A 260645-nucleotide genomic window follows, 5' to 3' on the forward strand; every position below is an offset into this window, starting at 1 on the left:
CCAGAGCTGTTTCAACATCGGTGGCCTTCACCAGAGGTGTTCCCTTGGCAGAAGTCTGTAGAGCCGCAACGTGGTCTACTCCATCCACGTTTGTCAAGCACTACAGTTTGGACACCCGTGCGAGGCAGGACTGCTCATTTGGGAGGACAGTGCTCTCCGAGATCTTCAGATGATGCACCAACCCACCTCCAAAGGTATGTTAGCTTGCTACTCGCCCATATGTGTGATGCATAGAGACCACGAAGAAGAAATGCAGGTTGCTTACCTGTAACTGTAGTTCTTCGAGTGGTCATCTATGCATTCACACAACCCACCCACCATCCCCACTTGGTGGTGTGAGATTTATAAATGACACTGTCATATTGTGGAATGTACTTTATTTATTTACACTCATGTTTATGGGGGGCACAATGTCGGACTCCTGTAAACTGAGGTAAGGGCGGGAACCCCGCTGGACATGCGCGGTAGCGTGGGGAGGGGTTCCCGCCAAAAACGTTCCACTCAGCTATAGTAGGTTCCGGTCTGGTCTCTGCGCAGGCGCAAAGCCCATATGTGTGAATGCATAGATGACCACTCGAAGAACTACAGTTACAGGTAAGCAACCTGCATTTCCTTTTAGCCTGGGGGGAGGGAGCTCGGGCGGCTGGGTCCCTTTTAGCCTTGGGGAGAGGGAGCTCAGGCGCTTGGGTTCCTTTTAGCCTGGGGGGAGGGAGCTGGGGCACCTGGGTCCCTTTTAGCCTGGGGGGGAGGGACCTTGGGCGCCTGGGTCCCTTTTAGCCTTGGAGAGAGGGAGCTCGGGCGCCTGGGTCCCTTTTAGCCTGGGGGGGAGTGGAGCTCGGGCGCCTGGGTCCCTTTTAGCCTTGGGGAGAGGGAGCTCAGGCGCTTGGGTTCCTTTTAGCCTGGGGGGAGGGAGCTGGGGCACCTGGGTCTCTTTTAGCCTGGGGGGGAGGGACCTTGGGCACCTGGGTCCCTTTTAGCCTTGGGGAGAGGGAGCTCAGGCGCTTGGGTTCCTTTTAGCCTGGGGGGAGGGAGCTGGGGCACCTGGGTCTCTTTTAGCCTGGGGGGAGGGAGTTCGGGCGCCTGGGTCCCTTTTAGCCTGGGGGGGAGGGAGCTCGGGCGCCTGGGTCCCTTTTAGCCTGGGGGGGAGGGAGTTCGGGCGCCTGGGTCCCTTTTAGCCTTGGGGGAGCTGAGCTCGGACGCCTGGGTTCCTTTTAGCCTGGGGGGGAGTGGAGCTCGGGCGCCTGGGTCCCTTTTAGCCTTGGGGAGAGGGAGCTCAGGCGCTTGGGTTCCTTTTAGCCTGGGGGGAGGGAGCTGGGGCACCTGGGTCTCTTTTAGCCTGGGGGGGAGGGACCTTGGGCGCCTGGGTCCCTTTTAGCCTTGGGGAGAGGGAGCTCAGGCGCTTGGGTTCCTTTTAGCCTGGGGGGAGGGAGCTGGGGCACCTGGGTCTCTTTTAGCCTGGGGGGAGGGAGTTCGGGCGCCTGGGTCCCTTTTAGCCTGGGGGGGAGGGAGCTCGGGCGCCTGGGTCCCTTTTAGCCTGGGGGGGAGGGAGTTCGGGCGCCTGGGTCCCTTTTAGCCTTGGGGGAGCTGAGCTCGGACGCCTGGGTTCCTTTTAGCCTGGGGGGAGGGAGCTCGGGCGGCTGGGTCCCTTTTAGCCTTGGGGAGAGGGAGCTCAGGCGCTTGGGTTCCTTTTAGCCTGGGGGGAGGGAGCTGGGGCACCTGGGTCCCTTTTAGCCTGGGGGGGAGGGACCTTGGGCGCCTGGGTCCCTTTTAGCCTTGGAGAGAGGGAGCTCGGGCGCCTGGGTCCCTTTTAACCTGGGGGGGAGTGGAGCTCGGGCGCCTGGGTCCCTTTAGCCTGGGAGGAGGGGAGCTCGGACACCTGGGTTCCTTTTAGCCTTGGGGGGGAGGGAACTCGGGCGCCTGGGTCCCTTTTAGCCTGGGGGGCAGGGAGTTCGGGCTCCTGGGTCCCTTTTAGCCTGGGAGGAAGGGAGCTCGGGCGCCTGGGTCCCTTTTAGCCTTGGGGGAGGTGAGCTCGGACGCCTGGGTTCCTTTTAGCCTGGAGAGGAGGGAGCTCGGGCGCTGGGGTTCCTTTTAGCCTGGGGGGGAGGGAGCTCGGGCACCTGGGTCCCTTTTAGCCTGGGGAGTGGGAGCTCGGGCGCCTGGGTCCCTTTTAGCCTGGGGGGAGGGGAGCTTGGACGCCTGGGTCCCTTTTAGCGTGGGGAGGGAGGGAGCTCGGACGCCTGGGTCCCTTTTAGCCTGGGGAGTGGGAGCTCGGGCGCCTGGGTTCCTTTTAGCCTGGGGGGGAGGGGGCTCGGATGCTGGGTCCCTTTTAGCCTTGGGGAGAGGGAGCTCAGGCGCTTGGGTTCCTTTTAGCCTGGGGGGAGGGAGCTGGGGCACCTGGGTCCCTTTTAGCCTGGGGGGGAGGGACCTTGGGCGCCTGGGTCCCTTTTAGCCTTGGAGAGAGGGAGCTCGGGCGCCTGGGTCCCTTGTAGCCTGGGGGGGAGTGGAGCTCGGGCGCCTGGGTCCCTTTAGCCTGGGAGGAGGGGAGCTCGGACGCCTGGGTTCCTTTTAGCCTGGGGGGGAGGGAACTCGGGTGCCTGGGTCCCTTTTAGCCTGGGGAGCAGGGAGTTCGGGCGCCTGGGTCCCTTTTAGCCTGGGAGGAAGGGAGCTCGGGCGCCTGGGTCCCTTTTAGCCTTGGGGGAGGTGAGCTCGGACGCCTGGGTTCCTTTTAGCCTGGAGAGGAGGGAGCTCGGGCGCTGGGGTTCCTTTTAGCCTGGGGGGGAGGGAGCTCGGGCACCTGGGTCCCTTTTAGCCTGGGGAGTGGGAGCTCGGGCGCCTGGGTCCCTTTTAGCTTGGGGGGAGGGGAGCTCGGACGCCTGGGTCCCTTTTAGCGTGGGGAGGGAGGGAGCTCGGACGCCTGGGTCCCTTTTATCCTGGGGAGTGGGAGCTCGGGCGCCTGGGTCCCTTTTAGCCTGGGGGGGAGGGGGCTCGGATGCCTGGGTCCCTTTTAGCCTTGGGGAGAGGGAGCTCAGGCGCTTGGGTTCCTTTTAGCCTGGGGGGAGGGAGCTGGGGCGCCTGGGTCCCTTTTAGCCTGGGGGGGAGGGACCTTGGGCGCCTGGGTCCCTTTTAGCCTTGGGGAGAGGGAGCTCGGAAGCCTGGGTCCCTTTTAGCCTGGGGGGAGGACGCTCGGGCGCCTGGGTCCCTTTTAGCGTAGGGGGAGGGACCTCGGGCGCTTTGGTCCCTTTTAGCCTGGGGGGAGGGAGCTCGGACGCCTGGGTCCCTTTTAGCCTGGGGAGAGGGAGCTCGGGCGCCTGGGTCCCTTTTAGCGTGGGGAGGGAGGGAGCTCGGACGCCTGGGTCCCTTTTAGCCTGGGGGGAGGGAGCTCGGGCACCTGGGTCCCTTTTAGCCTTGGGGAGAGGGAGCTCGGAAGCCTGGGTCCCTTTTAGCCTGGGGGGAGGACGCTTGGGCGCCTGGGTCCCTTTTAGCCTGGGGGGAGGGACGTCGGGCGCTTTGGTCCCTTTTAGCCTGGGGGGGAGGGACCTCGGGCGCCTGGGTCCCTTTTAGCCTGAGGGTGAGGGAGCTCGGGCGCCTGGGTCCCTTTTAGCCTGGGGGGAGGGACCTCGGGCGCTTTGGTCCCTTTTAGCCTGGGGGGAGGGAGCTCGGGCGCCTGGGTCCCTTTTAGCCTGGGGGGGGAGGGAGCTCGGGCGCCTGGGTCCCTTTTAGCCTGGGGGGGGAGGGAGCTCGGGCGCCTGGGTCCTTTTTAGCCTGGGGGGGAGGGACCTCGGGCGCCTGCTTCATGTCATTCCCTGGCTGAAGTCGTCAAGCCCCGAATCCAGGTCCTGTGCGCTGAATAACCAACTTTGGAGATCATAGAATAGTAGAGTTGGAAGGGGCCTATAAGGCCATCCAGTCCAACCTCAAATATATATGTGTGTGTATATGTGTGTGTGTTTTTGCATAAACTTCTACAGGCCCACAACACCATGGTCCCTGCAAGTAAGCAGTGGCAACACCAGAAGAAGAAGAAAAACAATCTGGGGAAGGGGGTCTCAGAAGGAGCAAAACATATTTCTAGGTGGGCGAGATGCGTCCTCCATGTCCAGATCTCTGAAAGAAAGGCAAAAATAGTGGTGTATTTCACATTAAAACTTCCACCCGAAGCCTATTATTTCTGAAATAGATGGGGAGAGGGTTACTTTAGGCATACACCACAGGAGGAGGGGAAATTTAATTTTGAAAATAATAATAATAATGTGTTATTATTATTTATTTATATAGCACCATCAATGTACATGGTGCTGTACAGAGTAAAATAGTAAATAGCAAGACCCTGCCACATAGGCTTACCTTCTAATAAAATCATAATAAAACAATAAGGAGGGGAAGAGAATGCAAACAGGCACAGGGTTGGGTAAACAGGCACTGGGTAGGGTAAAACTAACAGTATATTTGTGGTTAGATTGCTTTCTTTCTTTTTGGTTTACTGCTAGGCATCTTGTATATAAATCATAAATTAAGTTCATTCTCTCTGCTGCATGTCAGATGTTTCCCCTTTCCCCATGGTGGTCTGTTGACATCCGGAAGAGTATTGTCAGTAGTTGCAAAATGCATATCCATTGTTGGGTCAGGAACTTGCATCTGATCTGTCGAATAGCTGCAGGGATGATAATATAAATGCACTTGTATATGTGGAAAGTGCCTTTCCTTCAAATAATGTCAGGAATCCAGAAATGGGGGGCAGGAGGAGGGGAGTTCCTTGTTTGGGGACATGCTTCCCTCCCTGTCTAGTGCCACCCCTGCCGAGCTTCTGGAGTTTTGTTAAGCACTGTGCCTACATGTTTGAGGCATAGCTGCAGTACGAAGCATACTTGAATCCTGAAGAAGCGCACCTCCATCCTATTCGGCCACATACGTGGTGCCACCTCTCTTCTTTGCATCTCCTCAAGTCAAAGCAAGCCTGCCCATACCTTACGATCACCATTCTTCCATCAAACAGCATTAGACTGACAGGAACACAGCACAGGGCCTTTTCTGTGGTGGCACCCTATCTCTGGAGCTCCCTTCCCTGGGAGGTTATATTGGCTCCCTCACTGCTTTCCTTTTGGCAAGCAGTGAAGATAATTGTATTTGACTTGGTGCTGTTGTTCCTAATTGTGTTGCTCTGATTTTAAAAATGAAAGCAGTAGTAGGTACATCAGGGGAAAAGTCAAAATGGCAATTGTATAATAATGGCCTGGTTTACGCATAACACTAACTCATCCCCACAAACAAACCAAATTTTGTTAACCACCTACAGAAAACAAGTAGAAGCCATTGTTTCTTGTTGGCTTACGAAGTCTGGCTTACCTAAATCATAGCTTGTTGTGATGTCTGAATCCAGAACCATTTATTTATTTATTACATTTTTATACCGCCCAATAGCTGAAGCTCTCTGGGCGGTTCACAAAAATTAAAACCATTAAGAACATAATATAACATCCAACAATCTAAAAACCCAAATACAAAATACCATATGAAAAGCACAACCAGGATAAAACCACACAGCAGAAATTGATATAGGATTGAAATACAGAATTAAAACAGCAAAGTTTAAATTTAGGTGTTAAAATACCGAGAGAATAAAAAGGTCTTCAGCTGGCGACGAAAAGAGTACAGTGTAGGCGCCAGGCGGACCTCTCTGGGGAGCTCGTTCCACAGGCGGGGTGCCACAGCAGAGAAGGCCCTCTTCCTGGTAGCCACCTGCCTCACTTCCTTTGGCAGGGGCTCACGGAGAAGGGCTTCTCCCTGGCTTCGTTTGCACTGCTGTCTATCCTGAAACAGAGATGGCTTGCAAGAGCACCCTGAAAATGAAACCATTCTGAAGGCTGGCAAAATGGACGAGCGAGAAACAAACCAGAAAAAGGGGAAACAAGCTGCAGACAATTTAAAGCATCAAACCATGGTTAATATAAAACATGGCTTAGCATTATGCACAAACAATGCAATTATTGCAGTAGGACCGGCTAAAACTCACAAAACAGTGAGATTCACAGAACTTCTTTTGACTAAGTTAGTTTGTGCCCCCTTAAAAGATCTCAAATTGCAGCAAAATATACTGGATCAAAAATAGTTGTTCTCTCTATGATGTTATAAAAAACAAGTTTTTAAAGTCTTTTCTGTTGACACTGTATAAATAATAATACATTTGAAAACTAAGTTTTCAAGATGCTGAGCTGCCTGCCTCATACCAAATTATTATTTAGAATATTTATATACCGCTCCCCATTGAAAAATTTCGGAGCGGTGTACAAGGTAAAAATGAAAATAAAAACAGAATAAAACAGTTAAAACAAAATTTAAAAAGAAGCAAAAAACAACAACACAGAAATCCAAGGCTGCTTGTTAAAGAAAGGCTTCTTGGAATAAAGATGTTTTCAGGAGGCGCAGAAAGGAGTACAAGGTTGGCGCCTGCCTGACCTCCAGAGGCAGGGAATTCCACAGGAGGGGCGCCGCCACGCTGAAGGCTCTTCCCCTGGTGGACTCCAATCGGAGGATGGATCTATGTGGAACCACCAGGAGCAGGCCCTCGGATGACCTCAGTCAAATTCTAGACTGCTATCTGTTGCAAAAGCTTCTGAAGTTTTTTGTTGCTGTAGGAACAAGTTAACCTGAAACTTCTGTCTTCCCATATAGTTTTTGGAAACCAGCCTGAGGAAGATATGGACAGATGCAGCAAGGTTAAACTCCTCCTGAAAAAATGGGAGGCTTCATTTTTTCAGGATTACCGGAGGAGACCCAGCAAGGTATGGGGAATGGGGTGGATAGGATTTGCGTTTGGAGTTACACAGCGCCACTGCAGCCATGCAGATTTCCAAATTTACTTCTTGACCAGATTTGTAGTAAATACTCACGCACACATCTGAGGGTTGAAGTGCCTTGAAGCGACCGAGGCCATTCAAGTGAAGTTTATTGAGCATACACAGGGTTTTTGTAGGAAAATCTCTCCTCCTTCTTTCCCCTCCCTCTCTGCTGAAACCCCTTTGATCACCTTGCTTGCATCCTGAATCCACATCTTTAATCCCCTCTGTTTGCTGAGTTAGTCTGCCTTGGTTGTTGATTCCATGTTAGTTACTGGAAGCCAACAGGACATGTCTAGCATTTGAACAATGGTCAATTAACAGGGAGGAAGATAACAGCAAAGCCCTGCTTTGCCCGGGCAGTCTTCTGTCAACGTAACTCCACAGGCCTGTGCTGTAATACTTCATCTCCCCTTTCTTTATTAATTTATTATGCCGAATTGGTGTTGTCTTGATGAACTCTTGGGATATGATTGGACAGCTGCTTGTATGTTCTGGACGATAAGGTCTCAGAGAGGTGTTTTTCTGCCAGCAGTGGCTACACATTTGCACTAGATTAGGAATACATGGAACAAGATATTTGGGATACATTGAATAGAACAACAGGCGACTATTAATACAGTGATCAATGCAATACAATACATATAACATTTCAAGAAAGATTAATAGAATACAATATATACGGTACTTTACTTCAAGAGAGAATTTAGTCATCATAGAGGGAGGTATGACTATTTGTAAAGTCCAGGCTGGGTTGTATTTTTGTGGAAATTGTCTAGTAGGTTAAAGCAACACATGCTTTCTATATTGTTGCAGCTTAGGTGTTTGTTGAAGAAGTAGTTCGTGGCTGCCTGGTTTTGCAAGGCAAGTCTTTCTTACATAAGTAAAACAATTTCACATAAAGTTCTATTTTTATACAGGAGTAAAAAAATTTCATTTAAAGTTCATTTTTATATAGGAGTAAAACTATTTCACTCAAAGTTCTTTTTTATTTGGCGGAGGCATCAGTTCTTGATAGGATAGAAATTTTTAGAGCAAAGCAAGTCTTTTTGCTGGGTTCAACGGTAACTAAGTTATCTGGAACACTGCTTACAGTCCATTGTGGGTCTTCTCACTGGCTGAAGCAAATAGCCAATATGGAATCATTGGGGCCGCTGTTTCTGGCTCTGATGGTTTTTTGATGCTGGAAGACGGCTGCAACTGATGTCATCTGGACTCTGGTACTCTGTACTGCAGCTCATCTGGGTTTCATCTTTTATTATTATTTTTCTGAGAGAACTTCTTGTATCTCTAGGCCAGCCAGGCTGGGAAAACTCTGAAAACCTGTATATTGGAAATAAACTACAAAAGAGGTGTGGACTCCTCTTCATCGCTTGGATGAAAAGCAATAGCAAAACAATATTATGTACAGGAATTTGTGCTTTTTTTCTTTTAAAATAGGGCTACGTTTTCATTCTGCACATGCTCTTAGCGTTTAGGCTGCTAAGGGCTAGTTAAAGCTGAATGAAACTTTCAATCAGGGGCTTGAATGGCTCTGTATGTGAGCGACAAAGAAAGGGTTTTGGGAGACTTATTGTGATGTTAAAGAAGCTATGAAATTTGCAGCAACTTTTGAGGTAACATAAGTTCTAGGTAAATTTGTAATATTAAAGTACACATTTTGGAAGTAAAACATAAGATTCAGTTTTAAAAGCAGATATATTAACAGCGCTTTGCAGCGCTAACTTAGTTTCTCACTTTTGAGTGATAGGATTAAAGTTAGTCATTGTTAGCTCTTCTCTCATTTGCATACAAGGTGGGGGCATGAAGGAGTGGAACATGGGAACAGTGGTTAGGGGAAAGGATGAGTCAATACACAGAAAAACAAAGTGTTGGAGAACGTGAAAAGAAAAAATCTCTCAAACACATCTATTGATATTTGCAATGCTACAGACATTTGCAGAAGGCATTCTATCTGCATTTTAGTGAGAGGAAACAAATTATTTAGGGAGGTAGTGAGCTCTCTCAAACTGGAGGCACTCAAGGGGTCGTTGGGCAAGCATCTGTTTTAGGGTGGATTCTTGCATTGAGCAGGGGGTTGGACTCGATGGCCTTATGGGCCCTTTCTAGGCTAGATCTTATACGAAGCCGAAGCTTCTTTCTTTCTGCTCTGAAATCTGCATAAGCTTGTGTTTGGAAAACAAAAGACTGACAGATAGTGGCTATTTAACATACCTTGGGGCAGGGTAGAAACTGTAAAGGCAACTTTAATCAGCTTTCGCCAGAGGAATGGTGGAAAAACTAGTCTTTTAGATCAATCACTAGAACTTGAAAATCTTTGGGAAACTAAATTTAGGTTGGGCGGTTAGTCATTTTTGAACTAATTTATGTAGAGCAATGGGTTTCTCTTTAGTGTGGCTATTGCTCTGGCGTTGTTGAAAGCTAGGTAAGAGGGATTGGCGGATGAGAACAAGCTCTTTTTGGTTTAGCTCTTCTTATAAGAGCTACAGTTAGATGCTATATGGGGAGAGGCTGTGCCAATATTCTTGCAGGTTTTAATCATATTGGCTGGCTCAGAGTTCATGCCTGGGTCTGTAATGGCATGAATACATCTGAAAAAAGGACGTTGGGTTGGAGCAACTCTGCGTTAACGTGTAGGGCTTGGATCACGTAATTCTAACAATTGAGGGGGTCTGGTGTGAAGGGGGAGGATTCGTGGCAAACATAGAATCATAGAATCATAGAATAGCAGAGTTGGAAGGGGCCTACAAGGCCATCGAGTCCAACCCCCTGCTCAATGCAGGAATCCACCCTAAAGCATCCCTGACAGATGGTTGTCCAGCTGCCTCTTGAATGCCTCTAGTGTGGGAGAGCCCACAACCTCCCTAGGTAGCTGATTCCACTGTCGCACTGCTCCAACAGTCAGGAAGTTTTTCCTGATGTCCAGCCGGAATCTGGCTTCCTTTAACTTGAGCCCGTTATTCCGTGTCCTGCACTCTGGGAGAATCGAGAAGAGATCCTGGCCCTCCTCTATGTGACAACCTTTTAAGTATTTGAAGAGTGCTATCATGTCTCCCCTCCATCTTCTCTTCTCCAGGCTAAACATGCCCAGTTCTTTCAGTCTCTCTTCATAGGGCTTTGTTTCTAGACCTCTGATCATCCTCGTTGCCCTCTTCTGAACACGCTCCAGCTTGTCTGCGTCCTTCTTGAATTGTGGAGCCCAGAACTGGACGCAATACTCTAGATGAGGCCTAACCAGGGCCGAATAGAGAGGAACCAGTACCTCACGTGATTTGGAAGCTATACTTCTATTAATGCAGCCCAAACTAGCATTGGCCTTTCTTGCAGCCATATCGCACTGTTGGCTCATATTCAGCTTGTGATCTACAACAATTCCAAGATCTTTCTCGTTTGTAGTATTGCTGAGCCAAGTGTCCCCCATCTTGTAACTGTGCATTTGGTTTCTATTCCCTAAATGTAGAACTTGGCATTTATCCCTATTAAATTTCATTCTGTTGTTTTCAGCCCTGCACTCCAGCCTATCAAGATCACTTTGAAGTTTGTTTCTGTCTTCCAGGCTATTAGCTATCCCACCCAATTTGGTGTCATCTGCCTGAGGCTGCACCATAATGGTGCTGGCACAATCAGAATCAATTACTCTTGGAACAATAAACATTTTCTTCTTTTCACTGCTTAAGCAGGGAAGTACTAGGCTTAAACATCTAGAAGGCAAAGGATCAGAAAGTTGGAAGGAAACTGTTTGCACTTCTCTGGGAAATTTAATTTCTATTTCTTCTTGTAAGGTAGGATCTATCTTTGCACTGTCACTTGTGGTGGCAGGGGTGGAAACTATGCTGGTGGCTATGGTGGAGGACACACCAAGCACACACGAGAAGTTTAAACTCAAACAGGCTTGCTTTTGCAGCTTCAGGGCGCGCGTGGGACTTAAGGTGCGCTCTTCTGGCCCGTTTTTTGCAAGCGGCTGCCTTCTCTGTGCGATGGCGCGGGGCTTGGGCTTACATTTATGGCTGCTGCTGCTGCGCATGCTCTTGACCCAGCCTCGCCTGGAGAAGCGGCGCGGCAGAAGCACTCTTAAAGCACTTCTGAGCTTAGGCCAGTGGTCTGGGCAACTCGCTGCACTCTTACCCCACTTCACTCGCTCTCTAGCACTGACTTGGTGCTTCTGTCGCTTATGGCCGGTGGCAGCTCCGTGACGGCGCTGCGCTGAGGAGGAGGTGGAGGCAGAGTTGGCGGGATGGCGAAGGGGTTTGTGCGCTTGCTGCCCAGGGAGGAAGGAAAGGAGAAAGGAGGCAGTTGCTGGACGCAGGGAAGGGAGCTTGCTTTGCCTGCTTGCCTGCTCAGAGGAGGCGTCTGCCTTTAAGGGCAGGGCTGCTACTGCAGGCAAAACGCTCTGCGCCTGAGGCGTGCTAAGAACAGGGCATGGCAAGGGTTTATAATCTACAATACAGGCATTCTGTGGATTTACTTGGCCAGTATTGTACGCAGGACACAAGGAAGACATATCTGACAATTTTACTATGTCTTCTTGTCTGCAAGTAAATTGGGCTTCTAAAACTTGCTGTGGTGAAACAATTTGAGGTGGCTGTGGGTCAGGAGTTGGTACTGACGTTAAAGTTAGGGCTAGGGAAGATTTTGGCTTACAAATTTTTATTGCATTATAGTACGGTGGCGGATTAACGCTCAAACCGCTAGTAGTCAAAATGTCTTGAGGTGGGTTTTCTTCAGGAGCGGGAGCTAATGCAAAAGCAGAAACCACAGGGGGGGTTGGCTTACAGATTTCAACTGCTTTGTCTTGGGATGGTAGATTAACGCTTAGCCCGCCAGCAGGCAAAGTGGCTGAGTTTCTTTGATGAAATTTGTTGAGCGCTACCCAACACTGAAACCAAGAAAGCAAGATTTTATCTGAGGTGCGAGGTTTTTGATGTAAAACCTCCCCTATTTTTTCCCAATCATGTAAGAGTAACGAGCCGCTTTTCGGGTACCATAAACAAAATTTCCCAATCTCACCAACCAGCTTCTGAAGTGAGGACAATGTGGCTTGCCCCCCTGTCTTATTGACTATGCGGGTCAATTCTACCGCGTGCTTCTGCTGGTGGCTTGATAACCTGCAACCCATACTTACCGCTTGGGGTCTTTTGAAGACGGGGGTCTCGAGGAGACGAGGGTGCACCACTGGAAGCCTGCGCCAGGCTGATGGCAAGTATGTTAGGCGGTTGCGATGGTCCCTGTGAGCGAGCGCCACTCTGTAGTAAATACTCTCGCACACATCTGAGGGTTGATGGTTGAAGTGCCTTGAAGCGACCGAGGCCATTCAAGTGAAGTTTATTGAGCATACACAGGGTTTTTGTAGGAAAATCTCTCCTCCTTCTTTCCCCTCCCTCTCTGCTGAAACCCCTTTGATCACCTTGCTTGCATCCTGAATCCACATCTTTAATCCCCTCTGTTTGCTGAGTTAGTCTGCCTTGGTTGTTGATTCCATGTTAGTTACTGGAAGCCAACAGGACATGTCTAGCATTTGAACAATGGTCAATTAACAGGGAGGAAGATAACAGCAAAGCCCTGCTTTGCCCGGGCAGTCTTCTGTCAACGTAACTCCACAGGCCTGTGCTGTAATACTTCACAGATTGTATTTGCTTTCTAGGCTGATGTTGTGGGGGCTCCTGAGGAGATCAAAAGTAAGTGTGATTTTTCTCTACAGCATGGTGTAGTGTGTATTATTATTATTATTATTATTTATTTATATAGCACCATCAATGTACATGGTGCTGTACAGATAACACAGTAAATAGCAAGACCCTGCCGCATAGGCTTACAATCTAATAAGTTGTAGTAAACAATAAAGAGGGAAGGAGAATGCAAACATGTAGTGGATAAAGTGTTGGACTGGGAGTCGGGAGATCCGGGTTCTAGTCCCCACTCGGCCATGGAAGCTCACTGGGTGACTTTGGGCCAGTCCCAGACTCTCAGCCCAGCCTACCTCACAGGGTTGTTGTTGTGAGAATAACATGGAGAGGAGGAGGAGTATTTATACTGCCTTTAGTTCTTGGAGGGAAAAAGGCAGGATATAAATGCAATAAATAAATAAATGCAATAAATAACGAGTATTGGGTTGGTGGGAGAGATGGGATGTCAGATTTAGACTAATCAATAGGATAAACTATTGCTTTCACGATAGTTTAATAGACACTGGGTGCACTTTTATGATGAATAAATCTTACTTTAATAGTAGATTTCCATGTACAAGATCCTTTTCATTTATCATTGACCATGCTTTTTCTGCACCTGTGAGGTTTCGCAACTTATAATGTGCTTTCAAAAAGCTACTGTGGCTACCTTAGTAGTTGAGCTGGGTCAACAGTCCACCTATAAAGTGTCATTCCTGACTGGCAGCAGTTCTGTGTTGCCTATATTTATTTATTTATTTATTACATTTCTATACCGCCCAATAGCTGAAGCTCTCTGGGCGGTTCACAAAAATTAAAACCACAATAAAACAACCAACAGGTTAAAAGCACAAATACAAAATACAGTATAAAAAGCACAACCAGGATAAAACCACGCAGCAAAATTGATATAAGATTAAAATACAGAATTAGAACAGTAAAATTTAAATTTGTGTTAAAATTAAGTGTTAAAATACTTAGAGAATAAAAAGGTCTTCAGCTGGCGATGAAAGGAGTACAGTGTAGGTGCCAGGCGGACCTCTCTGGGGAGCTCGTTCCACAACCGGGGTGCCACAGCGGAGAAGGCCCTCCTCCTAGTAGCCACCTGCCTCACTTCCTTTGGCAGGGGATCACGGAGAAGGGCCCCTGTAGATTATGTACAACCTTGAAATATGCTATATGGATTGAACTTGAGGCTTCATATATTCACAGCATGTGCTACAATTAGGGCTCTCCTTCCATTCTTGCAACATTTCCTGCTATTTACATAGGGTGACCATATGAAAAGGAGGACAGGGCTCCTGTATCTTTAACAGTTGCATAGAAAAGGGAATTTCAGCAGGTGTCATTTGCTTATATGGAGAACCTGTTGAAATTCCCTCTTCTTCACAACAGTTAAAGGTGCAGGTACCCTGCCCTCTTTTAAATCTGGTCACAGTACAGCTGCAGTATAGCTCCTGCAGCTTTAACTGTTGTGATGAAGAGGGAATTTCACCAGGTGTGATATGCATACAAATGACACCTGCTGAAATTCCCTTTTCTATGAAACTATTAAAGATACAGGAGCCCTGTCCTCCTTTTAATATGGTCACCCTAATTTACATTTAATTGAAGGTGGACGCCTCAATACCTAACTCAGTGAATTCTTAACCCTTAACTATTAGAACAAGATGTTCCTACAAGGAGGTTCTTAAATAATTCACCACTGGTAAACTTTCACACCTGTCTATGCATAGTTGGATTTAACTACTACTTGAGAGGGGATGCTGGATTTGACGGACCCTGGAATTGATTTGGGTTGGTGATTCTTACTGCATTCAGAATCCATTCTTAACTGTTTGTGCACAGAACTATACAAAGAGTACAAGACACTGAAGGAAACCAAGGGGCAACAAGGCCTCCCTGACTCCGAGACAATCTGTCAGCAAGGAACTCCGGAACCTCCTGTAGCTGAACAGGTAACAAAAGGTCATTTGTGCTTTGTCAATACCTGGTTCTCTGTAAAGCCTGGTCTTGCAGGTAAAAGGTTTAATGCAATACTGTTTTCCCTTCTCTAATCAAAACCTCCTGCTTCTAAAAAGTCTTTTAGGCCTTAGCTAGACCTAAGGTTTATCCCGGGGTCGTCCCGGGATCATCCCCGCCTGGTCCTGGGATATCCTGTGTGTCATTTACATGAACAGGGGTGACCCCAGGACGATCCCAGGATAAACCTTAGGTCTATCTAAGGCCACAGTCTCACCTTTCCTGAAACTCCTGTGGCATGTTTATTTTATTTATTTATTGCACTTATATACCGCTCCCATAGCCAGGGCTCTCTGGGCGGTTTACAGAAATTCTAAAATTAAGATAAAACGAGTATGCAAAATTTAAAACTCTAAAACATAGAACATACACACATAAAGCATTAAAAACCATTAAAAAAAACTAAACATGTGGGTGATTAAGATGTGCCGCCATATGCCTGGGCAAAGAGGAAAGTCTTAACCTGGCACCGGAAAGATAGCAGCGTTGGTGCCAGGCGAGCCTCGTCAGGGAGATCATTCCATAGTCTGGGGGCCACCACCGAAAAGGCCCTGTCCCTCGTTGCCACACTCTGAGCCTCTCTCGGAGTAGGCACCCGGAGGAGGACCTTAGATGTTGAACGTAGTGACCGAGTATATTCACGTCGGGAGAGGCATTCCATCAGGTATTGTGGTCCCAAGCCGTGTAATACTCCCTTCCCCATTCTTGTTGCTTACAGCACCTAAGAGTGCAATCCTACCAATTGTGCCTTTGATGACATGATGCCCCCCAAACTTGGAGGCTTCCGATCATTCAATGCAAAGCCAAAACAGCAGCAGAGGTGGTCTTTACCCCCATGTCCTCCTGCCCTGCATTTTTTGATAGATGGGCTTTTTTTTTTGCCCGTCTAGTGGCAGCTCTTCAAAGGGAGAGGAAAGGAGGCTAGAGAGTCTCCTCACCTCCCCGCCCACCAAAATGCCACCTTTTCCCCCTCCCTGAGGGCAGCTGGCATGATTCTTTTCACACTTGCTGTGAGGAGGCAGGGGAGGAGGTTCGAATTTCCGGCGCCCCCTTCCAAGGTTGGAGCATCGTCTTTAACCTCGAAGGGGGGAATCCCCAGTATGCTATTGCTCCTAACCATCATCCAGTAAATAATGTGCTTTAGGATTGCTCCATAAATCACATCATTTACTGCAGGATGGCTAGGAATACCGTCTGTGAAGGCTGCGGCAGAGACCAATTCAGCTATTGGGCAGAATAGAAATGCAATAAATAAATAAAATTCATGGCTGTAGTAGCTTTCAGTGCTAGAAATGAAGACTTCTATGCCATCCCTGGCTTTGTTAAGTAACAGAGTAGGTGCATTGTAAACAGTGTGATTGTTGGAATATGCTCAGGCAGCTAAACAAATCTAGAAGCTTTAGCATCACTCTTATCTGCAATGACTCCATTTCTTTTCTTTTTTAAAAAAATAGAAACTTTACAGATTGGTTGTTGTATCCCAACAGTAGTGTTTTCTTCCCTTTTCTTTCTGTGTATTTCCTAAGGTACCTGGCTCAGATTGCTGGGGAGCGCACCTGAATCGAGGCCGGATGGTTCCTAAACTGACCCCACGGGATCGGTACACACCGGAGGCTTCTGCACAGTATTTTGGAATGAAGCTGAAATGCAACTTGGGAGCAGCTATTAAGGTTTGTTTGATGGGTGATTAATTGTAGCCTGGAGTATAGGCTGCTTGCAGCGGTATCTTGGCTTCTGGAGGCTGAAGGTCCTTTATGACAGTTCTGTTAAAACAAAAGATCCATTAAAACAAAATACGAGACAGTCCAATACGTAGTTACCAAACCCATAAGGTTACACCTTCATCCTCTGGACTAATTAATCCTGAATGGCTATCCCTGTATGTCTCCATGCTCATGGTCACTTACGCTAATAGTTCAGAAATGCAAACCGATAATCATTCAGTAAAACTGAGGAGTGGGGGGGAGTGAGACCCACTCCTTAACCATCCAGATTGTGACTACGTGACTGTGGAATCTTTTTATGGGATAATGTGGCGTTACACCCCACAAGTCAGTTCCCAAATGTATGTCTGCAGTTTGTAAGTCAGTGGTGAGTTTAGAATGTTGGCCTGAGTGGGGGGAGATTGAATATCTTAGGAGTGGGGAGGAGGGATATATAAGGGAAGGACTGAGGGGATTGTGGGGACTTTTGGGGTACTCTTAGAGTCTTTAGTGCTCTCTGTGTTTAGAGTGCTTAAGTTCTGGGAAATTGGAGGTTCAGGGTAGAGAGTGGTGTCTTTGGAGTGTGGTGTGCACGTAGTTGATGTATATTAATCAATACAGATAATAAAGAAAGCTCAAGAGTGATTGTGTGAGGGAAAGGAAAGCGTGTATGTGAATGAGGGAAAGGATTGGATGAAAGGTTTCAAAAAAGGTTTTTAAATGTTTTATTTGAAACAAAGCTTGTGAACTTTTGAAAATAAATTTTAATTATTTTGTTTTTAACTACCACAAAAATCCCACGTGTCTGTTTGGCATTTATCATCTGAAGTTCATACATTTAGCACCCACTCTGACAATAATTCACCTCAGCACATATAACTCACAGTGTTTTATTTTATATATTGAAATCCTTCTCCATTTAACCCCTTTCTCCACATAGGTTGGAGGAAGGTGGTGTTTGTCCCTTGCCTCAGGCGTATCAAGCGGTGGTGCTGGGCTTGAGCAGGGAGTAGCCGTGGCCAGGCTTGATGTTCAGAGCCTGTGTCCAGGCAGATAACTTCTATGTCACTCTGAGAAATGTCTTCAGTGAACGACTGCTTAATCTTCCTTAATCATTGAGATAATGTGTCTATATTACAGGTACATTTTTATAACAACCAGCCAATCAACCGTCCAGAGAAGGTGTTCTTTTATCTATGCTTGTTTTCACACCACCTTGTGGAACCCCAGAGTTCCTACTTTGTTAGTCTCTCACATGCACATTCCATATATTCGTATCAATCCCCAAATCCAATTCCCTTATCCCTGGGCCCAGTGCTCTTCAGCATTGTTATTAATGATTTGGATGAGCAGGTGCAGGGAGCGCTTATCAAATTTGCAGATGACACCAAATTGGGTGGGATAGCTAATACCCTGGAAGACAGAAACAAACTTCAAAGGGATCTTGATAGGCTGGAGTGCTGGGCTGGAAACAACAGAATGAAATTGAATAGGGATAAATGCCAAGTTCTACATCTAGGAAATAGAAACCAAAGGCACAGTTACAAGATGGGGGATACTTGGCTCAGCAATACTACAAATGAGAAGGACTGCGCTCAACATCTAAGGTCCTCCTCCGAGTGCCTACTCTGAGGGAAGCTCGGAGGATGGCAACAAGGTAGAGGGGCTTTTCAGTGGTGGCCCCCTATTTATTTATTTATTTATTTATTTATTTATTACATTTCTATACCGCCCAATAGCCGGAGCTCTCTGGGCGGTTCACAAAAAATTATGAAATGATCTCCCCGATGAGGCTCGCCTGGCGCTAACATTGTTATCTTTTCTGCACCAGGTCAAGATCTTTCTCTTCTCCCGGGCATTTAACAGCATTTAACAACATATGCTGAGTTTGTTTGTTTGTTTAATGGACCCCCCCCAGAACTGTTGTGGTTTAAAATGGATGATGTAGACTGTTGCTTTTATGTTCTTTGATGGTTTTAGATTTTGTATACTTTTTAATGTCCACTGTTTTTTAACTTTTGTAAACCGCCCAGGGAGCTTCGGCTATGGGGCAGTATAGAAATTTAATAAATAAATAAATAAATACTGGGCAGGAGCCAATCATTTAGAAAAGCGTATCCAGAAAGGCTTCAGTTATGATGAGATTGCTGCTTCTCATGCTTGGTTTCAAACGAGGGATGGTGGACTTCTGACATTTAATAAGAGGAGAAATTGTTTTACGAATCAGATAGATACAAATGCTGAAAATTAACTGTTTTTGTTTTTGTTTTACTCTTGATCTCAGGATTGTCCTGTAGCTTTAAGGAAATCTCTCACTCCCAGGAGGAAGTCAGCCACACTAGTGCAGAAGGACATGCATCAAACCACCAAGGCTGGGTCTTCTGAAACACCAGAGGCTCCTTTGATAAAAAATAGTCCAGATCAACTGTCTGGCCCTGATCCCAAGGAATTTGGAGCCCTTCTCCCTTTTTCATTTCCAGGGCTGGGTCCTGCTGAGCTTCCCTCATCTCAGCCCAAGCCCAAGCCAGCGCCACTGGATAAGTTTCAGCAGCTGAAGCAGACGGTGACCAAGCGACTGAGCAGCCTGGATCCCGGTTGGCTGGACAGATGCCAAGGGGGAAACCTACAGACTGGAGAGGGAGTCCTAGGCAGGACGGAGCCATGCCAGGGATCACCAAAACTCGATGCCATGGAAGAATTGGGTCCTCTTCCACACACTGGAGAGAGGAAATGGGAGGTGCGTAGTGGTTCTTCCAGGGGGTACTGCCAGGGAGATATGATGGAGAAGCAGATCCTGGGCCAAAGTGGTGGAAACACCTACAGGCCGCGTGTGCAGGATAACCAGACTGCAGGTAAGACCCCAGGCAAAGAGGGGGCAAACGTAGCACTCACTGGAACCAAAGCTGAGTTTCCCACCCTCGAGCATATCCATAAACTGGAGGCTTGTGGAAAGGATGCTGCTCAGAAAATGGAGGAGCATCTTCTGGAAGGAGCGTCACCAAGGCCGAGAGGTGCCTTCTGTGAGGTGGAGAACAGGCAGCCTCGACCTCCCAAGGGAGGAAAAGCCTCTTGCGAGAAGACACTACAGGAAGCTGAAGCCCATGAAGATGACAGCGTGGATCGTTCCAAAGGTGGCACCTCTCGGGTAAAGCGCAAGAGGACTAAAGAGCCAGCGGGGGAGAGAAAGCGTGTCAAAAAGCGGCGTGCTGCCGACCAAAAGCCAGGACTCGGTGAATATGACTTCGATGGTCAGGACGCTGCAGAGGTGCAAAATGAAAGGGGAACGGTTTCCCCCTTTCCCTCTGAGAACCTACTTGGGGAGATTGACGGAGAGGAGTGTCCCAAGCGATCCAGTGCCTCCACTTGTAGGTACGTCCCATACTGGCCCTGGGGACTGTTTTATTTCTGTTGTGCGGAGTTGCTAGGAAGGAACAGCATGGGGAGTTGTTAAGTGCAGCCTTAGTTTCAGGACAGAGAGTAGCATCCAATGAACAGTCCTGTTCCTGGCTTAGTCAAGCATCCTAGGGCAAAACTCCCCCACTCAATTATAACCGTGTGCGACATTCTCTCCTCTGGGGTCACGTTCACATAGATTTGTACCAGAAAAGAGGAGTTTGTGCAGTCCATGTCAAGATGGTGTGTCTGTCCTGATCCTCACTCTGCAAATTACTATCTCATCAAATACTTATTTAAGAACATAAGAAGAGCCCTGCTGGATCAGACCAAGGGTCCATCTACTCCAGCATTCTTTTCACACAGTTGCCAAACAGCTGTTGACCAGGGACCCACAAATAGAACATGGGTGCAACAGCACCCTCCCGCCCATGTTCCCCAGCAACTGGTGTATATAGGCTTACTGCCTCTGCTCCTGAAGCTAGCACATAACCACCAGGACTAGTAGCCCTTGATAGCCTTCTCCTGGAATTTGTCTAACCCCCTTTTACCTGGGAAAAAGGGATCCACTGTCCTTCTCTCTTAAGGGCATGTATGTGCCCTGCACAAAGCTACCCTTGTTTATGTATCTTCCCCAGGGAATCTTGGCTGAGGTTAGCTAAGGGGATGAGCCTTCACTTCATGGTAGAACACCTGCTTTGCATACGAAAGGACTCTGGTTCAATGCCTGGCATCTTCATTTTTCTTTCACTTTGGAGTGATTTGCACAAATTTAACATTTTTTTCCCACCTTCGGGGAGATTTGTGCAAATGTGTTGCTGCTGCTGCTGTTATAGAAGTATATAGAAGCTATAGAAGTATAGCTTCCAAATCACGTACTGGTTCCTCTCTATTCGGCCCTGGTTAGGCCTCATCTAGAGTATTGCGTCCAGTTCTGGGCTCCACAATTCAAGAAGGACGCAGACAAGCTGGAGCGTGTTCAGAGGAGGGCAACCAGGATGATCAGGGGTCTGGAAACAAAGCCCTATGAAGAGAGACTGAAAGAACTGGGCATGTTGAGCCTGGAGAAGAGAAGATGGAGGGGAGACATGAGAGCACTCTTCAAAGACTTGAAAGGTTGTCCCACAGAGGAGGGCCAGGATCTCTTCTTGATCCTCCCAGAGTGCAGGTCACGGAATAACAGGCTCAAGTGAAAGGAAGCCAGATTCCAGCTGGACATCAGGAAAAACTTCCTGACAGAGCAGTACAACAATGGAATCAGTGACCTAGGGAGGTTGTGGGCTCTCCCACACTAGAAGCCTTCAAGAGGCAGCTGGACAGCCATCTGTCAGTGATGCTTTAAGGTGGATTCCTGCATTGAGCAGGGGGTTGGACTCGATGGCCTTGTAGGCCCCTTCCAACTCTGCTATTCTATGATTCTATGATTATGCTTTTGAGGAGATTTGTGCAAATTCACTAAAGTGTTATAACCACTGAATAAACAAAATAAACTCTACTCTGCTACTTGCTACTAGTGGATATGTGCCAGGAGCAGGCGGGAGGAGTAAGGACCAGTATTGGGCAAAAGGAGGGATACAAATAAATATAATAATAATAATAATAATAATAATAAAGAGTAACGAGGAAACAAGCCATTTCAAGCCGCAGAGCGCCTGATCATCAGGAGTAACGTGGATTAGTGAGTGACCAACTAAGCCACCGTAGCTTATTTTCAGGGTAGCGTTATCATGACGTGGCCCTTTCAGACCAATCCAGTCTTTTGGCTATATGCACAACCTGTTCTCTCTCTCTTGTCAATGTCTGTTAAGGCCAGAGCAAAAGAACAGCTAAACTTAAGCGCAACGTTGTGATGTTCACAGTAGAGGGAACTTGTCTCTTTCCAGGGCACCACCAAAGACGGGGGGCAACTTTCTGCGCCTCAATCTCAAGAAGAAATCTTACGTGAAAGGGCGTGCCTTCAAGGGGAAACGGCTCCGTAAGCAGGTGAATTGCCTCTTGACCCCAGAGAGTGTTATTTGCAAGCCTGTGGGGTGAGATAGAACTGAAATGAATCTAGGCAAGGATTTATTTGTTTGTTTGTTTATTAATATATTAAATTTATTAATATATAAAAAAAATCTCTAGGCCTTTTCGATAAGGGTATCTAGGCTCCCATGCTCACAAGTCCTGAATGGAACTTAGACTAGAACATAGGATTTAAATATGTATGTATATATAGAGAGAAAGAAGTTTCCCAACAAAGAATATTGATGTTTGAAACACTTTGGGAAATAAACTCGTCTCATGCCCATGGGCAGTTTTGCCGTGTGGTGTGGGCATCCTGCTTCCTCACTGCACTTCTGCATGGGGGGTGGGGGGCACCAGAGAATTTAGATTTGAACAATTTGGGTTTAGAAAATGGATGCTATGTGGTTGTATGTGTTCTTTTTATCCCCTGGCCCTTTGATTCATTGCAGTGAGTAGATGTTTAAGAGCATAAACCTGTGTGCAGCCCCTTAATTTAGATGCACCTCTTGGTGGTTACAAATTCCTAGTTCTAGAAAACAGCTACTAAGGCCTTAGCAAAACCTAAGGTGTATCCCGGGGTCGTCCCTGCCTGCTCCCAGGATATCCTGTGTGTCATTTACATGAACAGGGATGACCCCGGGACGATACAAGCTGGTACAGAGTACTATCGGGGTAATTGCTTACCCAAAAAATTTAGCAGAGTGCGGATAGCAGCAGCAGCGTGGAGCTGGAAATGGTTTCAGCTTGGAGTTAAGAACAAAAAGAAGCACTCACGGTCTTTGGTCAGTAAGAAGCTTTACTGACACTAAATAAATTACTTACAGAATAAATGGTCATATATACAGTCCTTTCACCAACAGTACAGCAACACAACGTAGCAGTATAACATCAGCAGTCTGATAATGTCAGCAGTAAGAAGCCTTACAACATGGACTTCTTAAATACACTTTTCTCCTTGGCCCAATTAACCAATAGTCTCTTCATCTTGTACTTCTCGTACCACACGTAGGCCAGGGAAGAATCTGCTTCATACTGGACTTCTCCTGGCAGAGACAATCTGGCCAAGGACATCTTTTTAACTCTTTAGAGTCCTTTTCCTTCTGTGGGTAAAAAACTAACCCCAACACCCTTTCATTTTTAACTACAGAAAAAATACAATTTACATTTCATTACATTTCACCTGTAAGAAATCAACTTTACATGTTTACAACAATCTCAACATTGTAACCTTTCTCTGTGTGTTAACATTTCCCAGAGACTTATTTATATGTAAGCTTTTCTTTTCTTCTTCTTCCAAGCACTGTTGAAAACATGGTGCTTTGGGGCGTTGAACTACTTTGCAATCTTCCAACTTGCAAACTTTCAGCAATTTTAAAACTTTCTGCTTCTGGCTTTTTAGGTAATTTCCTTTGGAAACTTTCTACCTCTACACCAAGAGTAACACCTAACTTTCCCCAGAGACTTCAGTTTCAACCCTTCCTGCAGCTTTGGGCTGAGTTTTCTTGAATGTGGTCTTGGGAACTCCCTGCCACCAGTAGACGAACCACTAGCTCCACAATCATGTACTCTTTTGCTTGCCCCTTTGCATACAGATACGTGTGTTTGAAAACACCCCCTTTCAGTTTTCGCTGCCTGAAAACACTTTTCTCGCTCTTGTTCAGACAGTTTCAACACACCACTGTAACTTTCAAGTTCAGACTTCACATAACAAACACTGAATTCATCTGAATAGTTTAAAGGTGGAATTCCTTTGTTTTTTCTTTGTGAACGACGAGGAATTACCTCCTCCCTTTCATTTCCTTCCTCCCTTCTGCTTTTGGGAGTGGAAACACTTTTCTCAGAGATGTGAGGGCTCTGAGAAGTTAACCCTTGAGTTACTGTTTTTTCCTGGTTGTTCACGGTTTCTAACAGAACTTGGGAACCTTGAATCCTGTCCCAACCTGCCTCCTGAAAAGTAGCAGACCTAGAAACAACCACCTTCCCATGACTTAGGGAAAAACGCCAAGATTTGGATTGCATGCCAGAATAACCCACAAAACGTAATTTCACAGACTTGGCTTCACCTTTAGACCTTTTGGACTTTGGGATATGCACGTATGCCCAAGACCCCCATGTTCTCAAGTGAGACAAATCTGGCTTTGAACCAAAAAGTAAACAGTAAGGCGAACTGCCTGTAACCCTGCTCCAGGTTCTATTACACAGATAGTTTGCGGTTAAAAATGCTTCTCCCCACAAATCTTGCTCAGCGTTTGCATCAGCCATGAGAGAATCTTTCTTCATTTGAAGTACTCCAATTCTTCTCTCAACTGACCCATTTTGAAAAGGAGTTTGGGGATCTATTAACCTGTATATGATTCCTGTTTTCTTAAACCACTCACAGAACCCTCCAGAAACAAACTCACCCCCATGGTCCGACTGCACAGAAATAATGGGCTTGTTAAAGAACTTTTCCGCCCAAGTTTTCCAATCCCTAAAAGTTTCAAAAGCTTCTGATTTTTGCTTCAGTAAATAACACCAACTAAAGCGTGTGTAATCATCCAGAATTACAAGCACGTAACTGGATCCCCCTTGTGTAGGCGTGAATGGCCCTACCAAGTCAATAAACACCAATTCAAAAGGCTTTTGTGACACCCTGTCACTTTTCCTGCAGATGTTCTGCACCCGGGATTTGGTCTGATGACAGATTGAACAATCCAAGAAATTTTTACAGTTTTGCAAGCTTAACCCTGTACACACTTGAGGCATGTGACTTAACACTTTAAAACTTGCATGACCTAAACGCCTGTGCAACTCATGAACACAATTTTTATGGTCTGGCACGTTACCAGTTTGTGCCACCCTTTCTTTACCTGCACCCATGTAGAACAGTCCATTTTTAACATGTCCCAGTGCCACTTTTTGTCCATCCTTAATCACTTGGCACTCATCCTTCTGAAACGTAACAACGTATCCTTCAGACGTTAGAGCACTAACAGAAAGGAGACAAAAATCTAAATCTGGAACATACAGAACCTGTTCACACTCCTTTTGCAGACATGGAACGTAGCAACATCCAATTCCTTCCACCCTCGACGTTCGTCCATCTGCAAGCGTGATTGACTTCACCTTGCTTGGTTCCAACTTCCGAAACGCCTCTGGATTATTAGAAATTGTTCTGGACGACGCAGAATCAATCAGCCAAACCTCTTGGGCCTCGTTACACCTCACTGTGGCCGAGACAAATGCATTCGAGCATTCCTTCTCCTCTCGAGCCTGTGTAACTCCCTTCTTCTTTTTACAGAAGCGTTTGATATGGCCTGGCTGCTTACAAAAGAAACACTTTTTTACTGCAACTGCGGCTCTCTCCATTTCGTCGTCTTGGAAACTCTTATCTTTCTGCATTCTTTCTCCGCTGCCAAGGGCTGACTGCTTAACCCTTTCCTGGCAGTTTTCCTCCTTCCTGGAAAGACGCCGTTTCTCTTCTTGAAGCAAACGACCCGTCAAATAATGAAGAGTGAGTTCATCAGTCTTCATACTTTCCAGACTGGTTGTCAGAACGTCCCAGCTTTGAGGCAACGACCCCAAAATCAGGTAGCACTTATGCTCTTCCGTAAAAACGATTCCGACCTCCTGCAACTGGACAAATAGAGATCTCACCTGTTGGAGATGATTTGCCAAACTTCCAGCCTCCTCCAACTTTAACCGATACAGCTCTCTGGTGAGGCTCAGCCGTGTGCTTGCCGACGCACGCACATAAATCTGTCTCAGCGCATTCCAGCTGTCTCTTGCCGTCTCATCTCTGGTGATATGGACAATTTGCGAGTCCTCCATACTCAAGACAATGTTTGCTTTGGCCCTTTCATTCTGCTCTTCCCACACTTGTGCTTCTTGAGCAGTCTGACCAACCGGCCTCGGGACACTCACGACGTTCCAACATCTGTCCCGCTTCAAAAACATTTCCATCTTGAATGACCACGTTAAGTAATTTCTCTCATTCAGCCGTTCCACCGGAATACTGGATGCCATCTGAACTTGGGCCATCCTCACCGGCTGGGCTGGAGCGCGACTCACACTGGATACAGACCCGTCTGAGCTCGATGAACTGCCTGAGCTAGACTCCGTCTTTCCCTCCAGCGTTCCTTTGCTCTCAAGCTTTCCAGCAACCAAAAATTATGCCTTCCAGACTTTCTCTGGGCCCATAACCTATCGGGGTAATTGCTTACCCAAAAAATTTAGCAGAGTGCGGATAGCAGCAGCAGCGTGGAGCTGGAAATGGTTTCAGCTTGGAGTTAAGAACAAAAAGAAGCACTCACGGTCTTTGGTCAGTAAGAAGCTTTACTGACACTAAATAAATTACTTACAGAATAAATGGTCATATATACAGTCCTTTCACCAACAGTACAGCAACACAACGTAGCAGTATAACATCAGCAGTCTGATAATGTCAGCAGTAAGAAGCCTTACAACATGGACTTCTTAAATACACTTTTCTCCTTGGCCCAATTAACCAATAGTCTCTTCATCTTGTACTTCTCGTACCACACGTAGGCCAGGGAAGAATCTGCTTCATACTGGACTTCTCCTGGCAGAGACAATCTGGCCAAGGACATCTTTTTAACTCTTTAGAGTCCTTTTCCTTCTGTGGGTAAAAAACTAACCCCAACAAGTACAGGTGAAAGCAGGGCAGAAAGAACAGTGAGACGAGGCCAACAGGAAAACAATTCTCTTGCCTGTTCCTCAGAACAGCAGTAACAGCCGGCAGGGGAGATGTCCTTGGAACACGGGGGGCGGGAGGGAGAGAGGAACCATTCGTACCCATGGAGGGTCCAGAGGTCCACACTCCCAGCAAAGCTGACGCTGAATTTTTAAAGCTGGGCTAAGGGAAAACTGTTTGCTCCCGGGATATCCTGTGTGTCATTTACATGAACAGGGATGACCCCGGGAACCTTAGGGCTAGCTAAGACCTAACAAAGCATTTGTAGTCTTCCATTATTCAGAGAGCAAAGTAGATACTGCAGATAACTTTTTTTCACTTCAAACACATAGAAATCCATTGAGTAAAGGGTTTCCATAATTATCTTTGCTCACTGTGAACTCCCTCTGCCACTCTTTCACTGTTTGAAAAGGTGACATAAGGGCTTGCAAATGAGAATCTCTTGGCTCCTCTACGAACTGCACAGGTGCCTCAGTTAGAAATCTACAGTTTGCAAACATTAGTATACCACCCAGGACAGTGTACAATCAGTTGTCAAACAAAAATACAGTAATAAAACAAAATTACATTGAAGCTTTTATTAAGTATGTTTTAATTAAAGGGCTACCCCTCCACTGTCTTGGATCCCGACCATGGTGGGGGCACTTCAGTGCTGCCTTCATCTATAACCGCAGTTGAATATATGTTGCTTAATTGCATGACTGGACAAAATCATTGGCTTAAAACGGCGGTCCTAAAACACAAAAGATGAATGCCTCTTAGAAGGAAATCTCAAACGTTTTGTAAATCAGAGGCTGGCCTCCCTGGTGAGAACTGCATGTACCGATCTTACTCCAAAAGTGTTTGAGGACACGACCCCTGAGCTGCTAACTTGGGCAGCTCTGGCTGATCTCCTTTCCTCCCGTTGCGGCTTCAACTAGACAAAGCTGACCCCCCTTTAATCTGGAATTGCACAGGGTTGTTACAGGAAATAGCCTGTTATATTGAAAGCAGCAGGACTCGAGGATGGTTTGATTTTTAGACTCTGAGGTCAGAAACAAGGGTCCAAACTCGGAGCCCAGAAACTGCACTCCCCCCACCAACTTGGAGACAGCACGGTTGTATGTATCTGCACTCAGAAACAGGGCATGGAGACAGGAAAAGTGGGCATTCCTGGGGGCGGGGGGGGGGGGGGCGGGGAGGGCAGGAGACTGGGGCTGTGGCCGTATGATTTTTCCTATGGCTGTCCCAAACTCTGACTGCCACTGTCTGAAATGCCACTGCTAGATGGGCAAAATCGCCTGTCTAGCAGAAATGCAGGGTGGCTGGAGAGCAGAGGTGAAGATTGCCTCTGCCCTCCAGCTGCCCTGCATTAGATACTTAGCAGCCTCTGAGTATCCTCATAGGATTGTGCCCTAAGTCTCTTTTCTCATGCTGAACTAGAGAACCACTTTTTATGGATTGATAGGAATAAGTCTTAGAGCACAGCTAGGCAGCAATGCGCCCCCCTAACACCTTTCTTGGTGCTCACCGAGGTAACATTCCTCTCCCACTTTTTTACAAAACTTAACACATTTTCTTACTGGCAACTGAGAGAGCTGTAAAATAGATTTCTATTGGTGATGAATACTGTGGGTTCAAAGGAATTGTTTAGTGTGTTGGGTTCAGTCTTTTGGGCAGGCTACTTGCTCTTTACCACACCTCCCATGGCAACCATTTTGTCCTGGCGCCCAGGACAGTTTCTCAAATTGCCAAAATCTGACCAAAAATCCGCCGACCCTTGCCTTAGAAGATTTGGTGGGCTGAAGCCCATGTGAAAGTGGAACAGTCAGGCTCGTTCCTACCTCCCTTCTGCCTGGTTCCCTGAAGTCAAGCCATGCAGGAAGAGGCAGGGCAGAGCAGAGCAGGCACCTGATGGCTTAGCCTGTATCTTGATGTCTTCACAGGTATGGAAGCAGAAGTGGCAGAAAAAGGGGGAGCAGTTTGGTGGAGGTGGCCGGCCCGTGGACCGAGGCTCCGACACTTGCTTCAGATGCGGGGAACTTGGTCACTGGGCTTCCCAGTGCAAGGGGAGAGGTACGTCTGGCTGTCATGGTCAAAGCCCAAAGCCAAGTCATAGACTCTACGGCTGGGTATTTTCACGGGTTGCATTCATTTGAAGCTGCAAAGAGCCACAAGACCAGTCTAGTTCATTTTGGATGCCTGTGAAGAGAAGCACAAAAGAAAGGACAGCAGGAGCCACATGCAGGGTTTACCCTCCTTGGCCCGTGAAACCTTACTTTGTAAGAAACCGCTATGAACCTCTATGAGGCATTTCTGTTTAACCGCAGTTTTATCCTAAAAAATTCTCTTGTTAAACAGAATCAGAAGAGTGTTTCTTTTAGGACAGTGGGTTTACTAATCGGAATGGACTTACTTAAAAAAGCTTCCTCTCACACTTTTGCCGAAGGTTGCTCCTCTCTCAGCTGCCACCACCAGCAGGCATTGCTGCAGGCTGTGCTGAGGGAGATGTGAGCGTGGGCGTGGGGAGCAGAGCCATTCCACCCGCCCCTCTTCCCCCACCCTCACCCCTTTTTCCTTGCGTGTCATGTCTTTTTGGATTGTAAACCTGCGGACAAGGACTGTCTTCTTTTGCTGATGATTTGGAAGCTGCTCCAGCAGCCTTTTGGGTTATTATTATTATTATTATTATTATTATTATTATTATTATTATTATTTATTTATTTATTTATTTATATAGCACCATCAATGTACATGGTGCTGTACAGATAACACAGTAAATAGCAAGACCCTGCCGCATAGGCTTACAATCTAATAAGTTGTAGTAAACAATAAAGAGGGAAGGAGAATGCAAACAGGCACAGGGAAGTGTAAACAGGCACCGGGTAGGGAGAAGCTAAACAGTATAGAGTCAGAACAAGCTCAATATTTGAAGGCTATAGGGAAAAGAAAAGTTTTTAGCTGAGTTTTAAAAGCAGTGATTGAGTTTGTAGTTCTCAAGTGTTCTGGAAGAGCGTTCCAGGCGTAAGGGGCAGCAGAAGAAAAAGGACGAAGCCGAGTAAGGGAAGTGGAGGTCCTAGGGCAGGCGAGAAGCATAGCATCAGAGGAGCGGAGAGCACGAGCGGGGCGATAGTGTGAGATGAGAGAGGAGAGATAGGCAGGAGTTAGACCGTGAAGAGCTTTGAAGGTCAGCAGGAGAAGTTTATATTGGATTCTAGAAAAGGAAAGGAAAGAAGGCCCTGAAGACCACCTACATGCTGTGTCCTCATGGAACGATTAGCATATCTTGCAGATAATGGCTGCATTTGTATGTTCACACCCTCCCCTTTTCCTCTTGTGTGGCAGCTGAGAGGAGATTGGAAACTTTCATTTCCATTTTCAACTGGTTTAGTGAAACAAGCCAGGATCATTAACCATAGTAAACTATTCTGTCTTGTTTCACTAAACCATACTGTTAGCACTAACCACTGTTTGTTCAGGTTCAAACATAATAAGTAGCTACAGTTAGTTGAAAATGAAGCAAAAGCTTTTTATCGCCTCCTTGTGACTGCGCTGAAGGAGGGCAACCAGGATGATCAGGGGACTGGAAACAAAGCGCTATGAGGAGAGACTGAAAACTGGGCATATTTAGCCTGGAGAAGAGCAGATTGAAGAGTGCTATCATGTCTCCCCTCAATACTTGAAAGGTTGTCACACAGAGGAGGGCCAGGATCTCTTCTCGATCCTCCCAGAGTGCAGGACACGGAATAACGGGCTTAAGTTACAGGAAGCCAGATTCCAGCTGGACATCAGGAAAAACTTCCTGATTGTTAGAGCAGTACGACAATGGAACCAGTGACCTAGGGAGGTGGTGGGCTCTCCCACCCTAGAGGCCTTCAAGAGGCAGCTGGACAACCATTTGTCAGGGACGCTTTAGGGTGGATTCCTGCATTGAGCAGGGGGTTGGACTCGATGGCCTTGTAGCTCCCTTCCAACTCTGCTATTCTATGATTCTATGAAGGAGGAGAGGGAAGCACACAACCATGAGATTCATGCACGTGACATTAAACTATGGTTAATGATCCTGTGGTTTAATGTTACGTGTGAACCAGGGCAAATATGTATATGTTGCTTTCCGTGTTTGTAGAAGGAGGACGCCGATAGGAAGCTGCTTTCGGCCGTAGTTCCATCTAGTTCATTAGTGTCTGTGGGCTCCACGCTGATGGGCAAGAGCCCTCCAGGGTTTCAGACGGGAGATACCGGGGACTGAAGGGCTTTCTCTGCGGTGGCACCCCGACTGTGGAATACCCTCCCCTTGGAGGCCCGATTGTCGCCAACATTGACTGCATTTCGACGCCAAGTAAAAACATGGCTTTTTAACAAAGCCTTTGATGGTTAAACTCACTGGCACATTGTTTTAACTGCTTTTAAATTATATATTGTTTTAACTTGGATCATGGTTTAATTTGTTTTTAACTGTGCATATTTATTGTTTTATACTGTATGTTTTTATCTGTATGCCGCTCTGAGATCTTAATGATATAGGGCGGGATATAAGTGTTTTAAATAAATAAATAAGTGTTGTATATGATGTGCTTTGCTACTGAGCTATGGCTCTTCTCCCAAAGGGGGAAGCCTTTTCTTTAATAATTTTGAAATGAATGCAGGTTATGCATCTGTGGCCATCTGAGTGATTCCTGAAACCCTCGTTAACCCATGGATTCAGGAATGCCCTTGCAGAAACGGCTCGTTTTCTTTTGAGTGATAGCAACAGTTAGGTGACGCATAAAGTGACTTTGTTTGCTCTGGCAACAAAAAAAAAGATCAGGAAGAGAGAACTAGACAATATTGCCAGAAACTGCCCTGGAGATTCAGACTGCTAAGTGAAAGCTGAGTTTTAGTTAGGGCAAAGTCTTAAGTTATCTGTATAGTTCAAAATATTTGTTTTACTGTATATATGTATAAATATTTTATTTTGATGTATTTGTCATGGCCTTTGGCTAGTACAACAAACTTTGAATTAAATTAAAATTAATGATTTTGAATGCTCTGAAGCAACTTCCCTTCTTTCACCACAGTGGCAGAACAGCTCTCCGCTCCTGACCCCAAACTAGAGCAAAATGGCTGTGCTGTCGAAGAGGAACTGCCCTTGCTCACTCTGGAGGAAGTGGCGCGGATGACTAACACAGCATACAGCAAGATTTCCGGTAGGAGAAAAAGGCTGTGCTTGTGTAGTGCCAGAGAGCCCAAATTAGGCTCAAATCAGGAAGAAAAATTTGTACTGGGTCAATTCTTCCATTGGCCTATCCCTGGCCATGGTTTCTGGTTTCATTGCTCCATTCCCCCTTTTAATGTAATTTTTTATTTATTTTCTATAAGCCGATACAAGTATAATGGCTTTACATGATCACGGAACTTTTGCAACTTAAGCCAAGCACACACATCTCCTACATGAAGTGAAAATCTAAGGTCGTACGGCAATATTACTAGCCAAAGAAAAATGTAGACACACTTCTCTAGCTCTAGCGCAATAGGGCTTACACCCAGGGAAGCTTGTATGGGGTTGTACCCTAAGGGCATTTTCTGCAATTTCTTCACTTAAGCAGTTGCTCAAATGTACCAGTGTAAAGTCCCTTGCTTCAAGCATCCGTAATAAGACCAATGCTGTATAACATTTGTAAATGAGCTGGATAAGGGATGAATAGCAAATTTAGCCAAGTTTTAGGTTAATAAAACCCCAAGGAATTGTGAAGAGAATCTCCCCAAACTGGGCAGTGAGAAAAACAATGGTAGATGAGAGGCGGTTTATATAATTGCACACTGAGATGGTTGAACAGGAGTGTTTCTTGGACACGCTTTTCAGCACTACTTGGAGGATACTCATGGGAGCAACAGCACTGTCACTGAAAGGAATTCTCAGCGCCACATTCAGGTGCTCACTGGGTTACGTGTCAGCAATATAACCATGGAATCTAGAGTCAAAATTTGGCATTGTTGATAGAGAAAATGAAAATGGTGTCCCTTCCTCAGTCTTTTTCCCAACCTTAATGATGTAAATGAGCTACAGAACATTTAATATCCACCCAGGGAGCATTAGTTATTGGGCAGATTCTAAATATAAATAAAATAAAGAAATAATTAATATCCCTACCCAGCGAGTACTCACTGAGAGCCAGTGTGGCATAGCGGCTAGAGTGTTGGACTGGGAGTCGGGAGATCCGGGTTCTAGTCCCCACTCTGCCAAGGAAACCCACTGGGTGACTTTGGGCCAGTCACAGACCTACTTCACAGGGTGGTTGTGAGGATAAAATAGAGAGGAGGAGGAGGATTATACGTAATCATAAAATAGTAGAGTTGGAAAGGGCCTATAAGGCTATCGAGTCCAACCTCCTGCTTAAAGCATCCCTGACAGATGGTTGTCCAGTTACCTCTTGAAGGCCTCTAGTGTGGGAGAGCCCACAACCTCCCTAGGTCATTGGTTCCATTGTCGTACTGCTCTAACAGTCAGGAAGTTTTTCCTGATGTCCAGCCTGTAACTTGAGCCCATGATTCTGTGTCCTGCACTCTGGGAGGACTAAGAAGAGATCCTGGCCCTCCTCTGTGTAACAATCTTAAGTATTTGAAGAGTGCTCTCATGTCTCCCCTCAATGTTCTGTACAATTATGTACACCGTCTTGGGTTCATTGGAGGAAAAAAGGCAGGATATAAATGCAATAATAATTAATAGCTCCTTTCGCCTTCTTCCCCAGTGAAGAATGAGAGCAGCCCAGGAGACCTGACACAGCTTGCCCAGGAGGAAGAAGTTTACATGCATGTGCAGAGGCCTGCCTACGAACTCCTCCCTCCACCTGCACCAGTAGAACCTCTCTACAAACTGGGGCAGGACAGGAAGGTGAGAGGTAAGGCCCAGAAAGAAGGCCAGCCATTGCTGAGCGCCATGCAGGGGGAAGGCAAAACAACAGTTGTGTAAAAACTCCACGGTGGAGTTCTAAACCACCATTGACTAACGTGTTGTTCGAACTGAGCCTAATTCTCTCCTGCTGCTGCCATGAGTGTCAAACGCCCTGCTGGGGCCAGGCAACAACCCTTTCCTGACTGGGTGCATGTGTCTGTGTCTTGCACAGAGACCCCTCCTGAAGTGTTCCAAGCGCTGGCTGAGCTGGGTTACACCTCCTTCCGGCCAGGACAGGACAGAGCTGTGATGAGGATCCTCTCAGGTAAGGCAGTTTGCTTGCACTAAGCCAGGGCAAAATACTTCCTCATCTCACCTAGGTTCCTAGGTGGACCCGAGAGTAGAAGTAAAGAGAAATATTGTGTTCTTTATATTGGCAAAGCCAGAGATCAATTTTAGGTGGTGCGATAGGTTAAAAAAAGAAGGCGGCCAAATTGTGTAGCATTACCTAGTGGTTGTAGGGAATGGAACCCTCAAAATGCAAAGTCCCTCTTCAGGTGGTAGAAAAGCGTCTTCCTCTAGTGCCAGCCTTCCTCAACCTGGGCGGCGGCGGCAAGGACGCAGCTGGATTCTCCAGCCGCCGCCTCCTCCGCCTCTTCCTCCGTCTCTAATGGGCAGAATCTACACGATCGCTTTGGGGGCGCACGCAAGCGCCCTCAGTACGCTGTGTAGATTCCCCCCAAGCCAAATGTGACCTTTTTCTTGGTCTGTTGTGGTTTGCCACTGAATCCCCCCCACTGCCCTGCAGACTCTGAGCACCCTGTGGGGTGTGGCCCACAAGAGGGGCAGTCCAACGGGCCAAAATGGCCCTGGGACCCCTTAGAGTAGCTCCCCCTTGTTCTAATGGCCTGTATTCCTTTCTTCCTTTGTCTTGAAAAACTTCAAAGTGCTTGTAACACTTTTGTTTATGGAGGATAAAGATATCTCCAGTTAGAGCACTATCTTCTCTTTCTTAAAAGGAGCAAACAGCCTTTTCAAAGTGGCAATATCTGCCAGTTTATTTAAAAAAAAAACACCAAAACATACACTCACACCAAGACAATAGCTGTGTAGAAAAACCGGGGTGGTTTTGTTGTTGCGCTGCAGCAATTCTATCCCCAACAGTGATGCTTGCAAGGAGAACTCATTCCTTCTACAGCAGCCTTCCTCAACCTGGGGCGCTCCAGATGTGTTGGACTGCATCTCCCAGAATGCCCCAGCCAGGCTGGGGCATTCTGGGAGATGCAGTCCAACACATCTGGAGCGCCCCAGGTTGAGGAAGGCTGCTCTAGTGGTAGATTCTAAATGTCCTCTCCAAGGGTTTCGATTGGTTTCAACCCCTGCTGCCCAGATGGGCAGGGTGCTTCGGTCCATGCTAGTCTCCTACCAGTCCAAAGGGCAGGTAGGGGACCAATGTGTGACGTCGCAAATGAATTGCTGGTGGGAAACTTGTCTGCCTTTTTCTGGGGTGCTCCTGCTCCTGACACTGCCCCAGGCTGAGTTTCAATGGTCATGTGACTCAACTTTCTTCCTGAACTGCAAGGTCCTTTTGAATGCTCTAGCTGTGTGGCTGTTATGCTTCAAGCCTCTCAGGTGGCCCAATTAAAAGGCACGTTTCGCTTTATATCTGGGTGGCTCCTTGGGGTGGAAAGAAATGACCCGGTGCAATGCCTGTTTTCCCTCATGCCTCTGTGGGCAACGGATGGCACGGATGTCTAGTGGGGTCTCCAGGTGCTTCAGAGCTGGGCCTTTGAGTCAGCAGCCCAGAGAAGCTGCAGCCTCCCCCTGTGCCCGCTGTTCTGCGCAAGAGGCCACTGTGCGGCCTTGCAAACTCTCCAGCCTGATTTCAGCACCACCCATGGAGTGGATTTCTGTGGGCAGCTCCCTGCACTCAAGTGTTGGCACAAGGGCGTTGGCTGGTCTGAGAGAGAGGCTTCCCGTTGCTGGCCAGAAGCCAAGCCATCCTGCATCCGTGGCTTCCTGCAGTTTGTCAGTGAAACTCTTTCACCTCCGTGGACCGGTGGGCTGCCTCTGGGCCCCTGACCGCATAGCAATTGCTACTAGCCTTTGGAGGCCTGGTCTCCCTCCGTCTTCTCAATGGGAACCTGTATTAGGCTGTGTGACCCCAGATGCTCATCTGAGTTCCAGTTGCCTCTCTGCTAATGCAGGAAGAGCGGACTGAGGGGGGGGGTGTCCTCAAGTGAGTGCCAAAGTGAGTTGCTGCAAATCGCTGCATGAAAGAGAGTGTGGGCTGGCGTTCAGCTGGACCGGGGACGGCCGGTTTCAAATCCAAGGTCACCGGGTGTGACTTTGGGCAAGTCGCACTCCCTCGACCTAAGCGGCTTCACAGGTTTGTGAGGATAAAATGGGGCCTGGACAGGACTGTGCACCACCTTCCTCAGCTGCTTGGAGAATGGGCAGGATAGAAACGTAGTAAATGCAGTGGTTTGGGTCCAGGTTACCTGCAGGATCGCCTCTCACCGTACAATCCACCCCACACACTCAGGTCCTCCGGGGAGAACTTACTCCAGTCAGCCAAAACTAGGCTGTCAACCATTACCCAGAGGACCTTCTCTTCTGCTGCTCCCAGGCGGTGGAATGGCCTGCCAGGAGAGATTTGCCAACTTAATAGTCTTTACGAGTTTAAGAAAGCCATAAAGACTGATCTCTTCCGGCCAGTCTACCCGGTTGAATTTTAAGATTTGTAATTACAAATGTTTAGATTGTAAGCCTCTAGGCAGGGTATCGCTGTTTTATTTGTATATTTCGTACAGCACCAAGTACATTGTTGGTGCTATAGAAAGAAAGAAATAATAATATGTCTGGCTGTTATTCTAATAATGTATTAGTATGATATGTTTTAAATCAGTTTTATGTATTTTAAAGTATTTTTATATTCAATGTTGTTCCCTGCCTCAATCCAGAGGAAGAGGCGGGTAAGAAATATTATTGTTGTTGTTGTTGTTGTTGTTGTTGAACTACTGAAGCCCCCTTGCCCGCAGGACAGGTAAAGGCCGAGAGAGCCTGCACGTGGGTGGTCTGGGCAGAGGAAGCTCCACCCTCTAACGCTGCTGCCGCCCTTCCTTGTTCTCCCCCACCTCCCACAGGGCTCTCCACGCTGGTGGTCCTCTCAACAGGGATGGGGAAATCTCTCTGTTACCAGCTCCCTGCATACCTGTACAGCAAGCGCTCCAAATGCATCACTTTGGTGATCTCTCCGCTGGTGTCACTGATGGATGACCAAGTAAGTTTGCCAGTGCCTTTGGGAGTGGGGCTTGTTGGGAATTGCTTGCTTATGATACGGGGAAAGTGGGGGAAGGAAGCACTCTGGGCTTCAGGTACCCCCTTTCTTGGTACCCACAGGAGTTACAATGGCAGTGACTCCAGTGCTTCCAGTGGGGGTGGGGACTCCTCTCTTGGAACTTCTAGCTTCTTGCAATATGAGCTTTTCCAAAGGGAGGGATCACACCCATCGCTTCTGCCTGGGTTCAAAGGCAACCTGATAATCAACTAAAGGAGGGGACGTTTGGGTACAGATTTGAAATTTGGTTTTGAAGGGCATTTAGAAAAAGAAAATGTTTGATAAAATTTAAGTCCTGATGTTAAATGTTTGATTAAAATTTAAGTCCTGAACATGCAGACAAGCTGGAGCGTGTTCAGAGGAGAGCAATCAGGACGATCAGGGGTCTGGAAACAAAGCCCTATGAAGAGAGACTGAAAGAACTGGGCATGTTTAGCCTGGAGAAGAGAAGGTTGAGGGGAGACATGAGAGCACTCTTCAAATACTTAAAAGGTTGTCACGCAGAGGAGGGACAGGATCTCTTCTCGATCCTCCCAGAGTGCAGGACACGGAATAACGGGCTCAAGTTAAAGGAAGCCAGATTCCAGCTGGACATCAGGAAAAACGTCCTGACTGTTAGAGCAGTATGACAATGGAATCAGTTACCTAGGGAGGTTGTGGGCTCTCCCACACTAGAGGCCTTCAAGAGGCAGCTGGACAACCATCTGTCAGGATTGCTTTAGGGTGGATTCCTGCATTGAGCAGGGGGTTGGACTCGATGGCCTTGTGGGCCCCTTCCAACTCTGCCATTCTATGATTCTTTGATTAAGCCAGGAAAGGCTTCTGTCTGAGTCACTGCTAGTGAGGGTAGACAATGCTGAGCTAGATGGGACCCAGTGCTTGCTGCTTGACGCGTGGAGAGGCAGGCGTCACATGCATGCAGCAGTGTCCATATGTTGCTTAAGAAGTTCAGATTACAAGAATGTACATTCTTATTTTCGCAAGCAGCCAATTTGAGTTGCAGCTTTGTTTCCTGACATATTTCAGCTCCAATCTAGATCAAGTCTTCTTATACTAGAAATTAGAACCATGTCTCTCCTCTCTCATCCTTTTCACGGCCAGGATTATCATCATCATCATTCTATACCACCGCATAGCCGAAGCTCTCCGGACGATTTACACAAGACTAAAACAATATGAAAAATTTAAAACCACAAAAACATACACAGAAACATATATCTAAACACAATTATAAACAACTCTAGAAACATCCAGGATCGATGAAGCTCATCACATATTCCTAAACGCCTGGGAAAAGAGAAAGTTTTAACCTGATGCCAAAAAGATAGCAACGTTGGCGCCAGGTGGGCCTCGTTGGGGAGATCATTCCATAATTGGGGGGCCACCGCTGAGAAGGCCCTCTCCCTTGTTGCCCGTCCTCCGAGCTTCCCTCAGAGTAGGCAGCCGGAGGAGGACCTTCGATATTGTTCTACGTTCCTTTAGCGTCAACAGCACTAGGATATAATTTACTGCTTTTAAATTATATATTGTTTTAACTTTTGTTGTTTATTCGTTCAGTCGCTTCCGACTCTTCGTGACTTCATGGACCAGCCCACGCCAGAGCTTTCTGTCAGCCGTTGCCACCCCTAGCTCTGTCACCTCCAGAATATCATCCCTCCATCTTGCCCTTGGTCGGCCCCTCTTCCTTTTGCCTTCCACTTTCCCTAGCATCAGCCTCTTCTCCAGGGTATCCTGTCTTCTCATTATGTGGCCACAGTACTTCAGTTTTGCCTTTAATACCATTCCCTCAAGTGAGCACTCTGGCTTGATTTCCTGGAGTATGGACTGGTTTGATCTTCGTGCAGTCCAAGGCACTCTCAGAATTTTCCTCCAACACCACAGTTCAAAAGCGTCTATCTTCCTTCGCTCAGCTTTCCTTATGCTCCAGCTCTCGCAGCCATAGGTTACTACGGGGAATACCATTGCTTTAACTATGCAGACCTTTGTTGTCAGTGTGGTGTCTCTGCTCTTAACTATTTTATCAAGATTTGTCATTGCTCATGGTTTAATTTGTTTTTAACTGCATATTTATTGTTTTATGCTGTATGTTTTTATCTGTACGCCGCTCTGAGATCTTAATGATATAGGGCGGGATATAAATGTTTTAAATAAATAATAATAATAAATAGATGCTTTACATAGCGCATAAGTGATACAGTCCCAGCCCACAGCCCACCTTAGATGGACACAACAAGGCTGGGAGAGAGACCTCAGGCCCGAACCTGTGGACTGGGCTAGGAGAGAGGCAGGTAGCAATGGAGGTGCAGGTCAGCTGAAAGCCTGGGGGTGGATAAGTGGGGTGGGGTGGCAGCCAGGAAAAGCTTTGCTGAGCCAGGGGCTGATCTTTGGGAAGGGGAAAAGGAAAGTGCCTTGATGGATGGCGTAGCTGTTCCAGGAGGCAGAAAGATGGGAGGAGAAGAAGCTAGGAGAGTAGGGAAAGACAGGAAGGTGAGACGTGTCAAAAAGGGGTGGAGAGCATCACAGCCAAGACTGGTGACCAGACCAGAGCAGCAGGAGTGAATTTAGAGCAGGGCTTGGGCACCCCAGGCTTGCAGGCCCACTCTGGCCTTCTAGGTTCCCCCCAAAGGCCACACCTCCTTGTTCCTGCCCCGCCCCTTTCTCCCACCTGCCAATCATTGGGTGATTTCCCAGCCTTTTAAGATGCCTTTTAACGGTGCATTAGTTTTATATGATTTTAATCAATTATCTGTATTTTATGGTGTTTTGTATTTGTGTGGTACCCCGCCTCGATCCAGAGGGAGAGGCAGGTAATAAATAAATAAATTATTATTACCCGTATTTCTTCAATTCTAAGATGACATCGATTGTATGACGCACACTAATTTCAGTACCACCAACAGAAAAAAAAAAGCTTTGATTCTAAGAAATAATAAACGCACCCGCGATTGTAATTTGCACCCTGTTTTTAGAGATGTTTATATGGGGAAGAAAAAGTGTGTCTTAGAATCGAAGAGATACGGTATTTGTGCAGTTTTTCTAAAAGGCTGAAATGCCTCTCCTCAAACTTAGTGAGTGGCGGTAAGAGCTTTAAGCTGTAAAACGTGGCTGGGACGTTTTACATCTCCTCTTGGCTTCGCCCCACCACCACCCTCCCGGAATGCAAATCCCCAAGAGTGTCCTTGAATCATAGAGAATCATAGAATAGCAGAGCTGGAAGGGGCCTACAAGGCCATCGAGTCCAACCCCCTGCTCAATGCAGGAATCCACCCTAAAGCATCCCTGACAGATGGTCGTCCAGCTGCCCCTTGAAGGCCTCTAGTGTGGGAGAGCCCACGACCTCCCTAGGTCACTGGTTCCATTGTCATACTGCTCTAACAGTCAGGAAGTTTTTCCTGATGTCCAACTGGAATCTGGCTTCCTGTCACTTGAGCCCGTTATTCCGTGTCCTGCACTCTGGGAGGATCGAGAAGAGATCCTGGCCCTCCTCTGTGTGACAACCTTTCAAGTACTTGAAGAGTGCTATCATGTCTCCCCTCAATCTTCTCTTCTCCAGGCTAAACATGCCCAGTTCTTTCAGTTTCTTGACATTGCGTTTCGCTCCCAGCTGAAAGAGGCTTGACGCCCCTGGGTTTGGAACCCATTCAGCATGTGTGTTGGTGTGTTTTTCTCAAGGGAAGCTTCAGCAGGGAGAGAGTTCGGCGAGGAGGAGGCTTCTGTGGATGCTGACGGGGGGGGGCATCTCCCCACCACGCCGTGTCCGTCTGCGTCCAGCCCTCGTGTGATGCGCTTTCTGTGTTTCCCTCGCAGGTCTCCGGCCTTCCTCAGCGCCTGAAAGCAGTCTGCATACACTCCAACATGTCCAAGGCCCAGAGAGAAGCCGCGATAGACAAGGTGAGCCAACTGATACTGGGGCCTCCTTGCCATAATTGCAAAATTGTACTATATCCTCATATCCCTCCAGCTGCTAATTTGGAGCTTGTAAGTAATAAAATATAATAATACCTAGCATTTCTACGGTGCTTTCAAGTGACCTCAAAGTGCTTCCTTTCGGCAACACTGTGTAAAGTGAGTCAGTATGATTATCCCCCAGATTGCAGATGAGCGAACTGAGGCTAAGAGAAAGTCACTTGCTTAAGGCTGCCTAGTGAGTTCATGGCACAGAGGTGAGATTCAAACTGGGGACTTCCAGAGGGACCACACTTCAAGAAGGATGCAGACAAGCTGTAGGGGGGTTCAGAGGAGGGCAACGAGGATGATCAGGGGTCTGGAAACAAAGCCCTATGAAGAGAGACTGAAAGAACTGGGCATGTTTAGCCTGGAGAAGAGAAGACTGAGGGGAGACCTGAGGGCACTCTTCAAATACTTGAAAGGTTGTCACACAGAGGAGGGGCAGGATCTATTCTCTATTCTCCCTGAGTGCAGGACACGGAATAGTGAGCTCAAGTTACAGGAAACCTGAGTCCGGCTGGACATCAGAAAAAACTTCCTGATTGTTAGAGCAGTATGACAATGGAACCAATAACCTAGGGAGGTCATGGGCTCTCCCACCTGAGAGGCCTTCAAGAGGCAGCTGGACAACCATCTGTCAGGGATGCTTTAGGGTGGATTCCTGCATTGAGCAGGGGGTTGGACTCGATGGCCTTAGAGGCCCCTTCCAACTCTACTCTTCTATAATTTGTAGCTGTCTCTTAATGACTAAACCGCAGGAGCTCTCAGCAGGGGATTGACTGTCTGACTCTTAAGACAATTTAAAGGAAGATCCAAGCTGGTACAGAGCACAGGTGAAAGCAGGGCAGAAAGAAAGGTGAGGCAGGAGGCCAGCAGGAAAACAATTCTCTTGCCTGTTCCTCAGATCAGCAGTAACGGCCGGCAGGGGAGAGGTCCTCGGAACATGGGGGGAGAGGAACCATTCATGCCTGTGGAGGGTCCAGAGGTCCACACTCCCAGCAAAGCTGAGGCTGAATTTTTAAAGCTGGGCTAAGGGGAAACTGTTTGCTCCTGACTGTCTGGGCTTGGATGTTTGCAGGTGAAGGCCGGGGCGGTCCATGTGCTTCTGCTCTCCCCTGAGGCCTTGGTTGGGGGAGGCTTTACGGGCACCAGCTGCCTGCCCCCTGCTGACCAGCTCCCTCCAGTGGCTTTTGCCTGCATCGACGAAGCGCACTGTGTCTCGGAGTGGTCCCACAACTTCCGCCCGTGTTACCTGCGCCTCTGTAAGGTATGGAGGGGGAGGGGGTTTGTGCAGGCTTTTGGAAATTAGAACAAGCGACCAATAAAATCGAGTTGTTTGCTGAGCCCCGTGACGCTGCTGCCTCGGAGGTTTACAAAGTGAGCACAGGAGGCCTCGTGGGAAGCCATACATTTATTTATTTATTTATTTATTTGTTGCATTTATATACCGCCCCATAGCCGAAGCTCTCTGGGCGGTTTACAAAAATTAAAAACAGTAAACGTTAAAAGTATACAAAATTTAAAAACATAAAAACAACAGTATAAGAACTACAGTATCCATTTTAAACAACAACAGTTCTGGGGTCCGTTAAAAAACCAACTTAGCGTTGTTAAATGGTGTTAAATGCCTGGGAGAAGAGAAAAGTCTTGACCTGGTGCCTGAAAGATAACAGTGTTGGTGCCAGGCAAGCCTCGTCGGGGAGATCGTTCCATAATTTGGGGGCCACCACCGAAAAGGCCCTCTCCCTTGTTGCCCCTTAAATGTTCAAGGGGTTTTAACATCTATAGGTCTTAACTGTATACATTTTAATTTTGTGGCAGCGTTGGGCAGAAGGCCTCGAGGCCCAGCGTTGGGCAGAAGGCGGGATACAAATAAATATAATGATAAAAAAATTGGGAGGACTTGGAGACAGCTGATGGAAAGCAGCCAAAAGCTGACAATGATAAACTCTTGAGCCTCAGAGCAATGGAATGGTGTGTTTATTCAAAGAACACAGGCAATTGAGAGGGAAAACAAGACAGGAGTCCAGCCTTACAGCAGGTAGCGTAGTTGATGTCCAGTCCGAGGTCCAGGGCTTTGGCAGGAGCCGTAGTCGAGGGTTCAGTCCAGGGTCAGCACAACCAGCAATCAGCAAAGTCCAAACAGCAGTCCAAAGGTCCAATAGGGCCAGAGCAGGCAACGGTGTCACAATCCAGTCCGAGTCAAAGCAGGAGTCAGGTACAGAGAGAGAGGTCGTCACGAAGCGGTCCGGAGTCACAACAGGAAGCACGAAGCAGGAATCAAGATGCACGGAGCCGAGGTCAAGAGATTCAGGAACAGAAGCTTTCGCCAGGAAGCTCAGTTAATCTCTGACAAAGCTACCTCGGCTGACGGCTGCGTATTTATGCTGAGTCAGGGTGCTGAGTCATGGTCCTTCAGCTGTTCCTTAATTGCTTGGCGTTTTAGATAAAGGCGGCGTGACCGCTGCCTAATCTCCTTTTCTGCCCGCAGCTGACTAAAGATAGGGATGTCCGTTTCTTCCCCTGACCCATCCAGATTAGCAGAGGTCTCTGCTGGCACTGAGCCCTCTGAGCTGGCAGAGGTCCCAGCTGGCACCCCTGTGCACGGCTTTTCCCTCTGTAGCTCCGCAGGAGTCTCTGCCAGTCCCAACTCCACACCTCCTGGGCTGGTGCTGGGTCTTGATTCCACCAGCTCCTCATCTTCTGACTCTATGTCCACGCAGAGCATGACAGCTGACAGGACGAAGGGCCAAGTGTGACAAACTGGCCCCTGAAGGCTGAGAAGGTCCCAGCCTGAGCCCTAGGAGGCTGGCAAAGCCATCGCCAGCTTCAGGCAACCGTTTGCACTTGTCCATGGTTGTATAAAATGGCAGGATTTGGGTCCGCGCTGCTTGAGGTGTCTCCCTCTAGGGGAGATACTAGAAGCTACAAGACCATATTGCTAGTGGCTGGTTGCAATCTCACTCCTGTTAGCCTGGAGACAATGCTGGACCTATCCTAAAATGTGAAACATGGAAGAGGTCAAAAGCAGTGCCATGGAGTTAGGCCTCATCTAGAGTATTGCGTCCAGTTCTGGGCTCCACAATTCAAGAAAGACGCAGACAAGCTAGAGCATGTTCAGAGGAGGGCAACCAGGATGATCAGGGGTCTGGAAACAAAACCCTATGAAGAGAGACTGAGAGAACTGGGCATGTTTAGCCTGGAGAAGAGAAGATGGAGGGGAGACATGATAGCACTCTTCAAATACTTAAAAGGTTGTCACGCAGAGGAGGGCCAGGATCTCTTCTCGATCCTCCCAGAGTGCAGGACATGGAAGAACGGGCTCAAGTTCAAGGAAGCCAGATTCCGGCTGGACATCAGGAAAAATTTCCTGACCGTTAGAGCAGTACGACAATGGAATCAGTTACCTAGGGAGGTTGTGGGCTCTCCCACCCTAAAGGCCTTCAAGAGGCAGCTGGACAACCCTCTGTCAGGGATGCTTTAGGGTGGATTCCTGCCTTGAGCAGGGGGTTGGACTCGATGGCCTTGTAGGCCCCTTCCAACTCTGCTATTCTATGATTCTATATGAGGAGTGTCTTTCCCTCACCGCGAGGGATCGACAGCCACTTCCACATATCTGGGCCCAAGGTTCTAGGTGCGGGGATGTATATTCCAGGCAGAGTTGAGCCCGCAATGCCTCTCTTTCTCTGCGCAGAAATTAAATACAGGTTAAAGTCCTGCATTGGGCTTTTCTATGGACAGAGGGGGTGAGTGGGAAACCCAAATATATTTAAAAGGATTACGCATGATTGCAAATCCACATTTGATGTCCTGTCCCTGAGCAGGCTGACTGAATGAAGAAATACTTAAGTCCTCACGTGCTCTAGGAATAAGTTCCCCTGCTTGAGAAATGTAAGGAGCTATAGTCACCATGCTTGGGAATTCACCTGAGGGGAAAAGGAGGGGGTGGTCAGTATAGACCTTGTGTTTCCGGATCTCAGTGTTTCAGTTCTTCTTCGTGGTCTCTATGCATCACACATATGGGCTTTGCGCCTGCGCAGAGACCAGACCGGAACCTTCTATAGCTAAGTGGAACGTTTTTGGCGGGAACCCCTCCCCCACGCTACTGCGCATGTCCATGGGGTTCCCGCCCTACCCTCAGTTCTTCGTCGTCCGCCATCGTGCCTAGACCGAAAGACCAAACCTCTAGCGTTTCTCTGTTAAATCTGTTTAAAATATTTTCTAGCTACCTTTTTCTTCAGCTTTCTTCTTTTTCGTCCTTTTTCGTCCTTTTTCTCTTGTTATCTATAAAAAAAAAAAAAAAAAAAGTATTATATTCTTGTAGATAGTTTATCTTAGCGACTACGGTCGCGACTGCCGCATGGCAATAAAGGCCCCGTTCCGCAAGTGTGTCAAGTGCGGAGCCAAACTACCTCCTACGGACGGACACTCCCTTTGTGTCCTTTGTTTAGGCGAAGGTCATATTGTAGAGGCGTGCCACCATTGCATGTCCTTTACAAAACAGACCAGAAAGAACAGGGCAGACCGTCTTCGCTCAATACTTTGGGAGAAAGCCCTCAGAGCTACGGAGGCTCCAATGGATAAAACGGCAACTGATAAGCCCGTTTCTGACCGAGGCACAGGGACGAGTGTGCAAGCCAGAGCAATTGATAGGGCACAGATACCCCTGACGCCTGGCCGGTCATTGGCAAGTTCTGCAGCCAAGAAAATTTCAAAAAAGGCCAGAACGCCAAAATCTTCCTCCGAAATGGAGAAGAAAAAGAAAAAGAAGAAAAAGGATACTGAGAAAACCTCTCATGGTTCTCCTCGACTATCCGAGTCTTCTCGGAGACAAACAACCCCTCCTACCGTAACGGCTGTTTCGGTATCGAGGCATGTCTCGACGCCGAGACCCCAGTCGATACCGAAGAAGACGGTACCGACGCACCCTCCCAGTTTATCGGAGGGTGAATTACGTGATTCGGCATCGGCAGCCTCATTGAGAGAGCCTATCAGACCTCAAGTACCTCAAGATATAATTCCACTACAACCTTCGCCTAGACGAACACCGAGGCGTGATTGGGACAGAATCTCTCAATATTCTGAGCCCCAAACCAGACAAGGTTATTATGACTGGGATCGCTACCGACCTCAGAGATATTATGATCAATATCCACCGGAGGAATATTTCGCCCAGCCTCCACCCACATCCAGAATTTGCCAATTGCCACTGCCTCCTTCTTCTATCCACCAATCTCCTGCTCGACGCCATAGCCGTTCGTCGACACCAATCACTGCAGCGGCTACGCTACCGACGCAGCAGGTATTAGTTGATCCAGCACAACATCAGATGCAGCTGGTTACTGTTTCGTCACCAGAGGGTAACTACCCATCTGATTCCGATTCAGTTCATTCCGTAGTAGCATCGGTACCATCACCAAATGATGCTGTACATGGAGAGGATCCCTCATCGCCATCGGATGATATGGTGAGGTTCTCAGATCACATGTTAAGAATGGCCCGTGCACTCGGTTTAGACCTTGAGCAAGCAGACGAACCTGTAATCGATCCCATCTACGATGTGTTTCAAACAAAAACGACCTCAACAATTGCTATCCCGTTTCCGCCGGCTCTCAAACAAGCAGCGCAACTCTCATGGGAGACACCGTCTGTGACACAACCCACCTCGAAAAGATTAGAGACTCTTTATCGGATTCAAGAGCGGGATGCTGGATTTTTAATCAAGCACCCAAAACCAAATTCGATCGTGGTGGAGTCAGCTCAGGGTCAGTCACAAAGAGCCCATTCCGCTCCCGTAGATAAGGAGGGCAGAAAGTTGGATTTGGCAGGTAGAAAGATCTACTCCGCGGCATCTCTCGGTATCAAGGCCTCAACTTACGAAGCAACGATGGCGCGATACCAGCTCTTCCTCTGGGAGAAAGTGGGGTCACTATGTGACTACCTCCCAGAGGATAAAAGAGACTTGGCGAGAGTTTTTCAATCGGAGGCATCAGCGATTGCAAGACAACAACTATCGACTGCAAGACATCAAGTTGATTGTCACTCAAAGAGCATGATGGGGGCCATATCTTTGAGGAGACACGCATGGCTAAGATCTGCCAATCTCGCTACCGAAACTAAATCTAGGATCGAAAACATGCCTTTCGATGGCGAAGGCTTGTTTAATAGCAAGACCGACGAGACCCTAGATAACATCTATAAGGCTCGGTCGACTGCGAAGAAGATGGGTTTTTCTGCTCCTCCAGCGCAGTACAGACCTAAAAGATGGTCAAGGCCACTTATGCAACAACAATATCAGCAGCGGCCTCATTACCAAGGCCAACAGAGACAGCAACAACAACAGCTGCAGAGGAAGAGGCCTTACCAGGGCAGATACCAGCAGGACAAGAGGCAACCCGACTTCTCTAAGAAGCAGCGGGTTTGACTCTTCGGCCCCAGATCCACTCCCTTTTGCGAACCGCCTAGCACCCCATTACCATCAATGGGAGTCAATAACATCGGACTCCTGGGTGCTCACTATCATCAATTCGGGCTATGCCATCGAGCTCGATGCCCTTCCTCCTTTTTCCGGCGTGAAAGTAACGACTCCATCCCCTCCTCTGCTGCTCGAGGTACAGACCTTGCTGGCGAAAGGAGCCATTTCTCCCGTACCTACAGAGGAAATCAACCAAGGTTTTTTCTCCCGTTACTTCACGGTCCCGAAGAAAGATGGAGGTCTTCGACCGATCATGGACTTAAGACAACTGAACAAGTTCATCACCCCGAAGAAGTTCCGTATGACAACGGTTACTTCAATTTTGCAGCTTCTACAAAAAGGAGTTTGGTTCGCAGTGGTGGATCTGAAGGATGCGTACTTCCATATCTCCATCAGGAAGTCGCATCAAGCTTACCTGCGGTTTTCGATCGGTGCATCCCAGTACCAGTTCACCGTTCTTCCGTTCGGGTTGGCCACGGCACCGAGGGTTTTCACGAAGGTCATGGCGGTGGTATGCGCCCACCTAAGGCAGAAAGGCATTTATATTTATCCATACCTGGACGATTGGCTCCTCGTAGCGGACAGCAGCGAGGCGCTCCAGTCAGACATACTAACCACCCTCAACCTGTTGGACTCGTTGGGGCTGTGGATCAACCTCGAAAAGTCCATTTTGACTCCGCAGCAGAGATTGGACTTCATAGGGGTAACCCTATCCTCTCGAGACGGGAGGGCATACTTACCTTCTACCAGGGCAAAAACCCTTCAACAGTTAGCCATCGATACCGAGAGCCGCCGAAAAGTTTCGGCATGGACAGTTCAGAGACTGTTAGGTCTGATGGCAGCTACTACGGCAGTCATCAGATTTGCGAGACTCAGAATGAGGATATTGCAAGCTTGGTTTTTGAGGACTTTCGATCTCAGGCTCAATGCTCGACGAACTTACCTTTCGATACCGAGGCAGGTGAGGGCATCTCTGAATTGGTGGTTCTCGATGTCGACTCTTCTCGAAGGCGTTCCATTCCAACAAGACGCGCCTTCGGTAACGATCACGACGGATGCATCCTTAGAAGGATGGGGAGCCCATTGCAGCTCTTTAACTTCTCAGGGTCGTTGGCCTCGATCACAGAGGGAGCATCACATCAACCATCTCGAACTCCTGGCAGTAGAAAATGCAGTAAAAGCATTTGCACAGATGATCGAGGGCCGAAATGTGTTGATCGCAACGGACAATACTACCGTGGTGGCATACATCAACAGACAGGGTGGAACAAGATCACACCCCCTGAATCGTTCTGCACTCAGAATATGGAACTGGTGCATAAAGAGAAGGACTTACCTGACTGCGATCCATGTAGCCGGCAAGGAAAACGTCGTTGCGGACTCTCTCAGCAGATCCTTCCATGTCGACCACGAGTGGGAGCTCGATGTCGAAGTGCGGGAAAGCCTTTTTCGGTACTGGGGCCGTCCTGTTGTCGATGTCTTCGCTACCGAAGACAACGCAATCTGCGCCAAGTATTGCAGCAGGGCAGGAAGAGGAGAGCAATCTTTAGGAGACGCCTTCACCAGGACTTGGAGAGGAAATCTCCTGTACATGTTTCCTCCCTTCCCACTATTGACAAGGGTGATAGCCAAGATCCAGATAGACAACTCCAATTGCATCCTCATCACTCCGTGGTGGCCTCGACAGACGTGGTTCTCTCACGCCCTTCGGCTATCGAGAGGGGATTACATCAGGCTCCCGTCGACACCGAAGCTACTGTCTCGACACCAGGGCAGGGTTCGACACGCAGATCTGTCGACCCTCAAGATGACTGCATGGAGGATAGCAACCACTCCTCCTCTAGAGCCAGAGTCTTGACTGTGGACCACATTATATTGGCAGCTCTAAAGCCTTCAACAAGGAAATCTTATGCAGCAAAGTGGCGGAGATTCCAGAACTTCGCATTGGAAAAGAACCAAACACCAGAATCTTGTCACTTATCCTTGATCCTCAATTATTTATTGACACTTTTCCAGCAAGGACTTAAACTTACATCCATCAGGGTTCACCTAGCTGCGATTACATCTTTTCATCGGGGCATAGATGGTTTTACACCTTTTACCCATCCAACAACCAAGAAATTTTTGAAAGGTCTGAAGAATACGATACCAACTGTGAAAAGTATCGTGCCGCCATGGAGCCTATCGGTTGTGCTGCAAGCACTGACACGCAAGCCCTTCGAGCCCATGGCTTCGACAGACCTTAGGCTTCTAACTTTAAAGACTGTCTTTTTAGTAGCCATTACATCGGCAAGACGTGCAAGTGAGCTTAAAGCTCTTAGGATAGATGTCCCTTACACTATCTTTCATAAGGATAAAGTTGTGCTACGCACTGATCCAGCCTTCCTGCCTAAGGTAGTGTCATCGTTTCATCTGTCCCAGCATATTACTTTGCCTGCTTTCTTTCCTAATCCATCTACACCTCTTGAGTCTTCTTTGCATACTCTCGATGTAAGAAGGGCTCTTGCTTTTTACAAAGACAGAACAGACAATTTTAGAAAAACAAAGCAATTGTTTATTTGTTATGGGGAGCCTTTTAAGGGACTCCCTGTCTCCTGCCAACGACTGTCTCGTTGGATAGTGGAGGCAATTGAATTGGCCTACTCTATTTCTAAAATAGAGTTAGTGAAACCTGTGACAGCTCATTCCACCAGAGCTGTTTCAACTTCGGTGGCCTTCACCAGAGGTGTTCCACTGGCTGAAGTCTGTAGAGCCGCAACGTGGTCCACTCCCTCCACGTTTGTCAAGCACTACAGTTTGGACACCCGTGCGAGGCAGGACTGCTCGTTTGGGAGGACAGTGCTTTCAGAGATCTTCAGATGATGCACCAACCCACCTCCAAAGGTATGTCAGCTTGCTACTCGCCCATATGTGTGATGCATAGAGACCACGAAGAAGAAATGCAGGTTGCTTACCTGTAACTGTAGTTCTTCGAGTGGTCATCTATGCATTCACACAACCCACCCACCATCCCCACTTGGTGGTGTGAGACTTACAAATGACACAGTTATATGTGAAATGTACTTTATTAAAATTACACTCAGGTTTATGGGGGCACGATGTCGGACTCCTGTAAACTGAGGGTAGGGCGGGAACCCCATGGACATGCGCAGTAGCGTGGGGGAGGGGTTCCCGCCAAAAACGTTCCACTTAGCTATAGAAGGTTCCGGTCTGGTCTCTGCGCAGGCGCAAAGCCCATATGTGTGAATGCATAGATGACCACTCGAAGAACTACAGTTACAGGTAAGCAACCTGCATTTATGTTGGCCACACATATTGTAGTCCATCACTTCTAGAAGGCAGCAGGTCAAGGAATCAGAATCATAGAATAGCAGAGTTGGAAGGGGCCTACAAGGCCATCGAGTCCAACCCCCTGCTCAATGCAGGAATCCACCCTAAAGCATCCCTGACAGATGGTAGTCCAGCTGCCTCTTGAAGGCCTCTAGGGTGGGAGAGCCCACAACCCCTCTAGGTCACTGGTTCCATTGTCGTACTGCTCTAACAGTCAGGAAGTTTTTCCTGATGTCCAGCCGGAATCTGGCTTCCTTTAACTTGAGCCCGTTATTCTGTGTCCTGCACTCTGGGAGGATCGAGAAGAGATCCTGGCCCTCCTCTGTGTGACCACCTTTTAAGTATTTGAAGAGTGCTCTCATGTCTCCCCTCAAACCCCAGGAAGGTTTGCCCTCTCTGAAGTGAGTAGCAACCTTGTGGTCTCTCCCACACCCAAAAGTTGCTTTCCTTTCCATTCTCTCTCACATGCCGTGAAAGCCTGCAGAGGCTCCCCCGCGAAGAGGGGCCCGTGTGCCCGAGGCGGAGAGGGTGCTTTGGGTTTCTCCAGCATTGCCCACATACATGGGAGGGGAGGGGGACCTTCTGGCTTCTCACGCTCTTCAAAGTAGGAGGCCTGGGGGGAACAACATCTCTCTCTCTCTCTCTCTCTCTCTCTCTCTGGCAGGTTCTTCGGGACCGCTTGGGCGTGTGCTGCTTCTTGGGCCTGACTGCCACCGCCACCCTCTCCACGGCACAGGACGTGGCCCTTCACCTGGGCGTCCCGGAGGGCGATGGGGTAGCTGTGCGTTCTGCTGCTGTCCCTCCAAACCTGCATCTCTCGGTCTCGACGGACAGAGACAAGGACCAAGTAAGTCCGTGGCCAAGCTGACTGTTTCCCTAGAGCCACTCTGTGTGTGTGTGTGTGTGTGTGTGTGTGTGTGTGTCATAGAATAGCAGAGTTGGAAGGGGCCTACAAGGCCATCGAGTCCAACCCCCTGCTCAATGCAGGAATCCATCCTAAAGCATCCATGACAGAGGGTTGTCCAGCTGCCTCTTGAAGGCCTCTAGTGTGGGAGAGCCCACAACCTCCATAGGTAACTGATTCCATTGTCGTACTGCTCTAACAGTCAGGAAGTTTTTTCTGATGTTCACCTGGAATCTGGCTTCCTTTAACTTGAGCCCGTTATTCCGTGTCCTGCACTCTGGGAGGATCGAGAAGAGATCCTGGCCCTCCTCTTTGTGACAACCGTTTAAGTCTTTGAAGAGTGCTCTCATGTCTCCCCTCAATCTTCTCTTCTCCAGGCTAAACATGCCCATGTCTGCGCACACGTGCATGTGGAGGGAGGTGCTCCTAGGTACATCCCCAATATTGCACCTTGGATGAGTTACATCTGCTTGTTGAGCACAGTTGTCAGCAAAGGAACCCCTCCTTGTGAACGGCAGACTGCGCATACGGGCTCCATGCGACCAGGATGCCTGGTTGCGCAAGCAGCTGCTCATGCTCAGGAACCCCTTTGCAAAGATTTCCACAATCTGCTATCCCCATCTCCAGGTTTTGCACTAAAATAAGTGATTTCAATATCTGAAATGGTTTTGCATTCAAGTAACTCTTGTTGCAGACTTTCTGGGGAAACGATTGGAATGGGATGTTTTAGTGCAAAGTCCCATCTGGGTTTTCATTCGCTTTGGGTTTGTGTTGAAGAGCTCAGCGCCTTGGTTTCCTTGTGTGCTATATCCCACCTATTTCACCCCTGTGTCACGTCATGACTTTCAGACAGTAATAAAGTGTGAAAAACACATGCAAATCGGCCTGATTTGCATTATATATGCAGGTTGTAGGTGTGTAGGCCTCTTGATGCAACGTTGGGTTTTCTTTTAGCGCAGAAAACACACAGCCCCTCTTCTACTACAGCCAGGCCAACCCAACAGAGCTAGTCTTTTTTCCCTTTTTGACCTAGAAAGATGTGCCGTGCTTCTAAACTTATTTAGCTCCTATGCAGAAGCAGCAACACTTTTAGATGGAAACTTCCGGAAAGATTGTGTAAGAAACCATAGGTCAGTTTGCATGTGGTATTAGTAGCTAGAATTGCCTTTTCCAACCTATGTGGGACTGCCCCTGTCAGCATGGTCAGTGGTGAGGGATGATGGAGGTTGTAGTCCCAGTATATCTGGAGGATAGCAAGATGGAGAAGGCTGAGGTAACGTGTTTGGTTTGGAGGTGGAAAACATCCTGGTTCAAATCTCCACTTTTCCGGGAGGCCTTGTGGGAGTCCCTATTTTTCAGGATTGAGGTGAGGAAAAATTGCTGATCCACGTTTCTTAGAGGAAGGGCAGGATATTAGTACAATAAAAAGGATGTGCTTTTTGAGTCTGGAAAGTCCCTTGTCTCTCAGATTAGACTCGTCCTTTGGCATTCCCTTCTTTCATATCAAGCGATAGATGCAACGTTCCCCAGAGTGCTCAGGGGAGGCTGCGTTGCATCTCTAGGCTGGCAACCTGGTTCTCTTCAACTGATTACAGGCCCTGGTGAGCTTGCTGAAAGGGGAGAGGTTCGGGAGCCTGGTCTCGGTCATTGTTTATTGCACCCGTCGGGAGGAGACGGCCCGGATTGCAGCGCTCATCCGCACGTGTCTCCAGGGTGTGAAGCTTAGAGAGCCCCGCAGTGCTGACGAGCAGGAGGAGGAAGAGAGACTCACTGCGAAGAGGAAGAAAGCGAAAGGTGGGAGTTGGCGGAGTATTATTGGGAAAGCCAGGCTGGAAAAGGATATGGCCGGGAAACGTGAGAACTGGCAGGAATTCGGCAGTTTTATTGTTGTTCTGGTTCCTATGTTAAAACAAAAATGTATTTATTTGTAGCTTGCCCCAAATAAATCTGGTGTGGGTCACAACAGATTCTGAGAAAGCTAAACTGTCCAGTTAAAACGCAGCACAAACTACTAGAAACCAGAGGCAAGTGCATTTGTCCCGGGTGCTTAGAGGGTGAATGCCTCGACTTGGATGGAGGTGCAGCCAGAGAACCAGGAGATCATAGAATCATAGAATAGCAGAGTTGGAAGGGGCCTACAAGGCCATCGAGTCCAACCCCCTGCTCAACGCAGGAATCCACCCTAAAGCATCCCTGACAGGTGGTTGTCCAGCTGCCTCTTGAAGGCCTCTAGTGTGGGAGAGCCCACAACCTGCCTAGGTAACTGATTCCATTGTCATACTGCTCTAACAGTCAGGAAGTTTTTCCTGATGCCCAGCTGGAATCTGGCTTCCTTTAACTCGAGCCTGTTATTCCGTGTCCTGCACTCTGGGAGGATCGAGAAGAGATCCCAGCCCTCCTCTGTGTGGACAACCTTTTAAGTATTTGAAGAGTGCTTAGCAATTCCCCGGCCGGAGAAGGGGGGTCTGACTCGGCCAGCCCAGACACACGCCCCTTCACTGTCGCTTGTTAACCCTTTACCGTCTGAGTTCTCAAGGAAACCACGCCACACTCCAGAAATAGGGACCAAACACTTTTATTCTTTACACACATACACTGTCATAAGGGTCCACACATTAAGGCTAACACTTAGGGGTTTTGGTGAAGAACACGGACAAAGGAATAACACACATAAACAGCAGGGACTGTCACTTCACCCTTCCCTTTCACACGCTCAGGCCTAACAGAATTCGCACTCGCTCCCCGCTTAACCACCCCCACCAGCCGTAATTCCGGCAAGGTCCCTTGCCCCAATTGTACCCAAACCTATTCCAAAACAAAACACCTAATTTTGCGACTCAACCTTTGTTGCTCACCCCGACTTGGCTTTTACGCCACTCGAGCTAAACTCCTTCCCTCAGCGGCCGCGTGGGGCTTCCGCCATCCAGCCGGTCCGGCCTGGATGCTTTAACTCACCACACACACGCTGGACTCCTAACACCCATAGGAAAGAGACAGGACCCTTAGGTGCCTAAGCCTTTTATCCCTTTCTGGAACCCCTTTGTCACCAGACCCGCCTCGACCAATAGAAACCCCATAGCAACCCACACCTCTCCCGAAGGGAGGGGGAACGCTCCCAGACATTGCACAGCGGCAACCTGTTACTTCCCCCCCCTTCCCGGTACCAGCCCGGGGAGGCATTATCAGATGCCAGGCACTTCTCACCCAGCGCAGCTTTGGCATTTCACTTGCTACTCCCTTTTCAGACACAAAGAAACCCCTCTCCCTGGGATGAAGCAAAATGTCCTGACTGTTAGAGCAGTGCGACAATGCAATCAGTTACCTAGGGAGGTTGTGGGCTCTCCCACAATAGAGGCCTTCAAGAGGCAGCTGGACAACTATTTCTCAGGGACGCTTTACGGTGGATTCCTGCCTTGAGCAGGGGGTTGGTCTCGATGGCCTTGTAGGCCCCTTCCAACTCTGCTATTCTATGATTCTATGTTCTCTTAAAGGAACCATGGGCTCAGCCCATGACATAAACCATTTTAGAAGCCTGGGAAAATAAAAGATCTTTGCCTGCTGCTGAAATGACATCTGGGTAGGTGTGAGAGAACATTCCAAAGTTGGGGCACCACCACTGGATTAATTTGGGGCCAAAGGGTCGCGTAAATTGCCCGTGTTCCTGGCAAAAAGGCCTGTGACTGGCTCCCAAACAGCCTCTTTGAATCACCGGTGTGGGTTTAGGCTCCATCAAGAGGGGCGTTTGTTTGCTGGGGCGTGAGCCTTGCTTCTGTTCTCTTTCCATAGCTAAAAAGAGCCTGCGCCGCCCTCTGAAATGGGTCGCCGACGCCTACCATGCGGGCTTGTCCGCTGCTGAACGCCGTCGGGTGCAGAACAACTTCATGTCCGGCCAGCTGCGAGTAGTGGTGGCGACGGTGGCCTTCGGCATGGGGCTGGACAAGTCGGACGTGCGGGGCGTGGTGCACTACAACATGCCCAAGAACTTCGAGAGCTACGTGCAGGAGATCGGGCGGGCGGGGAGAGACGGCAAGCCGGCCCAGTGCCACCTCTTCCTGGACCCAGAGGTAAAGGCCTGCGAGAGTCATTCTTGGGCAGCTCTGGGAGGAATTAAACCCATCCCGCTCCACGGCTCAGAGTCAGCCTCTGCGGTGTGCTCAAGCATGCAGTGCGTCACTTTCTGCGCAAAGCAACATGGAATTCTGCTTTTGGAATCAGTGATTTGTCTTAAAAAACCTTGCAGAATGGGGACATTGGGTGCAGAGGACATGAGAAGTGGGGCGGGTTGCAGCGTTGGTGGAAGGAGGGATTTTTTCCATTTCTATCTCTCCCCAGCCCGGGACTCAGGGCAGGCAAACACGTTTCCAGAACACAACAGAATCAAATACCCAGTGAAAAACAGTTCTATTAAAAAACAGGTTAAAATAATCTGCGTAGCTCAAGGTGATCAAAGCCAGCCTTACAAAGTTTCTGGGAAGTACTCAGGCTGGGACTTCGGCGAATCTCCAGGGCAGGGAATTGAACAGTTACGGGGCAGCATTGAGACTGCCCCTCTGCATGCTTGACCTCACAACCGGTACAATCCAGAAAGCACTCTTCTCTGTTCTTCAGGTCATGGTGGGCCATGGGGGAGGAGAAGGAAGTCTTGTCCCTAACGTATGTAGAGTCCAAGATGCTCAGGCCTACGTGGAGTAAGGCTGGCACTTGCGCGTGGGAAGTAGTAGGGAGACACTGGAACGCTGGTGAAATGTGCTCATGGCGACTCAGCCCTACCAGAAGACAGGCCGCTGCACTCTGCGTTAACAGAAGGTTCCTTTCACCAAAGGCAGCCCCGTCTTGAGTGCATTAAATACAGTATGTGGTGTACTTACAGCATGCCGTTTGTACTGGGCTCTTTCCCCCCAAGGAACCGTCGGGCTGCGTTCATTAACCCTGTTTATCCTCACAACTACCCTGCGAGGTAGGCACCGCACAAACGGTGACCACTAGATCTTGAGCAGAAGCACCTCGCCGGATCTGTCGCGCTGCCCCCCCCCCCCCCGATTCACATGGTCTCTGGAGAGGCCATCAGTGAGGGAGGAAGCAGCAGCCAGGCACCTCTCCATCGTGCCTGGGTCCAGCTCCAGCTGAGAGCCCCCCTTCCTTCTGCTACCAACTGTCTCTGCAGAGGCCACCAGTGAGGGAGGAAGCAGCAGCCAGGCACCTCTCCACCGTGCCTGGGTCCAGCTCCAGCTGAGAGCCCCCTCCCTCCTGCTGTCAACTGTCTCTGCAGAGGCCACCAGTGAGGGAGGAAGCAGCAGCCAGGCACCTCTCCACCGTGCCTGGGTCCAGCTCCAGCTGAGAGCCCCCCTTCCCTCCTGCTACCAACTGTCTCTGCAGAGGCCACCAGTGAGGGAAGAAGCAGCAGCCAGGCACCTCTCCACCGTGCCTGGGTCCAGCTCCAGCTGAGAGCCCCCTCCCTCCTGCTGCCAACTGTCTCTGCAGAGGCCACCAGTGAGGGAGGAAGCAGCAGCCAGGCACCTCTCCACCGTGCCTGGGTCCAGCTCCAGCTGAGAGCCCCCTCCCTCCTGCTGTCAACTGTCTCTGCAGAGGCCACCAGTGAGGGAGGAAGCAGCAGCCAGGCACCTCTCCACCGTGCCTGGGTCCAGCTCCAGCTGAGAGCCCCCCTTCCCTCCTGCTACCAACTGTCTCTGCAGAGGCCACCAGTGAGGGAAGAAGCAGCAGCCAGGCACCTCTCCACCGTGCCTGGGTCCAGCTCCAGCTGAGAGCCCCCTCCCTCCTGCTGTCAACTGTAACTGCTGAACTTTCCAACTAAGACTGTAGTGCCTGAATTTGCTTTCCTTTTCTCCCTCCTCCTCCTCCCTCCCAATCCCCTTTCCTTTTGCGTCATGTCTTTTAGATTGTAAGCCTGTGGGCAGGGACTATCAAGAAATACTTTTGTAAGCCACCGTGAGAGCCTTTTTTGGCTGAAGGGCGGCATAAAAATCCTTAAATAAATAAATAAAATAAAATAAATGGTCGCCTTTCTCCCTTCCCAGGGTGAAGATTTGCATGAGTTGAGGCGCCACATCTACACGGACACGGTTGACTTCTACACGGTGAAGAGGCTCGTGCAGAAGGTTTTCCCCGGCTGCAAGTGCCGAGAGCTTCGCCAGAAGCAGCAGGAGCTCAGCAAGGTCAGGAAAGGGGAGCAGGGGCAGGGAAGACACTTGCTAGAGTCCTCTCTGGGAGCTGCATTTTTTTCTTTTTGAGAGCCATCGTGGCTGGGGGTGACTTTGTGGATAGACGAGTTGACTCTGGGTGTGGGCGGAAGAACCTTCTAGCTTTCCTGCATGGCTGAATCCTGAAATATTTTCAGGGCACCCCAAAAACCGCTTGTCTGTGCCCCCAAAACCCAGGCAGTGTTTCAGCCAGCTTAAGAACATAAGAATCATCATGTTGGATCAGACCAAGGGTCCATCTAGTTCAGCATTCTGTTCACACAGGAAGCCCACAAGCAGGACATGAGTGCAGCAGCACCTTCCTGCCCATGTTCCCCAGCAACTGGTGTGCATAGACTTACTACCTCTACTACTGGTGGGATTTTATTTATTTATTTTTTTCATTTCTATACCGCCCAATAGCCGGAGCTCTCTGGGCGGTTCACAAAAATCAAAAACATTCAAAGTATAAAACAACAGTATAAAACCATAACATAAAATACAATATAAAAGCTCAACCAGATCAAAACAGCAGCAATGCAAAATTACAAATTTAGAACACCAAGTGAAAATTGATTTACAGACTGTTGAAATGCTGGGAGAATAAAAAGGTCTTCACCTGGCGTCTAAAGGCATATCATGTAGGTGCCAAGCGAACCTCCTTAGGGTGCCACAGCAGAGAAGGCCCTCCTCCTGGTAGCCACCTGCCTCATTTCCTTTGGCAGGGGCTCGCGGAGAAGGTATTGGGATATGTTGGTTTATATTTACAACCTTATTTAGTTATTGCCAGACTGGGCTTCTGGCCAATAACCTTATAGCAGAGTTTTTGCAACGGTTTCCAGCAATAGTCAGCACAGACACAGATTAAGACTGAGACTTTCAGTAGGTTTAAACAAACCTTTACTGGCATATAAAAATATAATTTAGTTATGGCAATCACAAATACAAATACTTACATACGGTCAGTCAATACAGCTCTGATACATAGATGGAGTGATCTCTGATAGAGTGATCATTACTGATACATGTACATGGGAATACATTCCTTTTATAGGCTAACTGTACAGTGATGCAACTGCTTGCAATCCCTTAATTGAAACAATCAAGTTACCAATTATTCAATCATGATATCAATGTCCAGGTGCAACGTTGACCTTTAAGTTTTCTGCTGAGTCTTCTGATTCCTCCAGCTCCTCAGCAATTAGTAAATCCATGGAAACATAACCAGAACCCTGATCCAGGATTCCAACAGAAGGACCCCTGAGGATGACCTTAGGGTCCGGGCAGGTACATACGGGAGGAGGCGTTCCTTCAGATAGCCTGGCCCCAAGCCGTTTAGCAGATAGCTCTCAGGACTAGTAGCCCTTGATAGCCTTATCCTCTAATCCCCACCAAGTTTTGTGGTAGCAACTTCACAGGAATGACCTCGTGCTAATCTCGAAACGACCTCTTCAGAACGGGAGTATTGACTACCCTTAAGGCCAGAAGGTCCCTGAGGTCCATGGACAGCTGCCAGTTGAGGTCAGCCTGGCTCTGGTCTCTCCTGCTGCTTCTCCTAGTCCATCAAAGCTTCTCAAGAGTACTGCCCCATCTCCTTTGAGGGGGGTGGGGGCATCTTGGGGGTGAAGAAGCCAGTTCCCACGCCGGAGTTAAACCCTGTCCCCAGAGTAGGCTATTCCAGTGCCGTTGGGTGGCATCACGGTCCAGGGCAGGGAATTGTGGGGGATTATTGCTCTGTGCCGTGGCTCCTAAGCCATGGGGTTCCACAGGGCTCTATCTTATCCCCTATGCTGTTTAACATATACATGAAGCCGCTGGGGGAGGTTATCCGGAGATGTGGACTGAGGTGTCATCAATATGCGGATGATACCCAGCTCTACCTTTGCTTTTCATCAAACCCAGGTGAGGCAGTGGCTGTTCTGAACCAGTGCCTGGGCACGGTAATGGACTGGATGAGGGCTAACAAACTGAGACTCAATCCAGACAAGACGGAGGTACTGTTAGCGGGTGGTTCATCTGTCCGGCGAGGTGATGTTTGCCCTGTCCTGGACGGGGTTGCACTCCCCCTAAAGGATCGGGTCCGTAGTTTGGGGGTGCTCTTGGATCCAGAACTGTCACTTGAGGCACAGGTGAACTCAGTGGCAAAGAGCACCTTTTATCAGCTTAGGCTGATATAGCAACTGTGCCCTTATCTGGACAGTGATAGCCTAGCTACAGTTATCCATGCTCTGATAACCTCTCGTTTGGATTACTGCAATGCGTTATACGTGGGGCTGCCTTTGAAAACGGTCCGGAAGCTTCAGCTGGTACAAAACAGGGCAGCACGTTTACTAACAGGGACTGGCTGGCGAGATCACATCACGCCAGTCCTTTTACAACTTCATTGGCTGCCAGTCCAGGTCCGGGCCCGATTCAAAGTGCTGGTATTGACATTTAAAGCCCTAAACGGTTTGGGGCCAGGTTATTTGAAGGAACGCCTCCTCCCATATGTACCTGCCTGGACCTTAAGATCATCTACAGGGGCCCTTCTCCGTGAGCCCCTGCCAAAGGAGGTGAGGCAGGTGGCTACTAGGAGGAGGGCTTTCTCCGCTGTGGCACCCCGGTTGTGGAATGAGCTCCCCAGAGAGGTCCGCCTGGCGCCTACACTGTACTCCTTTCATCGCCAGCTGAAGACCTTTTTATTCACTCAGTATTTTAACACTTAATTTTAACAAATTTAAATTATACTGTTTTAACTCTGTATTTTAACCTTATATCAATTTTGCTGCATGGTTTTATCCTGGTTGTGCTTTTTATATTGTATTTTGTATTTGTGTTTTTAACTTGTTGGTTGTTTTATGATGGTTTTAATTTTTGTGAACCGTCCAGAGAGCTTCAGCTATTGGGTGGTATAAAAATGTAATAAATAAATAAATAAATAGTGCCCCGCTGGCTCCCCTGCCTGCCGGCAACATCTGTGCTGAAGATCACGAGTGAAAGATGCTGCCCTTCTCGCTCGTGTCCTTTCCTGCTGCCCTCCTTTGGGGTCTCCTCCGTGTGACACAGATACCTTTCACGCCCAGGGTGGTGAAGTGGAGGATGCGGAGATGCTGGCTGCCTTGGACGGGAGCCTGGAGGAACAACCTGGCCCAGACAATGGGCAGCCAAGAGCATGTTTCAAACACGAGAGAGCCATCCCAATCCAGCAGACCGTGGAAGCCCTGGACTTCCGAGAGGAAGGTGAGGAGGCCTTGTATTAAAAACCAGAGATTGTCTTCCCGGTGTCCTGGATGGGAGACGAGTCTATAAGTTTATGGGTAGGGAGGGCTATTTTGGATGCCGGTGGGTTTGCTGGTGCAGAAGGGAAGATTGTTTGAGTAGGTTGATGTGCCCTTCCTTCGCTAACCTTACCTCCATCAAGCTCTTCCTTGTCAAAAAAGGAAGGGGGGGAGAAATCCCTGAATCTCCGTAGCAGAATGAATTGGGCAAAACCAAGGAAAGGCATGGAGGCAGACTTAATTTGCGTAATATATTCTGGCCTCAATTCCGTTTGATCAGGCCTGCTGCAAAATACATGCCCATTACGGACACAGGTGAGCCATCCCCCTTCAGAGACAGGTGAGGAGGTCCTGGGGAGGACCTGGCCTTGGACCACTGGGAGCAGGAGCCGGCATTGCATCGGAGGCCCTCCTGGGCTGCAGCCCTTGCGCTGCTTAAGACAAGTGGGCCGCAGTCATAGGGCCATTTCCCTGTTGGACATTTCAAGGACAGCTTTGCCCCTGGGCTCCTGGAATTGAATCATAGAATCATAGAATCATAGAATCATAGAATAGCAGAGTTGGAAGGGGCCTACAAGGCCATCGAGTCCAACCCCCTGCTCAAGGCAGGAATCCACCCTAAAGCATCCCTGACAGAGGGTTGTCCAGCTGCCTCTTGAAGGTGGGAGAGCCCACAACCTCCCTAGGCAACTGATTCCATTGTCGCACTGCTCTAACAGTCAGGAAGTTTTTCCTGATGTCCAGCCGGAATCTGGCTTCCTTTAACTTGAGCCCGTTATTCCGTGTCCTGCATTCTGGGAGGATCGAGAAGAGATCCTGGCCCTCCTCTGTGTGACGACCTTTTAAGTATTTGAAGAGTGCTATCATGTCTCCCCTCCATCTTCTCTTCTCCAGGCTAAACCTGCCCAGTTCTTTCAGCCTCTCTTCATAGGGCTTTGTTTCCAGACCCCTGATCATCCTGGTTGCCCTCCTCTGAACACGCTCCAGCTTGTCTGCGTCCTTCTTGAATTGTGGAGCCCAGAACTGGACGCAATACTCTAGATGAGGCCTAACCAGGGCCGAATAGAGAGGAACCAGGACCTCAGTGATTTGGAAGCTATATACTTCTATTAATGCAGCCCAAAATAGCATTGGCCTTTCTTGCAGCCATATCGCACTGTTGGCTCCTATTCAGCTTGTGATCTACAACAATTCCAAGATCCTTCTTGTTCGTAGTATTGCTGAGCCAAGTATCCCCCATCTTGTAACTGTGCATTTGGTTTCTATTTCCTAGATGTAGAACTTGGCATTTATCCCTCTTAAATTTCATTCTGTTGTTTTCAGCCCAGCACTCCAGCCTATCAAGATCCCTTTGAAGTTTGTTTCTGTCTTCCAGGGTATTAGCTATCCCACCCAATTTTGTGTCGTCTGCAAATTTGATACGCGTTCCCTGCACCTCCTTGTCCAAATCATTAATAAAAATTGCTCCCTCAGCTGCCTGCCCCATTCCCGGGAATGCAAGGTGCGTCTCGCCTTCCCCTGACTACCATCTCTGCTGGCGTGATGTCTGTCGGGGCGGAAGCTTTCTCTCACTCCCCTCCCTGAATGTCCTGGTTGTGTCCGGTAGTAATGGAGCAGGCAGCCTCCTTGCCCTTTAATCGGCTCCCCTCCCCCTGTGTGGGGCAGGGGCAGTTGCCCCATGCAATGGTTGTCCTATGCACTTGCTGGGGTCGGCCAGCCACCCTCCAGGGAAGGAGTTCCTCTCAAATGTGGTCCACCATTCCTCGGCAACGTAGGCAAACGTTCAGGGCGCGGGGAGGTGGTTCCCCAGTTCTGTTGCCCTGAATGTTTTTTATTTTTACTCCCAAGCTAGGCGCAGATTAAGGTTCGGATCCTTTTGTTAACAGATGGCATAAAACCCTGAAAAGTTGGTTTTTTTGTGGGTGGAGGGAGCAGCAAATACGTCCTCTAGTGCCCCCAGGCCTCCCCCGCTCCTTCCATGGAATTAGATGCTGCCTTATTTCCTTGTTTAGGTATCGAGACGCTTCTGTGTTACCTGGAATTGCACCCGCAGCACTGGGTGGAGCTCCTGCACCCCACGTTCTCCTCCTGCCGGGTGCTGTGCTACGGCGGCCCTCAGCAGCTGCGGGCAGCGGCTCAAAGGTGAGCGAGGAAGAGAGTTCTCTGACCTGCTTCTAAGCAGGGAATAGAGCAGCTGGAGTTAATGGTCGGCTGAGGGATGTTTCCCCGTCATCACTCGAGCCCAGAGTTTGGACTACAAAACGGCGGTGTGCAAAGCTGCATTGCACTTCCTGCTGGGAAAACCATCTGCGGAGTCCGCTGCCCAGTTCAGCGATGCAGGCGAAGCCCGTTTTCACGAGGGCTTCGTTCCCACGCGTTTAATAATGCAATAAATTGTAATGGTAGGTTTTGTAACTGTACGTGTAGCGTGTTTTAACCATTCTAATTATTGGTTTATACTTGTTTTTGCCTCAGTTGCTTTGAATAGAGTTCCGTCTAGGAAAGCAGTTTGCAAATTGAAACAATGATCATATGGTCACTGCTTCTGTCTCTGGTCAGCAGACAGGGAGCAGATTAAGAGCTTTGCCCTTTCCCCCGCCCACCGCCCAAGCGCCTGGGATCATAGAATCATAGAATAGCAGAGTTGGAAGGGGCCTACAAGGCCATCGAGTCCAACCCCCTGCTCAAGGCAGGAATCCACCCTAAAGCATCCCTGACAGATGGTAGTCCAGCTGCCTCTGGAAGGCCTCTAGTGTGGGAGAGCCCACAACCTCGCTAGGTCACTGATTCCATCGTCGTACTGCTCTAACAGTCAGGAAGCTTTTCCTGATGTCCAGACGGAATCTGGCTTCCTTTAACTTGAGCCCATTATTCCGTGTCCTGCACTCTGGGAGAATCGAGAAGAGATCCTGGCCCTCCTCTGTGTGACAACTTTTTAAATATTTGAAGAGTGCTCTCATGTCTCCCCTCAATCTTCTCTTCTCCAGGCTAAACATGCCCAGTTCTTTCAGTCTCTCCTCATAGGGCTTTGTTTCCAGACCCCTGATCATCCTGGTTGCCCTCCTCTGAACACGCTCCAGCTTGTCTGCGTCCTTCTTGAATTGTGGAGCCCAGAACTGGACGCAATACTCTAGATGAGGCCTAACCAGGGCCGAATAGGGAGGAACCAGGACCTCACGCGATTTGGACGCTATACTTCTCTTAATGCAGCCCAAAATAGCATTTGCCTTTCTTGCAGCCATATCGCACTGTTGGCTCCTATTCAGCTTGTGATCTCCACAGACAAGGGCACGTTTGTCTTCCTGCTGAGCTCTGCAGCCAGGAGGGCTAGAAATCTCCCTTTTGAAAATCCCTGTGTTCTGTGCCAAATGCCCATGTGATCATGCAGAAGACACACAGGGCCTTGGTTTATATCCAAGGAGCCTGATGTTCCTTGCACGCCTGGACCAGTTTTGCTGGGTAGACCTAGGCGCTCTTCCTCCTGATTGCAGTTGGGCCCCGGGGGGGCTTCTCACTTGCCGCCCTCCTCCTCTCCCCTCCTGTCTCCCCCCAGGTGCCCTCCACTTGCCGTCTGCCTGGCCCAGCAGCACCTGAAAGGAACTGTTCCCGCTCACACCGGCTCTGTGGACTTTGATGTCATTGAGCTGGCTGACTCCATGGGCTGGGAGGTCCTGCCTGTGAAACGAGCTCTCCGCCAGCTGCAGTGGAACGCGCAGCTGCAGACGGGTAACCAACCAGGGATCCTAACTTGGTGGGATAAGCATGGATACAGCCATGGCTGGGCAGAGGCCTTCTGCTGGACCATTGGTCAGTCGTGATTCAGGAACGGAGGGAGAGAAACCGCATCCTGTTCTTCGCTAATCCCTTCTTTGGGGTCACGGCCCCTTTTGGAGAAGCTCGGAGGGTGGGCAGAACTCCAGCATGCTTGAGCTAGGGTGACCATATGAAAAGGAGGACAAGGCTCCTGTATCTTTAACAATTGTATTGAAAATAAAAATTCTTCTTCGTCACACCAGTTAAAGCTGCAGGTGCCCTGGCCTCTTTTGTATCTGGTCACTCTGGTATAGCACCTGCACCTTTAACTGCTGTGATGAAGAGGGAATTTCACCAGGTTCTCCATATATACAAATGACATCTGCTGAAATTCCCTGTTAAAGATACAGGAGCCCGGTCCTCCTTTTCATAGGGTCACCCTACTGGAGCTTAAAGCTCTTTGTCACTAATCCTTAGGGGAGGTGTTTCCACCTTTTGGAATTGGGGTGGGGGGAGATATGCAAAAGCCTGGAAACCATAAAAAGAAAGGAAGGGGACGGGGCTGCGTGGGTAGCCGGATTGGGGTCCCGGGCCCGAGTTTTTGAACCCGTGGCTTCTCTGACCACGGCCAGTGAGGAGCGGGGTGGTCCTCAGGGCATGCCCTACTGGCTCCCTTGCAGTCTGCTGCACTTTGGAGGTCTCCTTCAGCCCCCTGGGTGGCAGTGACTGAGACGCAGCTGGAGCACCACTGGGGTCCCGCGCTCACATTTCTCTTCTCCTCTGTAAATCAGGCTCCCGGGGGTCTAGGAAGAGCGGGATCCTTGTGGAGTTTAGCGAGCTCTCCTTTCACCTGCGCTCCTACGGTGATCTCACGGATGAGGAGTGGGACTCCGTGTGCGACTTCCTGCACCAGCGAGTGGTGGGCCGTGAAAGGGCAGCCCTCCGCCAGCTCCAGGTGTGCTTCCAGGCCTTCCAGAGGTTGGTAGCTGCAAACCAATACTGCTTAAAAAGCTGTTGGGGCTTGGGATGGGGGAAGGAGGGCAGGTGGATAATTGATGAAGGCCTGGCTAGCCTTTCCCTTTCAAAAATGTCTCCGCTCCATCCAAGATGCTGGGCTTGAAAGGGTCAAGTGTTCCATTTTGCCTGGGACATGGGGGCGGGAGTGAGGTGGGGGTAGAGTTCCTCTCCTAGCAGCTTGAGGGCATGGGAGAGGGAGCCCCCTTCCACATAATGCACAATTGAATGTTGCTCCCCTTCTGCTCTTTCGTTCTCTGTACCGTTCTCTGCTCTTGGGAATTCCCAAATGAGCTTGGAACATAGAATCATAAAATAGTAGAGTCGGAAGGGGCCTACAAGGCTATCAAGTCCACCTGCTCAGTGCAGGAATCCACCCTAAAGCATCCCTGACAGATGGTTGTCCAGCTGCCTCTTGAAGGCCTCTAGTGTGGGAGAGCCCACAACCTCCCTAGGTAACTGATTCCATTGTTGTACTGCTCTAACAGTCAGGAAGTTTTTCCTGATGTCCAGCTGGAATCTGGCTTCCTTTAACTTGAGCCCGTTATTCCGTGTCCTGCACTCTGGGAGGATCGAGAAGAGATCTTCGCCCTCCTCTGTGTGACAACCTTTTAAGTCTTTGAAGAGTGCTATCATGTCTCCCCTCAATCTTCTCTTCTCCAGGCTAAACATGCCCAATTCTTTCAGTCTCTCTTCAAAGGGCTTTGATTATTTGCGTGGCTGGCGGGTTCGGAGCTGTCCTTTGCCCTGCTGGCACCACGGTGGCATTATTGATAGGCTGATCTAGGGTGGAAGATCTACAAGTGGAAGTCCACCCCAGCGGAGACTCAGAGCTACTTTATTCGAGACGTATTTGTATTGTTAGCTGCCTTGAAAACACAAATAGAGCCAGTGTGGTGTAGTGGCTAAAGTGTCAACCTGGGAGTCGGGAGATCCGGGTTCTAGTCCCCACTTGGCCATGGAAACCCACTGGGTGACTTTGGGCCACTCCCAGACTCTCAGCCCAACCCACCTCACAGGGTTGTTGGAGTGAGGATAAAATGGAGAGGAGGAAGAGTATTATGTATGCCGCCTTGGGTTCCTTGGAGGAAAAAAGGGGGGATATAAATGAAATAATAAATAGTGTAAAAGCGGGATATAACTCTGGGTGGGTGGGTGGATGGAAACGCCCTCCAGTTTCCGAGTCTCTGCTGTCAGCACGACAAGGAGCAGAGGCTTTAAAAGAAAGATGGGCGGGGGAACTGCAGAGGGGACAGACTCCACTTCCTCCGAGGCCTTCAAGGAAAGCCCTATGAAGAGAGACTGAAAGAACTGGGCATGTTTAGCCTGGAAAAGAGAAGATTGAGGGGAGACATGATAGCACTCTTTAAATACTTAAAAGGTTGTCACACAGAGGAGGGCCAGGATCTCTTCTCGGCCCTCCCAAAGTGCAGGACACGGAATAACGGGCTCAAGTTACAGGAAGCCAGATTCCGGCTGGACATCAGGAAAAACTTCCTGACTGTTAGAGCAGTACGACAATGGAACCACTGACCTAGGGAGGTTGTGGCCTCTCCCACACTAGAGGCCTTCAAGAGGCAGCTGGACAAGCATCTGTCAGGGATGCTTTAGGGTTGATTCCTGCCTTGAGCAGGGGGTTGGACTCGATGGCCTTATAGGCCCCTTCCAACTCTGCTATTCTATGATCCTCCTGAATCTCAGTTTCTCTTGGAAAAATTCTTCAAGTTTCTTACTATGCCTGTGTTTGGGGCCCTTTAATTGTTGTCTTCATAAGAACATAGAAGAGCTTCGGCTATTGGGCGGTATAGAAATGCAATCAATCAATCAATCAATCAATAAACAGGAAGCTGCCTTGTCCTGAGTTAGACCCTTTGCCTACCTAGATTGCTACCGCGTACATTGGCTGGCTGCAGTGGCGCTCCAGGGTTCCAGACCGTCCTGGAGACGCTGCCAGGCACTGAACCTGGGACCTTCTGCATGTAGAATAGGGCCCCAGCCCCTGAGCCAGGGCCCCAACCCTGAAGCCCTTCCGAATGGAACTGTGGTGCCCAGGACTGAGTGTGCCACTCCAAATGTGGCCATAATAGCGTTGAATAAGCAGCAAGATGGTTGACAAGGACTTGCCAATACAATCCTTTCACGTCAGTGCTTTGTGATCTGCACTGGATTCCAGGCTGTTTCTGGGACCAGTTTAAAGGGCTGGTATTACCGTGTAAAAAGCCCTAAATGGCTTGACGCCAAGTTACCTGAAGGATATTTATTTATTTATTATTATTATTATTATTATTTATTTATATAGCACCATCAGTGTACATGGTGCTGTACAGAGTAAAACAGTAAATAGCAAGACCCTGCCGCATAGGCTTACAATAAATCTTACAATTTATTGCATTTTTATACCGCCCAATAGCTGAAGCTTTCTGGGCGGTTCATGAAAATTAAAACCGTTCAAAGTATAAAACTAACAGTAGAAAAGCATGATATAAACACACAATGATATAAAAACACAACCAGGATAAAAACAGCTGCAGTGCGGAATACAAATTTAAAATACAAAGTCAAAACAGCAAAGTTAAAATTAATTTATAGACTGTTAAAATGCTGAGAGAATAAAAAGGATAGTCTCTTCTCTTAATATACCTGGAGAAGAGAAGTTTGAGGGGAGACATGAGAGCACTCTTCAAATACTTCAAAGGTTGTCACACAGAGGAGGGCCAGGATCTCTTCTCGATCCTCCCAGAGTGCAGGGCACGGAATAACGGGCTCAAGTTAAAGGAAGCCAGATTCCAGCTGGACAACAGGAAAAACTTCCTGACTGTTAGAGCAGTATGACAATGGAATCAGTTCCCTAGGGAGGTGGTGGGCTCTCCCACACTAGAGGCCTTCAAGAGGCAGCTGGACAACCATCTGTCAGGGATGCTTTAAGGTGGATTCCTGCATTGAGCAGGGGGTTGGACTGGATGGCCTTGTAGGCCCCTTCCAACTCTATGATTCTATGACCTGTCCAAACCCTAAGCCAATTTTCAAATGGCCTTCTTTAGGTTCCCCCACCAAATGAGGTGAAATGGATGCCTAATAAGGAGAGGGCCTTTTCAGTGGTGGTGCCTGGTTGTAGAATCTCTCCCCAGGGTGGTCTTTTTGGCACCAGGTGAAGACCTTTCTATTTTCCCAAGTGTTTTGGCTTTTAAAACATATTTTAGTGCTTTTTAGTTCTGGGGAACTATTTTTGCTGATGCTGTTGTAACTATTTTTTAATCCATGTTTGTTTCCTAATTTTTCTATTTGATGGTTTTGATTGTTTGAACACCACCCGGTGAATGCATTGATAATAAGTGGTATATAAATGCTGTAAAATTTCATACAGAAAGGAAGGGGGAAAGGCCAATGCCAGGGCAATGCATCACCCAGGCTATGGTAACGAAGGTTCTTTAAAAACAGCACCCGCGTTTTGCAAGGTATTGTCCTCTCCTGGCTCGTGTTCTGTTTATCCCTAAGCTTTCCTTTGGGCTGTTGCAGTGTTCATCTCTCCCTTGTGTCTTGCATTTTTGAGCAGTGCGGCTTTCCCAACCTGTGCCTTGTGCTGCGATCATGTGGATGAGCAGAAGAGTGCCCAGCTGAAGTCGCTGCTGATGGACTATTTTGAGAAGGAGACCGTTCTGGATGAAGAGCCCGGTGCTGAGGACCTCCAGGACATTAAAGTGAGAAAGACCACGGATTACTTCTCTCATGGCTCCAAGCCATGTTTTTGCCCAGGTGTACTTTTCCACGCCTCTTTGTCAGTCGCTCTTTGTGGAAATCCACCCCTGTCTATTGCACACTGGCCAAGAAGTAAGCACAGGTCTTCATAGGCGCATTCCAGGATGATCAGGGGTCTGGAAACAGAGCCCTCTGAAGAGAGACTGAAAGAACTGGGCGTGTTGAGCCTGGAGAAGAGAAGATTGAGGGGAGACATGAGAGCACTCTTCAAAGACTTAAAAGGTTGTCACACAGAGGAGGGCCAGGATCTCTTCTCGATCCTCCCAGAGTGCAGGACACGGAAGAACGGGCTCAAGTTAAAGGAAGCCAGATTCCAGCTGGACATCAGGAAAAACTTCCTGACTGTTAGAGCAGTACGACAATGGAATCAGTTACCTAGGGAGGTTGTGGGCTCTCCCACACTAGAGGCCTTCAAGAGGCAGCTGGACAACCCTCTGTCAGGGATGCTTTAGGGTGGATTCCTGCACTGAGCAGGGGGTTGGACTTGATGGCCTTGTAGGCCCCTTCCAACTCTGCTGTTCTATGATTCTGCTCCATGACTTCATTAATCATCCATTCGCTTCTGGCCAAATGTCTCCCAAGAGGAGGTTTCAGTTCTAATCCTGCTTCTTACCCTTACTTTTCAAGGGAGGTGGCATAGCTTAGTGGTAGAGCACTTTGGCAAGAGTGCAGGTTCTCCACACGGCACCTCAGCTTTGGCACCGGCTTAGTACCACACGAAGACTCCTTGGGTACCTAGGCATTTCCGAGAAGTTAGTTGCTGCTGCAATAAATCGGGCTGGATCTACTGCTGATTATTTCTATTTTGTGTTTTTTACCTGTTGGCTTTATTAGAGGCATATTTGCTGGTTACCCAACCTGGGATTTTCATGAAGCGCAGAATATAAATAGAGCTTAAATAAAATGAATGTATGTTTTGCATGGAGACGGTCCCAGGTAGCATTGGCTAAAAGGGTCAGGTAGCCCAGGGATGGGAAAGTCCCTTTTTAGCCTGAGACTCTGGAGAGCTAAATAAGCTCCAATTAATCATCTGGGTGGGAGGCAATAAGCCTTTGCCCTCCCCCAAATAGAAAGGGACCCTTTTTTACGTGAGGAAGGGAGCTAGAGGGCCAGGATCTCTTCTCGATCCTCCCAGAGTGCAGGACACGGAATAACGGGCTCAAGTTACAGGAAGTCGGATTCCAGCTGGACATCAGGAAAAACTTTCGGACTGTTAGAGCAGTACGACAATGGAACCAATGACCTAGGGAGGTGGTGGGCTCTCCCACACTAAAGGCCTTCAAGAGGCAGCTGGACAACCACCTGTCAGGGATGCTTTAGGGTGGATTCCTGCATTGAGCAGAGGGTTGGACTCGATGGCCTCGTAGGCCCCTTCCGCTATTCTATGATTCTAGAGCCCCATCCCCTGCTGCAGTTTCTCCTTCAAGCCAGAGCTAGGGCAGGGGGGTGGGGGTGGGACCCCTTCCTTTCACCTTGGAGAGCCAGCTCCAGCCAGAATAAACAAGGCTGGGCAAAGGCAGAGCAGAGGCATTGATACTGAGAGGCAAGTGAACCCCAAAGGATCGTAGTTGGAGTTTGAAATCATTGCCAGTTGTGTACATTTTATCAAGAGAGTTTCGATGCCAATTTTGCGTTCAGGGGGAAGAGCTGGCCCGTGCTTGCAGTACTCTCTCTGCCTCCGCATTGGGCCTGCGCCACGGACCCCAGACATCTCGCTTTCTTCCTAATTGCAGCTTCGGGATTGGGAAGAGCAAATCCGAGCCGACATCCGCAACTTCCTGTCCATCCGTCAAGACGAGAAGTTCTCCGGAAGAGCTGTGGCCAGGATATTCCACGGCATCGGTGAGGGCGCAAGTTTCTGGCGCTTCTGTGGCAGAGGCTAATTTTGACAGCGCTGAGCAACAGCGCGCAGAACAGGGCAACCGCGCTGGCGTTGTACTGAAATCCACAAGACGCTCAGGAGTAACACTTGCTCAATCGTAGCCGGATCTCTTAGACCGGGGAAGACGATGGTGTTTGGACATGACACTGCTGTAGGGCCAACGGCAAAACGAGTAACCCTTAACTCTGTCAGCATTGATGGGCTAGTAGGTGGCTCAGCTTGGACCCTCTAATGCTGGCGTGGACAAGATGTGGCTCTGTCACGTTTGGCGGCAAAAATAATGGGCAAACAATAGCCATGGAACATTTTAGCAGCACGGAATGATTAAAAGGACAAGCTTAGCTTGAGAACAAGAGGGAATCTACACAGCGTACTGAGGGTGCTTGCGTGCACCCCCAGTGCGCCCCCAAAGCGATCATGTAGATTCTGCCCATTAGAGACGGAGGAGGAGGAGGCTGGGGAATCCGGCCACCTTGCCGCCACCGCCCACCTACCTCCCCGCCGGCCGGGTCGGAGAGCTCAGCGGAAGAAGCTCTCCGACCCGGCTGGCTCTTTCGCCGGCGGCAGGAGGCCGGCGGGAGGCCGGCGGGGAGATAGGTGGGCGGCGGCGGCAAGGACGCAGCTGGATTCTCCAGCCGCCGCCTCCTCCGCCTCTTCCTCCGTCTCTAATGGGCAGAATCTACACGATCGCTTTGGGGGCGCATGCAAGCGCCCTCAGTACGCTGTGTAGATTCCCCCCAAGCCAAATGTGACCTTTTTCTTGGTCTGTTGTGGTTTGCCACTGAATCCCCCCCCCCACACTGCCCTGCAGACTCTGAGCACCCTGTGGGGTGTGGCCCACAAGAGGGGAAGTCCAACGGGCAAAAACGGTCCTGGGACCCCTTAGAGTAGCTCCCCCCTGTTCTAATGGCCTGTATTCCTTTCTTCCTTTGTCTTGAAAAACTTCAAAGTGCTTGTAACACTTTTGTGTATGGAGGATAAAGATATCTCCAGTTCGAGCACTATCTTCTCTTTCTTAAAAGGAGCAAACAGCCTTTTCAAAGTGGCAATATCTGCCAGTTTATTTAAAAAAAACACCAAAACACACACTCACACCAAGACAGTAGCTGTGTAGAAAAAACGACATCAGGGATAAAGGTGTTTTTCTTCCCTGCACAGTTGTTGCCTCTGTGTTACTTGCAAACTGGGTTTTTGTTGTTGTACTGCAGCAATTCTATCCCCAACAATGATGCTTGCAAGGAGAACTTATTCCTTCTACAGCAGCCTTCCTCAACCTGGGGCGCTCCAGATGTGTTGGACTACAACTCCCAGAATGCCCCGCTGGGGCATTCTGGGAGATGCAGTCCAACACATCTGGAGCGCCCCAGGTTGAGGAAGGCTGTTCTACAGGATCAGGCATGGTGCTAACAGGAAAGTCACTTTTCTGGCTGCAGAAATGTGCTTCAATGTACAAGCCCTAAGTGAGGGACACTTGAAACGAGACATTCAGTTCAGGGGGCAAAACCCACGAAACGGTGTGCTAGTAGATGAGAGCTGTAGGGTGGGTTTTTGGAAGGGACTGGCTGAAGAAGGGTTGACTGGCCATAAACCTGTCATCATGGAGCTGTTTGTATTTATGAAACCAGGATGTTACAGCTCTGCTCTCCCTAGGTACTACAGGGTAGCTTGAGGAGACTGAAGGGGTACGATGGTAAGAAGAGGAGTTGTGGAAGAATGAGTATTTATTTATTTATTACATTTTTATACCGCCCAATAGCCGAAGCTCTCTGGGCGGTTCACAAAAATGTACCTGAGGGCTTGGAGAGAAGCTGGCTGGTTGTACCATCATGGTAACGTGATGCCCCAGCATTGAGCCGCTCCTGTTATCAGGACCAGGCTAAGCTCAGCCAGCTCCGTGCTGCTATCTCATTGGATGTGAGAAAGAAAAGCAGCTGAACAAAGACTGCATTTTATGGTTAGGGGGTCGGGGCAAGACTCCCAGTGATCTGGGAGGGTGCGGTTGCACTTATGTCCTGCTTGTGAGTTCTTTTTCCGACAGCTGGTGGGTCGCTGTGTGAACAGAGTGGGGGTTGGACTCGATGGCCTTATAGGCCCCTTCCAACTCTACTATTCTATGACTAGAATAGCGTGGTCAGAGGAGGGCAACCAGGATGATCAGGGGTCTGGAAACAAAGCCCTATGAAGAGAGACTGAAAGAACTGGGGATGTTTAGCCTGGAGAAGAGAAGATTGAGGGGAGACATGCTAGCACTCTTCAAACACTTAAAAGGTTGTCACACAGAGGGGCAGGATCTCTTCTCGATCCTCCCAGAGTGCAGGACACGGAATAATGGGCTCAAGTTAAAGGAAGCCAGATTCCAGCTGGACATCAGGAAAAACTTCCTGACTGTTGGAGCAGTACGACAATGGAATCAGTTACCTAGGGAGGTTGTGGGCTCTCCCACGCTAGAGGCCTTCAAGAGGCAGCTGGACAACCACCTGTCAGGGATGCTTTAGGGTGGATTCCTGCATTGAGCAGGGGGTTGGACTTGATGGCCTTGTAGGCCCCTTCCAACTCTGCTATTCTATGATTCTAGATGGACCTTCGGTCTGATCCAGCAGGGCTCTTATGTTCTTATGATCCAGACCAATATTAGACTTGCAGCAATTCCTAGTTTTTGGCCTGGCTCAGACAACACGTTAAACCATGCTGCTTAACCACTAAATGGTTAACGGAATGTATTGACCTTCGTGCATTCCTTTAACCATTTTGTGGTTAAGCAGCATGGTTTAGCGCGTTGTCTGAGCCAGGCCATTGGGGAGCTGAGGGCCATAGCTCAGTACTCTGCATTGCTCTGCATGCAGAAGGACTCAGATTCAATCCCCGGCATATTCAGGGAAGGCTGGAAAAACACCTGTCTGAGAACCCTGGAGAGCCGTTGCTGCCGGTCAGAGTTGACCATACTAGGCTAGATGGACCAAGGGTCTGACTCCGTGTACAACAGCTCCTTATGTTCTGATGTGCCTGTGGTGCCCTTTTGGATAGTGCTTACAGGCGTCATCCTGACTGAAACAGAAAAACATGAGCCCTTAGGGGCGACTTAAAGCAAAGTGCCAGTCTTTGCTGTTGGAAGACAGTTAGGAAACCTCACTGGTGATATTTTGGGTTCTTTGTTTTCATTGGGAATTTGGGTTTCCTCTTTCTGGATAGGGAGTCCACGCTACCCTGCCCAGGTTTATGGCAGAGATCGGCGTTTCTGGAGGAAGTACATCCACTTTGACTTCAACAAGGTCATGCGCTTGGCCACGGAGGAGATTATCCGCTGGAACTGAACTGAGCCTACCCAGCAGTCTCGAGATGGACTCCTACAGCAACACGACAGGTTCCCTGACACCCCAGCACAGGTTGCTCTAACTGCAGGATGGAATGGACCACATGCCAGCCATCAGTCGCTGGAAGAGGCTTTTGCAGGCCATAAAGACGCTGCGGCTCCCCCTGAGATTTCTTGGAACTTTTCTCCAAGGCTCATCGACTCCGTATCGTCAGTTGAATAAAGTTCCCTATTGCCCTGGAATAAGCCAGGGCTGAAGCCTAATAGTTTGTTTTTAGCTCTAGGCTTTTCCATTCATTGTATATAAAGCTTTTTTTTTTTTTTTAATGTTCGGTATTTTTAAAATCTGTCCTGATTGACTTGAGGAAGGGTGCTAGGAACCTCCCTGTTTTTTAAAACTCTTTTTCTTATGGATTTATTTATTTGTTTTCTAACAGGCAGATCCTCTTTTATAAGAGAATTATGAGCAATGATTTGTATATTGCTGTTAGAAACTTTTAAATGTTTGCCTGTTGCTCAGCTCCAAAGTGGAATCTTGCATCTACTTTGGACAGCATATGGAGGGGCTTTTAAGTCTATATCTCTAAATAAGCTGACGAATGCTTGTACTGTATTATAAAAAAAAATCCTGAAATAACCATCAATCTGCATCTAGCACTGATATGTCACTTGATCCCTCCTATCTTTTCTGTATACTTCTGTTAATAAATATATATAGTTTTCTAAAAAGATATCCACTTTTTACAGCCATTTGAGCAGAAAATGAATGTGTGGAGAACTGTGCAAGATTGCACCCCCCATGTGAGCAGAGTTGGTATGGGGAGTAGGGGTTTTATATACTTCACCTTGCTGTAATTTCCTAAGGTTTTGCTAGGCTGTTGAGGGTTATTTTCTTCCCCCCCTTTACACACACACACACACGTACGTGCCAGGACACATAATCCCGAATTCAATCCATATATAAATCATAATCCTTATACAAGCTTCTGAGACTTTTCTGGAACTCTTTATGTCAGGCACACAAACATGCAACTCCAATTGCATACCTTCTTATGCAAAATGTTATACAGACATTTAACTCTGTGGAAATAGGCTTGTTCCTGACTCCCCCAAGTCACCTTTGCAAGTCTGCAAGTCCAAGAACCTGGTGCATTGAAGGCTGAAGAAGAGTATTCTCCCTTACTCCAAAGTATCTGTCAACAGGATCCTTTCTGCTAAGGCTATTGGGCGGTATAGAAATGTAATAAATAAATAAATGCCAGCAAAGTAGTTAGCATTAAACATTAGGCACAAATTTCTGACTTATAAGAGAGTAATTCAATAGCAAGTGAATTTAGAATAGGGTTTTTTAGGGTGGGTTAAGGAAAAAATACCTGTTGGTTTGTTATCTCCCCTACCCTGAAATAAGGCCAGAAACAGCGTCTCTTGTCCACTCCACTCCTTGGTTTTGTTGTGAGAAAAATCCCTGCCTCATTTGTGGCTTACCCACAGCCCTGCAATGTCTCCATGGTGTTTGGATGGACTTTTATACAGAGTGGTGTCCCTGCAATGATTTGGCTTCAAATGACAACTTGGGGAGGTTATTTGCAAGCATATTTGTGGGGGGGGCTGCCCTTTGCACATGTGCCTTCTAAACTGGCATAGCTGCATCAGCGAAACGTACTCAGATGAGAAGGGGCTGCAATCCTGAGCATGTTGAGCGATTCCTATGGGAGCAATCCTGAACGATTCCTATGGGAGGCGGTGAGTTTTGACTTCTGGGAATAAACCGGAGCGCAGCCAGAGTAGGCCCTGGAAAGAAAGAAGCCCTCCCTGTGTCTAGGGCAGAGCTTTCCAAACTGTGTCAGGACACGTTAGTGTGTCAGCTGCAATGTGTAGATGTGTCACACGAACATAGAATCATAGAATAGCAGAGTTGGAAGGGGCCTACAAGGCCATCGAGTCCAACCCCCTGCTCAATGCAGGAATCCATCCTAAAGCACTGTTGGCTCATATTCACCTTGCGATCTACAACAATTCCAAGATCTTTCTCGTTTGTAGTATTGCTGAGCTAAGTATCCCCCATCTTGTAACTGTGCATTTGGTTTCTATTCCCTAAATGTAGAACTTGGCATTTATCCCTATTAGATTTCATTCTGTTGTTTTCAGCCCAGCACTCTAGCCTATCAAGATCACTTTGAAGTTTGTTTCTGTCTTCCAGGGTATTAGCTATCCCACCCAATTTTGTGTCATCTGCAAATTTGATCAGCGTTCCCTGCACCTCCTCGTCCAAATCATTAATAAAAATGTTGAAGAGCACTGGGCCCAGGACTGAGCCCTGCGGCACCCCACTCGTTGCCTCTCCCCAGTTTGAGAAGGTTCCATTGATAAGTACTCTTTGAGTCCGATTCTGTAGCCAACTGTGAATCCACCTAATAGTTGTTCCATCTAGCCCACTTTTAGCTAGTTTGTTAATCAAAATGTCATGTGGTACTTTGTCAAAAGCTTTGCTGAAGTCAAGATATATGACATCCACAGCATTCCCACAGTCCACAAGGGAGGTTACCCTATCAAAAAATGAGATCAAATTAGTCTGGCAGGATTTGTTCCTGACAAATCCATGTTGGCTTCTAGTAATCACCGCATTGATTTCAAGGTGTTTACAGATTGACTTCCATCCCAGGGATGGATGTCAGACTGACTGGTCTGTAGTTCCCAGGTGCCTCCTTTTTGCCCTTTTTGAAGATAGGGACGTTAGCCCTCCTCCAGTCGTCCGGCACCTCACCCGTCTTCCATGATTTTGCAAAGATAATAGACAAAGGTTCTGAGAGTTCATAACGAGAAACCTCTGAGTCTCTGTGAAATAAGCAATACCAACTTGCATGCATTTTTACACAACAAAGGTGCTGATTAATATGGTACACTGGTATATTCCCTTTCCGTCGTGTCCATGTGTGCACACCACGGTCGAGGGATCATACAGGTACTGCGCATGCGCAGTATGCATAATTGGGTCAAAACAGCTGATTCCACGTCACTTCCAGTGACACGGCTGCACCTGAAGTGACGCATTGGAGAAATTCCATGAGTCGTTTATTGATAGAACACCATTTCAATCGCAGCTCGACAAAATTGCTTCAATGTGAAAAGTCTTGGAAATGTATGTTATCTTGCAAATCATATATTTTTAAAAATATAAATTTATTTTTATTATTTTATTAATTACATTTCTATACCGCCCAATAGCTGGAGCTCTCTGGGCGAAAGGTTTTCATGAGATATAGAATCATAGAATAGCAGAGTTGGAAGGGGCCTACAAGGCCATCGAGTCCAACCCCCTGCTCAATGCAGGAATCCACCCTAAAGCATCCCTGACATAGGGTTGTCCAGCTGCCTCTTGAAGGCCTCTAGTGTGGAAGAGCCCACCACCTCCCTAGGTAACTGATTCCATTGTCGTACTGCTCTAACAGTCAGGAAGTTTTTCCTGATGTTCAGCCGGAATCTGGCTTCCTTTAACTTGAGCCCGTTATTCCGTGTCCTGCACTCTGGGAGGATCGAGAAGAGATCTTCGCCCTCCTCTGTGTGACAAACTTTTAAGTATTTGAAGAGTGCTATCATGTCTCCCATCAATCTTCTCTTCTCCAGGCTAAACATGCCCAGTTCTTTCAGTCTCTCTTCATAGGGCTTTGTTTCCAGGCCCCTGATCATCGTGGTTGCCCTCCTCTGAACATGCTCCAGCTTGTCTGCATCCTTCTTGAAGTGTGGAGCCCGGAACTGGACGCAATACTCTAGATGAGGCCTAACCAGGGCCGAATAGAGAGGAACCAGGACCTCACGTGATTTGGAAGCTCTACTTCTATTAATGCAGCCCAAAATAGCATTTGCCTTTCTTGCAGCCATATCGCACTGTTGGCTCATATTCAGCTTGCGATCTACAACAATTCCAAGATCCTTCTTGTTTGTAGTATTGCTGAGCCAAGTATCCCCCATCTTGTAACTGTGCCTTTGGTTTCTATTTCCTAAATGTAGAACTTGACATTTATCCCTATTCAATTTCATCCTGTTGTTTTCAGCCCAGCACTCCAGCCTATCAAGATCCCTTTGAAGTTTTTTTCTGTCTTCCAGGGTATTAGCTATCCCACCCAATTTTGTGTCATCTGCAAATTTCAGGTGGGTTGGAATACAATTCCCATCTGCCGCTGCTTGCGGGGGTATGATGATGGGATTTGTACCATCTGAAAGATGCTCTACCCTATGGGGGCCTTTTCAGGCGCCCCCGATGTCCCTTTACCACGGGCAGTGAGGCAGCTCGGTGGTTAGTCTGTGGTAGCAGAACCGTGCAGAGATGCGCGGTGCCTTCCAGCCCATGTATTATGGGGATAAGGATGCTCTGAGCCAGGGGCGCCGCCCGCTGCAGGGCTTGGTCCTCCAAGTTGCCACAGAGCAGCTCCAGCCGCCTAGAACGGCCGCCCCGAGCAAGCGGCAGCGGACCGCTATGAGGACTCTTCCGGCTCCCGTTTGAAGGGGCGGCGGAGGCGCCGACCCAAAGGTAGGGCAGAGAGTGGGAGGGGAAGAGCGGCTACCCCTATGACGGCTTCAAGTGGAAACGGGATTTGGGGGGCTGTTGGCCTTCCGCACCCCGCCCTCCACGCCCCGCAAGTAAAGGGGGAACAGTTACGAGGCAGCGCGTTGCACTTCCGGTACTCAGTCGAACTTCTCTCTCTCTCTCCCCCTTCCCAATTGCTTATGCAAACCATAGAGGGGGCCGGTATAGAGCGCCGCCACAAATCCATACGAGGCCGGTGCCAATGACGACTTCCGATTCACAGCCTTTTGAGTGCAAAGAAGCAGCCCCGTTTGCTTCCTTCTCAGATCCAGGCGGCAGGCGAAAGCGCGGCGCGAGGAAAGGCTGGGCAGTGCCGCCTTCTCTTTTAACCGGATGTGTTGGCGTGCGTGTGCGACTCTAGATTTTTCTATCTCTGGGGAAGTGGCGGTGGCCGTTCTCTTTCCGCTTCCTGCGAGGGAGACGCGGCGCCCGGCCCATCCGCGGGCGCCTCGGCAGCGACCTCTGGCGGCCGAGGCGGGGAAGGGCCGCGTGAGTCGGGGTTACCATGACAGCGGGGGTGGGTTGCCATGACAGCCCATCTTGAGAGTCTCCCTGGAAGCCTCTCCAGTTAAGAAATGTGTGGGGCTGCCCCGCCTCTCAGTCATAGCATCCTAGAATGGTTGAGCTGGAAGGGCCTCTAAGGCCATCGAGTCCAACCCCTGCTCAATGCAGGAATCCACCTGAGAGCATCCCTGAAGGATGGCTGTTAGGCCGCCTCTAGAGGCCTTCAAGAGGCAGCCACCTGTCAGGGATGCTTGAAGGTGGATTCCTGCACTGAGCAGGGGGTTGGACTCGATGGCCTTAGAGGCCCCTTCCAGCTCTACTATTATATGATTCTAGTATTTCATCACCCTGATAGAACCCATCATCCCAATGGCCGTGCTCTGTTAATATACAGACTGCCCTAATTTCTCTTTGTGGTCACATGCCTTGGTTATTTCTCGGTTGGACTACTGCAACCTTCTTCTCTCTGGCCTTCCTTCTTCTCACATCAGTTCTTTGGTTTCTGTTCACCGCTCTGCCGCTAAGATCATCTTCTTGGCTCGCCGCTCTGACCATGTTACTCCACTTCTGAAATCTCTTCATTGGCTTCCAATTCACTTCAGAATCCAATATAAACTTCTCCTGTTGACTTTCAAAGCTTTTCACTGTCTAGCTCCTTCCTATCTCTCCTCTCTCATCTCACACTATTGCCCCGCTCGTGCTCTTCGCTCCTCTGATGCCATGTTTCTCACCTGCCCAAGGGTCTCTGCTTCCCATGCTCAGCTTCGTCCATTTTCTTCTGCTGCCCCTTACGCCTGGAACGCTCTTTGCAAACTACAAGTTCAATCACAGTTTTTAAAGCTCAGCTAAAAACTATTCTTTTTTTCTAAAGCTTTTAAAACTTGATTTTGATCTTACTTTTATAATGTTAGTTTTACTCTCCCCTGTGCCTGTTTGGTGCATTCTCTTCCCTTATTGTTTTATTATGATTCTATTAGAATGTGAGCCTATGCGGCAGGGTTTTGCTATTTTATTATTATTATTATTATTATTATTATTAATTTATATATTTATTTATATAGCACCATCAATGTACATGATGCTGTACAGAGTAAAACAGTAAATAGCAAGACTCTGCCACATAGGCTTACAATCTAATAAAATCATAGTAAAACAATAAGGAGGGGAAGAGAATGCAAACAGGCACAGGGTAGGGTAAGCAGGCACAGGGTAGGGTAAAACTAACAGTATAAAGTCTGCACAACATCAAGTTTTAAAAGCTTTAGGAAAAAGAAAAGTTTTTAGTTGAGCTTTAAAAGCTGCGATTGAACTTGTAGTTCTCAAATGTTCTGGAAGAGCGTTCCAGGCGTAAGGGGCAGCAGAAGAAAATGGACGAAGCCGAGCAAGGGAAGATTTTATTGTTTTACTCTGTACAGCACCATGTACATTGATGGTGCTATATAAATAAATAATAATAATAACTGAACTTGATATTCCCCCAAATACAGAATAGCGCTCTTCAAATACTTAAAAGGTTGTCACACAGAGGAGGGCCAGGATCTCTTCTTGATCCTCCCAGAGTGCAGGAAACAGAATAACGGGCTCAAGTTAAAGGAAGCCAGATTCCGGCTGGACATCAGAAAAAACTTCCTGACTGCTAGAGCAGTACAATAGAACCAATGACCTAGGGAGGTGGTGGGCTCTCCCACACTAGAGGCCTTCAAGAGGCAGCTGGACAGCCATCTGTCAGGGATGCTTTAGGGTGGATTCCTGCATTGAGCAGGGGGTTGGACTCGATGGCTTTAGAGGCCCCTTCCAACTCTACGATTCTATGATTCGCCTTGGAGTGATGGGACTTGTAGCCCTGCACATCTGGAGGGCGCCTGGTTGGGTGAAGCTGCTGGAGAAAAGCCCTGGAGTTGGATCAGACCAAAGCAGGACATTGAAAATCTTTGTAAACTGCCCAGAGAGCTGGTATAGAAATGGGTGGTATAGAAACGTAATACATGAGATGAAAAAATCACTTTATTCTCCATGAATTTGTCCAGCCTCCTTTTGAAGCCGTTCAAAGTGGCGGACATGACTACGTCTTGCAGAAGTGAATCTTCCGGCTTTGGAGGATGAGAGAGAGAAAGAAAAAAATCTCTCCCCGTCCACTTCCTCCACACCATGCATCGTTTTGTACACCTCTGTCATGTTATAAAGCCCATTCAGACACCATTGAAATGCTCCAAGTGTGCACTCCCATGCACATTCAGACAGAAAAGCCCTACAGCTCCAGTGGCCACCAGTCACCATGGCTGGGGAAAGCTAGGAGCCATAGGGCTTCCCCCCACCCTGTCTAAACATGCATAGGGGTTGCGCCTTAAGGCTGCACTCCTGTGCCAGGAGTGCTTCCAGACGAGGCTTTTATCACACCCCACTCACAGGGTGTTTAGTGGTGGTCCAAACATGTCACTGTCTTCAACTCATAACCCTCCTGTGTTCTCCAACCTTTTCTTCTGTCTTTTCACTTACCGCAAATGATCTGATAAGAAAAGATGGAATAGCTGTACAATGCCTTCTGATAGTTAGGACTGCTTCGTCAGGAAGCATCCCATCTGACCGGGCAGTAGGCCCCATTGAACTCAATAGGACTCGTTTCCGTAAGGAGCATAATTTGGTTACTGCACCTATAATCCTCTCCCATTAAATGGGGAACATGCAAAATTCTAGTAGGAAAGTGGGCGGTTTAATTACGCTAATAAATGCAAATTACGGTAATACATCCCTTTGGCGTTAAAGAGGGTAGAAAAATACTGATATTTTTTGTAAAAGACTGGTTCTCTTTTATTAACTGCATTGTAAAATAAGAGCGAATAGGCCTTTGATGTCCTCTATGTGTACAGACCATGGTAAAATAAAACGATCCCCAAGCCTGTGATAACTGTATTTCTTTCTTTATTTATTTATTACATTTTTATACTGCCCAATAGCCAAAGCTCTCTGGGCGGTTCACAATAATTAAAGCCATAATAAAACAACCAACAGGTTAAAAGCACAAATACAAAATACAGTATCAAAAGCACAACCAGGATAAAAACCACGCAGCAAAATTGATATAAGATTAAAATACAGAGTTAGAACAGTAAAACTTAAATTTAAGTTAAAATTAAGTGTTAAAATACTGAGAGAATAAAAAGGTCTTCAGCTGGCGACGAAAGGAGTACAGTGTAGGTACCAGGCGGAGCTCTCTGTAGAGCTCATTCCACAACCAGGGTGCCACAGCAGAGAAAGACCTCCTCCTGGTAGCCACCTGCCTCACTTCCTTTGGCAGAGGCTCACAGAGAAGGGCCCCTGTAGATGATCTTAAGGTCCAGGCAGGCACATATGGGAGGAGGCGTTCCTTCAAGTAACCTGGCCCCAAACCGTTTAGGGCTTTAAATGTCAATACCAGCACTTTGAATCAGGCCCGGACCTGGACTGGCAGCCAATGAAGCTGGAAAAGGACTGGCGTGATGTGGTCTCATCGGCCAGTCCCTGTTAGTAAACGGGCTGCCCTGTTTTGTACCAGCTGAAGCTTCCGGACCATTTTCAAAGGCAGCCCCACGTATAACGCATTGCAGTAATCCAAACGAGAGATTATCAGAGCATGGATCACTGTAGCTAGGCTATCTCTGTGCGGATAACGGTAATGACAATGCTGTATCCCTGGGTGCAACTTTTCCATCATTTTGCTTTTCTTCTCCTGTCCCCCCACATCTCCCCATTTTGTTCAGGATGTCCACCAATGATAGGAGAGTGGGAGGATCACTTGCACTTTGATTCAAAAAGAGAAGATACCGGAGGAGGCCTCCAGGATATTACAAAGTGTATTTGTGATTTCATTATATATTATACTTTGTTATTTTGTTGTTGTTAGCTATGGGGCAAAGTCAGGATATTCTTAAGTAAAAATGAAATATAGGTAGGGTTACCCTACGAAAAGACAAGGCTCCTGTATCTTTAACAGTTGTATTGAAAAGGGAATTTCAGCAGGTGCTCTTTGTTAGGCATGCAGCACCTGGTGAAATTTCCTCTTCATCACAACAGTTAAAGCTGCAGACGCCCTGCCCTCTTTTAAATCTGGTCACTCCAGTGTAGCTCCTGCAGCTTTAACTGCTGTGATGAAGAGGGACTTTCACCAGGTGCTGCATGCGTACAAAGGACACCTGCTGAAATTCCCTTTTCTGTGCAACTGTTAAAGATACAGGAGCCCTGTCCTCCTTTTCATAGGGTCACCCTAGGTAGGCATAGAATCACAGAATAGTAGAGTTGGAAGAGGCCATCGAGTCCACTCCTCTCTCACAAGGAGAACCATATTCCATGACATAACATCATGGCATCCCAGACTCCCCATCTCTCCTTTCTAGAATGGGGGGGGGGGGGGTTACCAGAACATTCTCTCCCCAGATCCTCCTTTCTCTATAATAGCTGCTCCGTGGCAAACGATGGTGCCGCACAGAGGAAGCTGATTCTGTTGCCTGTTCCGTCCGATATTCTCGTATAACACCTCCAACCTCTGAACTCCTTTCCCAGTTACCAACAGGCAAACCCATTTTTCTAGGTCATAAGAACCTAAGAAGGGCCGTGCTGGACCAGGCCAAGGGTCCACCTTAGGGTGACCATATGAAAAGGAGGACAGGGCTCCTGTATCTTTAACAGTTGCATAGAAAAGGGAATTTCAGCAGGTGTTATTTGTATATGAGAATTTGGTGAAATTCCCTCCATCACAGCAGTTAAAGCTGCAGGAGCTATACTAGAGTGACCAGATGCAAAAGAGGACAGGGCTACTGCAGCTTTAACTGGTGTGATGAAGAGGGCATTTCACCAGGTTCCCCATATTATTATTATTATTATTTATTTATTTATTTATTTATATAGCACCATCAATGTACATGGTGCTGTACAGAGTAAAATAGTAAATAGCAAGACCCTGCCGCATAGGCTTACATTCTAATAAAATCATAATAAAACAATAAGGAGGGGAAGAGAAAGCAAACAGGCACAGGGTAGGGTAAACAGGCACTGGGTAGGGTGAAGCTAACAGTATAGAGTCAGAACAAAATCAAGATTTAAAAGCTTTAGGAATATGTACAAATGACACCTGCAGAAATTCCCTTTTCAATACAACTGTTAAAGATACAGTTAAATTCAATACAATTTTCAATACAACTTTTAATTTTCAATACAACTGTTAAAGATACAGGAGCCCTGTCCTCCTTTTCATATGGTCACCCTAGTCCACCTCCTCCAGCGTTCTTCTCCCAAATCCACATGACACCCATCCAAAAGCCTGTCCCATCGTCATTTGCCTTTCTTGCAGGCTGGCGGCTGAACAATGAAGTTCAAGTACGTCGTGCTGGGCATGCTGTATTTTGTCCAAGGAATCCCGTACGGGCTCCAGTCTGGACTGCTGCCAATCTACTTCCGAACCTTGGGCCTCTCCTTCACCAAGATCAGCCTGGCTAAAGTGCTTTACACGCCTTGGATCCTCAAGGTGATGTGGGCACCTTTAGTGGACCAGTATTTCACCAAGAAGACCTGGCTGATGCTGACTATGTGGGGCTTGGTGCTAGCCTGCCTGGCCTGCTCCCTCATGACCCCAGAGGCAAACTTCCTCCCTGTGGCTGCCATCCTTCTGCTCATGAACGTCTTTGTCTCCATCCAGGACATTGCGGCCGACGGGGTGGCCATCCGGCTTCTGGGGCAGGATGAGGTGGGGTACGGCAACACCGTCCAAGTGGTGGCCTACAAACTGGGCTCCGTGTTGGCAGGAGGGGGCCTGCTCACCTTCCTCCATCGCCTGGGCTGGGGCAGCCTCTTTGTGTACCTGGCTGCCATGTACACCCTGGCTATTGTCGTCACCTGGAATTCTGACCTGAGGCTGAGACGGAGTTACCTGTCTCAGGACCGCTGTGTCAGAGACAGGACCTTCAACCCCTGGCACATCCTCCAAGAGCTGCTCCAGGTGCCCGATACGCTGTGGACTGCTGGCTTCGTCCTCATCTATAAGCTGGGTGAGTCAGTCATAAGGCAGTGACCCCAGAATTCGTGGGTGAGCCAAATTATTGGCAGGCACAGTCTGTCCCGGTGGAACCTGCTCTTGGAACAGGTGTCTGGGCTCTGTAGCAAGCAAGGACACACACACCCCCGTGTCACTTAGTTTGGGGGCTCATCCGTGCCACTCTGGAGAGTCACATGCTGTTTTTTGGAATGCACCCCCACATAAAAGGTTTCCTGCATCCCTTTGATGTGCTTTAGCTGGGGGAATAATGAATGGCCGCGTAGCGATTGATGAACAGTGGATATTCCTTAGCCCTGGGCCAGTTTAGGCTCTTGATTTCGGCTCCTGATTTTCTCCTCCTTTAAAGAAACAAAAATAACGTGTTAAAACTGAGACCCAGGGGGGAATTAACTGACATGGCAGATTGTCCTCATGACCACTATAATAGCTGCAGTATTATGAGAACAACATGTTTGTTAGTCTTGGATACAACCCATTTGTTTCTGTGAAAATTGCAAGAGGCTTTTTGCCCGAGATAGCTCTGGTCAGCAGGGTTTTTCAGCTCATACCAAAAGCTGCAAAAGCTGTTCAGCTGAAGCAAAGGAAGGATGAGGGCACACGCCACAAACAGCAAGCCTTGACCACCTTCCACTTTCAGAACAATGTGGTGGGGTGGGGGTGGGGGTGGGGGTGTGCGTGTCTGTGTCTGTCTCTTTGGGCTCAGCCAGCACAGCCAATATACCCGATCAAAATGGAGAGGCAGGTAAGAAATATTTGTATTGCTATTATTATTAGTCAGGAATTCTGGAAGGGGTAGTGCAAAGCATCTAGGGGGCAGGACCTTGGAGGTGGCTGACCCACAGCCTTTGCAGCTTCTCAAGCCCCCCTTTGTTTCCAGGGGTTTGGAAACAAAGCCCTATGAAGAGAGACGGAAAGAACTGGGCATGTTTAGCCTGGAGAAGAGAAGATTGAGGGGAGACATGAGAGCACTCTTCAAACACTTAAAAGGTTGTCACACAGAGGAGGGCCAGGATCTCTTCTCGGTCATCCCACAGTGCAGGACACGGAATAACGGGCTCAAGTTACAGGAAGCCAGATTCCCTCTGGACAGCAGGAAAAACTTCCTGACTGTTAGAGCTGTACGACAATGGAATCCGTTGCCTGGTGAAGTTGTGGGCTCTCCCACACTAGAGGCCTTCAAGAGGCATCTGGACAACCATCTGTCAGGGATGCTTTAGGGTGGATTCCTGCGTTGAGCAGGGGGTTGGACTCAATGGCCTTGTAAGCCCCTTCCAACTCTGCTATTCTATGATTCTATGATTCTAAGTGCCACTTCAGGAACTGACTCTTGATTCTCCTTGCAGGCGAGCAGGGGTCTATTTCCATGTTCCCCCTCTTCCTCCTGGAGCGTGACTTCTCTGCGCAGAAGCTTGGCTTCTGGAACGGGATTGTGGCCATGATCTTCTCCATTGTAGGCTCCTCACTGGGGGGGCATCTGATATCAAAGCAGAGGTAAATGGCCACCAAAAGCATCTGGTGTAGCTCTAGCCCACCGGGCGTTAAATGGGCGCTCCATGTCCTCGTCCCTTCTCCACCTCTCTGCTTCTTCACACTGTGCAGCTTTCAACTTCCATTAGGCTGCTCCTCCCTGTCAGATTTTGGCCCAGTCAGTCGGAATGATGAGGCTGCCTTCAGACCTTGGCCCACAGGTGTGTGGAGGGGAGGGATGCATATTGGAGGTACCTGATTTGAAATCTGAATTTCCCCTTCCACAAGGATTGGAAACATTGGAAATATTTTAAAAAAGCAATTGATTCTCAAGGGATTTGTAAGTGCCTTTTTATAACACACCTGCCCAGAGCCTGCTGCCCTACTTTGCCCCAGACGTTTTTATGTTTCAGTGCCATTTGGCGCTTCCAGTAGGGTGACCATATGACTGGATTTGCCCAGATTTGAATGAGGTTTCGATGACAAATCCAGGAGGGGAAGGGGAAATCCGGATTTTTCCCCAAGAGCAGCTCTAATGGGAATTAACAAAAATGCTTATAACTGTCATTTTTTAAGATAAAGACATGAAACTTGGCACGATGGTAGTTCTTAGGAAGGGCTTTAGTCATACCAAATTTGAAACAGATCCGTTCATCCGTTGGTTTTTTAGGGATTTTTAAAAATTGATGTTTTAAAATGATTGTTTTTAAAATTGTCATTTTTAAAGATAAAGAGATGAAAGTTGACACCATGATAGCTTTTAGGTAGAGCTTTAGCCATACCAAATTTGAAACAGATCTGTTCATCCATTGAGTTTTAGGAATTTTTTTAAATGTGAGGATTTTTAAAAAAATTAAAAAATGTTATTTTTAAAGATAAAGAGATGAAACTTGGCACCATGATTGCTCTTAACAAGGACTTTAGCTATGCCAAGTTTGAAATAGATCTGTCCATCCATTGAGTTTTAGGATTTTTTTAAAAAGTTTGAGTTTTAAAAATTATTTTTTAAAAATAATTTTAACATGGCGACCATGTTGTCCTCCTTTTTGGTTTCCAAAATATGGTCACCCTAGCTTCCAGTCCTCCTAATCGGGAATCTCAGCCCATGCCGGTCCCCCGGATGCGACAGATCAGCCTGGCTTCGTTCTGCTGGAGCAGACCTTGTGGCCTTCCTGACTGACCTTCCCGTGTGTCTTGTTCTCCCCAGCCCCCCCTTGCCCACACTGAAGGCCTTGTTGGCCCTCCGCGCCTGCTGCCTCGTCTTCCAGATACTCCTGATGGTCGCCTATAAGGACAAAGAGCCTGCCTCCGAAGGTGAACGCAGCCCAGCCCACTTCCCCGCCTGGTTTGGGTGACGGAGACGGCCTGGACGTAGGAGCCCCACCTTCTGCCACCTAGCAGGATCCCTCAGGGTTCTCTTGTGCCCTGAATGTGAATGTTTGCAGAAGCGGGGAGGGGCTTTGGCTCACGCTGGAGCAGCCTTCCTCAACCTGGGGCACTCCAGATGTGTTGGACTGCATCTCCCAGAATGCCCCAGCCATTGGCTGGGGCATTCTGGGAGTTGTAGTCCAACACATCTGGAGCGCCCCAGGTTGAGGAAGGCTGGCGCTAGAGGGACCAACTGCGAAGGCGGAGGGGACTCCTGTGCCTTCCATAGTTGTGTGGCAGAGGGAACAGGGTTCAAGGCAGCGTTTCAGTTAAAGCTAGGGCAGCCGTGTCCTCCTCCAGTGGCCATGGTGGCTGTGGGCAGCAGGGGGCGTTAGGAGAACAACGCATGCAGGGCTGGGCAGAGGGGGAGGCAGGGGGGCCAGTTGGCATGGACCTACGATTTTGAGGGGGCCTTTTGAGTGCAGGACGCGGAATAACGGGCTCAAGTTACAGGAAGCCAGATTCTGGCTGGACATCAGGAAAAACGTCCTGACTGTTAGAGTAGTACGACAATGGAATCAGTGATCTAGGGAGGTTGTGGGCTCTCCCACCCTAGAGGCTTTCAAGAGGCAGCTGGACAGCCCTCTGTCAGGGATGCTTTAGGGTGGATTCCTGCACTGAGCAGGGGGTTGGACTCGATGGCCTTCTGGGCCCCTTCCAACTCTGCTATTCTATGATTCTATGATACTCCGAGTCCCCCTGGTAGGGGCAAAGTGGGACCCTTTAGTAAAGATTTATTACGAAGTAGCTCTCCTGTGAGTGAGCAGTACTGACCATTTTGAGACAGCCCAAAAGCCAAGGTGTCTTCACCCCACCCACCCCTTCTCCAGCAGAGATAAGACAAAAGCACATGAATGGGGTGGAGAGCAACCACAAAAGGCTGGATCAAGCGATTCAGTTCCTAATAGACTGCATAAAATGCATTCCCCAGAGGCAACGTTGGGATTACCATTACCTTTAAAAAAAAAACAAATCGTTCTAGTTCGTATGTATTTAGAACTGATTAAAAATACTTAATGAGCAGTTTGAAACGGGGCCTACATTTCCCATCTGGCCCGGGCCTATGACCAGCTTTGCCCAGCCCTGAACGCCTGACAGTGGGGAGGGACAACGTGGGGCTCCACAGCCGTGCCACGCTCAGCAGCTGCTCCCGCCCCAGGAGTCTGGCAGACCCTAACAGCACGTTTGCAGTCAGGTGGGCCAGAACCCGGCTTTTTGCTGGACGACAAAGACGGAGCTCCCAGGAATTTGTGCGTGGCCCCCGGTGGAATCCGTGACCTAGGGAGGTTGTGGGCTCTCCCACACTGGAGGCCTTCAAGAGGCAGCTGGACAACCCTCTGTCAGGGATGCTTTAGGGTGGATTCCTGCATGGAGCAGGGGGTTGGACTCGATGGCCTTGTAGGCCCCTTCCAACTCTGCTATTCTATGATTCTATGATTCCTGCTGGGCACGGCTGAGGTGGGCCTATGCTTCCCAAAGCCTTGAGCCACGACTCCCTCATGCTGCTGCCGGCCGGCTGACCGGAGGCTTTTCTCCTGTCGTTGCTTCTAGGCTGGCTGATCTCTCTCTCTCTGTCTCTCTCTCTCTCCCTCCCTCTGCAGTCGCAGCTGTGCTGAGCATCTGTGTCCAGCACTTCATCGCGGGGTTGATAACCACTCTGACGTTCAGCATGATGATGTACTGTACCCAAAAGGCCAAGGAGAGTGTGCAGGTACGGCCCCCATCCCTCCAGGCCAGGGCTGGACAGGTACGGCCTTTCCTTCAAAGCCCAAGGTGGGCAGGTACGCTCCATCCCTTCGGATGTTTTGGCCTACAGCTCCCATCATGCCTCACCATTGGCTGCGCTAGCTAGGGCAGGTGGGAGTTGTAGGCCAAACCATCCAGAGGGCCACCACTTCCCTATCGCTGCTCCCCCAGACCTGTGTAGCTTTGTTTGGGGGCTTGCTGAGGGACTGCCCTTTCGCGGAGCGGCTTGTTGCGGGCAGCAGGGGTGGCAGTCCAGGGTGCTGCTCCTGTTTATTTATTTATTTATTTTATTACATTTATTATTTTATTTTATTACAATAGCCGAAGCTCTCTGGGCGGTTCACAAAAATTAAAACCATAATAAAACAACCAACAGGTTAAAAGCACAAATACAAAATACAGTAGAGAAAGCACAACCAGGATAAAACCACGCAGAAAAATTGATATAAGATTAAAATACAGAGTTAGAACGGTAAAATTTAAATTTAAGTTAAAATTAAGTGTTAAAATACTGAGAGGATAAAAAGGTCTTCAGCTGGCGATGGAAAGAAAACTATGTAGGCGCCAGGCGGACCTCTCTGGGGGACCTCTCATTCCACAACCGGGGTGCCACAGTGGAGAAAGCCCTCCTCCTAGTAGCCACCTGCCTCTCTTCCTCTGGCAGGGGCTCATGGAGAAGGGCCCCTGTGGATGATCTTAAGGTCCGGGCAGGTACATATGGGAGGAGGCGTTCCTTCAAATAACCTGGCCCCAAACCGTTTAGGGCTTTAAATGTCAATACCAGCACTGTTCCGCTCACATTGCCTCCCTCCCCCTGCAGGCCACTCACTACAGCTTCCTGGCCACCCTGGAAGTGCTGGGCAAGCTGGTGTTCAGCACCCTGTCCGGCAGCCTAGTGGACTGGCTGGGTTTCACCCGTGCCTTTGGCGTCTTCTTCAGCCTCTCCTTCGCCTCCATCGTGTACTTACTGCCCGTCAGAAGTTGACAGCCGCCGTGAGGAGGACAGCCTGATGCGAGGCAGGGTTGCCGTCGGCAAGAGACGGACACTCAGGGAGGCTTCCCAGGTCGCCACAACCCTGGAAGTGAAGTGCCCTGGGATCCTGCAGCTCTTTGTGAGGAGAAGCTGAGCAGGAGCCTTCTGAATGCTGAACTCGTCTCTGAACTCGTCTCTTTGCCAGGCCTCCTTGCAGGAGGGTTGTGTGTGCGTGGTGTGTGTGTGTCTTTACAGAAGACCCATGAAGAAACTTTCCAGAGGAGGGGCGGCACTGCAGTTCACGCTAAACACGTGCTTCATTAGCTTTCTTGGAAACTTTGACGGGTGGGGTATCAAATAAATAAATAAATAAATAAAATTTTATGAAGAAGTACAGCAAGCCTTGCTTCCAAGGAGATGCGAACAGGGTTGTGATGTGAGGAGCCTGGTAGCTGGGCGCCGTCTCCCCTCAAACCTGCGGGTGGCTCTACAGCACCCCTCAACTGCTATTCTCTTGATGGTGCTTTATTTATGTAGCGCTAAGTACGTGGCTCTATACAAAGTACAGGTTTGGCAGGTCCCTGTCCCAAGGGGCATACAGAATAAAAATAGTCACTGGGGAAACAACAGAAGGGGGAATTGAGGCCTGGGGAGAATGTGTAGGTCCTTCAACGACACATAGCTTGGCTTAGCTACCATCTCCTGGGTCCCAGTTCAACATTTATAACCACTTTTCCACGCTGGAATGGAGAGAGCCAATGGAATATGGTCATCCCTGGATACAAACTCTTAAGGATGGGAGGATGTACTGGAGGAGGTGTCCATCAAAGGGGGCATATAGCGTCAAGCAGACTAGAAACGTCTTCAAAAGGGCAAACTCTGCCATAGAATCATTGTGGCTGACCCTACAAGGCCCCGATGGAGGATTGCAGCAACAGGTGGAACAATAAATGACTCAATTGTTGGAGGAATATTTCCAGCTTGTAAAGATATGTGAGCAACCAGGTAAGAGGTATTTATTTTATTTATTTATTACATTTTTATACCACCCAACAGCCAAAGCTCTCTGGGCGGTTCACAAAAATTAAAACCATGAAGAACATAATAAAACATCCAACAATCTAAAAACCCAAATACAATATACAATATAAAAAGCACAACCAGGATGAAACCACACAGCAGAAATTGATATAGGATTAAAATACCGAATTAAAACAGCAAAATTTAAATGTAGGTGTTAAAATACTGAGAAAATAAAAAGATCTTCAGCTGGTGACGAAAGCAGTACACTGTAGGCACCAAGTGAACCTCTCTGGGGAGCTCGTTCCACAACCAGGGTGCCACAGCGGAGAAGGCCCTCCTCCTAGTAGCCACCTGCCTCACTTCCTTCGGCAGGGGCTCACGGAGAAGGACCCCTGTAGATGATCTTAAGGTCCGGGCAGGTACATATGGGAGGAGGCATTCCTTCAAATAACCTGGCCCCAAACTGTTTAGGGCTTTGAATGTCAATACCAGCACTTTGAATCGGGCCCGGACCTGGACTGGCAGCCAACGAAGTTGTAAAAGGACTGGCATAATGTGATCTCGCCAGCCAGTCCCTGTTAGTCAACGGGCTGCCCTGTTTTGTACCAGCTAAAGCTTCCGGACCGTTTTCAAAGGTAGCTCCACGTATTCAAAGGCAGACCCACATAGCAAGGCGCAGCAGCAAGGCGCAGGTGAAAATAAGCAGACAACAAAATAAGCAGACAAGAGAAGATGGAGGGGAGACACAAGAGCGCTCTTCAAATACTTAAAAGGTTGTCACACAGAGGAGGGCCGGGATCTCTTCTCGATCCTCCCAGAGTGCAGGACACGGAATAACGGGCTCAAGTGAAAGGAAGCCAGATTCCAGCTGGACATCAGGAAAAACTTCCTGACTGTTAGAGCAGTACGACAATGGAACCAGTTGCCTAGGGAGGTGGTGGGCTCTCTCACCCTAGAGGCCTTCAAGAGGCAGCTGGACAACCACCTGTCAGGGATGCTTTAGGGTGGATTCCTGCATTGAGCAGAGGGTTGGACTCGATGGCCTTGTAGGCCCCTTCCAACTCTGCTATTCCATGATTCTATGAACAAGCGAAGCAGTTGGTGAAACGAAGCGCAGAGAAGGTTTTCCCAGCCGGTGGAATGGGAGATGGCCGCAGGGCAACAGCAGAAGTAGGCAGGCAGCGCTCAAGGAGAGTGACAAAACTGTTCCAGTCCAACATGGTCCAGACAGTTGATAACACGGTTGTTTAATAGTTCAAATGGTGCTCTTCTCCCTTCAACAAGCACACCGGATTCTCCTTGCTTAGTAACCAGATTATACCAATCAACAATCTGATGAGATCTGAGCTGGCGGTGACCGAACAAGAAAGAGATCTTGGGATTGTGGTGGAAAAGCTCAATGAAAATGTCCACCCAGTGTGCGGCTGCTGTCAAGAAGGCAAACTCCATGTTAGGCAGCATAAGAAAAGGCATTGAGAATAAACCTGCCAGTATCACACTTAGGATACTGTGTACAGTTCTGGTGACTCACCACATCTAAAAAAGGATTTAGTAGAGCTGGGGAAAGTGCAGAAAAGGGCAACTGAAATGGTGAAGGAGCTGGAGCATCTCCCCTGTGAGGGAAGGTGACGTCAGCTGGGGCTGTAGCTAGACCGAAGGTTTATCCCAGGATTGTCCTGGAGTCAAACCTGTTCATCTAAGTGCCACACAGGGCATCCAGCGCTCAGGCAGGGATGAACCCAGGATGATCCTGGGATAAACCTTAGGTCTAGCTACAGCCTGGGATAGTTTAGCTTGGAAAAAAGGAGGCTAAGGGGGAGACAAGATTATGCATGGGATGGAGAATGTGGACAGGGAGACATTTTCCTCTCTCAAAATACTAGAACCTTCTAACTCCTTCTAACTAGAACCCCTTCCAACTCTGCTATTCTATGATTCTATGATTCTAACCCAATGGGGCCCTTACATGAAGATGATTGGTGGGAGATCCAGGACAAATAACAGGAAGGACTTCTTCACACTGTGCATAGTTAAATTATGGATTCATAGAACAGCAGAGTTGGAAGGGGCCTACAAGGCCATGGAGTCCAACCCCCTGTTCAATGCAGGAATCCACCCTACAGCATACTTGACAGATGGTTCTCCAGCTGCATCTTGAAGGCCTCTACTGTGGGAGAGCCCACCACCTCCCTAGGTAACTGATTCCATTGTCGTACTGCTCTAACAGTCAGGAAGTTTTTCCTGATGTCCAGACGGAATCTGGCTTCCTTTAACTTGAGCCCGTTATTCCGTGTCCTGCACTCTGAGAGGATCGAGAAGAGATCCTGGCCCTCCTCTGTGTGACAACCTTTTTATTTATTTATTTATTTATTTATTTATTTATTTATTTATTTATTTATTACATTTATATACCACCCCACAGCTGAAGCTCTCTGAGCAGTTTGCAACAGTTAAAAATGGTAAACATTAAAAAGTATACAAAAATTAAAAACCATCAAAAACATAAAAACAGTATAAAAACAACTATCCATTTAAAAACAATTCTGGGGTCCATTAAAAACAAACTTAACGTCTTTAAATGCTGTTAACATGCCTGGGAGAAGAGAAAAGTCTTGACCTGGCGCCTGAAAGATAACAATGTTGGCGCCAGGCGAGCCTCATTGGGGAGATCATTCCACAGTCGGGGGGCCACCACCGAAAAGGCCCTCTCCCTTGTTGCCATCCTCCGAGCTTCTTTCGGAGTAGGCACTTGGAGGAGGAACTTAGATGTTGAGCGCAGTGTATGGGGAGGTTCATGTCGGGAGAGGCGTTCCGTCAGGTATTGTGGTCCCAAGCCATGTAGGGCTTTATAGGTTAAAACCAGCACCTTGAATTGGGCTCGGAAACGTATAGACAGCCAATGCAAGCGGGCCAGAATTGATGTTGTGCTCAAAGTATTTGAAGAATGGAACTCACTACCACAAGATGTAGTGATGGCCACCCATTTGGATGGCTTTAAAAAGGGGTTGGATAAATTCCTGGAGGAGAAGGCGATCCATGGCTACTAGCCCTGAAGGTTGTGTACTACCTCCAGTATCCAAGGCAGTAAGCCTGTGCGCACCAGTAGCTGGGGAACATGGGTGGGAGGGTGCTGTTGCACCATGTCCTGCTTGTGGGACCTGAGGCAGTAAGCCTGTGTGCACCAGTTGCTGGGGAACATGGGCGGGAGGGTGCTGTGACACCATGTCCTGCTGGTGGGTCCTGAGGCAGTAAGCCTGTGTGCACCAGTAGCTGGGGAACATGGGCGGGAGGGTGCTGTGACACCATGTCCTGCTTGTGGGACCCGAGGCAGTAAGCCTGTGCACACCAGTAGCTGGGGAACATGGGCGGGAGGGTGCTCTTGCACCATGTCCTGCTGGTGGGTCCTGAGGCAGTAAGCCTGTGCGCACCAGTAGCTGGGGAACATGGGCGGGAGGGTGCTGTGGCACCATGTCCTGCTTGTGGGTCCCTGGCCGATGGCTGTTTGACCACTGTGAGACCAGAGTGCTGGAGTAGATGCACCCTGGGCCTGATCCATCCTCAGGGCTCTTGGTACGTTCTTAAAGGAAGAGTAAAAAAAGCCAAAGGCCAGGGTAGAACCAAGCAATCTTCCAAAACAAATATTTGCAAAAGTTTATTTACAGTGCCAAGGAGCCACCTACGCGTTTCGAACGCAAACTGCGCTCTTATTTATTTATCTATTACATTTTTATACCGCCCAATAGCCGAAGCTCTCTGGGCCGTTCACAAAAATTAAAACCACAGTAAAACACCCAACAGGTTAAAACACAATTTCGAAATACAGTATAAAAAGCGCAACCAGGATAAAACCACACAGCAAAGTTGATATAAGATTAAAATACAGAGTTAAAACAGTAAAATTTAAATTTAAGTTAAAATTAAGTGTTAAAATACAGAGTGAATAAAAAGGTCTTCAGCATGCGACGAAAGCAGTACAGTGTAGGCGCCAGGCGGACCTCTCTGGGGAGCTCGTTCCACAACCGGGGTGCCACAGCGGAGAAAGCCTTCCTCCTAGTAGCCACCTGCCTCACTTCCTTTGGCAGGGGCTCACGGAGAAGGGCCCCTGTAGATGATCTTAAGGTCTGGGTAGGTACATATGGGAGGAGGCGTTCCTTCAAATAACCTGGCCCGAAACTGTTTAGGGCTTTAAATGTCAATACCAGCACTTTGAATCGGGCCCGGACCTGGACTGGCAGCCAATGAAGCTGGAAAAGGACTGGCGTGATGTGATCTCGCCAGCCAGTCCCTGTTAATAACCTTGCTGCCCTATTTTGTACCAGCTGAAGCTTCCAGACCGTTTTCAAAGGCAGCCCCACGTATAACGCATTGCAGTAATCCAAGTGAGAGGTTATCAGAGCATGGATAACTGTAGCTAGGCTATCTCTGTCCAGATAAGGGCGCAGCTGGTATATCAACCTAAGCTGATAAAAGGTGCTCTTTGCCACTGAGTTCACCTGTGCCTCAAGTGACAGTTCTGGATCGAAGAGCACCCCCAAACTACGGACCTGATCCTTTAGGGAGAGTGCAACCCCGTCCAGGACAGGGCAAACATCACCTCGCCGGACAGATGAACCACCCGCTAACAGTACCTCCGTCTTGTCTGGATTGAGTCTCAGTTTGTTAGCCCTCATCCAGTCCATTACCGTGCCCAGGCACTGGTTCAGAACAGTCACTGCCTCACTTGGGTTTGATGAAAAGGAAAGGTAGAGCTGGGTATCATCCGCATATTGATGACACCTCAGTCCACATCTCCGGATAACCTCCCCCAGCGGCTTCATGTATATGTTAAACAGCATAGGGGATAAGATAGAGCCCTGCGGAACCCCATGGCTTAGGAGCCACGGCACAGAGCAATAATCCCCCAGCACCACCTTCTGGAATCGGCCATCCAAGTAGGAGCGGAACCACTGCAACACAGTACCTCCCACTCCCAGCTCAGACAACCTATCCAGAAGGACACCATGGTCGATGGTATCGAAGGCCGCTGAGAGGTCCAGGAGAACCAACAGGGTCGCACTCCCCCTGTCTCTCTCCCGACAGAGGTCATCCCACAGGGCCACCAAGGCAGTTTCCGTTCCAAAACCAGGCCTGAAACCCGATTGAAATGGATCTAGATAATCCGTTTCATCCAAGAGCGCCTGGAGTTGTCCTGCAACCACCCGCTCAAGCACCTCTTCCTCAGGGCTGCTATCTAAAAAACAGAGAAGTCCTTTGTATCATAATATTTACAATTAGAGGCATTTTAAGGTAAGTTTCTGTACCTTAAAAAATATATCTAATATCTGATTAAAAAAACTTTTAAAGGCCTTATGTATAACCCAGACATACAAATTGCAATCAAAAAGGTGCAATGCATCATCATTCAGCTAATTAGAGTATATCTTGCATATATTCTCCTCCTGCCAATGCATCTCCCAGGCGGCGCCCCCCGCCCCGCCGCGCACCGCTTTGCCCTCTCCGGGTCTTGCTCCTGAGTAGACCCGCCCGGGGTGCGGTGACGTCGAGGCCCCGCCCCCACGGGACGCGGAGGCGTGGCCCCGCCCCCGGCTCCTCCCCCCGAGGGGGCCTGTTCTTGCGCGGGGCAGGCGAGCGGGCGGCCCGGAGCTGCTGGCTGCCAGGGCGGAGGATCGGCGACGGAGCCCCGCGGGGAGCCATGGAGCTGCGGCGGACGGTGAGCGGAGCGGCCCCTGCCCGGTGCCCCCACCCGCCTCGGCAAGGGCATTACGGTAGAGGCGCGGCTCTTCGGAGCGCTACGGTAGCGCCCCTCCCTCCTTTTAGGGTCTGCCTTGGAGGGAAGGAGGGCGAAGGGGCTGCTTCTTCCTCCTCCTCCTCCTCCTCCCCAACCTGGCGCCCCCCAGATGGGTTGGGATGCAACACCTGTTGCAGCCCAACCCATCTGGGGTGGGGGGCGCCAGGTTGGGGGTGGGGAAGGGTTGCTCCAGGACCGCAGTGCCCCCCCCCTTCCACTGATCTCCAGGTCAGAGCTTTAGCGGATTCTCCCAAGCACATCAGGGCAGCCCCCCCTCCCCAAATATTGTATCTTTGATTAGTTATTATATTTCTAATCCGCCCCATAACCCATGCCCCCAACAGTTGAAAGGCTGCAGAAGAGCCCCCGCTTTGCATGCACAAGGTTCGGTCCCCGGCAGCATCTCCAGGTGGGGCTGGAAAAAGTCCTTCCTGAGACCCTGCAGAGACGTTGCTGCTGCTGCTGCTGCCGGTCAGTGTGCACAATACTGGGCTAGATGGACCCAGGTGGCCTGACTCCGGATAAGACAGCTTCCCATGTCCCTCATGGTTGGGAACCTAAGATGCAATGCGAATATTTAAAAGAGGAGAATGCCACACAGCATGGGGTGACATGCCATGCACTATAAAAGAAGACAGAACCACTGCTCTGGGGGTCCGGATGGTGCTGGGGTGGGTGGGCTGCCCATTTCCTGGACCAGTAGAGAGCCGCACTTCTGCCTCGTGCTTTCCGGCAGCCCGGCCTACGCCGTTCTTCCAATGCAAGCGGTGCCACAGCTTCCCTAATCATCAGGACTATGTGGCCTGGAAGGTTGATTGGAGTGGGTGGGTGATGATGTATTTACTTATTCATTTATTTATTGCAATTCAATACTGCCCCTAAGCCGAAGCTCTCTGTGTGGTCCACGAAAGTTAAAACCGTCAAATACAATTCAGAGCATAAAACAAACAACAGAATGAGATTGTCCCACAGAGGAGGGCCAGGATCTCTTCTTGATCCTCGCAGAGTGCAGGACACGGAATAACGGGCTCAAGTTACAGGAAGCCAGATTCCGGCTGGACATCAGGAAAAACTTCCTGACTGTTAGAGCAGTACGACAATGGAACCAGTTACCTAGGGAGGTTGTGGGCTCTCCCACACCAGAGTCCTTCAAGAGGCAGCTGGACAACCACCTGTCAGGGATGCTTTAGGGTGGATTCCTGCCTTGAGCAGGGGGTTGGACTCGATGGCCTTGTAGGCCCCTTCCAACTCTGCTATTCTATGATTCTATGATTCTATGATAAAAACATAATATAAAAATACAGTATAAAAGCACAACCAGCGTAAAACTGAGCAGCAGCAGCACATTTATTGCTTTTATTCAAACCCCCCCCCCCCCGGTCTTTTCCCCTCTTGCAAGGAACCCAAGGTGGGTCACGTGATCTTCCCAATCTCCATTTTGATCCTCACAACACCCCTGTGAGGTAGGTTGGGCTGAGAGCCCATGATTGTCACCCAGTGAGTTCCGTGGCCGAGGAGAGGGCGACGTGACTCCCCCGCTCCGGCATGTGCAAAGAGCGTGTCTGTTTTGGTGGAGTTCTGCCCATAGAATTGAACTCCAGCTGTTGCTTGTGAAACGCCCTCCGGAGCTGAGGGCAACTTGACTGGGTCTTGTCAAGAACAGACTGTCTGTAATTTGAGGCCCACAAGAATGTCTTTGAAAGATCAACATTAGGTAACTGTGATCTCTTTAACTTGGTCAAAGCAAGGCGGGTTTATTGATCAGCTGGGAAGGGACTGTGCGGTTGGTTCTAGCTGCAAGCCCGGGAAATGTTTTGGTGGTGGTGTTTTCCCCCAGAGGCCCAGCTGGGGCCTGTCCAGGCCAGGTGACGGATTGCCAGCTGTGGTTTCGCCTAACCTTGAGACGCTCCAAACATGGCGAGAAATGAGATCCCTCTCCCTGGACAGCCCGTTCGCTCGGATGCTGGGAATTGTAGTCAAACCCAGCTGGAGAGCACCAGGTTGGGGAAGGCTGTTCTAAGGGCAAGGCGGGCCGGGCTTTTCATTTTGTTGTTGTTGTTATTATTATTATTATTATATTTATTGGTATCCCGCCTTTTGCCCAATGCTGGGCCTCAAGGCGGCCTTACAAAGTTTAAAATATTCATGGGGGGAGGGGGAGGGAAACAAAACCATAAACAATTAAAAAATACACAACAAAATTATAAGACATTAACATAGATGGAGGGCCGGATTATTCTGCAAAGGCCTGCTTGAACAAAAAAGTTTTTGCCTGCTTCCGAAAGCCCATCAAGGAGGAAGCCAGCCTAGAGAGTTCCAGAGCACCGGAGCAGCCACCGAGAAGGCCCTCTCCCATGTTGCCACCAAGCGCGCCTGTGAAGCTGGTGGGACTGAAAGAAGGGCTTCTCCAGAAGATCTCAAAGCACGGGCAGGCTCATAAGGGAGAAGACGGTCTTTCACATAACCTGGACCCGAACCATATAGAGCTTATTTCGTTCCGTTTATTCCTTTTATACGTCACCCCAGTCATCAAAGCTCTCTGGGTGGTTCACAGTGAATTAAACCCTAACAAATGCAAGATGATATACTATAATATAGAACCATTAACATATGAAAATTTGAAAACCGTTTTAAGCGATCGACAATAACAAAATCCCAGGGCCTGTTCAAAAGCCCCATCCTATGCTGTTCAAAGGCGTAGGAATAAAGGTAAACATTGATCTGGGGCTGAGAGGGTGACAGTGTTGTTGTCAGTTGGACCTCGCTGGGGAGACCATTCCACAATTGGGGCCACCGCTGAGAAGGCCCTCTTCCTTGTTGCCATCCTCCAAGCCTCCCTTGGTAGAGGCACTCAGAGAAGGACCTCGGATGTTGATCACAGTGTACGGGAACGTTCACGTCAGGAGAGGGGCTCCATCAGATATTGCAACCCGTAGCCATGCTTTTCCAGAAAAGTGCTATCATAACAACATCAGAAGAGCCCTGAGGCTGGTTCAGCCCAAGGGTCCGTCTACTCCAGCCTTCCTCAACCTGGGGCGCTCCAGATGTGTTGGACTGCATCTCCCAGAATGCCCCAGCCTGGCTGGGGCATTCTGGGAGTTGTAGTCTAACACATCTGGAGCGCCCCAGGTTGAGGAAGGCTGGTCTAGTCCAACATTCTGTTCACGCAGCTGTCGACCAGGGAAGCACAAGAAGGACCATGGTGCAACAGCACCCTCCTGTCCATGTTCCCCAGCAACTGTTGCATACAGGCTTACTGCCTCTGCTACTGGAGAGAGCACATAGCCATCAAGGCTGGTAGCCATGGATAGTCTTCTCCTCCAGGAATTTATCCAACCCCCTTTTAAAGACATCCAAATGGGTGGCCATCACTACATCTTGTGGTAGTTATTATTATTATTATTATTATTATTTATTTATATAGCACCATCAATGTACATGGTGCTGTACAGAGTAAAACAGTAAATAGCAAGACTCTGCCGCATAGGCTTACAATCTAATAAAATCATAGTAAAACAATAAGGAGGGGAAGAGAATGCCAACAGGTACAGGGAAGGGTAAGCAGGCACAGGGTAGGGAAAAACTAACAGTAGAAAGTAACAGTAGAAGTATGCACAACATCAAGTTTTAAAAGCTTTAGGAAAAAGAAAAGTTTTTAGTTGAGCTTTAAAAGCTGTGGTTGAACTTGTAGTTCTCAAATGTTCTGGAAGAGCGTTCCAGGTGTAAGGGGCAGCAGACGAAAATGGACGAAGCCGAGCAAGGGAAGTAGAGGCCCTTGGGCAGGCGAGAAACATGGCATCAGAGGAGCGAAGAGCACGAGCGGGGCAATAGTGTGAGATGAGAGAGGAGAGATAGGAAGGAGCTAGACCGTGAAAAGCTTTGAAGGTTAACAGGAGAAGTTTATATTGGATTCTGAAGTGAATTGGAAGCCAATGAAGAGATTTCAGAAGCGGAGTAACATGGTCGGAGCGGCGTGCTAAGAAGATGATCTTTGCGGCAGAGTGGTGAACAGAAACCAACGGGCTGATGTGAGAAGAAGGAAGGCCAGAGAGAAGAAGGTTGCAGTAGTCCAACCGTGAAATAACCAGTGCATGAACAAGCGTCTTGGCAGAAGAGACAGACAAAAATGATCGAATCCTGGCAATATTATACAGGAAAAATCGACAAGATTTAGCTACTGCCTCAATATGAGGAATAAAGGAGAGCGAGGAGTCGAAGATAAAGCCAAGGCTACGAGCTTCCTTGACCGGAGTAAGCGTAACATCATTGACAGTAAGAGAGAATGAGAGATGAGGAGAAGGTTTAGGAGGAAAAACAAGCAATTCAGTCTTTGCCATGTTAAGCTTCAAGCGACGATGAAGCAGCCAAGCTGAGATATCTGAAAGACATGCCGAGATACGATCGTGAACATCCGGAGAAAGTTCCGGAGATGACAGATATAGTTGTGTATCATCGGCGTACAGATGATATTGGAGACCATGAGATTGAATAAGCTTGCCCAAGGGCAACATGTATAAGGAAAACAACAACGGGCCAAGCACCGAGCCTTGCGGAACCCCTACTGAAAGGGGAAAGGAGGAAGACGAGCTGCCATTAGTCAACACGCTGAAAGAGCGACCCGCTAGATAGGAGGCAAACCAGTTATAGACAGAGCCACAAAATCCAAGGTCATGAAGGGAATCTAAGAGAAGATCATGATCAACCGTGTCAAAGGCTGCAGTTAGATCAAGGAGAATAAGAACGGAATAATGGCCTTTAGACTTGGCAGTAAGGAGATCATTGGTGATCTTAGTAAGGGCTGTTTCGGTGGAATGCAGAGGACGGAATCCAGATTGAAATGGATCCAAAGCAGAGTTACTAGAAAGAAAGTCAAGACAGCGAGAGTAGACCGCACGCTCCAGGATCTTTGAAACAAACGGCAACAAAGAGACAGGTCGGTAGTTAGACAGAGATAGCCTATCAAGAGTAGGTTTCTTGAGAATGGGAGAGACTGTAGCATGTTTAAAAGCAGAAGGAAATGAACCAGAGGACAGAGAAAGATTAATAATATGTAGCAAGGAAGGGAGGATAGCAGGAATAAGATTAATAAAGACGCGAGAAGGAATCGGATCACGAGAACAAGTGGAAGGCTTCGAAGAGCGCAGTATTGTAGACAGTTCATCCGCAGAGACCGAAGGAAACGCAGAGAAATTTGCAGGAGGAGCTGACAGATGAGGAACAGGAACTGGAAGAGGAGCAGAGCTGGCCAGATCAGAGCGGATAGTTTGGATTTTAGCATTGAAAAAAGAGGCAAAGTTGTTAGCAGACAGAGAGGCGGGGAGAGATGGCGGATTAGGCTTCAGAAGAGAATTGAAGGACGCAAAGAGCCGCTGAGGATGCCTAGCATTTGACTGGATCAGCGTTGAGTAGTACTGCTGTTTGGCCAGTGAGATGGCAGAAGAGAAAGAGGAAAGTACAAATTTGTAATGGACAAAGTCTGCCCGGTCCCTGGTCTTACGCCAAAGGCGTTCAGCTGCCCGGGAACAAGAGCGAAGGTAGCGGAGGGAAGAGGTGAGCCACGGTTGGGGTTGAGAAGGGCGAACTATCCGAGTTGTAGATATTTAACTATGTGCTGTGTGAAGAAGTCCTTCCTTTTATCTGTCCTGAATCTCCCACCAGAGGCTGCAATGCCTGGGACTTGTTCCATGTCATCGTGCTGGACGTCTGGCTTGAAACACTCGCCCTCGTCCTTGCGGAGGTCAGCAGCTGCCTTCTTCCCGTGTGTGGGGGGCAGGCTCTCTGGCCTCCCGTGCTCTTCCTAAAGCGGAGCCGTTGAGGGTCTTTGCGGGACTTTCCCGTGGCCTGCAACGCCAACCTTTTAACTGGGGATGCTGGGCGTGAACCGGGCGCCTTCCGCGGGCAAAGCGAGGACTCTACCACAGAGCCACGGCCCTTCCCCCAGTTTGGGCCTTTTGAGAGTAGCTTCTTGCATTTGTGGCTATGGAACAATGTCCTGTTGCCCTATTATTTATTTATTTATTACACTTATATACCGCCCCCATAGCCAGAGCTCTCTGGGCAGTTTACAGAAATTCTAAAATTGAGATAAATGCAAGTATACAAAATTTGAAATTTTAAAACACAGAACATACACACACAAAGCATTAAAAACTGTTTAAAAACTAAACATGTGGGTAATTGAGATGTGCCGCTATATGCCTGGGCAAAGAGGAAAGTCTTAACCTGGCGCTGGAAAGATAGCAGCGTTGGCACCAGTCGAGCCTCATCAGGGAGATCGTTCCATAGTCTGGGGGCCACCACCGAAAAGGCCCTGTCCCTCGTTGCCACACTCCAAGCCTCTCTCGGAGTAGGCACCCGGAGGAGGACCGTAGATGTTGAACATAGCTATTGAGAGCCAAGAGGACGCTTGAACCCGCGGCCGCCTTCTGTGCTTCCTCCATGGTTTGCACTGAAGGCTTTTGTGCGCACATGCGCTGCGTGGCGCGTCTTTTCTCAGGCCTGCAAGGGCCACGGAGGCCTTGGGAAGCCAGTGTCCCACGAGCTGCAGTGGCCTTTGGAGTGGCTGCTTTGTGCAGGGGCGAAGAGGAAGACGCCTCCGGCGTGACTCTCAGCCCTTCTGACGAGGGACTCCCTCTCTCTTCACCTCTCTCCCCCCCCCCCCCCAATCTGCAATAGGAGGAAATAATTGTGGCGTCTCTTTCTGGGCTGTCGGCAGCATGATTGAGGCCAACCTTTGAACACCTGTGCAAGGGTGAGATCGTTGGTGACGAAGACTACAATCTGCGTCTTCCCCTTCCGCCTGTGCCTTGGGCCGTGCCCGGCCTCTTTGCTTTCTTCCTTTTGGGCACCTCACACACGAGAAATATTATTTAGGGGAAGCCGAGCGGGCCTTCGCCGGCTAGCCCGGCCTTTCCCTTGGCCCACTCCGTTCCCCTCGAGCCGTCCGGCAGATGTCCTCCGTGATAAACGGCCCGGCGGCCTTGGCGGTCTCCTCCGTGCTGGGAACAGAGGATCAAGGCCTCTCCCAGCCTGACCACTTCATCCTTCTCCTGCCAGCTGTTCTTGGGAGGTCCCGGCTGGCGGTTAGGCGGAAGAATCCCCGCCTTCTCCGTGGCCGAGGTGCGATCCCCGCCGGGGGCGGCTGTGCCCTGGAGACCGATGCCAGGCCTGCCCCCTCATAGAATCATAGAATAGCAGAGTTGGAAGGGGCCCACAAGGCCATCGAGCCCAACCCCCTGCTCAATGCAGGAATCCACCCTAAAGCATCCCTGACAGAGGGTTGTCCAGCTGCCTCTTGAAGGCCTCTAGTGTGGGAGAGCCCACAGCCTCCCTAAGTAACTGATTCCATTGTCGTACTGCTCTAACAGTCAGGACGTTTTTCCTGATGTCCAGCCGGAATCTGGCTTCCTGTCACTTGAGCCTGTTATTCCGTGTCCTGCACTCTGGGAGGATCGAGAAGAGATCCTGGCCCTCCTCTGTGTGACAACCTTTTAAGTCTTTGAAGAGTGCTCTCATGTCTCCCCTCCATCTGCTCTTCTCCAGGCTAAACATGCCCAGTTCTTTCAGTCTCTCTTCATAGGGCTTTGTTTCCAGACCCCTGATCAGCCTGGTTGCCCTCCTCTGAACATGCTCCAGCTTGTCTGCGTCCTCCTTCGGCCTTGATTCCCCCACCCCCCCAACACACACATCCCTTGCTTTGGAAGTGATGGGGACACCACCACCACCCAGGGGTGCTTGCCCCTTTTCGCCACACCTCTTCTCTCTGTTCCCTTATTTATTTATTTATTTATTTATTACATTTCTATACCGCCCAATTGCCGGAGCTCTCTCAAAGCTGCTTCACTCAAAGCTGCTTTGAAGCGGAGAAAGACATTTGTGAACGACACTGGATGGGAGCTGTGGTGCACAGCCCCTATGGCCTGGGGGTGGGCGTGGGGGCAAGAGACACATGTGATTCCAGCTCCACAGGTAGACATGGCCATGTACCCACATGCGCGCATCTCAGCCATCCTGATACAGACGGCTCTTTCCTCGCTGGTAGCAACAGCGCAGGAAGACCCATCAGAATGGGGATTGCGGGCGGGGGAGGGCTTCCTCTCCACCCCTTCTCCACACAATCCTGGTACGTGATCCTGCTGCCTCCATCAAGGAAAGAGCCGCCTGTTTCAGGACAGCTGTTGGGTCGGGGGACTTGCCGATGGAGGCAGGGTGGTCGAGGCACCCAGGAGAGGCCCACGAGGGACGGGTTGTGCATCCCTGCTCTAGGGCGTGGAGACCAGTGGGGCGGGGAGAAATGAGGGCTTTGGCTTTGGCTGCCCTCCTCACGCGTGCCCTGGGTCAACCTGTTTTTGTAAAATAATTTCCGCGCTGCCTTTAAGGGAACCACCTCGAGATATTTACACGAACTCAGGCCATGTCTTGAGAGCTAGTGGCGAGCAAAGAAGAGGGGGGACCCCGTGGACTCAGCTTATTACATTTCTGACATCCCCAAAGACGTTGGGGAAGCCCGGCTCTTGTGGCAGTGAGTTCCGTATGCTGGTTACGCCTTGGCAGGCCTCTCCCTGCTCCGGCAGCCGGCTCCTGCGCCTGTGAGTTCCTCTGGTTGTCAGCCCTCACTCTGCGCTGCCTTTTCTCCCCAGGTCCAGCTCTGCCGCTTCCACTGGCTTCTGTTGCAGCGTCAAAAGAGGCCTCCGCTGCTCTCTCCCTCCCACTGTCGGCAACGCTCCGCCGCGCAGACGTCCAGGTATTTATTTTATTTATTTATTTATTGCATTTCTATACGGCCCAATAGCCGGAGCTCTCTGGGCAGTTCACAAAGTTACTTTAGGGATTTGATCGGATCTTTCGGTACAGAGGGGCAGCTGTGCAAATCTACTCCCAAGTAGTCCCATTGGCCTCAATGGAGTCTTACCTGTGGCATCCGGTCTGCAGCTGATTTGACGAGCTGAGATGGGCATGGAAGAATCGGAGCCTGTCCTTTTCCTGACGCTGTTGAAGTGGCTTCCTTGCGCCCATATTTGAAGAGTGCTATCCTGTCTCCCCTTAATCTTCTCTTCTCCAGGCTAAACAGGCCCAGTTCTTTCAGTCTCTCTTCATAGGGCTTTGTTTCCAGACCCCTGATCATCCTGGTTGCCCTCCTCTGAACAAGCTCCAGCTTGTCTGCATGAGCGTGTTCAGAGGAGGGCAACCAGGATATTTATTCTGTGTGTTTTTATTATTGGTTGCATTTATATAGGGTGACCCTATGGAAAGGAGGACAGGGCTCCTGTGTCTTTAATAGTTGCATAGGAAAGACATTTTCAACAGGTGTCATTTGTATGCATGCAGCACCTGGGGAAATTCCCTCTTTAGGCTCTGGTTCTAGCGTAGGGTGACCATTTTATTTTATTTTATTTATTTATTTAAAACATTTATATCCCGCCCTGTATCATTAAGATCTCAGAGCAGAGTACAGATAAAAACATACAGTATAAAACAATAAATATGCACAGTTAAAAACAAATTAAACCATGATCCAAGTTAAAACAATCTCGTCCCCCTGCCCTTCTGTACTCTGCCGCTATGGAGCCGGCCTGCTTCCTTTTGAGGCTGATGCCTGGAGAGGATCCGGGTGCGAGGGAGGCAGGGCTGTGACTCCCCGGAGGGGCCTGGGGTGGGGTGGGGGGCAGTGTCGCACCGGCTCCTCCCGATTCACGCCCTCCTCCCCCTCCAGCTCTCGTGGCCGGTGGGGCCTGCTGAAGACGGCTTTCTTGGGATCAGTGCTGGGGCTGCCCCTGGCCACGGGGGTCTACTACAGCCTGGCAGAGAAGCAGGAACGGCGGAGAATGAGGCTGCTGGTCGAGGGCACCGGGCGCTTCCTCAGGTAGACTGCACTGTTCCCTCGGCTCCTGGGGGGTGGGAGGGAGGGAGGGGGGAGTCCTCCCCCTTTGCTCCTGTTTCTGTGACCCTCGGCATGAGGTGCTCCTTGAGCTGCGGAGATCCCGAAAGAGGAGGCGGCTGGGCTGGCTGGAGAAGCCTCCCCCAAGCAGGGATGCAATCCCATCATGCACCCCCCCACACAGCCAGCCAGCATGATGGGAGCTGCAGTCCATCCCATCCCGAGGGCGTCAGGGTTCTCACGCATTTATTTATTTCTATTAATATTTCTATACCGCTCAGTCTAATTAAATCCCTAAGCGGCTTACAGGTGACAATATTAAAAACCGCAGCTTGAAATACGCCCTTGAAAACCCTATCCGTGGCAATAGCTATAGAAGCCACGCACAAAGGGCTGTCCGTGGCTACTAGCACTGATGGCTCTGTGCCGCCTGCGGCTTCAGCGGCAGCGCGTGTCCCTGCTTGTGGGATTTCCGTGGGCAGCTGGCGTGAACAGACTGCTGGACTGGGTGGAGCCTTCGCCTGATCCAGCCTCTGGGCTGCTCTTCAGTCCTTAAACACAGCAAAATGGAGCAGTAGCAGGATTCGTTACCACTGGTCACAAGCCCGATGGATGATTAACTATGACTGATTTCCAGCCAGAGGCAGGGGGGAGTTTGCTTGGGAACGGGGCATTGGAAGCGGTCGGGCGCAGACTCAGGCCACAGAACATCTGAGCTGCAGGTGGTCTGCTCCAGCCTTCCCCAGTATGGAGCCTTCCAGATGTTTTGGCCTACAACTCCCATCTTCCCACAAATGGCCCTCCTGGCTGGGGATCATAGAATCATAGAATAGCAGAGTTGGAAGGGGCCTACAAGGCCATCGAGTCCAACCCCCGTCTCAATGCAGGAATCCACCCTAAAGCATCCCTGACAGGTGGTTGTCCAGCTGCCTCTTGAAGGCCTCGAGGGTGGGAGAGCCCACAACCTCCCTAGGTAACTGGTTCCATTGTTGTACTGCTCTAACAGTCAGGAAGTTTTTCCTGATGTCCAGCTGGAATCTGGCTTCCTGTAACTTCAGCCCATTATTCCGTGTCCTGCACTCTGGGAGGATCAAGAAGAGATCCTGGCCCTCCTCTGTGGGACAACCTTTTCAGTATTTGAAGAGTGCTCTTATGTCTCCCCTCCATCTTCTCTTCTCCAGGCTAAAAATGCCCAGTTCTTTCAGTCTCTCTTCATAGGGCTTTGTTTCCAGACCCCTGATCATCCTGGTTGCTTTCCTAGATGTAGAACTTGGAAATAGAAACCAAAGGCACAGTTACAAGATGGGGGATACTTGGCTCAGCAATACTACAAACGAGAAGGATCTTGGAATTGTTGTAGATCACAAGCTGAATATGAGCCAACAGTGCAATATGGCTGCAAGAAAGGCCAATGCTATTTTGGACTGCATTAATAGAAGTATAGCGTCCAAATCACGTGAGGTACTGGTTCCCCTCTGTTCGGCCCTGGTTAGGCCTCATCTAGAGTATTGCGTCCAGTTCTGGGCTCCACAATTCAAGAAGGACGCAGACAAGCTGATGGGAGTTGTGTTCCAACGATACCTGGTACGCACCACCTTGTGGAAGGCGGGTCTGTTCCACCAGACCCGCCGAGCGGCGGTCCTGGCCCCAGGTCCCAAAGGCCATTCAGCAGTAAGGCAAATGCACTCTGCTTATGTGCAGGGGCACTCTTCAAGCCCTGGTGGTGCAGTAGACATTGCCTTCTGGCCGCAGGGAGAAGGGCCTTGTCCATACCTGGGCAGACGTCCCAGGGTGGCAACGCGCGCATGCGCTCAGGAGCGAAGGGGTGGGTGATGATGACGACGTGGCGCTCCCTTTCCTCTTCCTCAGCCATCCCTGCCTTGTCCGCTTTCTCAAAGGTCGCTGCAGCTGGGATTCCAGATCTCCTTGGATTACTGGTGGACGCACCACGTCTCGCTGTGGGGCCTGGATGAGGTACGGCACCTGCCGTTTTTGTCCGGAGCGCCGAGCCTCTGCCAGCCAGGCAGGGATTCCTGGACAGTGAGAAGCCACCTTTGGACAAGAGAGGGGGGAGGCTCGATTCCACAGACACCCCTCCCCCGGGGGGGGTTTCTCTCTTGCCTACATAATGCAAGGGAATGGTGCAGGGAGGGAGGGGAGGGGACATCGAGGCACTCATGAGACCAGGATTCCCAGGGATGCAGGCGAGCATTGCAACTTTGCAGGGCGCCCACGTCCAGGAATAGGCTGGAACGCCTCCCCGTGGGGCCCAAGGTGGCTGCCGGGAGATTCAGAGAGGGGAATAGGAGGCTTACAGACGTGAGTTTTGGCTTCCCGTGGGGCAGGCCTGGGCCATCTAGAGACCGGTGGGGGACTCGTGCCGGGGAAGGCGATTGGGGGCTCGGCCTGCAGCAAAGCCTCCAAGTGCCAGTAGTAGTGCTCGGCAGCGGCAGCTCGCTCCTGCCGTGGGAGCTGCCACTTGAAGCTGCTTCAGGTGCCTCTCTTTTTCTGGGGGGAGGAGGCCCGGCAGGCCAAATTTGGCCGGGATCCCCGCATCCTTGGAGCGGAGGCCTCCGCCGGGCAGGCGCTGACGGCCTGCTCCTCGCCCTCTCTTCCCTGTCGTCAGAACAGCCCAGAGTACACGGCGGCCCTGTCAGGCTGCCACCAGCGGTCGGCCGACAGCATCGTGTTCGGCGCCATCCAGAACGGGGGGCTGTACATCAAGCTGGGCCAAGGGCTGTGTGCCTTCAACCACCTCCTCCCGCCCGAGTATGTGAACACCCTGCGCGTCCTGGAGGATAGAGCACTGAAGCGCGGATACACAGAGGTGAAAGCTGGGGGTGGGGAGGAGGGACGACAGGCAGAGATATCTCGGCTGCTCAGGTGGTGGGAAATGTGACTGGGGCAGGAGGAGAAGGCAGGTGGCCTTTCTGGTTGGCTCAATTCCATTGCCAAACGTGACACAGAGCAGTCTCTCCCAACCTCGGGATGGTCCCAATGTATTGGGCTAAAAACCCCAGAATCCCCCAGCCAGCTGGCTGGGGGATTCTGGGGTTTTTAGCCCAATACATTGGGACCATCCCGAGGTTGGGAGAGGCTGCCAGAGAGACCTTCTCCACATCAGTGTGTTGTTGATGGTTTAGTAATTGGTGTCAGCAGTGGGATCATTGCTATCTTTGGGGTTGTTATGCCTGGAACGCTCTTCCAGAACATTTGAGAACTACAAGTTCAACCGCAGCTTTTAAAGCTCAACTAAAAACTTTTCTTTTTCCTAAAGCTTTTAAAACTTGATGTTGTGCAGACTTCTACTGTTACTTTCTACTGTTAGTTTTACCCTACCCTGTACCTGTTTGCATTCTCTTCCCCTCCTTATTATTTTACTATGATTTTATTAGATTGTAAGCCTATGCGGCAGGGTCTTGCTATTTACTGTTTTACTCTGTACAGCACCATGTACATTGATGGTGCTATATAAATTAATAATAATAATAATAATAATAATAATAATAATAATTGTTGTTTTCTGAGGCTCGAGGCAAGAACGCTCCCCAGTCGAACAATCGCTGGCCAGTTTCAGGGGTTTTCTAGCGTTCTAACTTGCTTCCTCTTCACGCCTTATTGGAGGCCGCTCCGAATTCTGCTGATTCCGGTATTTGCAGATACAGAACTTCGTATTAAAACCACATAGGAATCACTGCATGGCAAGGAGGTTCTCCAGCATTTATAAGTTTTTAACTGTTCCAGCTCTTTGTTCAATATTGGGTAACTTCCTTGTTATCGAGTGTTTCCTATGTGATTCTAATTTCGTTACCTTTTTGGAAATTCTAGAACCAGCTAGAAGTCTGATCTAGATATATGAAGATCCGGAAATAAACTGGAAAAATCCAGAAAAAACACGGGGTTTTCCATTCCCCCCCCCCCCCAAAGCCTTTTCCCGGTTTTTTTCCCGAAAAATTGGGGAAAAAATGAAGAAAAAATGGATGATGAAATGTTTTATTTTAGCACGATGAATAAAATGTTTAAGACAAGGTGTTCAGATATTTACTTCTCCAAATGATTTCTAAAAACTATATGCAGTATCAGATTATTACAATTTCTGTGCACTGAGGACAAGGGAGTCCTAGGTTGCAAACTGAGACTACAACTCTGAAATGCAAGAGCAAGATGTATTTTGGCCTCTAGGGGGCAGCACTGCCACTGAAGCAGAGACTGAAACTGATTGTGATACCGTATTTCTTCGATTGTAAGGTACACACTAATTTCAGTACCACCAACAGAAAAGCAAAACACCTAAGATACACCCGTGATTCTAAGACGCACCCCATTTTTAGAGATGTTTATATGGGGACGAAAGTGCGTCTTAGAATCGAAGAAATAGGGTAGCTGAGAAAATGAGTCTGATTCATTGAATCTTATTTATTTATTTATCACATTTTTATACCGCCCAATAGCCGAAGCTCTCTGGGTGGTTCACATCTTGGTCTCTTGCCCCTTTTTCTCATTTTTTTTTATGGTCATAGGTGCTTTATGTCTGTTTCACACTGTGGAGAACTAGCAGAGACATAAATAATTTTCTTTGTTCTGGTTTTTTAAAAAAATTGTTCCTCTTAAACTGGCAAAACCAAAGAGCGTTCAGGAGCTTGTAGCTCCATTTCTTACCAAAAAAAAAAAGTAAAAAATTAAAAAAGTAAATTGTTTGAACATACTATACTAAATGCGATAATTTTATGCCAAGCCAACTTGGACATAATTACATTTTATGTTCCTAACGTCAGAGTGATTTTCAATCTGTAAAAAGTGCTAATATTGCATTTATTTCAATTTTATTTGAAATAAATGCAGTTTATTTTTTTCCAAAAAATTCCATTCCCTTTCCCCCACAAAAAACCAGAAAGCCCCTCACAAAATTCCACATCTCTGGTCTGATCGTTGGCTCCTGTGTGAATAGAGTGCTGAACTAGATGGACCCTTGGTCTGATCCAGCATTAGGGCTCTTCTCACGTTCTTATGCATTTAGTTCCCTATTCCGTTAAGTGTGTGTGTGTGACTTCTGTGTGTCTTACACAAAATTCAGAAGGCCTGTGCATATTTGCTGTTTCGATTGCAGCAATATCACTGCTCAGCCCTTCAACAGAAAATTCTCTGATTTTATAAAACAAAAGCAACTGGTGAATATGCCAGAGATTTTTAAAAATATTAACCTTTTATTTTGCTCTATATAGTTTTTTTTAATCTTAGGCTTTCTTTGGCCTCTTTTTGTATCTGCAATAATGCACCATTGAATTAGCATATTTATAATTTAATATTCCAAAACTGGCATTGACTTTCATCTGCCTTCGCCCTCCATTGGGAAAGGCTTAAAACTACTGCAGCATGATATTTTAGGAGTCCTTTGGAAAACCAATCTCCACCCCCACATTTTTGCTGCAAAATACTAAACATGTCATTTTGGGGGTTTATTATCGATTCAAACATGTCTGGGCTTTCCTTCTGGAATGGTTATGTTTTTCCTTCTGGAATAAGAGTCTAGGCGAGATCTTTAGCCTTGTAACCAAAATCAAAAGTGACCCCAAATGTCTAGAAGGAAGGAAATTATGGGGTTTTAGTTAGGTGTTTCACTTGTGAGTGTTCCTGTGTTGAAAGTGCGGAATGCCTTTGTGGGTGGGTGCAGTCAATGAGCCCATGGTATTTGGGGCTGAATATTTTGGATATACGTGTTTAAAAACATGCAGTTCCGTGTTATCGGTGTTCCCTAGAGGAAGGCGTTCATCTCCGGAAACGCCGGGTGGGCTGGTGCAAAAAGGAACGCGCACAGCTGTGATTTCGTGTCTCTCTTACCTTTCAACTACTTGATTGCCCTGGGAAGTTGCAACCCTCGTTCTGCCTCTTCAAGAGAGCTTCCGTTTAACCCGCTCCTTCTGTTTCTTCCTTGGTTTATTATTAATTAAGAGTTGCTGTTGTGTTTCAGCAAACCTTGAGAACCCTCTTAGAGAAAATCTCACTCGGTTAATTCCCTCATCTTTCCAACTTCCATTCGATTTATTTCTCCTCGCCTTGGCCAGTAGGTCTTTCTACCCTGCTGACCCTAAGGAAAAGAGAGCTCACGTTTTAGCAGGAAGGCGCCCAAACTTCTCGGGCAGCTGCCATCCATCTCCTCTCCTCTCCTCTCCCTTGCTAAGCAGCTGTTCTTGAACCATCCCGCGCCGCACCAGGGGTTCACTGGCTCTCCTCTGCCCCCTCCACGGGGCCTGTCTTGCTCCAGGTGGACGACCTCTTCCTAGAAGATTTCAGTGCCAGGGCTGACCAGCTCTTCCTGGAGTTTGACTACCAGCCCATTGCTGCTGCCAGCTTAGCCCAGGTGCACCGGGCCCGGCTTCACGATGGCACCCCTGTGGCCGTGAAGGTTTGTGTGGGTGTGGGTGTGTTGTTGAAGTGCTGCATTCTCCAACCTCGAGGTGGCACCAGCCTGCGGAATCCCAGGTGGTCCTAGGATGCAGTGGGGTCTTTCCCTGCCCTTCCCTCCGAGGAAGGCCCAGATTCTCATGGAACGCTTCTTCTCCGCCCCACTTTACAGGTCCAGTACATTGACTTGAGGGACCGGTTTGACGGGGACATCCGTACACTGGAGTTGCTGCTGCAGATTGTAGAACTGATGCATCCCAGCTTTGGTTTCAGCTGGGTCTTGAAGGTAACAGTGGTGGGAATAGAATCATAGAATAGCAGAGCTGGAAGGGGCCTACAAGGCCATTGAGTCCAACCCCCTGCTCAGTGCAGGAATCCACCCTAAAGCATCCCTGACAGATGCTGCCTCTTGAAGGCCTCTAGTGTGGGAGAGCCCACCACCTCCCTAGTTCATCGGTTTCATTGTCGTACTGCTCTAACAGTCAGGAAGTTTTTCCTGATGTCCAGCTGGGTGTCTGACTCACGCTGCCCCAATGGTGCGCAGTTTCACGGGCACGGCTGAAGCCTTGCCACGCTGCAGCGTGAGTGTGGGTGTGGCCAAGCTGAGGCCACCTCCCACTAGGCACGTTCACGGCCGCCCTTCTCTTCGCTCCCCTCCAACGGCCGTCTGCTCTCTCCAGGACCTGAAGGGGACGCTGGCCCAGGAACTTGACTTCGAGAACGAGGGGCGCAATTCGGAGCGCTGCGCCCAGGAACTCAAGCACCTCAACTTCGTCACGGTTCCTCGTGTGCATTGGGGCAAGAGCAGCAAGGTGCATCTGGGCGGGGCAGCGACTGCTGAACCATGGGGCTGTCCTGGGGCGGTCGGGTAAAGAATTGGAGGTGGGACAGAGTAGCAGGGAGGGGTGGGGAACATAACCACTTCCAGCCCAAGTAGGTTGAATTTGGGTGGGTTTTTTTTTGGGGGGGGGGGCGGTATGAATTCTTATTGGCTTACTCCAAATAATTCTCCCCGCACCCAAGAAAGAAGCGGGTGAGGGGGAGCCCTATTCACATCAATTCTCAAGCGAAGGCAACTGTAATTTGGATGTGAACTGCATGCATGTTCAAAACGGCAGCTGTTCTTTGTGGATCGCTTCCCTTCCCCCTCCTTTGGGGTTTCAGGGGGAACTCTGAAACGCCAGGCGGCCCTGAGCAGATCCGTCCCGATATTTAGGTTATTATTATTATTTATTTATATAGCACCATCAATGTACATGGTGCTGTACAGAGTAAAACAGTAAATAGCAAGGCCCTGCCGCATAGGCTTACAATCTAATAAAGTCATAGTAAAACAATAAGGAGTGGAAGAGAATGCCAACAGGCACAGGGTAGGGTAAGCAGGCACAGGGTAGGGTAAAACTAACAGTATAAAGTCCGCACAACATCAAGTTTTAAAAGCTTTAGGAAAAAGAAAAGTTTTTAGTTGAGCTTTAAAAGCTGCGATTGAACTTGTAGTTCTCAAATGTTCTGGAAGAGCGTTCCAGGCGTAAGGGGTAGCAGAAGAAAATGGACGAAGCCGAGCAAGGAAAGTAGAGGCCCTTGGGCAGGCGAGAAACATGGGAAGGTGGAAGTAGAACCGTCTTGAGGCCACTTTCCCTCCGCCACCCTCTCGGCTCTTGCGCTCCCGGGATAAAGGAGAGCCACAGGCGCACGTGTGCAGCTCCGTAGGGCTCACCTTCCTTAACGTTCCCTCTCCTTTCTGCCTCCTGCAAGCGGGTCCTGACAGCCGATTTCTACGAAGGCTGCAAAATAAACGATGTGGCCGGGATCCGGAGGCAAGGCCTGGAGCCCAAGGATGTGAGTGCTCAGGCGGCTTGCGGGGGTGGGGGTGTGTGAGTGGGCAGGGGGGGGGGTTAGCCAGAGCTCTGCGCACTTCCTGGGAGGGGGGAAATGATGGAGAACGGTGGAGGCCGCTCCTGCACTCTCTTGAGCTGCTGTGTGTCTCACTGGGCCTTCATCCTTCATGCTCCGCCCCAGAGGCAGCTGCCTTTTGGCTCTCCTGCAGTGCCTTAAGGCAGGCTTCTCCCACCTCAGTCCCCCCACCTCCCCGGAAGTGTTGCACTACAGTTTCCATCTTCCCCCAGCCAGCAAGCACTGCCTTAAAGGTTGGCTGGATTTTAAATTCTGCCTTGTGGGGTGGGTATGATGGAGCGAGTCCCCGACTTCCTCTTAATGTTGAGGGACGGGATGTGTCCGTGGAGGTTCTGGCTCTTCCCCCGTCTGTCTGTCCGTCCTCGGGCAGTAGCCATTCTGCCTGCGTACCTGTCTCCACCTGCAGGCGGCCCACAAGTTAATTCGGACGTTTGCCGAGCAGATCTTTCTCACGGGATTCATCCACGCCGACCCGCACCCGGGGAATGGTACGAAAAGCCACCAGGACTGGGGACGCGGACGATGAACTCCCTTGTCTGGACTTGCGGCTGGGTGCTGAACTGAATTTAGATCCCTCAGCTCTCTGACCTGGAGGCCACTGCCTGCTCTGCACACACACACACACCCCTGCTGCTTAAGGCAGCTATCAGCCCTCGGTGCTGTGCGCACCATAGAGGAAATAGGGGTGTGTGGCGATGGGCAGCCCCTGCGAGAAGGCATGGGGGGTGGATTTGCAGGGTTCCTGCCCTTTGCCTCGTGTGGCGCAGAGCGGTAAAGCAGCAGTTTCTGCAGCTGACACTCTCCCCACGGCCTGAGTTCGATCCCAGCGGAAGCAGCCGGTTCGGGTCGACTCAGCCTTCCATCCTCCTGAGGTTGATAAAAAGAGTACCCAGCTAGCTGGGGGAAAGGTAATCACGGCCGGGGAAGGCAACAGCAAACCACCCCGCTGTAAGGCCTGCCAAGAAAACGTCAGCGAAAGCTGGCGACCCTCCAAGAGTCAGTCATGACTCAGTGCTTGCACGAGAGGTTCCTTTCCTTTCCTTTCCTTTCCTTCCTGCCCTTTGCAGGGTGGAGCAAAAAAGCCGCCCCATCTGCAGCTGGGAAGCCACAAGGCTCTTTTCCCTTTGCGAACTGAAGATCAGCCATGATTACGACCTCCTTTTTATTTTAGCGTGCTCCCCGCCTTTCTGCCAGACAGGAGCCCACGAGGCTCTTCACTGCCTGTTTCTCTCTCCCCTCCCCCCCCCCCCCGGTCTCTTGCAGTGCTGGTGCAAAAGGGCCTGGATGGGAAGGTTCAGCTCGTCCTCCTTGATCACGGCCTCTACGATTTCCTCCACGAGACGTAAGAACAGGGCCGATGTGGTTGCCTTCCACGGGAGGGGGGGGGCAGGGAAGGGGGGGCCCCTCTTGACTCACCATGAGTCTCTGCCCAAACGCCACCTCCTCACCCCCCCACACACACACATCTGATGGTTCTTGTGCCCCCATCCCACCCCCAGGGAAAGAGAAGCGCTGTGTAAGCTGTGGCGAGCGATCATCTTGCGCGACGACGCAACCATGCAGGTGTGCTCCAAGCAGCTTGGCGTGAAAGGTGAGGGGGTTCGGGTTGGGGGCTGGGGCGCAGCTTCAGTGGCGGCACTGGAGTGGGGCGATCTGAGCTTCTCCCCGGAGATGCCCGGCAGAAGCCAAATCCCTCCCAGGTGGGGGGTGATGATGGATAGGACTGGCTCTTGCAGGCTGGACTTTGCAGGAGAAGTGTGTGTGTGTGTGTGTGTGTGTGTTGTGTCCACGCTCTTGCTTGTCAGTTCTCCTGCTTGTGTGGGATTGTGGCCTGCTGCCACCTTCCTCGCTGCCCACCAGAGTTCCCAGACGGCTGCTTCCCTCAAAGGAAGCATTTCAGAGGCCTCGGCCTGCCTGGGCAAAGTGTCAGCCCCGGAAGGAGCAGCACTTTAAGAAACTGTTTAAAAGAGCCCAGGCCACGTCGCAGCTCTTCCGAATCATCATTGCAGCGATCCATTAATGATGGGAGTTGCAGTCCAAAGCGTCTGGAGGGCACCCAGGTGGCGAAAGCCTACTCTCAGATAAGCCAGGATTAAAAAATGATTTTGGGAAAAGATGATTTTTTTTGGGGGGGGGGGAATCTGCTGTACAAGATGCTGTTGGTTCTGAAGACGATAATTTTAACCAAAGCACAGTAAGGACATCAGGAGGCCAGATCCCTGATGCCGGATCAGACCGAGGGTCCATGGAGTCCAGCACTCTGTTTATACTTGGCCAAACAGCTGTTAACCAGGAACCCATCAGTGCAACAGGACCCACATTATACGTGTTTTTCCCGCCGTGTAGGCTGGCAGTGTCTGGCCTAAAGCTGCCTGCTGAGTTCACATCAGAGGCAAGATTTGAACCAGTGCCTTCCTGGGCCCCCGGTGGCAGCCCCTTCTGCTCTGACGCTGCACTGGTGGTGGGCCTTTGTCCCTAAGCTGCCGCCCTTCTCCCCAGCCCAAGATTACTTCCTGTTTTGTGAGATGCTGCTGCAGCGGCCGATCGACATGGCCGGGCTGACGCTGTCCAACGTGATGACGCGGGAGGAGACGGCTTACATGCAAGACATGGCCAAGAACCGCTTCGACCACATCATGCAAGTGCTGAAGGACCTCCCCCGTTCCATGCTGCTCGTCTTCCGCAACATCAACACCGTCCGGGGCATCAACGTGGCCTTGGGCACCCCGGTGGACCGCTACTACATCATGGCCAAAAGGTGGGCAGGGCACCGGGGAGGTCCAGAAAGAGTGGGCCACTCCCTGGCCGATGCTGATCCACCAAGCAGCTGCTTAGGAGGCTTGCTCAGGGAGGCGGGTGCGTCGCAAGCTGTGGCTGAGCTCACTCACTTGAGCTACCTGTTCTCTGTAGCACACTGTCACTGGGTCCAGACACAACTGTGGTTTAAATAGTTGATGGTCGTTTATTTAACCCACTGTGGGTTATTATGTTGTGTTTGAGGTTTTTTTAACCAATGGTTATTTGGCCAAAATAACCCACGCTGTGTAGAGTAGGCTATTGGAACCACCATTGGTTGTCACGTTGTGTGGAGGGCACTGTTGGTTATTTCGTCAGCTGCAGTCTCAAAGCAAGAGTGCTTAGAGGGGGGACTGCCCGTCTAGACCAGCCGGCAGGAGGACGGAGGGTCAGTGAGTCAACTCAGCATGGGCTAGCAGTCAACTCAACGCTGACCCTAATCCACACCACGTTTGATTATTAGCATGTGTGGGGAGCACCCCCTGATAAACAACTGTCAACCCCCACCGTTGACCGTGGTGTTGTCTGAACGCAGCTTGTGTGATCTAGACTGCAGCGTCTTCAGTGCAGGCTAAGAGTCCTGTTCTTTGGACGAGGCCTGGAGCTGACAGCTGCCTGCTTTCTTCTACACCTGCGCCTCTTGGTGCTGGCTCCAATTTGCCCAAGCCAGCTTCCGATAGCAAAGGCCGTGTTGTGTATTTCCTCCTGCTCCTTGCATCAAGGGCAAATACTGGTTGGGGAGAAGATAAAGTATACTTCCTACTAGGTTAAGAACGCATTTGAAACACGGAGTTTCCCAGTCGTTTTGCACTCTGTCCTCATTGCAAAATAGTGTGACTGGGAGGGAGGCTCTTTGCCAGGATGGAAAGAGCAGAAAGGGGCCGGCGTTACACATTGCCTCGGCCACGAGCCACGGAACTGCGCTGCACCACGCAGCCCTTGGCGTGGGGGGGTTGCTCTGCCGTGGGGACCGTGAGGGCGCATGCAGGGAGCGTCAGTGCCTGCCGTTGAAGCCCGATCAGTGGAGACCATGGGAATTTTCCAGATGACACCAAATTGGGTGGGAGAGCTAATACCCTGGAAGACAGAAACAAACTTCAAAGGGATCTTGATAGGCTGGAGTGCTGGGCTGAAAACAACAGAATGAAATTGAATAGGGATAAATGCCAAGTTCTACATTTAGGAAATAGAAACCAAAGGCATAGTTACAAGATGGGGGATACTTGGCTCAGCAATACTACAAACGAGAAGGATCTTGGAATTGTTTTAGATCACAAGCTGAATAGGAGCCAACAGTGCGATATGGCTGCAAGAAAGGCAAATGCTATTTTGGGCTGCATTAAGAGAAGTATAGCTTCCAAATTGCATGAGGTACTGGTTCCTCTCTATTCGGCTCTGGTTAGGCCTCATCTAGAGTATTGCGTCCAGTTCTGGGCTCCACACTTCAAGAAGGACGCAGACAAGCTGGAGCGTGTTCAGAGGAGGGCAACCAGGATGATCAGGGGTCTGGAAACAAAGCCCTATGAAGAGAGACTGAAAGAACTGGGCGTGTTTAGCCTGGAGAAGAGAAGATGGAGGGGAGACATGATAGCACTCTTCAAATACTTAAAAGGTTGTCACACAGAGGAGGGCCAGGATCTCTTCTCGATCCTCCCAGAGTGCAGGACACGGAATAACGGGCTCAAGTTAAAGGAAGCCAGATTCCAGCTGGACATCAGGAAAAACTTCCTGACTATTAGAACAGTGTGACAATGGAATCATTTACCGAGGGAGGTTGTGGGCTCTCCCACACTAGAGGCCTTCAAGAGGCAGCTGGACAACCACCTGTCAGGGATGCTTTAGGGTGGATTCCTGCATTGAGCAGGGGGTTGGACTCGATGGCCTTGTAGGCCCCTTCCAGCTCTGCTATTCTATGATTCTATGAATCCGGCCTTGACAGGGCTATTGCCCAACACGGAACACTTTGTGACATCGTTGGGTGCCCTGCCTGCCGAGAGAGGCAAGCCGCTCCCGATGGGAGGATTCTCTCTGCAACTGGTCTGGCCTGGATGTCCCCCCCTCCCTTTCCCCGTCAGCACTCAGGCTCGGCTTTCTTGTCTTTACAGCGCTGTGAGATGCTGGAGCCATATGGTCAGCCGGAAATCTGGTGGCATCAGCAACATCTTCCTCTTCCGTTGGATCCGTGCGGTCTGGAATGGCTTTGTATTTGAGCTTGCGCTCAGGTAAGAGGATGGTTGGGGGTGGGGGTGGGGAGTTTTCTCACCTGTGTTGTAACCTCACAGACACAGGTTGGACATTGCGCTGGGCCTCTTGCTGACCGTCCGTCTGTTCTTTTTGTGTCTTTCCCTGTCCGCTCCAGGGTCCAGGTAGCCTCCATGAAGCTAACTACCTCTTTTCTACGCTTGCTGCTTTATGCTGGTTTCCTACAAGCCAGTGAGGAACAGAAGCAGATCTACGATTACCTGCAGGCATAAGCCCTGGTCCCGGTGGAGCGACCTGGAGCCAGCAGGATCAGAGCTTTGCAGGGCGAGTGGCGGAACCCAGGCCCAGCCGGACTCAAAAGTACTGTGTGGTCTTCATTTCCCTGAACTGGGGAAGAGCCTTCCTTTTTTGTATGAATAAAAGTCCGAGCGGGTACATCATCAGTGGAAGAGTCTGCTAGCAGCGGGGCTGCCTGTGTTCGACATGCCCAGAAAAGGGCATCTTAGAAGCTGAGCCAATGATCGCCACCTACTCCTGCTTCGTTGTTGTTGTTATTATTATTATTAGAAAAAGATTTACAAAGAGCCTCCCTACGTTATTTAAAATGCAGTAAAAAAAAGAGGAAAAATATTGCATCCCCCGAAGAATAATTCCCAAAGGCCTTCCTGCCCTCGTTCCATACCAGTGAGGAAGACAGGAGCGAATGCTGCTTCCATTGATCTAAGAAAAATAACTGCATTATTATCAGGAAACCCTTCTCAGCAGGAGAAGGGTGTCCTGATATGGGCGAATCCTCCTCATCTCTCTACAGCCAGGACCGTGTAAGAGAGGAATTTCAGCCTTGCTGTGGGTAGAGGTAACCCCCTTGCTCCCAATTCCACTCCTGTCTGTTCTGCAGTGGTGAGGATTTTGGGGGGGGACACGTGGCGCCTTCCCATTGGCTCTTCTGACATATGCCCCAGCCCTGAGGTCCCCAATCAGGATTCCTGTTCCCTGAAGAAGTAGAAATGACAACCGCAGTGCCCTCAGGGCAAGGATCCGGCCAGGCCAGCCTCCTGCTCCCCTGTGGCCGGCCAGAGGCCTCCAGCAAGCCCAACCTTTGCATCGCTTTTGGCTAATCGGCCTGGAAGGCTCCTGCACCCCTCTTTAAAAAAAATATGCGGCTTCCTAATTCCCTTGATAAGGAGCCTAATTGCAGAGACAGGTTGAACGTTCCTCGTTCCTGTTGAGTCAGCGATGTCAGTTGTTTAAGGAACACGGGTCCAGGTTCAAGGTGCTTCTTAATTCGTAAGGTGCCTATACCTCAGGTTCGACAGCTTTTCAGTGCCATAACTTACTGTACCTTATAACTGTCATTTTGGGCATCCAGACATGTTTTTGTTGTAACCGGAGCCTGCCCTTCTGTCCGTTATTATAACACTGTCTTCTACTGCTGCCTCCCTGGTCTTTTTCCAGTCTTGGAACATCCGCAACGATTTGGCAATCAACATGGCTCTCAATACCAGGTTCCTTCAGGGCCTTGTATTGCCGCTCCCAGTGATTCTGTGAAGGAGTGGGGTCCCTCTCCCGTCTTCTGCTTCCTCAGACTCCGGCCTCTTTTGGCAAACGGGGCTACGCCGTGGAACGCGCAACGTATTTTGCCCTCTTTTAGAGAATGGCTCCTGAACTGCAACAGTAAAGGGAGGGCTGACGGCACAGTAGAGCACAGGGCAAAGGTCTTACGTAGAGTCGGGAGCCCCTGGCTTCCCCAGAGCTCTCTGGGCCACGCTACCCTCTTCCAGACTCTGAACCACCTGCCAATAGGTGCTGGACATGAATCCCATAATACATATGTACACACACACACATGCCTTCCAAGGCCACGCCTGTGCAGTTCCATAAAGAGGCAGCAGTCATTGTGAGTTTGTCATTTTTTTAAACAAATCCTTTACAGTTTGCTTTTTTTAAAAAAAACAACCACACACACCATACAACAATAAACAAGGAGGCAAACAGCCCAGCCGGAAATACTTTACACCTTGGGGAGTTGAGAGAGACACTGAATTGCTGCCCACAACACACCCACACACCCACGGAGGAGAAGTCCCTAGAAATGAGCTGTGACTCGATCAATCTCCAACAAATCTTCCAGGATCTGCAGGGAAAGCAGAAAAAACAAGGCTGTTAAGAAACCGGGGAGGCCCAAGGGCAGAGGCTGGACCATTTCTCCCTCCCCCCTACTAAAGGCAGCAAAAATGGCACCACTGGCTTCCAGGAACTTGCCCTGTCTGAAGAGTCTTCTGCTTGAAACCCGCCCCGTGGGCTCTGCCTTTTAGCACTGGTCCCTAAATCATAGAATCATAGAATAGCAGAGTTGGAAGGGGCCTACAAGGCCGTCGAGTCCAACCCCCTGCTCAATGCAGGAATCCACCCTAAAGCATCCCCGACAGATGCTTGTCCAGCTGCCTCTTGAAGGCCTCTAGTGTGGGAGAGCCCACCACCTCCCTAGGTCACTGGTTCCATTGTTGTACTGCTCTAACAGTCAGGAAGCTTTTCCTGATGTCCAGCTGGAATCTGGCTTCCTTTATCTTAAGCCCGTTATTCCGTGTCCTGCACTCTGGGAGGACCGAGAAGAGATCCTGGCCCTCCTCTGTGGGACAACCTTTTAAGTATTTGAAGAGGGCTCTCATGTCTCCCCTCCATCTTCTCTTCTCCAGGCTAAACATGCCCAGTTCTTCCAGTCTCTCTTCATAGGGCTTTGTTTCCAGACCCCTGATCATCCTGGTTGCCCTCCTCTTATTATTATTATTATTATTATTATTATTTATTTATATAGCACCATCAATGTACATGGTGCTGTACAGAGTAAAACAGTAAATAGCAAGACTCTGCCGCATAGGCTTACAATCTAATAAAATCATAGTAAAACAATAAGGAGGGGAAGAGAATGCCAACAGGTACAGGGAAGGGTAAGCAGGCACAGGGTAGGGAAAAACTAACAGTAGAAAGTAACAGTAGAAGTCTGCACAACATCAAGTTTTAAAAGCTTTAGGAAAAAGAAAAGTTTTTAGTTGAGCTTTAAAAGCTGTGGTTGAACTTGTAGTTCTCAAATGTTCTGGAAGAGCGTTCCAGGCGGAAGGGGCAGCAGACGAAAATGGACGAAGCCGAGCAAGGGAAGTAGAGGCCCTTGGGCAGGCGAGAAACATGGCATCAGAGGAGCGAAGAGCACGAGCGGGGCAATAGTGTGAGATGAACACGCTCCAGCTTGTCTGTGTCCTTCTTGAATTGTGGAGCCCAGAACTGGACGCAAAATCAACATGCCCAGACATCTGCAGCCACAGACAAGCTCAGCAGGCAGCAAGTGATCTTATCATGGGCTCGGGGGAGCTGAAAGGAGCCCCTGCCGGCTTGAGGCCGCCCTTGCTGCCCGGTGGCTTCCTCGCCCTGCCACCCGCTCCTTCCCCACTCACGATGTCGGGCGTGGTGCCAATCTTCTTGGCCAGCTCACTGCGCTCCATGGTGCTCAGGTACAGGTAGCGGTTCAGCAGCTCCCCGTCCAAGATGTTGCGCACGGCGTTCTGCAAGATGCGTCGGTCCATGTGCAGCATCCTAGCGGGGGAAGGAGGGGGCAGGCAGCAGGTCAGGCGAAAGGAGTTCTTACCAAATGCTGACCAGAAGGGCCCGGGGAAACACCTGACTCCTGCCTGCAAGCCCAAGCATTGGGAGGAGGGAGGGATGAACTTGGTGGCAAAAGGAGTTGGGCCTGGAGAGTCTGCTGCTGCAGACACGGCTTCGGCACGGCCCACGCAAAGTGCAAGGGCCACCTGGCAAGGGGAGAGGGAGAGAACGCAAAGCCGGGGGAAGGAGCTCCGGAGCCCTCCGGTACCTGAAGGCACGAGGGTTGAGGCCGGCGTGGTGGGGCAGCATTGTGGTCAGGGCGTTCTGCAGCATCAGCAGGCGCCGGTACGTCTTCTCTTGCATGGGCAGCAGCAGCCCCATCCCGCCGTCCAGAGTGGCTGCGGAAAGAAACGCAAAGCCCGTCAGCGCCTGCTGCTCCCGCCGAAACCCAGGGCTCAAGCCGGCTCCTTGCGTTAGCACCTGGATTCACTTCCCACCCGGCGAAGGTCACGTGAGGGCGCAGCTCACATGCATGCAACATTTAAGAAGTGTCCACTGTGGGAAATCAAAGGTTTATTAAAAGTTCACAAAAGCGGGTATTTGAAACGTATCACCATGACAAAAAGAGAAAGAAAACTGCCTTCACCAAAACGCAAATCCCCTTCCTTCTATTCAGCTGTCGGCATTCAAAAATGCAACCCTCAAGGGCATCCTCACTCCCAGATCATAGAATCATAGAATAGAGGAGTTGGAAGGGGCCTCTAAGGCCATCGAGTCCAACCCCCTGCTCAATGCAGGAATCCACCCTAAAGCATCTCTGACAGAGGGTTGTCCAGCCGCCTCTTGAAGGCCTCTAGTGTGGGAGCGCCCACAACCTCCCTAGGTAACTGATTCCATTGTCGTACTGCTCTAACAGTCAGGACGTTTTTCCTGATGTCCAGCTGGAATCTGGCATCCTCACTCCCAGATCATAGAATCATAGAATAGCAGAGTTGGAAGGGGCCTACAAGGCCATCGAGTCCAACCCCCTGCTCAATGCAGGAATCCACCTTAAAGCATCCCTGGCAGGTGGCTGTCCACCTGCCTCTTGAAGGCCTCTAGTGTGGGAGAGCCTACCACCTCCCTAGGCCACTGGTTCCATTGTCGTACTGCTCTAACAGTCAGGAAGTTTTTCCTGATGTCCAGCCGGAATCTGGCTTCCTTTAACTTGAGCCCGTTATTCCGTGTCCTGCATTCTGGGAGGATCGAGAAGAGATCCTGGCCCTCCTCTGTGTGACAACCTTTCAAGTATTTGAAGAGTGCTATCCTGTCTCCCCTCCATCTTCTCTTCTCCAGGCTAAACAGGCCCAGTTCTTTCAGTCTCTCCTCATAGGGCTTTGTTTCCAGACCCCTGATCATCCTGGTTGCCCTCCTCTGAACACGCTCCAGCTTGTCTGCAATCCTGACGGGCTAAACCTGAAGTGCTGGTCCCGAGCTCAATTCTCTCCGACCCTTTGCAAAGACGGCCCCCTCGGCCTCCCGCCAGCTTGTCCCAGGGCCCCGCCGCCGCCGCCGCCGCCCACTCCTGCCCCCCCCCCCCCGCCGTACCAAACCAGGTGATGTGCTTGTTCTCCCAGGCGATGGATTTCTTGGTGGGCCCTTCCATGGCTCCCCGGCAGGGGGTCCTCCAGAAGGCGTTGACGTGGGCCCCCACGTGGAAATCGGCTCGGCGCAGGAGGCGCATCCCGCCAAAGCTTTCCTTGGCTGGAAAGAGAGGCAAAAGTTTGTGTGGGGTGGGGAGAGAGGAGATTCCGTCAGGCCGTGCGGAAGCACTGGGACACATTCGACCTTGCAGCCGAGACCCAGAGAGGCACCACCAAGTCCCAGCTCCTATTTGCAAAGTCCTGGCTAGCAGGAAGCCTGGAAAGAAATCCCTCCTCAGGCTGCCGCCCACCTTCCGATTCAGCCTTCGTACGAGTCTCCCCAGGCTAGGAGGCGCCAGCAGAACCAGACTGTCAGCGACGAGAAGCAGGGAGAGGGATCATGGAGCTAAATCTCCCCCCTGCACAAAGGTGGAACCAGTCACTGTAGCTTTGCTCTCACCTTCCGGCAGGTACATGTAGACCAGGAGATTCCGGTCCCTGTCAGACACTGCAAAAGAGAGCGACACAGTTCAGCCAAAGCTCCCGAGCGTGGCCGGACCAGGCCGGAACCACAGCCCTGCAGGAGCCTCAGCGGAGAGGACGGCACACCCTGGCTCCAAACACACAGCCAGCAGTGTCCAATCCACACCGCCAATGAGGCAGGATTCTCCCCACCACCACCCCCCCGCCCCGGCACCCTGCTTTTAGAAGCAGCTGGAGGGGGGGGGGGCGGAGCTGGCCGCCTGAGCAATGGCGGGGTTCTTCTGAGGCTCTAAGCGGCGTTTGCCGGAAAAAGCAATTATCTCTCTTCTAATGGGCATAAATCTTTGAGCAAACGACAGAAAATGATTATAAAAGTCACAGGAGCTGGAAAAGTGGAGAGATTTGAAGAAGGGAGGTGAGATGATTGATGTTTAATACAATGTCTGTGTAAACGGCAACACTATCGAAACCGAAAGTAAAGAGCAAACACTGACGCAGTTTAAAAAGAAGGAATTTATGCTTGCTGGACATTGATTTGTGTTATAACCTTTCATTCTTATCTCACATGGGAACGATTGAAATGCTGGCTTTGTAAGGTGGAAGTTGTTGATTGGATTTATTGGCGTGGCGAGAAGGGGGGGAGAGAAGGTGGAAGAAGCTGCATTCGGCATTCGGTGAGGGAGATGTGGGAAGCTGAGAGGCTGTGAATGATTAAACTGATCCCCTCTAGTGAATGCTGTTGTGAACTGGATATTCCCCCCCCCTCATGAAGAAGGAAAAAGTGTTTGATATATAACAGAGAAGCCAGCATAAGTTGCTAAGGAAGTGAGTTACACTCTAAGATTTATGCCCTACCCAGAAGAGTCCCATGCCTAACGTTAAAAGAAAGATCAAAAGTTGGGCAAAGCTTAATATACAAAAAAAGAAGAAAAGAAAAAAAAAAGAAAAAAAAATAAGAAACCTTCAAATCATAAAAAAAGGAACTTTCAAATCATAATTTGGCATGCCTCTCCCTCCTGGAAAGGACAGCCCCTGGAGTTGAGCAAGAGGAGGAAGATAAAGACCCAGTCCCTTTGGATACAATACCAAATAAAGAAAAAATATGACTGAAGGAGGAGAAAGTGGTAGTAACCCTCCCTCGTTGATGGAGATCAGGCCCATTATAGCTGAAAATAACATTGTTATATTTTAAAAAAAATGGATCAGCATATGAGTGAATTTAGACATTAATTGTGTATTTAGCGGATAAAACGGCGGAAAATTCGGATAAGATCAAAAAGATAGAGGCTAAAGCGGATTTGGACCAGAAGAAATAAGAGGCTTTTGAGAAATCAACTAATATACAATTTAAAGAATGGGTACTGTGATCGATTGCCTTGGAAGATTAATCTAGTAGATCTACTTTTTGAATAAAGCAGCTAAAGGAGTCGCAGGGAGAAGATCTTAGAGAAATCATCGTGAACTGGTTCAAGGAGCTGATGCCTGATATATCAATAGACGGATAGGATCCGGATCGAGTCCATCGTGTGTGGGGGCAAAACCACTAAAGGGCTAGAGACATTTTGGTGAAATTTGGTAATTATTATAAAAAAGAGCAAATTATGAAAGAATTGAGACTTAAGAATCAGATATAATATAAAGATAAAACAGTGCAAATTTTTAATGATTTTTCTCAACACACATTAAATTGGAGACGAAGTCTTAAACTAATAACGGAAATATTAGTGAAGAATAAAATTCCTTATGTATGGGGTTACTCGGTTTCCCCTTTTTTTTTTTTTTTTTAAGATCTACATATGGGAGGAGGGAATACAGAGTAACCTCATTGGGTCAAGGTAAAGAATTGCTGAAGAGGCTGGGTCTGGATGGAGAAACAAATGGGGCTGGAGTGGGTGGGGGAGGGAACGAAGCTGGGACATCTGGAGAGTAAGAGAATTGTTAATTATGTTTGGAGATAATTGCAAATAGAAATGCCAATAAAGAGACCTGCCGGCCAGGCGCAGCACTGCCTCCCCCCCCCTTTAAAGTAGATGGCTGGAGTATTAGACTCACGGGGATATGGGGGGGGGATTAGAGTGGGGGGGTGGGGAGGGGGGGAAGGTAGGAGAGGAGGGATTGGGGTAGGAGGGTGGGGGGTTTATGTATGGGGTTTGTGTTTTTATGTAAGCAAGTTTGAATTGCTGAGCACAAGGGATCAGAAGAGGATTCAAAAGGGTGATTATGGATAAAAAGATAAAGGTATCAACACTCAATGTTAAAGGTTTGGGGGCAGTCGTGAAAAGGAAGAGAATAGAACAAATGTTTAATAAAGAGGGATCAGATATTATAATGGTTCAAGAGACACACCAAGGCTCCGAGAATTCGAATATGATAAAATTAAAGTGGTTAGCCTATTATGAAAAGTCATTAGGGACATCGAAAAAAAATGGAGTGGCCACTTTGATTTCAAAAAAAAAGTGGGTTTATATTAGAAGAAGTAAAAAAGGATGATAAGGGTAGATATCTCATGTTAAAAGGTAAAATTGAGGGAAAGGTCTATACTTTGATTAATGTTTATGCCCCAAATGAGAGGCATAGAGAGTTTTTTATAAAGTTATTTAAAGAAATAGAAGAATTTAAGGAGGGGTATGCTATATTAGCTGGGGATTTTAATATGGTTATGGATAATAAATGGGACAGGTCAAATCCCACTAATGCTGAAAAGAGGAATAATATGACTATATTGAATAAATTAGTAAAAGAAAATGATTACTTAGATTCGTGGCGTTTACTTAACGGGAATAGGCCTGGATTTTCATATTTTTCCCCAGTACATCATACATACTCCAGGATAGATTATATATTTATTTCAAAAGATTTTGCAACGAGGATTTGTAAAATGGAAATGGGGGTAATAAAAGTAACTGATCATGCCTTGTTAAGTTTAGAATTTACAGTTAAGAAAGATTATAAAGAGGCATATAGATGGAAACTGAACACAAGGATATTGAAATATAATAAAGTAGTAGAGAAAATTCGGAACGAATTGTCGGAGTCATGGGAAATTAATGAAAAAGGAGGAACAGCTGGATCAGTCATTTGGGACACCATGAAGGCTGTAGTAAGAGGAATCTGTATTAGAGAAACATGTAGTTTAAAAAGACAACAACGTGTAGAGCAGGAAAAGTTAGAGATAGAAATTAAAAACTTGGAGGAAAGTTATTGGCGAGTTAAAGATAAATATAAATTAGTGGAAATACAAGCTAAGAAGAAACAATTAGAAAATTTAAATATAGAGGAGGTTCAAAAGAATTTAATGTATATGAAAAGGGAATACTTTGAAAACAGTAATAAGAACTCGAGGTTGCTTGCCAAGCTCACACAAAAAGAAAAAGGGAGGAATGGGATAGAAACGTTGAAAGATAGCCGAGGGAATTATTGTTATGCAATGAAAACTAAATTAAAAAATTTTCAGGAATTTTATCAGGAATTGTATAAGGTTAAAGACATTCAACAAGAAAAGGTGGAGGAGTATATTGGAAGGTTTATAAAGAAGGGAATAAAATTAGAATATAAGGAGTTAATGGAGTCAGTAATAAGTCAAAGAGAAGTTGAAGAGGTTATTGATAAGTTAAAAGTTGGTAAATCACCGGGAGCAGATGGTTTGGGTCCGGAATATTATAAGGTCTTCAAAGATTATTTAGCTCCAAAATTAATGGAACTTTATAATAGGATATTATCAGGAGAGAAGATACCTGAATCATGGGAACATTCAGTGATAATTCTGATCCCAAAACCAGATAAAGATTTGACTAATCCCGACTCTTATAGACCTATTTCGTTAATAAATCAGGATGCAAAAATTTTCACATCTATTATGGCCAAATGGCTAAATAAATTTTTATCGGAATACATAGGAGTAGATCAATGTGGGTTTGTGGTAGGAAGGCATATGCATAATTTAGTGGGAAGAGTTTTAAATGTAATAAATGTAATAAAAAAAGAAAATATTAAGGCAGGTATTATGGCATTAGATATTTTTAAAGCTTTTGATTGTGTGAGCTGGCAGGCACTAAAGAGTATTATAGATAAATTGGGATTTGGAAATAAATTTAAAAATGTAATAGAACAGCTATATTCCCAAAATACGGCGGTAGTGGTGGTAAATGACGGATTTACTGGAAAGATACGACTAGCCAGAGGAACAAGACAAGGATGTCCGCTCTCGCCGGTCCTGTTTGTAATGGTTATGGAAGTTTTGGCGAAGGCACTAAGGGAGGATGAAGAGTTAGAAGGAATTGGAGAGGTAAGGGAAATAAAGTTAAACATGTTTGCGGATGATACTTTATTGACCATTAAGAATCCATTAAGAAAATTAGAAAGAATTAAATATCATCTGAGGGAATTTGAGGAAATTACAGGGTTAAAAATAAATTGGTCTAAATCAGAGATGATGTTGTTTAACTATACCAAGAAGGAAGAAAAGGATTGGGAATTTAAGGGAATGGAATTGAAAGTTAAGAATGAGATTAAATATTTGGGAATTAAAATTACAAAAAATTTAGAGAATCTAGAAAGGGAAAATTTAACGAGGTTAAAGAAGGAGGTACTAGAGAAATTGGAGAAATATAAAAGATTAAACTTATCTTGTTTTGGGAGAATAGCTTTGATAAAAATGAAGATATTAGCTAAAATTAATTTTGTATTTAGGATGTTACCTATAAAAATATCAGAAACCGAGATAAAAAGTTGGCAAAATATAATTAATAAATATTGTAATGGAGGAAAGAAAGCAAGAGTGAATAAAAATAACTGGTACCTAAGCCAAAAAAAGGGGGGAATGGGTCTCCCAAACATAAAATTATATTACGTAGCAAATAGATTAAGACATGTTGTAGAAGCAATTATGGGAGTAGGAGATTTACATTGGATGGAAGAAAAAACCATAAGTAAGGTAGAGATGAATTTGGAGAATGTTTTTTTTAAAGACGGAGGAAGAAAGTGGGTTGGAAGTATAGATAATCCACTTCTGAGGATGCAATGGGAAATTTGGAGTAAATTTAAAGGGAAGCTGCTTCCGAGCAACTCTCCCCTAGCACCGATAATAATGTTAAAGAATTTCCCAGAGGATCTAAAGGGTAGATTATGTAAAATATTAAAAGAGAAAAATAAAATAAAATTAAAGGATTGGGTAAGAGATATTAAAACAAGAGAGGATATGGAAAATTTGTTAAAGGAGAAGAAGCTATCGTGGCTAGAGTATGGTCAATTAGATCAATGGAATAAAAAGTGGATTAAAGATAATAGAATGTGCAGAAAGATGACGAGGTTTGAAGAATTAGTAGGAAGTAAGGAGGAAGGAAAAGGAGGTAGTATAGTTTTAAAAGGATTAATGAGTGAAATATATAAAATATTGTTAGAGACGGAGTTTAGAGAGAATACAGAGAAAATGGTTTGGGAATCAGATTTGAAGATACAAACAGGGCGACAGAGCTGGGAGGGACTATGGAAACAAAGAGTGTTGAGAAGTTTATCAGTAAGAATAAAGGAGAATTATTTTAAAATTTTATGGAGGTGGTACCTAACCCCGGTTAGATTGAATAAGATAAGTGATCAACATTCAGCGAATTGTTGGAGAGGTTGTGGGGAAAAAGGAACGTATTTACATATGTGGTGGCAATGCAAATATGTACAAAGATTATGGAAGATGGTGTTCTCAGAAATTGAAGAAATAGTGGGAATGAAAATAGAACAAACACCAAAAATAGCATTGCTGTCACTATTTGAAGATATAAAGTGTGGAAAAGGAACTATAGAGCTGGTATCGAGTTTGTTGGTTGCAGCACGACTGATGGTAGCTAGGAACTGGAAGATTCAAGGGGAATATTCTATTGAGGAATGGTATAAAGAAGTATGGGACATAGCCATTAATGATAAACTGACATGTAATATTAAGTGGAGAAAAGGCGTAACTAAAATAAATGAGTTCGAAGGAATCTGGAAACAGTTCCTAGTGTTTGTGTTTACTAAGGGAAGTGGGAAACCACCAGCAGAAGAAACGATTAGATTTTGGACTCAAGAATGATCCCGAGGTGGGGGGTGCACTTTTATGTTAAGAACGAAGATGTTGTAGTGTGATAAGGCATATGTAATAGTTTTTGATATTTGTACTCAACAATTATTCAATATGTATGTAGCAGATGTTTGAAGTTTTTTTTTTTCCTATTGTGTTGTTTTAGTTATATTTTGGAATGTTTTTTTTATGTTTATATAGTGTAGAAAATGAATAAAAAAAAAAAAAAAAAAAAAGAAGCAGCTGGAGGGGGAACACGTTCCCCTCCTCCACACCCAACCTGAGTTTAGTTCGTTTTGTTTTTAACCTGGCCTTTTAGGTAGCAGGATTAAAAGGGCAGGAAGTGGGGAGAATTTCCATAGCTTTGTGTGTTGTACCTGCAGCCCGGGACTTTTATTTATTTATTTATTTATTTATTTATTTATTTATTGCATTTATATCCCGTCTTTTTTCCTCCACGGAACCCAAGGCGACGTACATAATCCTCCCCCTCCCCATTTTATCCACACAATAACAACAACCCTGTGAGGTAGGTTGGGCTGAGAGTCTGGGACTGGCCCAAAGTCACCCAGTGGGTTTCCATGGCTCAGTAGGGACTAGAACCCGGATCTCCCGAATCCGAGTCCAACGCTCTAGCCGCTGCGCTACACCGGCTCTATTAGTAGCAGAATGAACTACAGGCAAAAACAAGCTGACATGCAAATTTGCATAGTTGGTTCAAGGCCGACTGCAGAATGCAAAATTTTGATCTGATTTCTTTTCTTAAGCGGAGGGAGCACACAGCTCAGTTTAAAACAGATTGGGAAACATATGTTGGCCCTCAAAATGTTATTTATTTATTTATTTATTTATATAGCACCATCAGTGTACATGGTGCTGTACAGAGTAAAACAATAAAATAGCAAGACCCTGCCGCATAGGCTTACATTCTAATAAAATCATAATAAAACAATAGGAAGGGGAAGAGAATGCACCAAACAGGCACAGGGCAGAGTAAAACTAACAGTATAAAAGTCAGAACAAAATCAAGTTCTAAAAGCTTTAGGAAAAAGAAAAGTTTAAAGTTTGGTATAAAGAAATATGGGATATTGCTATTAATGATAAATTAACTTGTAACATGAAAGTTAGAAAAGGAATGATAAAAATGAATGATTTTGAAGGAATATGGAAACAGTTTCTAGAATTTGTATTACTAAAGGGGAGAGGGAAACCACCTCCAGAGGAAGTAATGAGATTTTGGAAACATGAATAAGATCCCGGGGTTTGAGGGAGCACACTTACGTTAATTATGTTATGTTAAATGGAATTAAGTTAGAACATATGTTTATTAAATTGTTTACTTTATATTATTGTGTATTATGGGGCATTGTTTTATATTGTATTGTTGTATTGTTTGGATGTTTTAAAAATAAAAATTATTATAAAAAAAAGAAAAAAAAAGTTTTTAGCTGAGCTTTAAAAGCTGTGATTGAGTTTGTAGTTCTCAAATGTTCTGGAAGAGCGTTCCAGGCGTAAGGGGCAGCAGAAGAAAATGGACGAAGCCGAGCAAGGGAAGTAGAGGCCCTTGGGCAGGCGAGAAGCATGGCGTCTGAGGAGCGAAGAGCACGAGCGGGGCAATAGTGTGAGATGAGAGAGGAGAGAGAGGAAGGAGCTAGACTGTGAAAAGCTTTGTAGGTCAACAGGAGAAGTTTATATTGGATTCTGAAGTGAATTGGAAGCCAATGAAGAGATTTCAGAAGAGGAGTAATGGATGCTTTTAGGGAATACAATGTAAACTAGGCTAAACAATCCCCTCAACGGGGTCTCCCCTAGATGGATTTCCTATTCTCAGGCACACGAGTCAGAGCTTGCTCTGAATACGAGACCCCGATTCAATCTCAACACTCTCTCTCCGTCCTTATGATGAAGACGGCTGAAGGCAGAGCCACCTTCCCCCTCCACGGACAAAGCGAAGCCAGGCCAGCCAGGCCGGCAAGTGCCAACGACGCCACTTGGGCGATGTGGAAGCTGCACCTGGGCTCGCCCCCAGTGCAGGATCAGAGCCTCTACAGCGCAACACGTGGGTGGGCTTCCTTGCTCAACCTGTGAGGCCTGGGTGGGTGTTGGTGCCTTAGAATCATAGAATAGCAGAGTCGGAAGGGGCCTACAAGGCCATCGAGTCCAACCCCCTGCTCAATGCAGGAACCCACCTTAAAGCATCCCTGACAGATGGTTGTCCAGCTGCCTCTTGAAGGCCTCTAGGGTGGGAGAGCCCACACCTTCCCTCTGCCCCCCCCCTCCCGCCCCACCACCACCACCAAACTTCCTGGTACCAGTCTGACCCTCAATGCAGGGCAAGCCACCCACCCACCCACCCCTGGCCATGCCCTTCCCAGACGCCCCCCTCAGGCTACAAACCCAGGAATCCCAGCTGGGCGCTGTCCACCATGAAGTCCACGCTGTAAACTTCCAGAGGCTTGGCGTCCTGGGGGGCAAGAGAGAGAGAGGGGTCAGCGTCATGGGACCAGGCTTCTCTGGACCACCGGCCACATCCAGATGGACCCCACCGCCAGCTTCCGCCCCCTGCAGGCTCCACACCCGGCTGACGAGGGACAGCGTCTTGCTCTCCTCCTGGTAGCGGAGCAGTGAGATGCTCTTCATGACGTCGGCCGCCAGGATGAAGTTCTTGACGCTGATCATCTGGTGGATGTAGAGCTGCGTGTCGATGAAGGCCATGCCTGTCAGGTCATTGTCCTTTAAGCTCCACAAAAAGATCTGCAGCGGGGAAACAGATGCCGCGGCTCAGGCAGACCGAGAGACAGACAGACGTGGGTGAGGTCACGGGCTCTCCCATGCTAGAGACATTCAAAGTGCAGCACATTTCACATTTACCTACATGGTGGACACAGTGGGTGAAGCCAGCCTTGAGTACATGTGGCGGGTTTCTCCCGGGATCTTTCTCTCACAAACTGATGAAGCCCTGGCCTTTTATAACCCCCATGAGGCCAATGACCTCATCCTTAGTTTCAGACCTGGTTCTACCACCATCCCCATTTCCCTCAGTGTAACCGGGTCTGCTACTTGTTGTAGATCACAAGCTGAATAGGAGCCAACAGTGTGATACGGCTGTAAAAAGGGCAAATGCTAGTTTGGGCTGCATTAATAGAAGTAGAGCTTCCAAATCACGTGAGATACTATTCGGCCCTGGTTAGGCCTCATCTAGAGTATTGCGTCCAGTTCTGGGCTCCACAATTCAAGAAGGACGCAGACAAGCTGGAGCGTGTTCAGAGGAGGGCAACCAGGATGATCAGGGGTCTGGAAACAAAGCCCTATGAAGAGAGACTGAAACACCTGGGCATGTTTAGCCTGGAGAAGAGAAGATTGAGGGGAGACATGATAGCACTCTACAAATACTTAAAAGGTTGTCCCACAGAGGAGGGCCAGGATCTCTTCTCAATCCCCCCAGAGTGCAGGACACGGAATAACGGGCTCAAGTTACAGGAAGCCAGATTCCAGCTGGGCATCAGGAAAAACTTCCTGACTGTTAGAGCAGCACGACAATGGAATCAGTTACCTAGGGAGGTTGTGGGCTCTCCCATACTAGAGGCCTTCAAGAGCCAGCTGGACAACCATCTGTCAGGGATGCTTTAGGGTGGATTCCTGCCTTGAGCAGGGGGTTGGACTCGATGGCCTTGTAGGCCCCTTCCAACTCTGCTATTCTATGATTCTATGCAGCAGGTCCATCCCCGGACAGGAGTAACGAACCCGTGGTCTCGAATAAACACCCTGAGAGTTGCACCCCATCGCCCCTTGTGGAGGCTGCTCACCTTCTGGCCGATGGCTGACACCAGGTAGCCGTTGCAGTGGCAGAGGGCGGTGACGGGCCCCTTCTGCTCCTTCTCGTACAGCACCTTGAATTTGTTCTTGGTGAGGGGCTGCCCGGGCTCTGGAACCACTTCGATGATGTCCGTGATCAAGATCTACAGAGGCAGGCCGGGCAGTCAGCAAAGAGGAGCGCGCCACTCCGCACGACCAGGGTTACTCTGTTTTGCTTTGTGGAACGAGAAACCCAGCCTCCCCCTCATCTCCGTTGCACGCCGGAAGGCCTCTGGGCCACAAGGCAGGTGGGATGGGGAGGACGGGCGGCTGGCGCTGAAGAAACGTTAAAGCAGAACCACTAAATAACCGCTGTGTTCAGCAGCCTTAACTGCCACGAAGCCACGAGCCCAGCGGATGTTTCCACGGAGGTCTATAGGCACTCGGGGCCAGCGGGCGGTTTATCTATTTTTCCAGTTTTAATGGGCCAGCACAGAGCGGAACCTCAAGCCGAAGATGTTGTAACAGAACTCTCTGGCCGTTTGCCTTTGCATCACGACTCCATGCAAGAGATGTTTGAAAAACTCTTAAGCACAGAAGGCTTGAAAGACACACACACACCCATCCAGAGCACAGGGCGAATCTGGAGGGTTCAGAGGACCTCCAAGACCCCCTTTCAAAAGTTTGCAGTCTGCACGGCCTCCACCTGCCAAGGGAGCACGGCAGAGAGTGAGGGGAGACATGAGGGGAGACACGAGAGCACTCTTCAAATACTTAAAAGGTTGTCACACAGAGGAGGGCCGGGATCTCTTCTCGATCCTCCCAGAGTGCAGGACACAGAATAACGGGCTCAAGTTAAAGGAAGCCAGATTCCAGCTGGACATCAGGAAAAACTTCCTGTTAGAGCAGTATGACAATGGAATCAGCTACCTAGGGAGGTTGTGGGCTCTCCCACACTCGAGGCCTTCAAGAGGCAGCTGGACAAGCATCTGTCAGGGATGCTTTAGGGTGGATTCCTGCATTGAGCAGGGGGTTGGACTCGATGATTCTGTGATTCTATGATCCCATGGGGTGGGTGGGGGTGGGGGTGGGGGGTGGGGGAAGCCAGGCCTATCCAGCCACTGAAGAACAAAAGAGCTCAAGGCCTTTGGGTCCCCGTGCGGAGCTCAAATGTTCTGGGGACGCCTGTCGTGCCCACGCCCCTTGGCTCACCCCCGTGGGATCAGCTTTGCCTCGTACGCCCACATTGAGGGAGGCCCATCGTGCACAACTGGGGCGCTGAAGGAAACAGGCAACCTTGTGGGGCGATACGTCCGAGGGATTTGGGGCAAGATCAGGTGGGGCGGGGGGGAGAAAAGCGGCCGCCTTGCCTCCGGCTCCACTCACCCGGCCCCGGCAGGTCACCTCCTCGCCCTGCATGAGGCACGTCCCCACGGCGATGTAGCCCTTCAGGCCTGAGACCGTCTCCTCACTCTTCAGAGCCACCGTCTTCATGCAGGTCACGTGTTCCCACTCCTCCAGGTCAATCCTGAAGAGCCGGGGGGGGGGGAGAGGAGGGAGAGCAGGAATGAGTGGGGAGCCAAATCCCCTCCTACACCCAGCCCGGCCAGGCTCCCCTCTGGCTCTGCCTGCCTGCCAGTCTCTTGCGGAGAACCAGGAGCCCATGAGTCCACCACGGAGGGCACCCAGAGCACCTGGCACTCCCAATGCCCTCTCAGGCCAAAACACAGGGGCAGGGGGGGCGGTTGGAAAAGATACTGCCTTCAAGCTCCGTTTGTGGGCTTCCGGGAATATCTGGTTGGCCCCGGAGGAAGGGGGATGTTGGACTAGAGCAGCCTTCCTCGACCTGGGGCGCTCCAGATGTGTTGGACTGCAACTCCCAGAATGCCCCAGCCAGCTGGCTGGGGCATTCTGGGAGATGCAGTCCAACACATCTGGAGCGCCCCAGGTTGAGGAAGGCTGGACTAGAGGCAACTTTGTTCTGACCCAGCTGCATCCACACCAGGACCTGAGCAGATCCTAGCCCACCCCCACCCTCCTGACCTCCGTAGGCTGGAGCCCAGGCCTGGGAAGGCCTTTCCCTTTTCTTTCTGCCCTGCTCCGCCCCCGCCCCCCCCCACTTCTCACCTGGTGTTTGGGATCGTCTCCCAGCTGACCGGAGAGATCAGCTGAATGGAAAAGGCCTCTTGCAGGGGCTGCATGTAACGTTCATCTGGAAGTGGGGATAAAAGAGGGGGGCTGCCCGGTTAGAGAAGTGGCCACAGGGCTGTGGCAGAGCTCCTGCTCTACAGGCAGAAGGGTTCCTATCTCGGCATCTCCCAGAAAAAGGAAAGACCCTTCTCTGCCGGAGGCCCTGCTAGGGAACTGCTGCCAGTCAGAGCAGACCAAGACGGAGGGTTCAGAGGAGGGCATTCAGGATGATCAGGGGTCTGGAAACAAAGCCCTATGAAGAGAGACTGAAAGAACTGGGCATGTTGAGCCTGGAGAAGACAAGATGGAGGAGAGACATGAGAGCACTCTTCAAATACTTGAAAGGTTGTCACACAGAGGAGGGCCAGGATCTCGTCTCGATCCTCCCAGAGTGCAGGACACGGAATAACAGGCTCAAGTGACAGGAAGTCAGATACCAGCTGGATATCAGGAAAAACTTCCTGACTGTTAGAGCAGTACGACAATGGAATCAGTGACCTAGGGAGATGGTGGGCTTTCCCACACTAGAGGCCTTCAAGAGGCAGCTGGGCAATCATCTCTCAGGGATGCTTTCGGATGGATTCCTGCACTGAGCAAGGGGTTGGACTCGGTGGCCTTAGAGGCCCCTTCCAACTCTACTCTTCTGTGATTCTAGTAGGACAAAGAGTCCAATCTGGTTTAAAGCCACTCCTTCTGGTCCTTTGAACCCATGAGGAGGCTGAGGGCTCCTTTGCCAGTGGGGGAGCAGAGACCCTCACCTCCCTCCCTCCTCACAATCTCAGCCGTCCCCGAGAGCAAAGACAGAGACCCTCCCTTGGCCAGGATCTGAACTGCCAACAGCTCTTGTTGGTGAGAATTCAACAGGAAGCTCCGATCAGACAGGGGAAAGCCTCGCTCGGGAACACGCCTTCACAGAGCGCCGGCTTTTCCAGCCCCGGCCTGCTCCAAGCACACCCACCTCGCTCAATAGTCTCAAATTCCTTCTCCTCTCCCGTCATGCGAGGGATCCGGGTGCAACAGTTGTTGATGCTGGTGGCCACGGCATAGACCTGCCAAGAAGTGTGGATCCATAAGAGGCCCAGAGCCAGTCTGGGGCCAGGGGGACCTCCCCTACCCCACCCTGCTCCCTGGGAACACCCTGCTGAACGCTTTGCCTCCTTCCTCTTCACATCAGCCCCCAGAAGGGCCCCTGACTCTACCTTGGATTCCACGTGGTACGCCACATAGTGAGCAGTGCAGCGCAGTGGGATCTTCCGGACCGGCCACGGCGCATCGTACGAAAGGTAAGCGGGCAAGACGCTGATCCTCAGCTCCCCCTGCAGCACGGAAGATGGGCAAAGGCCTCATTCTCACCCCCCACGCACAGACCCGCCCCTCTCCCTGCCGCCAGGACACTTTGTGAGCAGCCTCAGAGGCAAATCACAGAAGGGAGGGGAGGGGAGGGGACCCCCGATGCTCCAGCCTCGGGCCCCAGGCCTGGCCTACCTGCCGGTTGAAGTACAGGAAGCCCTTGGGGCAGTTGACGTTGTGGAAGGGGGCGAAGGACTCAATGGGGCCGTCGATGGTCATGGGGTGCAAGCGCAGGGCCCCCCGAGACGTCACCAGCAGCCAGTGTGGGGAGGGGCCGCAGATGAACACCTGAGAGGAAAAAGCTAGGACTGACGCACGGAGGTGCCTCTACCCCCAGACGGCCTGCCCAGCCCAGCCTCTCCCAGGTCTCTCTCCCCCTTGCTACATGGGTGCCGGGCTCGGACCTGGAACCTTCCGCAGGCAAAGCGGGGCCTCTGCCATGGAGCTGCGCCCCCTCCCCCTGCAGACCAGTGACACCCCTGCCCCAGCAACTCCCGCAAAGAGTCGCGGCCTTCTCCTGCCAAGCGCCCCTTCCACCACAAGAGTGCTCTTGCTGTGATTCCCTCTCCTCCGCACGCACACCCCATCGAGGCTTACCCCTGAGTAGCCATAGATGTCCTCGAAGAAGCGGAAACGCGCAACCCGCCCCCGGGGAGCGACCGATTCCTCTCCGCTCACACTCTCCGGCTTCTTCTTGGACGGCCGGGGCTTCTTCTCCCGGAAGTTAATGTTGTGAGGAACCTGGCGGCGACGTAAAGAGCAAGCAAGAGCGGCGGGCGTTTTAAGAAATCACTGGGAAATATGGCGATCATATAAAAAGGACTTACTTCCGAGTATTTCCCCAATATCACCAGTGATAATGATGAGGAACTTTCCGGGAAATTTAAAAAACAGGTTGGGAAAAAGTTTAAAAGAGGGAAAGGTAATGAAGTTAAAAGATTGGCTAGAAAAGATGAGAACTAGGGAAGAAATAAAGGAGAGATTAAAAGAGGGAAATATAACGTGGTTAAATTATCTTCGATTAGAACAGTGGATGAAGAAATGGTTAAAGGATAAGGGAGAGTGAGTGTAGAGCGACGGCCAACAGAAAGCTCTGGCGTGGGCTGGTCCATGAAGTCACGAAGAGTCGGAAGCGACTGAACGAATAAACAACAAAAGAGCTATTATGAAATTTGAGGAGCTGATCTTAAAAAAAGAAAATGAGAAAAGAGAAAATAAATTAATAAAAGGTCTAACGAGTGAAATATATAGAATATTAGTGGAAAAGGGAGAGACGGAAAGTGTGGGCAAGATGTATGGGAAACTGACTTGAAGGAACAAATAGGGCAACAGAGTTGGGAAGGGATATGGAAACCACGAGTGCTGAGAAATATGTCGGTGAGGATAAAAGAAAACTATTACAAGCTTGTCCGGAGGTGGTACCTAACCCCGGTAAAATTAAATTAAATAAATAAGATGAATTCAGCAATATGCTGGAGAGGTTGTCAAGAGAAAGGAACGTATTTACATATGTGGTGGGAATGTGAATTTGTACAAAAATTATGGAAAATGGTGTTTAATGAGATAAAAGAAATTTTAGGAATGGAGATTGAAGAGACACCTATAGTGGCATTATATGGAGAATTGAATTGTAACAAAGAGACAAAAGAATTGATAACGAATTTGTTAACAGCAGCAAGATTAATTATATCTAGGAACTGGAAGGTTCAAGGGGATTATCATATAGAAGATTGGTATAAAGAAATACAGGATATCACTATTAATGACAAATTAACATGTAATATAAAAGGAATGATACAAATGAATGATTTTGAGGGAATATGGAAACAGTTTCTAGAATTTGTTTTATCAAAGGGGAGAGGGAAAACACCTCCAGAGGAAGCAATGAGATTTTGGAAACATGAATAAGATCCCATGGGTGGAGGGAGCACTTTTATGTTAAGTATGATTATGTTAAAGAGAACTAAGTTAGAATATACGTTTATCAAATGTTTACTATATATTGTTGTGTATTATGTAGTATTGTTTTATAGCGTATTGATGTATTGTTTGGATGTATTAAATAAAAAATACGGGCGTTTTAGTTACTGGCGAATATTTATATCACAATACTCCTGCGTTTTTATATTACGGTTTGTATTGCTGTACACTGCCTAGATATATTTTTGCGCAATCGGCAGCATAAAAACATTTTAATATAAAACCAGCATATGAGGAGGAGGAGGAGGAAGGCTGGAGGAGATGAGCGAAGGTACCGTCTCCGGAGCGGAGGTCCAGCTGCAAGGGAGGCGGCAGCGCTGCGGGGCCCAGGCTCACGCTTACCTTCTTGAACCGCACTTTGAGGTTGGTCTGGCCCAGCTGGGAGTCGTGGTTAAAGGCCTCATAGATGAGCAGCTCTTGATCCACGTGGACCTGCCAGCAAGACGTGGAAATAAAGGAAGCTTCAGCTGGTCCCCTTGGCTCTCTGGTCCACTGACCGGTGAGGGCAGACCAGGGCGGCCCAGCTGTTTGCTGGGGCAAAACAATGGTAACCCAAGGTTCTCCACGCCCCAAATGAAGGACGTGTTGAAGGAGGTCATAGAATCATAGAATGGCAGAGTTGGAAGGGGCCTACAAGGCCATCGAGTCCAACCCCCTGCTCAAGGCAGGAATCCACCCTAAAGCATCCCGGAAAGGTGGTTGTCCAGCTGCCTCTTGAAGGCCTCTAGGATGGGAGAGCCCACCACCTCCCTAGGTCATTGGTGTCATTGTCATACTGCTCTAATAAGTCAGGAAGTTTTTCCTGATGTTCAGATGGAATCTGGATAAAGAACAACCAGCCCTCAGGGATGCTTTGAGGTGGATTCCAGCATTGAGCAGGGGGTTGGACTTGATGGCTTTATAGGCCCCTTCCAACTCTGCTATTCTATGATTCTATGAACAGCTGCCAAGCCAAAGGGGCCAAGAGCCCTCCGGCTTCTGCTTCCTTCTCTGCTGACTCCGGCTACAAGGGATCTTCCAGCACAGAGGCACAGAGCCCAGCTTCTCCCCCTTGGCACGGACCCTCCCCCAGAGACACATGCAACCATTGACTTTTATTTTATGGATTCAGACCCTGACTTCCAGGAAGTTCTCTCACAAAAAGGGGGAAAGCAAAAATACTGAGAACAACAGTGAAACACTCAGAATAAGAAAATCACTTATTCTGAAAACAAAGCCCTATGAAGAGAGACGGAAAGAACTGGACATGTTTAGCCTGGGGAAGAGAAGATGGAGGGGAGACATGAGAGCACTCTTCAAATACTTAAAAGGTTGTCACACAGAGGAGGGCCAGGATCTCTTCTCCATCCTCCCAGAGTGCAGGACACGGAATAACGGGCTCAAGTTACAGGAAGCCAGATTCCAGCTGGACATCAGGAAAAACTTCCTGGCTGTTAGAGCAGTACGACAATGGAACCAGTGACCTAGGGAGGTTGTGGGCTCTCCCACACTAAAGGCCTTCAAGAGGCAGCTGGACCGCCACCTGTCAGGGATGCTTTAGGGTGGATTCCTGCATTGAGCAGGAGTTTGGACTCGACGGCCTTGTAGGCCCCTTCCCACTCTGCTATTCTATGATTCTATGGTCACAGATAAAGGAGTTATAAATGCTATTCAGCATAAACGGATTTTTTAAAAAAACTAATCATAAAAGGCCTCCATAAACAAAAATGTATTTAAAAGCTATGCAATGAAAAGTACAAATGGAGACAGAGGGGAAGGGGGGGGTTTCCTCAGATCCTCCAGGGGTGGATTTCATAATTGAAGCTACGTTGCAAAAAAAAAAAAGAAGAAGAAGAAGAAGAAGAAGAAGAAGGTTCCATCGCTAAACGAGGCCAATTTAAAAAGAGGCCAGAGAGCAGAAGCTGAGGTGCTGTGTGGATCCCTATGGGCCTAGGCCGTCCAATGGGCCCCCAGAATGAGAAGGGCTTGAAAGGTCAAAGGAAGCCCCTGAAATCGCCCTCGCTGGAAGCCCAGCCGGTGTCCTGGCTGAACCCCAGCTTCTGAGACAGGGTAGCTGTCTCTAAGACCCCCCCATTCCTCGCGGCAAGGCTGGTGGGCCACTGGCAGCCCCCAAAGGCTCCAGCACCCACCCTCCCCTCCCCCAGCTTGATTTGACAGAGCACCGTCCTGCCCCAATTGCCACAGGGCTAGAGGCACTGGTCAGGGCGGTGCTTAGCAGCTGGCAGCCCTTTGCCACCGGCCCCTTCATTTCACCCGCCCCCTCCTGCCTCGCAGGACCCCTCTCCTGCTGCTGGCTGCCCTCCTCCCCAGAGAAAGCCGCCACAGAGTAAAGAGGTCCTGCAGAGCAAAGAGGTCCCCTGTCCTGCACTCCCAGAGTCAAGTTACAGGAAGCCAGATTCCAGCTGGACATCAGGAAAAACTTCCTGACTGTTAGAGCAGTACGACAATGGAACCAGTGACCTAGGGAGGTTGTGGGCTCTCCCACACTAGAGGCCTTCAAGAGGCAGCTGGACAACCATCTGTCAGGAATGCTTTAAGTGGATTCCTGCCTTGAGCAGGGGTTTGGACTCGATGGCCTTGTAGGCCCCTTCCAACTCTGCTATTCTATGATTCTATGAGGTGCGTGCGTCTCTCGCCTCTCTCAGTATCTGGCAGCCGCTGTGCTGGTTGCAATTCTCTCCCCGCTTCACGTCCAGTGTGGGGTGCGAGAGACCCACGATCAGCGTCTTCTCAGCCTCCCATCCCGTCCCTCTTCCCTCAAACACTATTACAGCACCAGTCTACCTCCACTCGGAAGTCAATCCCACCGAGTTCAAGGAGTCTTCAAGTAAGCGTGCACACAGAACTGCAGCTCACTCGTGATTGAACCACTTGTGCTGGGGGGCGGGCGGAGGAACCAGAGAGGCCCTTCGATCTGAGCCAGCACAGCTCTTCTTCACATGCTGCTGTTTCTTGAGTTGTGTTTTACTGAAGGGATTTACAAACAAATGACAGGAATGCCCACGAGGAATGATAGAAGCTCTCTGGAGGTTTGTGCGTGTTTGTGTGTGGTCATTTTAGCACTGGTTAGTTTGCTTGCTTGCTTTGCCAAAGTGGCTCCAATGTGAAACAGAGGAAGGGGGGGCACTGCTCTAAGAGATTCGCTCCAGGGCCTGGTCAAAAGCAACCTCCCTAGGGGTCGTTTAGAAGCCGCCTGGCCCAGCTTGCCCGTCCAACCCCTCTTCCAGAGACCTCTGTCAACACCATCACTTGGCAGCCGTGGGGGCACCGAACTTCCAGAAGGCCTCTACATACGCCAAGTCTGAAATGTGGCCCTTAGAATCATAGAATCATAGAATGGTAGAGTTGGAAGGGGCCTACAAGGCCATCTAGTCCAACCCCCTGCTCAATGCAGGAATCCACCCTAAAGCATCCCTAACAGTTGCTTGTCCAGCTGCCTCTTGAAGGCCTCTAGTGTGGGAGAGCCCACAACCTCCCTAGGTAACTGGTTCCATTGTCGCACTGCTCTAACAGTTAGGACGTTTTTCCTGATGTCCAGCTGGAATCTGGCTTCCTTTAACTTGAGTCCGTTATTCCGTGTCCGTATTCTGGGAGGATGGAGAAGAGATCCTGGCCCTCCTCTGTGTGACAACCTTTCAAGTATTTGAAGAGTAATCTCATGTCTCCCCTCAATCTTCTCTTCTCCAGGCTAAACATGCCCAGTTCTTTCAGTCTCTCTTCATGGGGCTTTGTTTCCAGACCCCTGATCATCCTGGTTGCCCTTCTCTGAACACGCTCCAGCTTGTCTGCATCCTTCTTGAATTGTGGAGCCCAGAACTGGATGCAATACCGTAGATGAGGCCTAACCAGGGCTGAATAGAGAGGAACCAGTACCTCACGTGATTTGGAAGCTATACTTCTATTAATGCAGCCCAAAATAGCATTTGCCTTTCTTGCAGCCACATCGCACTGTTGGCTCATATTCAGCTTGTGATCTACAACAATTCCAAGATCTTTCTCGTTCGTAGTATTGCTGAGCCAAGTGTCCCCCATCTTGTAACCGTGCATTTGGTTTCTATTCCCTAAATGTAGAACTTGGCATTTATCCCTCTTAAATTTCATCCTGTTGTTTTCAGCCCAGCACTCCAGCCTATCAAGATCCCTTTGAAGTTTGTTTCTGTCTTCCAGGGTATTAGCTATCCCACCCAATTTTGTGTCGTCTGCAAATTTGATCAGCGTTCCCTGCACCTTCTCGTCCAAATCATTAATAAAGATGTTGAAGAGCACTGGGCCCAGGACTGAGCCCTGCGGCACCCCACTCGTTGCCTCTCCCCAGTTTGAGAAGGTTCCCTTGAAGGTTCCTTCAGCCCCAATGTTGCACCACCTCTCAACTGGGACGCAGACTTGGATTCAGGTGGGCCCCAGGCTGCCGCTCAGAGCTCACCAGCAGGTACGGCCGGCTTTGCCGGTTCCCCAGGGCCACCAGCAGCACCTCCTTGACCAGCGGCATCTCGGTCTGCCGCATCACCTCCTCCTTCTTGGCCTCGCTCTGGCTGGCCGGCTGGCCGAAGGAGCTGTCCACCAGCACCCGCTGCCCCATGGGGAAGTTCTTCACCAGGAACACCAGGCGCCACTCGGGCAGCTGGTAGATCTATGGGGGAAGAGGCAAACGCAAGTAGCAGCCCAGCTCTGGCCAGGGGGCCGGCGGCGGTAGAGTTGCCCGCTCCGCAAGGCACCCCGGGGGGGGGGCTCACCTCCATGGCGCCGTTCTCCCGGACCAGCACACACCAGTGCGTGGGCTCCGCCTTGTACAGGTGGGGGTCCCTGTCGGCCGAGGGCAGGCTGGAGCGCCGCGGCTCCTCCTTGCTGGGGCTAAACAGAGCGCCCGAGTCCCCATACAGCATTTCTTCTTCGTCATCTACTGTGTTGCTGCACCAGCGGAAGGAAAGGAAGGGCGGAGGGAGGCCGTTACTTCTGGGAGGCCTGATTGGCTGCGGCAAAGCCTACCCGCCCCCCCAGCCCCACACAACGCCTGAGCCCAGGTTCAAATCCAGCCCCAGATGGGGCACGACTGGAGGGGTGAAGAATCCTGAGGCAGGCCAGGCCAGTTTTCCTGCCGCTCTCCTTGTTCTTCGGGATCTTGCTCTTCGTCCCACATCTACGACCACAAAGGGGCCTCTCTGTTGCCTCCCGGCTCCTGGCGGAGCACAGCTCCCCGCCCCCATTCCCTTTACCATGTGTCCTCAGGCTCACCTGATGTCCTGGATGGGAGCTTCCGTTTCCGACTGGCTCCTCACGGAAAGCTCATCCCGGGAGCTGGACGAATGGCTCTCGGTGGTGAACATCCCGCTGACGTCCCGGTACACACACAGGGCGATCACCTTCGATTGCTGGGGAGCAACGACAGGTTGACTTACGGCAGGACAACTCTACGCACAGTTCCCGAGCACACCCGCCTTTTCTGGCAAAACCGCCCCCCACCTAACCAGCACCTGCCCTCCTGCAGCCAAGGCTAAGGTCATGCTCAGATCTGAGCCGCCGCCGTGTGCTCTGGGTTAAGCTAAAAAGATTCAGAACCCTAAATAAGCAGTTGAAACTGAGCAAACGGGAATACGTTTTGCACAATTTATTCCGTTAGCCAAGTTTGGGGGGCAGGAGGATTAAAAAAAAAGGCCTACAGAAGAGTCTCCACCAGGCTAAATTTGGGCTAATTCACCAAGATACAAATCAAGAGATGCAAACTACATGCAAATTAAATGTATGGGCTAGAAACTAGGGCCGTGCAAGCCTCGGATTTGGAAATCCGAACCACAGAGGCCCTTTTATGATGGATGCGTCTTTTCAATATTATTATTATTATTATTATTATTATAGCACCATCCGTGTACATGGTGTTGTACAGAGTAAAACAATAAAATAGCAAAACCCTGCCGCCTAGGCTCACATTCTAATAGAATCATAATAAAACAATAAGAAGGGGAAGAGAATGCACCAAACAGGCACAGGGTAGAGTAAAACTAACAGTATAAAAGTCAGAACAAAATAAAGTTCTAAAAGCTTTAGAAAAAAGAAAAGGTTTTTAGTTGAGCTTTCAAAGCTGCGATTGAAGTTGTAGTTCTCAAATGTTCTGGAAGAGCGTTCCAGGCGTAAGGGGCAGCAGAAGAAAATGGACGGAGCCAAGCAAGGGAAGTAGAGGCCCTTGGGCAGGCGAGAAACACGGCATCAGAGGAGCGAAGAGCACGAGCAGGGCAATAGTGTGAGATGAGAGAGGAGAGATAGGAAGGAGCTAGACCGTGAAAAGCTTTGAAGGTTAACAGGAGAAGTTTATATTGGATTCTGAAGTGAATTGGAAGCCAATGAAGAGATTTCAGAAGTGGAGTAACATGGTCAGAGCGGCGAGCCAAGAAGATGATCTTTGCAGCAGAGTGGTGAACAGAAACCAACAGACTGATGTGAGAAGAAGGAAGGCCAGAGAGAAGAAGGTTGCAGTAGTCCAACCGAGAGATAACCAGTGCATGAACAAGAGTCTTGGCAGAAGAGACAGACAAAAATGATTGGATCCTGGCAATATTATACAGCCCTGGGCGCCCATACACCCTACAAATCCCAGCATGCAGTGCCTAAGAGGGCTGTACTTACCAGGGGGCCCAGGAACACAAGTCAGACATGTTCCTGGGCCCCCGCCGCTGCCATCACCTCCTCCTCAGCGCAATCACCAGCTTCTCTGTGCGATTGGCTGCTGCCGCCGCGATCCAGAATGCTCCATTGACCTTGGAGGGGTCCCCGCGTGTTCCGCAGGTGCCTGCAGCCACCTGCTTCCCCTGAGAGCCGCCCACTCTGGTAAAGGAAGCAGGCGGCTTCAGGGCACCTGTGGAACACGCGGGGACCCCTCCAGGATCAATGCGGTATTCTGGATCGCGCCGAGGAGCAGGAGATGGTGGCGGCGCAGTGGCTACACGTCTGCCCTCTGTTCCTGGGGCCCGGTAACTACAGCCCTATCAGGCACTGCATGCTGGGAGTTGTAGGCTGTATGGGAGCCCAGGGCTGTGCAAGGAAACGGTGGATCCCTCATAAAATGTGAGCCAGTGGGGTGTAGTGGCTAAAGCGTCAGACTGGGAGTCGGGAGATCCGGGTTCCACTCGGCCCTGGAAACCCACTGGGTGACTTTGAGCCAGTCACGGACTCTGTTGCGAGGATAAAAATGGAGAGGAGGGAGAGGATAATGTACGTTGCCTTGGGTCCCTTGGAGGAAAAAAGGCAGGATATAAATGAAATAAATAAAATGGCCTCTGTGGTTCGGACTGCCAAATCCGAGGCCCAAGGCTTACACAGACCGACTAGAAAGGTCATTAAAAGGAAATCTTTCTAGAGATTCTTGAGAGAGCAATATCTGCACCAGAGAGGGGATTTTGAGTTTGCGTGATGCAATGCAAACGCAACGCTCATGTTCCTGCTATGGACAAACCTGCGCCCTTTCCCAGAGGCGGTGGCCACCCCGTAATCACGCGCGTAGCCCCTACTCACATGGTGCAGCTGCGGCTTCTGCAAAGTGAGGCGGTGCGTCCGGCCCCCGTAGGTGTCACTCTTCAGCACGAACGTCGTGACCTGCCCCTCAGAGCTCATAATCACCACGAAGGGGTCGGCCACGGCGCAGTGCACGATCGGCGAGCCGAGATCCACCGGGATGAAGTGCAGCTGGTTCACTGTGAGGCAGAGGCGGGGAAGGCATGTTGAGGCACAACATTTATCCACAGATTAGTTGCAGCCCTGGTGGACTTGACATAAAGCCATGACAGGTGCTGGTGACTCATGAAGAATCATAGAATAGCAGAGTTGGAAGGGGCCTACAAGGCCATCGAGTCCAACCCCCTGCTCAATGCAGGAATCCACCCTAAAGCATCCCTGACAGGTGGTTGTCCAGCTGCCTCTTGAAGGCCTCGAGTGTGGGAAAGAGCCCACAACCTCCCTAGGTCACTGGTTCCATTGTCGTACTGCTCTAACAGTCAGGAAGTTTTTCCTGATGTCCAGCTGGAATCTGGCTTCCTTTAACTCGAGCCCGTTATTCCGTGTCCTGCACTCTGGGAGGATCGAGAAGAGATCCTGGCCCTCCTCTGTGGGATAACCTTTTAAGAACCTGGAAAGGTCACAGATAAGAAGCGAAGATTCGGCTAATTGAATAACTGGACCATTGCATGAGTCATGTAGATACGAAAATGTAGATAAAGAGTTGCAATTTTAATCATGTCTGAACTCGGAGATGTACGTGTCGTGATATGCAGTGTCGTGTATGAAGAAACTGAATGTACTGGAAAACGCGGTTTTATACCTCAGTAAAGTTTTGTACTGAAGTGAGACTCTGGTGTGAGTATTTCTTTGAACGTTTTTCTAAACTCTGCTGCGTTGAGATTCCCAACAAGGCAGAGATGCGGGCCCGGCCCATAGGGCCCTGCAGCCCAGAGAGCGGCAGGTCACACTCCTCTGGGTGGCCCCCCACCCCACCTCCAACGCCCATGGCCCCAGCAGCCCCAGAATGCGGGGGGGGGGGGTGTTTTCAGAACTCTGCAAAGGAGCTGCCCCAGTCCTCCCTCTCCGCCCGCCTAGTGGATCAGTTGCCAGGATGGGGCTCTCTCCAGTAAAGGCTGCCTTGAGACCTGAGCCGGAGAGCCCGGCCGCGCCCACCTCCTTCCAGCAGGCGGATGCCCAGGGGAGACACCTGCACGATGTAGCGGTTCTCGCCAATGTTGCCGGAGTACACCGTGGGGCCCTGGGTGGCAAAGCCGCTCGTGTCCAGCTCCATGATTTCCTGGCCCGTCTGCAGGATCTGGGGGGGGGGGGGCAAAAAGCACGGAGGAAGGGTGCTCAGCAAAGGGGGGTGCCTGGGCTCAGAAATATCCACACCCAGGATCCTTCGCTGGGGATATTTACTGGGGGGGAGGACCAAATAGAAGCCCCGTTCTCCAACCTGGTGCCTTCCAGATGTGCTGGACTACGACCCCCAGCATGGCTTGCTGGGGGATGATGGAAACTGTAGCCCACCACCACCACCAGGTTGGGGATGGCTGATACAGGGATTGCCCCCAGAAGAGGTGGCCAGTGGCCAACTCGTTCGGACACAACGTCCGCCCGGAAGCAGGACGCTGCTGTTGCTGCTGCTCACAGGGCCCTTGCTTACTCCTGACTTGGTCCTCGGTGGCCGCAGCGAAGGGGCAGGAGCAGCTCCCCTCCTGTCGCCCTTCATCAAAGCTCCACCCCCCAACCCTCGTGGCTCCACCCACTTGGCTGACCTCTGCCCCCCTCCCCCCGCTGGGGTGCCCATGCGCAGGCTCAGCACGGCCCCCGCCAACCCCCAACACTGACCATGGTGGAGTCCTCGCGGCTCAGTATGAGGAACCCGTGCCGCTTCCCGTCGTCGGCAGGCTCCGGAGGGGCCGGCTCCTTCTCTGCACTTTCCCCCTGAGCGTCTTCCTCCTGCTGTGGGGAAGAGGTGATGATGGTTTATTACCTTTATATCCCGCCTTTTTCCCTCCAAGGAACCATAATCATCCTCCTCTCCATGTTATCCTCACAACAACAACCCTGTGAGGTAGGCCTGGCTGAGAGTCTGGGACTGGCCCAAAGTCACCCAGGGGGGTTCCATGGCCGAGTGGGGACTGGAACCCGGATCTCCCGACTCCCAGTCCGACACTTTAGCCACTACACCACACTGGCTCTCAGATTGCCATGGGATGCTGCCAGTGCCTGGATCCCCTGCCTCTGGGGAAGAGAGACTCCCAGGGCAACCAGGCGCTGAAATGGCCCGAGGCTGGGACTGACCCAGGCCTGGGCGTGCTCAGGTCCCACAGCCCTCTCTGCAGGCGCAGACGGAAAGGGGTGTGCAGCACCAGCCTCTCGGACAGGCAGGCACGGAGTCGAGGATGACCACTGGCTTACAATGGCCTTCACAAGGGACCAAAATGCACGGAGGAGGAACAGGAGACAGCTACGGATAGCCAACGGGCATGACCGCTGGACGTCCAGGTGCAGAGGCAAGGCACCTTTGAGTACCGGATGCCAGGACCCAGCCCAACCCTCAATCCCTAAGTTGTGGGCTTTCCATTTGGGCATCTGGCTGGTTCAGCCAGTAGCCAGCTTTCCCCACCCAAAGAGATCATAGAATCATAGAGTAGCAGAGTTGGAAGGGGCCTCTGAAGCCATCGAGTCCAACCCCCTGCTCAATGCAGGAATCCACCCTAAAGCATCTCTGACAGGTGGTTGTCCAGCTGCCTCTTGAAGGCCTCTAGTGTGGGAGAGCCCACAACCTCACTAGGCAACTGATTCCATTGTCGTGCTGCTCTAACAGTCAGGAAGTTTTTCCTGATGTCCAGCCGGAATCTGTCTTCCTTTAACTTGAGCCCATTAGTCCGTGTCCTTCAGGTAGCCGAGTGGCCCTTTTCTAAGCCCCCGAGGAAGGAGAAGCGCACGTACCGTGACCTCTTCATTCTTCTGGGGCGAGATCACCGTCCACATGTCATAGCAGCCGGGCAGTTCAAAGGTGGTCACCACCTGAGGGCGGATGCTTTTCTGTTGGGAAGAGGAGGAAATTAAAAGAGTTCCAGCCCTCAAGGTGGGCTTCAAGGCAAGTCTCACCTCTGGGCAGGTAAACTGCATGTGGTCGATAACACATGTCCGCTTGTCTCACTTTATGGGGCACGCAACGCTTTTCTGCAGGGAAGCGGGATCCGTCAAGGAAAACGGTCTGGGGTGAAGGGGTAAAACTGCTGATTCCAACCGTGCCTAGGGCTCTTTTCTTCCTTTTTCTTTCCATTTCTTTTATTACAATGTTTCCTGTATTATTATACTGTTCCATTAGGCCAGCCTTCTTCAACCTGGGGCGCTCCAGATGTGTTGGACTGCATCTCCCAGAATGCCCCAGCCAGCTGGCTGGGGCATTCTGGGAGTTGTAGTCCAACACATCTGGAGCGCCCCAGGCTGAGGAAGGCTGCATTAGGCTATTGATTTCCTGATCTAATTTTTCTTTCTTTTCCCTATCTTTCCTCCTTAGAATACTCATTTGTTTCATACATTCTCCGCTAACAGTTGCTTTTCCCACTTCCCAGCGTGTATTTTGCGTTGTTTGATCTCTCTTATTTTCCTCAAAATATCTTTCTATGCTTTTTTATTTTAAAAAAAATCCCTTAGCATTTCATTATTTAGTAATATGGGGTTCAGTCTCCATATGTAATCACTTTTAGTTTTCTGATCTAATTCTATCTCTGCTCGAATCGGTGTGGAGATATCTTAATATCTCCAATTGTCTTCTTTTTTTTTGTTCTTCATAATAATTTTTCTGTCATTAAAATTGTATCTAATCTATTAAAACTTTTATGTATCTCTGAATAATAGGTACGGCTATAATCATTGGGATTCATTTCTATTCATGTGTCGTATAAATCATGTGGTGTTTTTTTTAATGTTTTCCATGTATCTGTTTAATTCATTCTACAATGTTGACGGCCTTGAAGAATTTATTCTCGCTCCAAGGGTGGCAGAGGATGAGCAAGGAGCTATACAGGGCATAGAAACGTTGCTCTCTGGTTGCTGAAGATTTGGTGCTGCCACCCGTCCGTCCCCCACTTAGGTCTCCGCAGGCACTACCCAAAGACTTCCAAACGCTAAAGCCGGGAGAGTAGAGTTTCATAGAATCATAGAATAGCAGAGTTGGAAGGGGCCTACAAGGCCATCGAGTCCAACCCCCTGCTCAATGCAGGAACCCACCCTAAAGCATCCCTGACACGTGGTTGTCCAGCTGCCTCTTGAAGGCCTCGAGGGTGGGAGAGCCCACAACCTCACCAGGCAACTGATTCCATTGTTGTACTGCTCTAACAGTCAGGAAGTGTTTCCTGATGTCCAGCTGGAATCTGGCTTCCTTTAACATGAGAACGTTATTCCGTGTCCTGCACTCTGGGAGGATCGAGAAGAGATCCTGGCCCTCCTCTGTGTGACAACCTTTTAAGTATTTGAAGAGTGCTCTCATGTCTCCCCTCAATCGTCTCTTCTCCAGGCTAAACATGCCCAGTTCTTTCAGTCCCTCTTCATAGGACTTTGTTTCCAGACCCCTGATCATCCTGGTTGCCCTCCTCTGAACACGCTCCAGCTTGTCTGCGTCCTTCTTGAATTGTGGAGCCCAGAACCTCCTCTCATCCCTCCTCTCCGATCACACCTTGCAAAACAATTTCAAAAACCCCAAACGTCTCCAAAAGACAAAACTGAGGAGATACTTCAAATCCCGTCCCCCAAAGGCTGAGGGGTAGGACACTCAAGGGAAGGACAAAGCGGCATGCAGGTAGACAGAAGCGGAGAAGTTATTCCGCACACAGGAATTCCGAGCGTTTTGGTGTGGGACTTAAGACAGGTTTGGGCTGGGATCGATGGCGCTGCGTGGGACAGAACAGAGCAAACATGCTGGAACGGCTCAGGGCAGGACGCCAACGGAGGAGCTCGAATCAGCGGCCGCCTCCTCCTCCACCGCCCCCTTTGTCCCTAGGTGTTTACAGGCTGCTCCAATGATCTTTGGGGCAGCCCTGGTAAGCCTAGGCCGCACTGCTGCTGCTCCTACTGTGGCACCAGTACCTGGCTTGCGCCAGACTCTCCTCACCGACACAGGCCTTCGCCCAGTGCGCTCCTGCGCCTCCCTCCCCGGCCGCCCACCCACTCACCTGCAGAACCGAGAGGGCCCCGTTCTTGCCGTAGCCTGAGCACACCACAATCTCCAGGTCAGGCTCAGGGCTATTCTGGAACTGAAAAGGAAGAGAGGCGGACAAGCAGGGTGAGGCGCTCGCCTGGGGTGAAGCGGCCTCCTTCACAGCTCCTGCAAAGCAAGGGCTGGACGTTTCCTCCGGAAACCCTGAAATGCCTTCCTGGAGCCCTCAGAAGGGCAGGAGCCCCCAAGGCCCTGGGGTTGCCCTCCGCCGACTCCTCTGCTCCTGCGCTCAGCCTCTTCTTCAGGCCCCAGACCTCTTCCTCCTCCTCCTCCCCACTCCCAGAAGCAGCAAGGGCTGAAAGCAGCTGCCCCCCTTCCCTCCCTCCCCACAGGAGGCCAGGCCACGTCAGCAGAGTACTCACCTCCTCAGAGAGGAAGGCAGGCTCGCCCATGGCGGCATTGGCACAGGGACCGATGTTCAGGATACTGTCGCACACCTGTCACGGTCAGGGGAGAAAAGAGGAACATCAGGCACACGCGGATTAGCGACTGCCCAAGGCATAGGCCTTGTGGGCGGAGCGGGTACGAGAGACGCCACCCTTTTCTGACCCGGGGGAAAGCTTTCACATGTCCCCGCTTTAGAGGAACAGTCTGGCAGAGGAGAGGGGAGGGCACCCAGGAAGCAAAGCCGTGGCCCAGAGATGCCCATGCCACTGTGAAATAAGGGAGGCACGCGCCGGCCGTAAGCTGGCATCTTGCCCTTGGGGGGGCTCAGGTAGCAGCCGCCAAGCGGTACCTCGAAAGAGTAGGTGGCAAGTTGGGTCCCAGACTGGGCTTCGCTGCCGTACACCTCAATCTCGTCCACCTCGTCCTGCGGAGCTGATTTCCCCCCTGCGTAGGATGGATTAGGGTGGGTACAGGAGAAGCCATGGGAACGGCTCCCTGCCTGGCCCCCACGGCTGCTATTCCTAAGCCATACACACACACCAGCAATCCTCAGGCACCGCCCCCTCTCCTATTATCCTCCCTGCTGCTGTTCCCCCACCCCCGCCGCCGCCCTTAAAATAAATCCTGGGGAAAGTGCGCTGGAGATCATAGAATCATAGAATAGCAGAGTTGGAAGGGGCCCACAAGGCCATCGAGTCCAACCCCCTGCTCAATGCAGGAATCTACCCTAAAGCATCCCTGACAGAGGGTTGTCCAGCTGCCTCTTCAAGGCCTCTAGTGTGGGAGAAGAGCCCACAACCTCCCTAGGTAACTGGTTCCATTGTCGTACTGCTCTAACAGTCAGGAAGTTTTTCCTGATGTCCAGTTGGAATCCGGCTTCCTTTAACTTGAGTCCGTTCTTCCGTGTCCTGCACTCTGGGAGGATGGAGAAGAGATCCTGGCCCTCCTCTGTGTGACAACCTTTTAAGTATTTGAAGAGTGCTCTCATGTCTCCCCTCCATCGTCTCTTCTCCAGGCTAAACACGCCCAGTTCTTTCAGTCTCTCCTCATAGGGCTTTGTTTCCAGACCCCTGATCATCCTCCCTTCCCTTCTCTGAACACGCTCCAGCTTGTCTGCATCCTTCTTGAATTGTGGAGCCCAGAACTGGACACAATACTCTAGATGAGGCCTAACCAGAGCCGAATAGAGAGGAACCAGTACCTCATGCAATTTGGAAGCTATACTTCTCTTAATGCAGCCCAAAATAGCATTTGCCTTTCTTGCAGCCATATCGCACTGTTGGCTCCTATTCAGCTTGTGATCTACAACAATTCCAAGATCCTTCTCGTTTGTAGTATTGCTGAGCCAAGTATCCTCCATCTTGTAACTGTGCATTTGGTTTCTATTTCCTAAATGTAGAACTTGGCATTTATCCCTATTAAATTTCATCCTGTTGTTTTCAGCCCAGCACTCCAGCCTATCAAGATCACTTTGAAGTTTGTTTCTGTCTTCCGGAGTATTAGCTATCCCACCCAATTTTGTGTCATCTGCAAATTTGATCAGCGTTCCCTGCACCTCCTCGTCCAAATCATTAATAAAAATGTTGAAGAGATTCAACATTTGTGAATGTTGTGAATGATGGAGATGACCCAGACCCAGCTGGCCAGGTCAGCCAGGTGCCTCGAAGGCGATTCTGGCTCATTATTATTATTATTATTATTATTATTTATTTATTTATTTATTTATATAGCACCATCAATGTACATGGTGCTGTACAGAGTAAAACAGTAAATAGCAAGACCCTGCCGCATAGGCTTACATTCTAATAAAATCATAATAAAACAATAAGGAGGGGGAAGAGAATGCACCAAACAGGCAGTATAAAAGTCTCATACACAAGACATGCAATGCCTTGAGCGTTCTCACTGAGCCTTCCAGGGATAAACATGACCCAGGCGTTGTTCGATGAGAATGCAAGAGAGGAGGCCCGGGGGAAACCGGAGGGGGATCGAGAACCCTCTTCCCCTCACGGCCAAGGCCACACGTGCCAGTCCACAGGAGGCCGGTGGGGGAGGCGGGGGGTGGGGGTGGGGGAGGGCAGCACCCATGAGAAATCTTGGATCTTGGAAGCCGAATCCATTGTGCCAAACAAGCAGAAACCGCGTGGCTCTCCCTCAATGCCAGATCCCGACGGATTGCAGACAGAGGACGCGGCCTGCACAGCCTCCCTTGGACCCAGGCCCACTGTTGCTGAGGGGCTGAGCCACCTACCTGCCCAGTTCGCAGGCTGCTCCAACCGTTTCTTCTTGATGGGCGGCTCCTCCTGCAAGTGGAAGAAAAGTCACATGCCGACAAGAGGGGGAAACAGAATCATAGAATCATAGAATAGCAGAGTTGGAAGGGGCCTACAAGGCCATCAAGTCCAACCCCCTGCTCAATGCAGGAATCCACCCTAAAGCATCCCTGACAGATGGTTGTCCAGCTGCCTCTTGAAGGCCTCTAGGGTGGGAGAGCCCACCACCTCCCTAGGTAACTGATTCCATTGTCGCACTGTTCTAATAGTCAGGAAGTTTTTCCTGATGTCCAGCTGGAATCTGGCTTCCTCGGCCTCCCCTCAATCCCACCTAGACCAGAGGTGAGCAACTTGCATCCCTCCAGACGTCGTTGGACTCAAACTCCCAGCACCCCTGACACCACCAGTCAAGGCGGACGGAGACGATGGGATCTGGAGCCCAACAACATTTAGATAGCCGCAGGCTGCCCCTTGCCCTGCACTAGGTCCAGCCACCCCCGGAAGCCAACATCCCCCACAGCCAGAAGAACAGCTCCCGCACCAAGACTCCGGTCATTCACTTAAGCACAACCAAAGCAGCAGCCAGCCCAGACCGCTCTCCTTTCAACAGATGCACAGAGACGCTGGGCTCTCCTCACCTCTGCACGCGTGCAGACACACACACACACACACACAAGCAACCAAAACATTCTCCGGCGGAGGGCCCAATACTGGTGAAGCTGGACTGGGCCTTATAAAACACGGAGCGAGGGCCAGCCTGCAGTGCATCATTACCCTTTCGGTCAAAGGGGGGGGGGGCAAGAGCCTTGCTGAACTCACCACCTTCTCTGTGGGGTCTTTGGCCACGCTCATGGGGGGCTCCTGGAGCTTCTCTGTGTATTTCAGAAGGAGGGAGTTTCCGAGACGGGAGCCCAGGAAGAGGTAACCGGGGTCCATGGTGATCATCTGAGATCCAAGAGAGGCAAGGCCATTTTTTATTCTAATATTTTATCCTCCTCCTCCTCCTCCTCTACAGCTTTTCTGGGATCCACTAAAGCAGTTTAGAAAACATTCAAAATGAGAAAAGTGCCACAAGGCAGCTGAGGTAGGGGAGCGGGGGGGGCGGCAGGGAGCAAGGGGGGCAAAGGACGCTGCCTGCTGCGCTTAGCAACCTTCCAAGGCCACCAGCAACCCCTGTGGGCTGGACAGGCTGCATGGACCCTGCCTGCCTCTCGCCTTTGCATTAAGGCATTCGGCACGGCACGTACGCCAGAGCTCCCCGGCTCAATCCTACGAGACAAGGAGAGACGGCGGCAGTGGCGGAGGAGGGTGGCCCAAGGATGCCCCACAGTGAGCTTCAGGGATCAGTCAGGATTTGAATCCAGGCCCGGCTGAGCCAAGCCCAATATGCCATCCATTACATTACATCTAAAGCCTTCCGGACGGAGGCCTGTTTCTCATGACGAAACTCTGCTGGGAAAACAGTGACGCCACGTCTCCAGAAAGAAAAATTAGTTTTAAACTTGATTGCAAGCTGCTGTCTAAAAAAAAAAAGAATGGTGGAACTAAAAGTGTTTTAGTCTACAATATGTTTTTTTAAAAAAACAAAAACCCTCAAACTTCTCACTAGGGTTGTTTTTCCACCCAAAATCCATAGCAGGAAACTTGAAGGGGAAACCTGAAATATCTGCCAGATTGATTGGACCGTGAACACCTATCTCAATGGCACATCTTTCATCTCAGAAATAATACAACCAATTGTGAACCATGCAGATACAAAAGCACTTTTGCAGAGCAGCAGGCTGGAAATTTATATTATTCGGGGAGGGGGCAGTTTCAAATAGCTCCCACCCTTAACCAGTTCTCCAGAGGGCCTTTTCAGTGGTGGCCCCTCAATTACGGAATGATCTCCCCGCCGAGGCTCGCCTGGCGCCAACATTGTTATCTTTTCGGCGCCAGGTTGAGACTTTACTCTTCTCCCAGGCATTTAACAGCATTTAATAGCATATGCAGAGTTTTTTAACTGACCACAGAATAGTTGTTTTAAACGGATATTGTCTGTTTTCGTTTGCATTTTATGCTTTTTATGGTTTTAAATCTTGTATATTTGTTTTTAGTGTTCAGTTTTTAACGTTTGTACACTGCCCAGAGAGCTTCAGATAGGGGGCGGTATATACATGTTGTTATTTATTTATTTATTACATTTCTATACCGCCCAATAGCCGGAGCTCTCTGGGCGGTTCACAAAAATTAAAAACATTCAAAGTATAAAACAACAACATAAAACCATAATATAAAATACAATATGAAAGCTCAACCAGATAAAAACAGCAGCCATGCAAAATTACAAATTTAAAACTATGTTATTTAAAATTTATAGACTGTTAAAATGCTGGGAGAATAAAAAGGTCTTCCCCTGGCATCTAAAAGCATATCATGTAGGTGCCAAGTGAACCTCCTTAGGGAGCTCATTCCACAGCCGGGGTGACACAGCAGAGAAGGCCCTGCTCCTGGTAGCCACCTGCCTCACTTCCTTTGGCAGGGGCTCACAGAGAAGGACCCCTGAGGAGGACCTTTCCGGGCAGGCACATACGGGAGGAGGCGTTCCTTCAGATAATAACAATAATACTCCCCAAAGCCAGAAAGGGCCTCCCACTCCCACTGCAATGTTTCCATTCCTTCTCTTGCAAAACTTTCTTTGCTCCCCCCACCCTGAAATGCCTCCAGGCCTGGCCTCTCTCTCTCTCTGGGCGTCCCCCCTGCCAGTGGGGACCAGGCGTCCCCCTTCACTGCAGGCCATCAACCATCTGATTTACAAGAGTAACGCCACCCCAGGGTCGCAGCCCTCAGCTGCCACGCAGACCACGCTTCCCCCACCCCTGCCACGGCTGCCACTCCACCTTGAGTCTGCCGCACCCTGCCAGAGGCCCACGCTGAACACTGAACGGCACTTACACACGTGGTGAGGACACTGGCTGCCGCCTTGTCGAAGTGGAAGGACCGGACGCTGCGCATGCCGTCGGTGATGAGGGTCAGCACGTAGCTAGGGACGGGAAAGTAGGCTGGTGACGGGAACCCTCAGGTGAGCAGGCTGGGCAATCCGTACCGGCCCAAGAGGCCTGGGCACGCCGCTCCCAGTCTGCTGCACGGTGGAGTCAGGCCCCACACAGGCAGCAGGACGACAGGCAGGCGGCCATCCAGGCCCTGCACCGGCGAAAGGCAACGGAGGGAGACAACCGAACCCAAAGCCAGGGCTGAAAAAACAACCATGCATCGGAGCTCCTTCCCTAGCTGCTGATCTGCCTCTCACTTTTGCTGTTCCAGTGCACTCTCGCCAGGTGGGGTTAGAAGAGCACTTAGAATCGTAGAATCATAGAATCGCAGAGTTGGAAGGGGCCTATAAGGCCATCAAGTCCAACCCCCTGCTCAGTGCAGGAATCCACCCCACCTCTACTTCCCCCCACCCCACTGATGCTTGCAATTGCCCCATAGTGGGAACTAAGATGGTCTGAAGGGTTGCGGCTTAAGAACATAAGAACGTCAGAAGGGTCCTGAGGCTGGAGCAGACCCAGGGTTCATCCAGAGGAGGGCCGGGATCTCTTCTCGATCCTCCCAGAGTGCAGGACACGGAATAACGGGCTCAAGTTAAAGGAAGCTGGACATCAGGAAAAACTTCCTGACTGTTAGAGCAGTACGACAATGGAACCAGTGACCTAAGGAGGTTGTGGGCTCTCCCACACTGGAGGCCTTCAAGAGGCAGCTGGACAACGACCTGTCAGGGATGCTTTAGGGTGGAGTCCTGCATTGAGCAGGGGGTTGGACTCGATGGCTGGCCTTGTAGGCCCCTTCCAACTCTGCGATTCTATGATTCTATGATTCTAGTCCAGCACTCTGTTCACACAGGGGCCAGCCAGCCAGCTGCAGACCAGGGAACCCACAAGCAGGACACGGTGCAACAGCACCCTCCCACCCATGTTCCCCAGCAACTGGTGTCTATAGGCTTACTGCCTCAGATACCGGAGGCAGCACACAACCATCAGGGCTACTAGCCATTGATGGCCTTCTCCCCCAGGAATTTATCCAACCCCTCTTTCAGGCCATCACCACATCTTGAAACAAGTTGTCAAACGAATATTGTACAAGTCCAGAGTTGCAGCTGTTCAGACAACCAAGTTCCACTTGGCCTCTTGCTTGATGCTGCAAACAAGCCTCTAAATGTACATACCCTAAACGGAAGCAGACTCAGCCCTCCCAAGTTTCCAGCCAGGGGTCCAATACTCTCCAGCGGACAGTCTTCTCTCTGGTACTCTGAAGACCTATCTGCTTTTCCCTACCCTACTGGAGGCTCATCTTAGGCTTCAGGTTTCTCTTAGAAGCCCTGAAATATTTATCTACTTCCCTGCATCGAGAGGAGCCTCCTCAGAGGCAAGGCAGCCTAGAGGTCCGCCTCCTGGAGGAGCCTTTGACTTCACCCCGGATCAGGTGGCCTCTGAGGGACGACAGAATCATAGAATCATAGAATAGCAGAGTTGGAAGGGGCCTACAAGGCCATCGAGTCCAACCCCCTGCTCAATGCAGGAATCCACCCTAAAGCATCCCTGACAGATGGTTGTCCAGCTGCCTCTTGAATGCCTCTAGTGTGGGAGAGCCCACAACCTCCCTAGGTAGCTGATTCCATTGTCGCACTGCTCTAACAGTCAGGAAGTTTTTCCTGATGTCCAGCCGGAATCTGGCTTCCTTTAACTTGAGCCCGTTATTCCGTGTCCTGCACTCTGGGAGGATCGAGAAGAGATCCTGGCCCTCCTCTGTGTGACAACCTTTTAAGTATTTGAAGACTGCTATCATGTCTCCCCTCAATCTTCTCTTCTCCAGGCTAAACATGCCCAGTTCTTTCAGTCTCTCTTCATAGGGCTTTGTTTCTAGACCTCTGATCATCCTTGTTGCCCTCTTCTGAACACGCTCCAGCTTGTCTGCGTCCTTCTTGAATTGTGGAGCCCAGAACTGGACACAATACTCTAGATGAGGCCTAACCAGGGCCGAATAGAGAGGAACCAGTACCTCACGTGATTTGGAAGCTATACTTCTATTAATGCAGCCCAAAATAGCATTTGCCTTTCTTGCAGCCATATCGCACTGTTGGCTCATATTCAGCTTGCAATCTACAACAATTCCAAGATCTTTCTCGTTTGTAGTATTGCTGAGCCAAGTGTCCCCCATCTTGTAACTGTGCATTTGGTTTCTATTCCCTAAATGTAGAACTTGGCATTTATCCCTATTAAATTTCATTCTGTTGTTTTCAGCCCAGCACTCCAGCCTATCAAGATCACTTTGAAGTTTGTTTCTGTCTTCCAGGGTATTAGCTATCCCACCCAATTTGGTGTCATCTGCAAATTTGATCAGCGTTCCCTGCACCTCCTCGTCCAAATCATTAATAAAAATGTTGAAGAGCACTGGGCCCAGAAGTCAACAGCTTCTCCAGATCTGGCCGTCTAGGGGACGAGAGGCCTTCCCAAAGCGCTTGAGAACAAGAACCGGCCTCCGTGGAAGAAGCCCAAGAGCCGCCGGCAAGCCAGCCTTGCCAGGAGCAGAAACATCGCAAGGCTGAAAAGAACAGCGCCCTGCTGAAAGCTTGCCAAAGAGACGGGACCTGGTTAGACGAGAACAAGGTGAGGCCTTACATCTCCCCTCCTTTCAGCGATATCACCATCTTGTCATAGGAGATGAAGGCTGCCTGGGCACAGTCCAGCGTCATTTTCACTCCCTCTTGGACTCCTGCAAAGGGGAAAGAGCAGCGACAGAGACGTCAGTCAAGACCAGGGCAGCAGGGCGCAGATCCGGGACTCAGGACAATGCAGGGACTGTCTACAGGGGGCAGAATCTGAGAACCTGAAGACCTCAGCTATAGATAGGTAGACAAATATAGGTGTATATACACATACACATGTATGTGTATGTGAGAGATAGACTGCTTCTAGCAGTCATTTTATTTTATTTTATTTTATTTTATTTACAGTATTTATATACCGCTCCCCATTCAAAATTCCGGAGCGGTGTACAAGATAAAATTCAATAAAAACAGAATAAAACACCTTAAAATAGGTTTTTAAAAGCAAAATGAAAGGTGAACTGTGAACCTTGCCTGGTCATTAAGGAAAGGCTTCCTGAAACAATGACGTTTTCAGGAGGCGCCGAAAGGAATACGAAGTTGGCGCCTGCCTGACCTCCAGAGGCAGGGAGTTCCAGAGGAGGGGGGCCACCACGCTGAAGGCTCTTCCCCTGGTGGACTCCAATCGGAGGATGGGTCTATGTGGAACCACCAGGAGCAGGCCCTCGGATGACCTCAGTGACTGGGCAGGTTGGCAGGGGAGAAGCCGCTCTCTCAGGTATCCTGGTCCCAAGTTGTTTAGGGCTTTGTACAGAAGTACCAGAACCCTAAACCTGGCCCGGTAGCAAATAGGCAGCCAGTGCAGTTCCCTCAGCAGAGGAGTTACATGCTGGAAAGGGGCAGCTCCAGACAACAGCCGAGCTGCAGTGTTCTGCACTAGCTCCAGCTTCCGGAGCGGCTTTAAGGGCAGCCCCACATACAGTGCATTGCAGTAATCCAGCCTTGAGGTTACCAATGCCTGTACCACCATGGCCAAGCTGTCCCTGTCCAGGAGAGGCTGCAGCTAGCGAACCAGGCAAAGCTGGTAAGAGACACTCCAAGCCATGGCAGCCCATGAGCCTGCAGCAACAGAGATGGATCTAAAAGCACCCCCAAACTACGAACCTCATCTTTCAGAGTTAGTGCAACCCCATCCAGAACAGGCAACGAGCCTGTCTCCCGGACTTGGGAAACACGATTACAAAAAAAAGTTTGGGGGAAATGCCATCTGCTCCCTTGTCCCAACCCCTTCCATGCCAATAAAATTTCTACAATCAATAAAATGTTGTAAACCGCCCAGAGAGCTTAGGCTATGGGGCGGTATATAAATGTAATAAATCAATAAAATAAATAAAAATTATTTGAAAATATGAATCATGAACCCATGTGGCAAAGCACAATGCATGTTGAACAGCATCAGTAGCAGCTTATCTGATTTGGACATGGGATTTGTAGTTGCCCATCATTCCTTCCCCGCACCCCACATCTATACAGAAAAGGGAAGCGTAAGAGATGTGGGGCTGGCCGATTCAAAGCCCGTGAGGGAGAGCCGCCCCTTTCCCAATGGTTCCACCTCCAGGGTTACTAGCAGCTCACCAACATCCAATGAAGGAAAAGTAACCAGGCATACTTAGTGGGAAGACTGTGGTGCCATTGGTGAGGCTGTTGAGGGACACGCCGTAAGGTGGCACACTCTGGTTGAGGTACAGCAGGGAGTTCACTGCAAAGATCACAACACCTCCTAGAAGGGAGGGAGGGAGGGAGGGAGGGAGGGAAAAGAGAGTTAAGCAGAGACGGAGCTGTTACTCTCGAACACAGGTTTGAAACCATAGAATCATAGAACAGCAGAGTTGGAAGGGGCCTACAAGGCCATCAAGTCCAACCCCCTGCCCAAGCCAGTAATACACCCTAAAGCATCCCTGGCAGATGGTTGTCCAGCTGCCTCTTGAAGGCCTCTAGGGTGGGAGAGCCCACAACCTCCCTAGGTCACTGGTTCCATTGTCGTACTGCTCTAACAGTCAGGAAGTTTTTCCTGATGTCCAGCTGGAATCTGACTTCCTTTAACTTGAGCCTGTTGTTCTGTGTCCTGCACTCTGGGAGGATGGAGAAGGGATCTCCTTTAAGTGGAGGTGCTGGGAGCTTGAACCTGGGACCTTACAGGTGCAGAGCACGGGCCGACGAAGCTATCGACCTCCCCACAGCGTCCAACCTGGGTTCAACACCCGCCACCTCGGACTTCCATTCAAAACGGACTCCCCACCCCACAGCTATTCACAATTTCCAACCAGTGTTCTACACCCAGCACCGCTGCTTCCACTGGTCCTCTCACCGATGGGCTTGGGCACGGCCAGGGCCTGCGTGCAGTCAAAGGGCAGGTTGCTGAGGGACCAGATGACCGGATGGACCTTCTGCATGATGTTCAAGGAGATGGCCACAATGCTGCAGGTGTCCTGGCGCACAGCCACCCGTCTGCAAGTCGGGGGGGGGGGGAAGGGAGAGAAGAAATGAGCTCTGTAACATAGCACCCCCATCCTCAGATACCTACTGCGCCTTTATCTGGACAGAGATAGCCTAGCTACAGTGATCCATGCTCTGATAACCTCTCGTTTGGATTACTGCAATGCGTTATACGTGGGGCTGCCTTTGAAAACGGTCTGGAAGCTTCAGCTGGTACAAAACAGGGCAGCCCGTTGACTAACAGGGACTGGCTGGCGAGATCACATCACGCCAATCCTTTTCCAGCTTCATTGGCTGCCAGTCCAGGTCCGGGCCCGATTCAAAGTGCTGGTATTGACATTTAAAGCCCTAAACGGCTTGGGGCCAGGCTATCTGAAGGAACGCCTCCTCCCATAGGTACCTGCCCGGACCCTAAGATCTTCAGGGGTCCTTCTCCGTGAGCCCCTGCCAAAGGAAGTGAGGCAGGTGGCTACCAGGAGGAGGGCCTTCTCTGCTGTGGCACCCGGCTGTGGAATGAGCTCCCTAAGGAGGTTCGCTTGGCACCTACATTATATGCCTTTAGACGCCGGGTGAAGACCTTTTTATTCTCCCAGCATTTTAAGAGTTTATAAATAAATTTTAACTTGGTGTTTTAAATTTGTAATTTTGCATTGCTGCTGTTTTTATCTGGTTGAGCTTTCATATTGTATTTTATATTATGGTTTTATACTGTTGTTTTATTCTTTGAATGTTTTTAATTTTTGTGAACCGCCCAGAGAGCTCCGGCTATTGGGCGGTATAGAAATGTAATAAATAAATAAATAAATGGTCTAAGTAAGGGGGGAGAGCGAGAGGCGTCTGAATCTTGGGGGTGAGAGGATAAGGAATGGTCCTTGGCAGTATCCGATCCAAAGAAAAGGAAGCGCCGGATGGAGCTCTGGGATGCGACGGGGTCGAACGTGCTCCAGGAGGGCCCCATCACCCCTTCGCCTCCTCCAACGGTTACGAATTCTGCAGCGTTTCCAACACATCCTCCAACTTGGAAGCCCTGATCCCTGATGCGCCCGAGCGTAATGCGACCAACTCAACAGGGGAGAAACCGCTCTGCAAGTGCTTAAAGGTCCACCTCTCCATAACGGTTCTATACACTCGAAGTTTGGGCTCTGAAATTCAGACCAGATCTGGCTCAAATTAACTCTAGCTATTCTGCAACAGTGGCATTGAAAAATTAGGCACATCACAACTATGGCAAGGCTACCTGCAATTCTTCAAGTGCAACTCCATAATGAGGATTTATAGGGCATACACTGAGAGTGTTTTGGAATTGTAAACGCCCTAAAGGTAAGATTTTCGTGAAAATTTTGTCAACGTTACGCTTTCAAATTCTGAAAGCACAGAAAACACAAATCCCTTTTCACTCCTAAAACAGCCTCTTCTGACTCCCCTTCTTCCTGCATGCCGTTCCATCTCCCCGTCCCCTCCTGGCTTCCACACCACACACACACTTCACCCTGCACAATGTAGATGCTTTGGAAATAAGTGAGCACCACAGCAGTGGTTCCCAAAGTGGGCGGTACCACCCCCTTGGGGGCGGTGGGATTGCATAGGGGGGCAATTAAGAGGCAAGGGGGCGGCAGGGGGGCGCTCGAGGTGGTCTTTTCCGAGAAGCGCCTCTCCAGAAGGTCTTAAAACCCAGGAACATTTTTATGGGAGAAAGTAGTTTGGTCCAAAGCCATATAGGGGAAGAATCCACACATGTATTAATACCATTTAAGAAGAGTTCTTTTAACGGTGAATTGAAATGTTTCAAAAGCACCAAAATGCTAATGAAGAGACATACCCTGTTTGGTGTGCCCCGCCACGCCGGGTGCAAAACAGAGGCGTTTGCTCTCTTTTCCCTTCCTCCCTTGGTAAGCCTGCGGCAGGTACTTTGGATTTTGAATAAATATTCAATTAATTGTTACTGGTTTGAATTTTATTGTTATTATCTTCCTTAGCGGGTCGTTGAAAACCGCTATTCTGAATAATGATTTTTATAGTGTAGGTTAGGGGGCACTCGACATGAATTTGTGGAACCAAGGGGGCAGTGACCTGAAAAAGTTTGGGAACCACTGCGCTACAGTAACAACACTCTTCACTCTTTCAACTCTGCAAAGCAGCCTTCCCCAACCTAGTGCCCTCCGGATGGGTTGAAATGCAACTCCCATCATTCCCAGTGTGGAATGGATTATTCACACAAGACAGCACAATCCCTGGGAGCTGCAGCGCAACATGTCTGGGGGGATGCTAGATTGGGGAAGGCAGCTTGCACCGTTAGTCACACCAGGCAACCCCCTTCCTGGGCTTGCATGTTTCTCGGCAGAAGCCCCGGGTTTTCTCCTAGCACCGTCACACCACCCACCTGGTCAGGGAAAACAAAGACCCTGTGCAGCCACGGTGCTCACATCGCCAGCGTTAGAGTTCAGCTCATCCAAATTTAGCCCCCTTGCTACTCTTACTTGGCTACCTGCAGACGGAGTTCAGCCTTCGCACATCTCCCGACCTCTGCCCATGAGGCAGGCCGAGGGAAAGGGCAGCCCCAGTTCCACCCCTTTGCGACTGGGAGCTCACTGGCTGGCCCCTGCCCAGAAGGCCAGGGGGCACATCTACATGGGCTCTTTACACCAAGGTAAATGCACAGATTCCCATTTTAGGACACATGACACAGCCGTCTATTCGCCGCAGCGTCAGCTTTTAACCACGATAACGTGCAGATTCACAGTTGGGATTTACCGTGACTTTTAGGTCAACGTCCGAGTTTGCACCGCATTATAGTTATGTGTCGGGGGAGTTAAATTGCATTTTGAGATGTGGGCAGAGCTTTGAGGGTAGAACAATCTGCTTGGCTGATTTCCCGCCTTCCTACCTATCGGCTGCCTCATTCCTTCGCACCCGCCGTTTTCAGTTTGAATTCTATGGGAGCTAATAAGATAGAGCTTAGTAAAACAAAGGGGGACTGGGCAGCGACAGTCCCCTCTCGCTTCTTCCTCTCGCTTCCTCGTTCCTTTCCCTCGGTTTGTCATATATGCAAGAGGGAGGAGATGTGTTCCGTCCCCCTCTCGCTTCCTCCTCTGCTGCCTCGTTCCTTTCCCCCTCGGTTTCTCATGTATGCGAGAGGAAGGATATGTGTTCCGGTCCCCTCTCGCTTCTTCCTCTCGCTTCCTCGTTCCTTTCCCCCTCAGTTTGTCATATATGCAAGAAGAAGGAGATGTGTTCCGTCCCCTTCTCGCTTCCTCCTCTGCTGCCTCGTTCCTTTCCCCCTCAGTTTGTCATATATGCAAGAGGAAGGAGATGTGTTCCGTTCCCTTCTTGCTTCCTCCTCTGCTGCCTCGTTCCTTTCCCCCTCAGTTTGTCATATATGCAAGAGGAAGGAGATGTGTTCCGTCCCCTTCTCGCTTCTTCCTCTGCTGCCTCGTTCCTTTCCCCCTCAGTTTGTCATATATGCAAGAGGAGGGAGATGTGTTCCGTCCCCTTCTCGCTTCCTCCTCTGCTGCCTCGTTCCTTTCCCCCTCGGTTTCTCATATATGCAAGAGGGAGGAGATGTGTTCCGTCCCCCTCTCGCTTCCTCCTCTGCTGCCTCGTTCCTTTCCCCCTCGGTTTCTCATATATGCAAGAGGGAGGAGATGTGTTCCATCCCCTTCTCGCTTCCTCCTCTGCTGCCTCATTCCTTTCTCCCCCATCCTGTTTGAGCTCCGCATATAAAATTTACAGTTTTACTTGTCTCTCCTTCATAGTGAATGTGCACATTATCAAGTACGCTATTTTTAAAAAATCAGGATATAAATCGCTGTTGCTGCTGCAGTGTGACATGCGTTGCCTACGTTCGAATCGGCTAAAATTCGGGTTAAGTTTAAATGAGAAGCAATCCTGCTGTCGTATAGACGAGGACAGGGTCAGGCCTGGCAATTGAGGGGAAGAAGGAAGAGAGGACGCACCCGGGCCAGGTCTGGTTGGGTTCGAAGAGGATGAGCAGGGTGGGCTCATAGTAGCCGTACAGGAACTGCATATCAATGATGTTGAGCAGCTTCTCATCCAGCTCCCGCACGTCAATGATGTAGCTGGGCAGGAAACTTGACTTCTGGCTGCAACAAGAGATCAAAGGAGTTAACCGGGACCAGAGAGGGCTATCAACCGCAAATGGCCATGGCAGCTAAGTGGCCCTAACCTGTGCCTTCTTCGATATCACCCGACTGCCCCTCCCCAACCAGTTAAGATCATCCAAGAGATCTTGTTCTGCTGTTGCCACTTGAGGCTTGGCTGATATGTACACTAGGTAGAGCCTTTTTGGTGGTGACACCTTCCACCTTCCCAGGATGCCCACGAGAACAGCTGTTTAGCACTTTAACAAAACTTTGCCAGGATTTTCAAAGAATGATAGAAGAGTAGAGTTGGAAGGGGCCTACAAGGCCATCGAGTACAACCCCCTGCTCAATGCAGGAATCCACCTTAAAGCATCCCTGACAGAGGGTTGTCCAGCTGCCTCTTGAATGCCTCTAGTGTGGGAGAGCCCACAACCTCTCTAGGTAATTGGTTGTATTGTTGTACTGCTCTAACAGTCAGGAAGTTTTTCCTGAAGTCTAGCCGGAATCTGGCTTCCTGTAACTTGAGCCCATTATTCCGTGTCCTGCACTTGGGGAGGATCAAGAAGAGTTCCTGGCCCTCCTCTGTGTGACAACCTTTCAAGTATTTAAAGAGTGCTATCCTGTCTCCCCTCAATCTTCTCTTCTGCAGGCTAAACATGCCCAGTTCTTTCAGTCTCTCTTCATAGGGCTTTGCTTCCAGACCCCTGATCATCCCGGTTGCCCTCCTTTGAACATGCTCCAGCTTGTCTGCGTCCTTCTTGAACGGTGGAGCCCAGAACTAGACGCAATACTCAAGATGAGGCCTAACCAGTGCCAAAAAGAGGGGAACCGGCCCCTCGCGTGATTTGGAAGCTATATTTCTATTAATGCAGCCCAATATAGCGTTGGCTTTTTTTGCAGCCACATTACATTGTGATGACGTGGTATCTGGAGGAAGGGATTAGCAGTCCGCCTTGGGTTGTTGCTTTGGTCTCTTTCTATTATGATTATGATTTTTTTCCTTATGCCGGATGCAACCGTTCTTAACTGTGGAGGGCACCATGTTGGATAAAGCTGCTTTTTATGAGACCTGATATCAATATACCTCCTCAGCTGTCCCCACACCCCAGCAGTTGCAGATCAGAGGCATGTAGTCTGTGAATGTCAAGGTTTAGCAAGAATATAGGAACATATGAAGAGCCCTGATGCTGGATCAGACCAAGGGTCCAACTAGTCCAAACTCTGTTCACACAGGGGCCCACCAGCCATTGGCCAGGGATGAACAAGCAGGACATGGTGCAACAGCACCCTCCCACCCATGTTCCCCAGCAACTGGTGCACACAGGCTCACTGTCTCGGATACTGGAGGTAGCACACAGCCATCAGGGCTAGTAGCCATTGATAGCCTTCTCTTCTAAGAATTTATCCATCCAAATTGGTGGCCATCACCACATCTTGTTGCAGTGAGTTCCATAATTTGACTATGTGACTAAAATCCTTCTTTTTATCTGACCTGAATCTCCCACTCATCAGCTTCACGGGATGACCCCAATGGGTTCTAGCATTTTGAGAGACAGAGAAAAATTTCTCCTTCTCCACATTCTCCGCACCAGGCATAATTTTGTACACCTCTATCCTGTCTCCCCTCAGCCTCCTTTTTTCCAAGCTGTTGTAACCTTCCCTCATAGGGGAGATCCTCAAGCCCCTTAATCATTTTAGTTGCCCTTTTCTGCACTTTTCCCAACATTTCCATCCAAACCTTTTTTGAAACCCCTTTTCACTCACTGCCAAAACAACATCCTGTGGCACTGAGTTCCACAGATTAACGTATGCTTCGTGCAAAAAATATTTCCTTCATGTCTTGAAGAGTCGTTTGCCGTTTCAAGAATGTCCCCTATCTCTAACTGCTGCCCCTCTCTCCAGACACCAACTATTCTAAATCCGTGACCATTTTAGATCTTCTCTCAGCCAATCAGCAACCCGCTTCACCAGCACCTTACCCTTCACCCATGACCCCTTCATGCTCATCGGTCAGCGTGTCTCTGCGGAAGGGCAGCACCACCAGTCGCGTGCCATAGATCAGCATCACTGCACAGCGCCCGTCTGGGTCCACCCGCACTTTGGGGATGTGGACGTTCTGCACGAAGCCATCCTGAGCGAGAGACAGAAGCAAGCCGTGAGCCCTGGGGAGCGCAGCACAGGTGAGCGCTGGGGCCTGCCTTCTTCTAGCCTCCTTCGCATCCGGCCTTCATGCCGCCTCTCAACCCACAGACACTGCCCAATTGTTACAGAACAGAACAGCTAGCGCAAAGAGCTGTGATGGATTTAAGGAGGGAGAAGTCATGGTTGTGCCCTGTGGGCAGGGTACAGATGCCACCCTAACCGCTGCTAGCAGGTGGTGTCCTGTGCCATACTCTGCTTTGAGCACAGAAGTGTGCGTGTCATAGAATCATAGAACCATAGAACAGCAGAGTTGGAAGGGGCCTACAAGGCCATCGAGTCCAACCCCCCGCTCAATGCAGGAATCCACCCTAAAGCATCCCTGACAGATGCTTGTCCAGCTGCCTCTTGAAGGCCTCTAGTGTGGGAGAGCCCACAACCTCACCAGGCCACTGGTTCCATTGTCGCACTGCTCTAACAGTCAGGATGTTTTTCCTGATGTCCAGCTGGAATCTGGCTTCCTTTAACTTGAGCCCGTTATTCTGTGTCCTGCACTCGAATCACAGAATAGCAGAGAATCACAGAATAGCAGAGTTGGAAGGGGCCTACAAGGCCATCGAGTCCAACCCCCTGCTCAATGCAGGAATCCACCCTAAAGCGTCCCTGACAGAGGGTTGTCCAGCTGCCTCTTGAAGGCCTCCAGTGTGGGAGAGCTCACAACCTCCCTAGGGAACTGATTCCATTGTTGTACTGCTCTAACAGTCAGGAAGTTTTTCCTGATGTCCAGCTGGAATCTGGCTTCCTTTAACTTGAGCCCGTTATTCCATGTCCTGCACTCGAATCACAGAATAGCAGAGAATCATAGAATAGCAGAGTTGGAAGGGGCCTACAAGGCCATCGAGTCCAACCCCCTGCTCAACGCAGGAATCCACCCCAAAGCATCCCTGGCAGATGGTTGTCAGGGATCGCTCTGCATTGGTTGGCTGCAGCAACAGCTGCTGCTGCTGCTTTGAATGTCATCAGACGACAAGATTGGGGCGGGAGGAAGGAAGGATGGATGGACGGAATTGGCACTAGAGCATTTCCTAGGGATGCGAGAGGCCTGCTAGCGTCCCTCGACTTTTAGGAGGATGAATTGGAGCTCCTCCCACAACGGCTCTTGAGATTAAACTGTAAACCCTCAGATACATACCCTCAGCTCTGGCTCCTCGAAGTAATGAAGGGAAAGTGTTTTCAGGTCATGGGTGCCAGGGTCATACTCCACCACCGCGAGCTGGGAGACAGAAAAGGAGAAATTAATGGCACGGACATCTGCTCAGACTTTCCTCCATCTTTTTCTTCCATGGAAAGTTATAAATATGAACATGACCCCACACTGAAACCTTGAGAAGGGAAGACTTCAAATCTGAATAATTGCCTCCCTCCCCTATTGTTAGATCCTATGGTGGAACGGCTGCCGGAAATAGAATGGAATGACATTTCCGTTCCTTTCCTGCTTATTGCTACCTTGCTGTGTACTGTTTTAATATCGACATGCCCTACGCCCCAATTTGCATCGTCTGCTCTTCCGCTGCTGTTCCTTCCCAAAATGCAAACTATTTTTAGCAGTTGCAGAAAGACACAATGGATTTAGAGTTCCACGATCCTCCCTCCTCACAATGGTCCAGGAAGATGGATGGAAAAAGCTCAGTTTCCATTGAGCCCAAGAATTAATTTTGTTGTGTGTTACGCCAAGCAAAGCTGTGGTCCGTTGCTAGTTAAAGGTAGAAACACCAGAGGTGCCAAGGAAAGGCTCTGTGGGCCACCTTTCCAGGCCCCACACTGCCTCCATCTATTCTAAACACGATCTGCAGCTCTCCCTGGCCCCAGTAGACGACAGGGTGATCTGGGGTTCAACGTAGAATCATAGAATCATAGAATAGCAGAGTTGGAAGGGGCCTACAAAGCCATTGAGTCCAACCCCCTGCTCAAGGCAGGAATCCACCCTAAAGCATCCCTGACAGATGGTTGTCCAGCTGCCTCTTGAAGGCCTCTAGTGTGGGAGAGCCCACAACCTCCCTAGGTAACTGGTTCCATTGTCGTACTGCTCTAACAGTCAGGAAGTTTTTCCTGATTTCCAGCCGGAATCTGACTTCCTGTAACTTGAGACCGTTATTCCGTGTCCTGCACTCCGGCCACAGCTGCTCCTCCCTCCACATCACACACCTGCATCACGTGGCCCAGCTCTTCCAGACACCTGCCTGCCCACGCCTCCTCCCCCAGAGGGCAACCTACCTTGGCATCCTTGAAGCTGAGTAGGAGGGCGTCTCTCTTGGCTCCTGCAAGCTGTACACTGGCCATGGACATGACATTGCCAAAGAAAGAGAAGGCGGCCACCAGCTCAAGTTTCTCCTTGTGACCTTTGCTCTCTGTGCAAGACAACAAATTAGAATGTGATGCAGAGAGCCAATGTTGGAGACACACACAAGCCCTGACCTAGCCTCTTCATCTCAGCCCCCTCCCTACAATGGAGTCCCCTCTGCCTGAAATAAGCCTCCCAAGCCTTTCAGCTTGTGTCTCCCTGTTTGAACTCCATGGGCGTTACCCAACAGCGGCCTGAGATGATGAAGGTTCCAATCCAGGTGAAGGCCTTCCCCCTTGCACTGGGTTGGGGAAGTCTGTAGGTTGGACCTGCCTCCATGACATGGCTTGGGACCACAATACCTGATGGAACGCCTCTCCCGACATGAACCTACCCATACACTGTGCTCAACATCTAAGGTCCTCCTCCGAGTGCCTACTCCGAGGGAAGCTCGGAGGATGGCAACAAGAGAGAGGGCCTTTTCAGTGGCGGCCCCCCGACTGTGGAATGATCTCCCCGATGAGGCTTGCCTGGCACCAACATTGTTATCTTTCAGGCATCAGGTCAAGACTTTTCTCTTCTCCCAGGCATTTTAACAGCATCTAACAACGTTAAGTTTGTTTTTAATGGACCCCAGAATTGTTTTTAAATGGATACTGTTGTTTTTATACTGTTTTTTATGTTTTTGATGGTTTTTAAATTTTGTATACTTTTAATGTTTACTATTTTTAATTGTTGTAAACCGCCCAGAGAGCTTCAGCTGTGGGGCGGTATATAAATGTAATAAAATAAATAAATAAATGACTGCTTTTGCCCTTTGATACTCTGGCCCCATCCCTCCCGTCTGCCCCACACAAACCTCCTCTTTAAACCATCAATACTGAGAAGGTGGGCGTAACATAGAACACTAATGAGTGGTGCAGTAAAGAAAAGGCAGTAAAGAATGCAGCCTCGTTATCCCTTCCCACATTCCCTGACTGCAGCAAAAATAGTGAATGTATGAAATGGCCGTTAGCCGCTGGTGCATCTATCCCAATGTTATCTTCTCCGAGCGGCAGCAACTCTCCCAAGGTCTGAGGCAGAGATCTTTCCAAAACCTACGGCCCAACTTCCTCTTAATGGAAGATGCCAGGGGCTGAACCTGAGACCGGCCGTCTGCAAGCAAAACATGTGCTCTACCTCTGAGCTACAGCCCGAATTGAGCTGCAATTGGTGGCAAGCAAGAGGGTTCAGTACATAGCACCTGAAGAGGTCTTAGGGCAGTGTAAGAGAGCTGGTTAGCCCAGAGGTAGCTGAATCATAGAATCATAGAATAGCAGAATTGGAAGGGGCCTACAAGGCCATCGAGTCCAACCCCCTGCTCAATGCAGGAATCCACCCTACAGCATACTTGACAGATGCCTCTTGAAGGCCTCTAGTGTGGGAGAGCCCACAACCTCACCAGGCAACTGATTCCATTGTTGTACTGCTCTAACAGTCAGGAAGTTTTTCCTGATGTCCAGCTGGAATCTGGCTTCCTTTAGCTTGAGCCCGTTATTCCGTGTCCTGCACTCTGGGAGGATTGAGAAGAGATCCTGGCCCTCCTCTGTGGGACAACCTTTGAAGTATTTGAAGAGTGCTCTCATGTCTCCCCTCGATCTTCTCTTCTCCAGGCTCAACATGCCCAGTTCTTTCAGTCTCTCCTCATAGGGCTTTGTTTCCAGACCCCTGATCATCCTGGTTGCCCTCCTCTGAACACACTCCAGCGTGTTCAGAGGAGGGCAACCAGGATGATCAGGGGTCTGGAGAGACCTTGAGAGACCTTGAACCCAGAGAGCTGGCACTGGAAGCAAACCACTGCCCGCAGTCCCAAGGCAACCCCTGGGAGTGCCTGCCAGGCAAGGAGGTCACCAGCCCCAGTGACTGCAGTGGTGGGTTCCTTCAAGGGGTAGAGACAGAGCCTGAACATGGGACAGCATTCTTCTGAAGCGTTCTTGGATAGCAGACACCCTTGGGTGAACATCCCACCCACACAGCTCCTTTTCCAGAAGCCCCCAGCACACCCCTGCACCCCAGACCACCCGCATTCCCACCCACTCACCTGCGATTCTGTCATTTTTGGTTGCAGTCTAGAAGAGAAACAGAGGAACGTTATCAGTCCTGCAGTCACACTGCACCAGTGGCACAGAACTGCTCAGATGTCATCGTCCGTCCCCACCTTCTCTCCAGGGCAAAGTGCCAAGCAAGCTCCAGCCTCTGCCTTGAAGTGATATTAACACTTCGGAGAGAAAGGAAGGAGCAGCAAATCTCGCTACGGAGACAGAGGGCTCACTCTGTCCCCAGAGCTGCGCACGTATTCTGCTACTCATGAGAATGCATCTCAACACCTCCCCATCTCAGACCATTCCACAGCTCTGAAGCCTCTCCCTCAGCCTGTGTCACCACAGCTTCAGGGCTCCCCCAACCTCTGCACTGCCCCACTGTTGATGTTTCTCGGTTCGGACATTCAGCTGCACTTTTCAGCTTTGGGCGGATGAAACACCCCCTCTTAAGGAAAAGACTCAGCATTTTCCTGACCTCCCCAAAAGGATGGCCACATTCAGTGCTTTCTAAAAAAAAGAAGCAGTGTGTCAGCAAATCCATCCTAGAGGGACAAAACCGCACTTCCCTGCAGCCTCTGCAAAATCCAAATTAATTCCAGAAAGCACATCAGGATCCACATCTAGCACAAGAGCAGGATGGGTGCAGGGCATGTGTGCTTATGTGTAAGAGAAACTGGGGGGTGGGGTTCTGGAGAGACACTTCCCATCCTCACAGACACACTTTCCTATGCAGCTCAGCAATGGCTGGAATATCGCAGAAGCATCCATGCATGGAGCCAATCCTGACCTGAGATGTGAAGGCCCGGAAAAAACCCGGAAAAATTCCCAGGGGGGGGGGGGAACGGTTTTTTCTGAAAAATTGAAAAAAATGAAGGAAAAACGGATTACGGGATGTTTTATTTTAGCATGATGAATAAAATGTTTAAGACAAGGTGTTCAGATATTTACTTCTCCAAATGATTTCTAAAAACTATAGAGTATCGGATTATTACAATTTCTGTGCACTGAGAACAAGTAAGTCCTAGGTTGCAAACTGAGACTACAACTCCCAAATGCAAGAGCAAGATGCATTTCTGCCTCTAGGGGGCAGCACTGCCATGGAAGCAGAGACTGAAACTAATACTGATAGCTATAGGTCAGAAAATGAGCCTGATTAAATTTCATGTATATTCATCGAATCTTGGTGTGTGTGTCGTCGCCCCCATCCCCCCCCCCATTTTTCTCAGTTCTTTGATGGGAATGAGGGCTTTATGTCTTGACACTGGAGGACTAGCGGAGACATAAATAACTTTCTTTGTTACTAATGTTGACGGTTTCTTCAGTTGTTTTTTAAAATTGTTTTTTGCCTGCTCCTCATAAACTGGCAGAACCAAAGAGGTTCCTTACAGTTCAGGTGTTCCTAACAGTGCAGGAGCTTGTAGCTCCATTTGTTACCAAAACAAAGTTTAAAAAAGTAAATTAAATTTGTAATAATTGTTTGAATTCACTACTTTTAATGTAATAATTTTATGCCAAACCAACTTGGATGTAATTACATTTTATGTTCCTAAAGTAACAAAGTGACTTTCAATATGTAAAAGTGCTAATACTGCATTATTTCAATTTTTCCGAAAATTTCCGTTTCCCCCCCTCCCCCAAAATGGGGGAAAACCGGGTTTTTTTCATGACTTCAAAATTTCTGGAAATTTTACATCTCTAATCCTGACACCAATAAAGAGCAGCCATTTCACCCACTTCCAGGCACATCTGGTTGCTTAATCCCAATGCCCAAGCAAACAAGCCCCCAACCAGACTATCACAACCTGTCCCAGCTTCCTGCCAGTACCCAAGGATGCCACGGGGCACATGAAGCGTGAACTGCCCACCCAAGCGGGGTTTGGGAAACCCTCCTAGGGCTGCATCCTGTACCAGCTCTGAGTCACTGCTGGGCCCGGTCTCCTTGTTTGACACTCCGCGTCGTAGGCTTGGCCTCTATACAACTTCATGTGCTCCACAGGACGACGTTACATTGCGTGGAAAAGAACGTCTTTGTTTGTTGTTTAATCCACGGCCTCTTAGTTTCAGAAGGTAAACGCCCACTTCTTATATTGACATTCAAAGCCCTAAACGGTTTGGGGCCAGGTTATTTGAAGGAACGCCTCCTCCCATACGTACCTGCACGGACCTTAAGATCATCTACAGGGGCCCTTCTCCATGAGCCCCTGCCAAAGGAAGTGAGGCAGGTGGCTACTAGGAGGAGGGCTTTCTCCGCTGTGGCACCCCGGCTGTGGAATGAGCTCCCCAGAGAGGTCCGCCTGGCGCCTACACTGTATTCTTTTCGTTGCCAGCTGAAGACCTTTTTATTCTCTCAGTATTTTAACACTTAATTTTAACTTAAATTTAAATTTTACTGTTCTAACTCTGTATTTTAATCTTATATCAATTTTGCTGCGTGGTTTTATCTCGGTTGTGCTTTTGATACTGTATTTTGTATTTGTGCTTTTAACCTGTCGGTAGTTTTATGATGGTTTTAATTTTTGTGAACCGCCCAGAGAGCTTCAGCTATTGGGCGGTATAAAAATGTAATAAATAAATGAATAAAATAAATAAAATATATTCCAAGCTAAGGAACCAAGTAAGGGTTCCCTCTTCGATCCCTCCAACCAACATGCACACTTATAGCAAAATGAATTATCTTCCACAAACAGGTAGTTCAGAGTACCTCGGAATCATGGTTGAGCCTGTAAACATACAGCTGAGAGGTCCCTGCCACCACCAAGTTGCGCTCAGCGTTGGAGAAGAAGTTGCAGTACATGGAGAACTCCAGCCCCGTGGGAGGGTGGGCCTGTTTGTACACGGCGTACATCTTAGCAGGCTCCCTGCAAAGAAGCACATAGAATCATAGAATAGCAGAGTTGGAAGGGGCCTACAAGGCCATCGAGTCCAACCCCCTGCTCAATGCAGGAATCCACCCTAAAACATCCCTGACAGGTGGTTGCCCAGCTGCCTCTTGAAGGCCTCTAGGGTGGGAGAGCCCACAACCTCCCTAGGTAACTGATTCCATCGTAGTACTGCTCTAACAGTCAGGAAGTTTTTCCTGATGTCCAGCTGGAATCTGGCTTCCTTTAACTTGAGCCCATTATTCCGTGTCCTGCACTCTGGGAGGATGGAGAAGAGATCTTGGCCCTCCTCTGTGTGACAACCTTTGAAGTATTTGAAGAGTGCTCTCATGTCTCCCCTCAGTCTTCTCTTCTCCAGGCTAAACATGCCCAGTTCTTTCAGTCTCTCTTCATAGGGCTTTGTTTCCAGACCCCTGATCATCCTGGTTGCCCTCCTCTGAACACGCTCCAGCTTGTCTGCGTCCTTATTGAATTGTGGAGCCCAGAACTGGACACAATACTCTAGAAGAGGCCTAACCAGGGCCCAATAGAGAGGAACCAGGACCTCACGTGATTTGGGAGCTCAGTGGGTGGGGGGAATCTCAGTGGGTGGGGGGAGCGGGCAGTGGGGAAGAGGCAAATGTCAGGACTAAGGCCCCCAGCAGCTCCTGACCCTGAGCGATGTCCGCGTATCTACCAACCAGCTCTGGCCAAAGGAGGGAATTCCCAGGGGCTCTGCTGTTGGGTTCCTTACAAGAGACATTCCTCACCCTGTGCCTTGCCTTACCTCACCTTCCGTTTGCCCAACTTGAAAGAAGCTGGACTTGACAGCTAGCAACCATTATTGCTGGTCTGGGCTTTCTAAAGCGACCAAGAGAGCCAGGAAGAGTTGGGAGAGGAGGGCGCACCAAATAAAAGGGGAAACTCCTGAAGGTGAGCAAAGTCATCAGTGCACGCTGCTCCAACACAGGTCATATACCGTATTTCTTCGATTCTAAGACACACCTTTTCCCCCCCATATAAACATCTCTAAAAACGGGGTGTTTCTTAGAAACCCAGGTGTGTCTTAGGGTTGTTTTTTTCTGTTGGTGGTACTGAAATTAGTGTGCGTCTTACAATAAATGGCGCCTTACAGTCAAAGAAATACGGTATTTGGACTAATGCAGGCTTGTCAAAATCAGAGATAAATCCAGAATCGCAGGTGCAACTCCTCTTGAGCAATCACCCTGTGCAACCCCTGAACTGAGCAGCCCAAAAGTCCTGGAACAGCGCTCTATACCTGAACCATCACCGTATCACATCCAGTCTTAGTTCCTGAAGGGGGAGTCATAGAATCATAGAATAGCAGAGTTGGAAGGGGCCTACAAGGCCATCGAGTCCAACCCCCTGCTCAATGCAGGAATCCACCCTAAAGCATCCCTGACAGGGGCTCCTTTCCCCCACTCCAGTGTATTTCTGGTAACAAAGGGTTCAGACAAACAATGGAAGATGAAGATCGCTGACAACACACAGACCGCAATCTGATTGTGTAAGATGACGCCATTCTTGAAGCTGACAACAGTTGTCGTGGATAGTACAATATTTATTTTTAATACTGTTGTTTTTATGGTTTTAAATCTTGTATACTTTTTTTACTGTTTTTAACTTTTGTAAACCGCCCAGGCGCTACAGCTATGGGGCGGTATATAAATGTAATAAATAAATAAATAAATAAATATTTGAACTGACAGATCAGCATGAGACAAGATGGCTTCCCGATTCATCTGCCATAGTCATGGCCCAACAGCTTCTTTGCACCCTGGTGTATTGTCCAAGAGCAGGGAGTGGTCAAGGTGTTCCCCCCCACCGATGTTGTTGGACCACAACTCCCATCAGCCCTTGCCAGCATAGGCAAATGGTGAGGGATGACGGGACTTACAGCCCAACAACGTCTGGAGGGCTGCACGTTCCCCGCCTCTGTCCTCAAGTATTCAGGACAGAAAGGTTGGAAAGGAAGATGTATGAAAAGTGGTGGTAAGTATTTGAACTAATCTCTAATCTCTGATCCATCCAGATTGTTGTTATTGTTATTATTTATTTATATAGCACCATCAGTGTACATGGTGCTGTACAGAGTAAAACAATAAAATAGCAAAACCCTGCCGCATAGGCTTATATTCTAATAGAATCATAATAAAACAGTAAGAAATGGAAGAGAATGCACCAAACAGGCACAGGGGAGAGTAAAACTAACAGTATAAAAGTAAGATCAAAATAAAGTTCTAAAAGCTTTAGGGAAAAAATGTTTTTAGCTGAGCTTTAAAAACTGTGATTGAACTTGCAGTTCGCAAATGTTCTGGAAGAGCGTTCCAGGCATAAGAGGCAGCGGAAGAAAATGGACGAAGCCGAGCAAGGGAAGTAGAGGCCCTTGGGCAGGCGAGAAACATGGCATTAGAGGAGTGAAGAGCAAGAGCGGGGCAATAGTGTGAGATGAGAGAGGAGAGAGAGGAAGGAGATAGACTGTGAAAAGCTTTGAAGGTCAACAGGAGAAGTTTATATTAGACTCTGAGGTGAATTGGAAGCCAATGAAGAGATACTGACCAAGTTTGCACGATCACCGCAGCCAGCCCATCATGGCTTATTTAAGCAAAGGTGGGTTGTGGCACGTACCAGCAGACTTTTGAATTTTCAAGCTGCCCAAACCCGGTGAGACTTGGTTGTTGGCATGGTTAACAAACCACCAACAACCCTAAAACAGCTCATCGTTCTGGATGGTTTGTTATCTACAGCAACAACCCACCGTCACTGGGTTCGGGCACCGTGACAAGCCACAGTCACAGCTTGAATATTCAAAATGGCCATCAGCAGGCACCACAGCCCACCATAGCTTAAATAAGCCACGGTGGGCTACTTGATTATGCGAACCAGCCCTCTAGAAACACGTTCGCCCTGGGCTTTCCTTAAATGAGAGTAACTGATAGTCAGGGCAACATTGAGCCTTATGCAGACATTTCATGAGGCCTGTCTGTTTTTTTCAATGGCATTTGGAAAGCAGGGCCTACAGATACTTTTTCCAAATGAGCTGGCAGAAATGCTCATACCCGTTACAGTGTAATAAAATGCCAACTTCCCATATTTATCTTGACTCCTTTCATATGCAATTATATAATCCATGTTTCGATCCACGAAACAAAAGCAATTTCCTTGTGATCACGTTTGCATCAATTCTACCCACAACTGATTCCCTCTCCTGGTTTTCCCACATTCTCCACAGGGAATTTTACAGCTCCACTGAAACAATTCTCTTGCTTACTGAGAAGTCTGGGGATGCCAGGAGGGGAATGGGCTGCTACCTGGGGTGATGAGGAGAGTGGGGGAGGGAGAGGGAGAGAAGCAGAGGCCCGCCACTGACATTCTGCCTCTCCAAATAGCTGCACTGCACAACCCAAGAGATACATATCCTATATCCACATCTCTTTCAACAACCACTGAGAGTGCTAGAATGGAAGTCTTGAATTAGCATGAGTCTTGTGACTTCAACATCCTCTCCACAATGCAAAGGCTGCTTTCAAAGACTAATCATAGGAACACAATAAGTGCCCTGAAACTAGATCAGATCAAAGGCCTATTTAATTCACACAGCGGCCAACCAAATCACCCCATGGGAAGCCTACAGGAAGGACATTCAGCACATTAGAGGAGTTACTCCTGGTGTGTTGCATTCTTAGTCCTCCTAGACAAAAGTGAGAGCCAGTGTGGTGTAATGGTTAGAGTTCTGGACTAGGCCTCAGAAGGTCCGGGTTCTAGTTCTCACTCAGTCACAAAGCTCAGTGGGTGACTTATGGCTAGACACTAACTCTTCGCCTAAGCTACCCACAGGATTGTTGTGAGGATAAATTTGAGAAAAGGGTCATGTATGCCACCTTGGGCTTCTTGGAGAAAAGGTGGAATATAATGGTAACACACACAAAAACACAAAAACAAATAACCAGTAGAAAAAAACCAAAGAAACCCCCAGAGACCAAAACTGGGAAGTGTGAACATCAGAAGTGCCCTGATGCTGGACCAGACCAAGGGTCCATCCAGTCCAGCATTCTGTTCACACAGTGGCCAACCAGACGGCCATGGCAAATCCATAAGCACCCTCCCACCCATGTTCCCCAGCAACTGGTGCATATAGCACATTTAATTTTTGTGAACCGCCCAGAGAGCTCCGGCTATTGGGCGGTATAGAAATGTAATAAATAAATAAATAAATAAATAAATAAAAATAGCCATCAAGACTAGTAGCCATGGACAGCCTTCTCCTACAGGAACTTATCCAACCCCCTTTTAAAGCCATCCAAATGGGTGGCCATCACCACATCTTGTGGTAGCGAGTTCCATAGTTTCACTAGGCGCTGTGTGAAGAAGTCCTTCCTTTTATCTGTCCTGGATCTCCCACCCATCAGCTTCATGGGATAATGAGCCCCACTGGATTCTAGTATTATGGGAGCGGGAGAAAAATGTCTCCCTATCCACATTCTCCACCCCACAGCACCATGTACATTGATGGTGCTATATAAATAAATAAATAAATAATAATAATAACATGAACAATTTTGTCCACCTCTATTTTGTCCCCTGTAAAAGCACTTCACGCATTTAAAGCACAATTGCTGTACTGGGTTCTTTTGGAGATGATGCAGCGGGAGAAAAATATCTTCCTATCCACGTTCTCCACACCAGGCATCGTTTTGTACACCTCTATCAGGTCTCCCTTTAAGAACATTTTGCAACTAAGATTGTAGTGCCTGAATTTGCTTTGCTTTCCCCCCTCCTCCTCCTCCCTCCCAATCCCCTTTCCTTTTGTGTCATGTCTTTTAGATTGCAAGCCTGTGGGCAGGGACTGTCAAGAAATACTTCTGTAAGCCGCCGTGAGAGACTTTTTTGGCTGAATGGCGGCATAAAAATGCTTAAATAAATATAAATATATATAAATAAATAAGAGCCCTGAGGCTGGATCAGAGCCAGGGTCCATCCAGTCCAGCACTCTGTTCACACAGGGGCCAAACAGCAGTCGGCCAGGGACTCACAAGGCAGGCCATGGTGCAAAAGCACCCTCCCACCCATGTTCCCCAGCAACTGGGAGTTGAGGAAGAGGCCTCTAAGTCAGGTGAAGCCAGGAGCCCCTCACCCCATGGTTAGGGTTGCCATACGTCCTGGAAAACCGGGAATGCCCCGGTTTCCAAGCATTTCCAAAATGTCCCGGCCACTCAGTCAAGAATCCCGGATTCCTGTTCCAGCCGGCCAGAGGAATTCCAACCTCCAAAATGGTGCCTTGAGCCTGCTTGGTGGAGTGTAAGTCTCTATACTGAAGTCGCCTCTAGCTTTTGAGAACTAGTAGAGAATCATAGAATCATAGAATAGCAGAGTTGGAAGGGGCCTACAAGGCCATCGAGTCCAACCCCCTGCTCAAGGCAGGAATCCACCCTAAAGCATCCCGGACATAGATGGTTGTCCAGCTGCCTCTTGAACACCTCTAGGGTGGGAGAGCCCACAACCTCACTAGGCAACTGATTCCATTGTCGTACTGCACTAACAGTCAGGAAGTTTTTCCTGATATCCAGCTGGAATCTGGCTGCCTTTAACTTGAGCCCGTTATTCCGTGTCCTGCACTCTGGGAGGATCGAGAAGAGATCCTGGCCCTCCTCTGGGTGACAACCTTTTAAGTATTTGAAGAGTACTATCATGTCTCCCTTCAGTCTTCTCTTCTCCAGGCTAAACATGCCCAGTTCTTTCAGTCTCTCTTCACAGGGCTTTGTTTCCAGACCCCTGATCATCCTGGTTGCCCTCCTCTGAACACGCTCCAGCTTGTCTGCGTCCTTCTTGAATTGTGGAGCCCAGAACTGGACGCAATACTCTAGATGAGGCTCTAACCAGGGCCGAATAGAGAAGAACCAGTACCTCACATGATTTGGAAGCTATACTTCTATTAATGCAGCCCAAAATAGCATTGGCCTTTCTTGCAGCCATATCGCACTGTTGGCTCATGTAATTTAGAAATGTAATTTAGTGTCATTTTTCCCTGTTTGTTTGCTTAAATTGTTCTTTGCCTATTATTTATTTGCAGGTGCTTAAGTGCTTTAGGCTGCAATCCTATGCATACTTACCTGGGAATAAGTCCTACTTAACGTAATAGGATTTGTTTCTGAGTAGACACACATAGGATTGCAGTGTTAGATAACTAAAGCTTAGATAGCTTTCTTTCTTTCCCTAGACCTTTACATATTGTCCAGTTTTTTTAGGAAAATCCTAGCCCCCCCCCCCCCAATTGTCCAGGTTTTGTGGATTCAGAATATGGCAACCCTACCAGTGGTCCCCTGAGGCAAAGCACCAGTTCAGGCCCTGAGGCGGACAAGACCCCGCTCCAGCCCCCAAGACAGGACGGGGAGGAGGGACAGGGGGTCCCATTCATAGAATCATAGAATAGCAGAGTTGGAAGGGTCCTAAGAGGCCATCGAGCCCAACCCCCTGCTCAAGGCAGGAATCCACCCTAAAGCATCCCTGCCTCGACCTCTGGGGCCACATGGATTTGGCTGTGGGGCGGTGTAGGGCTTCCTTTGCTTAACCGCGACTCGCCTCAAGATCCCTGGATAGGGCAGGCGTAGAGTCCAAGTGAAGGCTGCCTGTCGTGTAGAAAGCAATGGCGGCCAGCCCCACAGGGCCTCCTGCCTGCACCCCACACACACACACAGCACCCCCCGCCCGACTAACCGTGCTTCCCCCACCCCACAACCGGTAAACCGGGCTTACCTCCCCTGCCCCACTCCTCAAATCCCCCTCAGCCGGCGAGGAGCAACCGCAGCAACGGTCCGGGTGGAAACAAGCCCCGCCGGAACCACCGAGGCAGCAGCGGAGGCTCAGTCGAGCGAGAAGCCAGGCTAGAACGGCCTCAGAGCGAATGGGCGGGGCTGGGAGTGAGTCCGCCGGAGAGCCGAAAGGGCGGGAGGAAATCGCAAAGCCTGATTGGCCAAGGAGCAGGCGGGGGTGGTAGAGATTGGTCAGAGGAGGAATGAGTGACGGACTGGTGTCCAAAAGATTCATAGACTTGGGAATAGTTGCAAAACATGTAGAATGGTACCTTCAAGACTAATATGTTTTGTGGACTCCACTTCATCAGATGCGTGAGTGTTATACTAGGGTGACCATTGGTAGGGTGACCCTATGAAAAGGAGGACCAGGCTCCTGTATCTTTAACAGTTGCATAGAAAAGGGAATTTCAGCAGGTGTCACTTGGATACATGCAGCACCTGGTGAGATTCCCTCTTCATCGCAACAGTTAAAGCTGCAGGAGCTATACTAGAGTGACTAGATTTAAAAGAGGGCAGGGCACCTGCAGCTTTAACTGGTGTGGTGAAGAGGGCATTTCACCAGGTTCTCCATATATACAAATGACACCTGCTGAAATTCCCTTTTCTATGCAACTGTTAAAGATACAGGAGCCCGGTCCTCCTTTTCATAGGGTCACCCTAGTTATACTCAGTGCACACATATATTAAATACGGAATACTGAGAGCCAATTTTCCTAATCCTAAATGATAATACGGCAGGCCTACCCAGATGAATTAGAAATCTAAGAATTTTTAAAGATGTGTTGATTGTTAGTTTTATATGCTCTTTTATTAATTTTATGTATTTGATTTATGTTGTATTGTTGTACTAATGTTGTTCCCTGCCTCGATCCAAAGGGAGAGGCGGGTAAGAAATAAATAAATTATTATTATTATTATTATTATTATTATTATTATTATTATTATTCAATGCTGGCTATGCAGGGCAGTCTGGACATTATTATTACTTTTTAATGTTATTTATATCCTGCTTTCCTGCCAAAAATGGTGTGCAGTAATAAAAGACAGGTTAGGGGTGGTTCCAGAAGGTGGTGCTTGGGGAACATTGCTGGGCCCCGTGGATTCTCCAGTATGGGGTTCCTCAGGGTCAGCTCTATGCGCCATGCGGTTCCACATCTCCACCTGAGCCACTCCCAGGCTGAGGCTGTGGAACTCCCTACCGAGGGAGGCTGAACTGGTTCTCTCTCGGCTGCCCTTCCTTCGGCGGACCACAATTCAAGGAGGCCTTGGGCATGTGTGTGGCTGAAGGGGATTTTTGGTGGCGGCTGCCTGTTTCTTTAATTGTTGTGTCTTCCTTTGGCGGGGGCTCACGGAGAAGGACCCCTAAAGATGATCTTAGGGTCTGCGCAGGCATAAGAATTTATTATTATTATTATTTATTTATTTATATAGCACCATCAATGTACATGGTGCTGTACAGATTACACAGTAAAAAGCAAGACCCTGCCGCATAGGCTTACAATCTAATAAAGTTGTAGTAAACAATAAGGAGGGAAAGAGAATGCAAACAGGCACAGGGAAGTGTAAACAGGCACTGGGTAGGGTGAAGCTAAACAGTATAGAGTCAGAACAAACTCAATATTTAAAAGCTATAGGGAACAGAAAGGTTTTTAGCTGAGTTTTGAAAGCTGTGATTGAGTTGGTAGTTCTCAAGTGTCCTGGAAGAGCGTTCCAGGCGTAAGGGGCAGCAGAAGAAAAAGGACGAAGCCGAGTAAGGGAAGTGGAGGTCCTTGGGCAGGCGAGAAGCATGGCATCAGAGGAGCGGAGAGCACGAGCGGGGCAATAGTGTGAGATGAGAGAGGAGAGATAGGCAGGAGATAGGCCGTGAAAAGCTTTGAAGGTCAACAGGAGAAGTTTGTATTGGATTCTGGAGTGAATTGGAAGCCAATGAAGAGATTTCAAAAGTGGAGTGACATGGTCAGAGCGGTGGGCCAAGAAGATGATCTTAGCGGCAGAGTGGTGGACAGAGACCAGCAGACTGATGTGAGACAAAGGAAGGCCAGAGAGAAGAAGGTTGCAGTAGTCCAGCCGAGAGATAACCAGTGCGTGAACGAGAGTCTTGGCAGAAGAGACAGACAAAAATGGTCGGATCCTGGCAATATTATACAGGAAGAAACGACAGGATTTAGCTACTGCCTCGATGTGAGGAGTAAAGGAGAGCGAGGAGTCAAATATAAAGCCAAGACTACGAGCTTCCTTGACCGGAGTAAGCGTGACATCGTTGACAGTAAGAGGGAATGAGAGATGAGGGGATGCTGGATCAGACCGAGGGTCCATCTAGTCCAGCACTCTGTTCACACAGGGGCCAACCAGCTGTCGGCCAGGGACCAACAAAGCAAGACATGAGTGCAACAGTTCTGGATCCAAGAGCACCCCCAAACTACGGACCCGATCCTTTAGGGAGAGTGCAACCCCGTCCAGGACAGGGCAAACATCACCTCGCCGGAGAGATGAACCACCCGCTAACAGTACCTCCGTCTTGTCTGGATTGAGTCTCAGTTTGTTAGCCCTCATCCAGTCCATTACCGTGCCCAGGCCCTGGTTCAGAACAGCCACTGCCTCACCTGGGTGTGATGAAAAGGAAAAGTAGAGCTGGGTATCATCCGCATATTGATGACACTTCAGCCTACATCTCCAGATAACCTCTCCCAGGGGCTTCATGTAAATGTTCAACAGCATAGGGGGTAAAATAGAGCCCTGTGGAAGCCATGGCCTAGGTGCCATGGCACAGAGCAATAATCCCCCAGCACTCTGCAAACCCCCACTGGGTGACACATAGAGAACATAAGAACATAAGACGTGCCCTGATGCTGGATCAGACCAAGGTTCCATCTAGTCCAGCACTCTGTTCACACAGGGGCCATCCAACCATCGGCCAGGGATGAACAAGCTGCAAGAAAGGCAAATGCTATTTTGGGCTGCATTAATAGAAGTAGAGCTTCCAAACCACGTGAGGTACTGGTTCCTCTCTATTCGGCCCTGGTTAGGCCTCATCTAGAGTATTGCGTCCAGTTCTGGGCTCCACAATTCAAGAAGGACGCAGACAAGCTGGAGCGTGTTCAGAGGAGGGCAGCCAGGATGATCAGGGGTCTGGAAACCAAGCCCTATGAAGAGAGACTGAAAGAACTGGGCATGTTTAGCCTGGAGAAGAGAAGATTGAGGGGAGACATGAGAGCACTCTTCAAATACTGAAAAGGTTGTCACACAGAGGAGGGCCAGGATCTCTTCTCGATCCTCCCAGAGTGCAGGACACGGAATAACGGGCTCAAGTTAAAGGAAGCCAGATTCCGGCTGGACATCAGGAAAAACTTCCTGACTGTTAGAGCAGTGCGACGGTGGAATCAGCTATCTAGGGAGGTTGTGGGCGCTCCCACACTAGAGGCCTTCCAGAGGCAGCTGGACAACCATCTGTCAGGGATGCTTTAGGGTGGATTCCTGCATTGAGCAGGGGGTTGGACTCGATGGCCTTGTAGGCCCCTTCCAACTCTGCTATTCTATGATTCTATGATTAAGCAGGACATGGTGCAACAGAACCCTCCCACCCATGTTCCCCAGCAACTGGTGCACACAGGCTTATTGCCTCGAATACTAGATAGAGCACACAACCATCAGGGCTAGTAGCCATTGATAGCCTTTGCCTCCAGGAATTTGTCCAACCCCCTTATGAAGCCGTAGAGGCAACAAAATGTTATTTTTGCCGCCCTCACTGCCCTTGGATATGCTGCAGCATAGGCACATACCAGCATTTGATTGCATCCACTAAGAGTTCTTCTCTACCTGCACTCAACCCAACTACTATTTTGTTTCCTCGCTCTCAGCTCCGCGGTATACAACACAGCGGTACAAGCTCTACTCCAGAGAGGGTACTCAGGGGCAATTGTGTCAAGCGCCCAGGTAATTTCTGCATTCCACAGATCAACCACGGTTTCGGGTAGAGAGCCAACCATATCATCCAGAAATCTCCCCAGAGATTGAGCAATCTGGCATTTAAGTTTAGGCCACCAGGCATCAGGGAAAAAACCAAACTAAGAACTGCAGGTCACCTCTTAGCTATACATGACTCAAAGGACCAGTATGGAAAAAAACAATGAATTGCGTCAAAGAGGACAATTTACAACAACAAAAAACTAGTGAAAATACAAGTGACTATTATGAGTGGTCAAAATGTTGTCTCCAGACTTGTATGAATTGGAAGCTTGAAATGCACACACTTTTATAGTTCACTTCAATTGCATAGAACCTTGTTTGAGAAATATTGAGAGTTATAATGAACAGAATTGGATCACGTTCTATGTGCAACTTGGGCACGGCACACCAGAACATTTCGGCCTCAAATGTTCTGCTCATATCAGAGATACAGGAAAATAGTTGACCAGACCAGAAAGTGAACATTAAATACAGTGAGTAGGGTTCCTGGTCTGTTTCTGGTCAAGTAGATGTATTGGTATCTGTGACCTTAGCTAGACCTAAGGTTTATCCCAGGGTCGTCCCCGGGTCTTCCCTGCCTGCTCCTGAGATCCCCTGTGTGTCATTTACATTTATTTATTTATTTATTTATTACATTTTTATACCGCCCAATAGCCGAAGCTCTCTGGGCGGTTCACAAAAATTAAAACCACAGTAAAACACCCAACAGTTTAAAACACAATTACGAAATACAGTATAAAAAGCGCAACCAGGATGAAACCACACAGCAAAGTTGATATAAGATTAAAATACAGAGTTAAAACAGTAAAATTTAAATGTAAGTTAAAATTAAGTGTTAAAATACTGAGTGAATAAAAAGGTCTTCAGCTGGCGACGAAAGCAGTACAGTGTAGGCGCCAGGCGGACCTCTCTGGGGAGCTCATTCCACAACCAGGGTGCCACAGCGGAGAAGGTCCTGCTCCTAGTAGCCACCTACCTCACTTCCTTTGGCAGGGGCTCACGGAGAAGGGCCCCTGTAGATGATCTTAAGGTCCGGGCAGGTACATATGGGAGGAGGCGTTCCTTCAAATAACCTGGCGCCAAACCGTTTAGGGCTTTAAACGTCAATACCAGCACTTTGAATTGGGCCCGGACCTGGACTGGCAGCCAATGAAGTTGTAAAAGGACTGGCGTAATGTGATCTCGCCGGCCAGTCCCTGTTAGTAAACGGGTTGCCCTGTTTTGTACCAGCTGAAGCTTCCGGACCGTTTTCAAAGGCAGCCCCACGTATAACGCATTGCAGTAATCCAAACGAGAGGTTATCAGAGCATGGATAACTGTAGCTAAGCTATCTCTGTCCAGATAAGGGCGCAGCTGGTATATCAGCCTGAGCTGATAAAAGGTGCTCTTTGCCACTGAGTTCACCTGTGCCTCAAGTGACAGTTCTGGATCCAAGAGCACCCCCAAACTACGGACCCGATCCTTTAGGGGGAGTGCAACCCCGTCCAGGACAGGGCAAACATCACCTCGCCGGAGAGATGAACCACCCGCTAACAGTACCTCCGTCTTGTCTGGATTGAGTTTTACATGAACAGGGATGACCCCGGGACGATCCCAGGATAAACCTTAGGTCTAGCTAAGGCCTGTAACACAGTTTGAGGGGAAACTGGAGATGGTCAGTCCATCACAGTTACCAGCTGCACCCTACAACACCATTAAAGATGCTCCTGAAATAAAGGTACCTATTCAAGCTGTAAGGCATCGGAGTGTCCCTTCATGATTAGGTGACAAAACCTTTGCATGTGCAACGTAAGAGGGAAGCTTGGAGGATGGCAACAAGGGAGAGGGCCTTTTCAGTGGTGGCCCCCCAATTATGGAATGATCTTCCTGATGAGGCTCGTCTGGCGCCAACATTGTTATCTTTTCGGCACCAGGCCAAGACTTTTCTCTTCTCCCAGGCATTTAACAGCATTTCACAACGCTAAGTTTGTTTTTTAACGGACCCCAGAACTGTTGTTTTAAATGGATACCGTTGTTTTTATACTGTTTATGTTTTTGATGGTTGAAATTTTGTACACTTTTTAATGTCCACTGTTTTTAACTTTTGTAAACCGCCCAGAGAGCTTCGGCTATGGAGCGATGTAATAAATCAAATAAGACCCCTGCAAGCTCAGACCAAAGGCCTCTCTACTCCAGGGGCCCTTCCACACGCCGTACTGAAGGCGTATGCATGCGCCCCAAGTACGACCCCAAAACGATAGTGTGGACTACAGCCAGAAGAGAAGGAGGAGGAGGAGGCTGGGGAATCCGGGCGCGTCCTTGCCGCCGCCGCCTCCCCGCCGGCCTCCTGCTGCCTGGGTAAGAGCGACCCGGGCCGGGTCGCTCTTACCCAGGCAGCAGGAGGCCGGCGGGGAGGCGGCGGCGGCAAGGACGCGTCCGGATTCCCACAAGCAGGACATGAGTGTAGTAACACACTCCTGCCCATGTCCTTCAGCCAACTGATAGACAGAGGCCTACTGCTTCTGGATCTGGACGTAATACATAGCCCTCATGAGTCTAGAGGCCAACAATAGCCTTATCCTCCATGAAATCGTATAATTTAAACCAGTGGTGTGGGTCGTGACCTAAAAGTGGGTCATGAGATCATGGCAAAATTGTTGCCGCAGTGTTGGGCAATTGTGAAAGTGGGTCCTAGGTTACAGGTTAGGAGTCCAAGGTGGGTCTCAGGTCTGGACCAGTTGAAGACCACTGATTTAAACCATCTAAGTTGGTGACCGACACTACATCTTGTGGTAGGAAATTCCATAGTTTAACTACGTGCTGTGAGAAGAAGTCCTTCCTGTTATCTGCCCTGAATCGCTCACCATTCAGTTTCATGGGATGAGTATTAAGAGAGGGAGAAAAATGTCTCCCTATCCACTTTCTCCACACCATGCTTGATTTTGCAACCTCTATCATGTCTCCCCTCATTCATCCTTTTACCAAGTTGAACAGTCACTGTTTTAACCTTCATACAGGAATTTCTCCAGACCATTGATAATTTTAGTTGCCTTTTTCTGCCTCTTTTCTAGCTCTACGATATCCTTTTTAAGGCGCAGTGATCAGAACTGTATACACTATTCCAAATGTGGTTATACCATAAATTTGTGTAATGGCAATAAAATATTGGCAATTTACTTTGCGATTCCTTTTCTTATTATGGCCAACATGGATTTTGCCTTTTTCATGGCAGCTGCACACTGGGTCGACATTTTAACTGAACTTCTCCAACACAATTCCAAGATCCCTTTCCTGGGCAGCAGCTGCCAGCTCAACACCCCAGCAGCATATATGTGGGATGAGGATTTTCTGCCCCGATGTGCATCACGTTACAGTTGCTTACCCTGAACTGCATCTGTCACCCTTTGGAGCTCTTCACAATCCCTTTTTGTTCTACAAACCCTAAATAATTTGGCTCATCAGCAAACCCAGCTGTGTCACTACACATCCCTAACTCCAGATCATTTATGGACATATCAGAAAGCTCCAGTCCCAATATAAAAGGTTGGGGAAACTGATGACAATGCTATATTTGTGCTATATCTGCATGGTCACTTTTCTTTAGGGTTTGGAGTTACCTTGTGTTTCTCCCATTTTATCCTCCAGTTTGTGGAGCCATCCAATTTGAAAATCGCCCCAGAGGCACGCTCTAGCTTGGACCGCTCCCACGTTTTCACCGTGATCCAATAACACAAGCAATACCAGGCCTGAAATGTTTAAAATGGCTAATTTTATTTCCCACTGATGAGGCATGATGCAACAGATCCCACACAAAGGAGACACAGGACCTTCTACCTATACCCATCAGTCTGCCCTGTGTGTATGACTGTCCTGGCGCTTGACACAGCGCAGGTGGGTGAGAGAGAGATCTGGGTTTGGAAAGCAGCTTGTGTTTCTCTGGAGAAAGGATCCCACGTGCAGAGAGAAGCAGAAGCTCCTGGATAAATTATTTGGAGCTTTGGTGGGGCATCATTGGGTTCAAGGCCACAGAACAGATTCCTTTTAAAGCACCAATGAAGGAGTATTAGAGTGCCGTGGAGCATATACAGAGTGTGTTTCCTTTACTAAAGAATATCCACAGCCGAGTTCCAGACACCTGGCATTTGGAGGGGGGAAAGAGACCTTCGAATCAATAGGTGCAGCTTCTAGGGTGATTAGAGATGCAGCAGAAACTGGCCACGGATTCATAGAATCGTAGAATAGCAGAGTTGGAAGGGGCCTACAAGGCCATCGAGTCCAACCCCCTGCTCAGTTCAGGAATCCACCTTCTGCTGATGAAGTTGCAATACATGGTGGGGCCAATTTCTCAAATGCAATGGATTGCATCAGTAAGCTGGATGTAGGAAGCTGTCTAAATTAACCATGGGTCCGCCCCACTCTACTGCCCATTATGAATAGTAGTGGGGTAAGAACATAAGAACATCAGAAGAGCCCAGAAGCTGGATCAGACCAAGGGTCCATCTAGTCCAGCACTCTGTTCACACACTGGCCAACCAGGGACCCACAAGCAGGACATGGTGCAGCAGCACCCTCCCACCCATGTTCCCCAGCAACTGATGTACACAGGCTTACTGCCTCAAATACTGGAGATAGCACACAACCATCAGGGCTAGCAGCCACTGATAGCCTTCTCCTGCAGGAATTTATCCAACCCCCTTTTGAAGCCATCCAGATTGGTGGCCATCACCACATCTTGTGGTAGTGAGTTCCATAATTTAACTATGCTCTGTGTGAAGAAGTACGGGCAATGGCCGTGCTGGCTGGAGAATGCTGGGAGTTGCAGTCCGACATATCTGGAGGGTACCAGGTCGAGGAAGGTTGTTCTAATTGCCCCCTCCTCAGCAGGTGTTGGCTTAAGAACTACTAAGGAACAAATATAAGTACGTGGGAGTCTTTTGTGAGTCTGCGGGCCTGATCCCAGGGTGTGGGAAGGGGGCTTCTCGAGCAATATTCTCTTGGAAAAGCAGGTCCTAGAGGGCGAAGGTCAGAGGCCGCCACACCTGGAAACCACTAACTGCCTTCTAGATTCTGCTTGGTGAGGAATTGAACTGACCTGGACTGCCCAGGAGCAGAAATGGGTGTCTGCAAGGAGGCGAGGGTTGGTGAAGTGCACAGGTGTCCTAGGCTTCCAGGAGTGGGGGGACGATGACGACGACGTGTGTGAGAAGAGCCATAATAAATACAATAAATAGAAATGGGGGAAGAGGCGGTATGGACGTGCTGTGTACAAGGGTGTCTGCCTGCCACCCCAGGCTTCTCTGGACGCCCCGAGGTCTGGTTCAGAGGCTGATCCCGGAGTCTGAATCTGCCTCTCCTGGTGCTGCACCCCTTTTCTCCAGTCTCTGGTAAAGCACATTCTGGACCTTGCCATCATGCCCACAGGCGGGTCACAAGAGGCTCTGCTGCCTCCCGGGTCAGCAAGAGGTGCCGACCCCTGTCCAGGCAAGAGCGGTCTGCTCAGACATTGATCTTCTCCTCAAAGAGCGAGAGCAGAAGCAGGATGGCCCAGCCGGACAACAAGCCCACGTTCTGCAGGCCAAAGAGCAGCCAAGGTCGCTTGTCCTTCGCGTTCATCAAGGCCGGGAGCTGCGACAAAGACACACAGAGAGACAGAGAGACAGAGAGAGAGCACAGACAGGGGTTGGCAATGGCCCACAAAGATTATAGGCTCACCAATTCATCTATCTATCGATCTATCGATCTATCTATTACGTTTCTATACATCCCATTATCCAAAGCTCTTTTGGCAGTTTTCAAACCAAACAAAACTACAAAATACAGTAATAGAGTAAAAACCAAAAGTCTAAAAAGCCTGGGAAAATAGGAAGAGCAGAGTGTAGCTGCCCGTTGAGCCTCTCTGGGGAGGGTATTCAACAGCCAGGGTGCCAGCACTGAAAAGGCCCTTTGCTTGATAAGAAAAATCCTTTCCTCATTCAAAGGGGCACCCAGAAAAGGGCCTCTGAGGACAATCTTTGTGTTTGGGCAGGTATATATGGAAAGAGACAGTTTTTCATACCTCTTGCGTCCCTGATTGAACCTAAAGTTTTCCTCTGTGCCTTTCATGAATGTCCCCCTCCTGCTGCTGCACTTCTGAATTTTCCCACAGCTGTCACACATGGTCGCATAAGACTGTCTATGAAGCTGATGTAAAACCAATTTAACAGTCATGGCTTTAAAAGTCTAGATTCCGCCCCCCCCCCCCCCGAAATATCTGTGGCCTTAATTACTATTGGGGGGTTCACTCAAAGCCAATTGTGCGACAAGCTGAAATTTAGCAAGTGAAGATTTCCCCAGCACGCAGTGCCCTGAGGGTAAACACGTCACCTGCTGAATTACCTTGCTTGGGACAGCTATTAAAAGCACAGGATCCCTGGCCAAAAAAAAAAGTTTGCAGACTTCCATGGCTTTCCCCAAATAATCCTGGGAATTATAGTTTGGTGAGGATGCTGAGAATTTACTAGAGTTCCCTGTTTATTAATTTTCAATATTTATCATAGAATCATAGAATAGCAGAGTTGGAAGGGGCCTACAAGGCCATCGAGTCCAACCCCCTGCTCAAAGCAGGAATCCACCCTAAAGCATCCCTGACAGATGCTTGTCCAGCTGCCTCTTGAAGGCCTCTAGTGTGGGAGAGGCCACAACCTCCCTAGGTAACTAATTCCATTGTCGTACTGCTCTAACAGTCAGGAAGTTTTTCCTGGAATCTGGCTTCCTTTAACTTGAGCCCGTTATTCCATGTCCTGCACTCTGGGAAGATCGAGAAGAGATCCTGGCCCTCCTCTGTGTGACAACCTTTTAAGTATTTGAAGAGTGCTATCATGTCTCCCCTCCATCTTCTCTTCTCCAGGCTAAACATGCCCAGTTCTTTCAGTCTCTCTTCATAGGGCTTTGTTTCTAGACCTCTGATCATCCTGGTTGCCCTCTTCTGAACACGCTCCAGCTTGTCTGCGTCCTTCTTGAATTGTGGAGCCCAGAACTGGACGCAATACTCTAGATGAGGCCTAACCAGGGCTGAATAGAGAGGAATCAGTACCTCACGTGATTTGGAAGCTATACTTCTATTAATGCAGCCCAAAATAGCATTTGCCTTTCTTGCAGCCATATCGCACTGTTGGCTCATATTCAGCTTGTGATCTACAACTAGGTGACCAACTGTCAGGATTTCCCCGGATTTGTCCTGGTTTTTGTTCTTTCCATGGTGTCAGGGGGGATTTTCTATAATTTTCAATAATGTCCTGGAATGATACACCTTCCTCTTTAAGGCTGCCATTAGCATGGCAGGAGGGAATGACATGCTTTCTTGAGGCACATCATTCCCCCACCCCGAGCTCCAATTGAGGTCTTAAAGGGGAAAGTGGGTCATTCGTGGACATTATAGAAAAGGCCGCAATTGGAGTGGATGGTGGGGGTGCAGAATGAAATCCTTTCCCCTCCTCCACTCCAATCGGGTTCTTTAAGGTGGCGGGGGAATAACGTACTTTCTGCAGGACTCAGAAAGCTGCTTCCCCACACACACACTAGGTGTCCTCTTTTTTGGTTTCCCAAATATGGTCAACAATTCCAAGATCTTTCTCGTTTGTAGTATTGCTGAGCCAAGTGTCCCTCATCTTGTAACTGTGCATTTGGTTTCTATTCCCTAACTGTAGAACTTGGCATTTATCCCTATTAAATTTCATTCTGTTGTTTTCAGCCCAGCACTCCAGCCTATCAAGATCACTTTGAAGTTTGTTTCTGTCTTCCAGGGTATTAGCTATCCCACCCAATTTTGTGTCATCTGTTATATCCCACGTCACGAAGAGTCGGAAGCAAATGAACGAATAAACAACAAAATGAGGTTGCAGATATACCCACTGGGTGACTCGCCTCCGATGCTGGGACACGGGGTGGGGAGTCCATTACTCACCATATCACACAGTGCCACGTAAAGGAAAAGGCCCGTGGCCACGGTAAAGATCCACGCTTCAAACTCCTCTCCAGTGCTCACAGAGAGTGCAATGTAGAGGCCGATGAAGGCCGTGAGGGCGCTCACAAAGTTCAGCAGCAACGCCCGCTTGACGCTCAGCCCCGCGTGCAGCAGCGCAGCAAAGTCTCCTGCAAAGGTGAGAAGAGAGCCACAAATAAGTCCTCGCTCAGGACTCACACGACACCCCCAGTGAGAATATCATATGGGCCGTGCTGGGTCAGAATAAGGAGGCCTCTCTAGTCCAACTTTCTGCTCCCACAAGATGCCCCATTAGGAGGCCCGCAAGGAGGACGTGAGTGCAACAGCAGCACCCTCCCACTCAACAGCAATCAGTATGGAGAGGTATACTGCCCCGGTCCCTGGAGGTTCTATACAGCCACCCTGATTAGTAGCCATTCATAGCCTTCTCCTTCATGAACTCTTTGGTTGCTGATTCCCCAACTTCAGGGATACACACTGTGGTCTTGGAATCTGGGGCTAGACATGGGACGCCTGCTTTAATATCCCTGCTCAAGGATGAAGCTCACTCAGCATCCAAGGTCCCTCATTCTAGAAGAGGCCTGATCAGAAAGCTGTCAGGACCCACTGTGAGCCCGGGCCGTGGGGAGCAAATAAGCAAAAACCGGTGCATTGTTTACTACTATATTTCCAGCGTTTTGCTGTTGTTGTTTTAACTCTTGTATATTGCTTTCAGTGTTGTTGTTTTTAAGTGTTTTTTTTTACCTTTAAAGCCCTACATGATTTGGGTCCAGGTTACTTGAGGGGTCACCCACTCCTGTACAATCTGCCCCACGCACTCAGGTCCGAAGAATTTACTACAGTCTGCCAAAAATGGGCTGACAACTGTTACCCAGAGGACCTTCTCTTCTGCCGCTCCCAGACTGTGGAATGGCCTGCCGGAGGACATTCATCAACTTAACAGTCTTTCTGAATTTAAGAAAGCTACAAAGACTGTTCTCTTCTGGCAGGCCTACCCTGCTGAATTTTAAAATGTGTGGCTGTTATTTTAATAACAAATTCATTTTATATGGCTTGGGACCGCAATACCTGATGGAACGCCTCTCCCGACATGAACCTACCCATACACTGTGCTCCACATCTAAGGTCCTCCTCCGAGTGCCTACTCCAGGGGAAGCTCGGAGGATGGCAATAAGGGAGAGAGCCTTTTCGGTGGTGGCCCCCCCAATTATGGAATGATCTCCCTGATGAGGCTCGCCTGGCGCCAACATTGTTATCTTTCAGGCACCAGGTCAAGACTTTTCTCTTCTCCCAGGCATTTAACAGCATTTAACAACACTAAGTTTGTTTTTTAACGGACCCCAGAACTGTTGTTTTTAAATTCTGCTTCCTGACTTGGAGCTGAGCAGAAGCAGGGAAGAGCAGGATACGGAATAATGGGCTCAAGTTACAGGAAGCCAGATTCCAGCTGGACATCAGGAAAAATTTCCTGCCTGTTAGAGCAGCACGACAATGGAATCAGTTACCTAGGGAGGTTGTGGGCTCTCCCACACTAGAGGCGTTCAAGAGGCAGCTGGACAACCACCTGTCAGGGATGTTTTAGGGTGGATTCCTGCCTTGAGCAGGGGGTTGGACTCGATGGCCTTGTAGACCTCTTCCAACTCTGCTATTCTATGATTCTATGATTCCGACAAGGACAAAACGCGGCTCCTCTGCGTATGTTAATGCAGGCAATAAAAGCTCTCCCTTGACAAGCACGTGCCTGAAGTCTCGCTAAGCAAGGGCTAAAAACGGGCCAGGTGCTGAACCCTCCCCTGCCCTCTGCTGCCTGAGCCTAGAAATCCATCCAGGTGAAGTTTGGTGCTGGTCATGCGACTCGTGTGCTTCTCCTTGGTGGTGGTGATGGGGAAGGTCACTCACAGCTGGGCTCAAGCTCCTGAGATGCGCCCGCTTCCGCCTCGCCACTCACCCCCAGGCCCCCTGCCCTCCCTGCTACTGGCATGAAAAGACCCAACTCCGGCAGCCGCTGACACGCTCGCGGTGCCCCACCTAGCTCATGGGGCAGTTCGTGGCACAAGACCGCCAGCGAGGTGGCCAGCCCTGTCTTCCAGGAGGAGGAGAAGGCGGCGCCAATGGCCAGCCCATCGGCAAAGTTGTGGATGGCGTCTCCGATGGTGATCATGTACGGCAGCATGCGGAGCTCTGCGGGGAAAAGACAGGGCAGGGTGTCACTGCATGCGGAGTGATGACCTTGGCCTCATTTCTTTTCCCTTCCCTGCCAGCTGCCTTGTATCCCGGCGGCTTGGCGGAACAGATGACATTAGCAAACTGCTTCTGGAAAGCAGAGGCCAGACACGTCCTGAGCTGTCAGTAACCCCACGCAGGGCCCCTGGGGCTAGGAATTCAATCAGTAATACAATACACCATTTGTTCCATCGACTAAAGGGGTGTGTCAGCAGTGGCCCAGTGGCCTAATGGATAAGGCATCAGCCTCCGGAGCTGGGGATTGTGGGTTCAAGTCCCACCTGGGTCGGTGTGCTTTTTGTTTTTGAGTACCTTTTCCAAAAGGAGGCAAAGGCATAGGCAGGAAAGAGCAGAGAACTTCAGATAAGGGAAGTATAGCTTCCAAATCACGTGAGGTCCTGGTTCCTCTCTATTCAGCCCTGGTTAGGCCTCATCTAGAGTATTGCGTCCAGTTCTGGGCTCCACAATTCAAGAAGGACGCAGACAAGCTGGAGCGTGTTCAAAGGAGGGCAACCAGGATGATCAGGGGTCTGGAAGCAAAGTCCTATGAATAGGGTGACCATATGAAAAGGAGGACAGGGCTCCTGTATCTTTAACAGTTGTATTGAAAAGGGAATTTCAGCAGGTATCATTTGTATGTATGGAGAACCTGGTGAAATTCCCTCTTCACCACACCAGTTAAAGCTGCAGGTGCCCTGCCCTCTTTTAAATTTGGTCACTCTAGTATAGCTCCTGCAGCTTTAACTGTTGTGATGAAGATGGAATTTCACCAGGTTCTCCATATATCCAAATGACACCTGCTAAAATTCCCTTTTCTATGCAACTGTTAAAGATACAGGAGCCCTGTCCTCCTTTTCATATGGTCGCCCTACCTATGAAGAGAGACTGAAAGAACTGGGCATGTTTAGCCTGGAGAAGAGAAGGCTGAGGGGAGACATGAGAGCACTCTTCAGATACTTCAAAGGTTGTCACACAGAGGAGGGCCAGGATCTCTTCTCGATCCTCCCAGAGTGCAGGACACGGAATAATGGGCTCAAGTTAAAGGAAGCCAGATTCCAGCTAGACATCAGGAAAAACTTCCTGACTGTTATAGCAGTACGACAATGGAACCGGTGACCTAGGGAGGTTGTGGGCTCTCCCACACTAGAGGCATTCCAGAGGCAGCTGGACAACCCTCTGTCAGGGATGCTTTAGGGTGGATTCCTGCATTGAGCAGAGGGTTGGACTTGACGGCCTTCTAGGTCCCTTCCAACTTTGCTATTCTATGAAAGGGGTGGATTAGAGATTGCTGGTAAAAGAAGGAAGGTTAAATGAAGGACAGGCGTTCCAGAAAAGTTTGGTAGACCCTAATGAGACATCTTGGGCGAGGGAAGAAGCCAGACATCCTAGCAAAGGAGACCTGGGTGATCCAGTGGTTCTGGACCTGCAGTGTGAGACTCCCAAATCTAGGGACAAACACATTTTCCCTTGAACTGGAGGAGGACAAGGTTTCCGGCCCGCGAGATTGGGCTCATTAAGAGGGCAGAAGGCCGGCGCAGCTCCAAGCAACTGGTGGAAGAAATGGGGGGTTGGGGCAGGGGAGGGAGAGAGGGGATGGAAAATGCAATTGGATTTGATTGTCAGAAAGCTCGTGTCTTGCTCCTAGGGAAGCCATTTCATTGAAGCCTTCAGAAGGGTTAGGATGCCGGTACAATTGCTGAAGGCACAATGCCCCTCCTCACCCCGACTGGGCTTCTTCTTCTGCACCGGGCTGAAATCGGCCTCTTCCGTTGCCACCTGCAGGAAAGGACAAAAAGGCAGAACGGGAGAGTGAGCGGATGAGGCTCGCCTGGCGCCAACGCTGCTATCTTTCCGGCACCAGGTTAAGACTTACCTCTTTGCCCAAGCATATGGCGGCACATCTTAATCACCCACATGTTTAGTTTTTTAACGGTTTTTAATGCTTTATGTGTGTATGTTCTGTGTTTTAGAATTTTAAATTTTGTATACTCGTTTTAATCTTAATTTTAGAATTTCTATAAACCGCCCAGAGAGCCCTGGCTATGGGAGTGGTATAGAAGTGCAACAAATAAATAAATAAATAAATAAATAGAGAACAGGTGTGACATCCCTTCAGGTATTTGAAAAGTGCTATTATACCCCCCTTTAGTCTTCTCTTCCCAAAAGCTGAACATACCTAGATACTTCAATCTTTCTTTGTAGGACTTCGTTTCCAGTCCCCTGGTCATCTTTGTTGACTTTGAACTCATGCCAACTGATCTGAATATTTGAGGTGAGGTCTGACCAGAGAGTGATTCTGATGCTGTACTTCTATTGATGTAACCTAAAACTGCATTTGCCTTTTTTACAGCATGCGTCCGGAAGACGTCCTGCACTACAGAACAGAAGAACCTTTCTGCACCACCAGGTTTTTGCATAATCAGTTCACGTTTTTATTGGTTTGTTGCACACAGTCTATATTTACACCTTTCCTGGCAGCTGTGCTTCTTTAGTCAGGATGTCGCCTTTTCCCAGTCTTCAAATGGCCATTTTTGCATCTGAGGAAGTGCAGTTTCTTCCTCAAATAAGCCGTCTCTGGCTATGGTGACCATGTGGTTTCCTCACAGTCACAGGAGTGTATTGTATATTGTTTGTGATTGTGTCTTTAACGGAGAGCAACACAGTTCCACACTCCACCCGTACTGTTTTTATAAAGTATTTTTAGGGTGTTTTTTGTTTTGATTTTAATTCTTTGGTTGCTGGTTCCTCTCCTGCTCTGGAAACCCACCAGCAGAACAACCATTCAGCAATGGTAAAGGGCAATGAAGTGACCCATGATCACTGCCCTGCAAAATGGCAAGAGTGATTTTCTTTCCTCTTTTTGTAATTAAAGGGGGAGTCAAGCGGGGTCATAACCGCGGAGGGACCTGCGCTCAGTGGTAGAGCTGTGTACGGAGAAGGTTCCGAGTTCAATCCCCAATCCCTCCTGTCAAGAGGATCAGGTCACAGGTGATGAGAAAATCCTATTTCTGCCTGCGATCCTGGAATAAAAAATGGTTCCCTCTGTCCACAGATTTCCTTCCACATCCACGGTTATTCCTTCCTCCTCCATTAGATGGGGCTGAATACTGGTCCTAGATCAGAGTTCTCTACTAGAGCCTTGATCAAAGGAGAGAATAGGCAGGTGCTGGCAGCACCTGCCCTCCTGAATGCTTTTTAAAATCATAAAATCATCAAATAGTAGAGTTGGAAGGGGCCTACAAGGCCATCAAGTCCAACCCCCTGCTCAATGCAGGAATCCACCCTAAAGCATCCCTGACAGAGGGCTGTCCAGCTGCCTCTTGAAGGCCTCTAGTGTGGGAGAGCCCACAACCTCCCTAGGTAACTGATTCCATTTGTCATACTGCTCTAACAGTCAGGAAGTTTTTCCTGATGTCCAGCCGGAATCTGGCTTCCTGTAATTTTAACCCCTGATTCCGTGTCCTGCACTCTGGGAGGATCGAGAAGAGATCCTGGCCCTCCTCTGTGTGACAACCTTTCAAGTCCTTGAAGAGTGCTATCATGTCTCCCCTCAATCTCCTCTTCTCCAGGCTAAACGTGTCCAGTTCTTTCATTATTTATTTATTTATTTATTTATATAAATAATATAATATTATATAAATAATATAATATTATATATCAGTGTACATGGTGCTGTACAGAGTAAAACAATAAAATAGCAAAACCCTGCCGCATAGGCTTACATTCTAAGAGAATCATAATTAAACAATAAGAAGGGGAAGAGAATGCACCAAACAGGCACAGGGTAGAGTAAAACTAACAGTATAAAAGTAAGAGCAAAATCAAGTTTTAAAAGCTTTAGAAAAAAGAAAAGTTTTTAGCTGAGCTTTAAAAACTGCGATTGAACATTTGTAGTTCGCAAATGTTCTGGAAGAGCGTTCCAGGCGTAAGGGGCAGCGGAAGAAAATGGACGAAGCCGAGCAAGGGAAGGAGAGGCCCTTGGGCAGGTGAGAAACATCAGAGGAGCAAAGAGCACGAGCAGGGCAATAGTGTGAGATGAGAGAGGAAAGATAGGAAGGAGCTAGACAGTGAAAAGCTTTGTAGGTCAACAGAAGTTTACATTAGATTCTGAGGTGAATTGGAAGCCAATGAAGAGATTTCAGAAGTGGAGTAACATGGTTGGACTCGATAGCCTTGTAGGCCCCTTCCAACTCTGCTATTCTATGATTCTATGGTCAGAGTGGCGAGCCAAGAAGATGATCTTAGCAGCAGAGTGGTGAACAGAAACCAACGGACTGATGTGAGAAGAAGGAAGGCCAGTGAGAAGAAGGTTACAGTAGTCCAACCGAGAAATAACCAATGCATGAACAAGAGTCTTGGCAGAAGAGACAGACAAAAATGATCGAATCCTGGCAATAACATACAGGAAAAAACGACAGGATTTAGCTACTGCCTCAATATGAGGAATAAAGTCTCTCTTCACAGGGCTTTTGTTTCCAGACCCCTGAGATGAACCAGGCCCTGGAATAGTAGGAGGGGCCTCTAAGCTACCTCTCCAGCCAACTCTGTGTATCAGAGTTAAGATAACCACCATGGTAGACATGAGGACTCTCGACCCTGGATGGAAGGAGCAGTCCTACTCTGTAGCACCGCAGGTCCTGATCCTGGTTTTGCTCCGGGCATTTCTCCAGTCTTACAAATAATCTCAAGGTGTAAACAAATTAGAGGTTGATTGTAGTTAAGAAGTTTAAGCATTAGTGTAGCATTAACATGGGCAAATTACCAGGTCAGCGTTGGAAGCGCCTTTCTCTTGCTTCCGCCTCTTCATCTCGTCTTGGTATAGCTGCAGAGACAGGCCGTGGTCACACTGGTGCCCCTTGCTGGACTCAGATTCCTCCTAGGAAGAGATAAGGAAGCATGGCACCCATCCAGCACAGAAAAGCATCCATGTCTTTTTAGGAATTAACCACCAGAGGCCATGCAAAGGGATTAACCCTTTGGGCAGAGGGCTTAACTGGAGTTTCAGATTTAGCCACATCGCTTGTTTCCAATGCCAGCGCTTAGCCTTGGATCACTCTTCCCCTGGGGGGATTCCACACATCGTACTCAGGGTGCTTCCATCCGCCCCCAGTGCACCCCGAAAACGATCGTGTAACTTGCCTGTAAAAGAGACGAGGAAGAGGCGTCTTTGCCGGCACCGGTGCTGCCACCCAACTCCCTCCTCACCGGCCGGCTCGGAGAGCTCAGCAGAAGAAGGCGGAGTGGAGAGCTTCTTCCGCTCTCCACCCCACCTTCTTCCGCCGAGCTCTCCGTCCCGGCTGTCGAGGAGGGAGTTGAGTGGCGGTGCCGGTGCCGGCAAGGACGCCTCTTCCTCGCCTCTTTCACATGCAAGTTACACGATCGTTTTCAGGGTGCACTGGGGGCGGATGGAAGCAGCCTCAGTACGACATGTGGAAGTGCCCCAATGGTCATTGGTGAGGCTGGCTGGGGCTGATGGGAGTTGAAGTACAAAACATCTGGAGGGCATCGGGGGGGAGGCTGCTTTAGAACGCACAACGTAATAATAAAGCAGTTCTTATGTCCTGCTTGTGGGTGACCTGTTGGGGCATCTGGCTGGCTATTATGGGACCAGATTGCTGGACTAGAGAGGCCTTGGGTCTGATTCAGCACAGCTCTTCTTAACGTTCTTAATAAAGACAACAGGGTCTCTGAACATGTCCAGAAAGCACTCTAAGCACTCTCGCCTATCTGGGACTCGGTGACAGGAGTTCTGTACCCAAAGGGGTGGCTTCCAAGCAAACATGAGCCCTGGACACTGGTGTGGGTGTGGGTGTGGGTGTGGGTGTGTACATGTGCTCAGCATTAGAGATACAGAACAGCTCAACCTGGGCAGCAGCGCCTCTTGCATTCCCTGCACTTTTGCACTTCTTAAAACATTGGCAATGCAACGATTCCAAGCGCAGAATGCATGCGAAAGGTCCCAGGTTCAATGCCCAGCGTCTCCAGGTAGGGCTGGAAATACTCCCACGTGAAACCCTGGAGAGCCATGGCTGCCAGTCAGTGTTGACAGTACTGGGCTTGATGGTCCAAGGGTCTGACCCAATCGCTATGAGTCAGCTTCCTGTGCACCCTGCCCCACAGCGCCCCCTTGAGCCTTGCGCACATGCGTCATCGTTGACGTGCCGCGTCGCTGCGCCCAATTTAGCTGCCTTGGTGAATGCGGACCAGAAACGACCAGCTGACCCACCTCGCAGTCCGAGTGCCCCAAGAGGATGAAGAACTTCTCCAGGAGGAAGAAGAGGTAGATCCCGCCCAGCACAGCCAGGAGCTTCCACAGGACGTCTTGACCCTCGGCTCCATGGGAGTCGTGCGCGTGACCCTCGCCATGGGAATGCAGGCCCAAGAACTGCAATGATAACAGCGGGAGAAAAGCATGGTTGGGGGGCATCAAACCCAACAGGCTGCAACTGGTTTCTGAAGGCCACACGCTTGTGATGAGTTACAGTGGACTTCCACAACCGGGTGCCCTCCAGATTACTAGACTACAAGTCCCAGCATCCCCTGGGGGTGCTGGCAGTTGAGAGTCCAACACATCCAGAGCGCACCCGGTTGAGAAAGGCTGAATTATACGCAGTCAAGCATCCACACTTCTTTTTCCAAACAACCTGCCAGCTCTTTGCACATTTCACATATTTTGCGTTCAGATACTTTTTAACCTTCACTCACTCAACAAATGTGTGTGTTTCCCCCAGCACCCCTAATTCCCAACTTTGAATGCCCAAGAGAGAACTGTAAGGCTTCCTTTTGGGGCCCAAAATGAAAGGAAACAAAGGCACCTGTTTCAATATTTGCGTTCCTTAAGGCAATACTCGAATCTGAAAGCCTAAAGCAAAAGTATTATGGCATCAGTCCTATGCAGTCTGATTAGGGAGCCAGGACCCACTGTGCGAACATCTTATGAAACGCTGAGGGTCACATTGTACTTTTTGTGTTGATGTCCTGTGGGGTGAAGATTACATTTAAGTCATTATCATTTTCTCTGTAATTGACAATATGCCTCTCTCTTCTGCTTCGCTTTTATCTCAAGCAACTTGCAAAGGAGCTGAGGTCTTGCAAAGCAGCTGAGGTCTTGCAAAGGAGCTGAGGGAGTTGACCTGGGACAGCAGGTTTGGCAAGGCTTCATTTAATCAGCTGGCAGATGACCTGTCTTGCCAAGAGCCTTGCTTTGATGTGAACGTCTCTGAAAACGCAGTCCAAATACACGCACGCACGCATGCAGCACAGGCTCAAAACCCACGCCCCCCTCCTTATACTGACCGTGGGGATGAGGTGCAACATGGCGTCCCCAGTGAGGGATCCCACAGCCAGGCTGACGAAGAGTTGGATCACATACTGGTAGGCACTGATGCAAGCCGTGCACAGGAGAACCACGATCCCAAAAAGCGCACACAGGCAAATCACCAGCGTGGCGAGCGAGCCGTAGATATACTCTGGAGGGGGCAGAGGTGAATGACACAGAGAAAGGAGAGTCAATGCGCTGGTAGACAGACAGACAGACTGCAGATGGAGTGACCCCCTCCCCTCAGGGCACGGCGGATGAGTCCACAGCCCAACTGAGGCTCCTGCAACCGGACAATTAGTTGATCTAGTCTAACTACTCTGGCAGCGGCTGTCCAGGGTCTCAGCCAGAGTGAGCCTTCTTCTCCCATCTTCTGCCACCTGATCCTTTCACCTGGAAATGCCGGGCTTGAACCTGGGACTTTGTGCATGTAAGCTAAGCATGAGTTAGACGGCAGACATTTCTCCCCCTCCTCCACGAGGCTTCAAGCAGACCCTCTTGAGGTTGGTTCCATCCATGCAGAAAGCCTGCAAGGCAGTGGCATATGCAGAGGCATTTCCTGTGGCTGCCTGCCCCACACCTGTGGAACTCCCTGCCCCAGTGGCTTGACAAAGCCTAAGGGCACAATATACACCAGGAATTGCTCCTGTGCCAGCCCCATTGAAATGAATGAGAAAGGTACTGCTGGACTGTGCTCCAAGCCTGTAAGAAATCCATGGCCTCATCTACACCAAGGATATTGCACTATGAAAGTGGTATGAAAGTGGTATATAAAAGGCAGGAGCCACACAACTGCTTTATAGTGGTATTGAAGCGCACTGACAACAGTTGGGGCCCATTGACACAGAGAGGCTCGGAGTATGGCAACGAGGGACAGGGCCTTTTCGGTGGTGGCCCCCAGACTCTGGAACGATCTCCCTGACGAGGCTCGCCTGGCACCAACGCTGCTATCTTTCCGGCGCCAAGTAAAGACTTTCCTCTTTGCCCAGGCATATGGTGGTACATCCTAGTCACCCACATGTTTAGTTTTTTAACGGTTTTTAATGTTTTATGTGTGTATGTTCTGTGTTTTAGAATTTTAAATTTTGTATACTTGTTTTTATCTTAATTTTAGAATTTCTGTAAACCGCCCAGAGAGCCCGGCTATGGGAGCGGTATATAAGTGCAATCAATCAATCAATCAATCAATCAAAGGCCGAAACACCCCAAGGAGGACCTCCAACCCAGCTGTTCAGTTCTGGACAGGGTCCTAGAGCACTGAGCCCTTTTACTAGTCAGCTTAGAGACACGTGGCGGATGGACTCACTCTCTGCCGTGGTGAGTTGCCCGTCGGTATGGGGGCTGCCAGGGGTGCTGGTGCAGGCCTTGCTGAGCCGTTGCTGCACCAGAGCTGGACTCAGGCGGGTGAAATCTGGACGGGAGATTCCTACGCCAGCGTCAACGCCGTAAATCTCAAAGAGGTCGTTAGGGCTGAGGCAGACCTGGAAAGAAAGATGTGCCCCCCCCAAGACCCATGAGCAACACATACACATATCAGAGAGGGAGACTGGGCTGCCAACTTTCAACAGACCCTGTAATCATCCTGCCTGACACATCAATTTCATCTGTAGCTATTTCTGCAGATCAGACTGCTATTAAATGCAGAAGAGCTGGCCAGGCCAGTTTTTTCCTGGTCAGATGGCAATCCTAATGGTTACCGACACCAACACCACCCTGGCCATTGCCAGACAAAGGTACAGCTAGGGTGACCGTATGAAAAGGAGGACAGGGTTCCTGTATCTTTAACAGTTGCATGGAAAAGGGATTTGCAGCAGGTATCATTGTTATGCATGCAGCCCCTGATGAAATTCCCTCTTCATCACAACAGTTAAAGCTGCAGGAGCCCTACCTAGCATGACCAGATACAAAAGAAGGTAGGGCTCCTGCAGCTTTAACTGCGGTGGTGAAGAGGGAATTTCACCAGGTGCTGCATGCATACAAATGACACCTGCTGAAATTCCCTTTTCCATGCAACTGTTAAAGGTAAAGGAGCCCAGTCCTCTTTTCCATATGGTCACCCCAAACTAGAATCTGAGCCTGATTCTCAGTTTCTTTTCCAGACACTGACCAAACGGATGGAGGGCAGGGCCCGTTGGCACAATCCCCCTCCCCCTCCCCCTCCACGCGTCCAGTTAACATTTGGACATTTATTTTTCATTCTATTCATTCTGGCTTTGATCATTTCCGGTTCCAGAGCGATGTACAGCATAAATAGGGTGACCCTATGAAAAGGAGGACCGGGCTCCTGTATCTTTAACAGTTATATTGAAAGGAAATTTCAGCAGGTGTCATTTGTATATATGGAGAACCTGATGAAAATTACTCTACATCATACCAGTTAAAGCTGCAGGTGTCCTGCCCTCTTTTAAATCTGGTCACTCTAGTATAGCTCTGGCATCTTTAACTGTGGTGATGAAGAGGGAATTTCACCAGGTTCTCCATATATACAAATGACACCTGCTGAAATTCCCTTTTCTATGCAACTGTTAAAGATACAGGAGCCCTGTCCTCCTTTCCATATGGTCACCCCAAACTAGAATCTGAGCCTGATTCTCAGTTTCTTTTCCAGACACTGACCAAACGGATGGAGGGCAGGGCCCGTTGGCACAATCCCCCTCCCCCTCCATGCGTCCAGTTCACATTTGGACATTTATTTTTCATTCTATTCATTCTGGCTTTGATCATTTCCGGTTCCAGAGTGATGTACAGCATAAACCAAATACAAAACTCAAAAGTAAGGAAACAGCAAAGCAAAAGGAAACTTTAGAAAATGCCTGAGTACGTAAAAGTTTTGGTGCCAGGCAACTCTCACTGGGGAAGGCATTTCATAGCCAGGACACCCCTGCCAAGAAAGCCTTGCTCCTGTGTAGGCGGCCTTCAGACCACTGATGCAGAAGGGCCTTGGCAGAAGATCTTACAAGAACTGGCAGGTCGTTAGGGGAGGAGGCACTCCTTCATTAACAGGCGTTCTCCCCCTCCTGCCCCGCCTAAGCCAGGCTCACAGAAGGGCTGGCCCTGAACAGGTGAAACACATTATCTCTGTGGAATAGAAGCAATTTCTACATTGGAAAAAGGCAAGCTTTTAAAGGGGTTGACTGTTTTCGCTTTGCTTCCAGTTAAAGGCCCTTTCTGATGGAAACCGGAAACCATTCATGGGTACATAAGTTTCCAGGTCAAATGTCCCTTTCCCTCATGGAACGTGGAGCACAAACAGGCCCTTCGCTAGTGATGGGAAACCTATTAGCAACCTATTAGTAATGGGCTGGATGAGGGCCAATAAACTGAGACTGAATCCTGGCAAGACGGAAGCCCTGTGGGTGAGTGGTTCCCGAGTCCGGGAGACAGGCTCATTGCCTGTTCTGGATGGGGTTGCACTGCCTCCGAAAGAACAGGTTTGTAGTTTGGGGGTACTCTTAGACCCATTTCTGTCGCTGGAGGCTCAAGTAGCCGCCACGGCTCGGAGTGCCTTTTACCATCTTTGGTTGGTTCGCCAACTACGGCCTCTCCTGGACAGGGATAGCTTGGCCACGGTGGTTCAGGCATTGGTAACCTCAAGATTGGATTACTGCAACGCGCTCTATGTGGGGCTGCCCTTGAAGCTGGAGTTAGTGCAGAACGCTGCAGCTCGGCTGTTGTCTGGAGCTGCCCCTTTCCAGCATGAAACTCCTCTGCTGAGGGAACTGCACTGGCTGCCTATTCGCTACCGGGCCAGGTTGAAGGTTCTTGTACTTGCGGACAAAGCCCTAAACAACTTGGGACCAGGATACCTGAGAGAGCGCCTTCTCCCTTACCAACCTGCCCGGTCACTGAGGTCATCCGAGGGCCTGCTCCTGATGGTTCCACCTAGATCCATCCTCCGATTGGAGTCCACCAGGGCAGGAGCCTTCAGCGTGGTGGCCCCCCTCCTGTGGAATTCCCTGCCTCTGGAGGTCAGGCAGGCTCCAACCTTGTACTGCTTTCGGCGCCTCCTGAAAACATCTTTATTCCAAGAAGCCTTTCTTTAACATGCAGCCTTGGATTTCTGTCTTTTGCTTCTTTTTAAATTTTCTTTTAACTGTTTTATTCTGTTTTTATTTTCATTTTACCTTGTACACCGCTCCGAAATTTTTCAATGGGGAGCGGTATATAAACATTCTAAATAAATAAATAAATAATCAGCATTATTGATATCCAGTAAAACCTGCTCCGGGCACCAAGGTGTGGAGTCTCCGCGAGGTTACCGGTGATGCAACAGACAATGCTCCTCACCGTATCCCAGACTTCACGGGGGACGACGTCCGGTTCTTTCGGGACAGGGAGGCCTCTCCTTCGGCGGACCGTTTTGTTGCCATGGTGGTCCATTTCATCATCATCGTGGTGGTGGTGATCTGTTTCGTTGCCATGGTGATGGTCCGTTGTTTCGTTGCCGTGGTGATGGTCTGTTGTTTCATTGCCGTGGTGATGGTCCGAGTGATCCTCAGAGTCACCATGGCCGTGGTCATGCGCGTGGTCATGTGGGTGGTCGTGGTGGTCATCGTGTGCATGGCTGTCGTGGCTGTGCTCATGGGCATGGTCACCGTGGTCGTGTCCTTTCTGCAATGCCTCAGGGCCGATCTCCAACCGCTCCATTAGACTGTTCAAGGCTGTTGCAAACACAGAGGAGACACTGGCCTTAGCGTACATCCTCTGCCAACCCACTTACCTTCAACTCTCTCTAAGGCCTTTGCTTGTTGCCCTCTCTATCAAAGCCCACCTCTGCCATCCAACACAATTGCAGCCTCTACCAGGCTTGGTTGCATATCCAAAGTAGCTGTTGTTGGGAGCAGACCAAGGCTGACCAAGCGTGTTCAGAGGAGGGCAACCAGGATGATCAGGGTACTGGAAACAAAGCCCTATGAAGAGACACTGAAACAGCTGGGCATGTTTAGCCTGGAGAAGAGAAGATTGAGGGGAGACATGAGAGCACCCTTCAAAGACTTGAAAGGTTGTCACACAGAGGAGGGCCAGGATCTCTTCTCGATCATCCCAGAGTGCAGGACAGGGAATAATGGGCTCAAGTTACAGGAAGCCAGATTCCGGCTGGACATCAGGAAAAACTTCCTCACTGTTAGAGCAGTACGACAATGGAATTAGTTACCTAGGGAGGTGGTGGGCTCTCCCACACTAGAGTCCTTCAAGAGGCAGCTGGACAAGCATCTGTCAGGGATGCTTTAGGGTGGATTCCTGCATTGAGCAGGGGGTTGGCCTTGATGGCCTTGTAGGCCCCTTCCAACACTACTATTCTATGATTCTATGACCTGACTGTTAAATCTGAGTGAGACCTTGAGATCTTCGTCCTCCTCATTTTTCTATTTTAAGTGTACAAGACGCACACACAAACTTTCTAAAACAAGGATATTGTAGAGTTCGAAAAAGTACAGAAGTGACCAGGGGGCTGTAGCAAGTCCCCTATGAGAAAAGGTTACAACCTATAGGACTATTTAAATTAGATTTAAAAAGTGAGTGAGGGGAGACAAGATAGAGGTTTACATAATTATGCATGATGTGAAGAAAGTGGAAATGGGAGAGATTCAGGACGGATAAAAGGAAGTCCTTCTTCACACTGCAGAGTTAAACTGTGGAACTCACTACCACATGATGTAGCGATGGCCATCAACTTGGATTACTTTGAAAGGGGATTGGACAAATTCATGGAGAATGCCAGTGGCTGCTAGTCCTGATGGCTATATGCTACCTCCCGTATCAGTCACTTTGCTTCTGTACCCCAGTTGCTGGAAAACATGGGCAGGAGGGAGGTGTTGCATTCATGTTCTATTTATTTATTTATTTATTTTATTTATTAATTACATTTCTATACCGCCCAATAGCCGGAGCTCTCTGGGCGGTTCACAAAAATTAAAAACATTCAAAGTATAAAACAACAGTATAAAACCATAATATAAAATACAATATAAAAGCTCAACCAGATAAAAACAAGAGCAATGCAAAATTATAAATTTAAAACACCAAGTTAAAATTTATTTATAGACTGTTAAAATGCTGGGAGAATAAAAAGGTCTTCACCTGGCGTCTAAAAGCATATAATGTAGGTGCCAAGTGAACCTCCTTAGGGAGCTCATTCCACAGGTGGGGTGCCACAGCAGAGAAGGCCCTCCTCCTGGTAGCCACCTGCCTCACTTCCTTTGGCAGGGGCTCGCAGAGAAGGACCCCTGAGGATGACCTTAGGGTCCGGGCAGGTACATACGGGAGGAGGCGTTCCTTCAGATAGCCTGGCCCCAAGCCATTTAGGGCTTTAAATGTTAATATCAGCACTTTGATGTTCTACAATGCCTACAATGTTCTACTTGTAGGCAGCTGATTGGCCACTGTGTGAACAGAGTCCTGGACTAGTTGAACCCTTGGTCTGATCCAGCATCAGGGCTCTTCTGATGTTTTTATGTTCAAAGGTTCATCCATTTTTCAACTGATGAACCAAGCGCAGCATTGCAAGGAAGCCCCGTGATGGCTCCGAAGCTGCGCCCGCATCGTCTAACCGGCGCTGCGCAGATGCACATCCATTGCGTGGCTTCCCCTGCGCGTAGACAGCTGAGTGGGCAAAAAAATGCCTCCGCTGAAGGCACAAGTGTCCTGAACCGATGCATAATTAGGCAAGTCTTGTAGCGAACCTTCTGCCTTACTTCAGGAGGACCGAAGGCCCACGCACAAACCCTTGGCCGTTGTCTGCCTCGCTGAGCACCAAATTCCCCGGTGGTGGTGCAACGACTTACCTTCCAGTGTGAGGTTGTGAGACTCATTGCTGTAGCGGTGAAAGATGTAGTCCACAAAGTAGTGCTCAGGAGGGAGAGCATGGAAGCAGCTCCCCTTCAGCACATGGTAGGCCAGGGCTGCGAGCACCTGCCCAGCTGGTTCAGGTGCTACTCGCCTGGAGATCAAGGTGCTGTTCTCCAGGATCTGGGCCACTCCTGCGCAGGACTGGGAGGTGGAGAAGAGTAGATTAGACATCACGCTGAACTGCTGAGATTTCTCAGTTTAGCCATTTATTTATTTTTCACACTTTCTTTTGGACATCACCGAGAGCCATGGCTGAAGAGTGGCTAATAAATGCTATCATTTGATTAATATTCAGTTATTTCATTCATTTCATTTATTACATGGTAAGTTATATAGTACGATGTAGAGGTAGCAACAGATGCTATTTGCATGCAGATCCATGCAGAAGCAGTAACAGAAGGATGGGATACCAGCAATAACAATAAAAAAGCCTGCATGTTTTTACACTTTCTTAACAATGAGGACTAGAAAGTTGCTATACTGTTTTCATATGGGTAGTGCCACCCTGGGCACCTTGCGAGGAAGGGCAGGATACACATATAAATAAATAATATTTAAAGAGTGGAAGTTGCTTTTCTCATATTTAACAAATACGTTAGGAAAAACTTCCTGTCTGTTAGAGCAGTATGGCAATGGAACCAGTTACCTAGGGAAGTCCTGGGCTCTCCCACCTGAGAGGCCTTCAACCACCTGTCAGGGATGCTTTAAGGTGGATTCCTGTATTGAGGAGGGGGTTGGACTAGATGGCCTTATAGGACCCTCTCAAGTCTACTATTCTATGATTCTGTGAAATGAAAAACCCCATTAGATTTAACATTAAATCCTTTCACTAGAAAGTACTGTGCCATTTGCAGGTAGCCTTGAAGATTTATAGAAGGGCTCTTTGTATGAGAAGGCGCCTGACTGTACCTGTAAGACCCTTCTAGAGAAGATTTGGACATCCCAGTGCCGTGGTAATAGGAGGAATCCCACTTCGTGGAATTCTTCTCTTTTGTGTAACTCTTAGCATATATATGTCTGCTGGCTCATTTTTTGAACGCAGCTACTTAAAATTGCAGATATTATGACATTTTTTTAGCCACTCCCAGGCTGGGTCTTCCTCCTCGTCCTGGCTATCAAAGATAGCAATATGATTTTGTAGAGTTGCCCCCTTCTACAAAGGGGGACAGGCAGAAACTCAACAGGAAAAACTTTCCCTGTCAGTCCATCACTGTGCCAGGAAAAGCTCTACCTGTACAATAGAATCATAGAATCATAGAATAGTAGAGTTGGAAGGGGCCTACAAGGCCATCAAGTCCAACCCCCTGCTCAGTGGAGGAATCCACCTCAAAGCATCCCTGACAGATGGTTGTCCAGCTGCCTCTTGAATGCCTTTAGTGTGGGAGAGCCCACAACCTCCCTAGGTCATTGGTTCCATTGTCATACTGCTCTAACAGTCAGGAAGTTTTTCCTGATGTCCAGCTGGAATCTGACTTCCTGTAACTTGAGCCCATGATTCCGTGTCCTGCACCCTGGGATGACACAGAATAATGGGCTCAAGTTACAGGAAGCCATGCATTAAAGGCACAGGAGCGCTAGCAAGCAAAAACCATTCTAGTGCTCCAGGTGACATTTTGCACTGGCCTCTGCCATCAGTTACCTGAAAAATCCATTTTTCCTGGCCACTTCTGTAAAAAAAAAAAAGTTATTCTTTAAAAATAAAAAAGCAACAGACAGACTTTGCATTCCAAAAATTATATCTTTTTCTTGACCCTGACCACTGTGGGAGAGAGCACTTCTTTCCTTACCTCCTCTCCCTCACTACCCTTGATGTTTCTTTGGATGGCTGCCATCAGTTCAGCTACTTTCTCCTCCGTGGGTCCTCCTGCAGAGTTCCCCTCTGAGAATTTGGCCTGGAAAGCCCGGGCCTTCTCCACCCAATGTCCCGCTGTCACTGCCTGGCAGGCTGCCATAGGATCAGTGAGGTAGAACACCAGGCCGACAGAGAAGTGCAGCAGCTCTGAGGATGTGAGGTTGGCATCACCAGGCGTTTTCTTCCCTGCGAGTTCAAAGATCTCCGGAGCAGAGATGCACTGCAAGAGAAAGAAAGGAGAGGGACTGATGAAGAGTTCAGTATAGCTCCAAAACTTGCACACACTTACATGAAAATAAAAGACATCAATCAGACGTCACACTAAACCCTGTCGGTTAAGGGATGTTGGTTAAGCAGCAGGCTTTAGTGTGCTGTGTGCGATGCGTTTTGCTAAACCTTGGTCACTTTGTAACCACAGTCAGACCATCTTCACTAACCCTGTTTTGGCTTAAAGTGTTGTACGTGATCCCCCCGGGGTTTATTGGCCAGTATCATAGAGCTAGGCAGCAAGAGTGTCCTTCATCGGCTAAGACGCTTTAGACAGCAAGCTAGATCTCCGCTGCTGATTCCTGCCATGCTGCTACAGCTGCACTGGACACCATTTCGTGATCTCGAGGCCGATTCCCACGTGCTGTATGGGCTCCCATCTTTTAATTGCTATGATCCTTCACATATCCAAATGAAAAAGGAGGACAGGGCTCCTATATCTTTAACAGTTGTATTGAAAAGAGAATTTTAGCAGGTGTCATTTGTATATATGGAGAACCTGGTGAAATTCCCTATCCATCACCACGGTTAAAGCTCCTTCTTTTAATCTGGTGACTCTAGTATAGCTCCTGCAGCTTTAACTGTGGTGATGAAGAGGGAATTTCACCAGGTTCTCCATATATACAAATGACACCTGCTGAAATTCCCTTTTCTATGCAACTGTTAAAGATACAGGAGCCCTGTCCTCCTTTTCATAGGGCCACCCTACAGTGAAAGGCCTTCGGAATCCCCTCTCACTGACCTGCCTTCTACACAGGACCGGTCAAATTACTATTCCTAGCCGTCACTCAAAGCTCCATCCGACGAGCGTTTTATTGCACGCTCGTTCCTGGGCACTCACGGATCCCTCGGAGGTAGCTCACATGACGTCGTCTGCCTCTCGCACACACGCCTTCCGCCCCTGATGGTCTTCCTTGTGCCGCAAGAAAAACCAGAAAAATGCCGAAATATTTTTTTAAACCGAAGTTGCTGCTCTCTCCTGCTGTGTGTGGGAGAAGCAGTGTGTTCACAACAAGGGACTGAATGGCCCTCGTGCACCTTGTTTGAAAACAGGAATTAACTGTGTGTCCACGGAGAAGTGACGTTAGCCAGCGTTTCTTCCAAGCTGTGATGGAGCTTTCAATCACTGATAAAAAAGAACGGCCACAGGGGGAAGTGGGCGTCACGCTCATAAGTGCCGGCAAAGGAAATGGTGGCGAGCGTCCTGGCCGGTGAGAGAGGGGCTGACACCAGGATCCCCCGTGTCAAGACACTCGCTGGAAACAGCATCGAATTGGACAAAAGAAGTGGCCGGGAAACGGCTGCTCAGGCGCTCATAACGCAAAAGACCCTGGGAAATGGCTCAGAACATTCGGAGGGCCCGGGAGCGCAGCTGAACAGTTTAGCGTGTGGTGTCAGAAACCAGGAAATGGGCCAGGCTTATCATAGAATCATAGAATCATAGAATAGCAGAGTTGGAAGGGGCCTACAAGGCCATCAAGTCCAACCCCCTGCTCAAGGCAGGAATCCGCCCTAAAGCATCCCTGACAGAGGGTTGTCCAGCTGCCTCTTGAAGGCCTCTAGTGTGGGAGAGCCCACGACCTCCCTAGGTAACTGGTTCCATTGTCGTACTGCTCTAACAGTCAGGAAGTTTTTCCTGATGTCCAGCTGGAATCTGGCTTCCTTTATCTTGAGCCCGTTATTCCGTGTCCTGCACTCTGGGAGGATCGAGAAGAGATCCTGTCCCTCCTCTGTGTGACAACCTTTTAAGTATTTGAAGAGTGCTCTCATGTCTCCCCTCCATCTTCTCTTCTCCAGGCTATAGTGTTGTGTGCAACAGCACGGCGTGTGGTTAGTCCAAACCACAGAGAGCCACCGTTTTGCTAACCACAGGCCCTGAAATGACCTCTGAACCGGGCCATCATCTTCCATATTTTGGAAAATAAAATGGAAACACCCAGTCGATTCTTGCAAAACAGTCACTGCTGCTCACGGCTGACACATTTCTTGAGAGAAGTATTTAGACGTGACCAAGCAACCCTCAGTTATATTTCCTGTTGCTTTCTTTAGCACAGTCACTTTTGTGTATGGTGGAAATGACTTTACTCTCGAAATGCCACTTTAGGGAGTAGTGTGTGGCATTTCGAGAGCACAGCTTACAGGGAATGAGTTGTACTGAAACGTGTATCACTGAGTCCCGCTCAACACAAGAAAGGTTTAAAGTTGATACAGTTTCAGGTATGAGAATACTGTCCGTCACTTGAACCCGGTTCTGGACTGGCTTGGCTCTTGGGTGTGTGTGTGAGTGTGCGTGTGTCTCTCAAACAAGTATCTTTGCGGTTCCTTATCTCTGGAATCACCTTCTAACATTATGCTATAATTGTACCGTATTTCTTCGATTCTAAGACACACTTTTTTCCCTAAAGTAACAGCTCTAAAAATTGGGTGCACCTTAGATTCGATGGCGCCTTAGAATCGAAGAAATACGGTAATTACATTTGTCGAGTCTGCAGCGGGACAGGCGGGGAAAGAGGGTAGGGGGTGAAGAGCCAGCGAGAGAGAAGGGAGTGGAGAGAGAAGCGGGGGGGGGGGGAGAGAGGCAACGTCTCGGAGCATCTCAAACGTTGCCACCAGGAGCCGGCTGGGAGGGACCCCTGCTCCATCAGGCCAGCGAGCTTCCAAAGAGCTCGGCCTCGCCTCTGTTAAGGAGATGGGAAGCGGAAGAATCACCTGAGCAGCGCTGGTTGGGCTCGCCCGCCCACCCCCTCCCGTCCGTGTGAATGGTGCAGACCAGCTTTTGAATGCATGTGTGGCTGTCCGTTCCCAGGCAGGGGACGATTGGTTCCTGCTTCCCATTCATGTAACCTGCCTCTACGCGTGTGCGTGTGGGTGCGCGCCCGCGTGTCTGTGTCTCGCTCGCTCCCTGTTCCTCTCCCCCTCCGCTGCGTGTATGTACCGTAAAATTGCTTTGCTGGCTGATTGGAGAAATTTATTTTTTCTTCGAATCAAAGCTTTTTTTCCCTGTTGGTGGCACTGAAATTAGTGTGCGCCTTAGATTCGATGGCGTCTTACAATCGAAGAAATACAGTAATTGTTTCTCTCTGCCTCTTCTTTTTACTCTCTGTGACTGCCTTGGTGCTGCACGTTCAAGCAACTTTCTCTACACATCTGTAAAGAAACAAATCTGTCAGTCGCTGGAGTTTCATTCAAAATGAGAAGGGAACCGGCTCATTACAGACTAAGTTCAGCAGCTGATTACCTGATAATACTAAAAATTTACAGAGCGGAACCAGACTCACTCTTGGAACAAACCACGAGCTGGAAGTGCAAAAGCACAAGGTTCAACAGATGAAGGCCGCCCGCTTGGCATAGATGGAGTGGGGGGGAACCTTCTTTGGGGTGGGGTGAAAATGGTGCTTCTTGAAATGATTGCAATGAAGCACCCCCACTTTGAAACAAGGGGGTTGAAAGAGAAGAATGGCAGCGCTCAATCCTCGGTGGGGGGGGGAAGAAGGGGCAGAAGAAAGATTGGAAAACGTTCTAATTTGCACTGATAAGGGCAAGAAAAGTTACTTATTGAAAGCCATCAACACAAGCAATGAGGAAATGGGTGTGTGGGGGGGAGACACTGATTGTTCCTTTCCAGAAAGGAAAGGAGGCAACACACAGCTATCTGTCAAATGGGTCAGGAATGAGCCGTCTTTATAGCTTTCTTAAATGCTAAAAGATTGTCAAGTTGACAGTCTCCTCCGACAGGACATTCCACAGCCTGGGAGCAGCAGAAGAGAAGGTCCTCTGGGTAATGGTTGTCAGCTTGAATTTGGCAGACTGAAGTAGATCCTTCCCAGAGGATCTGAGGGTACGGGGCGGATTGTACGGGAGAAGGCATTCCCGCAGGTAGAATCATAGAATCATAGAATAGCAGACTTGGAAGGGGCCTACAAGGCCATCGAGTCCAACCCCCTGCTCAAGGCAGGAATCCACCCTAAAGCATCCCTGACAGATGGTTGTCCAGCTGCCTCTTGAAGGCCTCTAGTGTGGGAGAGCCCACAACCTCCCTAGGTCACTGATTCCATTGTTGCACTGCTCTAACAGTCAGGAAGTTTTTCCTGATGTCCAGCTGGAATCTGGCTTCCTTTAACTTGAGCCCGTTATTCCGTGTCCTGCACTCTGGGAGGATCGAGAAGAGACCCAAACCGTGTAGGGCTTTAAAGGTAATAACCAACACTTTATACTTCGCCCGGAAATTAATTAGCAGCCAGTGAAGAGATTTTAAAACTGGCGTAATGTGGTCCCCCACTAGGTGTACCAGTGACCAGCCTGGCTGCCATATTTTGAATTAATTGAAGTTTCCGGACTAGACACAAAGGTAGCCCTATGTAGAGCACATTGCAGAAGTCGAGCCTCGAAGTTACCAGCGCGTGCACAACCGTCTTTAGGTCTTCCGACTCCAGGAAGGGGTGCAGCTGGCATATCAGCCAAAGCTGATAGTAGGCACTCCTGGCTGTCACATCTATCTAGCTGTCATTTGGAGCGACGGATCCAGAAGCACCCCCAAGCTGTGAACACAGTCTTTCAAGGGGAGTGTAGCCCCATCCAGAACTGGTTGGCACACCTCCAAACCCAGGTAGTGGTCTTTGACAGCGAGCACATCTGTCTTGTCTGGATTCAGCTTCAGTTTGTTTTTCCTCATCCAGCCCATTACTGCCTCTATGCATTCATTCAGAGGAGACACACTATCCTTCGCTGACGCTGTTGTTGAAGGCATAGAGAAGTATATTTGGGTGTCATCAGCATACTGATAGCACCCCGCCCCAGGCCTCCGGATGATCTCTCCCAGCAGTTTCAATAGCATTGAGGAAAGGGTGGCACCTTCTTTGAGGAGCAGCTATCCCCAAGCATCACCATCTGGAACCTGCCTGAGAGGTAGGACCGGAACCACCGAAGGACAGTGCCCCCAATTCTCAGTCCCCTCAGGCGATCAGACTGTTAGAGCAGTACGACAATGGAATCAGTTACCTAGGGAGGTTGTGGGCTCTCTCACACTAGAGGCATTCAAGAGGCAGCTGGACAACCATCTGTCAAGTATGCTGTAGGGTGGATTCCTGCACTGAGCAGGGGGTTGGACTCGATGGCCTTGTAGGCCCCTTCCAACTCTGCTATTCTATGATTCTATGATTCTATGATCCAGAAGGATACAATGGTGGATGGTATCGAAAGCCGCTGAGAGGTCCAAAAGTACCAGCAGGGACACACTCCCCCTGTCAGTACTCAGGCGTAGATCATCCGCTAAGGTGACCATAGTGGTCTCAACTCCGTATCCTGCTCTGAAGCCAGATACAGAGAGATAGATAGATAGATAGATAGATAGATAGATAGATAGATAGATAGATAGAAGGTATACCACTTGTGTATCACCACCCCAACCTGCATACAATGCTGAAGGCCTCCGTTACTGGAAGTTGGAAGGTGACCATTAGCTTTATCTGAGAAGCTTCAGCTTAGTGGTAGAGTAGATGATTCATGTGTGGAAAGCCCCAGGTTCACATTCTGGTATCTCTAGCCAAAAGGATCAGATAGGAGCTGATGGGAGACTTGGGAGGTGCCACAAGTTGGTGTAAACAATGCTATAGTGACCGCTCATCTGAGCCACAAGTCACTGTAAACAATGCTATCTTGACCGATTATCTGAGCTGGTGTAAGGCAGCTTCCTGTGTCTGTAACACTATGTTTCATACATGCAAGTCATTCTTCATGTGAGCAGAGCCTTTGTGCTATAGGCAAGTCTCAACTTGTCTCAAAGGCTAAGTAAAACGATTTCGAGTTAAAGGAAAGGTGACCCTGCGTCTTTGCTTTTGAGGTGCAGATGGAGGGAGAGAATATTGCCCTTCCTCTCCTGCTGAAGTCCTGAGGAAGATACCTCCCTCTGAAAGTGATATTTGCATTAGAAGGAAATCTACCATTAGCACCAATGTGGGATTCCCCTCATACACCTGCACATGCCGGCTTCACAGGAAGGATGGTGTGATGGCATGGGATGTTGCAACCTTGATGAAGCTAAGCGGGCCTAGGCCCGGTCAGTTTCTGGAAGGGCGACTACCAGGGAACCCCATGTACATTGATTCCTGCATTGAGTAGGGGGTTGGACTATGATGGCCTCGTAGGCCCCTTCCAACTCTATGATTCTATGATTCTTCTCAGAACTGCAGCTGGAGAAGAAACAATTAAATCCCCCTTCCCAGTCTGCTGTGGTTTTGACCGTTATCCGCCCCCACCATTGATGCTACCTGCATTTCTAAAAACCTACATCTTAAATGCAAAGTTACATTTAAAGCCGTGTCTAGTTTGAACCTTCCTCTTTGGCCATTGTCAGTTTCACACAGTGGATGCTGGCTTGTCAGGTGTCAGTTCAGGCGGTTATCTGCAATCCTTCTTTCACAGTGAAGACAGATGCAAAGAATTCATTCAGCATCTCTGCGATCTCCTTATCCTCCATTAGGATTCCTTCAACTCCCTTGTCATCCAACAGTTTAACCACCTCCCTATCCAGTTTCCTGCTTCTGGTGTATTTAAGCATATCTTTAATTGCTGACCTTAAATTGTGAACCGCCCAGGGAGCTTCGGCTACTGGGCGGAATAAAAATGCAATAAATAAATAAATAAACAAATTAAATGTTATTAGTGATATGCTCTTCAAAAGTCTTATTTGCATTTCTCTGCTTGCATTTCTTTTTTGCAATTTTTGTGAACCGCCCAGAGAGCTTCAGCTATTGGGCGGTATAGAAATGTAATAAATAAATAAATAAATAAGTCGGTGATTGTTTTTGCATTTGGGAAAGACTTCCATTTTCTGAAGCCCTTTTTCTTTAACAGTTTCCATGGCACTGTTTATTAACCATTGCTGGTGACCTTTTAGACCTGGTGGTACATTTCCTGATCTGTGCTATACACATTGCAGCTGAGCTTCTGTTCTGCTTCTGAGTAACATCCAAGCATTCTGGAGAGATTCAACTACTTGACTTCCATTTGAACTTCCTTTTTACAAGTCCCCTCATTTTAGAGACCTTTCTTCTTTTGAAATCAAAGGTGACCGTCCTGAACTACTTTGGCAATTTCCCACTTATCTATAAATTGAATCTGATAGCACTGTGGTCACACTGAATCATAGAATAGCAGAGTTGGAAGGGGCCTACAAGGCCATCGAGTCCAACCTCCTGCACAATGCAGGAATCCACCCTAAAGCATCCCTGACAGATGGTTGTCCAGCTGCCTCTTGAAGGCCTCTAGTGTGGGAGAGCCCACCACCTCCCCAGGCCACTGGTTCCATTGTCGTGCTGCTCTAACAGTCAGGAAGTTTTTCCTGATGTCCAGCTGGAATCTGGCTTCCTGCAACTTGAGCCCGTTATTTCGTGTCCTGCACTCTGGGAGGATCGAGAAGAGATCCTGGCCCTCCTGTGTGTGACAACCTTTGAAGTATTTGAAGAGTGCTATCCTGTCTCCCCTCAATCTTCTCTTCTCCAGGCCAAACATGCCCAGTTGTTTCAGTCTCTCATCATAGGCCTTTGTTTCCAGACTCCTGATCATCCTTGTTGCCCTCCTCTGAACACGCTCCAGCTAAGGAAAGCCATATCCATAAGCAGTCCCTACAGAATCATCTTACAATCTGGGGGATGCTTAGACATTGTGGAATACAGGAAACTGCTTTATACCGAGTCTAGCCATTGGTCCAATTAGCCTAGTAATATTGACCCTGACTAACAGCAGTTCTCCAGTGTTTCAGGCAAGATTTTTCTCCTAACCCTACCTGGAGAAGTCGAAGGTTGAATCTGGAATCTTCTGCATGCAAAACAGATGTGCTGACACATACCTATGACCTCTCCCTAATATTTCCCTCGAGCAGCTCTGATACCAATGAAGCCTGAGAAACCTCCTTCCGTAATGCTCTGGAATAACTCTTCCCTAAGCAATGGTGGGAAATGGGACCATCTTTAACACTTGCAACTTAGAATCATAGAATCATAGAATTGGAAGGGGCCTCTAAGGCCATCAAGTCCAACCCCCTGCTCAATGCAGGAATCCATCTTCAAACAACCCTGACTTCAGCAGGCGCAACTTTTCTTTCCCCTGCAGCACTGTCACACCTGCCGAAACTCCTTCTTCAGCACCATCATTAAAGGTACAGGACGCCTTCCCGCTTCCTTTGCGTCTGGTTATCGCCAGCCTTTTCTCTTTCAGTTCTGTGAGTCATCCCTTCCTCCTGAGTATGCACACACCTCTCTTCATGCTGCGGTGGGTAGTGTACGAGCACCCCAGGGGAGGCTGGTATATCCAGCCCAAGTCAAAGAGTCGGAGTCGTCACAGGTGCCTGCGTGTCTCCTCATTGCGAAACAGGAGGAAGGAGAGCAGGCAGAGCAGGCTGGGACACATTGCTCTCCTCTCCCCCACAGCCTGCGCTAAGCAGGAATAGGAGCACCAACGGATTAACGGGGAACCCTGGAAAAACAGAGGTGCTTTTGCGGGGTGGGGAGGAGGGGAAATCCAGGAACTTAGCGTGCCTGGGTGCCCCTGCAGATGTGCAGTCCGCATGCATGTTTGGAAATAAGATGTAGCGCTGCCTCTGAACTTCTATATTTCATTTGGAGGGTAGAATCAAAGAATCATAGAATAGCAGAGTTGGAAGGGGCCTACAAGGTCATCGAGTCCAACCCCCTGCTCAAGGCAGGAATCCACCCTAAAGCATCCCTGACAGAGCGTTGTCCAGCTGCTTCTTGAAGGCCTCTAGTGTGGGAGAGCCCACAACCTCCCTAGGTAACTGATTCCATTGTCGTACTGCTCTAACAGTCAGGAAGAACCATTGGTGATCAGACTAAATGTGGTTGCTGGGTGAAAGTACCACCATTATCTCTCTCTCCCCCACTCCTTCCCTTGCATTCTCTCTCTTTTTAAACGTTCTGCCCACCCACTCACCCCAGGAAAGACTCTCGTTGAGCTTTCTGGATGGTAACTAGGACAACCCCAAACACAGGCTGCTTTCATCCCCTCTTCTGGAAGCAAACACATCAAATGGGAAGGAAGGGGCAGAGTATTTGAATGCATTTGATGTGAAGGAGAAGCAAAGGCCTTGCTAAATAAATAAATAATGGCTCCATTGATTCCCCCCCTCCCCTCCCCAGACTGTGGATCATAGCAAAGGGGAGGTGACACACCTTCTGGGATACACGAGTGGGGGGCGGGGAGGCGACGGGGGGGGTTTGTGTTTTTCCTTCTAGCTGCGAGAAAAGCTTTCTGAACTGTGATGGTAAATGCAGGTGAGTGGATGGGGAGTTAAAGGCAGCCCTGCAGAGATGGCAGTGGGTTTATTTGGGGGTGCCGTTAGAGACAGAAGTGAATCTCAGAACCTCAGAAGCGCCCTGATGCTGGATCAGACCAAGGGCCCATGTAGTCCAGCACTCTGTTCACTCAGTGGACAACCAGCTGTCAACCAGGAATCCACAAGGAGGCCATGGATGCAACAGGCACCCTTCTACCCATGTTCCCAAGAAGGAAGAGGACTGATCATGAGGGTCTGATTCTACAAGAAGCTCTCCTTTGCAAGCCTGATTGAAGTGTCTGGCTGTTGTGCCAGAAATGCACTTGCACCATTTGCATTCATTTATGGGGTTTGGGCAGAATCATAGAATCATAGAATCGCTGAGTTGGAAGGGGCCTACAAGGCCATCGAGTCCAACCCCCTGCTCAATGCAGGAATCCACCCTAAAGCATCCCTGACAGAGGGTTGTCCTGCTGCCTCTTGAAGGCCTCTAGTGTGGGAGAGCCCACAACCTCCCTAGGTAACTGGTTCCATTGTCGTACTGCTCTAACGGGAAGTTTTTCCTGATCATAGAATCATAGAATAGCAGAGTTGGAAGGGGCCTAAAAGGCCATTGAGTCCAACCCCCTGCTCAGTGCAGGAATCCACCCTAAAGCATCCCTGACAGGTGGTCGTCCAGCTGCCTCTTGAAGGCCTCTAGTGTGGGAGAAGAGCCCACAACCTCCCTAGGTAACTGGTTGCAGCAGAAGAACTTCCCACTGGCCAAGCTCTGAGTAAAATGCATGAGACTTCACAAGTTCTTTGGGCAGAGTTTCAGTGGCTGTTCTAGAGCATAACTCTTGAAATCACACCCTCAGCTTTCATTTGGCTTTGCTTCCCAGCAAAAAACAATTCTAACATTATATCTTCCAGCCTGTCAACTTCTAGAAGTTCTATTCATAGCGTGGGCATCACTACGCGTTACAACCAATGCAGTAGTTAGTTACACACCCTCTGCTTTCCGTTTGCTCTTGCAACATCTTTGTTTGAGCTCAGAGGCAATGCTGTTCCTTCCTCCCCACTGGCTCAGTCACACCAGCTCAAACAGTTCCTCTCCAAGGAAACTCAATCCCACTGCCCACACCAGCGTTTCACTCGCCCCACCACTTTTCGGAGCAATGAGAATTTCCGAGGTTTCCGCCACTTGGATTGATCTTCCTTGACTGGAGAGAGAACTAGAGATCGGGACATTTTGATAATACTGATTTTATTTACAGATATACAAGCAGATCATAATGGAAGCAAACAGCATTTGCATCTCTACTGGATGACAGATCCTCTACTTCTGAACCCTACGGAAAGCTTCCCTGCATCACAAAGTGCCTTCAGCCAATACCCCTCTCTCTCTGTATTGGTTTGCACATAATGACAACCCAGAGTATGGGTTGAATCATGGGTTGTTGTTGAATTGTGGGTTATTGTTACATGTGAACCTTGAACTATGATTTAATTATGGGTTGATAACCATGAATAACCCAAGAAGGGAACCCATGTTTTGTTGTTGGGTTTTGGATTCTGGGTTGCTCTTAGTTAACAACCCATTGTTAAGCCATAGTGCAGGGTTCACACGTAACAACAATCCAGGATTCAACAGCAATCCATACTCTGACATTACTCTTACTGTCCTTCCTTCATGTCCTATCTGTCCCCAACTGCTTCTTTTGTTCCCTCATGCAGGCACCACAATCAAGTGCTGCCTTTATTGGGGGTGGGGGGGAGAGAGAGAGAGAGAGAGGGTGCCTCCTTCTCAAAGCTCTGATGGCTAACAGGCAAGAGAGATCTCCAGGTATTTTCCAACCATTCACTCCCACTGAAAAATATCAACCACCCACCCTGGGCAATTAACAAGAAATTTCCCTAACAAAGGAGTGGCTGGCCAGCCCTGACAATGTCCACCCCCAAACCGCCCACAGCTCTAGTCTCTGAGAGTTTAGCCACTGGCCATTCCTAAACCCAGTCTAAACTTCATCCCACGTACCTGCTTCCCTCGGATTATCCCCGTAGAGCTAAACTGTTGCAGTTGTTGTTTTTGCTACCGGGTGACAGCGATCCTTTGCATACCAAGAAGTGAGTTTAAGGGGGGGAATTTAAAAAATAATTAAAAAATCAACAGATGACCCAATTCAATTCAAATTTGGTATGCTTAAAGCTCTCCCTAATATTTATTTATTTATTTATTTATTTATTTATTTATTTATTACATTTTTATACCGCCCAATAGCAGAAGCTCTCTGGGCGGTTCACAAAAATTAAAACCACAATAAAACACCCAACAGGTTAAAAACACAATTACGAAATACAGTATAAAAAGCGCAACCAGGATAAAACCACACAGCAAAGTTGATATAAGATTAAAATACAGAGTTAAAACAGTAAAATTTAAATTTAAGTTAAAATTAAGTGTTAAAATACTGAGTGAATAAAAAGGTCTTCAGCTGACGACGAAAGGAGTACAGTGTAGGCGCCAGGCGGACCTCTCTGGGGAGCTCGTTCCACAACCGGGGTGCCACAGCGGAGAAAGCCCTCCTCCTAGTAGCCACCTGCCTCACTTCCTTTGGCAGGGGCTCACGGACAAGGACCCCTGTAGATGATCTTAAGGTCCAGGCAGGTACATATGGGAGGAGGCGTTCTTTCAGATAACCTGGCCCCAAACCGTTTAGGGCTTTAAATGTCAATACCAGCACTTTGAATCGGGCCCGGACCTGGACTGGCAGCCAATGAAGCTGGAAAAGGACTGGCATAATGTGATCTCGCCGGCCAGTCCCTGTTAATAACCTTGCTGCCCTATTTTGTACCAGCTGAAGCTTCCGGACCGTTTTCAAAGGCAGCCCCACGTATAACGCATTGCAGTAATCCAAGCGAGAGGTTATCAGAGCATGGATAACTGTAGCTAGGCTATCTCTGTCCAGATAAGGGCGTAGTTGGTATATCAACCTAAGCTGATAAAAGGTGCTCTTTGCCACTGAGTTCACCTGTGCCTCAAGTGACAGTTCTATATTTATTACTGTGCCAATTTTGGTGTCTTTATCTTTAAAGCTAACGTAGACGTAAGCATTTCTTTAAAATCCTACTCCTGCGCCCCAGCGGCGGCTCGGAAGATACGCTCAAAAAGTAGGGGCTAAATACAGCGAATCTTTTTTGCTTTATTGCACAATGAAGGCAGGATGCCTGGGAGTACTTCACAATCAAAGCAGATTCTAAGGTGGAAAACTTCTGAGTCCTTTGCATGCAATTTGCAGTGATTGCACAGTATAACGCTGGTGTGATAAAGCTCTAGCTCTGTCAATACACCCGTGGTCAGTTTCTTAAAAGGAAAAGGTAGCAGGAGCTCATTTGCGCTCCGAAGCTGTCCCATTTGACACGAATGCCTTGTTCCCTTCTATTATTATTTATTTATTTATTTATTTATATAGCACCATCCGTGTACATGGTGCTGTACAGAGTAAAACAATAAAATAGCAAAACCCTGCCGCCTAGGCTCACATTCTAATAGAATCATAATAAAACAATAAGAAGGGGAAGAGAATGCACCAAACGGGCACAGGGGAGAGTAAAACTAACAGTATAAAAGTCAGATCAAAATCAAGTTCTAAAAGCTTTAGAAAAAAAAGAAAAGTTTTTAGCTGAGCTTGGGAACCAGTTGTGAAAACCATGAAAATCAGCATTGCTTGCACATGGTCAGAGGCACTTCTGTCTGTGACCGGACCTAGGCCAAAAGTCAAATGAACGTTCTGAAGACAAATCCTGGGTGGGAAATGCAGGAACCAGGAACACGGCCGGGGGGGGGCTGTCGCTGCTGAGACACTGACGTAGGCTGAGCCTGCCCAGACGCACGCTTCATCTTATCCCAGATGGTTCAGGGTATGATTCACATGGTCTGACAGCCTCTCACAAATAGAGTGTGAAGCTCAACTTTTCAACTCAGCCCGCCGCAGTGATCAAACACACAACTGTCCATTGTTTTTGCAGGCTAAACATGGGGGAGAAATTATGATCCCAGCAGAACATGGGACAGAGCAATTCCATGACCCCCAGCATGGGATGAAAGGTTCAAAAAGACATGGTTGGCTGGCTGGCTAGTTAGTTTTCAGGGGTGAAATCTTCCTTTTTCACTGGGAAGGCTGCAGCTTTTCATGGGGATTGAACAGAGAGATGCAACCAAGACAGACAGAAACATAGCAGGCAGCATTCTGTTCTCACCGAGAGGGAGACGAAGTGGTGGAACAAGCAGTGAAGTGTCACCTGCCACATTTCAGCCTGTCATACAGTTATTAAAGGCACAGAAGCCCTTATCAGCCAAAAAGTTGGCAGCCGTGGCCCCAGCGGAGATCTTGTTGACAGGTTGCATTCCCACTGTGGTTTTCTAAAGTGTTTTTAATGGCTTAATACTTTAAAACCATCTAATACCCTTCAGTATAAAAGAAGCTGTTGAATTAAAACTGGGAGGCTACTTTGTGGTTTATTCTTTGCCACAGTTCAGAAATCGTCTTCAAGTGACTTCACTACCCGGGCAATTTCCATTACCCCAAGACACTTTTTCCCCCTTTGGTTTTCCTTTTCATTCTTTTTCGGTGGTTTCCCAAAAGACAAATCATAATACTTTAAGAATCCCTTTGACTAAACGCTTGCCTATACTGTGAGCTTTATCACACCAGCGTTACACTGTGCAATCCCTGCGAATTGCATGCAAAGGACTCAGAAGTTTTCCACCATATAATCTGCTTTGATTGTGAAGTACTCCCAGGCATCCTGCCTTCATTGTGCAATAAAGCAAAAACATTCGCCGTATTTAGCCCCTACTTTTTGAGCGTATCTTCCGAGCCGCCGCTGGGGCGCAGGAGCAGGATTTTAAAGAAATTATTACATCTGCGTAAGCTTTAAAGATAAAGACACCAAAATTGGCACAGTAATAGATATTAGGGAGAGCTTTAAGCATACCAAATTTAAATTGAATTGGGACATCCATTGATTTTTTAATGATTTTTTTTACATTTCCCCACTTAAACTCACTTCCTGGTATGCAAAGGATCGCTGTCGCCCGGTAGCAAAAACAACAACAACCACGAAAGCTTAGCGCTACGGGGATAATCCCAGGGAAGCAGGTATGTGGGATGAAGCTTTATCATCGGATGGGACCGGGAGAGAAAGGGGCTTCTTCCTAACCGGGAGGAACCCGGTCTGTTTACGGTCTGGAAGAACTGTTAATAATTGACCAGATTCCTGGGTGAGCTTGAAGTACCATTGAGAGTTCTTACAAATCAGGCCTAATGAGTTGGGGAGAAGCTCTTCCAGGTAACGAAGAAATGCGCACACTCCTTTAGCGTTGGCAAGCGGCAGGTATTTGGACAAGGGAAGCTGGTCTTGCAGAGGTGAGGAAAGGGGCACTTAAGATGCCTTCTTCCACACCCTCATTAAACGCTAAAGAGCCTCCCAAGCATTCTCCATTTATTTCCCAGCCCTTTGCCCAGGTTGAGGGGGGTGTCCCTAACTTGCCGGGTGATGCCAGAGGTACATTTTGGGTATGGCTGAGCAAGGCACTCAAGATTTATACTTTGAATGTTTTTAATTTTTGTGAACCGCCCAGAGAGCTCCGGCTATTGGGCGGTATAGAAATGTAATAAATAAATAAATAAATAAATAAATAAATTTCCTCTTTCCTGGATAGACACACTAGGTTGGATCCAGACCTTCTCAAGCTTAGGGTAGAAGACCCATTGAAGTTAATGGGAACGCCTCCTCCCATATGTACCTGCCCGGACCTTAAAATCATCCACAGGGTCCTTCTCCGCAAGCCCCTGCCAAAGGAAGTGAGGCAGGTGGCTTATAGGAGGAGGGCCTTCTCCGCTGTGGCACCCCGGCTGTGGAATGAGCTCCCCAGAGAGGTCCGCCTGGCGCCTACACTGTACTCCTTCCATTGCCAGCTGAAGACCTTTTTATTCTCTCAGTATTTTAACACTTAATTTTAACTTAAATTTAAATTTCACTGTTCTAATTCTGTATTTTAATCTTATATCAATTTCTGCTGCGTGGTTTTATCCTGGTTGTGCTTTTTATACTGTATTTTGTATTTTTGCTTTTAACCTGTTGGTTGTTTTATTATGGCTTTAATTTTTGTGAACCGCCCAGAGAGCTTCGGCTATCGGGCGGTATAAAAATGTAATAAATAAATAAATAATGGGACAAGCACGTTGGAATTAACTCATTGATTTTAATGGGTCTATTCTAAGCATGACTATTTGCAACCAACACACTGTTTTTCTAGACTTGCGCCCTAATTCCTCCCCAGTATCTGACCCTTTGGTATTCTGGGAAGTAAGTAGTAAAATATAATGTGTGCCTTCCCTTCTACATTCTCTCTCTCATGCAGAAGGGATCCGGGGAGGGGCAGCCACTCTAGGGAAGGGGGGCTCAGGGGCCTCACCCAACCAGCCCAGTCCCCTCCTCCTTTCTTCCAGGTGGCCTCAAAGCAGGTACATTCAGCATCTTATGAACCAGTCTCTGTAGCCATGTCTATAACAGCACCTAGGTCCGCAGGAATGAGTTGGGGGTCGCATAATTCATTCCTGCAGATCAAGCTGCTGTTAAAGGCTCAGCTACAGGGGCTGGTTCAGAAATTGGCCACCCCAGGGTCAAGCTTTGCATGAGCAGGCTTATCCATAGAGCAATTTCAATAGGGCATCTGCACCTTTGACAGCTGCATGGGAAGTAGAAATTCAACTGGTGCTGCTTTTGACAGTGAAATCCCACTGGAGCACTCTTGGGAGGATTGGCAGACCCCAAATAACAGGGAGTCAGCTATCAGGGCCAGAGGGCTTTATTGCAAATCTTTAAAAACAAGATTTTGCTCAATGTTTCCTTCTTCCTGGATGCACACACTGAGTTAGATCCAGAATTTGTCATACTAGTATTTGCTTTAGAAGGAAATCCCCCTTCTGGCACCCTTAGCTTCAGAAGAGGGGTTTTCCTCTGGACTGGGATGGGGCAGGAATGAGTTAAATCTCCGCAAGACCATGAATCATCAGAGTCTCTTCCCCACTACACACTCAGCTAATGCTATTTGCATTTTAAAACAAAAAACAGCACCATAACTGCAAAAATGAATAAATAAATATGCATTTAATAGGCTCCTTTGTCACTAAATTACGTCAGCTCTCCAAAATCAATTTCTTGTCACTTCGTGTTTATTAATCTGGGATAAATGCTCCTCCTCCACCCCAGTCATTCTGTACTCAGCCAGCAGCGTGGATTAGTCCCCCCCACAGCTTTACCTACAATCTAACGCTGACAGCGACCTGGGGGAGGGAGTGAACTGTGCTTTTACCTCTCTGTTTTCAGTGGTCTAAATGGCTGTTGAGCCCTTCCCAGCGGGATGGATGGGATGGCAAATTCATAGCCTCCCAACATGAAACCAGTGGCCCCAGGATGCTTCAAGACCGTGGGGGGCTCCCCAGTGCCACCAGTCAAAAAAGCACTGTGCAGCTATCCTGTCTTTTCCTCCTTAACGGATGAAGGAAAAGGATGGGAAAAGTGGTGGGAAAACATGGGAGGGCTACAAATGAAAGGTCACATCATCTGGACCCCCCGCTAAATTCTGTGAACGAGGCAGGGCAATTGCACAATAAAACCCTTGTCTGGAAGCACCCTAGGACTCACGCTCAGGGATCATGGCCTCCCCCACGACCACACACACACACCATCACGCACTCCTGAAGTCTTTAGTGCACCTTCCAGATGTGCTGGACTGCAACTCCCATCAGCCTCAGCGGTCCAGCGGGGGCTAATGGGAGCTGTAGTCCAACACATCTGGAAGGCGCGGGTTGAGGAAGGCTGCTTTAGTGATTCCAACTACTGTGAGCTGCCTTCGTCCGTTCTGCCTTCGCCCGCTCTCGGCCGATTTCAGAGCTGCGCTGTTTGTTCTCTTGCGTTAAAGTTGTAGTTGCAAAACCTCACTGCCTGACAACCTGTTATTACCCGTTCAAAACGAGCCTCGGCAGCGGATTAGAGGGCCGGTTGCACACTGCGGTGGTGCCTTAACATTGGGGTGTGCGCACAGGTGTGGGTGCATGGACTTACATGTCAGTACTGGAAACAAGACGGCCACACGGAAACCTTCCCAGACACCCCTCCGAGAGTTCACTTTTACAGACCCCGGGCAGGAGGCAGGAAGGATGGCCGCTTGCACTGGCCGCAATTCTCACCCAGCGCCCCCTCCCCAGAGGCAAATCCCGGTAGAATGATTTACCAGGGGAGCGGGAGCCGCGAGCAGGGCGCCTTTCTGGGAAGGTTGGAAGAGCGGGCGCATCTGCCCTTTCCAGCCGGGCCCAGGCACACCCGCACCCTCACTGCTTCGGGGGCCCCCTGTGGTCTCGCGCCCCTCTCCTGGGTGCCCCCCACCCCACCCTCAGGCCCGCTTCCCGCTCCCCAAGTGACTGCAGCCTGCCAGCAGTGCCTCTTCCTGCCAGGCGCCCTTTAGCCCTTTGCCCCCAGCGCTGGAGTTTGACCCAGGCACATCTGCCTGCCGCCAGGCCGGGGAAGATTGCGCCCGGCGGCCTGCGCCCTCGTTACCTTTCCACACGGCCCTGCTGGGCACTGCACACGAGCCGCCGCGATATTTAACAGGTCCTCCACGGCGCCCCGGGGCAGAGAGCCTTCGGCGCTCCGCGACAGGAGAGTCCACAGCGCCTGCACGGCGGGGTCCAGGCTGGGCGGCAGCAGCAGCAGCCCCGCGCCAGGCAGGGGCCTCAGGCCGAGCAGCAGGAGGGGGGCCAAGGTGAGCAGCATGGCTGGGCAGGCCAGGGCAAGGCCGTCGAGGGGAGAGGTCCTTCTGGGGCCAGGAGGGCCACTGCTGATGCCGCCAGGGAGGGAGGGAGGCTCCGCCAAGAAAGGACGGGGCAGGAGGCTCGGCGCCCTAGTCTCTCGGCTGCTCCGCTGCGCTGCCTCCGATGATTGGCTCAGGGTGAGATTGCCTCGGGTTAACCATTCCACAGAACCCGTCCAGCTCCGCAGGTGCCTCACCTTGACGGAGAGGCAGCAACTCTTGGCAAGAGGAGGAGGAGGAGGAGGAGGAGGAGGAGGAGGAGGAGAGAGGCAGCAATTTGCTTGAGCCGGGAGGGCCACGAGGAGCAGGCAGGCAGGCAGGCTGGGAGGAAATGGGTGCGCTCCAGCCTCTTGCCCAAGCGCCCTTATGAGCTCACCCAGCCACATCCCGTCTGGAGGAGAAGGGGGTGCTCCGCTATTGCATAACCCAGGCTGGGCGGAAGAAGAGGAGGTGATGGGGCAGCAGACAGGGCCCTTTCGCAAGGGATGCTCAGATCTCTTTCCAGAGTGAGTCACCTGCGTGGCCCAGGCGTCACGCAAACAAACAAACAGAAAAGTCGCCAAATAGTGGGAGCGCTGCTGTCCCAGCCAGAATTCGATCCTCCAGGCTAGGTGCCAGCAGGGAGGGGGGAAGGATTAGGGTGGGGGGAGGCGTGTTGCTCACTCTTGCCCTGTTATTTCACTGCGCCCTTTAGTCTGCATTAAAAGAGAGAGAAAGGACACGCGCTGCCCGTGCACATAGCTCCTTGGCGTTCTCTCCTGGAAGGGGGGGGCAGTACTTTGCACATGCTCAGAGGAGGTCAGATCAAGGTGCAGAAGTTTTGAATACAAAAGTGGACAACCTCAGATAGAAAAGAAAAAAGAAAAAAAAGAGCCATTAAGAAGAAGAAGAAAAAACAGAACGTACATTTTAGCTGATGCAGGTTTCTCATGTGAATTATAAATACTGGCAATTGCAAAGGCTGATTTCATAGAATCATAGAATAGCAGAGTTGGAAGGGGCCTACAAGGCCATCGAGTCCAACCCCCTGCTCAATGCAGGAATCCACCCTAAAGCATCCCTGACAGATGCTTGTCCAGCTGCCTCTTGAAGGCCTCGAGTGTGGGAGAGCCCACAACCTCCCTAGGTCACTGGTTCCATTGTCGTACTGCTCTAACAGTCAGGAAGTTTTTCCTGATGTCCAGCTGGAATCTGGCTTCCTTTAACTTGAGCCCGTTATTCCGCGTCCTGCACTCTGGGAGGATCGAGAAGAGATCCTGGCCCTAATAAATCAGATCCTGATTTATTAGGCATTGCTTGTGAATGCAGCCTTGACACATTTGTAGGGAAGGGAGGTGTGAGCTGTGAGCATGCAACAAAGGAAAAGGCACAAAGGATGACTTTGAAGAGCTGCGAACGGAGAGTGTTTTGGCAGAGGCTGCGTCTCATTGTGCCACTGCAAATACACTGGGTCTGTTCAGATGACATGCTAAGCCGTGGTTATGCCACTAACCCTTTTGCAGCAAATGCTTAGTGAAAATGTTTAAACCGAGGTTATGTAGTAGCCACCATGGTCACATGACATGCTAAGCCCCAATGTTTAGCTCAAAATGCTTAACCACTGTGGGCTCAGTGTGCTGTCTGAACAGGGTCTCTATAAAATAGTGTAATTTTGGTGATTTCTAAATATTTATTTCTTTATTTATTGCATTTCTATACCGCCCAATAGCCGAAGCTCTCTGGGCGGTTCACAAAAATTAAAACCATTCAAAGTATAAAACAACAGTATAAAACCATAATATAAAATGCAGTATAAAAGCACAACCAGGATAAAATCAGCAGCGGTGCAGAAATACAAATTTAAAATGCAAATTTAATACAGCAAAGTTAAAATTAATTTATAGACTGTTAAAATGCTGAGGGAATAAAAAGGTCTTCACCTGACATCTAAAAGAATATAGTTTAGGTGCCAGGCAAACCTCCTTAGGGAGCTAATTCCACAGCCGGGGTGCCACAGCAGAGAAGGCCCTGCTCCTGGTAGCCACCTGCCTCATTTCCTTTGGCAGGGCTCATGGAGAAGGACCCCCTGAGGATGACCTTAGGGGCCAGGCAGGCACATATGGGAGGAGGCGTTCCTTCAAATAGCCTGGCCCCAAGCCGTTTAGGGCTTTAAATGTTAATACCAGCACTTTGAATTGGGCCTGGACCTGGACTGGCAGCCAATGAAGCTGGAAAAGGACTGGCGTGATGTGGTCTCATTGGCCAGTCCCCGTTAGTAACCGTGCTGAAGTGATGATTGTTTATGCACGTGCCACCATTCCTTCAGCTTCACCTCCCCAGCTACTAGGGGGATGGGAAGAGATCTCTGCTGTTTTCTTCATGTGGGATTCTGGGATCAAGAATGTAAAGATCCTGTTTCACCCAGCTTTCTCCCACTGGAACGACTAAAGCCTACGACCCAGGCATCTGGAATCACGCTGTTGCTTCTCTGCCATGCCCTTTCTCCAGGTGGGAAGAGAACCCAGGAGTCATTTCAGCCAGTTTCAGCAGCAAGCACCTTGATCCGTCACCTTGGACAACTCAAGCATCTGTCCCTCTGAAGTGTCCAGACAGACAGCACCAAAGTAATCAATATGTGATCACTTTAATGGAGAGGAGTGAGCTGCACAGGGCTGGTTTATATACTGCATTCTTAAGGGCACATGCTTGTTGTTGTTGTTTTTAAAAAGCATATAACCAGACTATGAATGTGTTAATGAGGCAAATACATAGTTGGGGGCATGTGCATCAGACAGGTGCACTTCCTAGAGTACTGGGATTGGTCACAGCTGCCTGCTGAGTGTACAAATGATGGCCAGCCCACCTTTCCTACCAAATGAAATGTGGACAGGCTTTTTGGTACACTTTTAAAATAACAACAATATAACACTCCTTTGCTTATGTTTTATTACCTCTTTTCTTGGTTGATAATCTAGAAACTAGTTGCAAACTATTAAAAACGAAAAACAGAATGAGGAATCAGGGCATAGAAGCTGAAACTGAGTAGAACAAGAAGTCCCAAGTTTAAGTCTTGCTAGGTAGCCGCATGCTAGAGCACAGGCTTTGAATGCAGACTGTCTCCCACTCAGGGCTAGGAATTAATCCTTCGAGAAACCCTCAGAGAGCCATTGCTGCCAGTCAGTGTCGATGATACTGGGCTAGATGGACCAAGGGCTCCTCTAAACAAGTGATTTATTGCACGCAAGTGATTGGCCACTCATGGAAGGTTTTCAGGTCTATTACATGATGTCAGCAACAACCAGGATGTCTTTGGCGGTATCCCTTAGAAATCCTGCTATAAAAAGAACCACTTTTAATATGGTAATATTTGGGGGAAAGCTGGATCTTTGACACTGGATGGCACTGTCTCAGAAGAAGTGAAGCGAGGGGAAGTATTAAATTCAATGGTTGCCCTTCTCCGCCCATGTAATGCAGCCCAGAACAATCATGCAAAAGGACTAGAAAGCACAAAACCCTGGGTAAGCAACACAATTTCCCCTTAATGCATGGGAAGTGTTTTGAATGCTCTAGGTTATAAGTAACTGTAATTTACGACAAAAAAGTGTATTGTGGCACCTTAAAGATGAAGAGTTCTACTGTGGCAAACCCCCACTTCATCAGATTCAAAATAAGCTCCAGCCTGGAGCTCTCCATGGAGAAGGATTTTGGAATTGTTGTAGATCACAAGCTGAATATGAGCCAACAGTGCGATATGGCTGCAAGAAACGCAAATGCTATTTTGGGATGCATTAATGGAAGTATAGCTTCCAAATCACGTGAGGTACTGGTTCCTCTCTGTTCGGCCCTGGTTAGGCCTCATCTAGAGTATTGCGTCCAGTTCTGGGATCCACAATTCAAGAAGGACGCAGACAAGCTGGAGCGTTTTCAGAGGAGGGCAACCAGGATGATCAGGGGTCTGGAAACAAAGCCCTATGAAGAGAGACTGAAAGAACTGGGCATGTTTAGCCTGGAGAAGAGAAGATTGAGGGGAGACATAATAGCACTCTTCAAATACTTAAAAGGTTGTCACACAGAGGAGGGCCAGGATCTCTTCTCCATCTTCCCAGAGTGCAGGACACGGAATAACGGGCTCAAGTTAAAGGAAGGCAGATTCCGGCTGGACATCAGAAAAAACTTCCTGACTGTTAGAGCAGTACGACAATGGAATCAGTTACCTAGGTAGGTGGTGGGCTCTCCCACACTAGAGGCCTTCAAGAGGCAGCTGGACAACCACCTGTCAGGGATGCTTTAGGGTGGATTCCTGCATTGAGCAGGGGGTTGGACTCGATGGCCTTGTAGGCCCCTTCCAACTCTATGATTCTATGATTCCTGCCCCAGCTTTGAATCCTGAGTCTCTCTACATAGTACCATTACTCATGATACATACCAGGAGCTCCATCACACCTACTTTCCCCACCCACCCCGGTATGCACCTGTGATTTCCCCCTCCATTTCATTAGCACGTCAAGTGCTGGTTACTTTCAGGTGCATGCATTGTTGCGCTATTTCGCCTTGTTTACCTTTTCACCTGCCCTGGCTCACGCTTCCTGGTATCGCCGCCCCACCCCACCCCTTCTCCTTCCCCCTCCAGTTCATTGTTTTTTTGTGGTTGATGGACATTCTGATGGACGTGGGGGGCACCTTCCTCCCCTCTCGCTCTGGTTTTGTGGTCTAAGGTTTAGCGATTTAGCGTTTCATCGGCTGGGCACCTCGTACAACGGGCAAAAAGAAGAGGGAAGTTGAAACGGGTGGATGATAGAGCAACGAGAGTGGGGTTGGAGCAGCAAAAGTCTGTTCGACCGACTCAGCATGCTAGAGGAGAACCGCCCCCACCCTCCTCTTTCGTCAGCAAAACCGCCCTTCAACGCAGATACCCCAAGAAGCAGGGCTGGTGCTACCATAGAGGCCACTCAGGCGGCCTCCTAGAGCGCCAAGCTAAGAGAGGCGCCGGGCACAGAGCAGCACTCATGCGCGTTGGCTGTGAGCCGGCCCAGCCTGAGGATTCAGCGGGGCCTGGGCAGGCGAGATGGCGCCCTGCACCCGCCCAGCTGAAGCGAAGCCAGGAACGCTGGGGTGGGGGTGGGGCAGCTCCACGTTCGGACTTCCGGAACGCGCCCGGAAGAGAGAGAGAGAGAGAGAGAATGTATGGGTGCATGGGGTGCATGGGGTCTTTGAGTGAATGCATGTGTTCATGCGTGTCTTTGTTTGGAGTGAGTGATGCTGAGAGTGTGTGTGCGCACGTGTGTGAGTTGGGGGGATGATTTGGAGGTTATATTCCTATTAAGTAATGCATTTTAGACCCATAGACATTCCTTTCCAATTTGTTTGCTATAATTGGCATGACATATTTCTTGCACTTTAAAATAAATTTAGCAGTTTCAAGTTTTGTGTGTCTTATTTTTTCCAGGAAACATCTGTTCTTAAAAATCAAAGTTGGCATTTTTTTGGGTGTGTGTGTGTGTGTGAAAGTAGCTTACCTTGCCTAGGGCGCAAAATAGTCTGGCACCGGTCCTGCCAAGAAGGAACGTTCTGTGACATAGCGCGAGCACAGCAATACACAGGAATGGAAGGGCAGTTTTATCTCGTGTGGAGAAAAAAATACTACCCCGGAAAAACATGGAAAGTGAAGGGGAAGAGGCGAAAGAATTGCAGGACAGGGACGTCGTGGTGTGAGGGTCATGGGGCAAAATGGTGAACAAGGCAGGAGGACAGTGTGATAAAATGCTGGTGTAATGGAGTCCCAGGCCGGGGAAGGCTGCAGTGAAAGCTTTCATAGAATCGAATCATAGAATAGTAGAGTTGGAAGGGGCCTATAAGGCCATCGAGTCCAACCCCCTGCTCAAGGCAGGAATCCACCCTAAAGCATCCCTGACAGATGGCTGTCCAGCTGCCTCTTGAAAGCCTCTAGTGTGGGAGAGCCCACAACCTCCCTAGGTAACTGATTCCATTGTCGTACTGCTCTAACAGTCAGGAAGTTTTTCCTGATGTCCAGCTGGAATCTATGTCCACGAAAGCTGCTAGTCTCTAAGGCACTGCAAGGCTCTCTGCTGTTTTTGCTGCATCAGAGTAACAAGCTCTTTCTCACCTCCGAAACAACAAAGAACCTGCAAGGCTGGCTGTTTTTTTAAAAATCACAGAAGCTGGCAACTGTGTACGCACGCACGCACGCACTCACGCACACACTGTCCCCATCAATTCTCCCCGACAATACTTCTAAGCATTTCCATTCGTACTGTTTGAACAAAATCAGAAAGATTGTTACAGCAAAGACGGGCCTTCCCCCGGTCAGGCTGTTCTTTCCTTTTGCGGTTAAATTCATGAAGTGGCCAAGACAAACAGCAAACGGAGCAGGAAGATTTATTCTGGTTTGGTGGTTCTAATCCGGCCCCACCCTGGGGATAATAAGCTAGGGCCCGCTCTTGACTCACCCAGGCTTAACCCAATCGCTGGGGCTGAGCTGCTCTAAGACCTAGGTCAGCGTTCCCCAACCTGGTGCCTTTCAGATGTGTGAGACTACAACTCCCATCACTGTCCTGGCTGGGGATGGTGGGAGATGTAGTGCCAACTGCGGAAGGCTGGGCAAGGTAAGGAAGGAAATTAAGGTTCCAACTCCAGCATCACATCCTTCCCTCTAGCCTGTTTTGTCAAAAACATGAGTCTTAAAAATCAATACATTTATCTGGGGAGACTGGCAAAAGTTCGGGTTGACTAAAGCCCACTTTGTCAGAGAGGGAGGGGATGGGGCACAGTAGGCAGGAAGTCCCAGGTTCAGCCCCCAGCAACTCCAGGTAGGGTTGCAAAAGCTCCTGCCTGAAACCGCCATAGAATCATAGAATAGTAGAGTTGGAAGGGTCCTAGAAGGCCATCAAGTCCAACCCCTGCTCCCCGGCTCATTGCAGAAACCCACCTCAAAGCATCCCTGACAGGTGGTTGTCCAGCCGCCTCTTGAAGGCCTCTAGTGTGGAAGAGCCCACCACCTCCCTAGGTAACTGATTCCATTGTCGTACTGCTCTAACAGTCAGGAAGTTCTTCCTGATGTCCAGCTGGAATCTGGCTTCCTGTAACTTGAGCCCGTTATTCCGTGTCCTGCACTCTGGGATGACCTGGAGAGCTGCTGCTGCTGCTGCCTGTCAGTGTCAACAACACTGGCCTAGGTGGACCAAGGGTCTGACTCCATCTAAGGCAGCTTCTTATGCCTGCAAACAGTGGGGCCAAAATGGCATGAAATGCAAGAGGTACAACGCATGGCATTTTTGTACAAAGCCCAAATGTTTGCAAGAGCATAGACTCATAGAATCATAGAATAGCAGAGTTGGAAGGCGCCTAAAAGGCCACCGAGTCCAACCCCCCACTCAATGCAGGAAACCACCCGAAAGCATCCCTGACAGGTGGTTGTCCAGCTGCCTCTTGAACCCCTATAGTGTGGGAGAGCCCACAACCTCCCTAGGTCACTGATTCCATTGTCGTACTGCTCTACCAGTCAGGGAGTTTTTCCTGATGTCCAGCCGGAATCTGGCTTCCTTTAACTTGAGCCCGTTCTTCCTTGTCCTGCACTCTGGGAGGATGGAGAAGAGATCCTGGCCCTCCTCTGTGTGACAACCTTTGAAGTATTTGAAGAGTGCTCTCATGTCTCCCCTCAATCTTCTCTTCTCCAGGTAAGAACAGTGACCATCGACAACAGCACTGCTCTGTAAAAACATAATAATCCCAGCTTTGTTGTGTTAACTACCTCTTGTACTAGTAATAGTAGTAGTAGTAGTAGTAGTAGGAGGAGGAGGAGGAGGAGGAGGAGGAGGAGGAGGAGAAACCACAGCCTCACTTACAACTGCTATGAACTGTCACTCTTCTTGCTTTGTATCCATTTGAGCTTTACCTAGAAAGATCCCAGATCTATTCTACTGTTAATCGTAGTATTTACCATTCCTGATCCCCCATATCTGTATAAATATATATATCTGCCAACTAAGGACAGCTGTTTATGCATCTGAGGAAGTTGGGTCTCTAATTCACAAAAGCTGATGACGCAATAAACATTTGGGAGAAGAGCCCCCGCTCAGTGCCAGAGCAGACTGCAGGCAAAAACAAAAGAAAAAACCCAGGTACAAACCTTGGCATCTCCACCCAAAAGGATCATGGAGCAGAATATAGGGGAGGGCCCTGCCTGTGTTCCTGGACAGTTGCTGTGAGCCAGAGTGCGCAATCCTAGACTGGGTAGACCAAATGGCCGGACAAAGTACAGGGCTGCTTCCTGTATTAGTCTTTAAAGGAGCGGTGGTGAAGTTCAGGCTAGTGGGCCAAATCCTGCCATCCAGAGTCCCCCCAATGGCCACCCAGTGTCCCCTGGCCCCGCCCCTGATCATTTGGGGGCTTCCCAGCTTTTGCACAGTTTCCCCCGCAGTCACTGCTCTCTGGGCAGTTTACATAGGATACCCTAAAAGGCTGAAGGGCTTCCTCTTCTGAAGCTTAATTACTGGCAGTAAGAACTGTGACCTAAATTATGCTGGTGGGGTATTTTGTGTGTGGTATTTCTGGTTTTTCTGGCCCTATCCCTTTTGCCTTGCTCCCTCCAATTCTGCCCTTGGGCTTTAAGAGGCTCAGCACCTGGGCTTTAAAGGTACAACAGTCTTTGTTGCTTTAATCTGCCCAGAGAGCTCCGGCTATTGGGCGGTATAGAAATGTAATAAATAAATAAATAAATAAATAAATAAATAAATAAATAATCCAGCCTTCCTTCCCCAACCTGTTGCCCTCCAGTTCAGGGACTGGAAGCTGAGAATCACAGATTCTATTGGTTCAGGGACATAGGAAGCTGTCTTAGATTGAATCAGACTCTTGGTCCTTCTAGTCCAGTATTGTCGATACAGACCGGCAGCAATGGCTCTCCAGGATTTCAGGCCATAACCTTGCTTTGTCCTCGCTGGAGAAGCCAGGGATCGAACTGGAGACCCTCTGTGAAAAGCATGGGCTCTATCACACTGAGCTACGGCCAGGGGGCAGTGATGCTGAGAGTGCATATTGGGAGATCCATCACACCTACTTCCCCTCCCCTGCTATGAGTCCGCGGTTTTCCCCTCCATTTCCTTAGCGAGTCTAGCTCTGGGCACTTTCACGTCTGTGCATTGTTGCGCTATTTCAGCTCATGTATCTTTTCACCTGGAGCTCTACTGTGCTGGTGAAATCTCCCGCCCCACACCCTACATTCCCCTTCCCCCTGCAGTTACTTTTTTATATTTTATATATTTTTTAATTCCTGTGCAAATACAACAGTATGGCAGCCTGAAAATGTGCAATTATGGTAAAACTAGGCTGACCAGCTGTCAGGATGTCCCTGGATTTGTCCTGGTTTTTGTTCTATCCTGGGTGTCAGGGGGGGATTTTCTTTCATTTTCTATATTGTCCCAGAATGACATGCTTTCCCCTTTAAGGCCACCGTTAGTGTGGCAGGGGGGGATGATGCACTTTCCGGAGGTACATCATTTCCCCCCCACTGCTCCAATCAAGGCCTTGAAGGGTAAAGTGTTGTCATTCCTGGACATTATAGAAAAGGCCCAGATTGAAGCAGGGGAGGAGGGAATGAGACACTTTGCCCTCTTCCACTCCAATCGGGGCCTTTAGTGTGGTGGAGGGATGCTGTGCTTTAAACAAACTCTGGGGAGAGAAGGGAGGGGGGCCGTTTGTGGGAAGCAGGAGGGGCACATGGGCCGATTCTGTTGCTGCCGCTACCTGTGTGTATGAAAAGAGGCTTGGGAAAGAGGCTTGGCTTGGGAAAGGTTTACAGCAGGGGAAGACTGCAGCTCAGGTCCTGCTGTACCAGTGCCTCGCTCCATTCTTTTTTAAAAAAACCAAGTCTTTAACTGCGAAGCTTTGCAGTTCTAGGGAGGCATGATGTGAACCGCCACAGGTGTGCCCGCGCTTAGCTGGAGTTTCTTTTGAGTCCCCCCACCATTTCTTTTAAGGTGAAAATGTGCCCCTGGTCAGGAAACCTACTCAGGAGTAAGAACATAGTGTTGAATGGGACCAAGTCCGGGCGGCAGCATTCTCGCTCACCTTCTCCACAGGGTGTTTCGGTGCCCTCTCTCCCTCCTCCTTCATGGTTGAGCAGTTGAGCAGAGAGCCACCTCACTCTCCTCTTTTGTCAGTGAGAACACGCTTCGACACACACGCCGCCAACAATAAACAGGATGGCCCAATATAGCACAAGGACAGCAATACACGGGACAGAGGAGCGGCTTTATTGTGCATGGAGGGGGGAAACGTACTTTCTCTGCTCCAAAATAAGACGGAAAAGGCAGGGGAAGAGGCGAGATGAGTGCAGGACAGGGATTATTATTATTATTATTATTATTATTATTATTATTATTATTATTATTTTATTTATATAGCACCATCAATGTACATGGTGCTGTACAGAGTAAAGCAGTAAATAGCAAGACCCTGCCGCATAGGCTTACATTCTAATAAAATCATAATAAAACAAATAAGGAGGGGTGAGTCCCGCGCTGCAAAAATACATACCAGGCATGGCGAGTGTGCGGGAAGTCGTGGTGTGATGGAGCTCTGGGTTGGGGAAGGCTGCTTTAATTCTAAACAATTCAGCCATTAATGCATCATGTGGTGGTTGCTGTGGTCCTCCACTTTAAAAGTTTGCTTAAACTGGTGTGATTGCAGAGTCTGGCTTGGGTGCTGAGGCCAGCTCCTTCTGGAACAGCTTCCTCTGGTGCTGCCTGATGAGGAAGAACCAGGAGTAAATGGGAGGCAGGGAGGAGAACAGGGAAGTTTGGGAAGTAAGTGGATAGTGCAGGATTGTAGTGTCCTGGATGGGAAAACACCCCCCCCCCAAAATAGTGAAAATAACAAAGAGAACCAGGGGAACACCCACTGGAGAGTGCATTATACTGGTGAGGCTGGCTCAAGACATTTCACTGGCTGAGGTGAAGGACAAGAGGGTGCCCCAAACACCAGCTGCCCTTGAGAGCAGCAGGCTAGCTTAGGAGGCACAGGGCAGGCCGAGTGGCACACACACAGGGGAATGGCTGGGGATTCAGGAAACATGATCAGGGGCTCTCCCATTTCTGCCATCTGAGCCAGTCGCCTCACCCTGCCTGGCGGTAGGGCCAGCCTGGGGGCCCTCTACCCCAGCACTGCCTTGAGTGTCCCTGGGTGTGTTACTGGAGAGGGCTTTTATGCCTAAGGCCATGGAGAACCTTTCCTAGCGAATCGGCCTTGTTCAGCTGGCAGAGCACAGCAGAAACGTGGAATCGGGAGACCTTGGCCCATGAAGTCTCTCAGTTCCCAATCTGTGAAATGAGCACATGAGGGACCCTCCTCACAGGGGTATTGTGAGCATGATGAAGACTGTAAAAACATAAGAAGAGCCCTGAGGCTGGATCAGAACAAGGGCCCATCCTGCCCAACTCTCTGTTCACACAGTAGCCAACTAGCTGTTGACCAGGGACCAAGAAGGCAGGGCGTGTTCCAACAGCACCCTCCCACCCATGTTCCCCAGCAACTGGTGCACACAGGCTTACTGCCTCAAATACTGGAGATAGAACACAGCCATCAGGCATGGATAGCCTTTGCTTCCAGGAATTTATCCAACCCCCTTCTAAAGCCATCCAAATTGGTGGCCATCACCACATCTTGTGGTAGTGAGTTCCATAATTTAACGATGCGCTGTGTGAAGAAGTCCTTCCTTTTAATCTGTCCTGAATCTCCCACCCATCAGCTTCGTGGGATGACCCCACTGGGTTCTAGTATTATGGGAGAGGGAGAAAAATGTCTCCCTATCCACATTCTCCATCCCATGAATAATTTTGTCCACCTCTATTTTGTCCCCTGTAAAAGCACTTCACGCATTTAAAGCACAATTGCTGCACTGGTTTCTTTTGGAAGTGGTGCAGCAGGCCAATGATTGCAGCCATATTTAGCCATGCACTAGACACTGTGATAGAACAGAAGTGTTGTGCAGTCTTTTCATGGAGGACTTCCAAGCTACAATCCTGTGGATGAGAAATAGAGGTCTGGTTGACTGAGGGCTTCTCTAAATGAACGATTTATAGCACGCTTGTGACTGGCCACCCACAGAAGTTTCTGGGTCGATTACATGACATCATCAATAGCCAGGACGTTTCCCAAGCTCCCGCCCCCATTTTCAGAAAGATTGTTGATAAGCTGGAATAAACCCTTAATGGCACAAAATTGGCAGTGTGTAAAGCTGGCTTTGCACTATGAACTTGCCGAAATAAGAGGGAGAAGAGGGTAAAATTCCACACACACACACACGCACACGCACGACAAAGGGAGACCCATCTGATCCTCCACTCCACCAAGGGCACCCCATTAAGTATAATGGGGCTTACTCCCAAGTAACTATGCTGGGGGTTACAGATTTACAGCATGATCTTATGTCTACTTGGAAGTAAATCCCATTGTGTTCAAAGGGGCTTACTCCAAGAAAGTGTGCTGAGGTATAGAATCATAGAATAGCAGAGTTGGAAGGGGCCTACAAGGCCATCGAGTCCAACCCCCTGCTCAATGCAGGAATCCACCTTCAAGTATCCCTGACAGATGGCTGTCCAGCTGCCTCTTGAAGGCCTCTAGTGTGGGAGAGCCCACCACCTCCCTAGGTAACTGGTTCCATTGTCGTACTGCTCTAACAGTCAGGAAGTTTTTCCTGATGTCCAGCCGGAATCTGGCTTCCTTTAACTTGAGCCCGTTATTCCGTGTCTTACAGCACAATCTTATATCAGAAGTAAGTCCTGGCTTTCCTGGGGGCTGTGAAGAAACAGAACAGCACAAGTGAAGAAAACCAGACCCCCCCCTCCTCTGCACACATGCTAGGTAAGGGAGGGGGGCGCTCCCTCAATTCAAACAGGGTGTGTACCGTTTAAAGAAGTCCATCCTAATACCACAAAGAACACGAAAGCAGAAAGCCACAGTAAGGGTGTGGGGTTTTTTTTCCTGCTTAATGTAGAGGCACCCTCGGTCTCTCTCAGGAAGACGTGAGTATGCCCCTGAGGAGGAAGAAAATAATTTGCACTGGGACAAAAAGTCCTGCCTCCTCCTTTTTTCTCCTTCAACAGGCACCTGTGATAGCTTCTGTGATTCTCAGGCCAAGTGGAAACCATGGCCTTTCCTTTATGTTTCCCATTCATGGGGGATTATTCTAAACCCTTTCAACACGAAGGGACCTTGGATTGCAAGAGACCTCAGGGATTCCCCTGGTAGCAGAATTCCTGTTACTTCCTCATAGCTGCAATGTCTTGATCCCCTCCCAAATACTAGTGGGGGGGGGCTGTTTGGAGAGGGAACCGAATACAAAGCCTCAGTCCTGCCAAGTCGATATGGGTGGGGACGCAGGTAATGGATCCTCCTGACACCTCTCTCTCCCTCTTGGGCGTTTCTTAAGGGATCACAGATTGCGTCACTGATGACCATAATTGCATTGCCAGCTTTCGTTTGCCCAGCTCTAACTTTAGGATCTGCTGAAGGCGTTTTGCTACCTGAAGTGAAGGACAAGATCATAGAATCATAGAATAGTAGAGTTGGAAAGGGCCTACAAGGCCATTGAGTCCAACCCCCTGCTCAATGCAGGAATCCACCTTAAAGCATCCCTGACAGATGGTTGTCCAGCTGCCTCTTGAAGGCCTCTAGTGTGGGAGAGCCCACAACCTCCCCAAGTAACTGGTTCCATTGTCGTACTGCTCTAACAGTCAGGAAGTTTTTCCTGATGTCCAGCCGGAATCTGGCTTCCTGTCACTTGATCCCATTATTCTGTGTCCTGCACTGTGGGATGACCGAGAAGAGATCCTGGCCCTCCACTGTGTGATAATCTTTCAAGTCATTGAAGAGTGCTGTCATGTCTCCCCTCAGCCTTCTCTTCTCCAGGCTAAACATGCCCAGTTCTTTCAGTCTCTCTTCATAGGGCTTTGTTTCCAGACCCATGATCATCCTGGTTGCCCTCCTCTGAACACGCTCCAGCTTGTCTGCATCCATATTTATTTATTTATTACGTTTTTATACCGCCCAATAGCTGAAGCTCTCTGGGCGGGTCACAAAAATTAAAACCATGAAGAACATAATAAAACAACCAACAATCTAAAAACACAAATACAAATTACAGTATAAAAAGCACACCAGGATAAAACCACACAGCAGAAGTTGATATAAGATTAAAATACAGAATTAAAACAGCAAAATTTAAATGTAAGTTAAAATTAGTTGTTAAAATACTGAGAGAATAAAAAGGTGTTCAGCTGGCAATGAAAGGAGTACAGTGTAGGCACCAGGCGGACCTCTCTGGGGAGCTCATTCCACAGCCGGGGTGCCACAGCGGAGAAGGTCCTGCTCCTAGTAGCCACCTGCCTCACTTCCTTTGGCAGGGGCTCACGGGGAAGGGCCCCTGTGGATGATCTTAAGGTCCTGGCAGGTACATCCTTCTTGAAGTGTGGTGCCCAGAACTGGACGCAATACTCTAGATGAGGCCTAACCAGGGCCGAATAGATGGTCTCTCTCTCTCTCTCTCTCACACACACACACACACAGGGCATCATCAGACAAGTGTTTTATTGCACACTTGCAACTGGGAACTTGCACATTTTCACAGGTTCCGTGCACCTCCGGCCCCTTCTGGCCTTCTTTGTGTGACAAAAGAACACCCCAGTAAGTCTGACTTACTTTTAGAGGCAGACGTTGCCCCTATCTGCTGCTGTGTGCAGGAGAAGCGGCGGGATCGAAACGGCCCACTGAATGGGCCACGGGCACGTTGTGTACTTCCTCTTCTGAAAGAGGAAGTAACGGGGGACAAACGCGCAGGTGGAGAAGCGACAGGAAGGAAAGACGATTCCCCCCTCGTGTGGGGACACTCACACACGCCCCCCATTTGATGTACTGCTGGCAACCACATAAGATGGTCACTTTTCTGTGTTTTAACTGGACCTGCTCCTATGCTATTAACAGGAGCCTGATACACAGAATAAATACAATAAATAAAGAAGGGTGCATCTGGAAGGTACCAGGCCGGGGAAGGTTGATTTAAACTAACGATTGTGGGACAGTGGAGGGGGAAAGATTTCCTCACAAAGGCCAATTCAGCAAGAATCGAGGTGAGGGTTGGGGGGGCGGTTACGGCCTGGGAATCTTCCCCCACTCCAGCTAGGGACTTTGGAAGCTGCTTTCTACTGAGTCAGACCTTGGGCATCTAGGCCAATATTGGTGGCACTGACTGGCAGCAAAGATTTGGCAGGGTTCGAGGCAGGGTACTTTCCTAGCCCTAGGGCCTGGAGATGCCAGAGATCGAACCCGGGGCCCACTGCACGCAAAGCTGGAGCTCCACCACTTAGCTAACATCTACGAAACGTCACCACCAACTACTGCTATCCTTTCCCTGGTATAATTGTCCACGCTTTTGCCTCTCTAGATGCCCATCCTTGCCCACTACAGCTGCTGCTTCCTAGTGCCCTAAGATGACATCTCAGATGCAATCTCATAATGTGAGTGTGTGTGATATTGGCTCCATCACACCTATTCCCCCCCCCCTCTGGTTTGTCTCTGCATTTTTTACCTCCGTTTCATAAGCGCATCAAGGGCTCCATCATACACGGTCCCTTTCACGTGGGTTTTCACTTGTTTGCTGTTCCACTCTACCCTGGACCTTCTCCTTCCTCCTCCAGTTCATTAGTTGTGGTACTCTTATGGGTGTGGTCTCCCCCCCCCCCCCCACTGGCTTTGCTATCTAGCGATTACTTTTAAAGTTTCAACTGGGCTTCATTTCTGCAGACAATGAGGGTGTGTGCAGAGCACTAAAAAGTCCATTCAACTGACTAACAAGTCCCTATGACGATGTGCTGGAGGAGAACTGCCCCACCCTCCCCTTTCATCAGCAAGACTCCATTAGCACACACTGCCAACAAAGGAAAAAGCAAGAGGGGAAAATAATCCAGACTGTCCCCACACCAAAATAAAACGCAACAAGCAGTGGGGGGAGCACTCTTCAAATACTTGAAAGGTTGTCACACAAAGGAGGGCCAGGATCTCTTCTCGATCCTCCCAGAGTGCAGGACATGGAATAACGGGCTCAAGTTACAGGAAGCCAGATTCCAGGTGGACACCAGGAAAAACTTCCTCACTGTTAGAGCAGTAGGACAATGGAACCAGTTACCTAAGGAGGTTGTGGGCTCTCCCGCACTAGAGGCCTTCAAGAGGCAGCTGGACAACCATCTGTCAGGGATGCTTTAGGGTGGATTCCTGCATTGAGCAGGGGGTTGGACTTGATGGCCTTATAGGCCCCTTCCAACTCTACTATTCTATGATTCTATGGTTCTATGATCTTGTCCTTCACCTCAGGTAGCAAAACGCTTGGGCAGACCCTAAAGTTAGAGTTGGGCAAACGAAAGCTGGCAAGGCGTTTAGGGTCACCAGTGACGCAATTTGTGATCCCTTAAGAAACGCACAGCTGGACAACCCTCTGTCAGGGATGCTTTAGGGTGGATTCCTGCCTTGAGCAGGGGGTTGGACTCGATGGCCTTATAGGCCCCTTCCAACTCTACTGTTCTATGATTCTAGGACAGAAGTCCTGCCCGGGTCAAGCTGTTTCTATGTGCGCAAAGCCAGGGGAAAGACAAACGTCCCCGTCAGCATCTCGCTAAAGAGGATAAATAGGGAAATGTTTTCCCAAAGGAGTGTGGACTCTGAGCGGGAGGATTCTTAGTTCCATATCTGAGCTCAGCTGTGAACGCGGCTGCATAGCTTCGATAAGTCCCTGCCTCTCAGCCTCCTCCCCACAAGTGCAGTCAGCGATTCTGTGGGCTTATTTATTTTCCATCCTGCCTTTCCACTAAAAAAATAAAAATGTTGGATCTCAAGACAGCTAGCAATAAATTTAGAGCAACAAAATCTTAATTAAAACAGAGAATAAAAACAGATTCATTAAAAACACAACAACAACAAAAGAAATAGGCAGAACCAATCAATTTAAAAACCCTTCAGCTTCACATCAGCTTACATGCCCAAAGCCTGCTTGAATAATACACATATTTGCCTGCTGGCAGAAGGACTGTAGAGCGGGAGCTAGGATTCCCTTGGCAGGGAGTTCCACAGCCTGGGAACAGCCACCGAGAAGGCTCTCTCTCATGTCACCAACCAAATGTGCCTCTGATGCTGCCGGTACCAAGAAAAGGGCATTCCCAAACATCTTAGGACTTAGGAAGGCTCATATCAAAGAAGGCAGACTTTCCGCTCGCCTGGTCCCAAGCTGTTTAGGGCTTTATAGGTCATAACCAGCACTTGAATTGTGCCCGGAAACAGATCAGGCACCGGTGAAGCTATTGTAACAAGGGAATCATGTGCTCCCTGTAACCAGTCAAGGTCGACAGTCTGTCCGTAGCAGTCTGAGCAGCTGAAGCTTCTGAATAGTATTTAAAGTGCAATGGCCATGCTGGCTGAGGATGGTGGGAGTTGTAGTCCATACGTCTGGAGGGCACCAGGTTGGGGGAAAGCTGCTTTGGAGTGTTCCCTGAGCTATCGATTTCTGTGTTCTTGGATGGTTGAACCCCTCTGGGTGAGGTCTGCTCTCTCTCACATGTCTCTGCCGTAATTTGCACCTTTCAGAAAGACACAGGTCGCTGCTGTGGGTTCTGGCACAATTGCACACTCACCTCACCTTGGGGCAATTTCTGTCAGCTCCCCACAAAGGAAAGGGCCCTTCTACCCGAGCTCCTGTGCACACCGTCGGCCCCTATCCTGGCCCTGCAGCGTGGCTCGCCAGAGCACGGGCCCTTGTGGGGGACAAGAGCAAGGCCCCCAACATCCTACCTTATCCCAGGCCCCATAAGCCCTGGGAGTAGCCTTGCAGATATGCTAACGAGAGCTTGGTTCATGGAGAGTTCCTGGCACTGGGTATGAGTGAGTCCCAGGGGTACCAGGAGCACTGTAGCGGCTGGACCATTAGGGAATGTATCCCGGGGTCTCGCCCGCAGCTCTGCAGATGCTTAGCTCCCAGTCTCCCCCAGTCTGAGCTGCCCATGGGAAGGAAGAACATTCCAAGGATGGCTTTTCCTGTGAAGGACTCCCATCAAAGAGACACCCCGCAGGGATAGGTCACAGGGTCAGACAAACTGGAAAGCTCAAAAGGAACAGACTCCTCCGGCGATAATAGCAGGCCCCAAACGTAGAGACATCCCAAGGAGAAAGTGTAGGCTAGCGGGATACGTAGTCCGTTTTTCTGTTTTATTTTGCCCTTCGTTTGCCTCTCTCTCAATTCTTTTACCTTAAAAAGGAAAAAGAAACAAACCTTTTAATTTCAGAATAGTGGAAGTTGGCGGGTTAATTGAGAGCACCCTGTGGTTTATCTTCTCTGGCAACATGCTTTGGGCAACTGGGGACAAACTCACGCTTCCTTCCAGCAGCAACCGAGAGAGTCTGCCGACACTTCCCCAATTCCTAGAGGAAGAGCTTAAGGGCTGTGGGTGTCCCTGCATTCACTAGCCAGGAGGATTGTCCAGAGGGTGGTGGCAGAACTACCTAAAGCTGGCATTGAGTGTGGTGTTTCCCCTTTCTCTGTGATGCCAGGATCATCCCATGAAGATAAACAGCGGGAGATTCAGGACAGAGAAAAGGAAGTGCTTCTTCACGCAGCGCATAGTTTAAGTGTGGAATTCAGTAGCATAAGATATAGGGCTCATCTACACCAAGCAAGATATTCCGCTATGAAAGCGGCATGAAAGCAGGATATAAAAGCCAGGAGCCACACTACTGCTTTATAGTGGTATTGAAGCGTACTGACAACTGTTGGGGCCCATTGACACAGACCATAAACAGCTTTCATACCACTTTCATGGTTATATCCTGCTTGGTGTAGATGTGTCCTGGGCCCCAACAGTTGTCCGTGCACTTCAGTACCACTATAAAGCAGCAGTGTAGATCCTGCAGGGCGCTTCAATACCGCTATAAAGCAATAGTGTGGCTCCTGCCTTTTATACACTGCTTTCATAGTGGAATATCCTGCTTGGTGTAGATGAGCTCATATTTGATGACCACCAACTTGGATGGCTTTAACGGGGACTGGACATATTCCTGGAGGCTTTCAATGGCTATGAGCCCTAATGGTTATGTGCTACCTCCAGTGTCATAGGTAATATTCCTATGTGCATCAGTTGCTGGAGCATGTAAGTGGGATGGTGGGGCTGTGGACTTCCCACGGGGGCCATCAGTTTGGCCACTGTGCAAAAGAGAAAGCTGAAGTATATGACCCTATGACCTGATCCGGCTTCAAGGCTGTTTTGTTTTTCCGAATCACAAAGGCCTCTAATGACAGAAAGTCCGTTCCATTGCTGGGATCAGAGTACAGGTAGGCAACCAGAAGAAAGGGAGTTCTCACGCCAGCTTTGTCTTCCAGCCTTGGCTGATTTATTATGAGGCGGGTGGCTAATTATATACAGAGTTTCACTGTTTCTTTCCCACCCAGTGAATTACCTCTAAAGAACTGGCTGACTGCCACAAGCTGTTCATGACTCTGGTGAGGATCAGGAGCACATAATGCTTTGCTTTGGAATGCCCTTCTCCTTTCTCCTCCAGATATTTTAGCAGGAGCCAAGGTTGGAAAGACTCACAGGACTTGGGGGTCTCACTTCCTGAACATCAAAGATCCACATACCTTCATGGATCCACATACCTGATTCCAATAAACTGGCATTATCTCTGTCTTACGGGGCTGGGCTGAGAGAGATTTATTCCTGAGCCCTGCAGCAACATGACCTGGGATTCTGAACCTGGAATGTTTATTTCTTAACTCACCTTCTTTAGCCAAATCCCTATTTTGAATGACATCATCCTTCGGAAGGTCCTGAATGTAGTGTTTGTCTTCGTTCACTGGATTGAACATAAGCCCCAGAAAGGTTGTTTGCGTTTGTATTTCTCCTTATCCTGTTTTGTGGTGCATACCTAAAAGTATGCCAAAACACACAGCCCTGGTGGGACTTGACCCCACAGCCACCAGCTTCAGAGACTAATACTTTATCCATTGTGCTGCTTGCTATCTGCCTGTTTGATTTCAAATGTCATAACCCATCGTGCTCCACAATTCCTCCCAAGATGAAGGAATTATAAGTCACTGAGCGGCTTCTTGTATCACAGAGATAACTCTCAGTACCCTTATCAGTCTTTCACTCCAACATTCCTCATGAAAAACTGAGAGAAAGAGAGAGAGCAGATCGCGTGATTTAGATGTAGCCTTAAGGAACAGTCCCCTTGATCAGTTATTTACATATTTTCTTGCTTGCTTTAAGTTCTTAGCTTTAACCTTCTCAGGGGAATCTTCCCTCATCCTGTACCTGGATGCTGGCAGCTGCTGTGTCCTCTATTCCCCACCTGTCAGTCCCTTTCTCCAGCCTAGCAGGAAAGTCTCTGCCCACCTGTTGCTTGGGCTTCTTGTCCAGCTACCTTCTGCTTGGGTCGGGGTGAGCTGTGCAAATACATAACTGTATGGATACATGCAACACACCTTTGTGACCACTAAGACCAGGCGGAATTTCATTTTCCTGTTTGGACTCAAAGCCCCGGACTCCATGCTGAACTTAAAGTGATGACGTCCGCTGTGTTGGGAGGTGGCCTTGGGACTCTTATCCTACTCTCTAGGGTTCCAACTTTTTTTTATTGCACGAGGATGAAGATGGTTCCTTCTCTTCCTCCAAGAGGTCATTATCCTCACTGACCTGCATCTTATTGCTATGTGAACACATCTCTGTGAAACTGTATAATGGCTGGTTGCTAAATACAATAAACTTGACTATTGCTTTCTTTTCCCCAAGTGGGAGCCCTTTGCCCGCTGTCTCCTGCGTGATCAGCACTTGACGCAAACTTCTGCAAGAAGTGCTGATAACGTGCCTCATAAAATGAAGCTGAGGCCTGATTCTGGCTCTGAATGTAGTCATATGGTGGGTTCAGTTGGCAGCCATCAGGGTGCACTCAGAGAAGACACCGCAAGCAATCAAAGCTTTGGATAGAGCTACAGCATGACAACAGTGAGGCTCAGCCTGGCCAAGGAGATGGTCTCTGGATGTGCAGAATTATTATTTTTTAGTTTTAAATCATTTTTAAAACAATTTTAAATTAACTTATTGAAATAATGTACATGCTGCTTTTTCAGTGCCCAAAATGGCTCATGTAAAATCTTAATAAAACAATTACATAGGATGCTTCCAGGTGAGGCTTTTATTGTGAAATTGCCCTACCTCATTTACAGAATATTACAGGGAGTCTGACAACATTGTCTTCCATTTGTAACCCTCCTGGGTTTCTCATTGCTCCTTCCATCTTTTTTCTTAGTATGCAAAACACGTTGAGGAGGAAAAGACAAAACAGCTGCACGGTGTCTCTCCATCACTAGCGCAAGGAGCCCTCTGGAAGCACCTAAGTCAAATTCTTTGCTGATCAGGATTTGTCCTTCTTCTGTCTCCCTCCCGTGTTTAGGCCAAGATGGTCTATGCCAACAAGTAACAGCTCTCCGGCAGAGGTTTTGGACAGCATCTGCTACCTGAGTTTCTTTCCTAGCTGGACATGCCAAGAACTGTTCCTGGGGCCTTCTGCATTCAAGGCAGGGGTTCTACCACCTTCAACAGGGCTTTTGCTAGCATTACTGAGTTCAAAACAAGCAAACAATGTATGTGCAGTGCTCAGAAGACTACCAAACATTCACCTGGGAGTAAACCCTCCGAACTCCATGGCATTCCTTCTAAATAAACAGGCATAGGATTGTGCGGTAACACATCACAGCAACACCAGGTGGAAGAGGGGGTGAACCCTCTGGAGCCAGACAGGACAGGAGTTGGCTGACTTTGATCTTGTGTGGTCTACTTTATGTGTTAAGTTTCCAAAGCAAGAATGTCTACTCACAACCTGTTGCTAAAAGGGACAACTAAACTGGGTGAAGTGATCCTGAATATTCACGCTTCTTTAAGAACCTTGTGGTAGCTTCTGCTTGGTTTGGAAACTCTCTGGCAGCCAGCAGACCCCGGGTGGTCTACAACTTCTGTCCACCTCTCAGGTAAAGAGCCCCACTGGAAGGGCAACCTCAAAGTGTGGAAGGTAGCCACCCTTTGTGATGATAGTGACATTTAAAGCCCTAAATGGTTTGGGGCCAGGTTATTTGAAGGAACGCCTCCTCCCATATGTACCTGCCCGGACCTTAAGATCATCCACAGGGGCCCTTCTTCGTGTGCCCCTGCCAAAGGAAGTGAGGCAGGTGGCTACTAGGAGGAGGGCTTTCTCCGCTGTGGCACCCCGGTTGTGGAATGAGCTCCCCAGAGAGGTCCGTCTGCCGCTTACACTGTACTCTTTTCGTCGCCAGCTGAAGACCTTTTTATTCTCTCAGTATTTTAACACTTAATTTTAACTTAAATTTAAATTTTACTGTTCTCTGTATTTTAATCTTATATCAATTTTGCTGCATGGTTTTATCCTAGTTGTGCTTTTTATACTGTATTTTGTATTTGTGTTTTTAACCTGTTGGTTGTTTTATTATGGTTTTAATTTTTGTGAACCGCCCAGAGAGCTTCGGCTATTGGGTGGTATAAAAATGTAATAAATAAATAAATAAATAAATAAAATAAAATAAGTGACTGAACATAGCCCCTTTGGAAGGCAAGGCAGATGCTGCGAGACAAGACAAGCAGCTGTATTTATTCCTGACGATGTACATAATGTTGCGAACCGCTGAGAGATGCTATTATATTCAGCGGTATATAAACGTTACAAATAAATAAATGAATAAATAAAAGACCCCTCTAGCAATGAACGCAAAAGACAACCCATGGAAAGGATTTTACCACCATGTATACCCTATTTCTTTGATTCTAAGACGCACTTTCCCCCCCATATAAACATCTCTAAAAATGGGGTGCGTCTTAGTTTTTTTTTCTGTTGGTGGTACTGAAATTAAAGTGCATCTTACAATCGATGGCGTCTTACAATTGAAGAAATACGGTAGATCAGAGAGAGAGTCCTGGGGTGAGACAGTGACGTGGTACATTGCAAACATGGGTTACTGCCACGACACAGGCTCTGAACCCCAGGCCCGGCCACGGCTGCTCCCTGCTCAAGCCCAGCACCACCGCTCGATACGCCTGAGGCAAGGGATAAAAACCTCCTTACTCCAAACTATGTGGAGAAAGGGGTTAAATAGAGAAGGATTTCACTATATAAAATAAAACACTGTGAGTTATATGTGCTGAGGTGAATTATTGTCAGAGTGGTTGCTAAATGTGTAAACTTCAGATGATAAATGCCAAACAGACAGGTGGGATTTTTGTGGTAGTTAAAAACAAAATAATTTAAATTTATTTTTAAAAGTTCACAGGCTTTGTTTCAAATAAAACATTTAAAAACCTTTTTGAAACCTTTCATCCAATCCTTTCACTCATTCACATACACGCTTTCCTTTCTCCCACACAATCACTCTTGAGCTTTCTTTATTATCTGTGTTGATTAATATACATCCACTACGTGCACACCACACTCCAGAGACACCACTCTCTACCCTGAACCTCAAATTTCCCAGAACTTAAGCACTCTAAACACAGAGAGCACCAAAGACTCTAAGAGTACCCCAAAAGTCCCCCACAATCCCCTCCGTCCTCCCCTTATATATCCCTCCTCCCCACTCCTAAGATATTCAATCTCCCCCCACACAGGCCAACATTCTAAACTCACCACAGACTTACAAACTGCAGACATACATTTGGGAACTGACTTGTGTGGTGTAACGCCACAGTTACCCACATGTACTTCCTCACACGCCTAGGAGTTTCCAAGCACACTATGCATCACTCAAGCCCGTTGCTGAAAGGTAGATTGTAAATTCTTTGCAGCAGGGATCTATCTTTTGCTTTTGTGACTTGGCAAAATGTTACAAAAATGACATCACAGTCAATGCAAACAACAAAGAGTTTTGTGTCCCTTTAAAGTGTAACACTTTTGGATTCCACAAGAATGTTTTGCTGCGAGCGACTGCCTCCTGCCCCCTAGAAATCACAAACACCATCAGACCCATAACAGCAGACTCCAGCCTCTCCGAAATTTCCCACAGCCCACATGCTAACTGGGATAAAACAGGCTTTGCTTGTCCTGGTCCTGATTTGCTTTTTCATTGGGAATCCACTGTGTGAGGAGGAGGAGGAGGAGGAGGAGGAGGAGGAGGAGGAGGAGGAGGGAGAACTATCTTCCACACACACATCCTCAGGGCAATTTGTGTGCTGAGGTCGGCATCTGTCCTGAGCATTGTTGTGAAAATAGAGCATCACCAAAGAACTACACCAGAGGCCCAGTGGCCTAATGGATAAGGCATCAGCCTCCGGAGCTGGGGATTGTGGGTTCAAGTCCCACCTGGGTCGTGGGTGACATTTTTATTTGTACACCAGGAAGAGAGCGAGAGCCAGTCAAAAGAAGTCAGACTGCTGCCAGCACAAGGTCAGCTGAGGGGAAGCTCTCCACAATTACCTTGCAGGACAAGCGCTCTCAGTTCAGCACTTAACCATAGGAAGCATTCCACCTGCAAATGGCATTATTGCAAACACAGCAGTCCAAGTATTTGCATAACAGTAGAAAAAACCACCTGCAGGCTGCTATTAGGATCATCCATATTAAGGTACTAAGTTTATTAGAGGCCAACTCAAAAGTCACAAATCATGTGCAAGCTTTCAAGATCTCCAGATCTCTTCACTAATAAGATGTCATAAAAAGCAGGAATTTTTAGGCGTGGAAGGAAAAGGAAAGGAATAAAAGTTTACTTAATGTTGAAGTCATGAGGTTTGCATAGTTAGAGTCTTAAGATGAAATAGGGGTGGGGGGGTTATTTATTTATTTATTTATTACATTTCTATACCGCCCAATAGCCAGAGCTCTCTGGGCGGTTCACAAAAATTAAAAACATTCAAAGTATAAAACAACAGTATAAAACCATAATACAAAATACAATATAAAAGCTCAACCAGATAAAAACAGCAGCAATGCAAAAGTACAAATTTAAAACACCAAGTTAAAATTTATTTATAGACTGCTAAAATGCTGGGAGAATAAAAAGGTCTTCACCTGGCGTCTAAAAGCATATCATGTAGGTGCCAAGCGAACCTCCTTAGGGAGCTCATTCCACAGCCGGGGTGCCACAGCAGAGAAGGCCCTGCTCCTGGTAGCCACCTGCCTCACTTCCTTTGGCAGGGGCTCGCAGAGAAGGACCCCTGGAGATGACCTTGGGGTCTGGGCAGGTACATACGGAGGAGGCGTTCCTTCAGATAGCCTGGCCCCAAGCTGTTTAGGTTGAAGACATTCAAATTAGGCTATTAGAACCCAGTGATGGAATGGGATCAGGTTGCTCCTGGGACTGCCCCCAGGACTTCTGGGAACAAGAAACAAACAATGATTAATCCCTATAATATATATATATATATATATATATATATATATATATATATATATATAAATAATCTAGCTGTTACTGCTATGATTTTGACCACGCAGACTTCATGACTTCAACATTAGCACAACCTTTTATTTTTCCCCTCCCTGCTTCCTGTGTTCTTATGAGCAACACAGCTACAGTTGCTTATTAAGATAGTCTTCAGATCTTTTCAGCTTCTCTTGGGAATGTCAAACTCTGCTCCTTACTAATCAACAATTCTTAGCATTTAGAAGTGGAAGTGTCGGGCCCTGCTTGGCTGAACGCGCTTCACCCGTACTTAAAAGAAGGCGCACCTGGTGTTCAGCTTCCTTCTGGGCACAATTTAAAGGGCAGTTTTGGACACGTAAGCACTAAGCTTCTTGAGACCAGAGAGTCTGAAGGATCGTCTTCTTTTGCATTAACCTGCTTGTTCGCGAAGACTATCAGCCGACACCTCGCTTGGAGTGTTCCCACCGTCAAACACTGAGGGAGCGGCAACTAGGGTGAATGATCCAGTTGGCCTAAAGTGTACCAACCTCCAGAGTGGCGGATCACAAGTTCAAGTTCCACCTGGGTTATTGACTGCAGGTTAAGGGAGTGGCTGCAGGTCAATGGTAGCACACCTGGTCCAATTCCAATTAAAAGGATCAGCTAGCAAGTTCTGGGAGAGACCTCTCTCCA

At 49.0% G+C, this 260645-nt stretch overlaps 5 protein-coding genes and 2 non-coding genes across 14 annotated transcripts; 5 read left to right on the forward strand and 2 right to left on the reverse strand.

Annotated features, from left to right (window-relative positions):
• The first annotated feature begins 6688 nt into the window (after positions 1-6688).
• On the forward strand, positions 6689-74717 carry RECQL4 (RecQ like helicase 4). Its single transcript, XM_063131232.1, has 24 exons — positions 6689-6779; positions 12475-12508; positions 14345-14454; positions 16045-16188; positions 18506-19590; positions 21498-21597; positions 28240-28378; positions 31357-31479; positions 33022-33171; positions 33397-33489; positions 36311-36447; positions 40312-40395; positions 41531-41719; positions 50922-51104; positions 52757-52955; positions 54948-55225; positions 57197-57334; positions 60421-60577; positions 62628-62757; positions 64169-64341; positions 65160-65346; positions 68936-69080; positions 70872-70980; positions 74210-74717. Exons 1-24 carry the CDS (start codon positions 6696-6698, stop codon positions 74329-74331), a joined length of 4293 nt encoding a protein of 1430 aa, XP_062987302.1. The 5' UTR covers positions 6689-6695; the 3' UTR covers positions 74332-74717.
• A 4078-nt stretch (positions 74718-78795) lies between these two features.
• On the forward strand, positions 78796-91398 carry MFSD3 (major facilitator superfamily domain containing 3). Of its 5 annotated transcripts, XM_063131231.1 has the most exons (7): positions 79126-79258; positions 84743-84916; positions 85088-85436; positions 86788-86935; positions 88119-88225; positions 89941-90050; positions 90906-91398. In XM_063131231.1, the coding sequence occupies exons 2-7, from the start codon at positions 84758-84760 to the stop codon at positions 91068-91070; spliced, it is 1038 nt and encodes a 345-aa protein (XP_062987301.1). In that variant the 5' UTR covers positions 79126-79258; positions 84743-84757; the 3' UTR covers positions 91071-91398. The 5 variants fall into 5 exon arrangements, with proteins under 5 accessions (XP_062987297.1, XP_062987300.1, XP_062987301.1 ...); XM_063131227.1 differs by lacking the exon at positions 79126-79258 and adding an exon at positions 78796-78858 and having other exon boundaries at positions 84743-85436; XM_063131230.1 differs by lacking the exon at positions 79126-79258 and adding an exon at positions 78978-79009 and having other exon boundaries at positions 84743-85436.
• Positions 91399-97711: 6313 nt separating this feature from the next.
• ADCK5 (aarF domain containing kinase 5) lies at positions 97712-122489 on the forward strand. Of its 3 annotated transcripts, XM_063131221.1 has the most exons (15): positions 97712-97791; positions 106509-106612; positions 107582-107731; positions 109645-109720; positions 110373-110573; positions 114009-114149; positions 114321-114434; positions 114829-114960; positions 115904-115987; positions 116469-116550; positions 117326-117404; positions 117562-117653; positions 118562-118820; positions 120964-121080; positions 121218-122489. In XM_063131221.1, the coding sequence occupies exons 1-15, from the start codon at positions 97774-97776 to the stop codon at positions 121330-121332; spliced, it is 1764 nt and encodes a 587-aa protein (XP_062987291.1). In that variant the 5' UTR covers positions 97712-97773; the 3' UTR covers positions 121333-122489. The 3 variants fall into 3 exon arrangements, with proteins under 3 accessions (XP_062987291.1, XP_062987292.1, XP_062987293.1); XM_063131222.1 differs by lacking the exon at positions 110373-110573; XM_063131223.1 differs by lacking the exons at positions 97712-97791; positions 106509-106612; positions 107582-107731 and having other exon boundaries at positions 109649-109720; positions 110378-110573.
• Positions 122490-122955: 466 nt separating this feature from the next.
• On the reverse strand, positions 122956-185950 carry CPSF1 (cleavage and polyadenylation specific factor 1). 2 transcript variants are annotated; one of them, XM_063131225.1, is made up of 38 exons: positions 185881-185950; positions 178950-179106; positions 176248-176275; positions 174101-174234; positions 173019-173099; positions 171667-171818; positions 169541-169687; positions 165460-165599; positions 164761-164871; positions 163165-163258; positions 160442-160529; positions 158327-158452; positions 157486-157537; positions 155584-155678; positions 155210-155284; positions 154804-154884; positions 152573-152668; positions 151466-151576; positions 150788-150929; positions 149633-149811; positions 147362-147498; positions 146863-147037; positions 146553-146759; positions 142472-142561; positions 140747-140890; positions 140285-140437; positions 139999-140115; positions 139758-139848; positions 138737-138821; positions 137996-138137; positions 136621-136773; positions 135392-135568; positions 135212-135278; positions 126740-126787; positions 126245-126400; positions 124926-125055; positions 124510-124648; positions 122956-123194 (listed from the first exon to the last, which is right to left on the reverse strand). In XM_063131225.1, exons 2-38 carry the CDS (start codon positions 179091-179093, stop codon positions 123147-123149), a joined length of 4335 nt encoding a protein of 1444 aa, XP_062987295.1. In that variant the 5' UTR covers positions 179094-179106; positions 185881-185950; the 3' UTR covers positions 122956-123146. The 2 variants fall into 2 exon arrangements, with proteins under 2 accessions (XP_062987295.1, XP_062987294.1); XM_063131224.1 differs by having other exon boundaries at positions 151466-151579.
• A 7707-nt stretch (positions 185951-193657) lies between these two features.
• SLC39A4 (solute carrier family 39 member 4) lies at positions 193658-234906 on the reverse strand. The gene is made up of 13 exons (XM_063131375.1): positions 234897-234906; positions 234268-234485; positions 216043-216327; positions 214192-214396; positions 211694-212067; positions 208713-208887; positions 207385-207557; positions 206315-206473; positions 204851-204964; positions 201810-201864; positions 199894-200046; positions 197827-198014; positions 193658-195509 (listed from the first exon to the last, which is right to left on the reverse strand). Exons 1-13 carry the CDS (start codon positions 234904-234906, stop codon positions 195381-195383), a joined length of 2238 nt encoding a protein of 745 aa, XP_062987445.1. The 3' UTR covers positions 193658-195380.
• Positions 200305-200377, forward strand: TRNAR-CCG (transfer RNA arginine (anticodon CCG)). The gene has a single exon. It is a non-coding gene; the product is annotated as a tRNA-Arg (tRNA).
• A 23942-nt stretch (positions 234907-258848) lies between the features above and the next one.
• Positions 258849-258921, forward strand: TRNAR-CCG (transfer RNA arginine (anticodon CCG)). Its single transcript has one exon. It is a non-coding gene; the product is annotated as a tRNA-Arg (tRNA).
• The last annotated feature ends 1724 nt before the right edge of the window (positions 258922-260645 follow it).

Source organism: Elgaria multicarinata, chromosome 7 (genome assembly GCF_023053635.1).
Source record: "Elgaria multicarinata webbii isolate HBS135686 ecotype San Diego chromosome 7, rElgMul1.1.pri, whole genome shotgun sequence".
NCBI lineage: Eukaryota > Metazoa > Chordata > Lepidosauria > Squamata > Anguidae > Elgaria > Elgaria multicarinata.

Coding starts and splice junctions, on each gene's coding strand:
- RECQL4 (XM_063131232.1), top strand. CDS start 6,696: ATGGACAGATGCAGCAAGGTTAAACTCCTCCTGAAAAAATGGGAGGCT. Junction 33,172..33,396: donor GCAGGACAGGAAGGTGAGAG/GTAAGGCCCAGA, acceptor TGTCTTGCACAG/AGACCCCTCCTGAAGTGTTC. Junction 41,720..50,921: donor GTTACCTGCGCCTCTGTAAG/GTATGGAGGGGG, acceptor TCTCTCTGGCAG/GTTCTTCGGGACCGCTTGGG.
- MFSD3 (XM_063131227.1), top strand. CDS start 84,758: ATGAAGTTCAAGTACGTCGTGCTGGGCATGCTGTATTTTGTCCAAGGA. Junction 86,936..88,118: donor CATCTGATATCAAAGCAGAG/GTAAATGGCCAC, acceptor TGTTCTCCCCAG/CCCCCCCTTGCCCACACTGA. Junction 88,226..89,940: donor CAAAGAGCCTGCCTCCGAAG/GTGAACGCAGCC, acceptor CTCCCTCTGCAG/TCGCAGCTGTGCTGAGCATC.
- ADCK5 (XM_063131221.1), top strand. Junction 106,613..107,581: donor TCCGCCGCGCAGACGTCCAG/GTATTTATTTTA, acceptor CTCCCCCTCCAG/CTCTCGTGGCCGGTGGGGCC. Junction 114,961..115,903: donor ATTGGGGCAAGAGCAGCAAG/GTGCATCTGGGC, acceptor GCCTCCTGCAAG/CGGGTCCTGACAGCCGATTT.
- CPSF1 (XM_063131224.1), bottom strand. CDS start 179,093: ATGTACGCCGTGTACAAACAGGCCCACCCTCCCACGGGGCTGGAGTTC. Junction 152,669..154,803: donor GGGCCCTCTCGGTTCTGCAG/GTGAGTGGGTGG, acceptor TCTTCCCAACAG/AAAAGCATCCGCCCTCAGGT. Junction 151,580..152,572: donor AGAAGAATGAAGAGGTCACG/GTACGTGCGCTT, acceptor TCTTCCCCACAG/CAGGAGGAAGACGCTCAGGG.
- SLC39A4 (XM_063131375.1), bottom strand. Junction 216,328..234,267: donor CAGCAGGGCCGTGTGGAAAG/GTAACGAGGGCG, acceptor TTTCTCTTGCAG/TGCATCTCTGCTCCGGAGAT. Junction 204,965..206,314: donor TGGGGCACTCGGACTGCGAG/GTGGGTCAGCTG, acceptor ATCTCTTCCTAG/GAGGAATCTGAGTCCAGCAA.